Source organism: Mytilus trossulus, chromosome 14 (genome assembly GCF_036588685.1).
Source record: "Mytilus trossulus isolate FHL-02 chromosome 14, PNRI_Mtr1.1.1.hap1, whole genome shotgun sequence".
Taxonomy (NCBI): domain Eukaryota; kingdom Metazoa; phylum Mollusca; class Bivalvia; order Mytilida; family Mytilidae; genus Mytilus; species Mytilus trossulus.
The window spans coordinates 46,099,682-46,388,039 of NC_086386.1; the positions used below are offsets into that span (position 1 = coordinate 46,099,682).

Consider the following 288,358-nt stretch of genomic DNA (forward strand, 5'->3'; position numbering starts at 1 on the left):
TTGCCTTTATGTACATTAATGATCATTAATTGAATACTCGTTTATCAATTCATTTAATTGATTTTCAGTTTTTATTCAGGACCAAAATTGATAAACCTATTTGGCCATTTTACTATGCAGCAACGGATGGAGACCTAAGGAGAACTTTTATGTTCAAGGTTGTATGAACAACAGTATTTATCTGCTTTAAATTTCAATGATTTTGACATGCGATCTAACGAAATATCAAAAAAATGTGTGTCTGGAATATATAAAGTTCAAATACAAATTCCCGCCATTATAGGACTTGATTTAATGATTTAATTTCCAAAAAGAAGTAAAAAAAAACATTAAACATTGTATGCAAAAGTCATTTTCGATCATCAATAATCGGGGAACTTGCCATATTTTTTTATGAATGCAGTAGAGTACATTTTATTAACATGAACAAATCGATCTTTTTCAATATTTAAAATTGCCAAAACGGAAGCTGAAATAGTACCTAGTAACCTGAAAAGCTTTGCACACGGCACATAGGCTGTCGTCCCTCCTCTGACGCGGTACATGTCCGTGGTTATCTGTAGGACAGTTATTTTCAAAATTGACTCTGGAGGACGTTCGTCAGGCATTTTCCTTTTTGTTTGTTCTTTCGATTTTTGGTAGCCATAATGCTTATAATTGGAAATTGATTATAATGTTACAAAAAATAAGATACCACTCACGTGTGAAAAAGGACTACGAATATCTAAGTTTACTTCCAAAGGAGTGACTTCGTCCTTATATTAGGGAACCCATAAATTTTGTTCATTGTCTCGAAAATCATGATATAAAGCGCACGCCTTATATTATCGTTTATATAAACTTCCAATTCTACTACATGTATCTATGATGAGTTTATTATTGGATATATAAGTCAAATGTATGCAGACACTGATAAAATGTAGCTACACGGAAATCAAAAAGGTGGCAACATTAGTGATGTTTAGTTAGCTACTAATTCTCTTTAAAAATGCTTACATACATTTCGACTTCATATAGGAGCTTATCAGGAAAGAATTAAAGAAGCTAGCATTCTTGCGGTTTAACTTAGTGTTCCCCTATATATATGTTGTGTACAAGATATCATTTTGTACAAATTATAATTTGTACAAAAATATTGTACGTCTTTTTCTTAAAAAAAAGATCATTCAATAGTACTGCTTGATTAATTCTTATCGTTATTTTGAGGTTGTCTTTTTTTATTCAGAAACTCTGCAAACGATTATATTTGTAAAATTTCATATTTTGTATCGTGAAAGATCGTGTACAGCGTTTTGATGATCGTGAAAAGGATCTCAAAAGATTTGTTGCCACTTGTTCGTTATTTCTAAAAGTCCATGAAAACAATCAAATCTTTCTTTAGTTAAGCAAGTGATAATTTATATTAGTAATTGGTTCATCAAAAGATTGGATTTACATGACTTATTCCGCTTCACTTTTTTTTGTGAAATGATTGATGGTTCAATGCCATTGGGTCTGATGATTTTATAATACTACACCAAATAGTTTTCTTATAAAATAAAAGTCCGTCTGTCTGGTCTGCATAAATTTCATTTTGTTTTTAAAGTTTAGATTGTCTCAACTGATTTTCGTTAAGTGTTATGCACAGTCATAAAACAAAAATCCTTGTTGAAAAAAAAAACATTGAAAAAAAAAAACGGCAAAAAAACAACTGACATATTCCTGACTTTAGCATAGTCATATTCCTAACCTAATGGGGTGTTTAATCTTCTGGGATATTTCTTTTGTCTAAAAGTCTGACTGAAGCAGTTAAATACACATATTTATTCACAGCAAAGGTTCCTGAGCTTCAACGCTCGCTATATGAAGCAGTTAAAATGCCTGTAAAACAGGTCGTTATCGATTTGAGAGTCAAAAGATGGTTTGCAATACCTGATTACATAAATCAGTAGATCACCTGCACAAACGAATGATTTATCGACTCCTAGGAGTCGATATAAGAATTGAACGATGGACAGTTAGTGAATTAATTTTTCTTGCTACCTGATTGGAAGATATTACGAGACGTGAATAATCAAAATTTATTGATTGGTTAGGACAATCCAAACCTAGTAAATGTCCTTCAATCCCGTAGAGTATCGGAGGTGTCCTCTCTATTTTAGCAATTAGATTTTACACAGGTAACTGTTATCTATAAATCGAATCTTCTGGAGTAAACAACAACGTTAAACGATATATAATACTACTTCATAACGTGCGACCTCACGTGTGTGGTAAATTTTGTTGATTGATGCACGTGGCTGTTCTAGTAAATGAATTAATCTACAAAGCGAGAGCACTTTCCATTTTCATCAGCTAAGAGTCGACGATAGCCTTTTTGAAAGGCTAATGCTTGTAAAGAACTACTTTTGAATTTTGTAACTTAGGTGTACTGTCTGGTCATTTAGTAGCAATTCAGTAATGTGTATCAATGCTTTTTTCGCCAAAATCCATATGAAAAATTATTGTACAAGTTATAAGTGAATTTTTGTCCTATTTTGTACAATAATTTGTACAATATTTTTGTACAAATTATAATTTGTACAAAATGATAACTTGTACACAACATATACATATATTATCGATTAGCCATCCCATTAAATTATTCAAAGTTTGGTGACTATGTTGAACGTAAATATCCCAACAGACTTTAAATAAGGGATACACGACATACCATGAAAACTTTTAATTGACAAATAAACCATGAAAATGAGTTCAAGTTCATATAAAACTGCCAAACAGATATGTAGACCTTACAATCATTATATATACCAAATTTAGTGCCAACATATTGTCCAATGAAACCTGAAAATATGTGCATGTTCAGATGAGACATGCCAGTCGGCCATGTACACATTACAATCATTCCTTACACCAAATACATCTTATTCATATTGGCCAAGAAAACTTGACCTTGATCACTGATCCATGAAATGAGATCGATGTCAGGTGAACCCTGTCTGACGGACATGCAAACTCAGTATTTGCAAGGATCCCATACATCAAATATAGTTATCCTATAATATTATTCATAATAAGCGAGTATTTGACATGACAAAAAAATAAATTTTTTCAAGTTGTCACTGAACCATGAAAATGAGGTCAAGGACAGAGGACATATGACAGACGGAAACTTCGTAAAATATAGCATCATACAAATAGTTGTCACCATGCCTGATTGTAGACTCTATCATATGTCTGCGAATTTGTTGCAGGCGAGGCACAAAACCCTAAATCAAATGTAACTTGTAGCTGTTGCTCACTATATATGACAAGAAGTTGAATGGCAATGGATGTGAAAGACCTATCACACGGTATAACAAATGTCATGCTCATAACATTGCAGGGTGCACCAATTTGTAGATCCTGGGATTAATCCGGCAAATATTTTACACCAATTCATTATGTCTGAGACTACTACAACTACTGTGTTATAGTAGTCTCAGATTATGTGTAAAAAATCAGGATTTAATTTACAGTAAACCGAAAGTTCAGGATTTCTTTACACATTAGTAACTGTGGAATACTGTAATGAATACGAAAGCTGTAACTACCAGCCATGAAGTGGTAATCACCGATAAAATACTCAAGTACGTTGCAAAAAGTTGAACTTGGAAAAGACCATCTCGGATATATACTTTTTGTCTTTTGTGCTTTTGCCTTGTATCGATCTGAAGAGTTATACCCCTTTCGACGTATTTTTATAGTGTTAGGCTATTACACAACTGTCCCAAGTTAGGAGATGGTTGACTTGCCTGCAAACATGTTGGTTCGGATGAGAAACGTTGTCCTGAATTTTTTTTTAAAGTTGTTAGCTGTCCTGAATTTTTAGTTTCCACTCTATTTGGTCCTGCCTTTTTTTATTAGTTTATCCTGAATTTTTTACACAAATTGTCATCCTGCCTTTTGTTTTTGCCAAGTTGTTCATCCTGCTTTTTTTAATCAAAACTCCTGTCCTGCTTTTTTTCAAATAATTTCATCCAAGCCCCTCCCCCCTTAAAAATCTAATGGTAGCTCCCTTACTTGGTTCTAGTACACAATATGGGGAGGTTAAACCACTTATTTAGGCACACAAACCTATCAGCCTGTACCATTCTTGCCATTAAAAAACATTGCGTTACTATAAGATTTAATAGTAAAATATTTCCCCTGGCTGAATTTCAAAAGTTAGAATTTTCTTTCAATTACAGAAACTGCAGCATTTTATACTAAATTTATTTCAAATATTTAACAACATAGTTACAACAATTTTAGACCAAAAAACAATTTGATCATATGGAAACATAATTTTTATTGTCCTGGCTAGAAGGCCTTAAATTTGAAAGCATTTATCATTATAAAATATTTACAATGAATTAAATAAGTGTATTCACAGTCCTGATAGAAATGTTTAAAAATCAGGAAAACAACTGTATTAGCTTTTGTAAAAATACACAGTTGTTAAAAATATATAAATATCAAATGAAGAATGTCTTAGAATATCATCATTCACAATAAACATGTGATATTAAGGGATGTTGGTAGTCTTTGATGTTTCTCTCTCCTTTTGTCTCTTCTAGGATTCCATAAATATGAAACTGGTTCCATCAATGATGTTTCTGGCTATACTTGAATCTTTTTCCCATGAAAGTTAATACACATGAACCATTCCATATAAAAATCTTTATCATAGTTAAGGATTTTTCTTAATAAATCTACAAATTCGTATGCTTTGAATAAAAGAAGAATTTTAATATACGATGTTAACATCAATGAAACAGCAACCAATCAGTACAAATAAGCAAAGACATCAAGTAATTATCATAGTCTTCAGTTTATATGTCTCATATCTGAATTGCCTATATTCTGAAAATAGTTATAAATGAATTAATCAAAGACATCAAAGAACAGTAGTTAACATTGAATTCTAAATTAACAATTAAAAATATTGGTATCAGAAAAGATTAAGATATAGGACAACCACTGACAAAGTTTTGAACTGGTACATTCAGGAATCTCTTACGATTTCAACCACTCTACTTTTTAGTACACACATATGAATCTGAGACATTTCAACCATTCCTAAACCAAATACAATTGGAATTAAATGCTTCGCTGAGTGCAGCCTGATACAACTGCAGAGGTTGAACCCTGAACAGTTGGGGCAAATTTAGACAAATATTCTAGCTTGATACTGACCTAATATTTGGATAAGGATACAAAAATTGACGTTATATAAGTTTCTGACACAAATAAATGTGGTCAAAGATCTTTAAACTTTATTTAACAATACTGGGCAATTGAAGATTTTAAAATTTTGAATAAGAAGAACAAATTTGAGCCTTAAGAAAAATTTGAAAAAAAAATATGAAACCCTTAAAAAATAGATAAAAAGAAGAATGTGTCCCCAATGCATGGATGCCCCACTCGCATAATCATTTTCTGTGTTCAGTGGACCATGAAAATTGGGGAAAACACTCATATTTGGCATTTAAATTAGAAAGATTATATCATAAGGAACATGTGTACCAAGTTTCAAGTTGATTGGACTTCAACTTCATCTAAAACTACCTTGACAAAAACCTTAACCTGAAGCAAGAGGAACAGACGAACAAACAGACAGACGGACGAACATACATACATACCAGAAAACATAATGCCCCTTTCCAATCGTAGGTGGGTCATAAAAATATTTTTGAACCCCCCTAGGAGAAATTACTCCCAAACTCAATCCCAGCCTTCTCTTTGTAGAATGGCACCTTGTATTTCAATTTTAGAGAGATCTATAATAAAACACTTCAACACAAGTTTTTGTCTGGCAACTATATAAATGTTTGTTTTTGGCCCTTATTCCTGCATGTTTGACTCAATTACCAACAAACTCATTCCCAGCCTTCCATTTGTGATATGGAACATTGTGGTACAATTTAAGAAAGGACCATACACTAACATATAAATAATTGTCCAGAAATTACAGAAATGCTTATTTTTTGCCCCCAATTTCTTATCTGTTGGTATATGTACCATAACCCCCTAAAATCAATCCCAACCTTCCTTTTGTGGTATTGAACCGTCTTGTAAAATTTCAGAGATCCATTCACTAAAACTCAAGATTTTGCATGGAAACCAAATGTGTCTTTGGACGACAACAATGCAGACAATGCTGATGACGACATCATACCATTATATGAACAACAAAAAATTAGCGAGCATACAAAAATCGCAAGAACATAAACTGAAGCACACATAGAAGTTTAAATAAATTCAGAAAAAGACTTACTTTGGTCTACAATTTCATTATCATAATTATACCTCTCAACTTTAATAGTGTCCCAGTAACAAATAAAAAATTATAAATTATTTTTAAGGGAACTTCACGTATATAAATTTGTAGTGTCTGCTGGTCTTTCCTTGTGTCTAGTCAGTTCAACTCCAATAAAACAATAGGCCAAATATTCATGAGACTCCACATATTTGTACTGCACTATATATAGCTACTTGAAGATATGGACATAGGAATTACAAATATAATCCTGGTAATAGGACTTACCTGCAGTTTGTTACCTTGTATTAAAATGTAACTTCCTTTATACAGCTGGACAGATGTTGGTAAAACTTTACACAATTGAAGATCACTATATCAGATGGGCATAACTAATTAAAATCAGAGTCCAACATGTTAAGGTCTAGTTAAGCAATTTTGTTTTTAAAGATGGTGGGAGGAGATCCTTTTGTGAATGAACTCAAAATGGTAGCAGACTCAAACAATGGCATCTTTTTTTATTCTCATACATGTATAATACACTAAAATTCTAGGAACCAAGTTTAAAAAAACACCAAGCTTTTGTATTCCGTTCAATAAAGTATGGTAGAGTGACTACATTGCAATTGTCTAATCCTACCTTTAAATTCATACTGAAGACCGCTTATGCTTTAAATAACCATTTCCCTTGGCTGAGAAATTTTCTGTTTTCAATCTATTCAAGATTTCAATGACAGTTTTTGCCATTGGACTTACTAGTATCTTCATATCTTGCCTTCATGACCATAGTTATGGCAACCCATTGTAGTTGTCAAAAAATATCTGCTTATCTGCTTTTTTCAGTTGATTGTATTTGCGAGTCTTTTGATTCAACATAAGAAATTGAAGGTCCACTCCTATGGGTGGGTAGAGAGTACAAGTTGGAAATGATGATCATCCAGTGCCCACTCCCTTTGTGTATATTGATAAAATCTTTTTAATATACATCTTTTTAAGGAAGCTGGCTTGTCATGTTTTCGATTTTTTGTCAGATTTTAGGAATTCTCTGGTTTTATCCATTTGAATGCCTTGAAATTTTTTGCCCAGTGACCCCCATTTTCTTTATGTAAACCTTTTACATGTATAACAATAAGACATCTGTAAAAGTCTTATAAATTTTTAATCACATTTTAACAGTTTTTGAGATCTTCAACTTGTCAATGATAAAGCTATGAAAAGTCAAGAGAGAATATTTTCACGCCAAAATTTCAATATCTAATATCTCGAAAAACAAGCACAGTGACCTATTTATTTTATTTGCTCTTTGGATTCTTTTATTAATCCCCTATCAATATAAGCTAGTGTTTTTAAAAGTTAATTACTTTAAAACTGAGAAGCGAACTCCCTTAATCCGGACAGAAATATTGATTTGAGAGTTCTTTCAATGCAATATAATATTCAATATAATTAAAATTTTAAGGCTAATATCTCCTACTAAAACAGTTTATCTCCACTGATTCTTGAATTGGTTATAGCTACATATATTGCTGGTATAAACCTTTGATACAAATGTTAAAAAAAATTGAAGAGATTAAGTTCATGGACAAAGACAAGACCAGAAGGACCATTGACAGTTATTTTAATATCTCTGCTCCCTGTTCAAGCAGAAGATGATAAAAATGGCAAATTTTTACTTAAAACCAAAAATGTAATCCATGGTCTGTAATAACTATTGTCAATGGAGAATTTATATAATGATAACAGGTGCCCATTGTTGATAGTGTAAATTGGTACTACAGACCTAGTTATGAAAACGCCAGATAATAATTTTGGAACATCAAAAGGATACGTCCAAAATAAAATATATGTCTGAAAAAGAAGTTAAGGAAAACAAATTATATCAATCATACATGTATATATAATAAGTGTAAATAACATAATTTTACAAGAGAATAAGTGTTTACAGCTTTTTTAGTATTATTACATATGCTTGATCAAGTTCAGAACATAAACAGGAATTCAATTCCCAAACAATTATTTCATGTTAAAATGTGCAATTCTCTTTGTACAAATCTAAGAAATATTATATTGTACTTTATTTGGCCTTTTTAACTTTTTTGGATTCGAGCGTCACTGATGAGTCTTTTGAAGACGAAACGTGCTCCTGGCGTATTTACGAAATTTAGTCCTGTTATCTATGATGAGTTTATCTACTTGACAGACAGTGAAGGTAAACAAAACTTGTGACAAAAGCACTGTTAACAACAAATGAGGGTGGTTTCAAATATTTAGTACAAAATATATCTTTCAATATGCAGTCGTTTTTGTTTTTTTTGTTGTTTTTTTTTAACTTATAAGGCATTTTGAATAGATCAGAATTTGTTAAAAAAAGGTTGAATACGAAAAAAAAAGAAAAAAAAGTTTTAATAGATAAAAACTGGTTCCTAGTAAGATTTATCCATAATACATACCTAGTTTCAATTTGTAAATTATGAAAAACAAGTACCCTCTAGAAAGATGCTGTTTTTCCTCTTTTTGAGTTAACCAAATTCATATAAAGTTTATCATTATTGAATATCTATAACCAGATGCTCCGCAGGGCGTAGCTTTATACGACCACAGAGGTTGAACCCTGAACGGTTGGGGCAAGTATGGACACAACATTCAAGCTGGATTCAGCTCTAAATTTGGATTGTGATTAAATAGTTGACACAGCATAGGTTTCTGACACAGAATGAATGTGTTCTAATGAACTTAAAATTTTTGTTTTGTCTTAGAGCAATTCACTATGCTGTTGAATATTAATCCTCTCAAAAAAATGTTTGAAGAAATTTTCTTTTTATTTATGAAATTTCAAATGAGAAAAATTGAACCCAATTTTTTAATCACATCCCCCTTTCCCTTATTCCAAAACTAATCTCAATTAAAATATTCTAATGGAGTTTGCAACAATAACTACTCATTTAAATACATCATAAAATATTAAGATGTAAAAAAACTCCTTGTTATCACTGAATGGTAAAGATTATTTAAATTTATCAGTTGGTAGTAAAAAGTGAATATACATTGTATATTGTATATAACAAAGATTTAAGTTGATTCTGGACAAAGAAAGATAACTCCAATTAAAAAAAATTCTTGCAATAAGATATTTCTTGCTTACTATTCTTGACAAATGTGAAATTAGATATGTCTTGCCATTGCACAATACTGTGCAATTGAAAAGACTTGCTATTGCACAATACTTAATATAATAATTTTAGATCCTGATTTGGACCAACTTGAAAACTGGGCCCATAATCAAAAATCTAAGTACATGTTTAGATTCAGCATATCAAAGAGGCCCAAGAATTTAATTTTTGTTAAAATCAAAGTAAGTTTAATTTTGGACCCTTTGAACTTTAATGTAGGCCAATTTGAAAACGGGACCAAAAATGAAGAATCTACATACACAGTTAGATTTGGCATATCAAAGAACCCAATTTATTCAATTTTTGATGTAATCAAATAAAGTTTAATTTTGGACCCAGATTTGGACCAACTTGAAAACTGGGCCAATAATCAAGAATCTAAGTACATTTTTAGATTCACCATATCAAAGAACCCAACCAATTCATTTTTTGTCAAAATCAAACTAAGTTTAATTTTGGACCCTTTGGACCTTAATGTAGACCAATTTGAAAACATGACCAAAAGTTAAGAATCTACATACACAGTTAGATTCGGCATATCAAAGAACCCCAATTATTCTATTTTGATGAAATCAAACAAAGTTTAATTTTGGACCCTTTGGGCCTCTTTTTCTTAAACTGTTGGGACCAAAACTCCCAAAATCAATACCAACCTTCCTTTTATGGTCATAAACCTTGTGTTTAAATTTCAAAGATTTCTATTCACTTATACTAACGTTATGGTGCGAAAACCAAGAAAAATGCTTATTTGGGTCCCTTTTTGGCCCCTAATTCCTAAACTGTTGGGACCTAAACTCCCAAAATCAATACCAATCTTTCTTTTGTGGTCATAAACATTGTGTTTAAATTTCATTGATTTCTATTTACTCAAACTAAAGTTATTGTGCGAAAACCAAGAATAATGCTTATTTGGGCCCTTTTTTGGCCCCTAATTCCTAAACTGTTGAAACCAAAACTCCCAAAATCAATCCAAACCTTTTTTTTGTGGTCATAAACCTTGTGTCAAAATTTCATAGATTTCTATTAACTTAAACTAAAGTTATAGTGCGAAAACCAAGAAAATACTTATTTGGGCCCTTTTTGGCCCCTAATTCCTAAAATGTTGGGACCAAAACTCCCAAAATCAATACCAACCTTCCTTTTATGGTCATAAACCTTGTGTTAAAATTTCATAGATTTCTATTCACTTTTACTAAAGTTAGAGTGCGAAAACTGAAAGTATTCGGACGACGACAACGACGACGACGACGACGCCAACGTGATAGCAATATACGACAAAATTTTTTTCAAAATTTGCGGTCGTATAAAAAGTTTACAATTCAATATTTTTCCTCCTTATCTTAATCCCAATCCCCTAAAATTTGAAAGACTATATTCAAATTAATCAGATTTGATTTGAATTGAATAAAAAAAATTATATACTGGCTAAAAAACATTAAGGTACAACTTTGGATTCTATAACTGTATCAATTGTGATACTATATTTATCCCTTTGAGAGTGAATTATTATCATATTGCACAAGATTTGGTGGTGGAATCCGTTTTTCTGATGATTTTTAAACAATATGCAGATAAATTTCGATCCTTCATTTCAAATGATCTGCAAAAAGATGTGTTCTTTCTATGCGACATCATCAGAAATGGTTGTCTTTTTTCATCACGTCACATTAGGATATTCAGGGCCAGGGGAACGCAAGAAAATTTGACATCATAACCAAACTTTGATCAATGGAGAAATGAGATAAAACAAACTGCACTTTGATTTAATAAAAATAATCAACAGATCGGGAAAAGAATAAATTGTGCAAAAGAATGAGCGAGACAAAAATTACAGCCTCATCAAATCTGTCGCATGAGATATAATAAAAAAAATGATAAATCATAGATTTTTGCAGGTGTTTCATGTAGTTCTAGAATAAGAACTTTTAAAGGGACAATTTTTTCGCCAGTATTTAATACGGTAGTTATTTCTTCAATAATGCAATGACGTTCATTGAATAAAAGGATACAAATATTCCTCCAAACAGTCCACTTATAAAAAGATCTCTTCTTGTTACAAAAAATTTATTCCATGATCCACCAGCCTTGAACATTAACATCACCTGGAAATAGAAAAAAATACAATGTTGTTAATTGTTTTGTTTTGTTTTTATACTTTATGACTTGGATGGAGAGTTGTCTCATTGGCACTCAAACCATTTCTTATTATCTATAATCTATCTAAAACAGTGTTCTCCCCTTGGTCTATTTACATCAATGATCATAGTAATGTGATACTATAATCTTAAACATGATGCTATCTGAAGTGGTTTTCTAATAGATTATATCATGTATATGTTATGGATGTGATGCTTCAATTTTCCCAGTCATGCCTGTTAATCAGGATGCTTTAATAAAATATCTGGGGGGAACACTGTCTAAATGTTTTGTTTTTTTTAAAATATATTGTATACCCTGTTGTGTGTCTTGTTGTCATTAAATATGCAAATCATTTATTCATGTATATGTTACAGGGAATTTATAAAATCAGGGATTTTGTAAAATCACTGGATTAATTCGTGATTTTATAAAATCACTAACACTTTCAGTGGTTGTGTTAAATCCCTGAAATTGTTAGAGGTTTTATAAAATCACTGAAAATAGAGCAAAGGATTTTGTAAAATCCCTGATTACACGTTTAACTTGTTATTAGAAATAATTTTCTTAATATAAAAATAGGCTTATACTTTTGAAATATATTTAAGAATTGAATGCTTCTTTTTGTAACTTTATTGGGGTGTAGAAGCGTTGACCATGAAAACACAATTTTTAACAAGTTTTTCTTTAATATACCTGTGGCAGTGTGCACTTTATTGTGGGACCTCTTGTCATCATGAATGATACATTTTATTGTGTTCTGAATATTGACTATTAAAGGGATAACGCAAGTTTGCAGTGTAGCCAATCAGAATAACGTATTATAATGAAACATACAGTTAATATTATCATTTGTTTAATAAACACTGTGACCGACCTAAAACTAGTGTATAATGATTTGTTTGCCTTACATTAATACACATAATTTAACAATAAATAATTAGATGTTCAAAAAATTAGAAATGGGATTTCCTCTTTCAATCAACATTTTCCCTTATTATTTTTACAATCAGTATTCCGTAAACAGGAAATTGATGAGCAAAAGACAATGTACATAAAATTTTAACATGTTTTATATTACTTACTGACAATAAGAATGCTGTTACAAAATAAAATGCAAATCCTTGTACTCCTGTCAATCCCAGAATTCCTGCGGCAGCACCTGATAATGATGACATTGACGTCCTACAATAATCCAAGATGGCACCATTTTGACGAAGACTCATTTCATTATATCTAACAGCATTATCTGCAATGAAAAATAAACATAAATGGAAAAATAAGATAATATAGTTTGTATAATTGCTATAACATACAAATAAGATGTGGTACAAAAAATGTACATGTATGATTGCAATTGCTAATGATACAACTCTTCACCAGAGAACAAATGATGAAGAAGTTAACATCTACTGACTACTTTTTTCATTAGATAAATAAATTCAGCTTAACCATTGAAGGCCCAAACTCTATTTTGTTTTGAAAAAAAATTGGATCTAAAAGAATTCAAATCTGATGAATTATAAATCAAAATCATAGATCAGAAATTGACTGTTCATATCTGGTCAGTGAAATACAAGGGGTGTACTCAGTCCCAACTTGTTTAATGTGTTTATAAACAAAATACCCTCTTTTTTAGAAGAAAAAAACTGAATGTCTTATGTACTGTAATATCAGAATACAATTCACTGTTTCAGAATAATCTAATACATTCTGCGTCATATTTTCAAAAGGGTTCACCAAAATGCTGTGATTGGTTTAAACGTTCAAAACAAATGAAATTCGACCAATGACTTTAATTTATTTTCATTTTGGTGTACAAACAATGAGATTACCCATAGTCCTTCAGATTCTGAAACGAGAAATTATAGATGCTCATCAATCAAAACAATTATCTCCCCTTTTATTTCATTTATGAATAAAATAATCATATTTTATAACCAAAATAAACTATGCTTTACAAATTGTCTGACATTAAGGTAACACTAATTCAATTTTAAGATTTCCTCTTGATGTGCACTTTTATACTCATTCAGATGAGTTGTTGAAAACAATTCAAAAAGGTATTACCTTGTGGAAAATTTACACACTATAGAAATAAAATAATAATTTCGAAAATTAACATCAGACTTCGTCCTCTTTCACATATGTTACAAAGTAACAATTATGTTAATAAATATTTGGCATAGACTGGGAACCCCCACCAGTCTCAATAATAAATCAAAATGAGAATAATTTATGACACAAACTTAATAATGAAATATTGATAAACATGTACACATTTTTTTCATGTATCCTGATTTGTTTATCACAAAGAGAGAATTTAAAGTAAGTATATATGGATGTCATCTTAGTGGTACCGTAAGGGTGTGTGTACACTAAGGAAGAAATATACAATTTTATCATCGTCTCTGCAGACTCTGGTCTAAATTGTGGCGACTTTATTTGGTCAGCTGAGTATGGATTTCTCTCTCGTTTCTCTCACAAGATGAATAATCTATCTAATAACAAACAAAGGAAAATTTATCATTTAAACTATGTTTTAAATTACCAGCAAATTTCCCTTTTCTTTTCGTCTTCACCACCACACCTGAAGCCATCATCAGCTCGATTGTCTGATTCCAATTGTGTAGTTTTAACCCATGGGGGTCATAATCAAAATCAGGGAACCAGACTGAGTACTATTTTAAAGTGTTGATTTTATATTTTAGCGTTAACATTTAGTAAAAATGGTAGGTAAAAAAAATGGTCCTTTGAAAAATTAATCAGAATCAGAATCAGAATAATTTATTATAGTGTCACATACCAATATAAAACACAATGAATACATATAATTACATAATATGCAATTAAAAATTATTAAATATTACAATTAAAATATTGGTACCCAGCCAAATTACTGACTTATGAGACACTTTAAAAATATCACACATATTATAAAACAATTAAAAGTAATGTACTAAAATATTACTATACACAATACCTTCTTAATTAATGAGGAGACAAAGCAAAAGATATTTTCGTATAAAAAAAAATTGATATTTACATTTAAAGAGGATCAGTAAAAGTATATTGTGATAAAAATTTATCATCACTTTACGAAAGAATTTTTTTCTGGTTCCTTGTTTCATTCTCAACTTTTTTAGTTTAAAACGAAGATAAGTATCCAGACAAGATAAGCAGACGAAAAGCAAAAGGACAAAGGACTAGTTGGGTTTCGGGTACCTATTCTTTTCACATGTGGTATTTTAACTATATGAGGCAGGTGTTACCTGTGAAAGAGAACGAAGAATATATATATTTGAAATAGCATTATGCATTTTACCACTAACAGTAACATGTCAAACTAAACTTCTTACTGTCAAAGTTCAAACTGTGTAATTCTTACTGTCAAACTTCTTACTTTCCATCCAAACTTCTTACTTGAATATACTTTGTCTAAGGCTCTGGCAAAATAGTCTCTCAGTGCTATTTTACGTGCTCTGGCAAAATAGCCTCCTTTGGCTTTGCGCTAATTTGCAGGCTCCAACAAAATAATGATTTTTTAAGAGTCCTGCTATTTTGCATGGTAGGTATTTGACCACTGAACAGCACCCCACACTGCTAAATACATTAATATACCATGTAACACACCAAAATATATTCATCTTTATCTGAACGAGGCTGAATATGCTAAAACCTTTTAATAAGGCATATATACACAAATTAATAAAAAAAGATAACAAGAAAACCCTAAAGAACAGTCTTTCAGGGCCAGACCTGGCAACTATCCTGATTTTCGCGGTATCATCCCGATTTTCATCCATCGACCCAAATCCCGATATTGGGTTTGTAAAACAAGTAAAAATCCTGATTTTCACAATATACCTGAAAAAATTATTTGTAACAGATTTTGAAGTTTTTCTGATCAATTTTTAAAAATCTATAATTTTACCTGGGGACATATACACCTTATCGCTATTTGTCCGCCATTACTGGATATCACACAGGTTCCCATAAAATTTTGACGTCATAAAACAAAATATCTGACGCCACAATGGAAAAGTGATTGTTGTATGCGTCGAAAGATCAAGCGGCCGGGATTAGCGATAAGGTGTATTATTACAATACAAGTTTACAACCCTACGGCTACGCTAATCAACGGTCACAACATGTGTCATAATTTGTTGTTGCATGTAATCAGATTACCTGATGGGTCATAGCAATCCTCTAAATTGATTAATATTTGTAAACAGACGCTTTTACTTAAATCAATTTATTCTATGAGCACAATTTGCAACATTAACCATACAGTGTTCTCCCCAGGCCGTTTTAGCTTCACCATACCGCGATGCTATATTTTCTTCCCTTGACATGTACTATAATAATTTCCATGATGCTATAATTATTTTCAGGATGTTATTTTTCTTGTATCTATATGGCTTAGCCATGTCCTAAATTTTGAATTTTCCTCTAATTATGATCATAAAAAAATGTCACTTTAATTGTAATCCCTTCAAGTCGGACAACAGAAGCAATATACTATCTAGTGATTAAATAGGTGTTAATTGCTCTTTGGGTGATAACTGTTTGGATAGGAATACCCCAAGCTGTCACTGATTAATACCATGTAGTCTGCAATCGCAAATTTCAACAAGGAGAAAATGAATTCGGAAAATTATAAGAAAAATATCAAAATATATGTATTAAAGAACCAAACAAATTTTCTCTTTTAAAAAGTGTCAGGTTGCGTCGTATCTTTTTATGACTTTCAAATTATCACATAACAACCATTGTTTTTTACTACATATTAAGTGCAATTGTATCTGTACAGGTTGCACTATATTAAACCATTCATTCATTTAGCTGGGTAGGTAGGGTACCTGGAACCACACATATTTATATTTGGCCCAAGAGGAAAAAAATAATTCTGTAACTATAAATGAATATAGAAAACATAAATTGAAACAACTGTTATCATGGGTCTAGTTAAATTGTGTTCTCAGTAATGAATTGAACAGTATCATATGAACATTTAACATAAAGGATATAGAACATTCCCCGCAACAAATGATATTGACAAAAATACATTTTTTTTTACGCCAAATGTGATGCTATCCAAAATTTCTGGGGAGAACACTGCTTTAGTTCCATGACAAAAATAATATTGTAATAAATATAAATAATTATTATTATAATGAAAGATAAGAACTGTAAAGAACTCTTAAGAAAACATCGTTTATCTTGAAATCCTTTAATTTTTAAAAACTGATGTGAGTCTGTTGATTTAAAATCGATGCCATTTTCTATAAACTTCTACTGTGTATAAGCCTCAACTGGTAAGAGCATCTCTGAACACAAAGAAAGATAACTCAAATGTTATCCATTTTCACATTAATACTGATAGACAAAACCTGTATTCATCCTTCTAACTTTAGGACATAAATTTAGGTGTTTTCAGTGAGTCATGGTTAAAAGTTAAGAAGGTTTCATTGGCAATCATACCACATCTTCTTTTTTTATATTAAGAGGGGGAAAAGGGGGGGTATTCAATTTTTGTCCTTTATTAAGTTATTTTGTCAATTTTAAGATAAGAACAAGAACCATGCAAATAAAAGAAACCATAAGCTCTACATCAGTATACCAAAATAAAACAGAAGAGGGACACGAAAACAGTGCACACAGAAACGGCACAAAAATTGTAACCCCTTAAAAATCTGGTCGTGCACTATATCCCCCATGGAGATTTTCAAAAGTTGGTAGGTCTTCAAGGCTGTTGTCAGAAAAGTACACTTTCAAGTCTTAACATTTTTTTAAATATAATTCTTGTGATAATTTCACATTTAATAAAATGTTTACAAAACTTTGAATATTTTGAAAATCTAAGGATTTTCTTATCCCAGGCATAGATTACCTTAGCCATATTTGGCACAACTTTTTGGAATTTGGGATCCTCAATGCTCTTCAACTTTGTACTTGTTTAGCTTTATAAATATTTTAATATGAGCGTCACTGATGAGTCTTTTGTGGACAAAACGCATGTCTGGCGTACTAAATTATAATCCTGGTACCTTTGATAACTATTAAAGTTCTTATTTGAACAATTTATATCGAATAATTGAAAAGTAAAGACCATAATATAACATCAGAAGTTGAAAGTTCAGTAGACAATGAAATAAAGACAATGTAAATCCGGAAAAAAGTTGTTTTTTTAAATTTTGATTCTCAACTTTATTACAAATGCACATTAAAATGTAAAAAACTTGAGAATAGAAACAAATTTTAGGTAATTTAATCATTTTCTTTTGTATTTTTGTGAAAATTCTCAAGTGGTGTTAGTTAGGTGGTGTTCAGTGGTGAATAGACTGACCCCTATGTTACTGGTCTTATTTCAGATTTGTTCAGACTATGTGAAATTGAATTTTTTAATGAAACTAAAGTCAGCGTTTGATGACAGGCTGGTGATAGGAAAGAAACTCAAAGTCTAACAAAAATGCATTTCCTGAGGTTATAATTCTTCTTCGTCTTCATTAAATTTGAAGTATATGATCTTATGCCAAATAAAAGTTTTGACCCCAATTGGAAGGTTTTCTGAAAAGATAGTGTAAGTGGTGCATTAGTTTACTAGTATGGACACATTATCATTTATGTAATATGAATTTCCTAGCTTCTCCACATCATGGAACCATAACATAATTATATATATAAGAATATTATAATAATTGAGAAGTTAAATTGTGTTTCTGTAAAGCATGTCATTGTTTATGTTATTAAGATGAGGTATCTCATACATACACAAAAATTTTGCTTAACAATGAAAATTGAAAATATGGGAGATAACTCTTGTTTACCTATGATTTGTTTTACACTAAGTGAACACTGCATATTTTGTTTTATTCATTCTTGGTTACATTATGAATAAGTTGGTTTTAGTTAGACTGAACCACTTGTTTGAGTTTATTCTGCATCTCATACAGTTATCCATTGATGGATGCACACAGGTGTTTTGTACATGGTTTATATGCATTGTAGTATGATTTGTTTTGACATCAAAGAATTTTTATTACATATCATTACATTTATTTTCAGGTAATGAAGCAGGTAGTCAGACTGATGGCATGAAAAATGAGAAAAGCAGAAAGATATTTATTTGTGTTACAAAATAAGAATAAAGGCAAACAAAAATAGGTGTTTATTTCAAGATTAGGCAGGTAAGTGGTATTTTCACGTTTAGTATTTATTTTCATATTGTTTTGAAAATTATATCAAGGTTTATTATGCGCTTATGATATACATTAGACATATAAGTTCATGTGTAAATATAAAACCTGTAGATGAAAAAAAACCTTGATAAATTATGTGTGTCAGAAGTGCTTTCTTCATCAGGAATTCTCCACCTCTGGCATATAACCCAAGGAAGTGTAAATTTTATATGATTGAAAGGGACCTTAAGAGAAAAAACAAATACCTCTTAATTTAACTTTGTTTTTTTTCCCTTAATCGATGCTTATGTTAAGAGTGATATTTTTGTAATATATAAATTTTGAGATTTATTGTTTTGTTTCTACAATCTATTTTTATGTTTGCCTTTTTATATGCAAATTTTATGAAACTCATACAAAATGCTAAGTTTCTAAATTCACATATATAGACTTTGAATGGGGGTAGTAGTTGCTTATGGTTGTAGAGTTATCAATATTATGACCCTTTATAACTTGGAAAATTGCAATTTTATACGTTTGTGCTCACTAACTTAAGTTTAATTCATCCAAATTTTCAGAAATAGATACACAACGCTTCGAGCAAAACTCAAAGATAGGTGTGGAACTAAGGTAGTGAGTTGGCAATGGTTCTAGAGTTATGCCCCTCTATAAATGGAAAATTTCAAAATCTGAGCAGGGGCAATTGTGTCCTTAAACACATTCATTTTTTATTTGGAGATAACTTGTAAATATGGCAGTTTTCCTTAACCATATCAATTTTATAGGGGAATAATTTTAACATGAGTACAAAGTTTTTAAGAATTATTTTTAACTAACAAATTAGCTGCAATGAATTGGTTGGATAAGCTTATATATAATGTAAACTGAGAAAATAAACTGCAGACTTCCTGAAATTTGATATGAAGCTTCATATGAGCATGTTATCCCATCTGTTGAGTGTTCATATCAATCAATTATCAACTTCCTTATTAATAGATATATGAAAAGCTGGGGTCTTATTAATGACCAATAAATATATACCTTACACTTATGTTCTATATATATATAAAATTAACGCAAATGTAAAATTAGCAAAAAAACAAAAAAACAACATCCAACTGCATTGAATTTGTTGACAAGGAACTTTGCTAGTTTGATCATTTTACAAGTGAACTGTGCATATATACACTGAGGATTGATTTTTTTTTTGACAGAAAAATTTGCTTTATCCAGGGTATGTAGTTTTGTGGCACATGTACTTGGTTTTTTCTATCAAAGTAGCTACTTTTCATTTATTTTTATTTTCTCTCAAGTATTAAGTTTCATGGTTTTCCCAAAAACCACAGTATCTGTCCAAAGGGATCTAAAAATTTAGCTCGCTGTCTGGAAGGACCATGAAGAGAATGATTGAAACTTGTAATTTATTTTGGATTTTAAACTTTACTGAAATAGTATCACTGTAAATTCAGAAATTATTGAGTGCCAAATTTTTAGAATTTTTAGTATGGACTTAATGCTATTTCTGGAAAATCTGCATACAGTTATATGTATCAGATATAAGTACCGGTATGTGAGTTCTTAAAATATTGAAATATTTAGACGCATTTTTTGCATTGATAAAAATTTCGCCATAATTTCTGAATTTACAGTAAATAAAACTCAGAAGTACATGTATACAGGTGTATACAGGTTATTTCAGTGTCAGTGATATAAATGATAAGTGATTGTTGGCATCTTTGATTTTAATAGTCTACAGGTTTAGGAATTTGGTACATGTATGTAATATATTATTCAGTATAGATATGTTTTGTCTAGATTGTCAGGTATTTACATTACCACCAGCTCAGTTAGACTTATTTTCATTGCCAAATACTTAAACTTTACATGGTTTACAAAGTTCAGCAATATCTGTCAAGGCCGTACCATTACATTTCATTACTCTCTCTGATTACAACATAACACGTGTATGTTTACATGTGAATGCATACCCGTAGCCAGGCGGGGTTCTGGGGTTTCAGATGAAACCCCCCCCCCCCTTGAAAACAAATATGCACTGTTAAAGTCAATGTTCTGTTCGAATTGTGAATATTAAAGTCAAGTTTGTGAGTCCAACGAACCCCCCTTTAGAAACTCCTGGTCACGGGCCTGGAATGCATTATGAATTGAACTTGTTAGTGTTGTTGTACATGAAACATCATTTCGATTCATGATTTGACAGTGAAAAATTGTATATCAAAAGCTAAGAAATAGGTGATTTTAAACATCTTAAATGTTAAAATACACTGTGACTGACAGTAATAGGAACATCAAATTTTTGTTATTGTCTAAGGGATTGTAATTTTTTTTAAACAACAGTGGTTAAGATAACAACTATCTATAAACTGATAGCTCAAGCCAGTTGCTTGAAATTGAAGTTGATCAATATTCATTACCAGTATTCTAAATACAGTTTGTTATGTTTCTCAATTTGTCATGCTAAGGTCTCTTATAGTTTACCTTTACAGTATTGTTTTTTTCTCATTGTTGAAGGTAATACAGTGCCCTTAAAATGTATGCATCCTTATACTTTGGTCTCTTGTGAATAGTTGTCCTATTTCTATGTAGACAAACTATCCTTTCTAAGAACTTTATAGTCATAAGTTTTAGTAAAGCTTAATCAAACATTAATTTTAATAATTTTTGAAGCTGATACAGTGCCCTTTAGATGTTTATATCTTTATCCTGAATGGTCTCTTGTGGATAGTTGTCACATTCACAATCATGCAATAGGTTCTTTTTAAATGTAGACAAAATATCTATTCTAAGAACTTTATACACAATGTAGTTATAAGTTTTATTTAAGCTTAATCAAGCATTAATTAGTGCTGAGACTAAGTGGTTTTATCTACATGAACTTGTATTTGTGATTTATAGATCTGCATCTGTATGGTGGCCTTTTTGTTTTAATTTTATCTGTATCTGTACCTGTAAAAAAAGAGCATTTCCTGAAGAATGCATCCAATGCACTGAAATAAAGTGCTATTTTGTCAAACTGATTTTCCAAAGTAATCAAATTTAAATAAAAATAATTACTATTAAAGTGAATTGAAAATTGCAAGACACGTAGCAGGAAAAATAACCCTTCACCACCCTCATCAGGAAATTTTCCAAGTTTTGCAAAATAGCAAAATATGATAAACATAGAACTTCTACTACGCATGAAATTGATCAGGTTATAAATTGTAATTGATAGAGGTTTTTGTTATACCCTTTAACACCCGAGGTTTTTGTTATACCCTTTAACACCCAACCCCCACCCCACCCCCACCCCCAGGATTAGTTAGAATATTGCATCTATAATTTCTCTACTATAATTTGGCTGCTGTATTATATAAGATATGATTTGATATGAAGTCGGAAAAACTTTATAATGTATTAAGATTTATTATGTGTAAGTGATTGTCAGATCTACCAGACAGGTACTTTCTGCTTGAGTGATGAGTGGGGTACCCTTTGAGCAACATTGCTGGCAACTTCATTATTTCTTTTTAGTTTTTCAGTATTATTAGGTCTGTTGGATCCAGCAAATGTAAAATATTGTTCAGTCTTGACTAATCTGTAAAATGAAATTTAGAAAATTTCTTATCCCATTAGTAAAAGCTGGGACTCTATATTCTAATAGTATATTAGTCACAGGTTAAGGTCCAATTTATTAATGGTTCATTTTCAAATGATAGATTTATATTTTGCTGCACCATTCCATTTAATTCTCAGAATTTAAAATAAATGGGCATGCTGCATTATATAAACATTGTCCTGTTGAGGTGTAGTACAGTCATACATAATAATTACATGACTAGCTTTTAACAAATTAACATTTTAACAAAAAATCATTTTTTCTCAGGAGCAAACTCCTTTAAACAGCTGGGTGTATAGTTGCATCTTCTTACACTTTGATTTAAAAGTGATCTAAAAGTAAGATGGCTATTAAAAAAGCTTTGATGTTAATGATACACAGCTCATCATTGTAAAAGTAAAATGATGTAATAGAGGCTCCTGAAGCTGGGTGTCAGATAGTGGCAAATACTGAATGCTCTATCCGCTTGATTTGGAATCTTATTAATAATTTATCAACATTATTTGTACAACAGCCTGAAAATGCATTATATTGCATTTGATGAGGCTTTTAGCTATTTCATTAAGCAGTTGGTAATGCATATAAGTTTAAAGGCATAAATTGGCCGTTTAAAATACTTCTGCTTTCTATTTTAGATTTCATTCATAAATACCTATAGATAATAAAGAACTAGACAGAATATATATAGCAAATGAATAATATGGCCTACATTTCTTGGTTCAGTAATCATTGGAATATATAGCAAATGAATGATATGACCTACATTTCTTGGTTCAGTGATCACTAACACATTTAGTTGAAGGTGATTTCGTACATGTATGAAAATTAAAATTGAGAAAGGAAATAGGGAATGTGTCAAAGCGACAACAACCCGACCACACAGCAGACTGAAAGGTCACTAACGGGTCTTTTATAACATGTGCCTTTTGAAAACAAAAAAGAATTATTACAGTTAATGTTCTGTTTAAATTGTGACTATTAAAGTTGAAATATTCTTTATCGCTAGAAGATGTAAAAAAATGTACCTCCTTTTTAAGAAAATTCTTGGCTAGGGCACTGATTCATAAATATATCAACAATGGAGAACATGTAGTAACTATATAAATTCATACAGCCTATTTTCATAACAGGCCTTTACAATTTTTTCCTTGTCTTATTTATTTAAATTATCTGGTTACAATGAAATTTTGAATATTGAAAGAGGAATTAATCTTATTCTTGACTCTTGCAATGTATATAATAAGTTTATATTATTATAATTTCAAGAGCAAGAAGTGAAAGTTTACACTGTTGAGGGTGTGAAGAAAAGATAGCAATCCTGTAACTCATGTTTCATGATATAAAAGGGCAGATAATCAAACTTACTCTTACTCCCCATATACTGAGCTTAGCCGATGTTTAAACTTTACACAGTTGTAGAACCTTAAGTTTTTTGCAACAGATACCTAAGGGTAGTGGGTATACATGGTACATGCTCCATATAGAACCTCAGAGAATATTGAAAAGATAAACAATTTAATAATAAAACAACAGTTGATTTTATAATTATAGACCAATATCATGGGGAGGGATAATCTTCTTTCCAATGACTAATTCACCCCAGGATATTGATGATAAACAGCTGTATATATTTTTTACCTTGTGACTATAACCAGCTGAGATGTTTTCATGGTTAATTATAAACAATGCTGAGTCAATATATAAGAAAATAAGTTAATTTAATATTCATCATTGAATACACTACAGCGAAAAGAAAATTGAAGGTTCACATTCTTAAAGAAAAATAAATGTCAATGATGCATATTCAGATTTTTTTATTTTTTTTTAAAGTGGAAGCCAGGAGTGTCTTGATAAAATCATTCCAGAAAAACACTGAACTCATGGCATACATTTACTTCAGAGGAACTAAGTTCTTCATGCTAATAATTATGGTTTCATATAGGCATGATAGGGTTAAGGTAAGGTCAGGAGATCTAATCCTTTACTTAGGATAGATTATGGTTAAACTATAACTTTAAACTATTAACTTATTGTACATGTTATATTTGTTCTCAATATCCATGCTTCTTTGTTGATTGTTAACTATATGGTTAAATATATGATAATCAGATCAGTACATGGCAAAATATGTATGGCATGCTGTATGGCATGCTGTATCACCACTTGACCAATATCATCCCATTGATCCCTTCGACCCTCTGGATTGATATTGGTTTGTAGTGGTGATACAGCATCATCCCATGCAATACCGATTTTGCTATGTATTATTCTATATATATAATGTATAAATGGCAAAATTAATAATAAAATTATTACATTCTTTTTGAGCCAAAGTCAGTCCCCATCAGTAACTTCATAAATCTGAATGAATAAATTTGCATGTGAAAAAACAAAATCACTTGGCTATATGTCTGTCAAAGTTAAGATTTCGTAGGATGACACTGTTTATCTCTCGGCACATTAAACCCTCACAATACATGATAGAAGATTTACAGTTAGCTTTATTGCACAATCAATACAATAAAAGATGTTTGATTTTCTCTGAGGTATAAATTCTAAAACTTCATCTTTGAATAATCAGACATTTGTGGAGCAATTATTATCTGATTCCTGTTTTCAAGATTAAATCAGATATTTCAATTAGTTGCATAATAGAACTATTATTGCTTGTAGACTATATGACTACCAGTCTTTCATAATACTCATAGTGTTTGACATTTGCAGAGAAATCATTTTATACTACAATTTCGTAACCTTTAATTTCAATGATATAATTTTTGTTCCTATTTTTGGAATAACTTTATTGTCCTACCTATAATTTTTATTTAGTATTTTTCATGGCTAGGCTTATACCTGATGAAGATCTCTGTACATATATTTTATGAAATACTGTTTATTCAGAAATTTTGCAATGTTTTAATTATTGCGAAAAAAAAGGGGCAAGGTTATAATCACCAAAATTTCAACTCGCTTTTTTTTAAAATTTTGATAAAACAGGATTACTCAATATTGCATTTTGCATTTTGTCAAAAATAACAAAATCGCAATAATAAATGCAGGCAATAATTTCTGAATTTATAGTAATAGAAAAACTGTAGGCTTCAAAATTTAAATTTAATGTACTGTACCACAATTTTAACTGCATATACCACTTCAGACAAAAGTTAGATTTTAGGGCAGTTTTATTGATTTTTCTTTGGGAATTTTGGTTGTTAGAAGATAACAATATATTGATAAGAAATAGTTGTTGATTTCCTAAGAAACACAAAATTCCAGTTGTTTTTATGTGCTTTCAAGATAGTTTTTTTAAGATAAGACTATCTATACAGATTTGTGAGTAATGAGAAAATTACAGAATTAGCTAATGATAGCTTGTCTTAGGAATGTTCTATTGATAAAGGTACTGTATTGTTTTACAAGTTAAACAAAAACTGACCATGGCATTGCTTTGATATGCCAAATTCTGTTTACATAGAGTTTGTAAGAAAACTTTGCAAGGCTCCACTCTATGGTGCCTCATGAGATAAGAAACAAATTGTAAATAGTTAATAAGGTCAATGTATGCCTGTAGAAATATATGAAAATAAACAGGCAAATATATTTCTAGAAATTTCAACAACAATACTTTTTAAAAGACATTCATTCAACTTTGTATTTATAATAATAAAAATTGTAAAACTAGAACTTAATATTATAATACCAAAAATTATAATTTCCACACTTTAACAATTATTCTGCTAATTGGACAATTAGTAAGACCATGAAATAGATTTAGTTCCAGATAATTGATTTCATAATGGACACAAAGGAATGCCAACTGACACAGGATTAATAGCAGAAATGTATGATAAATATTGATGAGACTACCAATTAACTTGGGCACTAAATACAAGTTGCAAGTCATTTTCATATATACTTTTATGAATATTAGAGGGATGCTATTATTAGATGAGCGTTACATGCAACAAGTGCCAGATGTAAATGTCTGTTTTATAAACTATAATGCTAAATGTTTGGATCATTTATTTGATGGAAGAGACTTAGAAGATTGTTTTAATAGCGCTTTTCATTTTTACTGAACACTTTTCTATAATGTTTTAGAGTTTGGAACAGTTTTATAGATTTAAGTGCCATATAACATGTTGACTTTTTAACAAGATAATAGATTTCTCCATTAGAAAAGTGCAAATAACAAAGTAGTTTTTGATTTATTTGAAAAATTAATTAAGTTTAAGGATTAAATTTCAACATTCTGTAATTTGTTACATCATCTTATAAAGCCATTAGTGAGAAGGTGAATTTGAAATTCATAGCTCTGACCAACACCTGCCACTGTCAGAACAACCGTGTGCAGAGGTGTTTAGAGGTATTGTAGTACAAGGAGCATGTGATCTGGAATTAGATAATTGGTGAACAGTACATCAACCTTTCTGTACATGTGTGGTGTGTGCATATCTCCAAATTGACTTGTCATTGATTAATATATATTTGTGGAGAAATGCTACACTTATGTAGAAGGAAAACAAACAATGATTGATGTATCAAGCTCCTGTTAGAACCTGATTACACAAAAATTTCTCAACTTTGTGGAATTTTTCATCAGATCTGATATAGTGATAAGTAAGATGGTATCACATGTAATTTTTTCTTTGTCTGACATCTTCAGATATGGAGTGATCATGTTTTATATATAAATATTTATTGGGATATTATTTTGTGAAAACAGAGATTGAAGGAAGTTTTAAAAGGTTGATTTTGGGGTTTTGGTTTTTTTTTGTTGCCTGTGAAACATTCAACACTTCCTGTATTAAAAAATATGTTTATTTAACTTATCTACTGTGAAAAAGTGATTTGAAAACAAACAATAGAAGTGTTTGCATGAAAAACTTGGAAGTGTTTTAAAGTGAAAAAAGTTTTATAAAAGGATATACTGGAACCTCTAGGAAACATGGGAGATTACAAGAGGATGTGGGAAGACCCTGTGGGAACTGTAAAAGTACCACTGTATAACAGAATGAACTTTGCTACTGTTCCTAGAAAGTCAGTCAATAAAAAAGCATGGTAAGTTTAGATATCTTACAGACGTTTTGCTTTTGGAAGCTTGCAGCTTGAAAAAACAATTTTGACCATATCTGTTAAATTTTATTTATTTATTAAAAAGGTTTATGATCTTATTTCCAATAAAGAAAAAAACTTGACAGGGGGGAATAAAGTTTTGTACTGTCCAGAACTGAATTAAAATTAACTTTAAAAAGTAACCTTGTCACCTCAATTTTCTAAAATATTTCATAGAGACATCAAATTAAAAAATAGAGTGGTACTTTGAAACACATACATATACAGGGGCAGATCCAGTCGTTTTAAGAAGAGGGGTTCCCAACTCTGAGTAAAGGGGGGGATTGGGCTTCCAACTAAATGCTCCCATTCAAATGCATTGATCCCCCCTCCCCCCCCCCTCGATCCACCAATGTATATAAGATATCTATTTCTGACCGAGAAAACAAATCCTTCTATAATATGAAGGGTTTAACATCCTTAACAACAGTCATATGTTAGGGAAATATTTTTTTACCCTTTCTTTATTAACATCCAACTGGATTTGATGAACTGTATTTTGGTGGTATAATGCCTGGTACAATTTTTCCCTCAATTAGAATAGAAGATATATTGAAGTCGCCTGTAATACATGCCATATATATATATAACGTTTGTTAAAACAGGAAAATTTGTTCAGCCTTTGACCTATCTCAGACCTCTTAGTCATGTTTGTACCTGCTGCTTTCTATCAGGTGTTTTAAAGTATTTTACCCTTATGTGTAGTTGACTAAATCATGTGTTTAATATATAGTCTTCCAAAAAATGTTCCTTGATTAAAAGTTGTTAACAGGTAATGGTGATACAGCACTTTCAATCATTTAGATTTAGCTATAATTGTATTATAATTTCAACTGTAATAGTTCAGATAGACTCGTTCAGGTCATGATAAATGCACTGAAAACTGCCTGAATTTGTTGGCACCAAAATAATCCTTAAAACACAAACATGAAACATATGAAACAATGTCTATATTTGATTCTAGTTCACGCACTGCAGATTAGGTAAAAAGTTAGTCAAATGCAATTGGTCCAATGAGTTTTTAATAAAGTTTTAAGCTGACAGTTTCATATTGGAGTCTTAAGAAAATACAGGTTGTTCATCATGTTCATTTAGGACAACAAAATACTGTCATATTTTAAAATATTAATTTAAGGATTGGAAAAAGATGGGAGGGAAGAAAATTGTCATATCCCCATGGACAATTTAACAGTCATTGGTATGGGGACTGTGAAAATCACAAAAAAATATTGGTCCAGCAGGAGTTCCTTATAATTACAAATGTTAGTCCAGGAATTGATTGAACATCATAAACATGTTCAAGGTTTACATGGTTATATGGCAGCATTGTTCAAGGTTGATTTTCTGAAATTGTTTATTATCTCACCCCTTATTTTATTGATTTTGTATTTACATGATTAACATTGTATCACAGATCAAATTTATTTGTTCAGTGAGTATTCACTTGTTTGTGTTCTAATGTCAAAAATATTTTATAGTGGGTCTTTCTACAATGTTCAATGTTCTAATGTCACACTACTATGGATTCATTATTATTCATTGGATACAAATTTTTGTGGATTTTTGTGAATTGTACAACTGGTTGTTGGGTTGCTGCCCCTGAATTGGTAATTTTAAGGAAATTTTGCAGTTTTCGGTTATTATCTTGCATATTATTGTAGAAAGAGATAATCTGTAAACAACCATAAGGTTACAAGAGCACAATTATTTGTTTACGTTTTACCGGCAAGTTTTTTACCCCAAGATGGTACTCAGAATAGAATCCTATACGGCTTCTGATTGGTTGATACAGGATTGGAATTACATTTAATCGAAAGCTTATTCAATAAGGTTTAAAAATTGCCGAAAATCATATTCACATTTTTCGAAGTATAGAAAATATCTTCAATTCTGCACGTCGGAGCCATTAAAAATATGCCTTTTTCATTAAGCGAAAAAAGTAGACGATTTTTTTCAACTGCATTTTAGGTCAATTTGAGCCGCATGACCCTATATTTTTTTTTGGTTGTAATGCAAAACTGGCATTTCTAGTAACAGGAACTGCCACCTGTTTTTCCCTAGTTTGTGTAGTCTTCGAGAAAAAAAATTACGGAACACTAGTGGTATCCTATGGAAAATGCATTACGAATAATTGCGCTCTTGTAACCATAATGTCCAGCAGAGTAAGATCTTCAAATAGTCAAATGACCAAAATGGTCAGTTGACCCTTAAGGAGTTATTGCCCTTTATAGTAATTTTTAACCAATAGCATAGGTTCAGATTCCCCTATGTTACACGTCATCTAATGAGATGCAGATTTTATAGCTATTCTTATCTCTGAAAACCCGGATGTTGCTTGCGGACAAACACTCAGCATGATTAACTTATAACATGTACAGCAGTAATGCATATCAATTTGTAAAATTGGAAAGTAAACATTTATTTTACATTGTGTTTAACTATATTAATATATAATGATTAAAAATAAATTAACAAAAAATCTTACAAAATGTACAGTTGAATAGATTTTCAGTGTTTTATATTAATTAAATGTACTTATATTATCAATCTTAACAAATTTTTCCTTATTCTAATTTTCCTCTTTAGAGACCAGATTTTACTTTATTTTTCATTGTTGTAAACAATTATACAGTCCATACTTCTATAATGAATAAGTTTCACAATAATTCTAATAAAAGTATTCTCTGATTGTTATAATAATCACTGGCAGATTCAATTTTGAAGTAATTTATGTGACTCAATAGTTCATACTTTTTGCATTCTATTTTTGTGTAGATTTTGGCATGGAAAGACAAATTTAACTTAAAATGAATTAATTCTAATCTGAAACACAATATAAGAATTAGTATTTCAAATATATGATTTTGGTCTTGGTTAAGGGTATTTTAAATATATATATATGTATTTGATGGAATAAATTCCTTGCATTTGATTGTCTCACAGGGTCAATTATTAAAATTGTCAAAGCCTACTTGAATTCGAATATTATAAAGTCTATATCAAATATTTTTCAACAATTTTTGCACTTTGGTATGTTGAAAAAAAATTCCAGCACTATTAGGTGCTGTTGAAACCATTTTGATATGATATTGCGAATTTTGCATGTTTTTGTACATTATTTCATCAATCTCAAACCAAAATCAAAAAATAATTTCTATCCAGATTTTTTTTTTAAACTTAAACTTCCAACACATTGTTGTTTCGGTTGAAAAAGGTCCTTCTCGTACATTTTTGGGATGAATACTCAACATATGATAAAACACTTCAAAATTGCGGTTTTCTGTTGTCGTAAGTCTATTATTTATTTTTATTGAAAATGTCATTCTATTGTAAGAATCCTGAAGTACATAAACATGATAAATGGAGCTGTAAAACTTTGAATTTGAGTATAAGGAATAAAAAAAACTATTTGAGAAAGACTCTTGTGTGAAATAGATTCAGAGTAAATTAATTCCAAGTTCAAATAATAGCCTTTTCTATAGTAATTGTTTGTTTAATACAGTAACACTACTGGTATGGGATAAGTTTGTCCGCAAGTGAGACTGATTAATCAGTGAGAAGATAAGGTTAACTATAAATAGAACAATCAGATAATCTGAACCTATGCTATTTTCGTAATTTTTTGTTTATCTTTTACAAAAATTTTCTCCTCTAAAACTACTGGGCCAAATTTAACCAAACTTAGCCACAATCATTATTAGGGTATCTAGTTTAAAAAATATGTGCGGTGACCCAGCCACCCAAGATGGCCACCATGGCTAAAAATATAAAAATAGAACATAGAGGTTAAATGTAGATTTTCAACTCTGAAACCAAAACATTTAGAGCAAATCTTACAAGGGTTAAATTGTTCATCAAGTCAATATCTATCTACCCTGAAATGAATTTGACAACTGGTTGTTGGGTTGCTGTCCATCTGTGTCCTTTGTTTAATATGCACATAGAGCCAAGATGAGCGACACAGGCTCTGAAGAGCCTCTAGCTATATATATATTAGAATGTTGGTTTTCTATATGGTTTTACACCAGTCATTTTTTAGGGCCCTTTATAGCTTCCTGTTCATTGTCAGCCAAGGCTCTGTGTTGAAGACCGAACTTTGACCTATAACATGTATAATGGTTTACTTTTACAAATTGTGACTTGGATGTAGAGTTGTCTCATTGGCACTCATACCACATCTTTTTATATCTATATTATGTTCCAACACTAGCATTTCTCAGCTGTAAGTAGTAACTAATTAGAGTTAAAATTTCTGTCAAGTAAACGAAACAAACACCTCTGATTAACAAACAAGAGACTAGATAATGAGTGTGGTGTACTGGATTGATGCCCAGTATAGGTGTGAACTGAGTGTAACCTGCAGCTAATGAAAAACACCTTAGAACTTTCTACCTAGCTGTACTCTGTAATTGGATTAATTATCTTGTAATAAGTGAGGTCAGTTGCATAGAATAGCAGTATTTAGGTTAGGTCATTGGTTTCTAACAGAAATAATAAAGGGCAAAGGTGTCACTGACACAGAGGTCAAATTAAATGTTAGTAACTTGCAAAGGATCGACTTGTATTTAAGGGATGTTAGTATCAAGGCAAGAGACCGATACTTTGATTGAATAAAAAGATTAAGAATAAGAATATCCATTGAATCCAATTAAAACCAAATTGAATTGTAAACAGCATGGCTAAATGATTGACACTGTTCGAGTCATGGCACAAGACTGACATTTTTACTGGAAGAATTGTTTGTAGCAATGCAAAGGACTGACACTGTGACTCTGAAAGACACATTTCTAACATGGCAGAGGACTGACTAGTTTACTGTAAAAAATGTAAAGTTCTGACACTGAGACTGAAAGAATTGTTAGTAACATAACAAAAGACTGACACTGACTGAAATAAATGCTAGTTACATGACAAAGGACTGACATCATGGACATTGTGATTAACATAAATGCTAGTAACATGGCAAATGTATATAACACATTATACATTGTAAACAGTGGGGTAAATGTTTGACACATTCTACTATATTGTAAACAATGTGGTAAATGTTTGACACACTGTACATTGTAAACAGTGGGGTAAATGTTTGACACACTGTACATTCTAAACAGTGGGGTAAATGTTTGACACACTGTACATTGTAAACAATGTGGTAAATATTTGAAACACTGTACATTGTAAACAATGTGGTAAATGTTTGACACAACTTACATTGTAAACATGTGGTAAAAATTTGACACACTGTACATTGTAAACAATGTGGTTAATGTTTGACACACTGTACATTGTAAACAGTGGGGTAAATGTTTGACGCATTGTACATTGTAAACAGTGGGGTAAATGTTTGACACATTAAACATTGTGAACAATGTGGTAAATGATTGACACACTGTACATTGTAAACAATGTGGTAAATTTTTGACACAACTTACATTGTAAACAATGTGGTAAATTTTTGACACACTGTACATTGTAAACAATGTGGTAAATATTTGACACATTGTACATTGTAAATAATGTGGTTAATGTTTGACACACTGTACATTGTAAACAATGTGGTAAATATTCAACACACTGTACCTTGTTAACAATGTGGTAAATATTCAACACACTGTACCTTGTAAACAATGTGGTAAATATTCAACACACTGTACCTTGTAAACAATGTGGTAAATATTCAACACACTGTACATTGTAAACAAGGTGCTAAATATTTGAGGCATTATATATTTTAAACAATGGGGTAAATATTTGACACATTATGCATTGTACATACACAATGTGGTAAATGTTTGACAAATAAGAAAATGCCTGTTTAAGTCAGGAATATGACATTTGTTATTCATTATTTTGATTTGTTTGATCTTTTTGATTTTGCCATGTTATAATTAGAGACTTTCCTTTTTGAATTTTCCTCACAGTTCAGTACTTTAAATAATAAATTGTAAACAATTTGGTAAATGTTTGACGCATTACATTATACATTGTCAGTAACATGGCAAATGATTGAACCAAACTTTGTATTCCCCCTTTTGATTGTCAATGTAAAAGGTGAATATCTTGTCTAACTTCTTGTGTTCAGAGGTCAGTGGGTAGAGTCTTATGCTCTTACTGGATTTTAAAAAAAAAACTTTGTGAGGGATTCTTAGCTTTTTATATTTTCTTTTAATCTTCCCAGCTGGCATCATGATGATGTGTAGATCATAACAAATTCATGTAAAACCATAATAAATTCTTCATAGGAACCTTACACATTAAGACTGTTTTGACCTGCCGAAATTTTTTAACACTCACTTCAAAAAGATTTTGGTATCTGGTCAGGATGGTCTTAGATAAGATAGATGTGCTATAAACTATCACTAAAACTCATTACTACAGTCAAATAACTTATAAACTATTTATGTAAGAAACTAATGTATGAGTAATAATCATTATCTGTTGGGGGTTCATCAAAACATACTAAATCTTTTACTTGATCAATATAAGATTGTAAGATGTATAGTGACTCACACATTTAATGTATACTGGTGATTTTTAGGCTCTAACCTTCAGGCTCTTATCTTATTTATAACATATTGTAATGATTATAAATTCAGATCTAATGATTATAAATTTAGAGAGTGCTCTAAATAGTATTTTTTGTTTGGCATAAAAAAGGTCAGTTTTTCTGTGAATTTCAAGACTGTGAAGAGGGATCATTTCACTAATTGGACAGAATAATGTCTCCTCTTTTAATGATTTAGGGCATGTGGTTATTTCATAATTTTTTTTCTCATCACTCATGTATATTTCAATATTTACAATCATGTTCTCAAACGTTTGTTTCAAGATGAATTTCCATTATCTTTTTTTCATATAGAAAAAAATCATCTCACGACAATGAGTCATTTTCCATTGGACTTAACAGTGGGTCTTATTGAGGTATTGGACTTAACAGTGGGTCTCATTGGGGTCTAAACTTGATGCAGGATTGCTGATTTTTTTGTAAGTGTGACAAGTGAAAGTCAAATTATTGTGTCGTGAAAACGGGAAATGAGGTCTTGCTGGACCCGGGAAATGATAAAAAAATGAGAATTGCTAACTTATATAGTGTAAGCGGGGATCAGAACCCCCCCCCAATGAGACCCCCTTAACATTTAACATTTACCTTTCATCTTTAAGTTATTTGGTGGCATCCATGACTGATAAAGAAAATGTAGTAATAAATATTCCAAAGAGTTAAGTGACCTATTTTGTAGCCTTTCTTTCGTTTTCTTGGCCTCAATTATTTAACTCAATAATATATTTTTCTGTGAGAACATTGTTACTAAGTTTGTTCTTGGTATGATTTTTGGTTGCCTTTTGAGATCCAGTTATGCTTTATTTTTCAAGATATTAGTGACTTACAATTTCTACATCCACTTCATTTTGACTTAGATAGATAGATGTCTCATTGGCTATCATTATACTACGTCTCCTAATTTTAACATGTCATACAAACATAAATTGCTTAATATATAAAATTCTGCTAATGAATTTTGGGAATATTTCAAAGACAGTTTTCTTACAGCTTGAACTACTTTTGGAAAACAATGCGTGGTAATTTATTTATATGAAACTTAATAATTTGGGCTCACATTAGTTGAAAGTTTCTAATTCTGTCATAATTACTTCCAGCAAGAAAATGATATGCAGCCAAATGTCAACAGTGTAATGAATGTTATGAGGAAAGGCTTGAGTTAGCTCCCCTTGAACATAATATACATAACAAAACCTCAAGGATATCCTTGCTTTTGACAGCCCTTGATAAGTATAGTACTGTATTTAATTGAGTACTTGCACTTATATTGTATCTTCTTTTGAAATGTATTTAGTTATCTCCCTTGTACCGTCTGCTTTAGACTTGCTACATTGCTAAGTTGCTAAGTTCTACACATTTTTTCACTTAATTATTTCTTTCTCTTTAAAAAAAAAACTCTTTATAAATTACACTAATTAGTGTTAATCATATTAATTGTAAGTAAGTAAATCAGAGAGGTAACATTTGAGGATAAGACACTATAAGACTATATACAGTGCATGAAACCTGTATATAATCTGACACAATGAGGGATATGAGAAAAATGTCAGATTAAGCAGGGTGTCGGAATACTAATTTTTTTTTCTGCAGGGAATTCCTGCATATATATATGTGTGTGTTTTATTCCAAGGCAAACCTACTATTTTTTAAAAAGGGGGAGTGCATACTAAAAAATCTTTAAAAAAATAGAAATTGTATTTCAAAAAACATTTCAGCTATAATAGAGTGAGGCTTGGACTCTGGATTTGCCCTTGGTAACTTAATAAAATTCTTTAAAATATTGTTATCGGATCCAAATGAGATATCAACGAAGTTTAAGAATAACAATATTTTGCAACTGGAGAATGGATATAAGGGAAAGCATATGATACACAATACAAGAAAAGCTTAGAAACTTGGCAAAGTATTATTTAGCTACTAATTAAGTGCAGTACACTTAGTTGAAGGAGTAAGACATGGAAGTACTTGATATATAATGTCACTAACATAATGATAATAGTCATAAAACAATTAGGATATATTTTGTTAGGAGACAATAGGTTACGTTTTTGTAAATAATTCATTCTTTTCTATTTAACCATCTTGTTTCTTTTGAATCTATTGGATGACCATTTTGATTTTTGTTTTACTTTTAGAATTTTGAATTTGAGACAATTAGTTATGTGGTTTTGGATATGACTATAATTCCATTATTAAAGTTGCCTTTCTTTGGACCCCTAACATACATAGACAATATCATGTCATTGTCAAGGTTTGCCCTGGTAGAATTGTGACCCAACATTTTATCACAGATGTCAATATACATGTTGTAGTATACATGTTTAACAGGAATTAGGTTGGATTTTATTTTTTTCTAAGTTCATATAACTTGTAACAGGTATGTGTACTAAGACTACTATAGTTTGTTTACATAAATATACAAAATTTAGTTTAAACAATATTTATTCAAAAAAAGTGCATGAAATATAATAATACAATATAAATACAGGGATTCGGAAACAAGAAAAACTTATATAAATCCGTCTCCCATACAAAATTTGAATAAGAATATTTGATATGATTGTTGATGTAATAGCAATCCACCAAAGATCATACACAAGAGAAGAGAATTGATTATTATTATTTTTGACAGTCTCTTTGCAATGAGTACCTAAGGACCCACACTTAATAGTGTTCTATTTTGATATTTAAAATTAAATGTTACAATATGAAACATTACATAGACTTTTTATGTCCCTGCCTTTGCAGATCCTTGCTTTTACGTCTATTTGTGCATTAATACCTATGTGAATGTGGGTGGCATCACTTTTATCATTCTAGAGTTATGCATGCCTCTACAATTTTATTTCCATTCTCTTCATTTAAAGTTTGCCTTTAACAAATGTTATGAAACTTATGTGCAAGGCTTATTACCACAAAACACAGATCAAGTTAGAAATTTTGTGTCCTTACTTTTACTTTTTAGAGTTATGAAGCTTATACACAATGCTTATTTCCATAAAACTCAGATAAAGTACAAATTTGGGTAGTGTCACTTGACCATTCTTACCTCATGTTATATGCAAGCAGGGGTATCATCTGTGTTACATGAACATATTACTAATTAATTTATTACGATTTCAGACAAAAGTTTTTTAAAAAAGTGGTTCATGAGGAAATTTTTAAGTGACAGATTTACCGGTAGCTCAGTATGTTCAGACTTATTACACAAATTCTAAGAATTGAATGAATCTTTGAAGTGTCTTTACATGAAGAAAAGAACTTAGCAATACATTTCACTAGTTAAGGGCATTGAAGTTCAATTTAAAATGTTCAAGGCTAACTAAGATGAGGTTCTTCAATTATTTAGAAGGAACAATGTGATGTTGCATTATATGTATCAAAATATAGCCTTGTACACGACCAGCATGCTGAGCCTGGTTTTCAATATTGGTAAGTCTTCACACAAAGACAGTTTCCTTGGCAAGAGACATAAATCTGACTCTGAGCCAACCAGTTTTTGCTTGTACTATATCTAATCATGGTTTAATGAAAAACAACAAATCTTTTGTTTGTTTTGGCAAAGGTCATATGTACCCTTCAATTTTCAGGACAAAAGCTACTAAAGGACCACCCATGTACTACTCCAGATCAGATATTAATTGTTTTTGTCTATCTGTTTTAATGCTTGTAACTTTTTTAGACATTTAAGCCCAAGTCTAAAAAATTTCATCTTCAACTTCTCCAAAATAAAAATTATATATGGCGTTTATCAAAATTGTGAAATACATGCAACATTTGGACACACAAATTGACAATCAAAACCCTTGAAGTTAACCTTTCATTTAGATAGTTGGATGCACTTCCTTGGCCTGATCATGAAGTGGAAAAAACTCAAAATGAGCATTTATCAAGTTTATTAAGCTATTTCCAGTAAAATATTTTCTGCAATATAATTATTTAGGGGTCTCAAGTGACCCTTTCTGGCTTTTCTCAATGAAAATTATTTCCTTGTGGCAGTCAAGTCTCCACCACCTATCAATGTTGAATATCTTCATTTTCTATAACCTAGTTTATTGATTTACTATTTATTATTTTTAATCCCTGTCTTGATATAATTGGCAATGGACATAAAGTAAATAACAATCAATCATTTCTCTTCTATTCATTCTCTACTTTACATTCTATTTATTCTCCCATCTTTATCTCTAGATGCTTCCGATAATAGTAACATGTCGACATGCATTACATGATATAACAGTTTTTGTCATGATAGCTGATAAGATTCCTTGAATCAGTTCTTGTCTGATGAAAAATAATAGCTTGGTATGTGTTAAAAATAAGCTTGAGTTACCTCCCTTAGATTGGCTGGACAAAAGGATTTTTTTTCTGGCATTCTTGGTAATTTATATGTAGGTCAAGGTACGTGTACTTCTGATGAAAGCTAATTACCCATCCAACACCTGTGATTCTGTTGATAGAGTCCTACGGTAAACTTCTGAATCGCTACATTTATCTTTTGGCAACAGTTTGCATTTTATCATGTTTTTGTGAGTTTTTGTGAGCAGTACATCTTGATGGATGTGTTAACCTTGTATTGGTACTAAAAACTGGTCTTTAAAAAATAATTTTAATCAGGATGCTTGTTGAAGTACTAGTAGGTAAGTGTTTAGCTTCAAAATGTGTTTTTTCTTTGGCTTAAGAATTTGGTGTCATTGAAATTATCCAAATTAACATTGCTTTGATAAAGTATGCAGATATTTTAAGTAGTTTATATTATTCTGATAGCTTTTTCATAAATTCAAAAAGTAATATATTCTGTGACAGCCTGTTTGTAATGCATTTTGATATTGCAAAATACACATACTTAAAGACTAATATCTAATGAACAGTGCTTTAATTTAATAGAGTTCTTGAATCATACAAGAAATTGGTCTGGATCTGGACTTTTGGATATTTTAAATTTTTATCAGTCAAATTGTCTAGACTGACACTTTCAATAATTAAAATCTGGTTAAAGGAGGCTCGCGGGTATAAGATTTTCAGAAAAAAATCAAACATTTTAAAATTTTTCTTTACAAATTTATTAATTACCTGTAGTAGAAAAATGTTACTTCATCTTATGCTATAAGAATTTTTCCAAAAAATCAATACATGTTGGCCCCAGGTGACTTTTCAAATTAAGGAGATTTGAGATATCTTGAAAAAGCTCCAAATTATCTCCCTTTGGTGTAAAAATGCCATTTTTTGGCTTTAAAAATGAAATCTCTTTTTTAACTCATCGGTGACCTATATTTTTTATTGTTGTTTTCGAATAGGCTGTACACAAAATGAATAATTGAAAAATTTAACCAATTTCTGTAATTTAGTTCTTTTTTTATTTCGATATTACCAATATTTCCCCTATTAGTTCAACAGAAAAAAAGGACATTAACAAAAATGTATGCTTTTTTCAAAGGCAGATTGTGAGCGTAAATACACGATGACCCCATTTTTTTATTTCATTTTTCCTTTAGGTATAAGATAAAGTTAATTTATAGAAAAATATAGAGAAATCCTGTATTAAATAAAAAATTTGATTTAGATCCGCAAGCCCCCTTAACCCTAAATTTTGGGTGGAGGTTGTGTGGAATGTAGTTTTTGAAATTTTAATAACTGTCTTAAACTATACTGGATTTCTACCAAACTTTGACAGAAGCTTGTTTATGATCATAAGATAGTATCCAGAAGTAAATTTTGTAAAAATAAAATTCCATTTTTCCGTATTTTACTATAAATGGACTTAGTTTTTTCTGCGGGGAAACAAAACATTCACTCCGTGGTTAAAGTTTTTAGAATTTTAATAACTTTCTCAAACTATCCTGGGTTTGTACCAAACATGGACAGAAGCTTGTTTATGATCATATGATAATGTCCACAAGAAAATTTTGTAAAAATGAAATTCCATTTTTTCCGTATTTTACTTATAAATGGACTTAGTTTTTTTTCTGCGGGGAAACATTACATTCACTCTGTGGTTAAAGTTTTTAGAATTTTAATAACTTTCTTAAACTATCCTGGGTTTGTACCAAACTGGGACAGAAGCTTGTTTATGATCATAAGATAGTATCCAGAAGTAAATTTTGTAAATAAATAAATCCATTTTTTCCATATTTTACTTTTAAATGGACTTAGTTTTTCTGCGGGGAACCATTACATTCACTCTGTGGTTAAAGTTTTTAAAATTTTGATAACTTTCTTAAACTATCCTGGGTTTATACCAAACTTGGATAGAAGCTTATTTATGATCATAAGATTTTATCAAGAAGTAAAGTTTGTAAAAAGATTACTCCGTTTTTTTCTGTAATTTACTTTTAGATGGACTTAGATTTTCTTACAATCATAAAATAGTATATAGTGTATAGGAATATTTTTATTGGTTTTTTTCCTTATTGTTGTTGAGCCTGCGATTTGCAGCAAAAAATAGGCGAGACACTGGGTTCCGCGAAACCCTTACAAATTTTTCTTTTTAACATTTTTTTTTCTTTTGCCATTGTGTTGTGTGTTTCCAACTTATGATTTTATTTTTGATTGTCCCTTTCAATGGTGTCTTTTGTCTCCCTGATGTTAAAAAATGAGCTACATTTTGTATTTCTATCACTAGCGAGTATCTTCATAGCCAGTCATTTAAGAGTCACTGTACATGGCTGTTGTTAATTCTTTATAAAATATTCATTTATCCATACAAATTAAGAAATAAAATTTTGAATTTTGATTGTTTTATAACTCATTTCTGAATTAAAATGACTAATCCAGGGCAACGGTGAGTGAGTCTTATGACTGCTATAATTAAGCAGATATTTGTTGATTGGAATATTATAAATTCTACATAGATTTACAAATGCTTTTTCTTTTCTCAAAGGAAAATGGTATAGCAAAACAGTTAAAGTGGGTCTCATTGGGGTATAAGCGTGATACAGGAGTGCCGATTTTTTGTAAGCGTGACACATGAAAGTCAAATTATTGTGTCATGAAAACAGGAAATGAGGTCTTGCAGGACCTGAGAAAAGACAAAAAAATGAGAATTGCTTACGTACATAGTGTGAGCGGGATACGGGAATCTGACAAAACAGTAAGTGGGATCCGGGATCGGAACTCCCCAATGAGACCCCCGTTATAGACTTATGTTTGGCCATCAAATGCAAACTGTGACCCTGATCAACACCTGGCAAGGGGTAGCAGTTTGGTATTAGTGTAAAATAAAAAGTTATTGAACTTGAACCCAGTCAAAAATTAGATAAGGAGTCAATATTCTGTATAAGGAAGTAAAATATACCAAGTGGCAATGGAAATAGTGATACACATTGACATGTAGTCATTATGGAAATGTTTGATAACACTTCTGTGTCATATAAACTCATATTAAATGAGTTTGACTGTCCCTCTGGTATCTTTCTTCCCTCTTTTACATTGGGCTTCCTTAAAATTGTTTTGCAAATCCAGGTTGCAACTTACAGCATAATTAAGCCATGTTAAACCAATACAAAGAATATAAGATGATTAATATGAAAGCATAAAATATAGTATATATACCAATACACATAATTAACAGCGCCTGGTGATGGTTTTTAGCCTGACAGGTTTCGGTCCAAGAAGGACCTTCATCAGAGGCAGAATGGTGGATTAATGTTTGCACCCTATTTATATAGATATGTTAACCGGTGGTTGAGTAAACCAGCGGTTGAGTTAACTGACGGTTCAGATTTAACCGGCGGTTGAGTTAACTGGTGGTTCAGAGTTAACCGGCAAATCAAAGTTATCCAGTGGTATGCGTATTGGTATATATACAATGTACTATATTTTCATGCTTTTACATTTTTCTCACTGAAACACATAGTTAATATGGCTTCTACTAACGAAACTCCATTTGGAGTTAATGTGTTTAGAGACTACTTATTTCAGTACACCTTTCCTATATTGCCTATAACATGATTAATACATTGTATACATTCAGAGAAAGTTTTTTGGAAAAAGTACCTATTTGTGTTTACATGACTCTCTTCCTTTTTTATAGATTATAATCTGGCAGGTCAAATGAGCCTTGAAGAGCTAAAAATAATTGTATACAAAGATATGTAAAGTTTACTTTGTAAATTGACATCTTTCCAGAACTGGTTCCACCTAAACATTCTTAATATTTTAATATCCCATTAAGCTACCAGTCATTTTGTATTGAAATAACAAATCAAAACTTCCTTCAAAATAAACAGGATAGAATGAATGCTGGACTTTATCCAAATCCTTGATGAGATTGTATATATTGACCTGATTATACCAAATGTCAACTGACCACTGAGCTAAAATAAATAAATAAAACTACAATCTTGTTACAAATGTAAATTTATGATTTTGTGATCCTGATCATAAGATTGTGTTAGAAAATCATTGTCATGCTGAGATAGACATATACATGGCTGCTCATAGATAAGCTGTAATTTCCTTGAAGATACTCATTTTATATTTAATTTTCAAGGATGTGTGCTTTGCTGGATATCAGCAAATAAAAACACACCCATCTTGCTGTGTGCTTTGCAAATATTGTAAAAGTTTAATATGTCTTTGTTTTCGAATAAATTCATACTTTTATTAATTTAAGTGGAATCCGACTCTAGTACATGTATCTAGAAAAATCTTCATTGAGCTATTCCACATAAAAAATAAGTAAGAACTAAGGATGAATATATTGTATTTAACATTTATGGTGAAATAGTGATGTCTGTAATGGTTATATTTAATGCTATATGGTTTCTGTCAATTTCATGTTTACCCATGATCCCCTTTTTATACCAGGGATGTTTGATTCCATGTTTTAGGATTATAATCAATCTACCAATAATACTTTCAAGTATTTTAAAGTGGCAATCCATAAATGCTTATCCTGTTGCAAGGCTAAACTACTGCTCCTTTCAAATATATCTCATTTCTCATGGCAGTCTAAATTTCTCATACCTTAATCCCAGATGCAATCCATTACAGAACCTACCTATCATGCCTATTGTATTTTTATTGTTCATTTTGTTCTAGTCCTGAATATGTATGAAATATTTACCAGTGGAGGTTAAGCAACCAACAGTCAATCATTATACTTATTTCAAATGTAAGTATACTTCCACTGACTTCTATTTTATCTCCATCTCAAATCAATTTTATTATCTTACTTTACTTTGAATTTAATGCTAATTCTTAGTTGAGGTAAATACTCATGATTTCATTCTTTTTACCTTACAAATAGAGGTGAAATGATTTCATTCTTTTTACCTTACAAATAGAGGTGAAAGTTTGGCATTTCTACATATATAGTTGTTCCTTATTTGTTAGCTTAATCTCAGTTAGATTGCCAAATGTAAAAACTATGATTGCTTAAGTCACAAAAGTGTAATTGAGTTATCTCCCTTTTACCATATTTTCCATTTTATAAATTCTCTAAGAAAAGTAAGTCAGATACTTGACCAATCCTAATACAATTGTACAGAGTCAGAATTGTATTATAAATGTTACAATCCTACAATTCCCATACCAAATCAGCACCAATTAGTACATCTTTAACATATTGAACTTTTGCAAAATCAATTCTTGGACAGTTATAAGGATACTACAGAGAAATGGTCAATGTCCATTAAATCTTATAGTGTTGCTTAGCAGATGCTTTTCATTATTCACTATGTCATTTTGTGTTAAAGGCAAATAATGATTATTTCAATCTGTCACTTAATTGATTTGGGTCTTCTAAACAGAAAAGGAAATGTTCTTTAGTAAATAAGAGTTCCATTGGGCAGGACAAGAAAAGGACAAAGAGGTACCCTAAGGGAACTTAAGTTTCATTGGACAGTACATGAAGGTTAATTCTTTGAAAGTCATGTATGCAACAATGTTTTGCTATAGTTATATATTTTAATACCTTTTCTGGATACATGTAAATAAAATTATAAAGTTCCTTTCTAAATGTATTCGGGGCCTGATGGGTTATTTTTGTTCTTCATGATCAAAGCATTTTTGCTACCGTGACTATATTTTTTTATATATATATTTTTGTGATCTGTGATCATGGAAATTTATTTTCTGTGAATCGTGATTGACAAAAAAATCAACTTGTGAATCGTGATGAGACCCCATCAGGCCCCTCATGTATGTTCAAAACAAAATTCATAACTGACATTAAGTTATTATATAGAAATAACTATTGTTTACTTTACTTTGTTATTTTTTGTTATTTTAATATATATTGAATTAAAACTAGATAAGAGTTTTGAAATCAGTTCCACATACTTTCAACAGGGACTAGTAAATTGTATAAACCCAGAAGGGTTTTGTAAAAAGGCCATTACTGCTATATGTCTCTGATGCTATATGAGAAATGCAACAGAAATTAAAATAATCTGATATCTGTAAAAAAAAAAGTTTTCAAAAGTTAATTTTAAATGAAATTTATTCCTGGAATTAAATACATTAATAAATCTATTGAAAAATCATTTCTATATTTTTTGAATTATTGGTGTATTGAACTATAAGTGATCTGTTGATTGAATTTTTATTATCAACAATCAGTTAATATCAATATAAATTATCTCATTGTGTCTTCAGGGCAGTAGACAGTATTGATTATTGATAAGTTGTCTCCCCTTTCAAGGTGAGATAATACAGTTTGTGTATTACATAGTAAGATCAATAAACTTGCAGGTGCAAAAGTATTTACCTATACCTCAAGGCAATTTATTGTTATGTCTGATCATGTGACTAAACAGTCGTGACCCAATATTAAAGGTGAAAATCGTTCAAGTATGCGAACAGTTTCTTAATATGGGAAGTAAACTATGAAAAAACAATGGTGGACCTATTTAACTTTTGTATTTGTTTGAGATATTGAAATCATATAGAAAGTTTTTAACAAAATGGGAGATGATTTAAATATTCCTTCACCTCATAGAAATCGTTTAATGAGATTGTCAAGATCCGTAAGCCATGATATGAACAACAGGTAAATAATTGTTTGTTTACATGTTTATATGTATTGTTTTATCTGTTTGTTTATGACAAACTTTCAAAGGTATTTTGATATGTATATATACCTTTCTATGTGTATTAGATTCACTATGTCTTTGTTCATGATTTAAATAATGATATTTATAAATGTGACACAGTACTAAAGTATCTGGTCCTTTATTGTTAATGTGAAGGACTTATAAATCTAGTGAAAAGTGTAAACAAATCGGTGAGTCAGTCATACTTAATAGGTCAACTTTCTACTTATCAATATTTATAATTTGTACAATCATCAGACTAAATACTATAATTTGGTAAAATGGACTAAGGCAATATATGTGAGATGCATTCTTATACTGTACCAAAGGCAGAGAAAATACCTAAACATGTTAGATTCTAACAAAAATTACCAGGGTCATAAAAATGTAATATAAATAAGACATAAAATAAATTTTATTTATCATTTGTTGTTGGATGTCCATTTTGTACTGGTGCTCTTACTCTCTGTGAAGGTGTGAATGCTTTCAATGTATCAGCTTTTAAGGTGTTGTAGCTATAAATCAACAAATTTACTATAATCTGGCATTGAAATGCAAATTTACAATGGTTTTTTTATTGTTTGTATAGTTTTAAACCACAAATGTGTTTTCCAAGAATTTTTTTATTGGGTTTAAACTATCTTAGTATTTATTATAATGTTTATCTTTAAGCAAAGGTCAGTGGATCAAGTTTAAAGTACTGATTCCAAATAAAATAATACCTGGAAAACTTCCCTAATTTGGGAAAATATTAACCATTTGCTGGGTTTTGCACAACCTTACAATATCAAAGGTCCTTCTTAAAGATTTCCCATGTTTTTATCATGTAAGGTAATAATACTGGTATATTTCATACTGTAATACTATAAATATTGTTGTATTTAAAGTGAGTAAGCAGATGACACTTGATTTTCTTGAAGAAGTTTGTCGGGGGTGTTTGTCAAAATTAAGCTCAGACAAGGATATTGTCAACACGCTTATTATCAATTAACAATAGTACTTAGAGGGTAGAAATAAGTGTGTCAACACCCATTGTAATAAGGCTGTCATTTGTAATTTACATTCTTCGCCTACATTAGGACTTCCTATACTTATAAACCATATTGATTGTTTCACTGGAACAGTAAGAATTTTTTTATATACAGAAATATTTATGCTTTATATTAGTGGCAAATATTCATATAACTTCCAGTGTTATTTGTATTGTGCCTATAGTCATGATAGTAATGCTCATATTCAGAGTAACATGAAATTGTTAAATATTTTTAAAGATATTAAATTTTATTTATGGTGACAATTCTTGAAAAGGGCCTATGGCTGAAACATTAACCTTCATTGATAATGAAATAACTTTATATTGTTTTCTTCTGTTAAACTTAAAACCAAAACAAATGCTATCTTAAACCTCTTTAGATACATGAAACTAGCACTTACATAATATATGTCATAATAAAATCAAAAAGAAGAGTTACAATAAATTTCCTTTCCTGACCAGTATAATTTTTGGTCTTTTTATCTTTTTAAAATAGATCATCTGTTATAAGTCTTAAGTTGACGAAAAATGTCTGGGGTACAAAATTTTATGCCTCAGGTATCTAAGTGATAAACTGAGTCCTTAAGTAAACAGTCTAGAAGGTAATGTTCTGAGGGATGTGCATTTGGTGTTACGTAGTCATAAAACCTCTGAGGTGTCTTCAAATGTTAGCTTATTTCAGTAGGTATTTATGACAATTTTCTTCCTCCAAAAAATATTTCAAATATTTGTAATATGATTTAAACTTGTGGTAAAAATGATTGTATATAGTGTTAGAGTAATGGGGAGATAACTCTTGATCATTATCAATTTTTGTGACAAAAGTCCTTATTTTAGTTGGTTATTTTTGGTTGGAATTTTTCGCAAATTATACCCCTCCTAAACATAATTTTTAAAGAATATACCACGAAAAAGTATTTATTTGATTTTAACAGTAAGATCAGTGTTATGTCTTTTCAAGAACACTCAATTCTGAAAATAACCCTTTTGTGGTCTCTGTCACAAAATGAGACATTTCCCTGATAGAAACCAATATATAAAAGACAAAAATATCTCTAACCTTTTCTTTAATAGCAACAAAGCTGTCTAGTTTGCTTCCCTCATTCGCCACTTGAGAAGACTTACTACTGTATTATGACTTCTCTTGTCTTATTATAATTAAATTTAAGACTTCAGAAGTAGCTTAATTGTATAATAGGTTTATAAGTGTCTCTAAAAGGTTTCCTTAGAAGTATAATGAGAATTTGATGATTTTTAACCTATAAACAGACTTCTGAAGGAGGCCTTTTGAAGTGCACTCCAATTTGGATGAAAATTTTGATGGGTGTCAGAGAAAATGAGAAGATTTATTTGAAAATTATTTCTCAAAGGTTGAAACAGTTTGAAATATTGTAGCCCAGTTTGAAAATTTATACTAATTAAGCTTTTTGTATCAATGCCAGCACTTAAGAACCACAAATTGTATTGAAACTTCTGAATTTATAGATACATTTAGTACAATGCATTTGATATTTCTGAACCAATTGATTTTGCTAATTTTTTATATTGTTTAGTGAGCTTGAAGGTAATTGTACCAAGATAAGTTAAGGATTGAAATTGCTGTTTGATGTAATACTAGTAAATTATTCCTAGTTTTATGCCTAAAAATAAAATTTTGAATAAATAAACAAGCTTATTAATGTAAATAAGTACAGATTATCAGGTTGTCTGCATATCGATATTGTAAAAGTTCAGCTACAAATCAAGATACGATATATTTATATATATTTTTTTTGGTGACAGCCCACTGCGAACAATTTAAAAAAAAAACATCGTATTTTGTCCTGAGAAGGTAAAAGTTTTTAGAAATTACCTTTCTGAGAGCATTTTATTAGTGAATTAAGGCATTTAAACAAATTCAAGGAGTCAATTGAAGATCGACAAGAGTTAAGATAACACTTTATAAAAAAAATTACGTGTGTTTGAAGCCCCTTTCATCTTTTGTCAGCTTTGTCTTAGGGAGTTTTGTTTCTTCAGAAATCATGTCAGAACCACATTACAGACTCAGCTAATGATAATTACTAGGGTATTGAAATTCCACCATCAAAGGTTACAGGTATCAAACACAATGCTTGAAAATTAAGGTAAATTTTGTTTGTCCGGAAACCCTTTCTGAATATACCTACACTAGGAACACTAAGAAACTCAAAACTTTGAATGCCAACATGTATAAATACCTTAATACTTAAGGAACCCATGGGAGCTACATGACAAGAATGAGACCTGTGAAAAAAAGCTTTATTCCCCTTTTAAAAGGTCAACTTTTTCTGATCGAGATAGTACCTTAGTTAAAATTAAAGAAAAAAGAAAATTTGAAATAACTTGATGCATAATACCTTTGACCATGAAAATAAAAATATTTAAGATTAAGGCTTATGGCCAGTGCATTATAGTACATATATAGGTACATTTGTAGTTAAATCAAAAGATCATGACAATGACATCAATGCTATAATTAAGAAAACAGAGGAGGTCTTACGTGTCTTATGATGAAAAAGATCATGATATAACAAGATCATCAAACATGGTTTCGATTATATAAATGTGTTTAAAATATATATACAAGATTCAGTTCTTTTGGCTCCACTGAAGTTTAAGTTCAGACATAGATGGTTGTAAGACTGACAGGCTTGTTTGACGGTTTCTTTGTACTGACAGTCATTCTGGATTTTGTACCTATCAGTTTACCTTCCCAGTATATATACCGGCTGTGATAAAATGTTGTTTACTTGGAGAATGATGTAACTTTTGGTCTTGGTTCATTTCCGATTATTTGCCCACTTTACTTCAAATAAATAAATTCCTGTGTGGGAAAATGATTTACTTCACATGGTTACAATTTGATCATTGATAAGAAAACCAGAATTTCTAACACTCTGTACTGTTAAATGGTTTGTTTTTAAAAAAAAATCTGAATTTTTAAAATGATTTTTATACTGATAGTGTATGATTATCAGGAACCTTGCTGAGAATAGGTGTAACTTTTATGAAAGTTTAGATGTCACAGAGTTGGAAGTGTACAAAAAGACATTTATTGTGTGAAACCTTAGACTGAATGTCCTTGTACAATGGAAATTGTCTGAATCATATTGCTTGAATAACATTGAGATTAGAATTGTCATGGGAAGTTCATTAAATCTGATATATATTGGTTTGCTTGTTTGTAAGGTTTAAGCCCTGAATACTTTATTGTTCCATAGCTTGCCTGTTACAAGGTCATTTTTATGCTCCACCTTGAGGGGCATAATATTGTCTTTGGTCAGTGCGTCCTTCGTTCGTCCGTCAGTCTGTTCATTCTTCTGTTCATCTGTCCGTCTGTTCTGCTTCAAGTTAATTTTAAGTTTTAGTTACACATGTATCCCTATGATAAATCTTTCTATTTTTAATGTCAAATTAAAAATTTTACCCAAATTCAAGGTCCACTGAACATAGAAAAATGATAGTGTGGGTGGGGCATCCATGTACTGGGGATACATTCTTATTTACCCTTATAAACATACCCTCTTTTTCAAGTAGCAACCAAATGAAATGTCTATTCTTCTTTATAAGATGTAAATTTGTTCTGGTCTGAAATAGACTAAGTATTTGTCACTGGACATAGAAGCAAGCATCATTAAGGGCCAGCTGAAGGAACCCTCCGGGTGCGGGATTTTCTCGCTGCATTGAAGACCGTGGTCTTCGGCTGTTGTCTGCTCTATGGTCAGGTTGTTGTCTCTTTGACACATTCGTCATTTCCATTCTCAATTTTATCAATCAAGCAATCAATCAGTAAGTGGTATGTTTAGACATGTTGTAAAAAATATCTATGATAGTCTTAATAATGTTATTTCTAGTCTCCTTTAGTTGGTAATTTTTTACTGATGTTAAAAGGTCTCATATCAATAACTATATGTCTAATTGTTTGAGACATACTCAGCCCACCTCTTGATTTGTCATTGCCTAAAAATTTTGATTTAATATTTGTTTTCATAAAAGAATTTTAATGCTTTTGACATAATTTAAAATAAGTCATTGCACAAATTGCACAAATCCCTTAATGAGGTAAATTTAAGTTACATCTAGACATCTGACTTTCGTCAACATTCAAACATCATATTAATTTATAATTGATTTTTTTTTTTTTTTTTTTTTTTTTTTTTTGAAAATAATCAATGTTCTATTATTATTTTTTAATATCAACATAATAGTTTTGAAAATTGATATTATGTAAAACATCTGCCGATATTGTATGGTACACCTGGTTGATGATTGGATGCAGAAGTTGTCTCTTAAAGTGTCGATTCTATGTAATCAACAGTTGACAAATTAAGCAATAATGGAATAGTAGTGATAACAAGTGTTTTGCCTGTGTCAGGAAATAAAATTAGTAGGATTTGATAGAACACAAATTTGTGATGGAAAAATATATTTTCTCAAGAACTTCTAATAAACATTACAGGTATGACATTTTCACTTCATTTAAAGCAGTTTTAATTTTATTATTTTTCCATTTTATTTTAAATTTTTTGAAAATTTTAGCAAATGATCGGATATAATTCTTTTGAATTGTATTATTTTTCTTAATGTTCATGCAAATGAAAAGGATGTATAATACTTTGCAGTTCCCAAGTTATTAATTAGTGCACTGTAATAGCACTACATAATAGAGGATGAACTTCCCACCTAAGTTACTGTTAAATGCTGTCAGAGTTAATGAAAGGCTATCCAATGCAATTTTTTTTTACATTTTGAAGGTGTTAACTATTTTGAATTCCAAATATTACATTATTGTAAAAATCCCCAATATTACAAAATTGTAAAAAAAATCCCATATATTACAAAATTGTAAAAAAAACAATTAACAATCAATTTTGTTGAAAAATTATTTGAAGAGACAGTTTGGTACATTATAGGTTAAATAGGAAAACTGGTTTCATATGTCTTTCCATGTTGCACATGATGTATTGAAAATCAATGCTATTTACCTACTTGAATTAATATTAGCACCAGCTGGTGTGTAAAGACTTCAATGTCAGTCTCTCTCCACCTGACTGATGGGGCAAGTCATCTAGCTATACAGTCTGACTCTTGTGATGACATGTATTAGACAATCATAATGGCTTACACATAACATGCAGTGCACAATTGACAAAATTATTGGATTTTATTTAAAAAATGGATAAATATACCATTTCTAGATATTATCATAGGTAGGTGGCTCTTATATCATTTGAATTATTATATACATTCAAAATAAAATTGACTTATAGAAAACCTTTAATGAATCATTTACAATGATTTATGAAATTGACTAATTGGAAAATTTGATCATGTTGATATAGATGCATTATATAAAGACATTGAAAATATATAATGATTTATTTATGCATATTGATGTATATCTCATATTTCTTTTTATGCATAGCCAATATATTCAGAATGACGGTTATATTGAATGTGAAGAAAAAAAGTGCTTTTCTAATTATGTAAATTTAAAATGTTTCCAAAATAATAAATTGATAAAAAAAAAAAAATAGGAGGAGACAATATTTTCGCTGGCGTTAAAAACTTCTAAGTTGTGTGAATATTAAAAAGAGATATGCCAATGATTGAATTATATAATAAACCTCATACATCACTTTCGTCATTATAACACAAAAATTATACAATTTTTTAATAATTTTATTTTCCAAATCTCATGGAAAAATACATTTTTTATTTGCTAATAATAACAAAAGATAGTACAGTACAGTTTTATTGTAAAATATTTACAATTGAATAAGTTATCAGCTGATGTCAATTTAAATGTTTATTGTATGTCTAATATTTTCTGTAACAGCATGTGAAAATGGTTAAATTATTCAAGCCATGAAAAAACATTCTACAAATAAGATTCAACAGATGATCAATATAGCCGTGCCTGGTGACAGCGAAGAAAATAACCTGTTTATCTTCACAGCTCATGCAACAGCTTTTCCCGTAGAATGAATCATCTTTTTTCCTATTGTCACATTCTCTATCAGATCAATTCCGGAGATTTTCACCTGAAAAAGCACTTTAAGTTTAATCTGCTGTTATTAAATCGATGAAGAGTATCATTAGTTCTTTGATTGCAGTATCAGGTTTTGTCCTTTGACACAATTAAGATAAGAAGGGAAATAAAATGCATGGGTTATGCTGAAACCATAGTTTACAATGTGTAATCAAGTATGTTGTTCAAATTCTTATCATGTTTTTCTGTGATCAGAGACTGTAGAAGTCAATAGGACAAGAATATTATATAAACTTAAGCTTACAGAGTTAAAGTCAGATTGTGTCAGAGAATATGTCAATTTCCATTGCCTTTGGACAAACATTTGTTTTTATTATTTTAAAAGCGACATGTTTGCCTAAATGTAATGTTGTTGCTGCTTTTCATACACAATTTTTGACTTAATTCATATCAGCCATTCATAGTTAAAGACCTACTGGTGGCCTTCAGCTGTTGTCTGGTTGTTGTCTCTTTGACATATTCCATGATTTCCCATTTCCATTCTCAGTTTTATAGAACAAAAAGATTTAATGACTTTGAATTTATGACTTACTGTACATCAGATTTTATATCAGAAACAATACCCTTATATTGTATATTCTTTCTAAGAAAGGAAACTTTTCTGCTTCAGAAAATAGATTTTAAGGGAGAAATTTGAACACCACCTTGTGTCTTTATCTTTCATTTCTCACAAACAGTTTTCAACTCAGGAGAAAATTTGACAGCAACAGGTTCCTTAGTGATCCATTGTCTTTATCTGATGTCAGGCTTCACAATTCTAAGAAATTAAATCTAATAATATGGATTTATCTGACATGGCCATCTATATGAAACCTGTTTTGTTGATGTATAGAAGGTGGTGAAGATGACAAGCATGGAGACTAATCCTCATCATGTACAACATATAACAAGTAACATTATATTTAAACATCCCAAGGGGGGATGGGTTTATGTTAACTTGAATGACAATATGAAAATTGATTACAAGAATCTGCCTGCTTTCATTTGCATTATTTTTGACGAAAAAAAATATGATTTCCCTTGAGAGTTTGTTCGGAAAAGCAGCTTAAATTTCATTTGAAAAAAGATAATTTGATCAATGTTATACTTGTTTTGCTAATTAAATTTTCATTGTTTCTCTGTCCTCACAAAAAATTATCATGGGTCATTCTGTACAATTCTTATCATGGGTCACTCTGTCCAATGCCTACAATGGACCAGTGTGATTAATAATAATAATTGGGTCATTTATTCATGCAATCATATGATGGGTCCTCACAGATGGGTAATTTGTTTATTAGTTACCAAGGGTCATTATGGTTTATGATATTAATTAGGTCATTCTCTTCCATGGTTACAAAGGTCATTCCCAGGCTATTAGTTACCAAGGGTCATTATAATTTAATGATTTTCAAGGGTTATTCTGCATTTTGGTTACAAAGGATCATTCTGTTTCATGGTTACTAATGATGATCAGTCTGTATAACTTTTACATTTGTAAATAGAGGGTCATTTTGTATAAGTGTTACAATTTGCAATTTTGTTCAAATGTTGCTTTACAAGTTTAAAAATCAAAATTTTAGTGCTTAGCTTATTAAATGTTTAAGGAAACTTCTTACATAAGCTTAATTCTTTGACTGTTTGGGCTACTGTTCAAATTTTTCAAATTCTCTCCTTTATCAACGTATTCAAGCATCAGATAAAATAGGTATAATAAATATATGTTAATTACACGGTGGGTATGGTTGTCCTGCGAGAGAACGTACTGTGCTGGTGATTCGGTCCTGACGGGTGCTGGTGATCAATGAAAAAATGTAAACAAAGACGAAAATGATGATTTTTGACGTTTTCACTAATAAAAAATGGAAGAAAACAGTTGAGATTTTTCAATTTTGTTTCTTATGGGTTCATATATAAACCATTGAAAAGTTGACCCTCTAAACTGTTTCAGTTAGCCTAACACAAAAATGCTCATTTTCAGAAAATCTCAAACTGAAAAAATAAAACAAAAATGCTCGTAGAGTCCGCTTTCTATACCACAATCCACACGACAAAACTATTTTGTAAAAAAACATTGCAATTTATAAAAATTTAGCATTTTCTCAATTTACTCATGTCCTGATACTGTGCTGGTGGGTCCTGTCATTGTGCTGGTGGGTCCTGATACGGTGCTGGTGATTTTGGATTAGAAGTTGATCATATTTGAACAAATGTTACAAAATCAATAAAATTGGGCAGCTAATTGTTGTCAATAGGATCTATTACTCCTATTTAGCTCTTGTGCATCCATTTGGCTGTTTAATATGTGTTTTCAAATGATCGTAACTTGTATAACATAATTACATAAAAGGGCAACATCTTTCGTCCAATATCAGAGAACAATATATAGTATCTAAAATAAGAATAGTTTTATTAATATATTAAATGCCCCTTACATTGATGCCTCAACAATGATCAAAGCCCATGCCGCATAGACATGTTTGTTAGCGCTCTGCATACCCCTCCCCACTTCCACCCAACCAACCCTCCTCATTTCCTCCTTCATTGTTACAGTGGTGTACCAACACAACAATTTATCACATTAAATAATTACACAAAGACACACATTATTGAACAACGAATGCTCGCAGGTACTGAAAGCTAGTCCAAAGCCGCATTTTCAACTAATAGATAAACCATGTTCTCATATACAAAAATCTCAATCGTGTCGATTAAAAGTCTCAAAACTTAAGTTCACATTTTAATGTTTGATGAGCGGCAGAAATTTGAAAGTTTGCAGTGAATCTTGTGCTCACAACAGTTATTGTCATAATTATGTTTACATGAGACTTATAAAGGAATTAAGACGGTACCAAGAAATGTTTTACAGTTCAATTTAATGATCATGAATGGAAGGTGAATGGAAACTGTGAGGGTCAAAATCTTAAATTACTTATAAATTTTGCTGGACCCAGTTTCGTTATCTGATCTGAATTTTCTGAAATGTGCAAGGTGGAAAGACATTTTGATTTTTTTTACTCGGAAAGTTTTGCCCTAATTGCTTGAACTTTTGCAATATTAAAGCCGATTTCAATGAGTGTGAAGACAAAGGGAATATCTTTGGTTATATTGCTTGATGAACAGAAAAGTCATTGTTAGGTTATGTAAACTACCCTACTTTAAAAGTATAATTGTCCGACAAATGACACATCTTTTTGTCTGTAGGACCAGGCTACTTCGAAAGGAGGGTACGGTTTAGCTTACAAGCAAGCTAACCAAAGATATTATGTTTGCCTATATACTCGATGGAATCTGATGTAACTAAAAACTCGAATACATTTTAACAGACAGTGGTCATATTTGTTGATGAATATTGTTTTTCCTAGATTCACTCTTGAAAAATCATTTGGTAACATTTGGTCAAGTAATTTCAGAAAAGATCTTTTTGTAATTGCGGACGCCAAGACAATACATGAACCTCACACGACCCCTCGACACAGGTGAGCTTATATATGATCTTATAGCGATTCAGGTTGATAACCATTTGAAATTTAGCCAGTTTTTGTGTGTGTGTAGATTTGTATTGTTTTAAACTGTTATGACCTTTTAAAGTTAAATGTAGGTGTTTAATCTAAGAATTTCTTTTTTAAACTCAATTGGTATTATGAAGCTATTGATTGATCGATTGTTGGTTGCTTAACGTCCAGTGGCAAATATTTCATGCATATTCAAGACGAGAACAAGTTCACAATAAATACAATATGTATTCCTGTCATAAAAGAGGCCAATAGTCGTGGATATTTGGACTGCCACTGGAAAATTAGGATGTATTGGATAGGAACAGAAATTTTGCATTGTAGCAGGCCACCTACGGACCCATCAAAGAGTTGCTGCAAGGGTTATTAACGTGCAAAGAGCGTGTCACTCTCTTTACACGAGACATAGGATTTAACGTCCCCATTCTGACCGGACGCGACTGCGAACTTGATACATCCCGCACAGCCAAACGGACGCCCCACTTCGGCAAGCGTTTTACTGCCGGTCAGGAGAAGACCATGTGACCATATTTCTATTTCCCAGTAACCCTTGGGGAATTTTGAAATGCACAATTAACAAAGCAAACTTTAGTTTCAAATACTTTTAAATAGATTTTTAAGGATAATGTACCCTTGCGTTGATCCAATGCTAAACATAACAAAAATCTCTTTACAAACGTCTGTGAATTTTCTACAAAAATAGTGATTTTCTTTTCACCAAATTCTCTTTTTCTACTAAAAACAGTAATGAACTATAAATATTAATGCTTTGCAAGAAGTTTCCCCTTGATATATGTACAAAATTATGTCTCTATTATTCATTGTCTGTGCTGTTTTGATACTTTTGCAGTTTGCACATTTCGTAATTGACAAGCCACATAAGGGGTCATAAACCATACACAAAAAGATAAAATATTGATTTGAGTACTTAATTTGCATCTCTGAACCCCCACCCCGGTTTGTTTTTTAAGAGGGTGTCTAAAAATGATCGATTACAGACAGCCGAGTACGCATTTTACTTTCCAGGCGTGTTTACGTTGATTGTTACTGTCCTGAAAACGGATAGATGGATACAAAAATGTTTGATATATCTGCCTTTAGATTCGTTTTTTTTAAATATAAATTAAGGCTACATTTAAATATAATAATACTAAGAATTCACAATATAAAAAAATGCAAAACAAATGGACTACAGAGATGGTGTGTTTGACATACAAAACTTAAAAGCTTAGTGATATTATCAATATTAAAATAAAAGTGTATTTTAGTTAGGTATTTTTTCCATTTACTCATTTTCAATTGTAATTAAGGCACATTTGATTTTTATTCATAAAAATATTTAAATATAGTAATAATAATAATAATAGTCTTTTATTCAGAAGCAATACAGCTTATAGAATTTACATATACAAATATAATAGCATCAGTGAATAATTACATACATGTTTTATAATCAAATACAGTTTGTATCAATGGCGGAGAATGACGACAAATAATATAAATAATGAAATATAAGTATAATCTTATGAATAACGAATCTTATCAGCTAAATAAAGATATTTACCTAGATTGTTAAGCTCTTTGATGTTATGAACAGACAATAATTGTACAAGTTTGTAACTAGATGTTTTTTTCCAATAAAATGGTTTTATATATGTTTTCCTTATATCAGAATATTTCTCACATACTAAAATATAATGGTATTCATCTTCAATGATGTTTTTATCACACATATTACATAATCTGTTTTCTCTTTCAATATTACAAAATCTACCAGTTTCAATGTTAAGGCAGTGTGCAGACAATCTATATCTACTAATATATGGCTTAAACACATAGTTTACAGGTTTTTGTAGGTAAAATTGTAGAGTATCTGGATTGTGTATATATTTATAAAAAATACACTTTGATGACTCATTGAAAAAAGCATTCATTTCACTGACAAAACTACCTTTCATTCTATTAACAATTTCTAGCAAAAACTGATCAACATTAATAACATTTTGGTGTAACCATACATCTTGACAACCATAACGAAATAATATGTTTCTTATTTCACATGCCCAATTTTGTTTGTCACAAGGTTTTAATATTGATCTTTCTAACATTTCTTGGTAGCAAGATTGTAAAATACAGTTATCTGTTTTCAATACTTTACACCAATATCTAAGCATTCTACAATATCTCTCGATGCACAATGGATATCTACCTAATTCACTATATACCATATAATTAACAGTAGTTGTTTTGACTTTCAATATACGTTTTAAAAAACTTAAGTGGACTTTCTCAATATTTTCGGCTTTGTGATGTCCCCAGACTTCACAACTATAATTTAATATACTAGATACATATGTGTCAAAAAGAGATAACATAGTTTCATGGTTAAAACAATCATCATATATTTTACTATATAAACCAAATAATGCTTTTCTGCCCTGATTTGCTAACATTTTCTGTGTATGTACAAAGTTACCATTGTAGGACACATTGTTCACTTCCTCCCCCGTAATTCTTTATCAAAAATATTTATTTATTTTGGAATTTTGAAATGAAAAAGCTAAGAAATTTTAGTTTTGTTTATAGTGGTCTCTAGGTTATCTCGTCTTCATTCTCTGATATATTCTAGTCTGCCTTTTCATAAAATAGTGATTTGTTTTAGTGATCTATCGAACTTTCGAGAAAAAAACCTGATAACCGTTCAGACAAAAAAGTTATGTTGAAAAAATCTTACAGATACAGCAAGTGATTCTTAATGGCTATAAAATACATTTTTCTTTTAAAATACAACTTTTTAATCTTACGGGAAACTATTCCAAGCTTAAAACTTTTACTGCAACCTCGCTCTTACTTATCCCCCCCCCCCCCCCCCCAAAAAAAACCCAATCAAACAAACCCGCAATACTATTGTCATTCTCAATTGTTCACAAAAAAATGTGATTTAAGCTGCTAAAGACATATGATTCAAAGGCTTAGAAAGTTCTTTGTTCTATATTTTATCTCTCCATTTTTGTGCAAAACGGTAACCTTTTACATTTTTATTTAATGGGTTTTTGTTGAAGGTATTACGATGACGTATGGTTATTAACACATACTTCCTTTGGTTTCTTAAGGAAACTTGTCCGTTGACAACAAACATACCACATCATCTACTTTTTATAAGTATTGTATATATTACAACGTATTTTGGTGATCTTGCAAAATGATCGTAATCCCGAAAATCGTAAACATATTTTCTTATCTTAAAAGGGGACAAGAAGGGTTCCATTAACCGGCCAATAAATAAAATTACAGTTAATTTAAAAAAAGATAAAAAAAAAAAAAATGGTATTTTTTCTTGCATAATAACAGTAAACGGATTCAAAACAATGTCAATTTCAAGAGAGCAGGCAACAGTTAATTAGTCAATAACAGTACAGCATCAATGATCTTGAATATATGCCACTTTTAACTAAAATAAAAAGGCACAGAACCAGGACATCGGAGCACAGAACCAGGACCGTTTTTCTTATCACCAGCACCGCGTCAGGACAATTCCATTAAAAGAACTTGCACGACTTTTGCAATATAATATTGTTGTAATATACTTTGCATGGTACTTATGACGCATCAGAGAAAAATTAAGCAACAAAACAGTCGTTTTATTGCCGTTCTGATACAATGTAAACAAACCCACCAGCACAGAATCAGGACCCACCAGCACCCGTCAGGACCGAATCACCAGCACAGTACGTTCTCTCGCAGGACAACCATACCCACCGTGAATTAGTAATCTTCAGAATCTCAAGGCCTAGTAATTATCGAAAAAATAGACTAAAGATAAATCTTTTTGTAAGATCCACCGCACATCAAATTAGAAGCAAGTTTTCCTGTGAGATAAATAATTAATGATAAATCTGTTCAGTAATCAGTATCACCTTCACAAAAAACCTTTGTTGTTTGCCGAGGGTAAGATTCAATAATTATTTAACGCTAATATCATTAATCATTTAGTGACTTTTTTACACTGTTATAATCAGAAGGCATTTCTTCCACATGCCAAACTGACGGTCCACCAACAGTTGCGTTATGTAAGTTCACACAGACTTGAAAAGAAGTAGATGATTTCTTTAAAGACTGTAATGATAAGCTTTGCTTAAAGGTACATAAATATTTTCAGTTCAATAATTCAGCTTTTCCTTTTTTCAGAGGTGGTAGGCTAGGGCTTGTCATCAGGAAAGCTTTTAAAACACTTGATCATCTTTGGATTTACTGTGGATTCATTTATTTTTGTAGTTATTAATTTTCATGGATTGCTAAAAACTTTGTTTGTGGATATTTGATTTTAATGGTTTTGCCAATCTCTGCATGCATTAAGCCTATTGAAAATTTGTAATTCTTTGAACATTTGAATCCATGGATCACCTGTACCTATGGAACTTACGAAAATTGTTGTGCAGCCAATAATAATGAATCCACAGTACTTAAGATCTAGAATCATGGAGTGAATTTAAGTGAAAAATATTGAAGCGGCTTGCCTTACAAACCTTTTTTTGTGATTGTAGGTACCTAGTTCAGCAGACTTATGCCGCAACACACCATCCTAATACCAGGATGGAAGACATCCCGGACCATTTCCTGTCTATGAATCATGCCGAGAGGATGATGAAGAAAATTGAGGGGTATGCTGGGAAGAGGCAACTGTGTGATGTTGTTATCATTGCTGGAAATAAAAGAATCCCTGCTCATCGTTTAGTACTGAGTGCTGCTTCCGATTATTTTGCGGCTATGTTCACAAACGATGTAAGGGAAGCGAAGATGGAGGAGATTGTCATGAAAGATGTAGATCCAGAATCTCTGGCAGCTATTGTTAACTATTCTTATACAGGTAACTAATTGTTGAATTAGGCATGCCTCACGGTCATAAAACTTTTGAGCATGATTTTTTGTACTCAGACTCGAAAATCAACCAATCAAATTGCTGGATTTCATGTTTCCAGCATGATTTTTGTGCTTCGAGCACTGAGCAAAGTTTTATGCCTTCCAAGGCCAGGAACTTTTCACTACTGTAAATTATGAAATTATTGTAATGGTTCTATTATTGCAAAAAATGTGACAGGTTTATATTTGCAATAATTGAAACTTGTTTTTTTTACTTTTTTGTATGAATTAAACAGGTCTTTTTTCCATAGCTCAAAAATCACATTTTAGTCTTAAATGTCAATGACAAAAATATTTTTTCAAATAGAAATGCATGTATGTAATAGCTGGGACTAGTCTAAGGTAATTGTTACTTAAAGACAAGCTTAAATTGATTCTGTTTTTTATGAATATGTTCAATGGTATTTCTAACATCTTACTAGCCATCAATAACAAAGAAAAGAGTTCAGCTAGGTTCAAGGAAGTGAAAGCATTTTGAACCCATTAACAGTGCCAACTTCAAAAACTTTTTGCAAAATATTTTCCCATAATTTTATGAATTAGAGGTGTATTCAATGGTTTTATCAATTATTGCTGAAAATTTTCAAGATGTTTTTGTCATGCAATATAACTCAGGAGGCTGTTCAGTAGGACAGATGTTATATCTTTATGAATGACTTAATTGAAGTAAAAATAAGGTTTATATTAGAAAGATGTTTGTGGATAAAGGAAATCAACGGTAAAAAAAAACATTCAAAAAGTTCTCTGACCTTGTAATTATTTTAAGACTGACAGAGATGAGGCTTCTCATTACAACGAAACAAATATCAAAATATGTTTTTCTATTTACATATGGTCCACTTCTCTTCTTTGGAAACTAATTAATTCCGTTTTTATGCATGTGTTGAAGAAAACATAAAATTTTTGTACAGGAAACATTAATTTTAAGTTCATTTTATTAGGGATTTGTGTATTCTTAATGAGTGCTTTTATCATAAAAAAATGATGAATTGGTTGAGAAGAGAAAAAAACACTTTGCTTCAAGTTAAATATAATACTACATGTACTAATTTGATAGTATATCTGACACAAGATTTACAGAATTTCATATACTGATTTTGGAATTTTTCTGTATAGTTATAAATTTTTCTCAAGAATTTATATTTTTGCGGATACAGTGATTGAGAAAAAAAATCATGAAAAAAGTCCCTTTGAATACTTTTGGTTTTCTGTTTGATAATATATAGAATCAGATACAAGAAAATGTGTAAAATAAAACTTCTGTGACAGGTTTTCAACTCATCTGAAATAAAGCTCTTTACAGTATTTCATACATAACAGGCTATTATTTGAACTTGGAATTATTTTTAATTATGGAATTTGAATAATATCTTCTGTTTAAAATTTTGAATAAATTCAATGTCTATTTTGTATTATAACTTTTTGAGCGGAGCAGAACACTTTCCACACAAAGGTTTTTGTATAGATAGTGTTGTGCGCGGCACAGTACATTCTATTGAAAATGTGCCATCTTCTTTGTAATAGAAAGTGTTGTGCGCCGCACAGAATATTTAAATACAGAATAAACATGGAATTCATCAAAAATTTCCAGAACAAGAAATTATGCAAATTTCATAATTAAAAATAATTCCAAGTTCAAATAATAGCCTGTTACATGTTTATTTTTATGATTCTAGGCCTAGTTGTTATATAGTGTTGCACCAATACTGTTATCTCACTCAAACTCAGAATTAGACCAATCAAAAAACAGGATCTGGCATACATTTTGTACTCTTGAGAACTGTCTAAAGTTCTATGACCAAGAGCCCTGTACTTCAGCATTTATTCATCATTAAATCATCAAATAGTCATTCAATAGACACAATTACTTGGTAGATAAGTCTACAACAGTAAATTAAATATCTTATACAGCTAAATATAAAAGCAATAAGACAAATAAAACAAATTCCCATGTTAACATTTGGGATATTTTTAAGTAAGTTATATATTGCACATATATAGTAACATTTCAGTAATTAAGTATCTTTACAACTAAATATAAAAACAATAAAGACAAATAAAAACAATTCCCATGTTAACATTTGGGATATTTTTCAGTAAGTTATATACTGCACATAGTAAAATTTCAAGCCTGAAAACTCATTAAAAGTATGTAATTTGAAATTATTTCCCTAGTGTTACATTTTATGGTAGACATGAAAAAAGTTAATGTTCTAATATTACAACAATTATTTTGAAACCAATTGAATTTAGGATATTGATCAATGATATCCATTTCTATCAAAGCCCTCACGAGTGTGCTACATTGTTAATTCATCTCAAATTGCACAGAAATTACTCCGATTGCATAATTCAAGAAAATAACGGAAATTGTTCCTTCAATAATTAAATGTCTGTTGCACATCTGTAGTCATCCTCCCGTCATGGGGGTACTATTTAATAGTTTGATTGATGATGTAACGCTCATTTATCATTCAAATACGGAATTGGACTCTCATTTTAGAAAAAAAAAATAACGTCAACAAAAGTGAGTCAATCTGTTGATTGTGAAATAAGATGCTTAGTCATTACCAATATTCTGGAATGATACATGAAAGTTTGAAGGCTTGTTAGGGATAGTCTTGATAGATTGCTTGTTGCTTTTACAATGTCCAGCGGCAATTATTTATAATAGTCAAGAGAAAAAAAGCTGCAAATATATATATATGAAGTAATTTTCTTCTGTCGTTTGCATGTCCCTTTGATAAGTGATCTGATTTGATCATTTTACTACTAATTTGATTAAAATTTCAACAAACAAGCAATAAAGCCTTTGGATATTTAATTAATGTACAGTGATTAATTTAAAAAAGGTGTGATTGCAAATGAGACAACTCTTCATAAGAGACCAAATGACACAGAAATTAACAACTTTAGTATAGATCACCATACAGCCTTCATCAATGAGCAAAGCCCATACAACATAGTCAGCTATAGATGGTCTGGAAATGACAAAGGTAAAACTATTCAAAACAGAAAACTAACTGACTAATTTATGTACAAAAAAAATGAACAAAAATATGTAATACAGAAACAAAAGAAAACCACTGAATTACAGGCTCCTGTAATTTAGGACAGGTCCATACGTCCAGCATTTGGAAGAGAAAACATATTAGCTGGATTCCAACCCTCCCCCTAACCTTGGAGAGTGGTGTAACATTACAACATAAAATGAACATTATCTGTTGAAAAAGGCTCAACTCATCAGATTCATACAAAAGATTCAAAAACACAGAGTTGACGCAGCCGGGGAACTTGTACAGCCCATCAACAAAAATGACACAGAGTACAGATCTGAGTGCATCCGTTTAAATTTCAACATTTACATTATGATATCGAAATATCACACATGCAAGACATTTGTCTGTGTCAGCAGAATATCTTTGTGTATTCTGTACATGTATTTGAAATTTGGATTGAAATTCGCTGTTGTTCAATTATTCATTGAAGCTGAAACTCAACAAAATCATTAAAGAAAAGCTTCAATTAGCAAATTACTATTTAAACAATGGCTTCCAGAACAAACAATGTACAACCTTTTAATATAATGTCAGGTAAAAGATTGTCATCAAGAATTAATGAAAATGATGTAGATTGCATCAATGCTTTATTGAGACAGTAGAAAAATCTAATATTCTGTCTGGTGATTTCAGATACCTGCTTTGATTTAATGTATGATCTGACAGAAACTATTGTTTTATAATGGTTCCGATACTCATTACTAAAACATGATTCATATTTCAAATTTTCCATCTTTAAAAGTTTTAATGTGATGTGGAAGCATTTAAATGCAGTTGTTTGCTTTTGAGGTGTGTAATTTCAATGATGGATGCACAATTCTGATCAATATTATTGAATTGTTGAAGAAATTACATTGGAACAGCAAATTTTATATTTGGAAAATTAGATATCGTCATTAGAACTTCTACATATGACTGCACACCGTAACACCTACAGTATTAAAAAAAAATTAGTGGAAATTCCAGTCTTCGTAAATATTGAAATTAAAAAGAGAAAATCCATAAATAGCATTATTATTTTTTTGTTGGAGCTCTATAAATATTGAAAGCTTTCATCATGATAATTAATGTGACTCCAGAAGTACAAGGGATGCAGTGCCTTTAAAAGTCTAGCTTTAGATAACAGGCTAAAAATGAATCAAAAAATCTTATTGTGAGACACATTGTCACAATTTGAAATTGCAGATGCAAATCTTATCATACGTTTTTTGATTGAGTTAAGTCTGCCAATTGATATTTAATTCGTGTGTTTTTTCTATGTTGTGATGTTATGCTATTGTTTCAGAAAAAGGGAGAAGGTTTGGATCCATTACAACGTTTAATCCCGCTGCAAATGTTTGCACCTGTCCTAAGCCAGGAATCTGATGTACAGTAGTTGTCATTTGTTTATGTAATATATATATACGTGTTTCTCGTTTCTCGTTTTGTTTATATAGATTAGACCGTTGGTTTTCCCGTTTGAATGGTTTTACACTAGTAATTTTGGGGCCCTTTATAGCTTGTTGTTCCGTGTGAGCCAAGGCTCCGTGTTGAAGGCCGTACTTTAACCTATAATGGTTTACTTTTTAAATTGTTATTTGGATGGAGAGTTGTCTCATTGGCACTCACACCACATCTTCCTATATCTATTTCTTGTAATTTTTATCTTTAGCATCAAGACAACCAGCAAACATAAAATGTAATTAGTTTAAGCATGTAATTATGTGATTTATATTACAACTTCAGAACACATTCACAGAACTCATTCATAAACATTTTCTTGGAACAATTTAAAATCAGGTCACTCATCAAGTGTCCACTGCTCCGAACAATTCTAATAACTTGGAGCAATTTCCTCGTCATTTATCCCCACTAAGAACATCAGTTTTCAATATAAAGCCATCTACAGTAGTTTTCAATTGGTAGAAAACAATTTCTGTATCCTTTTATTCTTTATCACAGGGTATTAACTTGTCTGTATTAGTATATTACTGCTGATTTCCATTTAGAAAAACAATAATGTCCAAGACAATTCCGGGAGATCTGCAAATACTTTTCTGTCAATGACCTCATGATGAATAGGGTTTTTTTCAGAATTTTTTAGATTAAGAGATTCAAGGGCAATAACTATTTACTTTTTACAGACCTTACTTGTTTATTATTGGTTGTATATATATATTCTTATAGGGACAGTTCTTGTTTGTAAATGTATGGAAAATAAATATCTTTTATCTTTTTAAGGCCATATAAGTGGCTAAGGAGAGATGAGAATAATGATAGTGTTTTACTTGCCTTTTGTCCAACATCAACTTTATTTTTCTAGTCAGACCTGAGGGCCAAAGAGTAGACCACCCGTAGACACTAAATTATTTACAATATATTTTTCGATCTTTAATGAATTTCTTTCCTTTAAACCTGAATTGCCTAAAAAGTTTTGGCCAGTACATGGATTTTCAAATGTTGATTTATCCAACGTCTTACACGTTTAGTTTGAATGAGTCATCATACATGGAGTCATCAGAAATTTGGTTTTCTGTTGATTCCCTAAACTTGTCATGAATAACAATTTTAAAACAATATCTCTGTACAGTCATAGCAGTAATTTCACGTTTGTTACTATTAGATTTGTGGGGTATTTTGATTTTATTTTCTTCTAAGATTTCTTGTTCTACGTTTTTTCACAAAATATTTTTTTAAACTTGTAATTGTTGATCACTGGTATTCCCTGTTGATTGCTAATTTTTTTCACTCCAGATTTCTATCATGTAACTGAGTTTGTTTAAATGAAGATGGTTTTTAGAGATTCTGAGAATAGTTCACATGGGAATAGGAAGTCATTCACTTCTCTGTCAAAGTCATTTTTGTCAGAGAAGAATTATGATTGTTTGGTGTTAAAAGACAGGAAAATATTACTGTTTTATGGGAATAATATTATGTCATTTGGAAATTTTGATTGAGTAGAAGGAAGTAATTTGAAAGTTTGCCTGTAGGTTTCTTAGAGATTGTTTAAACCATTATTATTCTTAAAATATGAAAAAGAAAATAAGTGGTTTAGATGTAACAAAATATATCAACAAGTAATAAGATCCACCAAGTAGTAGTCTGGTGATTCACATATATATATTTCAATAATAGGGTACATGAAAACTGTCAATTTATTGATTTCAATTTTTCGATTTTAAATTGCATTTGACCTTGAACAATTTTAGATTTTTAAATTTCAAATGCTAATTAAAGGTATTTTTTTAACCTAAAGATCAAACACTCTATTGTCTGGTTATTATCATTTTAGATAGTTAGCTAAGTAAAAGCACATTTAATTGTGAAGCCAAGAAGAATAATGCCTAGAGACAGATCTAGAAATTTTATTCATTTGGACTCGAAAATTAACTTAAACCCCCCCCTTTCTTAAACCCTTATAAAGAATTATCTTACCAGTCAAGAATCATGATTTTTCCCTAATGATTTATGAAAGTTTTATTTAATAATACTTTTGTCTTTCTCATGATTATAACAGAAATAACATGCAAAACAGATTTTAATCAAGTCAGACTTGTGGAAGTAGAATATATTTTTATAATTGTCCATGAATATTTGATTGGTCAATCGTCTTACCAAATCAATAGTTCTGTTTCTTACTAAGATTCAAACTCTGTACTTAAAGAGTTAAAGTTCATTAAGCGAAATTCATCTTTTAATATTGATTCAAAAGTTAACTTATCATTTACAGCCCTTACAGCCATGTATTTGTTTACATGCATGAAATTAAACAGTAGATTAAAGTTTTTTTTATCGCAATCCATATTATTCCCAAAAACTGTCAAATCTGTTCAAACTACTTATTCAAATTTTAAAACATTTAAAAAAATATTTACCTCAGTTTAAAAAAAAAACTGCTATTAATGGCACATTTTTTCAGGTATTGTAAGAACTTGGCAGAGGGGAATCCAAGGTTTGATGGAATTGGGGTGTCTATAGAATAAAAATTTGTTTGGAGTTTGATCAGCCGTGCACAGTTCTTACCGTCATACTCTCCAACAGTTATCTTCCCTTTATAGACTGCAGTTATATAAATTTGGATGTTTAAGAAAGGGACCAAAGATACCAGAGGGAGTCAAACTTATAGATTGAAAAAAAACTCACAATGCCATGGCTAAAAATAAAAAGTCAAATAACAATTCAGAAGACACTACATAGAAAACTAAAGACTAAGCAACACGAACCCCGCCAAATCTGGGGATGATCTCAGGTGCTCCAGAAGGGTAAGCAGATCCTGCTCCACATGTGGCACCCGTCATGTTGCTTATGTTATTACAAATCTGGAAAATAGTCTTATTCAGTAGGTCATATTGGTGAAAAGGGAAGGGGATGGTAGTTCAGACAATTAGGAACCTATCTGATATCATCTGTGAAACAAATGTATAGATGGTTAATTGTGACAAGAGTACCCAGGCAAAAACAAATCATCAATTTTATGCAAAAAAATCGCTCTGTGCCCCAACCTTGATCCACCAGTGCTTTGTAATTAACTTCTCTTTGCCAATGACGAAACAAACATGACTATACATGTCAGACTTACATGTAGTTTGAATTTGAATAACATGAAAGCCATGAGACAAATATCTAAAAAAAAACATTTTGCTTGTCACCAAAAACAAATTAAAATGACAAAAGAAAACAATAGAATATGGAAAAATACACAAAATTATTAATAAGAAAAATTTGTGAACAAGTTTTAATTGAAAATTGTGCATGTTGCACTGTCAAAATTAACATGAGCATTTGAAAGAAAACAACAAAACCTGACATAATTGACAAAATTTATAAGTTAGTAAAGATGTGCAGTGCAAAAGTTTTTTAAGTTAAAACAAGAATGTGTCCACAGTACATGGATGCCCCACTCGCACTATCATTTTCTATGTTTACTGGACTGTAAAATTTGAATAAATTCTCTAATATAGCATTAAAATAAGAATGATCTTATCAAAGGGAACATGTATACAAAGTTTCAAGTTGATTGGACTTCAACTTCATCAAAAACTACCTTGACCAAAAACTTTAATCTGAAGTGTAACAGACGGACGGACGAACGAACGGACGCACAGACCAGAAAACATAATGCCCCTCTACTATCGTAGGTGGGGCATAAAAAATGGAGACTAAATCCACAAAGATGAGATGGTTTTATAAGGGCATTAGAAATCTAAAAGTGCACCATTTTATCCACTTTTATTAGTACATGTAAACCAATTCTTAGCTTCCTTTTAATATAATGAAGCCTTATTACCAGATTTATATCCGTCAGCTCATCAAGACTGTAGATTGATGACTTCAGCACTAGAGTGTGAAAAATTATTTTAGGATTGTATGGGCTGGCTAGGAAACTAATTGACTGATTACAAGGACCAAGATGGGAATTACGCTTCATAATATGACAAGTTTTCATTAGATGAAGGGGAAAAAAATTACTTTAAGAATATATTTGTTATATAGAAAAGGGGGTGGGTTAATAATTTACTATGAATTGGTCAAAGAGGTAATGATTCTGATTACTGTTAGGTACACAACATTTTGAGTACAATTATAAGTAGTACAATCTCTCATTGTCCAGCCATTTTTAAAAGGGGGTTCCCATAACCCAGGAGAGAAAGGGGGTCTAACCATATGTCCCTTAGCCTATTCATATGCATTGATTTTTATTTTTTTTAAATTCGGGGTTCAAACCCTGGGAATCCTTCCCCAGAGGATCTACAACTGTCTCTTATTTGTATATAGATCTTAAACTGAAGGAATTTTTATTCAAGATTTGATTGAATAAAGAATTTGAAAAGGAGATTTGAAGAAATAAGACTTAAAACATATGAATAAGTACTGAGTTATATATATAATGATGATCTTTTTTAAAAGTGTTATGACCACAAGGCCTGAAGTTTAATTTACAATTGTTATTTTGAAGATATAATTTCCAAGAACATTATTCATCTTAGAAGTAGTTGAGTTTTCTAGGAAGTTTACAAGTTATATTTCTTAATATATCACTAGATTGTAAAACCTATCAATAATGTAGGATTTTTTATGGAATTTTGATTGATTTAGTTTTCTCTGGTTGTCAGTATGTTATTAGAGAGAATCTGAGAAAACATGAAATTGTAGATAATTTGTTATATTAATATATCACTCATAAATGACATTGGTCAATAAGCTAATTTCTGTTTTTCATAGATTTTTTCATAATTCCTTTTACCTTTTTGACATATTCGTAATGGATTAGTTTGGCATCAGTTTTGATGTTCTTTTTACCATAAAACACTGAATTCTGTCTGGTTCATCTAATCGATATACAAAAATATTTTGTTAATAAATCTCCCTCTGTTGTTGTGGGTCAGAACCTAAGTGTCGGCTTGTTTGGTTGGGATATTGATGTAGAATATATATTTCATAAAGTATATTTTATGCATCATTTATGAAGCATTCAATACAAGTAATGTGTTTATGTTATATTTGTCCTCAGACATGACACAAAAACTAATTTTATAGTATGGAAAATATAAAAGAAGTGATAATAAACTCTTTGAGCCTTTAAGTTTTAATATTTTTCAAATTATTGTCCATGTGCAAAGAAAGAGGTGTCTACAAGCTAATTGATCAGTCAATAAATGTGTTGTAATTTTAAGTTACAACTTTTTTTTATATGAAAAGTACCTTCTAAAGCAAACATTTCAGGAAAATGAAGAACTAATTTGCACAATAAAGTAGGCTGACTAAGGAATTTAGTAATTTGACTGGACATGGTTAACTTGTATGTCATTTGGTCCCTAGCGGAGAGCTGTCTCCTGGGCAATCATACATCTTTGTTTATACTGACTGTTTTCCATGAATGATCAGTTCTAGAAATGTTCATAATTATAGCCCAATTTTAATACAAAACTATCAACAGTTGTGCCTGAATGCCCTATTTCAGTTATTTTTTACAGTTGGGTGTTGCTATCTCATTGACATCTACCCTAACATTATATTTATATGTAAAACGCAGATACATATGTTTGCTGTATAGGGAGGGTCTCCATAAGTGACAAAGTTTGTCTGTGTCTTCTGTCAGTGCATCCTAATGATTGAGATGACCAAACAATTGTGACACTAGAGTGAGTTCATATGTCATCTGTCATCCAACAAATACAATGAGGATGGTCAAGATGGGGAGTAGAGTAGAGACTGAAAGGGTGCTAGAATTTAAAGAATGGAGAGTAATTGGCAAAGCAAATAAAGAGGGAAATGGCATAAAAATTAAACAATGCAGTAATGAAAACTTTCTGGCTGTCTGTCCCATTATGCAATAGTTTGATGCCTCAGACTAGTATTTGGACTAACAAGTATTTGCAAAACTTGTTTAGACATATAAAAAAAAATGGCAGAATATTGCATGGTCTTTGGACTAGAATTTGGAAAAGTTTTTTTGTAGACTGTTTTTTTGGGGGTATATAGGAGTTTTATATTCATTACTACTCCATGTCATAATATTTTACAGTAAAATACCTAATCTACTTCATGTTAAAAAAAAGTACCCAAAAAATCCCAAGATGGTTTGTCATGCACAAGGACAAGAAAGTCAAATTTTAAGTATATTATGTAACGACAACACTTAGTAACTGACTTAGACAGATTATCTCGGCAATTAAATTATCTGTAAGTGATGTTTTAAAAGGTATAAAAAAGATGACATGTATGCCTTACAAATGATTACAAGACAAACACATGCAGATTACTGTCATGACTTTGTGTAAATTCAGAATTTTTTGCAACAAGAGGTTGAACAAAAAATAAAAACTCATTCTGAATTTTGATTTCGTTCCCTAAAATCGTAAATCACAGATTTAGATTTAAAATCTTCAATCACAATTATAAAAAACATGCTAAATCAACAGTACTTTTTGAGACAATATGTGGAACATGATATTTTGTGTGTGGATAGCATTCTTTGTTTTGGTTGCTCTCATTCCAATACATTATAACTTTTGCATTGTGTATATATTTGTATTGTGTTGTTTATATGCTTTCAACCCCTTTGGATATAAATTCCCATTTTCATTATTTTTTTTTGTTTTTTAGGAAAGATTGGTTTGCAGGAAGACACAGTGGAAAGTTTATTGTCCACAGCCTGTCTGCTTCAGCTGTCAGAGGTAGTGGAAGCCTGCTGTAGCTTTCTGATGAAACAACTTCACCCATCTAACTGTATTGGTATCAGACAGTTTGCAGAAATTCAGGGATGTACAGACTTGTACAAAGTAGCCAACAATTATGTCATGGTAATTATTTGTTTTGCTTATTCTTAGTTGATTAATGTTCCTAGAATGGGTGACAATTTCAACTTGCTGTTCAGATTATCTCGATTCATCGCTGGTAAAAATTCAAGTCAAAATTTTCCACTGATTTCACTTTTGTGACATCACAACTCACTTTAACAGATAAGTGGAAAGTTTACCTACATATAGTCAAATAGATCATGGGGGAAACGGATGCATCCATTTTAAACAATGTATATGTCTATATATGCCACTAACAACAGTGAAGTCTTGTACTGATGCTTTTGAGACAAAACTATCGAATTTTTTTGTTTAGCAATTTCATAAAATTGTCAAAGATTAGATGTCCAAAAAATAATCAAAATTATTATGGTGAATAGAAGTTGCTGCGATATATGTGTTAACTGCTTTGTACTACATGTTTAGTGCCAAACACTTGATTTTGTAACCTGCCAGCTCACAAGTTAATAGCCCCCTAAATTCTGTTTGATATTGAAAAACTTTGTGTCTGTATCTGAAAATACAAAACCTCTTTGTCTTTATATTATTTGCTTTGTGACACATAAAGAAGTTTGTGTCTGAAACTCTAAAGTACAGACAGTCTTTGTCTTTTTGCTGTTTTCTTTGTGACACATACTAACCATAAGGAACTACTACAGAACAAAAGACGTACTAGACTTGAGAATTATGTAATAAGGTATTTAACCTAGCATTGCTGACGTAGAAAAAAAGCAACATTTGAAGGCCTTAATTGTTGACAGCCTAATGAACTTCATTATCAGTAAAAGCCAATGTCAGAAAAATGACATGAAAATATTCTGTGTATGAAACAACAGTACGGAAATTAACCCATTATCTTATATTCCTATCTCGTATGTCATATTCATTTTATATGATGTGCATATTGCAAATTTTGTAATTTCATAACTCTGCACGATAGTGCCATTCCTTAGGATGTTTTGTGAATGGAGATATTTCATTGAATTACACCATAGTGTGGTCTCACTAATTTCAAATCTGTTCATAAATTAAAAGAACATTTACAACACTTATGCATGCATTATATTTTGACACTTCCCATATGCCAAAATCTGCAAGTTTTTGTGCACTTTTGTACGATTCATTTATGGTTTTTGCTTTTCCTATCAACTAATTATAAAAGAACAGATATGGCTAAAAGGTATGGGAGATGAAAATTTATTGAGGAAGTAATCAGAAAGAAACAATTTTAATAATTTCTATCATGATTGTATAACCAATAAGGCCAGAAACAAGCCAATGATAAGGTCCATAAGTTGTAGGAGAAAAAATATTTTGGACATGGACCATCTCATTTTTGTCTCACAATATTTTTTTTAAAGTATTTTGTGTCATTTTGCGTGTTTTCTTGCTGCTAATAAGTGAATATTTTAGTTTTTGAAATTGGTGAGACTCTGGCTGTATTATTGCAAATGATTTATTGAATTCATTCTTTGAATCTCCTTTTATTTATATTTACCGAAAATTACACAAATAAAAAGTTACAAGTTTATATGTACCAACCCTGTATACCATAAATCCCTTTATAGTATCATTAAAGACATCTTCGCTAGCCAATGCATTAAAGAAAAAACAAATCAAAATTTCCCTATTGCTCACGCTGCTAGGTCTATTTTAATAATTATGAAATTCAGACTTGTTACTCATCAATAGTGCATAATATCCCAATACGATTTCAATTACATACGCCCACTTTCTTTTCTCCTTGTCTTCATGTGAAGCAGTAAATACATTGACATTTAATTTCTGTCATTTGTTATGTACAGTTAAATAATAAATTTTGCCTCAATAAAATAGGTGATTTTCTGTATATATCATTAAAACATCCCCATGTTTTACAAGTACAGCAATGATTGTCTCTGGTGTTATATTGGTCTCATGTTGCTTTATTAGTGATTACATAACATCTAATAAATAAATCTTTATTGATTTTCTTCTTAAGTGACAGTTTAGCAATTTAATCTAGATTAATAGAGAATACTTAAAAGGTATTAAATGGTATACTGCAGAGAAACATGCATTTTTGTTGTTGGTCTTTTTAAATTAGAAAATGCACAACGTAAAAACGAGGGAAAACTAATTAATACCATATCAAGAAGTGATTTTTTTTTTGTACGATTGAATAATTTGATCAATGTTTTTCATGGTGTATAAATTCTACTGTTTCCCTCCTTTTCCTCTTTACGCAAAAGAAACGGGTATCCAAAAGAACTGAAACCTCTATAATTTAAAAAAGGATAATATTTTAAACATGTAAAATCAAAACAATAGGATTGTTACAAAATAACCTAATATATAACAATACAAGCATGACAAAATATTGATGTATGACATCATTCCTTCTTATAAGTTTTATTATTAAAAAACATTTGGTTTGATGTATATAGTACGAAGGCATTCTATGATTTGATGTTATACTGAAGCTGAAACACTTTTTATTGTCTTTAATCTGCTAAATATAATAATAAAGGGATATTCTTTTGCATTTGACAAGAAACTGCTGAAAAAAAGGCTTGTTAAATCTTGCCTTTCCACAGTTCCACATTCTTAAAGTGATAATTATCTGACATTGACCAAATTAATTTTTTTATTTTTTTTAAATTGTTTTGTGGATGGAGAGTTGTCTCATTGGCACTCACACCACATCTTCCTATATCTATGTTTTCCATTCTTGTCTTGCTCAAAATGTATTTGTTTATTTCCAGGAAAACTTTGTACAAGTAATACAGAATCAGGAATATTTGTTGTTACCCTCTGACGAAGTTTGTCGTCTTCTTGCCAGTGATGACTTGAATGTCCCTGATGAGGAGACAATATTCCATGCTTTGATGATGTGGACCAAACATGACAATACAAACAGGAAGAAATACCTAGCTAAACTACTGTCACATATAAAACTACCTCTAATGTCTCCACAGGTATGTTTAGATCGTAAAAGTTTTTTATAACTGTCTATTTTAAGGGTTTACTTCTTTTTACGACTTAACAAATAGTTCACTACAGAAGGAAGACCACTCTGTATATCATACAAGTCAAGGAAAAACTTTTATGATAATTTATCATTTGCCAAGACCCTCATGGGAAGCCAAGGTTGTAAAAAACTACCCTTGTCAAATATTTTTTCTTTTGATAATTTTAAGATTTCAATAGTGAAAATGTTCATTGATCTAAATTAGCATTCTTGTATGGTTTGTATGACTTCAACAAATAGTCAACTTTCGAGTTCGATGCATTTCGATCAAAAGGTCTGGTTTTAGTGAACGTCATTTGTGCGTTTAGAGGCGTCGTCACTTCCATTCCAATGTTGAGCAAGTGGTTGGAAAAATATAATTCTATAATGTAAGAATTATTCGGCAAATTGAATTCTCAAAATTGACAATCAGCACTGCTGTCATTAGAGAATTGTCATTAAGTACCTTCAGAACAACAATTATTTCTAGTTTATCTTGCACAATGATGATCACTAAGACGCTTGATGAATGTTAATAGTGCAGGAATACAGGCGACCCCCTCTATCTGGTAAATGACATCATAAAGGGGTGTATAATTGACGAGTTTTTTTCCAATGACGAATGCACTCGAAAGTGGTCTATTGCCTCCAACTGTAATGTAGGCAATTGAAAACAAACAAAAACAATTTGAAAACATTTGTGTAATTTTAAAATGAAAGATAATTAAACTGACAGGCAGTTAGACAATTGCTGTCAGTTTTATTTGACCACCAATCATTTTGCAAGCAGATGTGAAGTAAATGTCAATGAGACAGCAACCCAACGACATAAAACACAAAAAAAAACGCACATGACTGCAAATAACTGCTTGTATTATAAACATGACAACTTTTTATATTACAGTTCATTGCCGATCATGTGGAAAGTAACTCTGTTCTCCATGAGGATAAAGAATGTCAAGCTTTGATCATGGAAGCATTGAAATACCATCTATTACCTGAACGTCGCTCATCATTCCAAAGTCCCAGAACTAAACCTAGAAAATCTACTGTTGGCATTATGTATGCTGTAGGTGGAATAGATTGTACAAAAGGTTGGTGAAATGTTGTTTCGATTATTCAATATTCAATGAACTTTCAGTATGAATATTTGTATTTGAGGTAAACATTGCGTAATCCATTTTGGGCATTTATGCAATCAAAACTCTTGTAGGACTTTATCACTATTTTTGAGAGCATAAAAACACCATGCATTGATCACAAGATACTATTTATCTCATCCGTGAGATTTATCAATGACATATATACTCAGATATTCAAGTTACAAAATAATATGTATGTGTATAACCTGACTTGGCAATATAATTATATTACTCGTACATGGTGCAAGAATCAATCTGCTCTAGAAATATCAATATAAAATTGGAGTTATCTTCCTATGTCCATAATTGTAGTTGATCCAACTTTCATGCTAAGTTTCAATTACCTTTCTAGATGACAACTGTTAAAACTTTTCATAATTATACATGTGTGATTGATTATGATTTAATTTCAGATTTGTTTGCACTCTTAATATTAATCTCTTCCAATGCCTTCTTTTCTCTGCTTAGTTATAAACAACCTTAAGGGGGATCGCGGGTCTAAATCAAATTTTTTATTTAATATAAGATTTCGCTATATTTTTCTATAATTGAACTTTATCTTATTCTTAATAGAAAAATGAAATAAAAACATGGAGTCACCGTTCATTTACGCTCACAATCTGACTTAAAAAGAAGCATATATTTTTGTTAAATAATGTCCTTTTTTTTGTGTTGAACTATTAGGAGAAATAGAGATAGTATCGAAATAAAAAAAGAACTAAATTACAGAAATCACTTAAATTTTACAATGGTTTAGTTTATGTACAGCTTATTTGAAAACAATAATAAAAAATATATGTCCCGGATAGGTTTAAAAAGATATTTCAATTTTAATGCCAAAAAATGGCATTTTTGCACCAAAGGGAGATAATTTGGAGCTTTTTCAAAGATATCTACATTTTAAAATTCACCTGGGGTCAACACGAAATGATGTTTTGGAATAACTTTTGTACCATATGATAAAGTAACAACTGCTTAAGGTAATAAATAAAATTTGTAATGAAAAATAAATGTTTAATTTTTTTCTAAAAAATTTTATACCCGCGAGTCTCCTTAAGCCAACTATTTCATTCTCAATGGTTTGACGATGTTTTGATGTTGTTATTTGTTTATTTTTCAGGTGCAACTACAATTGAAAAATATGATCTCAGAACCAATGCATGGACTCAGGTAGCCAACATGAATGGCAGAAGACTACAGTTTGGTGTGGCTGTGATAGATGATAAATTGTACATAGTTGGAGGGAGAGATGGTCTCAAAACACTAAATACAGTCGAATGTTATAATCCTAAAAATAAATCCTGGTCACTGATGCCACCAATGTCAACTCACAGACACGGACTAGGTATTGACAAAAAAAAAGATTTAATTTAAATTTAAGAAATCAATTTCAAGAGAACAGTGCTTCTTTAATTTTGAATCAAGAAACAATGCGTTATTGCCCGAAGGACATGTTTTCCCATTTCTCGCCTCCCTTGTCCAAGGAAGCCCTTTTCACCCTTTTTAATTCTCACAAATGGTCCCTTTTTTTGTAGTGTTTGGCATCTACCCTCCTGATTCCTTTTTCTCAGGTTTCTCCCTCACCATTCCTTACCAACGTTCAATAATGTTATTTTGCGTATGCAAAATTTCCAAATTGAAAAAATGATAATAACATTCCAACTAAAATAAAAAAAACAGTGGAATATTTAAATACCTTTGATTGATATATAATTTGGGATTTTTCTCACCATCATGAAATATTCAAAAGTGAAAACATGTATTTTTGTTACAAATTTAACATTCCAACACTGATTGATGTATTTCCAGGTGTAGGTGTACTAGAGGGACCAATGTATGCTGTAGGAGGTCATGATGGATGGTCCTACCTGAACACAGTAGAGAGATGGGATCCCCAGGCCAGACAATGGAGCTATGTAGCACCTATGTCTACATCCAGAAGTACTGTAGGAGTAGCTGTACTGTTTGGAAAGTAAGAAACAAATTGAAATCCAAATAAGTAGTGTTCGAAAATATGACATGTCATAAAACGTTGGGTCAGTTATCAACTGGGATAGATCCATGTGTGTAAAAACAACAATGCAGTTTTCCATACGAACTCCTTTAACACCTCAAACTAGCCCACTTTTACTATAAAGTTTCATAAAAAAAACACTAACTGGAATGGATAGTTCACATATACTAATTATCATTTATTTGTGTTCCTCCAAATCCTTAAGTTTAAGCTTAATTTAATGAAAAAAATCTCTTCCTGTGTATTTATTTTGACTGCTTTCCTACAATGTATACTAATAAAATTTCTCAGAAAAAAAGCATAGAGATTTTATCTTGAACCAGACAAAACATCTATGACTATCAACTTTCTCCCAGAAGATGCACTCTTTGTGAAACAGCTGTATTTACAAAGTGAAACATGAAAAAAAAAATTACATAAGGGAGATAATTGGGTTTTTTCAAACAATAGGCATTTAAGTTGTCTCCCTTACATAATTTTGCCCAGGAATTAAATTAATATGTTTGGTTACTATTAATGTAAATGAAAATACAAAATTGAACTAATATTCAATTGGACGAATGAAGGTTGTATGACTCGAAATGTTTTTCACCTAATTAATAAATTAGACCAAAAAATGCATTATGGATTTCAATTTTGTCATTTTAAAGAGTGATAAAAAAAATTAAAAAAGTTTTCTATATAAGATACTGTAAATTCAGAAATTATTGCATGCATTTATAATTGCAATTTTGTCGTTTTAGACTAAAATGCAATTTTAATTTTTTCGATATTGAGAAAAATCCTGTTTAATTCATATAAAAAAAATTTAAAATACGAGATTAAATTATTGATATTACATTGTATAACAAATGTTATAATAAAAACATGGCAATAATTTCTGAATTTACAGTAGTGTTATTTTGATATTATTTGGTTCACCATAATTGGAAACATATTCTTTTCTTTTTCAGATTATATGCAGTAGGTGGTAGAGATGGCAGCTCTTGTCTAAAGACAGTTGAATGTTTTGATCCTCACACTAACAAATGGTTACCCTGTACATCTATGTCTAAGAGACGAGGTGGTGTGGGTGTGGCCACATGTGGTGGCTATCTGTATGCTGTAGGTGGACATGAAGCGCCTGCCACCAACCCAACATGTAGTAGATTTGAATGTGCAGAAAGGTAATAGACAATACTACATCTTGATGTAATTCATTGCCTCTTTATAAGGTGATGATATTACTGAACAACAGATGATGTGCAATGAAATCCTTGAAAAGCATTTTGTAAAAACAGCAGATTTTTAAATTCACAAACTGCTTTTGTGTGATTGGAGAATTTTTCTTGTAATACATTTGATTTTATTGTCATTATCAAATCAAATTAAAAAATACAGCACATCAAAATTTATAAGATCTATTTCATTTCAGTTGCAGATATTCATATTGTATGCAATAAAAAAACAAACATGTCAACCCACCATACGGCTTCTTTTTACTTTATACAAAAAAATAAGAATAAAAATAAGAAACTATTTGAGATTTTCAATCAGTACCATGAAACAATATATACACTGTAAATACAGAAATTATTGCGATGTTTTATTATTGCGAAAAAATGTGACAGGTTTATAATCGCAATAATTTAAACTCATATTTTGAAATTGTTTATAATTGTCTGAATGTTATAAATTATTTTATATTTGAACAGATATGATCCCACATGTGACCAGTGGACAATGATATCCCCGATAAGTTCTCCACGAGATGCAGTAGGACTTTGTGTGCTAGGAGATAAGATATTTGCTGTGGGAGGTTACGATGGACAACAATATTTACAGGATGTTGAATGTTATGACCCTGTCAATAACGAATGGGATAAGGTTAGATCAATGATTATTCTTTAAATAGATTTTTAAAGTATTATGTGACACATTATTTGCATTTAAGCCTTAGAAGTGGGACATCCACCATAAAATTTAGAATTCTTTATACATGTGATTTTTACCTGAATCCTGGACATCTACAGGAAAAAATAAAATAAAATGATTATTGGGTGAATATATACAAAATTCATATTATAAAAATAAATTAGAAGGTGTGGTATGATTGCCAATGAATCAGCTCCCAACCAGAAACCGAATATATATAGATATAATTTGTAATGACTTGGTAAAGATCAGTGAATAACTTAATTTGACATCATACTAGTGCAGGTTAATTAATTACTTCTTTAAATAAAGTGCACTTTAAGATGAGAACCATTTAAAAAAAATGTCAGGAATTTTTTTTTTGCTGTAGAACACATGAAAAGTTATCAAAAGCATAAAAATTCAAGATACTAGAACACACCCTTGATATCGCGGGTCCGTGACTAAATTAAAGTATACAACTATAGTATTGTCATTTGATAAAGTCATGCCGATTATAAGATACACAGTTTTCTCTGCTTTCAAATCTTTCTGTTTGAACCCATGGAACTTATCAATTATTGGTAATATTAATTATTTGGAAAACATAAGGTCCTGGAATGGAGTATTTTTTAATCAACAGCATTTTCCTATACTAGTTATAAATAAAGTTGAATTCTTTGATTCACTGTTTTACGTCATGTCCGTTAACAAATTGAAAACTGTACCTATACGCCTTATTTTTAGTTCAGATTTTTAGTATTCGTATTGTTATCTTAGAAAGTCTAACTGATCAAAATACTACAATAGGTAACAATTTGACAATTAAGTAGTGTCAACCCTGTGATTATGACCCGTGTAATATTATATAGCATATTTATCCTGAATACACCGTTTGGTGGTGCGCCTGTCAGATGCGGAACATTGACAAATTGCGTAATTTTAGTATTATAGATACTTTCTTAATATTTCAACATTCAAATTAAGCCTACAGAATTTGAATTACCGGGGTAAATATACATTATTTTCTGTTTTCAGATGGCCCCACTATGTACGGGACGAGCAGGTGCTTGTGTTGTCCATGTCCCTCACAGATGACTAGAGCGGAAATGGTCATTATCTTCACTCAAGAAGTGGCCATCAGGATTTTTTAGAGGACGAAAACACAAATCTCATAACAGATTAAAAGAGACAGATGCTATATGAAGTAACTTTGTCTTGGTATAAAACTGTCACCATGGTCAGTCTGAAGGTTACACATCCAAACAGACCAAGAAAACATTGTTTGTAAACATGGATGAAGACAGATCTGGCAAATTTACCTCCTGTTGTTTATTTACCAATTATTTTGCCAATTACGACTTACATATAGAAGGGCATTCTATTTATAGTCATTATAAATTACCAACACATATCCTCTTAAACTTACTACCTTTTAGTTTGGTATAACTGTTAAGAAAAAAGTTGTAGCAAGTTGTAACTAGTAATTGATTTACAGGCTAATGTACTTTCTATGTTAATCAAGTAAAAAATACCAATCCTGATAAACATTTCTAGAGTTATCTCCTTTAGGAAAAAGGTAGAAACCTGAGTTTTTTACCTAGTGCTATTTAATATTGAATGCTGTGTCAAACATTTGACAATATTTTGTTTTATACAAAGCTTATTTAATCCTGTTTAAATTTTACAGAAAAAAATCATGATTATTTCAGTATAACTTACAATTCTAGTAGTAAAATGTTTAACATAAAGAGTTACACTCAATTATTACCGTTAAAGGGTTTAAAACAGTTGTCATTTTTACAACAAAAAATCATGAATAAATCAGTATTACTTACAATCCTAGTAGTAAATTTTTCATGTAAAGGGTTACAATTAATTACTACCTTTAAAGGGCATGTTCCTTACAGTATTATATTACTAATGACATAGCTATAATTATGGTATCAATGCAAACATTATTGTGCAATCTTTTTTTTTATTATATAAGTGCTATATTTTGTTAAGTGTGTGTGATAGAAAGTAGTTGTTTTAAAGGTAATAATGAAATATAATCAAATAAGTTTTGGTGTTTTCACAGTGCCTTTTGAAATAATGGTGCCTTTCATAGAAATTTATACATTAGACAAGAGTTTAACTAACTCACAATATTGTCGGGACCAAAGTCTGATTTATTGTTATAAAAGTTTTTTCATGGTAGAAACTTGACTTTTTGTTTGTTTTGTTGTTGATATTCATGTTTTCGTTATGTGTATTATGGATTAATAACAAGTTTCATCGTCTTAGTTCAAATGTGGTTGTACATAGTCCAAGTCGGACATTTAAAGTTCCTCCAGTGAATATTTACTTGTAATATTGAAGTTACAGAAGATTAAGCTTACATTTTGACACTGACTGATCGCAACTTATTTGAATTTTATTCGAAATTTACCACTTTAAAAATCGAGTCCTTGCTACCAAAATTATTTTCATCTCAATACTTAAAATTTAATAAGAATAAAGAGAATTTTGTTTCAAAATTTTTAAAAGTAATAAATGAATATGTTTATATTGGTGCTATTTGATATTTATCTTCCATTCGCTCAAATTCTATTTATCATATCATTCAACATCGAAGGTTTAAAAATATCCAGTTACCAAAACTGTGTGTATGTAGATAAATTAGCGTTAGATTTCTTTATATGAAGCAGTTTAATGATCATATAAAAATTATTTCCACAAATTGAAAGTAGTTATAATTTGTATTTTGGTATTTTTTGTAGGATATTTTTATTTGGTATACTTAGGATCCTGTTTTTGCCTAATTGTTTCTCCACAAAATAATATAAATTTGCAATACCAGCTTATGAATTATATGATAATAACTTTTCTAGTAAAAAAAAATATATATTAGTTTAAAGTAATTTTAGAGAAATTTTCAAAAATCATAAAAAATGCTAATATGGTCAATACCAACAAAATTAAGGTTCATCGCATTCTTGTTTCACAAACATGATTTAGTCAATAATTCTATTGTTTAGTATAAAGATTTGACAATAGTATTATGATTAGGAAAGTTTGGGATCACCTTGACCAATAAAAAATGTAAAATCCTTTATTTGCATCAAATTTTTAACAATTTACAAACAATTGTAAATTTGAATCAATCACAAAGTGAAACAACAATTCAAAGTTAACATATTCATAAATGTATGAACCTTTTACATTTATCAAATTCATTAAAATATTCAACTGAAATATTTAAAAAATGAAAAATCTCAAAATAATTAGGCCACATATATAGGCATTTTATCCTTGGCATTTCAATCAACATTGATTTATTTTCGTATGATTTTAATTTCATTTTGGAATGAATAGAATGTAGGTACATTTGTAGTTAGAGTGTTAAGCTAATTCAAAATATCACTTCCATTGTCAAATCGTCTTCCTCTACAATTATAAGTATGTAAAAAATGTAAATAAGGAATAAATTATTTTTATATCATAATCAATAAATATCATACTTAAGATAAATATTTTCAAATGCATGGTTAGGATAGATTTCATATGATAGTTAGGATAAATGTTTGCTTATATAAAAGTGAAATAAAAGTGCTAAAAGTGCTACATGTCAGATTGTCTCATGTGTTCAACTCAAGTCTCTCTCTTTCTGTTCAGATATTACAGGGGGAAGTAACCACACATTTTCATTCTAGCTGAAAATTTTCATAAAGTATCAGTTTTCCTATTGTTTAATTGGCTGTCCATTCTTTTGTAAAAAAAAATGTTCAAATTTGGAATCGATTGTTATGATGATTTTATTTAAATGTTTAAAACCATTGTTGATTTGTTGATAGGACATTTACTATAATATAATGTTTGAAAATCTTCCAACAACTCTTGAAAATACACAAAAAAAAGTAAATTAAGCTAATATTGACAGTGATGCTCATTTTATGCTATTCAAGTTTGATCATATAGTTATTTCCTTTATGGTGTTTTTATTTAAATAGACAATTCTTTAAAACTTTCTTGTATTTTATACAGTAAATTACCATTTTATCAAATAGATTCTTTAATGATCAACAGCAAACATTTTTACCAATTTGATTAACTGTAAATTCATTATTCTTTGGATGCCAATTTATGTTGATGTCCTTGATGAAAATAAACCAAGAATTTAAATGTTTTATGGTGTACAAGTTTTCTGTATGTTTATATGTAAACTTTGGCAAAAACCTGGAATCAAATATCCATGGAAAATACAAGTTTTCCTCAATCATGGAAATAATTGAGTCTACAAAAGCTGCTTGCATCAAGTTGCCTAACTCCTATTGTGTTACCAAATTATTGTTCAATCAATCCCTCCATAAATGTATGTACATATTATCTCATTCCTGTTTTGTACTTTATAATAAAAAGTCAAATAAATTTTTTAAACTTATCGAGTGTTGTAGTTATTAGTTTTAAACATTATGAGTGCATTTCGAATGCATGTTGGAATAAAAGGCATAATTAGTGATGCATAATATCCCGAGTTCAAACACAGAGTTAAAAACAGTTCACATGATTGAAAGTTATGGGGTTTATTGTAAACCAATTAATTTTCCATGGGGTTTTATATTGTGAGTAGTACAATAATGCAAATATGTAAAACTGGATTTATCACTTTTAATATAAAATATATCAAGAAATTAAGAAAATCACAAAAAATAAAGTCTTCCAGAAAAGGCTAAAATGAAAAGAATCTGCAAAAAGAAGTTGGTTTACAATAATACATTAATTGGGTTAAATCTTTTGTATACGTAACACTCACCTGGCATACAAAATTTTAATCGTAATATCTATGTTGAGTATATATATATATCACACCAACACAAGAACCAACATACATCTATAGGTCAAAATACAGTCTTCGACAATTGACACCACATGTCTAAAAAGTTGTTAATATATTATCACAGACTACTGCCATCCATACGGATCTCATTTCATGGCAAAATCAAAAGCTCAAACACATCAAATGAATGGATAACAACTGTCATATTCCAGATTTGGTACACACGTCTTCATGTGTAGAAAATTGTGGATTGAACCTGGTTTTATAGTGCTAAACCTCTGACTTGTATGACAGTTGAATCAAATTCCATTTTATTGACAACGATGCGTAACAAAACAAACAGACACAATAGGTAAAAATATCAATCATAGTAATACACTAAATAAAGCTTGCTTTGATGGATTTTAAATTTTTTCTGTCTTGATATTGGGTGCTATAAAAGGGTATTGAGTGTGCTAGGTAAATGTCTGGCTTGCTAGGAATATAGGCATGGTTTCTTTGATAATTTTTTTAATGCAATGTTTGAATTGTAAGAATAACAATCCATTTATTTTTATTGATTTCTAGAATAATATGACTTCAATAGAAAAACAGGAAGAAATCTTTCTATGTTGTACAATAACTCAAGTTTGTTTTTTATGTGCTATAGAAATATTTTTACCAATTAGGTCAAATGACTAACTGTTTCAAAAGATATTTTTAGAAAATCAACCACCTACAGTTAGCAGAAATATCTCGCCTGTTTTACTTATCATTGAATTCATGTTGAAAGTCTGTAATATGAATGTTTCATCACAAGTACCACAAACACTCAACACTCAATGTTCCATAAACCATGAAAATGAGGTCAAGGTCATATGAACCCTACTAGTCAGACATGTACAGCTTATAATCATTGCATACACAAACTATGGTTGTCATAGTAACTGATAAACTGACACAATTATCAAAACATAATTGACTAATGAACCATGGTCAAGGTCATATGAACCCTGAAACTAAACATAAAAGATATATTGTTTATAATATCTAATAATAAACCTTATATACTAATTCGTAAACTCAAACGAACATAAAATATTTATCAAATAATTATAAACTCTCACATTCCAGTATACATTATTATTATTCTTTGTAATAAATTCCTTAGTCTGTGAACATGTTTTTGATGTATAATTTTGTACAAATTATAATTTATACAAAAATAGGTACAAATAACGGTTTGTGTTTTTGACTTTGTACACATTTTTTGTACAAATTATAATTTGTAAAAATAACAATTCGTATAAAATTTGACTAAAATTCACTTATAACTTTTACAATAACTTGTCATATGGATTTTGTTATAAAAAAAGCATTGATACACCGTATATAATTTTAATTCAATGACCAAATAATAAACGTTATGTTGTACTGTTACACCACTGTCCAAGGTTTAGGGAAGGGTTTGACCTAACTAGCATGTTTAACCCCGCCACATTCTGTATGTGCCTGTCCCAAGTCAGGAGCCTGTTATTCAGTGGTTGTTTTCATTCATTATTTTGTAGATAATTAGGCTGTTAAATTTCTCGTTTGAATTGTTTTTCGTTTGTCATTTCAAGGCCTTTTATATCTGACTATGCAGTATTGGTTTGCTCATAGTCGAAGGCGGTATGATGAGATATAGTTGTTAATTTCTGTGTATTTTTGTCTCTTTTGGAGAGTTGTATTATTGGCAATCATACCACATCTCCTTTTATACTTATTTACAAAATACAAGATTAGTATATTTGTATCATTTGTTTGATCATGTGAGTGAAATATTGCCTTTGGGATCCGGAATTACACAACATATTTTGCTTTTAGCATTCACATTTAGAAGTGCTACTCCTCCTCTTTGTATTTACACGAAAGAGAACCATGAATACCAAATGTTTTTAAAGCTTTTTAATTGGTTCACATAGTGAAAAGTGAAGCTCAGAAATTGTTACTGCAAATAAAGATGTGTCTTTAACAGCTTCAATTTAATCTCTCGACAAAATATCCTTTAAATTTAACAAAATTGAGTTAAAGGAAAGCACACAGAAAATTGTAACGAACAGAGCACACTTTTACAGTCATTTCTATTGGACGTATCTTATTTTTCTAAACAATTATTGTAAACTTAATTCATGACTCAGGGGCGGATTTAGGCGGGGGCGTGGCGGGCGTGCGCCCCCCCTTAAATTTGCAAAGCATGGGTTGTCTTCAACTTGTTTAAGTATCAGAAGAGACAATAACTTTTTAACATTCAAAGTATATAAAACAGACAGTTTAACCAGGGACTTTCTATACTAAGTAACTTAGTAAAAGAACCAACGTGTTTACTTATCAACTATAAATATTGTATACTTCAAAGGAAGGTGTCTGAAAAATAAAAAAAAAATGTTTTAGCAGTAAAAGTACAAAAAATTGTTACATTGTATTTGACGTTTTTATAATCAATTTCTTTGATTATCGAAGTGCCGAATTATGTATACCGTATTACATGCACGGCCGGGATCCCCACAAAATAAAAAGAACATCTCATTCTGATTTTAGTGGTTTACACACAGTATATATATGTCTGGCACAACCTCCGAAAATCCAAAAAGTAAAAACAGATATTATGAAAGGACATTGAAAAGCACGGCGAAAAGTAGAAATTTTCGTTTGCAAAATCTAATACTAGTATCTAGTATTGGTCATGTGAGCTGATGTGATCTGTCTTGTCTCACTTTGCTTCCGTCGATTCGCCCGTCTATCTGTCAACTCTTTACATTTCCAACGTCCTAACTAAGTTTGTCGTTGATGGTGTTATGGAGTGATAGAGTAATTCTAAAGTGAACCGTCCAGTTTCCTTTAACATAATTATAACCATGTTGAATGGCTAAAACACATTGACGATCTGCAAACAAGGGCTTCTTATTTTTGTGATGTATCTGTTTTTCTGTTTAACCAGAGACATATAATACAAATAAATTGGGAATGTCTACATGTCCATGGTAATACAAATATATGCCCCGCTGATCTTATTTTAACAAGAAAACATTTGGAATAAATACAGGCTCATTAAAATGCATATTTATTCTATAATTTCTAAGTTTTATGAAAAAAGGTAAGTCCCGCATAGCCGGGTTTGGGTATCAATGTGAACAAAATAAATCACCTTTGATGGTATGTTATAAAAACACTATTTAATCAAAGTATACGAAAATAGTATCATTTTAACAAGATAACAATCGGGAAAAGAATAACACTATGGAATTGCAAGTATAATCGTAAATTTCTAAGTTTTATGAAAAAAAGGTAGTTCTCGCATAGCTGGATTTGAGTATTAATGTGAAAAATAAATAAATCACCTTTGATGGTATTTTATGAAAACACTATTTGATCAAAATAAACGAAAATAGTATCATTTTAACGGGATAACAATCGGGAATAGAATAACACTATAAAATTGCATATATTATCGTAAATTTCTAAGTTTTATGAAAATAAAATGGTGGGCCACACCGGTTCTACAGCATTGAAAGAGGGGAAGCTGAATGGACCGAATTTAAATAGGTCTGCATTGGATTATTATCATCATCTCAGGACATTATAGTATAAACAAATCGGTGGAACTAGTTAGATGTATCTTTTGAATATACTTACATGCTTTAGCTGTGAAAGCAATTGACATAAACGAGAAAACAAATCTGTAAGCGTATCGTCTCTCTTTACAACAATGGCGAAATTTTCTCATCTCGATCCTCCTTCATCCCAGGTCACATCATAATCTCAAGCACTTCCGGTGGCCAAGTGATTTCATTGGCCGTTATATAGACTCTACTACGAGTTGCCAATCTCTTGTATTATATGTCTCTGGTTTAACCCAGGATTTGTATAGTTAGAAGGATTGGAATCTCTTGGGCTTTTGCATAGACTGTAGTATAATATCTTATGCGGCGCGAGATTTAACACAATTACCAGCACTAATGTCTTTCAAGGATTAGTTGACCGAGATATTTTTATATAGATTATTTTAGAAGTGCTGGTGTCTTGATTGTAGATTGGTTTGCATAGGAACACAGAATCAAATAAAATGTTCGCATGATCTTCAGCTTATGTTTTGGGCTGCAGCTTTATAACTGTAGCTTTATAAACTCGATCATAGATATGCAATATGAATCTCAGACTCTTACATGTAGTGCGTAAGTTATTGGTGTTAGGAGATTGTTGAAGATTTTTCAAGTTTGTAGAAGACCTTGTCATCATAACTCATAGGTTTTTCGCGGAACAGGAATATATTGGTTTACATCTGTCTGTTGATGATCTTTCAGTCAGTCAATAGTGATTGTAGATTGTTGTCAGGTTGGATTTAGGTTGTTTCTTTAATTTCTTACTGACTGTACCTCACAATAGTTCGAAATACCTACATTGCACCCCTTTAGAAGAATATTTCAAAAAAAATAACCTCAAAAAAATTTTCGCCTCGCTCCGCTCGCCGAATATCAAAATTGCGCCCCCCCCCTAATCTGAAATCCTGGATCCGCCCCTGCATGTCATCGAACATAACAAAAATTTGCTATATTTGACGGCAAATTGAATTTTATTTTATTGATCTTCTGTAGAATATCTCCAGAAGAGGTCCAGATTTATTTTTTTGGATTCTTACAAAAGACATTATGGAGATGTGCAGAAGAGACGAACATGTCCAAGGAGTTTTGACATCATGTTTTTTAGATAAACTTTACATTTGTTGAAAAATAGTTCAACCAAAACCAGTTTTGAAACCAGTTTTAAACCAAAACCTAAAACTAAAACCAGTTTTTTCTGTAACAAATACGCCTTATATGTCTCTGTTAAGGCCTAGCTAGATCCATACAACCAGTTTTATAATAAGATCTACTGTATTGGTCCTGAACCGGACTGATTTTAAGATTTTATTTACTGTTATCTGTTATTGTCCCTTTTCAATTCCTTGTCATCTGTTTTAAGCCAAATCAATTTACTGTTTTGCTGTTATTGGAACCCCCCTTGGCCCCCTCTTCAGTATATATGAATATTACAATTAGTGACATTTTAAAAGCATATGATTTGATTAGAAAATTATCAAAATTTAATTCGTAATTAAAGCATTATATTGTGATATCATGTGTTCAAAGTGAGTACTAAAAACCTAATATATTATATTTTTTTTGGCCCAATCAGTAATGAAATACACATAATGAAATAATAATTCCTTTTTAGTAGCCAATAAGGTTCTATTTTATCAAAATAAGCAAAAAAACATTGATTATGAGTTATTCACTTGCAAGTGAATAAGTCGACCTCATTGAATCCGTATTCATGTGAACTTTAATTTAACCCTTTAGCTTGAGATGGAGAACACGTGAATTGTATGTGTAGAGTTATTATAAGGAAGAGAATGTCAACACTGAAAGTGAAACAAAGGTAAATCATTTGATTGACTGATTCGATCCACAAATAAACATTTTTAAACAGGTAAAAACGATGATAAACACTTCGGTGTTGACATGAATATCAATAATGTGGTCATTTTTACAAATTTCCTGTTTACAAAACTTTGAGTTTTTCGAAAAAACTAAGGATTTTCTTGTATCAGGCATAGATTACCTTAGCCGTAATTGGCACAATTTTTTGGAATTTTGGATCCTCAATGCTCTTCAACTTTTTACTTGTTTGGCTTTATAAATATTTCGATATGAGCGTCACTGATGAGTCTTATGTAGACGAAACGCGCGTCTGGCGTACTGAATTATAATCCTGGTACCTTTGATAACTATTTACACCACTAGGTCGATGCCACTGCTGATGGACGTTTCGTCCCCGAGGGTATCACCAGCCCAGTAGTCAACACTTCGGTGTTGACATAAATATCAATAATGTGGTTATTTTTTATAAATTTCCTGTTTACAAAACTTTGAATTTTTCGAAAAACTAAGGATTTTCTTGTATCAGGCATAGATTACCTTAGCCGTATTTGGCACAATTTTTTGGAATTTTGGATCCTCAATGCTCTTCAACTTTTTACTTGTTTGGCTTTATAAATATTTCGATATGAGCGTCACTGATGAGTCTTATGTAGACGAAACGCGCGTCTGGCGTACTGAACTATAATCCTAGTACCTTTGATAACTATAAACATTTATTTTCTATCTGTAATATGAAATTAAATAGACTTAGAATAATTCAACAGCACGTGTTTGCTTAATCTATTTTTATCTATATTTATGTTTACATCGCTTATATGGTCATCGGATGGCTATAGAGGTCAACTCATACATAATTAGATGGCGTCTAGACTCAAATACACACGAAACGAAGCTACGTATTTTCATGCCTGTGCCTTGTTTATTGTTTTATTTAGACTTTTAATAGTTTGAAGAAATGTTTTACATTCTTATTAATCAAATATGAGAATTTGATTAGAATTGGTGAACATGAATTTGACAGCTATTGCCCCTTTAAATACTAGTGTAATAAGTCCCACTTCAAAGTAACTAGTGCAATCATTCAAGGTACAAAATCACTGGTGTAATCATTCCTTGTTCAAAACATTTGTGTGAATATTCTTTGGATGAAAAACACTAGTTTGCTTTTTTTTTTACATAAATCAGCTATACAAGGTTTAGTTAATTCAAATACCACTCTAAAATACCAAGCCCTATTTTTTATATATTTCCCCTTAAAAAAAACTCTCATTAGAATCTTATCCTTATCAAGAGTGGTGGATATTTTACACTGGACCCGGATTAAAAATCCTAGTGAATTATTGTAGGTGGATAAAAACACTAGGGACTTTCATCCTTCGGATAAAGTACACTGACAGAATCAAACCACTGTTACAAATGCATCATTAAATTCAGGTCAAGGTAATTTAAAACCTGCCAGTCAGACATTAAGGGACGACATCAAAAGAGCAATGAAGGATAAAAAACTTAATTCAAATAGTTTGAGGGTGGGGGGGTGGGGTAAACTTGCTGCAAGTTTTGTTTATCCTACATTGATTTTACATGTATCCATATGGGTCAATCAATTTTTCCCAAGTTAAGTTAAGAGGCGTAGGGGCGTCATTAAAAAAACTATCTGAATTAAGTTTTTTATCCTACATTGAACTTTTGATGTCGTCCCTAACACCCAATAATTATTCAATACACCAAACATAGTTGACCTATTGCTAAAAAAAAGTCAGAAATAACCACGTAACTTTAACCTTGATCACTGATCCATGGAATGAGGTGGAGGTCATCCGAACCCTACCTGTCAGCATGAAGAGGTTGTAATAAAGCCATATACCAAATAAAGTTATCATATAACTCATAATTAGTGATTATTTAAATTAACAAAAAACCTGTTACTTTTTGTCTTTTGCTAAATAAAGAATAAATTCTCATTTTAGAAAAACAAAAACAACAAAGGATCACTATTCTTACCTGTACGAATGTCTATTGCTATTCAAGGGTACAATCAAACACATTAAAATGTGTTTTAGAAATTCAAACATTACATAATTTGTTCTTCGATATAAAAGGTTTTATGTTTTTTTTATTCCTAAACATTTCTTTTGCTTCAATCGTAGAAAAGTCAAATAATTTCTCAACAAGGTCTAGATTTCTAGTTTCCAAAATAGCTGCAAGTTGATTTTCAGAATCATCTTTTGGTTAAAGCGTTACTTAAATATTTTCTTTCACAATTTACTATAGTAGATAATGATGTTCATAGTATTTCATATTGATTATTTATCTGAGTAAAGAGATCGACTTTACAAATGTGTACTGATTAATAGCTGGATTTTTGCTCATTGAAACATTCATAGAGATTAGAAACATGAACATCTTACAGAGAGACGAAGGATACCAAAGGAACATTCTAAGATTCAATTAATATTTTTATGGTTATTCTGTTGTCGATCAAATTCTCAAAAAAAATCCCTTATACCCAGGTCTTTTACTTAACATCTTTAGCAACATATTATAAACGCATTAAGACGCACGTTTCGTCTATAAAAGACTCATCATTGACGCTCGAATTCAAAAAGTTTAACTGAAGGGCAAATAAAGAACGAAGCTGAAGAGCATTGAGAACTAAAAATTGCAATCATGCACAAGTAACGAAAACAGTTTTTCGATCGTAACATATATGTACTTATTGTGAATGGATTATATACTAGTATATATACATTTACTAGCACCTTCATCATTGATGTAAAGATACAATTCAATACGTTGATTCAAGTTTGCTATATAGAACAAATTTAGCAATTCACATTTGCCCATGTCTTGGTATATTCCACAAAATTATTCCTGATGATATTTAGTCATTGTTCAATTTGAAAATATGATAGGGTTCCAAAGATTTACGCCAATCAGAATAATGTATTTTCTTTTAGTTTAGATCCTCTGTAATACCATAACTAGTCATGTATATCTCTGGAATCAGAATAGCTGCACGAGGTATGCGGAATTACGGAATGTTTTAAAGATATCTATATGCTATGTCTCTGGTATATATATCTTGGTTAGTATAGAAATTGTAAACATTTTTCGTCAATTATATTATCCAGTCTGATATAATTTCTATCTGTTAAAAATAAAATCTTATTGTTAATTTATATTGTTTTAGTTTCTTGGAGTAAATTAGCTAAAACCGAAATTATACCTTCTTTTAAGGTAAAAGATACAACAAAAAGTATGCTATCAAATTAGTTTAATGGCATCATTGTGTAATAAACCAAGACATTTTGTTTAATAAATACAAAGGAATATATATATATTTCCAATATTAAGGAGCGGGTCTTTCCTCGAGGGTCTTTCAGTTATCAAACCTTAATATCTTATTAAAAGAATAATAATTGATTGTCAAATATTTCAAATGGTATCATGGTGCAATAGTTCATATGCTAATATCATGAATATATGCATTCTCTGAGCAATTAGATAACATAACATGACAATGTTAAATTAAATATTGTTTATTGAATAAATGCACATTTATACCCCAATGGGGTTGAAGGCATATATAAATGAACACAATACATCATACAAAAAATAACAACAAAAGAACAAACATTATATACATATAAGTATCTATCATGCAGTTGTTGAGTCCACTCTCCTCAGTGACCATGACTTTTTAACAAATGGAGCCGTATACTGCATAATTGACGGACACGAAAGACATAAAACCAATTTATCCACATTATTATTAAACAATAACACGTTATACACAACATTCTTTCGTGGATGCTATTTTTAGGATAGTCTCTTGACATGAAATCATTAGTGGTAAGTAAATAAACCTATTGTTGATTTTACTAAAATATTCACACATCTGCAATTTAAATTATTTCTTTACTAAATTCTCTCGTATAACATTGTATTAATAAAACAACAACTCTATATAGATTTGGTTGTTAGCAGTAACTTTATTCTTTTTAGAATGAAAATGCATATAGAAATGGGAAAATGTCATCAAATATGCGTACACATTCATCAGTTTTGTTAATTCAAATTATTTTGAAGTGGTATATATGGACGTCATATAAAAACCAATTTCGTTTCATGTGTTTGAGCTTTTGATTTTTTCATTTGATAAGTGACCTTCCTTTTTTGAATATTACGTCGAGTTAAGTAGACATATTGATTTGTCACGTGGTTGTTTAAACATTTGCATTGTGTTAACAATGTAATTTGTAGCCTATTATGGCAGTATTTGTGTTTTTCCCCAGTTATATTCTTAATTTCAGCATTTTACTATGAACTTGTTTTCTTAAAATGTTCAAATGTTACATTACCAACACCAAGCATAGCATTTTGCTAAACCCGTAGGTAGGAACCGGTTTTGGTCTTGGTTTATGGTGAACGAGAAAAGCCTATTGATAAGTTCTGTGACAAGAACATATAATGGATATATGTCAAAACAGAGACATATAATATAATGCATTATATGTCTCTGACCAAGACAAGCAAGTTCATATTTTCTCTTTCAACTTATCTTTAATTCCCAGGCTTTTGCCTACATTTCAAATCTTCTAGTAGACTTTATCTTTTTTCTACAGTACTTATGATATAAAATTATGTTATGATTATAAGTGGTACTTAAAATATTATCAACTGAGACCTATAACTAGTGAACTTTCTACACCAAAGTGTTGACAAAAAACACATAACGCCAGATTAAATATCAACAACGAACACAAATTGAAAAAAATAGACAGCACTGATGGTCTGGGTTGGGGTCTTGACATTTTTCTATTCTTTTTTGTTACCCATAGTTCTCCATTCTTTATATTTTAGCACTCCATTACTCTTTGTCTTTTGGTTGTCATTATTTCTTTTGTCTTTATTTTTTAGCCTGTTTTGTCCTATTCTGTATATTTAGGCTGTTTTTCTATTTTCTTTATTTTTGGCCTATTATTCTCTTTTCTGTATTCTTTAGTCCATTATGCTCCATTCTGAAGATCAATCCGTATCCATAGTGTTTGTGGTAGTTTCTTTTATCTCGAACTGATAGCAGGATGTTTCTAAAAATATTTAAAAAATAAATACAAATTAATAGGATTGCCATCGTCAATGGTAATAATTGTGAGGTTAAACGCATTTATGTATTGACTGCTATGTTAGTCTTTGATACGTGATTTTTTATTAGTTGTTATTGGCTTCGAACTAGCTTTAAGGAACTGTTGTGATGGACTAAACACATTCCGTGCCAAGGCCGGTCTGTGTCTTTTTGGTAGTTCTTTTTCTGTTTGTAGCGATCTTATGAGTTAAGCCCTATTCAACGCATTTATATAGTGTATGTTATTATTTTACTGTTACATGTACGACACTGTGCCAAGTTTTTTTGTTGTTTTTTTTAGGGGGGGGGATAGAACGACCATAACTGTTTAAACCCGCTAAATTAGATATATGTCTACCGCAAGTAAGGAGCATCTTGTTCAGTGGTTGGCGCTGGTTCAAGTCTATCTTATTTGATTTTTTCGTAAATTGTTTCGTCCCCGAGGGTATCACCAGCCCAGTAGTCAACACTTCGGTGTTGACCTGAATATCACGAATGTGGTCATTTTCATAAATTTCCTGTTTACAAAACTTTAAATTTTCGAAAAACTAAGGATTTTCTTATCCCAGGCATAGATTACCTTAGCCGTATTTGGCATAACTTTTTGGAATTTTGGATCATCAATGCTCTTCAACTTTGTACCTGTTTGGCTTTATAAATATTTACACCACTGGATCGATGCCACTGCTGGTGGACGTTTCGTCCCCGAGGGTATCACCAGCCCAGTAGTCAACACTTCGGTGTTGACCTGAATATCAAGAATGTGGTCATTTTCATAAATTTCCTGTTTACAAAACTTTAAATTTTCGAAAAACTAAGGATTTTCTTATCCCAGGCATAGATTACCTTAGCCGTATTTGGCATGACTTTTTGGAATTTTGGATCATCAATGCTCTTCAACTTTGTACCTGTTTGGCTTTATAAATATTTTGATATGAGCGTCACTGATGAGTCTTATGTAGACGAAACGCACGTCTGGCGTACTAAATTATAATCCTGGTACCTTTGATAACTATTTACACCACTGGGTCGATGCCACTGCTGGTGGACGTTTCGTCCCCGAGGGTATCACCAGCCCAGTAGTCAACACTTCGGTGTTGACCTGAATATCAAGAATGTGGTCATTTTCATAAATTTCCTGTTTACAAAACTTTAAATTTTCGAAAAACTAAGGATTTTCTTATCCCAGGCATAGATTACCTTAGACGTATTTGACATAACTTTTTGGAATTTTGGATCATCAATGCTCTTCAACTTTGTACTTGTCTGGGTTTTTAAATATTTTGATATGAGCGTCACTGATGAGTCTTATGTAGACGAAACGCGCGTCTGGCGTACTAAATTATAATCCTGGTACCTTTGATAAATATTTGCTAAAAACAAGCCATTCGTTTTATAACCGACCATAACGTTTGTGTTTTCTCATTGTTGAAGACCAGGCAGTTGCCTATAATTGCTAGCACCCCCTCATTCAAATTTGTTTGATAGTGGTTTCATTGGCAATCATACCACATCTCCTTTTCTTTTGCTAGAGGAAGTACAAGTTCTCTGAATTATACGGAACAACAACAACAAAATACAATTGAGGAACACGAAGGGTACCTATAGCAATGAATATTACTGTAAAGGGATACAACCGAACACAGTATAAAACAGTTAAAACGTCCTTTAGAATTTCGAGCATAACATCATTGTTTTTTGTTATAACAAGTTTTAGGTTGTATAAATATATCTTATTGTCATGTTGTGTCCAAAAACTACACGTTTTTATCTTGGATTGACTTTTTTGGTCATTGAAATCATTTTTTTTTTGTCTGTAAGTCAAATAATTTCTCATCAATCTCTGCATTTCAGGTTTCCAGATAGCTACAAGGTGATTTTCAGAATCATCTTACTTGAATAATCAGTTTCACAACACTGGTACTTTTGATAACTATTTTGTAGATATTTGGCAACGATAGATAATTTTGTTGAAACAATTTCATATTGGGTGGGTTCACTTGAGTATAGGGATCGACTATACAAATTTGTTATTCATAGCTGGTCATTAGAACAACTTTTGAAAAGACTGTTATAAATAGATTTTTTGACTTTGACAACGCCGTAAAATGACTATGGATTCCAATCTTTGTTTTTCACAACCCCTGAAAGTGTTGGGACAGACATAAATTGACAGTTACAACCGAAATAAGACAACTGTCACAACCCTTACAGTTATAATCAGTATAAATTAACAGTAACAACCGGAATAAGGCAACTGTCACAACCCTGAAAGTTATAATCAGTTGATTAGACAGTCATTTTCAGTTTTCCACAGACTAAGACAGTCGTACAATGACTGTTACTTGTATGGACAGTTGTATTTTCGTCCAGTAGTGAACATACCCGGCCACGCCCACTTGTATTTTTGTCCATCTGATGAGTTAAGCCTTTTTCAACTGATTTTTATAGTTCGTTCTTATGTTGTACTGTTATACCACTGTCTCGGGTTAGGGAGAGGGTTTGGATCCCGCTAATATGTTTAACCCCGCAACATTATGTATGTATGTGCCTGTCCTAAGTCAGAAGCCTGTAATTCAGTGGTTGTCGTTTGTTTATGTGTAACATATTTGTTTTTCGTTCATTTTTTGTACATTAATAAGGCTGTTAGTTTTCTCGTTTGAATTGTTTTACATTGTCATTTCGGGGCCTTTTATAGCTGACTATGCGGTATGCTCATTGTTGAAGGCCGTACGGTGACCTATAGTTGTTAATTTATGTGTCATTTTGGTCTCTTGTGGACAGTTGTATCATTGGCAATCATACCACATTTTTTTATATTCACATAGATTAGAAATTTCAACGAATTATGATTATCTAAGATTTTAATACTTAATACCTTTTGCGGGTTATTCAGTTATCGATCAGATTCCCTGAGTGTTCACTAGAATTTCACATCTGTAGCAACACACAATTCTGAAATATTTATGTACTTATGATGAAGGAAGTCACACATATTACAACATCTTCATCGTTGATTAAAAGTTACAATTTAATACATCGATTAAAGTTTGTTTTATAGAACAAATTAAGCAATTCTATGGAACGCCAACACTGTCTTATTATGCCTATTTTTCATTATATGTTGTGCATTTACCTTTATTTGATGTGCATTTACCTTTATATGATGTGCACTTGTCATCATATGATGTGCAAACACCTTTATATGATGTGCACATATCCTTATATGATGTACAAACATCATTATATGATGTGCAAACATCATTATATGATGTGCAAACATCATTATATGATGTGCAGACATACTTATGTGATGTGCAAATATACTTATATGTTGTGCAAATGTTCTTATATGACGTGCAAACATTCGTATATGATGTAAAAATATACTTATATTATGTTGAAAGATCCTTATATGATGTGCAAATATACGTATATGCTGTGCAAATATACGTATATGCTGTGCAAATATACTTATATGATGTGTACATATCATTATATGGTGTGCAGTTTCCTTTATATTATGTGCAAACATCTTTATATGATGTGTTTGTGTCATTATATTATGTGCTTGTAATCTTATATTATGTGGTTTTTATTTACTTCATTATATGATGTCGAAACGTCATTATATTATGTGCTTTCGTCGTCGTTATGGTCAATGAACATGATTACGATTAGAATGATAACTTCTACGTCATAACTGATTCCGATCTGCTTTTGTGGAATAACCGTTACTACTACTAGTAATTAGGATCAAATCTGTAGCTACCGTTTGGAAAATGGTTGAGACTTGAGATAAACCTTGGCATGTCAGTACCTCGTTTTAAGATGCAAAAAATAACATCTGATATTGTTGGAAAATTGTAAAAATATATATGAATTGCAAAGTTTTGTTTAAATCGACGGGTCTTTAATAATAAACATACGAAGTCTACAATACGGTTTAGGTTTTTAAATTTAATAAATAATACTTTTATGTCATGCCACGGATCGTTTTATCGAGGGAAGGCATTATATTTGTCAATTTCGGTATACCTAACGTTAGCATTTTTTCTATTAGAAATACTAAGTACACGAAGTTAAGTATTGTCAACATTGCCTTTCTGATCATTTTAGCTGTTCGAGTTTCTCTTTATATATTCTCAAGATAGACACAAACAATTGGGGGAAAATCCGACTCTGATAGAGTAATGGCTCATATAAGGAACCGGTCATTTGTAACCAAAAAAAAAAGAGGGGGATAGGAAGAAATAAAGGGGGCCTTTCATTTTATCATTTTTGGAATGGAAAAGTGGTATTCAATTTTATATAGTTAAAAATTTGCCGCGGTATAATGTTATGGCGAATTCTTCGTCAACCGTAGGCATCAATCTTTACGCCTCGTTTCGCTCATCTGAATTGTTAAAACCTGAAAAATTAGTTTCAACAATTTCTTCTAGCAAAGAATTTTTCATCTGATGCTTTTATTGAATGAAGGTGTGGTAATTATTAATGAAACCACAAACGGCAAATCCAAACTAAGTTCCCTGAAGTCGCAAACAGCTTTCATACTTCAGTATTTTGATTATAAATGTTCTTGTCTATACCTTGCAAGAAAAGGTTTCTCTATTATTAGTTATCAAGATAGTAGCAAATAAAACAATACATATCTGAAAAGCCAAAAGCGCCCAAAAAGAACCTTTACTATAGAGTATAATTCAGACACATTGCACTATTTGTTTTTTTTAAATCTATTATGTTTCCAGGATAAACGCAAAATATTAAAGGCCGCTGCCGTAAATCTTCACTTTGAAAAATTCAAAACATCACTCTTTATCTGTAAGAGAACAACAGGTATCAGTAAAAAATTAATAAATGCAGTGTTTTAAGTTCATTTAGACACCAGATTAAAAACGCTCAATTCTCTGCTTTTGTTGGATTGATACAAACCTTCAAAAATTTGAAGGCTGAAATTTCATTGGCTGATATAATATACACAAGGAAGGAAAATAAAATGACGTGTTGTAAGAACCTTGTATCCAAAGCTTAAACAGATGATCTGTACATTATATATTAATAAATAAATGTGTTAGACACCGACTCTAGTTTGAGGCAAGGAGCACGTGTATTTTCTTGTTCGAAATTAATAATAATAAAAAATAAAAATGTTTGTTTTTTTTTTAAATTTCATCATTGTTTTATTTTTTCTTCATTTTAAATGGAAACAAACTATTTCGCTTCCCATCTGAAAAACATAAAATGTCTTTCAAGAAATTTAGATTCAAACATTTACAAAACAACTTGCCCCCACCCCCGCTCACATGATAAAAATATAAATGGTCGTACCCTGTTTAATTGAGTCTAGAGGTGTATACTAGTATATGAGCGGCTTCCCACGAAACCTTTTATATTGCGGGTTACTGCATGTCTAATGGTAATTTTGTCGTAGCATGTTCGCCTTGAGTAAGGGAGGTCGGGTCAAAACCAAAGACTTTAAAATTCATATTTACATGCTGCTTCCCGGCTAATTATATAAGCACGCGGGATTAAGGATTAAGAGCAAAAGCTGGTCGCCTCGGGTTCAGAAAAATGTGTCTGAGTAAGGTGATATAAATGTCTTCCTTCGGAATGCTACCTTTTTAACTAGCATGTTAAAAAAATCCGGCCCAGGGTGTCGGTCTAGTACAAAACTGTGTTAATATTCATATCACATTAACATGTTCTTGTACGAATATGCATATATCAATTTGCCGCTGGATGTCAAGAATCCACCCATAATCATCTATAGTTGAAACTGAAAAATATGCACAAAACCATGATAAAAAGCTGCACGTAAATATAATGCACTGAATTCAGGTTCATTGCATATCTCCTTTAATCCAATTCGGGTGAAAGTGATGGGCGCTAGGTGTTCGAGTGGTTACATTGTCATTTCGGGGCCTTTTATAGCTGAATATGTGGTATGGGATTTGATCATTGTTGAAGGCCGTACGGTGACCTATAATTGTCAATTTCTGTGTCATTTTGATCTATTGTGGAGAGTTGTCTTTTTAGCAGTCATGCCACATCTTCTTTTTTATAAGTAGTCGAACTGCTGTATCACTATCATGTACACACTTAGCCTGTACCAAGTCAGGAATATGACAGTTCTTGTCCATTCGTTTTTGATGCGTTTTGTTTTTTGATTTTGCCATGTGATTATGGACTTTCCAAATTGATTTTCCTCAGTTCAGTATTTTTGTGATTTTACTTTTTAGGTGTGCGATTTCAAATCCCGCACGTGACAGGTAAGCTCGATTCCAATCTTAATTGACTAGAATTGTCTGTTTTCCAAACGAAGGTCAGGGGGCACTTCTGCTTTCTCCACCAATATAAACTCACCGCCACGAAATAGCACGAAAGTGTTGAAAGTGGCGCTAAATAACAGTCAATCAATTATCCATACCGATATATTTATGGCCTCTAAATCTATATATTTAGTCTCACAAAGTCAATGTATGACATCAGTATACAGATATAAAAGTGATAACTATTTACAGTATATACAAAACAAGAGAGAGAGGTTTCAAAATTACTAAGTCAGCTGGAGGACAAACGCACGTGACTATATTTTTTTTATATAAACGAACAAGCTGAAGTTGACATTTTACAGAAATCTTTGGGATTAAATTTGGGATTAAATTTGGGATTAAACAGTTTTGAGATTAAACAGAAAAAACATCCTTCCTGTTTTCAAGTTTTCGTACATGGCTTAAAGCCTTATCGGATAAATGTTTTTTGTCATATTAAAATTTCCCGTTTTAGTAACAACACTTTCCAAATAGTTATATTATTTTATCATCTCAATGTTAGTATCATTGTAAGAAAATGGAAGATTTTTTGGCTTCCGTCCATAAAAAAAACCCACCAAGACTTTAATTTTGTCAACTTTCCTTTCAAGTTCCAAGCCTTACAATAATTAATGGAAAGCATTGAGGTGAGTCTGCAGGTCTTTGTGCTGTTCCATCCAACAACACCGTGTCATCTGCAAACAATATAACAAAACACTTAAGATATATTTCTAATTCTCTTTCAAGATCTTTTGGTATAGTTCTGTTAAGTCCTGCAATATTTCTAGTCACAAAGTAATTATTTTAGTCAATCAAAGTAAATAAAATAGGAAAGGTGATAAGTTTTCTCCTTGTCGAACACCATTGTCACAAGCAAGCAAAGTATTCCGAATTATATATAATAACTACCGTGTATCATCGGTACAGCGGATATAGCTTTATAGGTACTTCGAAGCGTGAAAAACTATATACCGTACATTCATTTAACTATGCACCGTACAGAAGGATTCATGTGGTCAGCTATACACAACGCTTCTTGTCGAAATAAAATATCGAAAAATAACATATGTTCAAAATATTTCAATGCCAATTTTTGAAACAGCTATACTTATTAAACACAAACAGTGGCCTTCTATCAGAAAAAGAGTTGCAATGAATATAGAATCATATCGGATGAGACGAACGCCAACTTCTTTGACAAGTATTTGCACATGTTTTTAGTAAGGGTTCTTGTTTTTGGGCAAATCACCAACCCACGACCAAATCATTTCTTAAAACAACAAATATGTTTAGATTGAAGTAAACATTGATATAATTTAAACAAAACAAAGATTTTCGTACCGTATCAGAAGAAAAATCTACCACGACCCCTTGGTTAGTACCTACATCCGCTATACCGATGATTCACGGAGATGCCAACGAATGGACAAGAGTTGAAACAAAGAGTGATGACATAGTAATGACAAAGTTAATTGCTTTTTATTCTATTTTTTTTAAAGAGACGAAAAAGAGGAACAAAATGCAAAAGACGGGCGTCACCCCATTCATCTCAGTTGGAAAATAAAAATATTAAATACCCTAAATTGGAAAAGTGTGGCAAAGTGTGATTTCAGTGGTTCTTTTCCCCCTTTTAACCGAATAACTGTATCGTCTACGTAAATTCCGATGCCATTACCGAAAAGGATCAAAATAAGTACCACAAAGGGAAAATCCGATCTAATCAGACGAAAAATGAAATCTAAAACACTTCATCAGGAATCAACCCCTTGTATCTCAGAAATCGTTGACGCTACTCCAAATCTGTTGACATACTAGTACTCATGTTTCAGAATTTTATTAGCAATTAAAAAAATCTCCATTAAAATAAGATGAAAATAAACAATCTGTATATGTCAATATGTGCTCATTATTGAAGACCGTATGGTGACCTATAGGTATTAATTTCTGTGTCATTTGGTCTGTTGTGGAGAGTTGTCTCATTAGCAAGGATACCACTTTTTCTTTTTCTATAATAACCCACATAGCCATTTCATATTTCGCGGGCACTACGTCGACTAAGCTTGCAGTCTTCGAAATTGGGTACTTTCTCACACAATTGGCGTTTTCTGTGGAAAAAAGATTGGTTCAAAGACAAATTAAAAGTTAAAAAAAAATACATGTAAACGTCATATCACAAATATTTCCGACTTGGTATGGTTTTAGAGGAGTTGCGGCTCAATGAAATCGGTCTCTTCCTTTAGTAGCATAGATTATATATGATATACTAGATTTAATATCATTGTACATATTCAATACTTCATTATACATCTTACCATTTACAGATTAATATTATTCAATAACATTTTATAAAACAAATCATCTCGCCATATTATGCATCAGTAGATAATTTTATAGCTATTGTTATGAAATATTTTTGAAACAGACTGGGATTTCAATGGTGTCTTTTACAATGAATAGAAATAAGCAGATGTGGTATGACAGCCACTGAGACAACTCTCCATCCAAGTCATAATTTGTAAGAGGAAACAATTAAAGGTCATTGTACGACCTTCAACACGGAGCCTATGCTTAAACCGAAAAGCAAGCTATAAAAGGCTCTTAAATTTGTTATAATATTCCATACCTGTCAACCTGTGACGATGAAAATGCAGGTCATGACCTGCATTGAAGAATCAAATCTCAGGTCATAACACGTACGAACTTTTTTGAGCTGAATTTCAGTATTTATGGTACATTTTCTTATAATGTATATCAAAGATACCAAAACATCAACAGTGGCGGATCCAGAACTTTTCCTAAGGGGGTGGGGGAGGGGCCTCTAACTGACCTAAGAGGGGGCCCGCTCCAGTCATGCTTCAATGGTTCTTTATATAATCAACCAAATTTTTCCCACGAAAAGGGGGCCCGGGCCCCCAGCCCCCTCCCCCCTGGATCCGCCTATGGTCAATGCATGTTCACTTGGTTAAGTCATTTTAAATCCTATTAATTATTATTTCATTGCACTTTTATGGATTTTTATAAATTTGTGTAACACAGTCTTATGTTCTTTACTTTTTTTTAATAAAAGAATTTATTTTTGAAATGTAATATTTAGATGTTTACTTTTTGTCAATACAAGAAATTATTTTTTTGTTTGAGATACTGGCTATGTAGCCTTTAAACTTACTTTCATACCTATATATGGAAGTGATTAACGACCTTGACTGGCTTTTTAGCCCTCGCACGGTCGGTAGTTTTTCATACATGTATATGGAAGTGTTTAACGACCTTTTTGACTGGCTTTTCAGCCCTCGCACGGTCGGCTCGGTTCCCGAAGACGATTGGTGAGCATTTGAATATTTTGTGCCGTGGGTCAGCAACGGGTAGCAAAGGACGCCAAATGGAGGCCGCCATCTTGGTTTTGGTGAGTTGATTTTTCTTTTGTTGACTATTTTGTTGTTTTGTTACTTCACAACGGTTGCTTTCAGGGCCAGTTTGGTCAGCTTGGCAGCCCGCTAACCTCGATGATGGAGTACTGGTAGATGATCTCGGACGTAGTACTATAGATGACAGGAAGCGTTATCAGGACCAAAGCCGTTAGGCAGTGAAATGAAGGTCGTATCACCCAACACCTAGGATACAGCTCTCGGACGTTAATCGGCATAACACTCCCCATGATACAATGGTTTTGGAGTGCATGTTAACGCGGATACGCCACTACTGCGTCTCTCTGTACGGCATGGATTGGTTTCTGTCATATAAAGTAATAAGTCGTTGAACATCTAACTGTAAACCCTCATTGAAGATAGCGGGTAAAGGAGAGCTGGCCCAGCACGTCCGTTCAGACTGAGACGTGACTGATGATGGATTGTTTCATACATGCTGATAGTAAATTCAAATACATATTGAAAAATAACTTTACATTATTTTTATACCTTTATACAATTTAAAAAAAAATAAAAAAATTGAAAATTATTTTTTACATTTATACTTCCTTTAACTGTATTACTATATTTTATCATAGTCTAATTTACTATCAGCAACTGTATTACTATATTTTATCATAGTCTAGTCATACATGCATGATGACAAATGGAAGTTTTTAACGACCTTGACTGGCTATACAGCCCTTGCACGGTCGGCCCTGGCTTGCGCCTTTTTGGGCATTAAATAATTTATATTTTACCATATGGTAATTTAAATAATTTAGAATGGTAAGAAAGTTTAATAAAAACAAAAATTTAAAAAGCAAAAATTTGTATAAATAAATGAATAAAAAAAGTAAAAAAATTAAGATTAAGTAATTAATAAAATAATTAAAAATAATAAAAGACTATAAAAATAAATATAATAAAATAATATAGAAATAATTTTGTATAGAAATAAAAATAAAATAAAACACAATAAATAAATAATTATTAAACACGGAGCCACCGGAAGTAGGAACAGGAGGAAAGCTTGGCCAAGCAAACAGCAGTGAACGGCAGCAACGTTGTCCTGTGTCATACATGCTGATAGTAAATTTATACTTCCTTTAACTGTATTACTATATTTTATCATAGTCTAATTTTTTCAATTATTTTGTTTAAATTGTAATATGAGGCAGGAATAACCTGTGAATGGGGACGAAGTCTGTATGTATTTCAATCATGTTGATAACAGAAACCGAGATACCGTACGTAACGTTCCCGATTTTGGTTCTGTTGTTAGGGAATTAGCTGTGATGTTCTTTTAGTTATGACGTCATATTCGATGTAAACAAAACAAACGCTTTAATCAGGTAAGGTTTTTTTTCATATCAAACAATTATTAAATTGAATTTGTATTGAGATCCAATCTTGTATTTTACTAGACTGATAAATATATTTTTTTTCAGTCTCATGCAAACAAGACAGATATCTGCGCAAATGCGGGGAAACCCGGAACAGGAAGTAGATCTGAAAAAAAAAGTTAACGATTTTGAGTTCATTAGTACAATGAAAAATTCGGGAAATTTTCCCGATTTTTTTTTTTTTTTTTTTTTTTTATTGATTTTTCTACCGTAATTGGGGACTTCGTCCCCATAATATGTGGCAGGCATAACCTGTAAATGGGGACGAAGTCTGTATGAATTATTTTTTTGTAACTTACTGTATTTGTTAAAAAAAAAAAGAAACGGAAATACCGTAACGTTTCCGATGTTGGTTCTGTTGTAAGGGATTTTAGTTGTGACGTTATTTAAGTTATGACGTCATATGCAATGTAAACAAAGAAACGCTATCATCAGGTAACGTTTTTTCATATCAAGGAATTATTAAAAATAAAATTGGTATTGCGTTCCTTCCTATTTATACTAGACTGATAAATATCTATTTTACTCAAAGATTCATACAAACGAGACCGGAAAAAGGAAGTACATTGTAGATTTCTGCGCAGGTCCGGGATTTCAAAACATGACATAAAAAAAATTGAACGATTTTGAATTCATTAGTACAATGAAAAATTCGGGAAATTTTCCCGAATTTTTTTTTTTTATTGAATTTTCTATTGTTATTGGGGACTACGTCCCCATATAAAGAATAAAAAAAATGAAAAGTTATTTTTCAATATGTATTTGAATTTTATATTTTTATAATTTTACCTTTTTCACCCATAAAACGTAAATACAAGGAATAATTTTGAATGGTGACAAATAAGGGGAAGTAACTGTCTAGTTGAAATATGTTTGTAAACGAATACTGAATAGTGCAATTTATTTACGACCTAAAGCTAAGGTAATTGGTGTTAATTAACAGTGTGTTTGACATCAAAGCTGTCGAGTCATGCACTTAATGGGGCACTTATTAATTTGACAGTTTAAATAGATGATCTTCCTGTTCATGGAAGAATTACGACTTTGCCGGTATTTCAAAGAAATATTACTTATGAAACCAATCCCAAGGCTAAGAAATACGGGTGAAATCGGGTCATTTTCGGAATTCCCGGGTTATTTCAAGGTTATTCCTCAGAATAGTCAAAATCTCGGGTGACACCCGCAGAATACGGGTCAGTTAACAGGTATGATATTCTCCACAGCCGGGAATTTGTTCAATCTAGCTCCTACACTGTCAACATATAAACTGATCTTAATCTTCAACCGAAATTTTTGAAACGTTGATTTTTTTTAAATTGCTTTGTCTCATTTTCCCTATAAACTGCACTTTCGCTAGCGATAGACACATATTTAAGCCGGGTTAATAGTTTGCAGAAGCAAATCGGAATCAGTTATGACGTAGACAGTAATCATTCTAATCGTAATCATGTTCATTGACCATAACGACGATGAAAGCACATCATATAATGACGTTTCGACATCATATAATGAAGTTAACCTAACCACATAATATAAGATTACAAGCACATAATATAATGACACAACCACATCATATAAAGATGTTTGCACGTAATATAAGGATATGTACACACCATGTAAATATATTTGCACAGCAAATAAGTATATTTGCACAGCATATAAGTATATGTGCACAGCATATAAGGATCTTTCAACATAATATAAGTACATTTGCACATCATATAAGAATGTTTGCACATCATATAAGTATATTTGCACATCATATAAGTATATTTGCATATCATATAAGTATATATTCACATCATATAAGTATGTTTGCACATAATATAGTGATGTTTGCACATCATATAAGGATATTTGCACATCATATAAGGAGATTTGCACATCATATAAGGAGATTTGCACATCATATACAGGTGTTTGCACATATAATGACAAGTTCACATCATATAAAGATAAAAGCACAGCATATAAAGGTAAATGCACATCATATAAAGGTAAATGCACATCATATGAAGGTAAATGCACATCATATAATGAAAATGGTCATAACAAGACAGTGTTGGCGTTCCATACAATTCACGTTTGCCCGTGTCCTGGTATATTCTCCAACAGAATTCCTGATGATATATAATCATGGTTAAATTAGTAGTCAGCACTTCTGTGTTGAATTGAGTTATCATTGATATGTTCATAATTATAAATTAACTGTTAACAAAACTTAGAATTGTTTTAAAAACTAAGGCTTTTCTACCTTAGAAATAGATTACCTTAGCTGTATTTGGCAAAACTTTTAGGAATTTTTGGTCCTCAATGCTCTTTAACTTCGTACTCTATTTGGCCTTTTAAACATTTTTGATTCGAGCGTCACTGATGAGTCTTTTATAGACGAAACGCGCGTCTGGTGTAAATATAAAATTTCAATCCTGGTATCTATGATGAGTTTATTTAATAAGATGTGGCTCCAAATAAGATTTACGCTAATCCAAATAAGATTTACGCTAATCCAAATAAGATTTACGCTAATCAGAATCAAGTATTGTTCATTTGCTTTTAGTTTAGATCCTGAGTAATGTCATGACTAGTCGGTGATATTTGTTCGGAACCATGATATATGCACGAGGTACTCGGAATAGTTTATTTTTAATAAATCTATTGTCAAAACTTTTAGGAATTTTGGTCCTCAATGCTCTTCAACTTCCTACTTTATTTGGCCATTTCAACTTTCGAGCGTCACTGATTAGTCTTTTGTAGAGAGTCTTTTGTAGACGAAACGCGCGTCTGGCGTAAATACAAAAATTGATCCTTGTATCTATGATGAGTTTATCTATATGTAGGGACATGTAAACAATGTCTCTGGTATATGTCAGTGGATCATTATACAAATTGTAAATATTTTCGTCAACTATTTTATACCGTCAGTTGACATTTTTGTCGGTTGAAAATACATTTTTTTGTCGTTACAATAAGTGTTTTTAGTTTCCTGAATGAAAATAACTAAAACCGAAGGTTAATGAAAAAGGATATATTCAAATATTTAGGATCCGGTATTTTAGCTATTAAAACTTATGTTAGGGAAAAGCATGATGAATAAATAATTAGTTTTTATCACATTAACTGTTAAACGTTTTAATTTACTAGTTATACATAACATTATTTCGTGGATGATATTTTTTGGTGAGTCTCTATGTCTAATAGCTGATTGTGACCGTGCGAATACAGTATGCATAAGTAGTAAGTTACTATACATATTAATCTTGTACAACTTTACTAAGGAAATTCAAAGTTTATTGTTTTCTTCTTGTATTAATAGTCTTTAAAGGCCTCATGAAGATTAGCATGTTATTCTTAATTGAGTGTTCCGTCGTTAAAGAAAGAATTAAATATATCATGATATTATTGATTCTCCTCTGTCCTTGTTATTTTCTGCATGAACAAATTCACCTTTACATAATTTAAATTGTGTTTTATCATGATAAAAACTAAAACATAAGTGCCTATACAATATATTTGATTGTGGATTAATTAGTATAATTATTCACAAATAAAATTATTAATTGCCTATAACATGTTTGTAAGCGTTCCTACATCCCCCTGACCTAGAACAGTTGTGTAACAGCACAACATATAGGATCCCAACTTTAAAAATCAATGTTCCCTTTCTAATTCAAATACTTTTCAATAATTTCCAAATAACTCCACCCCTTTGTGTGTGTCCTCTTTTTGCCAAGGCTCTTACATTTTCTTCTGAGAAACTTTTTTTGATTTCGAAAATTTTAATGAAGAATTGTCTTTAATAATGAATTATAAAACATCTTTTTTAAGGTATAAAGAAATGTTTCTCCAGTGTGTGTTCAACAAACAGCGGTGACATCTCATACAAATAAAATCAAATAACAAAGAGGAATGGCTTCTGCTACAGTTCACGCTAATAGAAAAACAAATTATGCTAGAATCGGCCAAGCTGCTCAAAATGAACTTCCAAATATTTTACGCGAGCTTCTCCTTATCAAAGAACCTCCAAATTTATTGCAAAGCCACGTGATGCAAAACAATGATCTCCAAAGAAGATTAAGAGATGGAGATAAGTTAAAAATACAGCAGGTTGCCAATAATAATGGATATAACGGGTTTGATATACCTTTAATGTACACATTGATCCGAAATTTGAAATTAGTTCCTCCACCAACACAAGGATGGGACAAGAATGATCCTACTCCGGTTGAATTGACAGTTGGTGATGACGTAGAACGCATAAGACGATTACGAAATGAAGTATTACATCGCGGGGATGCAGACGTACATAAAGACGCATTATCAGTTTATATGTGCACATTTAAGGAAATAGCTGGTAGACTTGAGATATATCTCGGTAAACGGAAAGATGAGTTTGTATCACAGATAGAGAGTCTAGAAACGTGTTGTATGGATATTGAAACAGAACGAACGTACCTTGATAACTTGAAGGAATTAATAAGTAAAGAAGTTCAACTGAAAGGAGAAGTAGATGATGTGCAGAACGATATTCGCAATCTGCGAAGAGATTTTGAAGTTGAAATATGTAAGTGTTGAGAACATTTCATTTTTTTAGCTCACCTGGCCCGAAGGGCCAAGTGAGCTTTTCCCATCACTTTGCGTCCGGCGTCCGTCGTCCGTAGTCGGCCTGCGTCCGTCGTCGTTAACTTTTACAAAAATCTTCTCCTCTGAAACTACTGGGCCAAATTAAACCAAACTTGGCCACAATCATCATTGGGGTATCTAGTTTTAAAAATGTGTCCGGTGACTCGGCCTACCAACCAAGATGGTTGACACGGCTAAAAATAGAACATAGGGGTAAAATGCCGTTTTTGGGTTATAACTCAAAAACCAAAGCATTTAGAACAAAACTGACATGGTGTAAAATTGTTAATCAGGTCAAGATCTATCTGCCCTGAAATTTACAGACCAATCGAACAACCCTTTGTTGGGTTGCTGCCCCTGAATTGAGAATTTTAATGACATTTTGCTGTTTTTGGTTATTATCTTGAATATTATTATAGATAGAGATAAACTGCAAACAGCAATAATGTACAGCAAAGTAAGACCTAAAAAGAAGTCAACATGACCAAAATGGTCAATTGACCCGCTAAGGAGTTATTGCCCTTTAAATAGTCATTTTTTAACAATTTTCACAAAATTTGTAAAATTTTACTAACATTTTCCACTGTAACTACTGGGCCAAGTTCATTATAGATAGAGATAATTGTAAGCAGCAAGAATGTTCAGTAAAGTAAGATCTACAAACACATCACCATCACCAAACCACAATTTTGTCTTGAATCCATCTGTGTCTTTTGTTTAATATTCACATAGACCAAGGTGAGCGACACAGTCTCTTTAGAGCCTCTAGTTTTGTTTAATAATAGAATTGAGAATAGAAATGGGAAATGTGCCAAAGAGACAACAACCCGACCAAAGAGTAGACAACATGTTTTGGCAATGCTTTCTACGCTTTAGACCACCTTGAATTTAATCCTGTTCTATATGGATTTTAGATTTATATTGAAAATTGCATTATGTCATCTCTCCCCAACTATGAAGTAAATAGTGAAATGCAAAACTATCAATCAAAATAATAAGACGAATTTTAATCATTGATAATTTAATAAAAAGAGACAAATATAAACACCAATACAATTTTAGTATTACTGACTGTGTATCATTTATTTATTTATGTATCTTATTTGTTTGTTTGTTTGCTCATTTTCGTATTGATTTATTTAAAGTTGGGTAAACATATGCTCAAATCACTAGCTCTGATTATTGTTTAATTAAATACATAAAAACAAGGATATTTACTGGTTGAAATAGTTATCAAAGGTACCAGAGTTACAATTTAGTACGCCATACGCGTGCTTCGACTTCACAAGACTCATAAGTGACGCTCAGATCAAACTAGTTGTAAAGCCAAACAAGTGCAAAGTTGAAGAGGAAAGAGGACCGAAAATTCCCAAAAGTTGTGCCAAATACGGCTAAGGTAATCTATGCCTGGGATAAGAAAGTCATTAGTTTTTCGAAAAGTTTTGGTAAACAGGAAATTTATAAAAAAATAATGATGACCATAGAATTGATATTCATTTCAACACCGTCGTGCTGACAACTTGGCTGGTGCAATTAAGCAACTAACTTTAATAAAATCTTCTTTATTTTTAACAATGCTGTATATGTAGCTTTTGTTGTTCTTCATTTTGCCGATATTATTACAATACTACAGTACTATATACTAGAAACTACTCGCAAATATCCCTCTATATTATGCTATTATATTGGTTAAGGTTTGGTTAAGGTTGTCACCAATCATTGTTACAAGCAGATGTTATAGTCTTGCTTTTTATCACTGTTTCTACATTAAGAATGCAAATTCTATTCGTCATTTGTTGTTTTAGTGGGCAAAAAGAAACTGAAGAAGAAAAGTTACATACGAAGGGAAACAATTAAATGGAAACAAGGAAGCTTTTTTGGAATCGGAGGCGACAAATCTCAATGTTATCAACTATACAACTATGAAATGCACTCTGGAGAAATGGTTCCAGTATATATTCAGAATGGTTATGATATCCCAGAGACTTTAAACATTGATGATGGCAAGCTTCAATTTGGCATTAACAAGGGGATCTTATTCATTGTTTATCATGACAAAAATTTGACACCTTACCAGCACAGGTTTATACAGAATGAGAATCAGAAAAAAGCTTATGCTACAAACGAATCCTTAAAAGCTCTGACAAGTGGTAAAATAGATTTTTCCTGGATAGTAGGGGACTATTTGCGTGATTTCAAAAATTTCTTTATTTAATTACACTTATTCGTTTGCACTTTTACTAATTTCGATTTCGATAAAAATCGCGAAACCATAACAGAATGAGTTGATGATAACATATGCATCTGCATGGAAATTCAAAATTACCAGTCCTATTAAGTGTGTATATGATCTTCAATATGTTTATGTTTTTGAGTAGTAATACTTAATTGAAAGAGAGGTGGAAGTACCGAAGGAATAATCCATTTCATAAGTCAAAAATAAATGGACAACGCCATGCCAATATATGGATATCATTTTGTTTTGGAATTTAGGAAACACATGATATAATAAGATCGATACTTAATAATACTTCTGACAAAATTCTAAATTTATCGAAGAAAAAATAGTAAAAATCAGGTGAATTTCATATGACTAAAAAATACCTCAAAGAATTTCACATGGCCAACATCTACTTGGACCCCTAGATTCCTAGCATACTAGAATATTTTTTTTATTATAAAATACTAGGTACTTTGTATACCTAAATCAGTCTCACTTTATATTTCGTTACCTTATTCACATCACCAGCTATGTTATAATTTAATAGTGATATATATTTTTTATGTATGTATAGTTGTTTTTTTCTAAATCTATATCTGCATTTATGTTCCTCATATATTGTTACTTGTACAAATATAATCCCACAGAAAACAATCATTGTGACCTGTAATGAATGCTGTTAGTAAGACATATACTAGTAATACAGATACACGATGAGAAAAAAACACGCCCCAATTTAGTTTGACGCTTATCTAAGTAGAAATTTAAAAAAAATGTATTGTTTCAAACACTTCTCTCATAATACTGCAGACAGTGATACGTCTTTAAGAATTAGGGTACCGTACTCTTATTGACTATCATGTATAGGTATAAGAATATCCATGTATAGTTCTTTCTTCTAAAATACGACAAAAAAAAGTTTTAGAATAATAGGAACTATTTATCCACCACATTTTAAATGTTCACTCATTAAATGTAATTCGTCAAGTGACTGATAATTTTTCATTTTCCCTTTAGTTTCTGAAATTTTTCCCGACGTTGCAAATTGGTGACATTGATCCATGTGTAAATCTCATGTTCTGTTGCTTTAAGTTAAGATCCTTTGTAGCATGTAAACAGTGAAATAGTGACACGGAATAAGGATGCTTTGATTTGAAGTGATGTACAAGCATCAAATTCAATATAAAAAGGGTATCACATTTTTTATCAATTTTGTATTATCTAGTATTATGTCATAAATAATGGTGTGATGTGAAAAAATAATAATAATGATGAAATACTATTTATTTTTCCGGCTAAAAACAATTAAATATTAACTTTTTAAGGCAGTTTTCAAAAATTAATTTATTCCATAATTTTCTAAATAAGAAAATGACAGTACCAAGTCAGGAATATGACAGTTGTTTTTCTATTTTTCCTGTTTGACCTTATCACTTTTCAATTTGATAAAGGACTTTCCGTTAAGTTCAGTTTTATTGTCATTTATACTTTTAACATGTTTAAATGGTGTCAGTCAGAGGTAATCATTGGTAATTATCGGGCTCTGTTGCATTTTGTTTACATCCAGTTTAATATTATAAACAGTGAGATATGGGCATGAAATAATAAAATTGAGAATGGAAATGGGGAATGTGTCAAAGAGACAACAACCCGACCAAAAAATAAAAAAACAACAGCAGAAGGTCACCAACAGGTCTTCAATGTAGCGAGAAATTCCCGCACCCGGAGGCGTCCTTCAGCTGGCCCCTAAACAAATATATACTAGTTCAGTGATAATGAACGCCAGGGCATTTACACGAGACACATGACATGTTAAGGGATGTATAAGCATCTGGATGAATTAAAAAAAAATATAGGTATTAATATTTTTTGTCAAGTATGTTATTAAGTACCATATACCATTTTTTTTTCCAGTGGAAAACAATTAAAAAATTGAAATCGAACTTTTAAAGGAGTTTTCATAAATTATTTTAGATGCATAAACTGGTGTGCAATCATGAGAACGGTAATATGTTTGGTACTACATGACACCCATTAGATCATAAGTTTTATACTTATTTGTAAAAATAAATGAGACACGCCGTTAAGACAGTAACCCAACGAAACAAATAAATCAAAAATCTGGATGGCGACATACAGTCTTTAACAAAAGACCGTTGACCATTTATACAGTAATCCAAGTCCTCATGATTTGTTGTAAAAAATAATTAAAAAACTTATCCGAGAACTGCCATCAACCTCAATTTATCCAAACAGGAACATATATATTAATAGTAATATATATATATATTAGATATACTGTTCCCAGGATATACTGTTCCCAGATCCAAATAAATAAACATCCGAACACATCATGTTATCACACAAGACAACCGCTGACTTGGTTCATTACAGGTCGTTGGTATAAGGTACATTAAACTATTTTGTTTCATGTTTCAGCTCTGCTCATTTAATCAGTTCAGAAATAAAAGATACACCACGAACATACCATACATTTAGTACCGAAAAAAGAACTAAAACCTTGAAAAAAACACGATATAAAGGAAAGCAAAATTACATACAAACGTTCAAATAAATCAATCAAAGTCACCTACAATTTGAGTTGAATGATACATACCTCTTGTTAGCGTTTCTAGTTCTTCTATTTTGAGCTTACCTTCACTGAATATATGTGTGAAGTTTGTACAGTCTATAATAAGGACTGTGATTTTATGTCTATCTATAAAGGTATCTTTCCATTTGGTTATATAAGTTTTGATTGGCGTAAAAGTTTCTTTTCTTCTTGATAGTGCATTATTGAGGTACGGTGGTAGCACAATAAATACCCTATTGCATATTGTTGCATTATTTAAGTAATCTTCATGGATATGAGATGTAAGAATGCTAATACAACTGCATACACAATAGTATAAACCTAAGACTAATGGTGACCTAATCACAAGTAAATTTATGTAACTTAGTAGATCTTACTAAAAGTATATGGTTCAAAATCAATAGACTACGATTAAGGGGAAGGGGCAAATAATCTCCAAGAAAAAGAAATGTTTCCATGCTAGTACAACTGCATACCAAATAGCATTGACTTACCATAAGTGATTGCTCAATGAACTAATCACACTCTTACACAATTCAAAATATACAGACTTAATATTCTGGCTAAAAAATGATCTAAATATGTCGATTCACTTGTGAGATGATTTTTGTTCCCATGGAAAATAGATTTTAGATGGAGTTAAAATCATCAATATATCTTTAAGATAAAAATATTAAAAATAAAGGCAACAGTAGTATACCGCTAAAAATTACAAAATTCCTAAATTAGAATCAGAATTACTAGGTTTCAACCATTTTCTTCAAGCATCATTCAACACGTACAATAAAGACTTTTGGGGGTTCACTTTCATGCAAAAACTACGCTATCAATATCAATATCTCAATATCAAGTTGGATTTTTTGGTGTTTTTTTTTTAAGATTTGACAAAAAATTATGTTGTTAACATGAAATGATATTGGTAACTTTTACTAATCCCTCTCTGGAAAAATACCCCCCTTGCTGGTCAAGTTTATATGATTATCAAACTTATCCATGGTCTAAGTGAGTGAAAACCTTCAACAAAACTTGAAGAGGATAACATAATGTAGACATAATACAATTGTAATCACAGGTTCCATGGTAAAATCACACATGTGCCTCCTATGTTTTACTTAGTATGGAATTTGAAGATAACTTTGATCGCAAAGCGAAAGAAGAGCATCATATCAAATTATCATATCAGATTTAATAGTAATCTTTGTTGGGTACTTTCTTCTGTTTGTAAACTTAAAATTCAATCTGACATTGATTTGACACAAACTCCAAATTCAAATGAAATTGTTAAGCAAATTCAGTGACTTTCTGACATTGACACATTTACACATCATTTTATCTACTGAATACAATTACTTATGCTTTCTGAAAGGTGACAATATTGAAACAATAGTGATATATGATAGTGTTTAGGGGTTCATCGTATCTCAATGGAAGACTAAATATATGTTTTACATAACTTTCAACACTGCTCTGCTATTACATGGTGGTCAGTTATCATTAGTGGAGGAAGCCGAACCTGAAGTGCCCAGAGAGAACCACTGACCTTCAGTAGGAAAACTGACAATCTTAGTCAATTAAGATTGGAGTCAAGTGCACCTGCCCCGTGTGGGATAAGAACTCACAACCTCAGTGTTGACTTGTTAGTGTAATCACTTTGACTGATGTCTTCACTTTAGTTTGTATAAATGTCAAATACATTTTTTTGAAGTATTTATTTTATTGTATCATGTTTCAAACAAAATACCACATCATATAATATTTTAACAAGTATAAAAATAAATAATTTAACAGTACAATAAATTAAATATAAAACTTGTCACACTTCATATGTTTCTTATTACAAATATCACAGACAAAATTAATTGGAAGGAAAAGTTTCAGCAGTATATTACAAATAATCAACCAATTTGTTCATAAAAAAAGATTTGATGCAAATATAAGAACTCATAAAAAAATGTGTGTTGAATAATCAATATATTTAAAATTAAATTAATATAGATAACCAGGTTTTCTGAAAAATATATTAAAATTCATTTAAGTTCTAGAGAGATGCAATATCAGTGACATGTATTGACTTAAAAATCACAAGAAAAAGTATCACATTGTTGGTCCCAGTTTCATCCGCCCCAACTTTTAATATACATTGTAATTCTTATCTAAAAAATGTATTCTAAGAAACTAAACAAAGATATAAAGGTGATCTTCTTTTAAATAGTGAAAAGAAACAAAATACAACCTTATATTCAATGCCTTTCCATTTTATTACCCAGGCAAAAAGTTGAAGAAAAAAAATTAATAAAACAGTCACCTAGATCTGTTCTAGATAGAAATATGAATTCAATTGAAAAATCTTTCAATCAAATTATTGTAAAAGATTTGTTTAAGGAATTGGACAATAGGTACATTGACTTGTCATCAAACTTGAAACGACAATGAATAGTCATTTCAAAACAGTTCATACACATTGATATACAGTCTATAACAGCATTATGTTTTAGATTCTTCCATCCTACTTTGAATTTCTATGGCATATCTATAATCCTCTATGGCCTGTTTCTGATTACCAAGTTTGCCTCGTACGTCTGCTCTTCGTTTCAATACTAATGGATCATCTGGTTTTAAAGACAAAGCTGAAAATAGAAACATGATAAATTTTCACTTATAACAAGTAATCAGAAACTTAGAAAATTTGTCTGAAAAAAACAACCCATTGTTCTTGAAAATGCTTGATCTTTAGTGATCATGTCCTGATTTTTCAGTCTAACCTTTTTGTTGAATTGGGATTTGTGTTGCAAAATAGTTAGGAATTCTAATAAAGTAATTCATTTCAATGTATAAAAAAATGTGTTTCTGTTACAAATCATGATGCATTGTTTTATGTATATATGTCATGCTGTCCATCAAGGGCCCTTGATTGGAATAATAAATATTCTTATACTATTTTCAAATATTTTTTTATTCATGCCCTTTATAGCTTGCTGTTCGATGCGAGCCAAGGCTTTGTGTTGAAGACCATACCTTACCTATAATGGTTTACTTTTATAAATTGTGACTTGGATGGAGAGTCTTCTCATTGGCACTCATACCACATCTTCCTATATCTATTTAACACTAATATCATGTTTTCTTACCTTTAGAATAGTCTGTCTCCGCCTTATCAAAATGGCCCATAGAAGCATAAAGGTTTCCTCTGTTGAAGTATATATGTGCTGTGTACGGACTAAGTTTGATAGCTGCCTTGAAATCTTCTAAAGCACCCTGTGCATCTCTCATCATGACCTATAAAATAGTGAAATAAAGACATACGTAAAGAAATCTATGAAATATAAATTGATATTATGTTGTGAATGGTGTTGTTTTTCAAAATTGGACTGGGATGGGGGGCATTTTTAATGTCTGGCAAAAATAGAAACTTCGTAAGAAATAAACAGGAGAGGCATTGATATTGTGAACTTTGTAAATTAACATATTGGAGACACAGGTTTTGACTTGCTTCTTATCTACAAATATCTTTGAATATCTATATTTTTAGTCTTCCTTAACGTTAAAAAAAGAAAATCCTTGCAACTAAAACTCTTTTTTTTTCTAAATAATTCACCAAAACAAGCAATGAAATAAAGATATCCACTTATTATCAAATCCATTGGAAATCATACTTCCATATCTTATACTGTGGTTTCATTAATATTCGTTGGATACCAATTTTCGTGGATTTCGTGGGTACAGGAGAACCACGAATTCAAATGTTCAACAAAATACAAATTTTGTAAAGGAATGAGTGTAGACTTTGCCAAAACCACGAAATTAAATATCCACGAATATGTAAGTTTTCCTCAAACCACGAAAATTGGTACCCACAAAAATAAATGAATCCACAGTATTTTAAAATAGATTTATAAAATTCAAAATCATAAAAAGATCATTCATAAAGACTTACTCTAGTAATAGCTCTGTTTAATAATGCTGACTCATCTTTTCTATTGTGATCTAATGCCTTACTATAATATTCATATGCCTGAAAAAATAATAATACATTTGTTATAAGCAATTCATTTGTTTAGGATATACCTAAGCTATAATAAAAAGATAACAAAGTTGTGAACATTAGTTTTACTAAATATATCAACTTAAAATTTGAAAATAGACCAAAAATGTGTTTGAGGAGGTAGTGTTGTTATTTTCATTGCTCTTTGTACAAATGTATAAGCATAGGCAATAAACAGGAAGTTTAATGTCTATCCATCAGAAAATAAAATATCTCTAATTTGGAAGTGTATCTCCTCCATATACAATACATCAACATCACATGAACATGGTAACCAGGAACTAAAAACTCTTTCTCATTTAAGAACTTTGACCAAACTATCACTATATATATGGTAATAAAACAAAAATAATTACTATGTACCTCTTTTATGTTATTGTGCATGAGTTTCTAATTATAGTAATAGGAATCTTTTCAATAATTGATACTTGATCATAATATTCTATTCTTCAAATTATGTTACATGTACCTGTTTAAAATGCCTAGTGTGGAAGTAAACATTAGCAGCATTGAAGTACGCCAGGGAGTATGATTTGTCTAACTTCAAAGCTTGTTGATAATCCCTCATGGCATTTACTGGATCCTGCATAAACTGAAATATAAAACATCTCACAATTGGTTCAAATCTTATAAAACATAACTTCTTTAATGCAAAGATGAGATAAGCATTTTGAAAACAATTTGAAATTACTTTTGTGGCAAATCTACACATAAAACAAATTTGCTAGAGGAAGATATCCATCATTGTACATTTAAAAAGTGACTTCCATGTTAAAAAATAGTTAAGGGATATAAAGGTAGAACTCATTTTTATTTCAATTTTTCCAGGAAAAAATTTCAACATTCATATAACTGTCTTATAAAAATCATGTACCAGGGTAATAAGGTTTTGAAATTTTATAGAGGAAGATTAGTTTCTCAAGATTTCAAAGTCCAAGTCAATTTTAAGACCATTTTAGTATAAAAGTTAATTCCAATTTGGGCAAATTTAGTGTTTTCCTAAACTTTACCTGGTTAATAACTCCTCTATTTGTCAGTAGTTCTGCAGTTGGGGATACATTAATAGCAGCATTGATGTCCTGGAAGGCTGCAAATGTATTACTCATCTGGAGGTTGACTATAGCTCTTCCTTCTAATGCTGGCTTAAATGCTACAAAAATGACAATGAAAATGAACATATTATGATTGATTGTTCCTTTTGCTATTGATTCAATAGGTACATGGAAAAAAAGTCTACAATTAAACAGTTTCTAAAAATTGAAATTATAATAGAATATATCTTAATCCACAGGCCTACAGAAGGTATCATAAACCTAAAGCATGCATGAAATTTTCCCAATCTACAGAACTTTATCTCATTATATCAACTCTAGGGGTTAGGGGAGAGGTTGGATCCTGCTAACATGTTTAACCCACCACATTCTTTATGTATTTGCCTGTCCCAAGTCAGGAGCTTGTAATTCAGTGGTTGTCGTCTGTTTATGTGTTACATATTTGTTTTTTCATAAATTTTTGTACATAAATTAGGTTGTTAGTTTTCTCGTTTGAGTTGTTTTACCTTGTCATTTCAGGGCCTTTTATAGCTGACTTTGCAGTATGGGCTCATTTTTGAAGGCCATACAGTGACCCTATAGTTGTTAATTTCTGTGTCATTTGGTCTCTTGTGGAGAGTTGTCTTATTGACAATCATACCACATCTTCTTTTTTATATCTAGATAGCTGTTTGACATCGACCTATACAGATCACTACAGCCTTTAAATTGATAATTTAAGTATTGAGAATATTCCTTTATTAAAGGATAATTGAGGGGGGATAGGAGGGGTCCTGATCCTGAAATCCCGGACTTAAAAAAACGAAATCCCGAGGTCCCGAATTTAAATAAAGTATATCCCGACGTCCCGAAATCCGAAAAAAAGATTCCCAGATCCCGAAAGGGTCAATCCCGAAATCCCGAGCTTAGAAATACCCGATCCCGGAGTCCCGATAAAGGTCCTATCCCCCCTCATAATTATACCAGAAATTAAGTCATGTATACTTACTAGGTCTGACTGAAATAGCTATAGTAAACTGGTTCCAGGCCTGCATAAATTTACCCAGGACCTGTAGAGTATTGGCAAGGTTAACTCTAGCTGACAAGTTTGTTGGTTCCTGTCTAAGCACACGTTCATAATCTCTCCTGAAATTTTTCAAATATCATGGTTTAATCTTGCAATTTATTTGTTAATAATTCACCATAATTTTTTTTGAATATTGGGGTTTTATATACCATGAATTAGTTTTAACTATAACAAACCATTAAGTCTCGTTTATAAATGGTGATCACACAAAATTGGCATGATCACTAAGTACTTGTTTTACAAGTGACTTACATGAAATTCATTTTGAATAACCAAGGTTTATTTTCCATTTTGATACTTAGTTCTTATGTTGTATTTTTATACCACTGTCCCAGGTTAAGGGGAGGGTTTGTATCCCGCTAAGAAGTTTAACCCAGCAACACTATGTATGCATGTATGTATGTGCCTATCCCAAGTCAGGAGCCTATAGTTCAGTGAGTTGTTTGTTTATGTGTTAAATATTTTTTTCTGTTCGATTTTTTTAATATATAAATAAGGCCATTAGTTTTCTTGTTTGAATTGTTTTACATTGTCATTTCGGGGCCTTTTATAGCTGACTATGCGGTATGGACTTTGCTCATTGTTGAAGGCTGTAAGGTGACCTATAGTTGTTAATTTTTGTGTCATTTTGGTCTGTTGTGGAGAGTTGTTTCATTTGCAATCATGCCACATCTTCTTTTTTATATAATTTTTTTTTGCAACTGTTAAGTTCTTTTTGTTATGATGCCATTCTATTTTTAATACTTATTATCCTTTAGAATAGTGCTTTCAACTATCAGAAATCATGAATTATTGTTCAACAAAAAATACTTGTAAATGAGGAATAATGAAGTATATACTTACATTAAATTTTAGTCAGAAGACTTTTTGTGAAGTGTATGCCAGTATTCTAAATTTAGTTCCACAAGCCATGCACTACTTTTCTCCTGAATATAAAAATCTCCACACATACTACTTACTTGGCAAATTGTATTCCAGCTTTAGTACCATAATCCATGTACACATTGCCTCTGGCTATGATACCATCTAAGAAGAACTGGTTGTTATCCATACATGTGGTAAATACCTTAACTCCCTCATCTAAATCATTCATCCTACAAAATATACATAAAACCAACATTATAACTTGCACTTTTAAAAAAAGAATGAAACATTTGTTTTCTATGGAAAAGTGTATAAAACACATGGGTGCCTGAGACCTGTGTCTGTCTTTCCAGCATGTCAATCTCATAATTAATGGTGGCAAATGAATTTCACAGAACCTTTCAAAGATTTGCAATTGACACACACTTATCTGAAGCCATACTTGATAATACTTACTTGTGATAACACAGTCCTAGGGTATGAAGAATTCTATGGTCATTTGGTTCTATCTTAGCAACAAGCTTGAAGCCATACTTGATCATACTTACTTGTGATAACACAGTCCTAGTGTGTGTAGAATTCTATGGTCATTTGGTTCTATCTTAGCAACAAGCTTGAAGCCATACTTGATCATACTTACTTGTGATAACACAGTCCTAGTGTGTGTAGAATTCTATGGTCATTTGGTTCTATCTTAGCAGCAAGCTTGAAGCCATACTTGATCATACTTACTTGTGATAACACAGTCCTAGTGTGTGTAGAATTCTATGGTTATTTGGTTCTATCTTAGCAGCAAGCTTGAAGCCATACTTGATCATACTTACTTGTGATAACACAGTCCTAGTGTGTGTAGAATTCTATGGTCATTTGGTTCTATCTTAGCAGCAAGTTTGAAGTCATATAAAGCATTAATGTAATCCTTCCTCTCAAAATATAACAAGCCTCTATTGATCAGCACCTAAAAAAACAATTAAATTATTGAAAAAATGTCACATTAAAAGCAGGTATCATATTTGGTTGGCAGTCATCAGAAGGATTTTCATCAAAAATGACAATACTTTTTTTCATAGATGCATGAAAGATAAGCTGACTTCATTTCTTTTGTTGCTCATTACTATCAATGTCCTTTCACTGAATGAATTTGGTATAATTCATTACAAAAAACATCAAATATTTCCAATTTACGAAACAAAGGAAAAATAGATGATTGGTTGAATATTATAAAATCTTTATTCCAGAAGTGAAGTGTTTTGTATTCTATAGGCTCCTGTGAGATGTCAATGACTTGCATTGTACCATTTGATTAGAGATTTTCAATTTGAATTTTCCTCATGTTCTGTGTTTGTTTGGTTTTTTTTACTTTTTTTTAATTGGAAGTACACTTCTTTTGTCCATAATTGTTGTTTAACTTGAACCTTTTTTAGAATATAGATTCATACACTAAGCACAACTTTATAATGGTGCAATTTGCAGCAATTTTTAACAAAAAGATTACTTGATGTATGGTTAAACACATACATATCATTTTGTAAACTAAATATCTGAGCATATATTATTAATCCATTGGTTGAAATGAGACAGATATAAAGAATGTTAACCTTACATAACTTTCTTGTTTGAACCCTAAAAGGAAGAGATAAATAAGTCTAGTGAACCGATACACCTTCAGGCAGTACAAGCTGGTAGCTATAGAGTAGTAATAAGGATGGATACCAAAGTATGCTGTGGATGTCTTAAAACTTCATAAATCCAAACAATAAAATGGTGTCTTTTTATAGTTTGGATCTAAAAGGTAGGAATAGATATTGGAAGATAGAGAAATTAAGTCAGTAAGATAAGGTTTTTGATTGCATTCCTTACAATATTTTCTCAAATATTGACAAGATGGCAAAATAGTCCTTTTGTAATCTTAAATCTTTTATAATTTGCAGTACATGGTTTTTTTTTTAATTGTTTGTGGATTGATCTCCATTGTTTTCTTAAATAAATCAATTCTACAGGAAGACAATCTATGTTTCAATTCTCCAAACTACCTTTCCAGTTAGTGATTAGAAAATTTCTGAAAATTATAATCACAATCAAGGCAATCCATGAAATTAATGTTACCTTCTACCTACAATAAAACCTGGCTCCCACTACCTCCTTTAATAAGCTTACATTACAGTCTTGTCATTTCTTGATTTGTAACCCTTCACCACAATTAGAACATATTCACATAATCATCCCACTTAATGAACAATCTGAACACATTAAACATGTATCGTCTTAGTAATATACACTGTTTTATTGACACACCTGAAACCTTTTTCTAGTTTCCTCTTCAATTTCACTAGGGAGCTGTTTGAATATAATACTGTTACATAAAATTCTTGTGACCTAAATACTTAAGCCAAGGAATTCAACAATTTCCTTAAAGTCTTGATGAAATAGTTAAATAATATATTTTCGATCAATTTAGCCTGTAATGAAATGTATTCCTAAACACTCATTTTAACATCTCAAAACATCCCTAGAATATCATAAGCCTTTAAATTCTTAAATGGCAAATTAAATTTATTCACCCTTTTCATTTGGGATTTATTACCAAAAACAATGATAATTGAAAAACTATCTGTGATGACTCATTTTTTTCTACTAAAGGTAGGAAGTTATAACCCCTCCTTCGCCACCCTACATTCACCTTTATAATTTTTGATTTTTTACCAAAAACAATGATAATTGAAAAACTATTTGTGATAACTCATTTTTTTCTACTAAAGACAGGAAGTTATAACTCCTCCTTTGCCACTCTACCGCCCCCCCCCCCCCCCCCAAAAAAAAACAAGAAGAAAATAATCAAAATTAAATAATAAAATAAAACTTCTAGAGGAATAGCATAATAAATAAACATTGCTGACACCTGACATTACCTTTAGTTGTAGATCAGCACCAAGTAGGAGAACAATACCATAGTCTGTTAAAGCCTAAAAAGAGAAGTCAAGGAATTTAAAAAATGTCAATAAAGAGCCTTAAAGATAATTTCATAATATATTGAAAGTTTATAAAAAAACCACACTTACAACCATGCAACAGACATTAGATTTCTACATAAACAAGTTTGTTTTAGTTTCTGTAAATGGTTCATTTTGCCTGTTCCTTTTCACTTGATCAATTATATCTTTCATACATTAAACACTTGCAAACTGTCTCATTTAACAGTAGCATTTGCTGATAACCTTACTGTTTTTGCCAATACGTTTTCTTCTGGTAATGTATAGCAACATAGTTTTTTAATGCTATTTATTTTTCCCACCACTTTTTTCTTTTGTTAAAACACTGACCTGTTGTGTAATATAATTGAGAGTACACATTTTCTATACACTAATACAGGTACAAACCTTTTGCCAATCTTTTTTCTCCTGGTAACATACTGCCCTGTTAAAGTAAGCTAGAGCACACTGACTATCTATACTGGTAGCAGTTGTCAAGTCTCTGATAGCTAGATCATAAGCTTTTATATGAAACTTCAAAGCCCCTCTGAAAAAAAAGACATTGAAAATAAAGGGAATGATAGCCTCTGATTATTACAATACAACTTATACAAGAGTGAAATGTCTCGCCTTCTTTACTAAACTTTGATATTATGTTGATAGTCCTAGTAAGAAGAACTACAACTATGACATAAACTGAACATTATCCAAGAAAATGAGATCAAGGTCATATAAACAAAACTAGAATACATGAATATCTTACAATAATTCAATACACTAAATATAGTTCACTTGTTGCTTATGGTGCACTAGGTTGTAACTTACCTATACAAATATGCTCTAACACTTACCTATACAAATATGCTTTAACACTTCTAGGTTGTAACTTACCTATACAAATATGCTCTAACACTTACCTATACAAATATGCTTCAACACTTCTAGGTTGTAACTTACCTATACAAATATGCTCTAACACTTACCTATACAAATATGCTCTAACACTTCTAGGTTGTAACTTACCTATACAAATATGCTCTAACACTTCTAGGTTGTAACTTGATAGCTTCATTACAGCTTAATATAGCTTTAGTGTAGTTCTTCTTCATCCCATAGTAACAAGCTCTACTTAGGTATGCCTGGAATATCTTAGGATTCTTAGCCAAAGCTTTGTTGAAGTCATGGATACCCTTAGATAATTGATTCAGCTTCATCCTGGTCACTCCCCTCTGATATAATGCCTGAGAAAAAAAAAAAGTATTGAGGAAATGAAAAGTTTGTGTTGCATAAATTGTTTTTTTATTTCATTAATGTGTCCTAGACGGCCAAGTGGTCTAAGTAGTGGAACTACTGTATCTCTTGCCTGCCAAAAGTGAGGCTGCAGGCCCGTAGCCAGGAATTTCTAAGGGGGGGTTCGTTGGACTCGACTTTAACAGTCATAATTCGAACAGAACATTGACTTTAACAGTGCTTATTTGTTTTCAAGGGGGGGGGGGGGGTTGTCCCAACCCCCCAAACCCCCCTGGCTACCTGTATGAGCTGTGAGTTTGAATCCCCCAAACATGACAAGTATGCTCGCTCAACTCCACAATCTTAATTGAATAGGATTATCAGTTTCCCTTTGAAGGTCGTGGTTCTCTCCATGCATTTCAGCTTCATCCAACAATAAAAACTGAATGAAATATAGTGCTAAAAGTGGCATCAATCATTTCATTAATATTTTAAAATTCTGAAGATAAAGTTCTCCCTTTCTATATCATTGGTCAAATTACCTGCTACTAAAACTGCCTTCCATTTTATATACTAGTCCTTGAAATTAAATTTCTATAAGCAATTCTTACAAATTCATAAAAACAAAGGCTTTTGTACAGGCTATTAAAAATAGAAACGGTATTACAGCTATATCAGAACAAGGGTCTGATACAGCATTTGATCCACTGAGGGCTTATACTTACATCAGGATAGTTAGCATTGAGTCTAATAGCTTCAGAGAAAGCCTCTAGTGCTCTGATATATGTCTTTAGTTCTATGTTACACATCCCTATCAAGAAATGAGCCTCAGCAGCTTCCTTTGGCCAGGGATCACCAGTTTTCCAAGGTTTCTGAAATTACAGGCAATATAAAATAATGAATATATGTGCTGACATTACATGTATTCAATACTGTTCCTCTCATTTAATACATAACAATTTACAAGTCTTAAAATAAAAAAATAAAACATAAAAAATCTGCAAGGAATCATATTTGAAAGATAATAATTTGATTTTTTTTTATTGAGAAGAAATATAATTTTCTTATTAAAGTAGAAATTCATGCAATGGTTAATCTAAAAATAAGCATTAATTAGCACTGACTCAGTGAATCTGAATTCTACGAAAGGATTTTCTTCATCGGCTGGAATATTTTATAGGGAACTCACTAAATTGAGATGAATTTACACAAGTTTGAAATTAGTAAAGAAATTCTTTAAAAAACAACAATGTTCATTAATTGTTATCAATATCAATAAAACTATACTTTTTTGAGTCAACTTAATATTCTTTTTTTTTACTGTAAGCATGATATTCTAAAATTGACCTTTAATAAATTCATTACAGTTGACAAACAGGACTTCTAAACATCAACTAAAACTATGCAAATAAGGATAACTCTAATTTATGGGGTGGGGGTGGGGGGACTCAGCACAAAACTTTTCTGGTATACAGCATATTTTCTCAATGCTTTTAAAAGACATCTACAATGGGAAGTACCTTATAAACAAAGACTATTTCAAGCTTTTTCTTCCTCAGGGAAATTCCTAAATGATGTACTAAGACTTGCAACCACAATTAAAATTATGCGAAAAGGATTGGACAAGCTGGACTATTATTAACATTATCTTTAATCCTATTTAAAATTCTAATTAATGGACTACATTTAAGCTTATGGTTTTGCATTAGAGCCTTGATATATATGTAAGGCAAGAAGGTCATGATATAAAAATGCTTCAATGTGTTGTTTTTTACATACGTGTAAATACACCTAATAAAACAAATTATAAAAAACAATCTAATAAAAACCAGTACTTAAATTAGCATCTTATTTACCTCAGAAGATGTTTAAAATATATACATAAATGCTAAGGCAAAATAAAAACGCATTATGTTTATATAACCTGATTCTCCGTTCATCGATGACACAGAGTTAGTTTTATACTAGATTTGCAAATTGAAAAGAATGAAAAGCTTCATGCTTTCCAAACAAAGAATGCATGGCTGATTTAAATTTTGGACAAAAACTTACAATTTTTAAATTGAAATTTAATTATAAATAATTAAATCTTTTTCTGACCATACCAATCTGATTCACAGTTAAAAGTATATATATATATACACGCCCAGGTGGTCGTGTGGTCTAGCGGGACGGCTGCAGTGCAGGCGATTTGGTGTCACGATATCACAGTAGCATGGGTTCGAATCCCGGCGAGGGAAGAACCAAAAATTTGCAAAGCAAATTTACAGATCTAACATTGTTGGGTTGATGTTTAGACGAGTTGTATATACATATATATATATATAAATACACCAAACAAAGTAGAAAAGTAAACCTGAAAACAAATTGTCACAAAGTCTGCTAGTAAAGACTTATCCCTAAATAAAGTACTTGTAAAAATACATTGGTTTACAGTTCTGTAAATTCAAAAATTAATTAGAAGTTTTAATAACAGCAAATAATGTGACTGGGTGTGTATCAAAATAAAAAGAATTTGCATTCTGATTATGATACATATATCTGTATGCAGGTTTTCCTAGAATCTCAATAGTTTATCTCCAATTTTTGTCCATTCTTCAAAAATCCAAATAATAAATCCACACAATAATTTCTGAATTTACAGTATAAAATTGTCAGACTTTGTTGGCAAGTTATACTTTAAGTCTGCTATGAAGATTCACAATTCCTGTAGACAATCTGACTGCTTGAACAAGGAAAATGAAGCTGTTTTTTCAATCAGACAAAATTTAATGTAATCATCAGTAAAAATTAAATGAAAGTATGTATCTGACAAAGATACACAGTCAACTTTGGCTTTCCCATAATTTTTCATGCAAAAGCAAAATACATATGTCTTCTAGCAATTCAAATAATAAAGTAAAGAACAGAGTATCATAGAAGAATAAAGATTTAGAAACTGTAAAATCGGGTATCATGCTTAAATGCATCACATATATTCTTAGCATAATTATATAGTTCAAACAATTCTTGATATACAGAATAAGAAAAGGTATAGAAAAGCATTGTAAGCTCAATCAGACATTCTTTTATGTCTACAACCACATGCATTCCTTCAGTAGGAACTTTTTGTCTGTCATGTGGTCCTCATGGCCTTTCTTTTTATTGTTTCTTATTTTGAACTTTATAGATTTCTAGTGTTTATAGGTGGTTTGTTTTACATTTATCTACAGCTTACAATATAATTTGGTTAATTACTCTATAGTGACTATTAGATTGTTGCCTAGTTGTTACTGATGAGTAACTGTTCGATGGTCAAAATTTGTTCACCTTTTTTACATTAAATCTTTTCAAAAACAACTTTAATTTATTTAAGGATAATACCAAAATATCTACTAAAAAAACATATCAGATCGCAGATTGCAAAAAAAAGTTCATTTCCTGTTTTTCTATTTTAGCTTTTTTGGCCATGATTGCTTAACAAATATTCTAAGTGCAAAAACTCCCACCAATTGCACCAATAAGTACGTTCTATTTCACTTCTCGAGTATATATGTTATAAAAATATCATGCTCTGCTCCCATAACCTCATTCTAATCTTAACCGTCTAAACCATAATTCTATGTGCAAAATTGATGTAAAAGTTCTATTTCTTATCAAAGGAAATAAAGCGTGTCATGCACCACTGAATTCCCTGCATCTCAATGCTAGAAATGTTTATATATGTATATAGTTGATACATTCCCAATTCTTACCATTTTCTCTAGCTTGACCTATGACAATTGTTGATATGATATAAATAACACACAGTAAAATACATATACTACAATATCAAACATATATGTTGGTATTCATCACAAATTTTTAAGCTTTAAACCTAGCTCGGTCTTAAATAAACAATCTGTTAGTCTAAATAAAGATTTTTACAGTCTCAACTGTATGTTGTAAGATAAATGCTCTTTTTGTAATGAAAAACTAGACACAAAATGGCTGTTTAAGAACAGTTATAATAGCTTAAATGAGGATGTTGGTTTTTTTCTTGAAATGTTCACATTTTTTTATCATAGGCCTTGTGAAAGTATATGATTATATTTTTTAATTGCTGTATGTTAACCTGTTAATATGTTTAAATAATTGTACTTTGTCTGGTGGATATGATTGTTCAAATTGTTGAACATTGTTCTTTTTGTGTTTTTAGTGCTTTTTGCTGATTGCTGAAGGCCATACAGTGACCCATATTTGCTTAAAACTCTGGATGGTCTTTTAAGTGGCAATTATTCTAGTTATTCTATACATAAGGTATATTTCTTGAGGTCAAAGTCATTAAAAGGTCATTAGCTAATTTCAAAACCTATTAAAAACCATCCTTGTGGATATAAAAATGGTTTAATCATTATTATTTGATTCCTGATTAGCTAAACCCACTTCTAATATGAAATTGGTTGGTTGAAACAGATTTCTCTTAGAAGAAATTTAAAGGTCTGAGTGAATAAACTAAACAGAGAACAATACATGTTGTATTTGTTAGATGGGACAATAGAACTTACAAAAGTTTAAATCGACAGGTAACTTGCAGGTGAATCTATGGAAAGGTTCAATTGAGTTCACAATAAATATAAAATAAGAAAAACTTTTTGTCTAATTCAAACTGTATAGGATACAATTTCGTTAAATAAAAAACAATCATAGAAAGAGATTACACTTGCATGATATGTGTGCATGAAACATGTGCATGAGCCATATTTGCATGAGATATATGTGCATGAGATATAAGACTTAAGAACAGTGCCAATGCAAAGAGCATTAGATATTTATACTGAATTACAAAGTCAGCTAACTAAGTTAGAGCTTCTCTTTATATGAATTACAGCAGATTCCATTGAGTATGTAGCCAAAGGTAATATGTTTGGTTAGCTTGCTTGTTAGCTGAACCATGAAGTCATTGTTAGGTTATGTAAACTACCCTACTTAAAGAATAGACTAGTCCGACAGAAAACCGAACGATCTGTCTGTTGGACTTTGCTGCTTCAAAAGGAGGGTAGAACACCTGACCTAATAATGACTTCAGGGTTCAGCTAACAAGCAAGCGAACCAAATATATTTCCTACGCTACACACTCAATGGAATCCACTGTAATAAGTCCTTTTTAGAAGGTACTTATCAGAGTTTCCTATTCTATAGAAATGTCGGTAAGACTTCTTATTCTTATTCAATTATAGAATTACTGACTGAAAATTAAATATTTGACCTTTAAGTCAAAGTGTTTAACCCTTATTTTGAATATTTTGAACTCCATCTCCCACCCCTCCCCCTCCATAAAAAGAAATAAAATTGTCCCTTCAATCCTTTTCTGGAAAATGAGCATGAATGTTTGTTAATAAATATCAGCAATTTTACAAAAATTTGTAAGGGTTCCGCGGAACCCAGTGTCTCGCCTATTTTTGCTGTAAATCGCAGGCTCAACAACAATGAGGAAAAAAATCAATAAAAATATTCCTCTTGTTACTATTTTATGATTGTAAGAAAATCTAAGTCCATTTAAAAGTAAATTACATAAAAAACAGAGTAATCTTTTTACAAACTTTACTTCTGGATACAATCTTATGATCATACATAAGCTTTTGTCCAAGTTTGGTACAAACCCAGGATAGTTTAAGAAAGTTATTAAAATTTTAAAAACTTTAACCACAGAGTGAATGTAATGGTTCCCCGCAGAAAAACTAAGTCCATTTAAAAGTAAAATGTGGAAAAAATGGATTTATTTATTTACAAAATTTACTTCTGGATACTATCTTATGATCATAAACAAGCTTCTGTCCAAGTTTGGTACAAACCCAGGATAGTTTAAGAAAGTTATCAAAATTCTAAAAACTTTAACCACAGAGTGAATGTTATGTTTCCCTGTAGAAAAATCTAAGTCCATTTATAAGTAAAATTCGAAAAAAATGAAATTTTATTTTTACAAAATTTACTTCTGGATATTATCTTATGATCATAAACAAGCTTCTGTCAAAGTTTGGTAGAAATCCAGTATAGTTTAAGAAAGTTATTAAAATTTCAAAAACTTTAACCACAGAGTGAATATTTGTTGACGCCGCCGACGACGCCGACGCCGACGGAATGTAGGATCGCTTAGTCTCGCTTTTTCGACTAAAGTCAAATGCTCGACAAAAATCAAAATTTCACTAATCAACAGAGTATATGTATGTATATATATTGTCATTAAAACAGCTGCTGAAAGGGTTTATTAGTACCAGTTGTACTTACTCTATCAATAAAAGACTGAACAGAAAATTTTTAACAATAATCATAAAATCAAATTAACTTAAAAGACGCGTAAAAACATGGCAGAGTATATTTTCAAAATCAAAGATGGGTATTTTCTCAAAAAAATATTTCTCAAAATTACAACCTGATCTCAATTTTTACATTATTTTGAACATATCTCAAGCATAGTTAGAAATTTTGATTAAACATCCAATCACCCATTCTTATAAAATTAATGTGAATTTTCATACTTCAAAATCATACTCCGTAAATATAGTTACATATTTCAGCACTACTTGACAATTTTTAAAACAACATAATTCGCCATCGCTGTCACAGGTCAATATAGGAACATCAATATCTAATTAATCTATCACTACACAAACTTACATATAGTTCCAATGCTTTATTGAAACTTTCTATAGCCTTTAAGAATTCCTTAGCCTTCATCTGTGTTTTACCAAGTAACATAAACATAGAGGGTACTGGCTGGACTCGTGTGGCTGCTTCCAATGCATCTATTGCCTGTCAAAATAAAATGGTAAAAATTTAACGTAAAACTCCAGAGCACCTGAGATCACCACTTGATTTAGGTAGGGTTCGTGTTGATCATGTTTTCTATGTGGTATTTGTGTAACAATATTTGTCTTTTGGTCTTTTTTTTTTTTTTGTCAGTTTATTTTTTACTATATATCAGAGGGGATAGGACCTTTATCGGGACTCCAGGGTCGGGTGTTTTTAAGCTCGGGATTTCGGGATTGAACCTTTCGGAATCAAGGAATTTTTTATTTGACTTTGGGACCTCAGGATTTCGTGATTTTAAGCCAGAGATTTCGGGATTTTGAGTTTTTACGCCCGGGATTTCGGGATCAGGTTCCCTCCTATCCCCCCTCATATATGAGTTTGAATGTCCCTTGGGTATCTTTCGCCTTTCTTTAACACAAACATTACAACATACATTGTATTGAAATTGCTTGCTTGCTGCTTCAGACACAGTGTTTTAAACAATTTGAATTGTTAATCAATTCATATTTTGACTTAAAAATTTGTTTACAAATAACATTCATCATTCTCAATTTGTTGACAAAAAACAACTTGACCTTATACAAAATTTTCTAATTAAAATCTCACCTTGTTGTAATTTTTCAAGAATGACTGAACAACAGCTTGTTGTGTTGGCATCTGTCCTAATGAAGAATCTGTACTTAATTCTGAAGCATGTCTGCAAAGTTAATGAAACCAAATTATGTATTTTCAACAGTTTTCTGGTATTAGAAAATGCTGATATAGTATAGCTTTTAAATAATTTTATAAGTTTCTGAAATTATAATACTAATTAAAAATATATGTTTGTCAACAAATTAGTGTCTGTGTGTAAAAGTGCACAGATAAAAGATAATATAGAAATATGTATTTAGACAATAACTAACTTTTAAAAGAATTCAAACATTGAAAAATATAGCACAATGCTTCATTCCTGTTAATGCAACTTCATTCACAATGTCATAAAACAATGATTGCATGTATGTCAGAATTTCGATCACATGGGATAAATTATAACTTTTTATTTGACTGAAACCAATGTTATTATTATTTCTATCACTGAAGGGCCAACTGCATCAGACAAGCACTGTTTCTGAAAATATCTTCATAGATGTAGAAAAATGCATAAAACACTAATGAGTAACAGTAACAAGAGAATAAATATGTATAGACTGACATATTCTTTGGGTACAGATTTTGAAACAGAAAAAGTAAAAGTTACATTTAAACAGCCTGCTCCAACATTTTATAAAACAAATAAATTGTATGCAAGAAATGTGACATTTTAAAATTTAACAGAAAAACAATTTTAAAAGTAAATTTAAGTTATACAAAACATCAAGGTTGACTTCAGCCTGAATAAAGCCAGTCCCTTTTGTCCACAAATACAAGTGGATAGTAGGGGGTGATTTTTTGTCAGACTGGTAAAAATTGAGTTGCATAATATATTGGTAATAGATATATTCTCAAGTATTCTGAAATAAGAAATCAGTAAAAGACATAAGCATTAGCTAACTGTTGAGGAGTAAGAAATGATTAATAATTTCCAATTAACAAGGAAGTAAAAAGGTTGTGATTATACAAGTCTGTAATACATTGTTAATATAACAGTGTTACTGATAATAATTTTAGATTGTGCAGAGGACTTGCCTATAGATGCTATGAAATAGTAGTAAATTATATTAGTATTTCTGTAATTCAGACAAGAGTTCTTTTGCATCTGATTATCAATGATTGGCATATAAGCAGATTTGAAGAAGTTTTCAGTATATATTCTTTTCAGTTTGAGAATTAAAGATGCAATGTTCAAAATAAATATTGTCACTGTTCAAGATATTTTATTTCAAATTTCATCTTGAGATGAAAAAATCTTATCTTTCAATACATGTAGAGTAAATTGAAATTTCAAATTTATCTCATTGCTTAGAAATTTAACCAATTGAACAAGCCAAAAAGTTCATTATATAATTTAGAAGGAACTTTTATTTTGAACACAGCCTATTTTTAGAATATATCCCATAGATCCTTGCAGAGTTCACAATCTTACATCATTACATCTTGACTCCTAAGAAAAATTATACAAATTTATTCATTTCGAATCCTTTTTTTTTTTTTGCAAAACTGTATGCATTATACTCATTTAACCTATTTCAGTTGAAAGACATACATTTTTTTCAGTTTAATGACTTGCTGTAAAACTTTCTAATTGTATTGCTAAGGAGTAAACAGCTATAAAACAATAACACAATTTCAACAAGAGTTATTTCCCCTTTCAATGATATTGGAGGTTAAGGAACAAGGTACGATAAGGTCCATTTTTGGCCCCCTATTTTCTCATTTTCTAAATTTTAATTTGGAAAGCTTCTTATCATGTTAAAATATTCCCTTAGGATTGAAGTTTGTTTAGATGATCTTTAAAACCATTAATTTCAGAAAATGGGGGAGGTTTAGGGGGGGGGGGGGGGGGTAAAAGGGCATCAAAAACGTGAAAAGAAGGAAAAATAACGACTTTTGACCATTGTTTCTTAATATCAAATAGAGTGCTGTGGCAATTTGTTATGGTAGGGTAAGGATAATAAAAGCTGAAATATTAAAATTATCATTAGTTAACCAAACATGTGCAATTTGAATATTGTAAATTAATGTCAAAACTGTGATAATTTATGGACAACTGGTGCTTTAGGAAATTACCCTCTAAGCATATTTATCACTCTTAATTCTTTTTGTCGATCTTGGCCATATACAAACATCCTAAGAACACAGCCAATTATATGATGAAATAGTTGAATAGTTATAAAACAAATACAAAGAACGCTGCTAATACACATATAAAAATCTAGATTTTATTCACCCATAATCCCAAGTTTATTCAAATGACATACTTTGTTGGAGTTATATATTCCCTCACAATTCTACATACAATGTTCTTACTAAAATTCTATTACATCTATCTTTAATAAAAATTAAAACTATCTAAAAAGCCAACATATAACTGTATCTGGTTTTCTATATAATCTATATGGGTAAAGCCATAAAGGTGGTCTGGAAAGTGTGACATTAGGATATAAAATTGAAGTTTTTGATATCTCTACCAATTCACATTATTTTGTTAGCAACCATCTGTATCTTACTACCTCTTTTTATTTAAAACCCATGGTCTTGCTGGTTTTTGGCAAAATTGAACTTCCTTGTATATTTTGTGTAAGTTATATTGACAATAGTGCAATCTTTTGTTTTAAATAGTTTCTTATGGGATTAATGAAATGTATCAATACTTAGCTACACATAATATCTTTCAACATCATTATATAATAGACCGATTCACAGAGATATCCCTGATTTTCTGAAATGTCAGTGCTCTGAGCAAGATCAGTATGTTATAGATGTCCAAAATAAAGTTTTCTTCTAGTAACTTGTGTAAAACGTTTTTTGAACAGCAATTATATTTGTAAACATAATTATTATATTTCAAATGAAATATTTTATGTAGTTGTTGTAAACCCATATCTTCGTTGACATAATTAAATCCAAATTCAATGTATGTTATTTTGACAATAACCTTTTTTGATGGTTTTTCTGCCACAATTTTAAAACAGGCCACTCAAAAAAACAGGGGGGCCACACTAGCTGATTTTTAAAGTAAGGCAAAATTTATCCAATACAGCTTAATCTTCTAAATGAAGAGGATGACTATTAAATCTTGTATACCATATCTTACGTGTAGGTTATATTGACAAAGAGTGTCTAAATTTACTCCTTTTTAAAATCATTTTTTTAAAGATTATTTTTCTACTATTATCTAGGTAACTGATGGTTATCTTACATTTTACCATATTAAGATTGAATGCTTATATTGCTCACAACACTACCGTCTTTTGGTAGTTATATTGACACAATGTCAAGTAACTTACTAAAAAAAAACAGGAAATCTGGTGTAACATCTGAGCACAAAGAGTTTGATCCATTATGTTTATTTTGATATAAACTTAATTCTTGAATGCATGCAGGGGTTCATGTTCATTATTGTTCCACTAATAATGAAGTCACAAGCTAATAACCAAAACTATCTGAGATCTATCAGATCAAAGTGACAACTATAGATACAAGAAAAAATAAAGGTGGACTAATTCACAAATCCAGAAGGGAGAGGAGAAATCAAGATAAATAACAAGAAAAAAACAACTCACTCAAACCCAATAAAACTATCTGGTGCACTGCAAGGGTTATCTTAGCCTGATGGTAAACAGACACCTAATGAGTTACTCACAGTATTTAGGGGAACATATTAACTGTTGGTATTAAGGAGTATAGTTAATTAGACTCACTTGAACTGACTTTGTACCCAAAGGTTGCTCATTTAATATAAAATTGAGAATGGAAATGGGGAATGTGTCAAAGAGACAACAACACGACTGTAGAAAAAAACAACAGCAGAAGGTCACCAACAGGTCTTCAATGTAGCGTGAAATTTCCCCACCGGGAGGCGTCCTTTAGCTGGCCCCTTAACAAATATATACAAGTTCAGTGATAATGAACACCATACTAATTTCCAAATTGTACACAAGAAACTTAAATTAAAAAAATACAAGACTAACAAAGGCCAGAGGCTCCTGACTTGGGACAGGCGCAAACATGTGGCGGGGTTAAACATGTTTGTGAGATCTCAACCCTACAACTATACCTCTAGCCAATGTAGAAAAGTAAACACATAACAATACGCCTATTAACATTCAGTTCAAGAGAAAGATGTAACCAAAGAAAATAAACAAAATGACAATAATACATAAATAACAAGAGACTACTAGCAGTTAACTGACATACCAGCTCCAGACTTCAATGAAACTGACTGAAAGATTATGATTTCATCGTATGAACATCAGGCACAATCCTTCCCGTTAGGGGTTTAGTATCATACCATCATAACATATATATGTACAGTTATGATACTCTTGGCTATGTCAGATGGTGACTTTATTGATCAACTGTTTTCAACAATTTCTTTTTTAAGAGCTTATTAAATCAATACATTTGAAAGTAAAGTATAAAACACATTAATGTATGACAATACTAATAATTAAACCACTATTCAAGAATCATCATTTATTTAAACAAATTAAAAACATTTTAAAGTTCGTCTATTCCACCATGTCCACTGTTCATTTATCTCAAAGATCTGAAAAGCAATAAATAAAGTTAAAATAGTTTTATACATGATTTTTAATTGAAATGAATGAAAATTTAAATCAAGGATCCATGTTGAAGGCCATAACGTGACCTTATAGGCTATAATTGTTTTTTTATACTTCTTTAGGTCTTAGGTGGAGAGTTGTTTCTTTGGGAATAATACCACATCTTCTTATGTTCCGTAAAACAAATTTGGAAATAAGAACCACTTCACATTGTGTTGCATTGTGTCTACATTCATGTTTTTATTGTTTGTCAAATTCAAGGGTATGGGGAGGTTGAGTGCTTAAAAATAAACTTGTTGCACCATTTCAAGACAGAATCTTGCATGTTATAGTCTTGTGACAATTTTCTGTTTTCTTGTTTATTGTTAATTAAAATAATGTTCTTTTGATAAAAGGCTGTATTTACATCTATATAGGTTGTGGTTTTTACATTGTGTCCTTATTCTATTAAGCCATTAAGAATTTGTTGGGTCTATGTGAGTTGAAGGCTGAATGGTGCTGCTTTTTGTCACATTTTAGTCAGTTATTTTTTTGTCCCATGTCATAGGAACTTATATCTTACATCCTTTTATTCCCAAAATATTGAAAAGAACACCACCAAGAAATTAAAAAAAAACTTTGGTTGCTTCTCTCACACTATTTAGACCTATATTATCAATTTTCGACAGTTACATGTCTTCTGATTAGTTTACTGGGGTGTCAGCATATAAAAACATTATCTTTTTATTCGAACAAACCATGCAAGTAAGATTTGAGGATTAACTATACTTTGTTTTTGGAATACATGTAAAAGTATATTTAAAATATTCTCAATGCAGTGGTGCACACTAAAAATATCCTGAACCATGTTAATAGTGAGTTAATTCCACAAATATATCATGTAAAATATATAGAACAGGGTATTGTTACTAGACAATTCTTACCTTTAAATACATAAAAAAATCTTCGGCGTCCACACATGGCCAAATCTGGAGCCAAGATTTTTCTTATGACGTCTTCAGGAAGGCAGGTGTGCTGGGTTTCCTGAAGACGCCAATACTTGTTGTCATGTCCATTAACATTATTGAAATAAGAAATGTATGGCCACTGATGTACCTAGACAAAAAAAAATGTATTTCTGAACATTTGTATTCGATTAAATAAATAAAATTGACAATGGAAATGGGGAATGTGTCAAAGAGACAACAACCCGAACATATAAAAAAAACAACAGCAGAAGGTCACCAACAGGTCTTCAATGAAGTGAGAAATTCCCGCACCCAGAGGCGTCCTTCAGCTGGCCCCTTAACAAATATATATTAGTTTAGAGATAATGAACGCCATACTAAATTCCAAATTGTACACAAGAAACTAATTGGTATTTCTTTTAGATATTTATACAGATATAAAGAAAAAGGTAAAAAAAAAAAAATAGAAATTATATATTATTAGCATGAAGTTTCATCTGTCAATTAATTTAGTTATTTTTGTGTAAATAGGAATATTGAAATATGGCTTTTTTTGTGTTCCAACTTACAGTGTAAATGAATCATTTTAATTCATCAAGTAATAGTTTTCATGAACAAAAAATAAATCAATGCTGTAAATTAAAAAATAAATAAAATAAAAATAACATGATATAATACTTGAGTAATAAACCATGCAAATATTAAAAAAATCAACCAATACACTTACAACAGCAGGAAATTGTTTTGATCCATGCTGGATCAGAACATGGACCCCATTATTATACCTTGAAACATATATACATGTATTAAGTTTTAAAAAGAATAAATGAAAACTTGTTAAAAAGAAAATGTCCATGAAGTTAAACCTATTTCTTACAATAACAAAAACTACTTACATCATACATATTTTGTCTACCAAGCAAGATATAATTTAGCTTATATTGAATGTCTAATTAGCTTGCACTCAGATTAAAATTAAAGAAAATCAGTAAAAAGTCTACTCCAAAATAACTGTACATCAACTGCTAAGATGTCATGTAAACTTACTTCACTTCTTTATGATCTGGTGTGGTCTCATCTGTATGTCTAGTCGTCATCTCATCCTCATTGGAAACATCTTTAAAAGAAATAAGAGCAATACACTTGACAGTTGAAAAACAATGAATATCCAGGGTTTTAGTCAAGATATGCAGCAGATTCAGAGAGTTCAGAGAGTCGTGGTGTATATGTTAATGCATTAGATCTAACCCTTAGGCTCCTAGTTCAATCCTTTTTCTGAGGAGGAAATTTTTAGAACTGATTTTTTTACTATCCCTTGACACCACTTGCGAGATGGTCTTGAGAAAACCAATCTAGTCCTCTGAAGGGGACGATAAATTGCTGGCCTGTGTTTGGGGAAACAATAACCCCACCACTTACATCTTTCGATTAGTTTTTTTTAATTATATTCATACAAATTTCAATGGAAAACCAGAATTAAAGCTTACCAATAACTGGTACAAAATGGTTAGGTCTCCATCTAGCCTCAGGACAATTTTTCCCCCTTGTGCTGGTCCACATTATGAAATATCCTGAAAATACATTCCCGCAATTATGAATAAATCAACAGGAGTGCATCATCTGCACTTTAAATGTTCAGTTAAAAGAATCAAGGTATGGAATATGGATTGTTTTTGAATGACTTTTTTACTTTTTAGGTGAGGTATTTTTACACCTGAGTTTTAAAAGTCATTGATCACTTAGAAATTTTACAGTCGCCATTATGAGCTGACTGGCAATTATGACAAAAGTATGTCAGAAATCATATCAGATATATATATTCATCCTCAGTCATAATAACCTTCCATCATTACTGGACTGAACAAAGAAATAACACAACAGGTGCCATATACAGTGCAGGAAATGCTCACCCTTCAGGAACTGATGTCTTTTGATTTTGCCCAATATGAAAGATTATTTAACACAACTTGGTGTCTTGACATCATATGTTTTGGGGTATTTAATAATTAAATATATATATATACATATTTTAAAAAATCAACAGATATATATATATATTAAAGTACATACTGCTTGATGTCTTGCACTGTCTTGGCTGGATTATACGATTCAGAAATGGTCTTACTGTATATCCTCCATATTGTGGATATACAGACATTAACTCAGACCCTAGCAAAGAGGAGACTGCATGGATGTGCCACATTGTACTATAGACACCATTTTTGGATGTGCTCATGACTTCTGCTCTGAAATTAAATGATAAAAATATTGAGGATGCAGCATTTATAATGAATTTGACTATTTTATGCAGCCTTCATTACATTATTTTTAAAATAGTTACTTTTTTGTCTGTTTTACTTTACTTGGCTTTTCAATTCTTTTGATTTGAGCGTCACTGATGAACCTTTTTTAGTCGAAAAGTAAGAATGCAAAATAAGAGGTGCACATTATTAATATTTGTGACTTAGAATGAATCCTGAAAGTTATCGTTTTAGGGAAATGCATGATTTTTAATGGAATTGGAAATTTTTAAACAAAATGTTTGCATTTCGAAGTCTACCCCCTTTTTTTTTTACAGATTAGAATGAACTTAACAAACCTGTAAAGATTCTGTATGACACCATCTGTTAGATGTTGCATCACATAACCTTCCAAAAATTGACAATATTGCTTGGTGAGAAACATGGCTTTACTGACATCTGGCAATCCTCTCTGTAGGAAGGTGTTGTCTAAATATAAGTCTTCATTTAGTGCCATTTCAATTGATGTTCTAATGCGAAGTTCTAAGTGATGGTTTTCATTCCCCCAAATAAAAATGGACACAGCCCTAAAAAGGCAGTTGCCATCGCCATACACAGCTCGAGGTGACATGTTTTGGTTAACATCATCTGGAAAAAGGTCTTTTGAAGGTTCATCAACTGGCAAAGATGTTTGTAAAAGCACAGTATCCTGGATGGGAAGCTCTAATTCCTGCATCCCCCTGTTAATTTTAATGACTATTTCCAAGAAATTTACATATGTTGTGGCTTTTTGAAGTTTGACCTGTGCATCTTTAAAAAACTCTTCTCTCACAAATGAAGCACATGTACTTTTCAGCTTTTTAGGACTAATTTCAATAATATCATCAATATGGATAGAAGATTGTCTTTTAGAAGTCAAATTTATAACTTTTACAACTTCTTTTTCTTTTTCTGTCTTCAATTTTTTCTTTACTGCACAATTTTCTTTAGATTGTCTTTTAGAAGTCAAATCTATAACATTTACATCTTTTTCTGTCTTCAATTTTTTGTTTACTGTACAATTTTTTCTAGATTGTCTGTTTGGAGTCAAATCAATAACTTTTACAACTTCTTTTTCTGTCATCAATTTTTTGTTAACTGTACAATTTTCTTTAGATTGTCTCTTAAAAGTCAAATCTATAACTTTTGAAACTTCTTTTTCTTTTTCCCTCTTCAATTCTCTGTCTGGTGTACATTTTTCTTCTATCAACTTTCCAACTGTTTCCTCTGTTTTTAATTTGATAACCTTAAATTGTTCAACATAGCTTTTATTTTCACATGTACTTTCACTTGCATTTAGGCATGCAGTACAAAAGCAGGACAATGACCTTGCTTCAATTGTCTTATTTTTTTGCCCTTTAACACAAAAAAACTGTCTACTGCCTTTAACAGTATTTGCTTTGATGTTTGTTTTTCTGTTTATCTCATTTATAACCAGAAATTTTCTACTCTGATGGTTTCCATCGTGTTGCATTTTTTCTCCAAACCTTTTTTTGCAGTATTCAGCCATATCAGTTGCATTTTGGATAACTGTTTCCAGCGACTGTACAGCTTTGGTGGCATTAGACTTGATAACAGCGCCCTCTCCATCACATCTGTTTTTTCCATGATGTGGTCCAAAATATGTTCTTGTAACAGGAATATTTTCAGACCGAAGCGATAAGTTCAGAAATGAACTACAGCACTTATATTGGCTGGTACATCCATCAGTACATTCTATTATTTTTTCTATCTTCAATTTTTGGTCATTTTCAAGATATTTGATTGCTGCATCCGAAAATGTATCAACACTAAAATGATCATGTGTTAGATCATCTGATAGTATGTCAATATGTGCAAACTGTATTGCAGCTTTCAGTAGGACATATATAATTAACCATAATTGGATGTAAAGTCAACTGAGAGTATCCAAAGTGTGCAGACTGAATTTCTCTTTGGTTTTCACATCTGTAGTTTTCTGAAAAATCCATTGTCATAACAACTGTTCCTTCCTTCAAGTTGTTTTTTAGTTCGTTGTATTGATGATACTGCCATTTGGCAAGAAATATGTGCTGTGAAAAGGATTCTAATTCTTTAAGTGTTTGGGATATCAATTCTTGAATTTTTCCAGTCTTTTGTACAATCATTTTTCGTTTTGAATTTGTTTTAACAGTAACATTCTCCCATACTTTCCAGTGCACATCTGTGTCATGTTTTGGAGCTTGTGCAATCAGCACCTTTTGAATTTTGCTTGTACCACAATTCTCGCATTCCCTATCTATACACCGTTTATGGTGCCATTTCTGGTCATCAGGTTTATTGCATAAAGTCAAGTTAACCATTTTATAGATATCGTCAAACTTAACAGTACATATTTTCTCTAAGGCTTCTCTCTTCAAATTGAGGTTTTCGCATTTTTCACAAAGACATTGGACCCAACTTGCCTTGCTCCTCGTTTTGATGTGTTTGGGTCTCAGTTTTTTGAATTGAGAAAGGGACATTTTTGATTTCTTCTCAGTCTTATAACTCTGATGCAATCTTTTCATGGTCTTGTTGAGAACAGTCTTTTGTTTTTCGGTTCTTTTACTTATATATTTTTTCCCTGGCATCATTGTTGAATTCACCGTTTCTTCTAAAAAATTTGAAACTTCTTCTTTGTCTTTTTCTTTGGTTGCTATCTTCCTCTCATAGAAGCATCTCTTCCCCCTTTTCTTATGTAGATACTTTTTCGAGAAGGAAAACTTATTCAATATAGAGTATATGGCTGGTTGAATTGCATTTATTTTTTTGGAAGATTCTTTTACTTTAAATCTTGCAATGCTAGATTTAGTTTGTCTTAGTTTGTTCACTACACTGTCTGTTTCAATTTTCGGTTCTTCATTTTCATCTTTTTCCTCTTCAAGGACATTGCTGTCTTTTCTTATTGTAGGTTCTAACTTATCATCTTTTTCTATTTCAAGTACTTTGCTATCTGTTTCAATTGTAGGTTCTTCATTCTTATCTTCTTCTTCTTTAAGGACTTTACTGTCTTCTTCAATTGTAGGTTCTAACTTATCATCTTTTTCTATTTCAAGTACTTTGCTATCTGTTTCAATTGTAGGTTCTTCATTCTTATCTTCTTCTTCTTTAAGGACATTGCTGTCTTTTCTTATTGTAGGTTCTAACTTATCATCTTTTTCTATTTCAAGTACTTTACTGTCTGTTTCAATTGTAGGTTCTTCATTCTTATCTTCTTCTTCTTTAAGTACTTTACTGTCTTTTTCAATTGTAGGTTCTAACTTATCATCTTTTTCTATTTCAAGTACTTTACTGTCTGTTTCAATTGTAGGTTCTTCATTCTTATCTTCTTCTTTAAGGACTTTACTGTCTTTTTCAATTGTAGGTTCTAACTTATCATCTTTTTCTATTTCAAGTACTTTACTGTCTGTTTCAATTGTAGGTTCTTCATTCTTATCTTCTTCTTCTTTAAGGACTTTACTGTCTTTTTCAATTGTAGGTTCTAACTTATCATCTTTTTCTATTTCAAGTACTTTGCTATCTGTTTCAATTGTAGGTTCTTCATTCTTATCTTCTTCTTCTTTAAATACTTTACTGTCTTTTTCAATTGTAGGTTCTAACTTATCATCTTTTTCTATTTCAAGTACTTTACTGTCTGTTTCAATTGTAGGTTCTTCATTCTTATCTTCTTCTTCTTTAAGTACTTTACTGTCTTTTTCAATTGTAGGTTCTAACTTATCATCTTTTTCTATTTCAAGTACTTTGCTATCTGTTTCAATTGTAGGTTCTTCATTCTTATCTTCTTCTTCTTTAAGGACATTGCTGTCTTTTCTTATTGTAGGTTCTAACTTATCATCTTTTTCTATTTCAAGTACTTTACTGTCTGTTTCAATTGTAGGTTCTTCATTCTTATCTTCTTCTTCTTTAAGTACTTTACTGTCTTTTTCAATTGTAGGTTCTAACTTATCATCTTTTTCTATTCCCAGTACTTTGCTATCTGTTTCAATTGTAGGTTCTTCATTCTTATCTTCTTCTTCGTTAAGGACATTGCTGTCTTTTGTTATTGTAGGTTCTAACTTATCATCTTTTTCTATTTCAAGTACTTTACTGTCTGTTTCAATTGTAGGTTCTAACTTATCATCTTTTTCTTTAAGGACATCAAGAGCCTGTGTCGCTTACCTGTTACTGTGTTTACTGATGTCGGCCATCTTGGTTGGTAGGCAGGGTCATTAGACACTTTTTTTAAATAGATACCCTAGTAATGACTGTGGCCAAGTTTGGTTAAATTTAGAAAAGAAGATTTTTGTACAAGTTACAAAAATGACGAAAAGTTGTTCAATATGGACTATAAAGGGCAATAACTCCTTAAGGGGTTCTCTAACAATTTGATCATGTTGACTTATTTGTAGATCTTACTTTGCTGAACATTATTGCTGTTTACAGTTTATCTCTATCTATAATAGAATTCAAGATAATAACCAAAAACTGAAAATTTCCTTAAAATTACCAATTTTAGGGCAGCAACCCAACAACTGGTTGTCGGATTCATTTGAAAATTTGTGAGGGGATACATCTTATTCTGATGGACATTTAAATCTTGAAAGATTTGCCATAAATGTCTTAGTTTCAAAGATAAATAGCAAAAACTGCATTTTACCACTATGTTCTAATTTTAGCCATGTCGGCCATTTTGTTTGGTAGGCGCGGTCATCGGACACATTTTTAAAACTACATGTATATACAACAATGATAATGGTGGCCAAGTTTGGTTAAATTTGGCCAAGTAGTTGCAGAGAAGAAAGTTGTTAAAAATTGACTATAAAGGGCAATAACTCCTTAAGGGGTTGACTGACATTTTTGGTCATGTTGACTTACTTGTAGGTCTTACTTTGCTGAACATTATTGCTGTTTACAGTTTATCTCTATCTATAATAGTATTCAAGATACATGTAATAACCAAAAACTGCAAAATTTCCTTAAAATAACCAATTCAGGGGCAGCAACCCTTTAAGGACTTGTCTGATTCATATGAAAATTTCAGGGCAGATAGATCTTGATCTGATGAACAATTTTACCCATGTCAGATTTGCTCTAAATGCTTTGGTTTTTGAGATATAAGCCAAAATATACATTTTACCCCTGTGTGCTATTTTTAGCCATAGCGGCCATCTTGGTTAAATGGCCAGGTCATCGGACACATTTTTTAAACTAGATACCCAAAGGATGATTGTGGCCAAGTTTGGTTAAATTTGGCCCAGTAGTTTCAGAGGAGAAGATTTTTGTAAAAGTTTACAGACGATGGACGAAGGACGACGGACGCCAAGTGATGAGAAAAGCTCACTTGACCAGTCACCTTTCAGGTCAGGTGAGGTAATGAAAAGGAGCTTACATCAATAGATCATGTAGATATAAACAATTTACTAAAGTTTCATGGACATTGGTGAAGCATTTTTGAGTTAGTGTCCGAAGTGTGGACGACTGACAGACGGACAGATGTATACCATTATACTTCCTGACTTAGATGGGCGTATAAAAATCTGGCAAGAATTGTACCTGTGAGAGCGCTAACAAGACCTGATGGTATTTCTTTGTCCCCTGCAAATGTGTGTGCAGGGGAAAATAAGGGATTTGTTTGCTTACCCTTAAAGCCAACAAAAAATAATTGGTTTTGGCATGGCTTATTTCATGTAGGAGTTATATTGACCCTTAAATTAAGTTGTCAACTAACTCTCTATATTAAAGGAGACTGGATATATGCATATTTTATCTAAAAGGTTAAAATATGAATTGGATATTAGGCATTTTTATGCTTAGGGCCAGGACCAAACAAAAACATAATAATAGTATTGGCTTTTAACATATTTCATATAGGTTATATTGACCCTACAATTAATGCGTCAACTAACTCTCTTTTGGACCATGGTTATATTGACTTGAATCATTTAGTCGTCAACTTATGGCTATTGCAAAGAAGCAGGAAATATGCTTACAATTTCACTAAAAGGCTATTTTTTTTTTATTGTACATGAGATTTGTTAGCTTAAAGCCAAAGTCAAAATATTTCAGTATTAATAGTAGCTTTAAGACTACTGCAAGAGTAGGAGTTATATTGACCCTAACATTAAGGTGTCAACTAACTCTCTTAATGACCATGGTTATATTGACTTGAATCCTTAACTTGTCAACTAACTCTCTATATTAAAGGAGACTGGAGTATGCATATTTTATCTAAAAAAGCTTTAAATATGAAATGGATATTAGGCATTTTTATGCCTAGGGCCAGGACCAAACAAAAAAAATAATAGTATTGGCTTTTAACATATTTCATATAGGTTATACATTGACCCTAAAAATAATGTGTCAACTAACTCTCTTTGGACCAAGGTTATATTGACTTGAATCATTTAGTCGTCAACTTACTCTCTATTTCAAAGAAGCAGGAATTTCACTAAAAGGCTTAATTTTTGTATTGTACAAGAGATTTGTAAGCTTAAAGCCAAAGTAAACATATTTCAGTATTAATAGTAGCTTTAAGACTACTGCAAGAGTAGGAGTTATATTGACCCTAACATTAAGGTGTCAACTAACTCTCTTAATGACCATATAGTTATATTGACTTGAATCTTAAGTTGTCAACTAACTCTCTATATTAAAGGAGACTGGAGTATGCATATTTTATCTAAAAAGCTTTAGATATGAAATGGATATTAGGCATTTGTATGCTTAGGGCCAGGACCAAACAAAAAAAATAATAGTATTGGCTTTCAACATATTTCATATAGGTTATATTGACCCTAAAATTAATGCGTCAACTAACTCTCTTTGGACCAAGGTTATATTGACTTGAATCCTTTAGTCGTCAACTTATGCTCTATTTCAAAGAAGCAGGAATTTCCGAAATATGCTTACAATTTCACTATAAGGCTTATTTTTTTTATTGTACAAGAGAATTGTAGGCTTAAAGCCAAAGTCAACATATTTCAGTATTAATAGTAGCTTTAAGACTACTGTAAGAGTAGGAGTTATATTGACCCTAACATTAAGGTGTCCAATAACTCTCTTAATGACCATGGTTATATTGACTCTGCATATATTTGTCAACTAACACTCTGTGAAAAAGCACTGAAAATTACCTCACCCTTTTTAAAAGTACATTAACTTTCCACCATTTATTATCTGTAAGTTAAAATAGGAGTTAAATGAAAAGAATGGTGCAGTATATCTCTACAAAGTTCTTCTACATACTTGGTGTTATATTGACTGGGTTGACAAAATTGGTCAAGTAACGGTCATATCGATGTAACCGTAAAAAGTGAACGAACTGTTTGACTTGGGTGTTTGAATGCGTTATTTTCGTTAGTTCTCATCATTTTAAGCATATTATTTTGTTTGACGACCTGGTCGTTATTAGTTTGACATTTTGCTCTAAACTTACCATCGTGTTCTTCTTCCATTTTCATCCATGAATGATAGTGATGCTGATATTTAGTTTCGTATAAATAGCAATTTTGAAATGCAACAAAGTATTTTTTCTCCCTGGATAAACTCTTTCCGTTAAAAATAAGGAATACACATTTTAAGTACGTTTAACGTTATTTTGACATTACAAACTTGCCATTCTATGCTTCTCATAAAACGGAATACGAAACTAAAACCAGAACTATTTGAAACAGCCGAGTTACGACGGCGTATGAATATGACAGGAACCAATCAAATGTTCCGCAGATGACGATATCGCGGAAAACCCCGTGCGTTATTTTTATCAGTGTAGTCTATTGTCAATATAACACTACTAACCCTGTCGGAATAATCGTTTCTTTGATTAATTTTACTGCATTTTACGGAAAACTTTGACGGATTTATAGTGCAACAACACTTTTCTGACGATTTAACTTACTTTCCGTTTTTCTTTTGCCCTTACAAAGCAACCAGGTATATTTTTTATTAGAAGGGGGTTTCCATGTCACGCTTGGGACACAGGAACGTACAAATCTACGTTTGACAAACTTCAATAACAAGACACATTGAATTAGCGGATATTTGATATTTATCAAATTTTCTGCTTCATCATGTCACTGATGCACAATAACAAGTACTAATCAAATAACATATATTAAATATTTAAAAATTGGGATTTAAGCTTCATATGGTTATTTGACCAATTTGGAGCACCTTTTTGGCTTTACCCATATATAACTAGGAATAAAGCTGCCTTTATCAATATAGAGGAGGTATATCCTTATATTTCCACTTGACCTCTATTCTATAAATAACTTCATACAATCTCTTCATTACCTGACACAGAAAGCTGCTAGTTCCAAATTACCCATCTCCAACACTAGTTGTCCCTGCGATAGAAATAAAGAAATTAAATAAGTTTGTCGGAAAATGCATGTGAATGTCTTCAAGTAAATACATTTTGAATGTTCTATGTTCTATAATTCAGTTGTTGCGAGTTTTTGATGATAGTTTTTCACAAATCTCTTTTCATTACAAATTTTCATGACAGTAACCATAAGCGATAAAGTTGAGAAAGGAAATGGGGAATGTGTCAAAGCGAAAACAACCCGACCATAGAGCAGACAACAGCCGAAGGCCACCAATGGGTCTTCAATGTAGCGAGAATTCCCGCACCCGTAGGTGTCCTTCAGCTGGCCCCTAAAAAATATGTATACTAGTACAATGATAATGGACGTCATACTAAACTCCGATTCATACACAAGAAACTAAAATTCAAATTCATACAAGACTAACAAAGGCCAGAGGCTCCTGACTTGGGACAGGCGCAAAATTGTGGTGGAGTTAAACATGTTTATGAGATTTCAACCCTCCCCCTATACCTCAAGCCAATGTAAAAAAGTAAACGCATAACAATACGCACATTAAAATTCAGTTCAAGAGAAGTCCGAGTCCGATGTCAAAAGATGTAACAAAAGAAAATAAATAAAGTGACAATAATACATAAATAACAACAGACTACTAGCAGTTAACTGACATGCCAGCTCCAGACCTCAATTAAACTGATTGAAAGATTATGTCTTCATCATATGAATATCAGGCACAATCCCTCCCGTTAGGGGTTTAGTATCATACTATCATAAAATATATGAGAAGAACATAACCCGTGTCATGCCAACAACTTTTTTTTTTTTTTAAATAAATGTGTTTAGTTCCCATGCAAAGACCCTATAAGTGAATCAATATTAAAGCCAAAATATGCAATCTTTAATGACCTGGAGTATGTTTGAAATTAGAGCATGGGTCAACCAGAAAGATCTTTTAGCATTATATGTGTTATAGCAATTAACCTGAACATCTAGTTTGTTCATATCAATAAACCCTTAGAATCTCTGCAGAGGACATTTTAGCACATTCATAGGACATTTGATCGAAAAAACATCGGACGTTTTAGCGTCTATGGTTCCTCATTTTATTGGATGTAATAAGAATATCTTGTAAATTTTCACCAATGTTTTTAGCAGCAGATAGGCAACTTTTCCAGAAATAACAAATTGATGTCATTTAAAGTATCCTCCTATTTGAAAATGTATTATATAGATGGACTGTTGATAAACTTGACTGTCAATGTTTGCTTTTGTAAATAGTCAAGTGTGTGGAAAATATTTCAGATAGTGTACCAGTCTAATCATATTCTACGTACTTAACTTGTACCAGTTTGCTATTATCCAACTTACCCTATACATGTAGTAATGGTGTACATCTGGTCTCAAGTGGATAGCTTTAGTAAAATCACTCAAGGCTTGCTTCAACTGAAATTTAAAAAGATAGGCATGCAATTTACTGGTAAAAAAAAACACATTCAATTATGCTATAATTCAAATAAAAATATCACTACACATTAACTGTAGCACAAATTAAAAATATGTGACACATGAAAAAACAAAATTTAGAGAATTCAGTCTTTTAATTATATGTTTCATGTATTAAAAATCAATTATGTTTCAATACATGGTTAATTAGGAAAAAAAAAACTATTGGTTAAAGGTGTTATTAAAACTCTGTCTTATTGATGCAAACCCGACATTTCAATTTATTCTTCTTGTAAAGTAATAGAAGTTTCCCTCATTAAATGACTTACATCATGTATATTGTGGATAGATTCCTCTCAACAGGCATAAGCACCCACATATGTTATAAACACCCACATATGTTATGTGGGTGCCACATTTGGAGCAGGATCTGCTGACACTTCCGGAAGACCTGAGATCACCCCAGTTTTTGGTGGGTTTCGCGTTGCTTAGTCTTTACTTGTCTATGTAATGTCTTGTGTACTATTATTTGTCTGTTAGTCTTTTTTATTTTTAGCCATCTTGTTATTTTTGATCTATGAGTTTGACTGTCCCTCTGGTATCTTTTATCAATAAGCTGTTTCTGTTATTGTGCCACTCATTTACCTTTATTCTTTGTTTTTAAATTTAAGTTATGTTTCATAATAAAATGATTGATTGATTGCAGGTGTTTACGACAACTTGGTGGAGCAAGCCAGAGTGTTCAGAGAGAACAGCCACCCTTCAGCGGGAGCACCAACATTCCTAGTCAAACACACCTTCAAAGTGTAGGGTTCCAACCTCAAAACTTTGTGTTGACAGGCTAGTAATACAATTTAGAACACATTGGACCACTGGGCCAATAATGACCTAAAATAAACTGACTTACTTCATGTATTTTGTGATAAGCTTCACCTCGACATACATAAGCTCTGACATATGTAGGATCTACTTTGATGGCAGCAGTAAATTTCTTTATAGCTCTGAAATTTCATAGATAAACATTTTAACATACAGGAAAAAAACATTTTAATTTATCAAAACCAGAACTGTGTATCAAACATTTTAACATACAGGTGTAATACCACCATTGATTTCCCCCCATTAGTCTTTGTTAAATTTGCACTTTTCAAAAAAAATGTGTAGAATTTATCTTTGTTTCAAATAAAGAAATACTTGGCATGAGTAAAGTTTTATCCTGTCCAGTACTATAGAAAAAAAATCACATAACATTTCATTGCATATAAGAAAATATCCATCACTGGAAGTTAACCAATCAAATTTCCCCCATTATTTTATCTGTGTACAAGGTTTAGTCACCATGTAACCTCAAGATTACAAAATATTCTATAGAAATCCCAAATAAAAAAATAATGGTGCTTTGAAATACCCAAGACATATGTTTATGACACAGAAATCTTTTACTGCAATAAAATGAAGGATTAATTACCTACAACTGTCAAATTCAAGGGAATATTTTTTTCGACCTATTTTCGTATACAACCGGATGTGACGTACCATGATTTGGTGGTATTACACCTACAGGAAAAAACATCTTAATTCATCAAAACCAGAACTATGTATCAAACATTTTAACTTAAAACATCTTAAATTAGCAAAACCAGAACTATGTATCTGTAGACCATGCTTGACTTGATTAAAATTGTTAAAAAATAAAATCATTTAATACTGAAATCAAAATTGTTCAACTAAATTTCAATTCAATAGCTATAGGATTTTGAAAAAAACACTCTTATAATAATCTCAACAGAACAATGCTTTATAAATTCACACATGAATACATTGTTACTTTTGATATAAGATCAAACATCCAACTTTTAATACAATTTAAAAGTTTATCAACATAAAACAGTTAAATCATAAATGTAAAAATAAATGCTTCTAAGAGCATGTCATGGCTAATAAAAAGAAAACACATGCATAAACCAGTTTCAATTTATCACAGTTTAATTCCTAAAAATGCAAAATAGTTCTAAGAGAAAATAAAAGAAGCCTTGTAATCACAAACCTGTGATAATTTTCATAATGGTTCATAAATATTAGACCTAGATTTACATGAGCACATGCTACATCCTTTCTTAACTTCAGTACGCTCTCAAAGTCAGGGATAGCATCTTCATATCTAAAAACACAAAGAAAATATCATGGAAACTTCTTAATTATACTTATATAACCTTGTTCCATCTATACTAGTCACTTTCAAAATCATAAAAAAAAGGTTTCTCATTTATTTTCAAACAAATAAAAAAAAAGTTTGAGCTAAATTTCAAATAAGTAATGCTATATTTGGTTTCTCAAGTTCAAAGAATAATAATGAATTCTCAGTACATTAATGTGTTTACATACCTGTGCATCGAGTTATATAGTATTCCTCTGTGTAGATATGACATAACATTATCATCACTATCATTTATCAGTAAAGATACACTGTAGTCATGTAAGGCTCGCTTAGGATGTGCTCTACAAGGTATGGAACAGCATACATTTAACTTGTGTATGGATAAATTAAAAAGGTCTTCAGAGAAAATAAAAATTAAACTGCATATCTCATAAAGATTGGGCACTTAAAAATCAAATTTAAGCCATAATAAAGATGCAAGGAAATAATTAAAGGACTCATTAATTCAAACATACTATAGCTATTGGAGTTTGTCTGTTTGATTAGGAAAGAATAATTTCTGCCATACAGCAGATTTTTAAACTGGATAAGCTAAAAATATTCTTTTTTCTCGTTTCCTTTCTAGTTTTTTCTTACTATTTTCATTATAAATGAACTAGAAAATTCAACTATTTAAATTTATTGTAGTGGACTGAATTTGTTTGTAGAAGTGCTAGTACATGTATAATGAACAGCTGTAATACAAATCCAGTTTGTTATAAACTTTTTTCCAATTATGTTATTACATAAGATAAAGTCTTACTTTCTAATAATGCAAGCCCTGTGGTAGAAGGCTTCCCAACTCAGTGGGTCTAAATGTATAGCTGCTGAGAGGTCTTCTACTGCTGGGCTCCAGTTAGCCATCTTAGCATTAGCCTGGCCCCTGTAGATCCTAGCTGTGACGTTCAGTGGGTCTACTCTAAGAAGGTCTGTGAAATCTGTTATAGCATTGTGCCAGCTCCTAAAAGTAAATAACTTGTACTTTACAACAATGACATGGCAAGAACATAAAAAAGGTTTAATGATTATATAAATATCATCTTCAATTGGCATTTTACTAAATCTGCTGACATGCTTCGTCTTCAGGAGCTTTTTAACAATGAAAACCTGAAAATAAGGCTGACCTCAATCTCAAAACATTCTAGTGTGTGTTATTCCGCCAGAATTCAAACTCTATGGGAAGATTGTCAGATAATTTTCACAATGTGTTTTCTTTGAGAAAGGAAAGGTGATACTGTTGGGAAAAAAATCATCACTATTACACAATGTCCATGAAAAATAAAGTAAACAGTTTAGGGAGAATTTCTCTAATTCGTATATATACCCTCTCAACTTTGTTTGCATATATATTGTCTTAATTTTTCACATTCCTTCTAGGGAACATTGCAAATGAAATTGATAACCCATTAATATTAAGAAAAATGCAAGAAACAAACCATTATATAAACTTACTCATTTTTGAAGTAGTAAAGTCCATGTTTCAATATAGCATCTGTTCTCATTGGGTTAATCTTGATACACTTGGAATAATCTTCTAAAGCTAACAGCTGACTGTCTCCTTTCTAAAAATAAAACAGATATGGTTTATTATGATATACAATAAAAGACAAAATTTATTGTGTACATCTATTTATGTGAATGTGTTGGTGTTCATTAGAGAAAAATGCAGGATTCATTATAATAAGGTGATTTTCTTTGAGGAAAAGTGAAAAGGAGATTGTAATTAAATTTGACTTGTAAGTATACTGAAAATTGATATCCCTAACCTTGCAATACAATTTGTAAATCGAAGTAAGTAAATCAATTCTCTACCCTTTCACTTGTTTGACTCAGGCAATAGACTTTACAGCAGTATTAGATATATCAAATAAAAAAAAATTACGTCACACTTATTAGCCCTCAAATCTTCAAACTACTTTAATAAGGCTTTTCAACTATCAAAGAGCTAGAGGTGTTCTGAAAAGCATATCTGTAATGAGTAAAATAAATATGAATGAAATTCCTATTTAAGCAAGAAATCATATCTAGAAAATATAAAATAAACCATATAACCACAACTCAATAATGTACATACCTTTTCATACATCTCAGCCCTTCTAAAGTAGGCTTCATGGTCCCTAGGGTTTAGTGAAATTGCTTGTCTATAATTCATTATGGCCTCATCTATATTATTTTGTTGTCTGTATATTTCAGCCCTGTAAAACAAAATATCATTTTATTTCCTAAAAGTCATTAAAAACAAGAATGTGTCCAAAGTACACAGATGCCCCACTCGCACTATCATTTCCATGTTCAATGGACCGTGAAATTGGATAAATAATCTAATTTGGCATTAAAATTAGAAAGATCATGTCATAAGCAACATGTGAACTAAGTTTCAAAGGACTTCAGCTTCATCAAAAACTACCTTGACCAAAAACTTTAACCTGAAACTTGCACTTTCATTTACTATGTTCAGTGGACCTTGAAATTGGGGTAAAAAGTCTAATTTGGTCTTAAAATTAGAAAGATCATATCATAAGCAACAAGTGATGATTGATGGTAATTTCAAACAAAAATTTAAAAAAAAATCCTTTCCTAATGTTATTTACATTTTGGTATGTTTTTTTTCTAAAAAAAACAAGTGAAACTGCGAGGTACTGCTCACTGATGATACCCCCGCCGCAAGTGGATAATATTAATAGTGTAAAAATATGCAAGTGTTCGGTAAACAGGAAGTTGTCGAGTGATGAATCTGAAAACGCATCACACGGTATAGCTGACTTATATAAATCCTGAAACCAAATTTCAGAAATCCTTGTATTGTAGTTCCTGAGAAAAATGTGACGAAAATTTTCAACTTGGCTATCATGTGTAAAATCATACAAGTGTTTGGTAAACAGGAAGTTGTCAAGTGATCAATCTGAAAACGCATCACACGGTATAGCTGACTTAGATAAACCCTGAAACCAAATTTCAGAAATCCTTGTATTGTAGTTCCTGAGAAAAATGCGACGAAAAATATTCATGGGACGGACTGACTGACGGACGGACAAACAGACAGAGGTAAAACAGTATACCCCCCCTTTTTTAAAGCGGGGGTATAAAAAACTCAAGTTTTCTTAGTACTTTTCGAAATCAACATTTTAGATTTAACATCAGACACAGTCACCATCATCAACAACAATACATTACTTTCTTCTTATCTAGGGGTAAACAGAGCTCTCTAAAAGTTGTATAACAAAACCTTCATATAAATAGATATAAGAAGATCTAGTATAAGTGCCAATGAGAAAACTCTCCATCCAAGTCACAATTTGTAAAAGTAAACCATAATATGTCAAAGTATGGTCTCAACACGGAGCTTTGCCTCACATTGACCAGGCATGTAAAGGTCACTTTCAAGACAAGATAAAGCTAACCTTATAAGAGAGGTTTAAAGTGCACTGTTATTACTACAGCAAGACAAGAAGAGTGTGACCTGACTAGACAGGTTTGACTGTATTATAATTACCTGGATCTCCAAGCTCCAGCATGCTTTTTGTTTTTCTTGATGATAAAGTTCAGATCAGTGAGAGCTTCTTTCTTCTTATCTTGTAACAGATACAGTAAATGTCTGTGCCAGTACGCATCAATTAATTCTGGCTCCATCTTTATTACTCTGAAATGTAAATTATAAAATAAGGATATGTGGTATGATTGTCAGTGAGACAACTACAGTATCTAACAGAGTCTAAATGACTTGGATTTGAGCAACTATGTTACCATTCAGCTTTTTACAATGAATAAAATCCTTAGAATATGGTCAATTATAAATACCCTGACATGACAAACTATGTAGTAATTCATATAAAAAAATAACAACCAGAAAGCTATTCTTAGAATTTGCATACTGAACATTTGAACTGACTTGATATGACACACAGAATTCTACAAAGGCATTTTGCTTTACACATATAATTTTCTCACTAATCTCTGTATAATATATAATCTGATTGCTGCAATCAGAGTCTTCAGGTGTAACACCACTAATTCAGGCCCGGCCAGAAAGCACATACCAGAAAGTAGTACATATGTAACACAAAATAGTTCCTATGCATGAGTGTAACTTTCAAAATATGAAGAATATTTAGGTATTTCTGGTATCAAATGAAAGCTGAAGGACTGGTGATCATTGCAGAACACTTTTGGACTTTTGATTTTGAATATTAAAAAAACTGCACCAAATTTTAAAAAGAGGGTACATTTAGTCTGTTTGTCAGATCTGAAGTACCTGTTTTGGTACATCCGAAGTTCTGGGAACCAGTTCTTTCTTATATGCCATGTAAGGTATGTTGATTTTTTCAGTAGAAGACACCATAAAGTGTTGCTTTGACATGCAATGATTGCCACTTTATTTGAACTTAAAATGAAAGAGGTGTGCCTGGTTGAAATGGAGGAATTTAACATAGAAAGTAATGGGACCATGAATTAGTGGTGCACTTCCTTCAGCTTTTGACCATGCTCCAACTGATTAAATTCCCATCAGATATGTTTAAACTCTGTTTGAGGTATCTATCTATTGCCAAATTACCATTGTCCTACTCTATTTACCTATTAAGGTCCTCTTCTGCCTTTTTTACCATACCAATCTTTCTCAACAAAGCACCTCTTCTACACAGATCAAATGCTTTTGGTCTTGGGGTAGCTTCTATTGATTCTGTTAACTTCTCTACTTCTTCATGTAAAATCTATAAATAGAATAAAATGGTATAAATAAACATACGCATCAATTATGTTAAAACTGAAACTCTGAAGTTACCTAACTAGAGGCTCTAAAGAGCCTGTGTCGCTCACCTTGGTATATGTGAATTAAACAAAGGAAGCAGACAGTTCATGACAAAATTGTGTTTAGGTGATTGTGATGTGTTTGTACATCTTACTTTACTGAACATTCTTGCTGCTTACAATTATCTCTATCTATAATGAACTTGTCCATGTAGTTTCAGTGGAAAATGTTAGTAAAAATTAAATTGATTATATAGGACAATAACTTCATAGGGGGTCAATTGACCATTTTTACCCCTTTGTTCTATTTTTAGCCATGGCAGCCATCTTGGTTGGTTGGCCGGGTCAAAAAACACAAATTTTAAACTAGATACATCAATGATGATTGTGGCCAAGTTTGGTTTAATTTGGCCCAGTAGTTTCAGAGGAGAAGATTTTGGTAAAAGTTAACGACGGATGAGGGATGACGAACGCCAAGTGATGAGAAAAGCTCACTTGGCCCTTCGGGCCTGGTGAGCTAATAAGATGTGCAGGCTATTCAGTTACAAAATTTCATGAGGTTGTTCAATGTCTTAATCAGATATGTAACAAATTGGCCATAATTAATACTGTAAATTTGGAAATGTTTGCATTTATTTCTTGTAGCTATTGTTGGATAATGGATAAAATGCAAGTTTATTTTTTGTTATTTCAGAAAATTGATGAAGTAAAGCTGTCAAAATGCTGAATGCAATTTTTGGTAGACCCTTCACATTAAATTTTAGGAAATAATAAAAGCAAGACATTTTTTTTATCACAGTATGCAAAGGCTTTTTGTATTTTCTGTTATCTGTTATCCATTGCTACATTTTCTATCATTTATTCCCTACAAAATTTTCCTTACACATTTATTTAAATTCCCAAATCCAAAATAGTTTTCAAACAGTTCCATAAATATGTTTTCCAATACAAATAAAGAGACCCATGGGGAAATCATGATGCACATTTATATTGTATTAACAGTTTAAAAAACAGAATCAAAATTTGTTTCAGGAATAATTGGGGGAAAGTTTAAAAGTGGTGGAGTTCAGAAAAAGTGTGCCTAAACACTTTTAAAGTGTGGAGGGAGGAGACATCTAAGATAAATAATATATGTATGGTATTCCCCAATTGATGTCTTAAAATGCACAAAATAAAATGTCATACTTAATTTGCCCAGATGATGGATTTGAATGAAAAAAGCTATCATGTTACCCCCATTTCTTTAAACTGAAATGACTCAAATCAGATCTGATTTCCATTTGAGAGGTGAAGGGAATGTTACATTCATAAGACTATCACCTTTATACAAGAACAAAATCCACAGAGATAAGTGCATATATTCTTTTGACAGAATTGAAATCAAAATATTATTTTGACTAGGATTTCTTAAACTATATGGTTATAACCTCAGGTAAACAGCTGAAAGATAAGTTATAAAGGTAATTCTATAGTTATATTCTATAATTAGACACCAATAACCACCATTTTTTTCTTTGAATGTACATTTTTACCTTCTTCTTTGGTTTATTTCCTTCCTTTAACATAAAATTCATTTTACATGTCAAATAAAATTTTCTACTTTCTAACAATAACAATCATACTTTAGTGGATTTCATGAGTATAGGAGAATCGCAAACACTAAGGTTAAACAAACAAACATTTTTCTACAGATTAAATGTTGAATTTGTCTAAACCACGAAATCAAGAATTCATCAAAGTACATTTTTTCTACAATTTGCCAAAACTGGTTTTCTCAAATTGATTGAATCCACAATTTTTTAATCTTTCATCGGCTTTACATTTCTCATAATATTCCTGTTTTTTTATTAAGTGATGATATAATTATAATTTAAACCTACAGCCAGTAATTCCTGATTTTCTTCATTTTCCTGTAATGGTTCTATAACACTAATACTCTCTGATAAAGCACTGGTAATGGATTCTTTCCTGAAACAATGATATAACAAAACATTATAAAGCATGTTAATTTTCTACAGCAAAAAAACCATGGGAGATTACAATTTTAGTTTTAGAGAGAAGTATTCAATAAAATATATAGTGATGAAACCCCAAATGTTCAGATGGAACACAGGCAACAACTTCATTTTGTAAAGAATAACAAGAATACATTTTGTTCAGTCAAAGCCATGACTCAAGGATTGGAAAAACAAAGTATAAAAAAATAGTTATTTCAATTATTTAGAATATTTGATATAATATAAAACCACATAACGGCAAAATAATTTAAAACAAATACAGCGCTTTGAATAAGTAAACCTCCCATTGTCAAAAACATAAAAGTTGGGGAAAATTTTAATAATTAAAAGAGCTAGATCAAACTTTTTATAATACAGTATATAATTACCTTTTCTTTTCCTGTTTTTCTTCCTTTCTAGGTGACATTGCAGCTTGTTCCTCCTCCTCTTCCTCATCAGAAGATACCTCTGGTGTAGGAGGATACAGCTCATCAAACCAACCATTCCACATATCTCTCACCCAATCTCTTTCAGTAATATCTCTTCTGTAATAATACATTCAAATTTCTATAAACATTCTTAAGAACAAATACTTCTGAATTCATTAAACTTAAGTCTCAATATTTGTAAAAAGTAAAATAACAAAAATATCAAACTCTGCGAAAAATTCAAAACAGAAAGTCCATAATCAAATGGCAAAATCAAAAGCTCAAACACATCAAATGAATGGATAACTACTGTCATATTCCTGAATTGGTACAGGGAGAACACTGCATGGAGAAAAATATATGACCTGAAACTGTAATAAGCAAGTTATCATTGCATTTCAAAGTTTATAACTATGACAACTGTGAGTAAACCTATTAAATTTTTACCCTTTACCCATCAATTCATAAATCAACTGTGTGCAAAAGTTTGAATTATTTGAAAAACCTAAGGATTTTCAACCCCAGAAATTTTTTACCACAGTTGTAAATCACAAAACAATTTGAAATATAAGTTATTCAATGCTCAGTAACTGGATATTTTATTTGGCATTTTTACTTTTTCATTTGAGCTTCACTGATGAGTCTTTTGTAGAAGAAAGACAAGTCTAGTATTCAAAATTATAAGCCCAGTATCTTTTGGAAGTTTTTTTTTTTATAAATATGATTTAAAGTCAGCTTAGGCCGTTTTTATTTAATTAGTTGGTTTACGGACATCAGCCCAAAAAACTTAGGGTAGGAGGAGGGAAAAAAAATAAATTTAAACTAGATCTTTCCGTTTTTTTTTTTAATTGGTTTACGGATATCTGTAGGGCTCACACTTCTTCAGAATTATAGGGAGAAGTGACTTCTCTTTTTAAAACTGATAGGGAGAAGTGGTGAGATTTGAAAGAGAAGTGCTCATTCGTGTGGTGCCCTACAATGTTTGGATTTTACTATAGTATAAAGGGTCATATGTAAATAATGTTCTTTTTATATTGTTCAATTCATATCTGAGTATACAATTAAAGTAACATTTCAAATTAAAAGTTTACTTAGGTTCTTGTGAGAAACTTCCAACTAAATATTTAATATCTAGCACTAAATTGTTTTTTTTTATTTTGAAAAATGTAAAGAAATCTAATTATAATATATCAATTACAATTTAATTCAAAACTATCTTAAGTATGAAATTCAGTGTTTCTCATAAAAAAATATATAAGTTATTAACCTGGTCCATAATGTATTGATATTAGCTAGTGTGATAGTCTCAGAGTTAAGCAACTTTAATCAAGTTTGAAACAAATTCAATCCATAAAAAAAATATAGGGAATTATAGACACCAATCAATTAGATGTAACTAAAAGTCTCTTAATGCATGTGACATACATAATTTTTCCCTTTGTGGTCAATATTCGTCTGTCAGCTGTTTCGTCCGTGCGTCCATAATAATTATTGTAAAAGTACGGATTTCGGTCTTAGCTGGTCCGGTTCAGATCCGTAGTTTAGAAATCGCTAAATGGCGGACGAATGCAAGAAAATTTACAAAAATAAACGATGTTTAACAAATTATTTGGAAAGGAACATGACGTTTTTAATGCAATAAATGGATTAAACATTTACTAGAGGCAACTTTTATCACGTTTAAATGAAGTAACAAACTTATTTTGCCGTCGAAATTTAGGTTGATGTACGTTTTCGAGTGACAAGCACCGGAACTTGCAAAAATGTTCGAGGTGATGAGTTGTATTTTTTATCAAATAAACTGCTACACACTGCAAATACAATGCTTCAGCCTCTTTTCTTAAGATAATGAACCGTTTATGTCTTAATTTCTTAAATTATCAATAAAAAAATGATGTTTCATCAACTTGTTAAAAATTGAAAATGTCCGATGACGGATGCGACTGGTATCGTCAAGAACAAGGCGACTTGTTTTCGATTTTGGGTGTCAGGGAAAGCTGACCAGTCACGTTTCCGGTGCACTGGTTTACGATTTTTTAGTGCAGTAATAGGAAACAGAATACGAAACGTAAACACAAAAATTCCGTTTAAAATTTTCTTAGTAAATCGATAAATATGAGGTCGGCGGAAATAATTTTTAAGGACAAATATGCGTTTATTTTTATTTGAATTAGCGAAAATTCGGGTCGGCGGATCCGTAAACCAACTTATTTAATAAAAACGGCCTTAGGTTCTTGTGAGAAACTTCCAACTAAATATTTAATATCTAGCACTAAATTGTTTTTTTTTATTTTGAAAAATGTAAAGAAATCTAATTATAATATATCAATTACAATTTAATTCAAAACTATCTTAAGTATGAAATTCAGTGTTTCTCATAAAAAAATATATAAGTTATTAACCTGGTCCATAATGTATTGATATTAGCTAGTGTGATAGTCTCAGAGTTAAGCAACTTTAATCAAGTTTGAAACAAATTCAATCCATAAAAAAAATATAGGGAATTATAGACACCAATCAATTAGATGTAACTAAAAGTCTCTTAATGCATGTGACATACATAATTTTTCCCTTTGTGGTCAATATTCGTCTGTCAGCTGTTTCGTCCGTGCGTCCATAATAATTATTGTAAAAGTACGGATTTCGGTCTTAGCTGGTCCGGTTCAGATCCGTAGTTTAGAAATCGCTAAATGGCGGACGAATGCAAGAAAATTTACAAAAATAAACGATGTTTAACAAATTATTTGGAAAGGAACATGACGTTTTTAATGCAATAAATGGATTAAACATTTACTAGAGGCAACTTTTATCACGTTTAAATGAAGTAACAAACTTATTTTGCCGTCGAAATTTAGGTTGATGTACGTTTTCGAGTGACAAGCACCGGAACTTGCAAAAATGTTCGAGGTGATGAGTTGTATTTTTTATCAAATAAACTGCTACACACTGCAAATACAATGCTTCAGCCTCTTTTCTTAAGATAATGAACCGTTTATGTCTTAATTTCTTAAATTATCAATAAAAAAATGATGTTTCATCAACTTGTTAAAAATTGAAAATGTCCGATGACGGATGCGACTGGTATCGTCAAGAACAAGGCGACTTGTTTTCGATTTTGGGTGTCAGGGAAAGCTGACCAGTCACGTTTCCGGTGCACTGGTTTACGATTTTTTAGTGCAGTAATAGGAAACAGAATACGAAACGTAAACACAAAAATTCCGTTTAAAATTTTCTTAGTAAATCGATAAATATGAGGTCGGCGGAAATAATTTTTAAGGACAAATATGCGTTTATTTTTATTTGAATTAGCGAAAATTCGGGTCGGCGGATCCGTAAACCAACTTATTTAATAAAAACGGCCTTAATATAGTTAAATCAAAGAACTTCTGTTGCCCATATGAAAAACATGCCTTCTGTTTGGTGAGGGCAATTTAAAGGCTTCACTTTCTTTGGTAACATTTAAGGATGTCTGCTGGTCATGTTTTTGAATTCTTGTCATATTTTCGATTTTCTCAGGTTTTATCCATCCAAATGTATTAATTTTTTTTTTACACGACACCCCACTTTTGTCTTCATAAATCTGTTCAATAGATCATTTAAGATTTAGTGATCCGGCGGCATGAAATCCTTGTTATTTTTTCTTTGTTTAAAGGGTAAAAAACAATTCCAATGTTAACAAATAGTAAAGTCTGAAGAAAACCCTTTTCCCGCCATTTTCTAAATGTCTTGTATTTTGAAAACTACACACGAGACTAATGATTTTATTACTTTATTTTGTTTAAATATCAAAGTTGTTTTCATTTTAAGCAACCACATGAAATCCTTGTTATTTTAAATTAGAGCAGCAGACATCCTTAAGAGTCCAAACCATGTCCTTGCTTATATAGATAGTAGTTCACTTATTTGACTGAAACATTCAAAAATTATTTCCCAAAGTTTTTGATTTTTTTTTTTATATAAATGTGACTTGACAAGAAAAATCTATATAAAAAACCCTGTCTTGTACCATTTGAATACTTACGGCTTTTTCTTTTTCTTTTCAAATGCCTGGAAGTCTAGTATATTTGCTAAGCTCTTTCTTGGTCCATGTCTTATTTTACTGAGAAAAAAAAACAATGAAAGAGAAAACTAATATATTTAATCACAACAAAGTGTTTCACGATAATGCATTTTAAACGCTTTTATTTATATACAACTTTTTCATTCTATTGAAAAAAGTAAAATGAATATATAATAACAGATATTAAACTTATGTATGTATGTAGCATACCTAAAGAAATCTCTTAAAGATTTTAACTGATTGAATATGGTCTTACCTCACGGGGGGGTCTCTTCCTATATAAGGTATATACATATGTGCCGCTGGAATGGTTCCCTTTTTTGATCCGTCAAATATATCAATGGGGTGCAATTTTACCGAGGAAATATATCAATAGGTAGTAATTGACCGATTGTGAGCTGATAAATATATGAATGGGTTATGATTTCGCTGTGAAATATATGTATAGGTAGGGATTTCACAATTATTCAATATATGAATGGAGGGTGTTTTTAAAATCCCAGCTGCACACCTGTACCCAAAATCCCATGTTGAGACCCCCCCGTGTCTTACCTCTTATAATTAATATTAAATGATTGTCAGACTTAAATTCAACAACAAATTGAATCTCTTTAAATAAATAATATGAATTGTTTATGAACACGTAAAACTGGTTTAACCTAGACACTTTTTGTACTTGTACTAAGTCAGGCTATTTGGATCTTGCGTTTTTGGGTTATTTTATTGTTTGTTTTTTCTTCTGGATTCAAACTAAAATTTAGCCCATGAAACTGTATTAACACTATACCAATAATGTGTTCAAAAGATTCTTGAACTTTCTGATTTAAATCAGGTGGTACAAAGTAAGATGGTTTGATTTTTGGTGTTTAATGCAATTTTTAACAAGCTTGGTTATATCATGGTGATCAGTTTATGTTGTTGGAGCAAGAATACCCAGAGTGAACCACCAATTAGTAACAGGAAATCTGACAATTCTAGTCAACTTTAAAAGTACTAAGTAAGAACTTACGTTGATACTCTGAGGTCTTTCTCAACAGTCATGTGCATTTTTTCCATAGATCTACTTCTGGTAATGTTGGTTGGAGGTGAACGAAGAAATTTCTCAATTTCATCCAATCTAGCCATACTTATAGGGGCTTTCTTCTTCTTTTTTTTCCTACACAAAAAAAAATCAAAATAAATATGAACAAGTTAAATCTTAAGAGATAAAATTCCAAAATAACTTTATTCATTTATAAATGATAAAACTTGCAAACAAGAAAACAAGATAAACAAATTTAAAATAAAATTAGTCACATTTACCTACTGAATATACATTTTTTTTTAATTTGAGGTAGAATTTGTAAAAACCTCTGATAAAGAAATTCAATAATTTGAGAATCCATGTCAAATGACCATAACACAATGTTTGAGTTATCTTCCCTAATTTTACTTACTTTTTAGGCAGTATGACATATGCTCTTCCAGCTACCAGAGCTAATTCTGCAGGTGTAGGCTCATTAGCTTAAAAGGAGAGGTGTAAATTTAATAAAAATTCATAAAACAATTCCTAGATGAACAAATGTTTTAAATATTGGAAGAATATAAAATAAGTAATTGCGCTATAAAAATAAAGGATGAAGACAACAAAATGCCATCAATATGGTGGCAAAAAAGAATCAAATATGTTTCCCAAATAAAAGATAACCCTTCTTAAATAGGTTTCTTTTGAAATTACCACACAATCATTTTGTAGAGTTGTATCTTTATTTGTTAATAAAAAATACAATACACAATCATTAATGTATCTATGAATTCAATTAAAAAATAACACTGTCTGACAGTCACAAAAAGAATGTTTTATTTAAATTATCATGGTTATTATTTCAGATGTTAATATAACATGATCATTTTTATCAGGTTCACTTTATATTCTATATCTTATATATTGCATTCCAATTTACTTCCCTCCAATTAGAAGCAATCTAGTAGTTACAATAACCCCTGAATTACCTTTCCTCCTCATAAATGATGGAACAGCCATTACTTCGTTTGGATCATATCTTTCCCCTTCAGGTACCTCCTATTGGTAAATGAAAATAAATTGAAGATATAAATAAATGAAGACATTGATGTCTGTCAAAAGATTCATGTGTCTTTCCAGTCAAGAACAATGTCAGCTGTTGTTTTACTGTGGATTCATATAAATTCATGCATCATAGGTTACCAGGGTACAAATTTTCGTGGAGAGAAGAAAAGTTTTATTTTTCTGAGTATTTAATTACATATTTCCACAAAAGTCTGTATACAAGCCTATACAAAAGTGTGCATTACCTGGAACATTTAAATTTGAGGTTCACCAATACTAAACAAATCTGGGAAAATAGGTATCCTAAGAAAAATAATGAATGCACAATATGTCTTTATATAAATAACACATAGCTGAGAGGGTGATAGAGCAGATTGTTACCCTGAGAAAACATTGTCAACTGAGGCAAAGCCAAGGTTGACAATGTCTTTTCGAGGTGTAACAATCTGCTCTATCACCCTCTCAGATATGTGTTATCTAATTTATTATTCTGAATGTTCTGTTATTATTGTCGATAAAATTTCAAATTCAAAGTAATAAACTATGACGTCTTGTACATAACAACCATCCGTATTTAATAAAGCACACACTTGATCAAGCGTCTCTGTGAAGGGTAATATAGTATTTGTCATAGGATAGAGTCGTATTTAATGAAGCACAAACTTGATCAAGCGTCTCCGTGAAGGGTAATATAGTATTTGCCATAATATAAAGTCGTATTTAATAAAGCACACACTTGATCAAGCGTCTCCGTGAAGGGTAATAGAGTATTTGCCATAGGATAGAGTCGTATTTAATGAAGCACAAACTTGATCAAGCGTCTCCGTGAAGGGTAATAGAGTATTTGCCATAGGATAGAGTCGTATTTAATGAAGCACAAACTTGATCAAGCGTCTCCGTGAAGGGTAATAGAGTATTTGCCATAGGATAGAGTCGTATTTAATAAAGCACAAACTTGATCAAGTGTCTCCATGAAGGGTAATAGAGTAAATTAACACCCTCGTATTAGCAAATCAAAATCTGGCATTTTGACATGAAGTATAATAAATCTTAATGCTTTTTGTTAAATAGATAATTTGATGCTAATGGTAGATCTTTGATGTTTCCTTTGAATTGATTCACAAATTTCTTAGATGTTTTAGAACTTGACATATTGTATCTAAACTTGTTTATTGTTCAAGGCTTTAAGTGCCCTTAATGCCTTTTGGTTATTTTTCCTCATTGGTTTAATGTCTCATTAACATATACCTTACAAATCCACATCTTGTATACAGACCTACATGTATACTGAGCCAAAAAAGTTTAGCAACAAAAATGGGAAATTTTATTTTATTACAAAATCATAACAACATATAATTTTAATAATAAAAAAATGGAATATGATATGTCAGAAGCAACATGAATGTTAATCACGCACATTCATTAGGATTTTCTTTGTATGAAGCGCGGGAGGGTCAAAATGCGTAAATGAGTATAGTGTTTCTCAAAATCAATTTCTCAGCCATGCCCTAAGTGCCCCAATGAAGGATTGGCAGGCACATCAGCAGCTTCCCTTAGTCAATGCCCTACTTTTTTAGCCGGAAAAAAACTTGTCACGTGTTGATTTAAAGCGAAGGAAGCACTCCTCCCTTGACGATAGTTTTTTTTTGTCTACGAGATATCGACCTATCCTGTGCAGTTGTAATTTGTCGATATCTGTTTGTTAGTCTCTAAACTGTTGCCTTTTGCACATTAAATAGAGCCATGATGTCAGCAACCCTCATTCCGGCATCAACCATTTCAAGACCTTTCTGACTGTCATTTTCGGGGAGGCCTGGTTGACGCCCCATGCAATTTTTTCAAAGGTGTTTGTGTTTTTCTTACCAATGGTGTGTTTCTGAACGTTAGTGAAAAAAAATAATTTAATATCGTTTTAAAAGTACAGGTACAGAAGGTAAAACATCATTTACAGGTGCAAAGCTGAAATGGCGCGAAATCAATAAGCAGGAAAAAAGTATGACTGTTTTAAATTACAGGTAAAACTAAGGATAATATCAATGATGTTTAAATATTTTTTTCCAAAAACAACAACAAAAAATTTATAAAAAAAAAGTGTTGCTAAACTTTTTTGGCTCAATATATATGATTAGGAACCCAAAAAACGCCTAAATATTCAGTAAGTGAATTGTGTCACATTCAATGTCTGTTTCCTAGTACTCACACTGTTTAATTTTGATAGATATTTCTATATAAAAAAAATCTATAATACACTGAAAAACTTTCTTCAGTTTAGATGTCTAAAACAGAAAAATAATCTTTAGTCGTTCAAATTTTATAGTCTAAAGGTTTAGTAGACTTTGGATAAAGTCACCATGATTAAATGCAACGAAAAATAACTGCAAATTGTCAAATAAAAATTCCAGATTATCCATACCAATCTTCTCAATCTTTCTTCCATTTCTGCTTCACGCTTAGCTTTTTTTTCTTCTTCCCTCCAATTTAACTTCATCTGTCTTATATTTTGTTTCTGTCTGGAAATCTAAAGGCACAGAAAATACCACTTATTCTCACATGTGGATAAAGAATGAATAGTAGTTTTTAGTATTGAGTGTTCCAGATTAGACAAAAAGATATCCCCTCCCCTAATTTGATTATTGCCACTTTAAATTGTTGGACCAGAATTATATTCCTTAATGCAGTTTTTCAATTTGTGTTAAACAAATACGTAAATTTTCATCAATACCCATCTAGGCATTTAGTAGAATTTTAATAAACCTTATAGCTATTTGAAAATCTGTCCCAGTTGACATGAGAATCTGCCCACTTGAACTATTGAGGTCATACAACACTCACTTTTCCATTGTGGCGTCAGATATTTTGTATTATGACGTCAAAATTCTTTGGAACCTTTGTGATGTCCAGTAATGGCGGAAAAATAGCAATAAGGTGTATATGCTTATGAGAGACTTATACTACTAATTGCAATATTGTAGATGCTATGTTTGATTATCTCCCCTTTAACATGCAAAACAAAAATAAATTTCCTTTCTGTACATCTCCATGCATTGTTTTAAACTGTTTAAAGTTTCTTTGATATCTCTAGTTTAGAGAGAGTTGTGCTTACAAGACACATGGACACACCCACAGACAGATTGAAAGTTTGATTTCTATATTCCCAAAACTTTAGTTTTCAGATAGGGAGGGTCTTGTCAAAGGCTAACATTATTCTCTCCTATTTTTGGATAGTGTCTTTTGGTATATTGAAGAATCATTTCATCAATTAAGGAGGAGATAGCTTTTATCAATTAAAATTACCTCATCCACAGCTATGTTATAAGACTGAGGTACCAAGAGGGTATCATCATCTGCATTAAAGACACACGGATCAGACCTGGACCGCCTGAAAAAGTAAAACCAAGGTTGGGTTATATAATATAATTCATAAAGTATTCTAAAATAATTGCCAATTTTCATAAGACATTTTAATAATCTTAGATATAAAATCCAGTGTAATTATATTTAACAGAAATGAATCTGAAGAAATATTGATACAAAAAACTGCTCATTTATCTTGTATAGCTTAAACGTGTGAGCATCTGAAAGTCATTGTTAAAAACATCTTATGTCCTCAAGGCAGATAACCTTACCTAAGGGGAACAAACACTGGGAATATTTCACTGTCTGGCATATCTCTTTTGTACCTAAACTCTGGTGCTGGGGTGGAAGGTTGGCTACCAGCTTCTTGTGCTAAAAGTTAAATTTAGAAAAATCTTTAACATAAGTACATTACATAGCTGAAATTATAAAGCAAATTCAAGACAGAATAACTTAAAGAAGAAACAAATTTTAATGGGGGACTTAAGTGGCACTGTTAATACATCTAAATCAGATATTCTAAAATACAATCAATAAATTCCATTTTAAAAACTCAAAATAAAACTTAACACAAATCGTAAATATTAGCTGTATCAAATTAAGACAACATAATATTACTTCAAACATATTAAATTCTATATCATACCATGTCCAAGTGGTTCAGGTTTAGTTGGTGGTATTTCCCCTTTGAGAAGTTTTCTGGGTTCATAGGGATTAATTCTTCTAGATTTAATGTCGTCATCTCTTTGTTTAGAAGCTTGTTCTAACTCTGACAAGTCTTCATAAGAATCACTCTTTTTGAAAACCAATCTGAAAAAAGTAAAACATAAGACAACAAAACTTCCAATGTTATATATGGACAGAGCTAAAAGAGATGTTGTATTAACAGTATACTGTTAGGTAATTAGTGCAAAAAAAGGGAAATGGGATCTTTGTTTAAAATAAAAAGTTAAGTATTTGTGCATGAAACTTTGGCAACTCCATTTTTTTCCTTTTTAACATTCATGGAAATTATGTTAAATTAAAAGAAAAAAATAATGCACATTTGAATATTGTTTGTTTTTACTTTGGAAGAGTATTGAAATATAAGGCATTTTTTATTTTTTTTTACCAAAACAATTCGAAGTTCTTCAAAGTAAGTCATGAAATCAGTATCTTACAATTGTCATACTTTAAAATCAATTTCAAAAAGAATTTCAACACCTAGTAAATTATATACCTATATATTTCTTCATATCTTTCCTGTTCAATATCGACCTCCATATCTTCTTCCTCTGACTCAGAGCTGTCTTCCATTTCTTCCTGTTGTGTGGCAGACATTTCTCTGGCTTCCATGGACAAACTTTTGGATTCATAGTCTGGGAACAGAATATCCTTGACCTTGGAAGGTGCCACATCTAACTTAGGGGGTGCAGGTGTCCAATACAATCTGGATTCATCTGATTTTAATGATAATTTTGTTCCTTCTACTGATATTGAAGGCTGACTAAACTATTTAAAAAAAAAATTAACATTTTAGTCACAAAAGACAGGTTATAAATATAAAACATTCATTGTACAATCACATTAGTCATTATACTAATTTCCCACTTTTTTCAGAATTTTATGTCTGCTCTTACTACAATTTATGTAGGATATGAATCATGGGTAAAACACATTGACATGGTGAATATAATATGAATATACATAAAAGTAAAAGTGATGTATAATTCTATGCACATCAACTCAACAATTGTAAAAAGTTAACATACATCTTAAGACTTAAGGTCAACATCACAATCTCAATTCATTACTTTAAGTCTATGTTCTATAACATACATTTGATATATCCTTTATATTATCCTTTTTGAACCTTCTCCTTTAAAAAAAAAACACCCAACCATCTAGAATATAATGATCTAAATCATCATTTACTTCAATAAAAAAAAATATCTAAAAAGAAATAAAAGAAATAGTTTTACCCTAACCATCTTCAGCCCAATCTGAAAACAAAAAGCATCTGAAAAACATTGTGATTTTGTACAGTTTTAAAATACTGAAGTTCTTAACAGGAAGCTCCATTATTCCAAGAACAGCGATCTCCAGTGAAAACTTCTTCTGATGTACATGGAGAATTGTTTTTCAGGCTACCCTGACACATGGTTGCTTGTGATATTACTTTCCATGTACACAGATAAAAAGTATGATGTAAAATGAATGATGATCAAAATTCTAAAAAAAAAAAAACTTAGTTTTTTAAGGCTTTGATACCAAGAATTGACTCTAAAGGGTAAAAGATTAATTGGTAAACTTGAGAACATTTTTCTACCCCAATTTTTTTTTCACAAGACAACATACCACCTCATCTGCTCTTTGTCTCCAGATTTCTAAGGTTTCCTCTTTACTTTTATCTTTGTCAGATTCTGCCTCCTTTAGGATCCTCTGAGCAGCTGATGCTATTCTAGTGTCTTCTGTGCCTCTTGTTTCAGCAACATGTGACAGCTGTGAAGCTGTTTCTTCATCTAATGCATCATTGAAGCTTGGCCCTCTACTGGCAAACTGAAAACAGATATGCAATCTTTTGATTTCTAGTTCTAGTTTTTTATATAGATAAGCCCATTGGTTTTCCCGTTTGAATTGTTTTACAGTTTTACACTAGTAATTTTTGGGGCCTTTTATAGCTTGCTGTTTGGTGTCAGCCAAGGATTAATGTTATAGACCGTACCTTAACCTGTTTACTTTTATAAGTTGTGACTTGGATGAAGAGTTGTCTCATTGGCACTCATACCACATCTTCTTACATCCATTGTTATGTGTTCATTTTTATAATTTGCAATTGCCAATTGTATTAACATTGTTAGAGAGGAAACTTTTACAAAAAGAGCTATCTCTTAAAGGTGAAACAGTTGTATCTAGGTATGTTAATCTAAAATTTACAGAAGTTTTGTCTGAGGCAGGATTCTAAGCTTTGTCAAAGGAAAACTAAATTTTCATGTTATTATAATTGACCATTATTGAATTTTACTTTGTCTAATATAAAAACTTACTCTAAATGGTTGTTTAGGTACTAGAAATTGTTCTGGAGCATGATACTTTCTTCCAAGATGTCTAAACTGTTCAGGTAACTGGTACTCATTGGTAACAGTACAAAAATGGTGGATATGTTTTGGCGGCGTCGAAACCTCTAAAATTGGTTCCATAGTAGGTTCTCTTTCAACAGCTGGTTGCCATGTCGACAGGAAGGATACAGCCTGACTTTGGACATTTATATGATTGATTTCAGCTTTTCCTGTCGACCTTTCCTGAATGCCAATAGGTTTACCGGATACACTGACCAGATCTTCATACGTAGCATTTGGAGGAACTGCAAGATCTTCCCAAGCCTTAATAATTCACAGAAAAGATAATAATGACGAAAGGATTTCATGTTATTTTCATGAAGAAATCAATGTAGAAAAAAAATCATTTGAAAATAATTAAATTTATAAAAATGTTCATGAAATGCAATAAAAAAATGTGCATGTAAATATTGATTTTTACATGCCTCATGATAAAAACAATCCCCCCCTAATATGTCGCTTCACAATTTACAGTGTAATTTTATTCAAAATTATGTTTCATTCTTTTCTTGAATTATATAGCAGTGACCTACTTTAGCAATATCTATGATCTCAGCTTCATCATCATCACTACTGTCTTCATATTCTGTTGTCATCTTTGTCAACTCTGTCACTGCTGGTGGTGGTATTTCTGAAACTTGTTCCTAAAATAGATATAAATATTATCATGTCAATGTCAATTAAATCACATAGGTTCTTTTCAGAATTTACCATTATAAAACACAGTAGTAAAAATAAATAGCTGTCATTTATTAAAGGTGGATGTTAATATAGTGATATCTGCATCTTCTTATAATCATTAGACCTAAAATACAGTCAAACCAGCTTTCGAGCAAACCTGTATTAAGCAAAAACCTGTATTATAAGACCATAAATTTTAGATCCCTCTGTTGTTCATTTCATATAGTTTGAACCTGTATTAAAAGACCACCAGTCATAAGAGACCCCTTTTTTGTTCCCCCTTAAGGAGGTAGACCTAAGTTAAGGGAAATCACTATTTAAAATTATCTGTACGTTTTTGTCAACCATTTTCCGAAATATATTCTAAGCTTCTAGGTGACATAGATTATTTCCCATCTGTTTCAGGTAAATGCTTAAAACATATTGATGAAACTTGACTTATAGGTTAAAATAAACAATTAATTTCCCCATAGGCGACAATGGTAGCCTTTTTCGAGATACAGACTTTAGAAAGTTGATTTTCTTAACGAAACCTTGCTAGAATCAAAGAAAAGTTATTAGGACAGTATTTTTTGGTCCAAAAAATATAGGTTCGCGTTGCTTTTCTTAGCGTATTTTGTACTTATCTCCCATGCCTATCAATTTTACCCTTAAAAATACGTGTCTTGTCGTAGCGTTGAAAAGTCATCTCAGTGCCTTTAGGGCTACGGAATAATTTTTATTTTGCCTTTTGTATAAAGCAGAGTGCACGAAGTCTCTAATAATAAAAAATAACGGGCGCACATATCGACCAATCAGGATTCGCCATACTCTTAATTCTGAATACCATGTTATGCTCATTAAATGGCTGCGCCCATAAAATCTAATGGTGTATTGTAACCTATACGGTATTTAATACTTTCTTGTATCGTGCAATTCATAGTGCGTTAGATGCACAAATATATATGCCACAAATAAATCATCTTCAAACCGTTCTGGCTTTACTCTCTGAATTTTCACAATTTTTTATCGGAGGTGACCCCAGTCGAAAAATGTGAAGAAAAAAAATCTGTTTTTTTGAGTAAATGCGGTTCTGTTAAAAAAGGACTGAAGATTATGCCCACTTTCTCCGATGATTCTTTATATATCATTAAGTACTGATTGTATTGATAACAAAACCAATCCAATATATTACTACTACGGTGAATTTTGAATAACAGTTTTAAATGAAACCATTTTCGTATAAAAGTACATTTTTGAAACAGACTATAGCATTTCAAAATATAGAATATGTGTTAATATTTGTGTTTTGACATCGATAACTGTTTGTTAACTACAAAATGGCGTGCTTTTTTTATTCTTTTAGTTTGTTATTCGTGTGAACATTTCAATGTTCGAAGGAGATCATTTCCGTACATTTTCGCTGAATTTGGTAATCTCGATAACAGCACTTGGGTCGAGATTGTTATGTTTAAAAATCGATTTATATTCACAAACTCTAGACGTGTACTTGCTCTTTTCGAACAAATCAGCAGAACTTCAGAAAATGACATATTCGTTCCACAGTAAGTCAAAAGTCGAGCCCACCCTTGTTTCTAAGGTAAAACGCAATACCAATATGAAACAGACTATAGCTTAAAAACTAGATAACCAATATTTCATTTGTCACCAAAAAATACGGTTTCACATCAAATGTCAAGTAAAATGACTGTTTTTGACACTTTTTGAGCACTATGATAAAGAAATGTCGATGCTGTATAGGTTAAAATAAACAATTAATTTCCCCATAGGCGACAATGGTAGCCTTTTTCGAGATACAGACTTTAGAAAGTTGATTTTCTTAACGAAACCTTGCTAGAATCAAAGAAAAGTTATTAGGACAGTATTTTTTGGTCCAAAAAATATAGGTTCGCGTTGCTTTTCTTAGCGTATTTTGTACTTATCTCCCATGCCTATCAATTTTACCCTTAAAAATACGTGTCTTGTCGTAGCGTTGAAAAGTCATCTCAGTGCCTTTAGGGCTACGGAATAATTTTTATTTTGCCTTTTGTATAAAGCAGAGTGCACGAAGTCTCTAATAATAAAAAATAACGGGCGCACATATCGACCAATCAGGATTCGCCATACTCTTAATTCTGAATACCATGTTATGCTCATAAAATGGCTGCGCCCATAAAATCTAATGGTGTATTGTAACCTATACAATTGATCAATGAACTTAAGAGTTATCTCCCTGAAATAAGGTGTACACCCTTAAGTGGTCTCTGAAATCAGGTTTCACTGTAATCACTGAAAAATTTACAGGTAATCATGTCAAATGTAATTCTAACAAATTTCTTGATCAAAACATAACCAATATAATTTTGTTTAAGTCACGACTAGGTTTATTAATCCAGTTGTAATCTGAATTTCATGTCTTTCAATTAAAAATAATTGTATGCATTAAAATTACCCTTATCAGAATATCTTTGACTTTTTAGGTTTCGGTGCACATTAATACACAAAAAAAATATCTTCCATTTCTCTGTCAACCAATAAAATCAAACATTTTCAATGCGTTTTCCTTCATCTCAAATGAATAAACTTTAATATATAATAAAAGGAAGATAACTCACTTGCACTGTTTCATCTTTTACTTTCTCATCAGATTTTTCATCAGTGCTGGTAATTCCATCATCTATAATATACATAATTTCTATATCAAACTAGCTGATTTAACAATGATTTTTAAGATAACTTTAAAGTAGGCAACACAAAATAAACAACAATTTAAATGGTTAATGGCCTTACTTGTTCACAAATATCAAGTCCATCATCTCAAGGCTTACATTTTTTTATATTGATTTATAAACATGTGAGTTCATGAAATAGAATGATTTTTTTAAACTTTGTTTATAAAACATTAATATTTACACCCATTTATTTTGTCGATAAGTACTGTAAATTCAGAAATTATTGCGATGTTTTTATTAATGCAAATAATGCAACTGGGTGATTATCACAATAACAACAACTCACATTTTGATATCTGATACATATATCTGTATGCAGATTTTCCTTAAATCGCCATTATAAATCTCACTTTTTTGTCCATTTTAAAAAATCGCAATAATAAATGCATGCAAAAGTTCCTGAATTTACAGTATGGTCCTGGTTTTCATATCTACGTACCTTTGGATTTTGATTCATCATCTTCTGTTAAGACGTCCTGTTTATCTGTTTCTGTAAAATATAAAAATTAATTTTATAGGGGATCTGGATGGGGTTTTCATTACTTTATTTCTTATTTTCTAAACTGTTTTTCTCTTTTCTTCATTTTTTCCCCCCATTATTCTGCATTCTTTATTTTTTAGTTTTCCATTATTCTCTACACTTTTTATTGGCCTAATTTTCTATTTTTTATCTTTTTTGCCTGTTATGCTCCATACTGTACTTTTTTGCCTGTTATGCTCCATTCTGTAAACCTATCAAGGCTTTTATATAAATACAGTCAGAGTCTACAAATTATGGAAAATCAAAATGCTTTTTTCTTATATTAAAGTCATAAAACATGTTCTTTCTAAAAATATAGACATATGGATTTAAAGCAAATTTATGAAATATAACAGATATAATGATTTTTTATTAACTCCTTAAATTCATTTGTTTTGTAAGATAATAGATTATATGTATTAGTGTTGTTGGTAAATTCTATGATCTATAATATACTCTGTTAGTTTATATAAGAGAGAAATAGAAGTCAGTTGCAAAGTCTTATTTAAAGATTATTACTAAAAGCAGTGTGTATCGATGCAATGCATATGTATAATATTTATAACTTAGGTTAAGATTTTAAGAGTGATTGGAATAACAATTTGAATAGCTTTACAAACTTCATATCAAATCATGGATTTTTTAAAAACTTCCTATGAGTCCTATAAGGTGTTGAAACCTCTTCATGCAAATTTCATTTTTGAATTTTCTGAACTAATACTGCAGTTTAATTCTCAAATAAAGCAAGAAACTCATTATTTTCATAACTATAATATATTGATTAATACAAATCTTGGTTTTATTAGTAAACCAATACATAATTTCTAGTAATGATCAGTAAAATTTGAATTACACAAACAAACAAATTCTCCAAGAATTAGAACTACTGCATAATACTCCTAGAAAACCATTGTAAGATCCTGTAAATATCTTTTAAAATGTATTAAGACTTTCTTCAATATTAACAAAAGCAAAGAGTAAATGTTTAAGAAAAACAGAAACAGTACCATGAATGTTGTAGATAATAATATATATAATAACTGAAGGTTTCAGTTTTTCCAAGGTTTTAATTTTTTATAAATTATCGTAAAAGACGTTCCAATTTTTCTCTACAGAGAATTTCATTTTTCAATTCTTAACATTCATGGTATTTCACTGAAAGAAACAGAAACTTGTTAATATTGTAACACAAAGCAGAAGACTGTAACTATTAGCAACTGTTAATGGAATTGTGGGATATGTTGTTACCACCTGCATCTGCTACTGGAGATTTAGGGCCTGCTGTATCATCTGGAGTGGGTGATACAACATTAACCTCTGGAGGCTGTGGTGTTGGACCACTACTTTGGACATCTTTAACAGATGTCGCTGATTCATCTGTCAGAACGATAATAGTAAGGAATAAAATAGTTCACAATTACAACACTTTAAGAAACATCACAAATCATATCACAAGATATCTTTATGAAACTATTGAAAGACAGCTCCATTAAATAAAAATTAGTACCCAGGGAAGGCTCTTTGAAAATGGGATTTATCTTATAAAATTCTTGCATTTTTATAAGGTTTTACTGTAATACAAAAAAGAGTTTTGACACTCATCTTTAGTTGAAATTTTGAAGTGCCTTCTCTAGAACTCATGTTTAATTTAATGGAACAGCTCTAAAGCAAATCATAAAAAAAATCTCAATTTTTTTTCTCCCAATACATGCACATGTTTACCATCAAATTTTTAAAAATAATTAATGCCTGTCTTTTGCCTTAAAAAAAACGTAATTACCTCGAGCAGAATCTGTTCCCATTGTCATACTGTCATCTTCAGCTGTAATGGAGAAATTTTTTTTGCTAACTTTTATACAATATATATTACAGATTAAGTGCTTTTCTTGTACTTTTTCCTTAATTTATTTGTGAAGTGCTTTGGTATGTATGTGCTTTTTCTGATCTATATGCAGCTTTTCCTATAATTGCAAAAACTAATCTTGCATTTAAGACCATTCTTCAACAATTGCAATAATAAATGCATATAATAATGTATGAATTTACTAGTAATTATGACAGTTGGTCTTTTTGAACACAAAACTAATATATAGATTGATAAAAAGTGAAACTGCGAGCTACTGCTCACTGATGATACCCTCACTGCAAGTGGATAATATTAATAGTGTAAAAATATGCAAGTGTTCCGTAAACAGGAAGTTGTGGAGTGATGAATCTGAAAACGCATCACACGGTAAAGCTGACTTATATAAATCCTGAAACCAAATTTCAGAAATCCTTGTATTGTAGTTCCTGAGAAAAATGTGACGAAAATTTTCAACTTGGCTATCATGTGTTAAATCATACAAGTGTTCGGTAAACAGGAAGTTGTCACGTGATCAATCTGAAAACGCATCACACGGTATAGCTGACTTAGATAAACCCTGTAACCAAATTTCAGAAATCCTTGTATTGTAGTTCCTGAGAAAATGCGACAAAAAATATTCATGGGACGGACGGACTGACTGACGGACTGACGAAAGGATGGACTGACGGAAGGACAGACAGAGGTAAAACAGTATACCCCCCCTTTTTTTTAAAGCGGGGGTATAATAAGCAGAAGACCTTTGAATAGCAAAAATGTTTTCATGAAAAATACATTCACAAATACTTCATTTTGTAGCAGTAACAAGTGAAACTGTGAGCTACTGCTCACTGATGATACCCCCGCCGCAAGTGGATAATATTAATAGTGTAAAAATATGCAAGTGTTCCGTAAACAGGAAGTTGTCGAGTGATGAATCTGAAAACGCATCACACGGTATAGCTGACTTATATAAATCCTGAAACCAAATTTCAGAAATCCTTGTATTGTAGTTCCTGAGAAAAATGTGACGAAAATTTTCAACTTGGCTATCATGTGTAAAATCATACAAGTGTTCGGTAAACAGGAAGTTGTCAAGTGATCAATCTGAAAACGCATCACACAGTATAGCTGACTTAGATAAACCCTGTAACCAAATTTCAGAAATCCTTGTATTGTAGTTCCTGAGAAAAATGCGACGAAAGTTTCATGGGACGAACTGACTGACAGACGGACGGACGGACGGATAGACAGACAGAGGTAAAACAGTATACCCCCCTTTTTTCAAAGCGGGGGTATAATTACATGCAAGTACAATGTAATAAAGTTTTAAGCTCTAAGATTCTTCCATTTTAAAACACAAATCTAATCTACCACCAAATACCTTAATACCAACTCTTGTCAAGTGTAAGTGTTACATTCCAAATGTATATTTAATTTGCAACAAACAAAGTGTCATCTTTCTTTTCAATCCCCAATTTATTTATTTTTTAACATACCATAAAAACCTAAGCTACCTTATCACATTTTTTATTGCACATCATTTTTTACAGTGAAATGTGAAGTCCAACCCCTATACATTTTTTCCAGGAATAGTCCAAAGAAATAACATAATTTAAAAAAAATTGCCCACTGCGATTAGATATCATATTCTGTTGAGAAGAAAAATTCCTCTGAAAATGACTTTCAAGGTGACAATTGTAAACCAAGGATAAAAGATGAACACAAATACATCTTTTATATAACCATGTGCTTTCATGTAAAATCTTAGAAACCCTGCTAAAAACTTTGGTGACTTCCTGTAGTAAATAAAGTTCAAATCAGGTGCAAACCTTCAGTTCCATGCAAATCAATGTAATATAATGTGTCATTAAAGTCTGTCAGACTTTCTTTAACCTAAAGCTCCTTTGTGAATGCTTACTTACAAAAGAAAGACTCTAAAATCAATTTAATATGTAACATTTTATATATTGACATGCATATTTTAAATGTATTGAAACCAATGCAGACATGCAGATGTTTAAAAATGTATAATGTTACACATATAGACATTAAACAACCACCAATCAATCAGTCATGACAGATATTCATAATAAAGATATTGATAATTTCACTTAAAGGTGTAGTTGTAGTTTCTTTATATAATAATGTGCAAAATTTTCCTTTCTATTTTTATTTCAATCTTTTCACTGATTTAAAATTAAAGATTTAGTTTATTTTTTAACAGATATAATCATTATAACTTCATAACTTGACTTTATATATAGCCTATTATAATTTAAAAGATAATGACTATACCAATCAATTAAATACATATATAGGTTTATAGTTACATAGCTTGAATTCAACCTTTTTTAATCTTTACCCTAATATCATATATACTAACTTTAAGGAAAATGTTCGCAAATATTCATAGATCATCGTTGGTCAACTCAACGAGATTGATTTCTCGCTTTAGCCATAACAACGAAAGTGAGAAAAGCAATCCAGTTGAGATGACAAATGATTATCTGTTTATTAATTTTTTACCTATGACGACGTTTGTTAATTTCATTGACAACAGCACATGCACCCTTAGTTTGTAGCGATAATTTTTCATATCAGTCTACAGTGCAGAGAAAGGAAATTATCGGTCAGTAAGATCAGATTTTTTTTTCGTAAAATAGTGATAAATCAAAATATTGGTTGCCATTTGACTTGTATTCCATTTCAAATTTTCCTGATAATATTTAAGATGTATCTTACTTATAACAGCACTAGTTCTGGACATAACACGCTCCATAATCTCCTGAATTTTCTTATCAGCCTCAGACAGTTCACTACATGTATACAGAAAAAGAAATATTTATATTCTTGTTATATATTGTCTCATTGACAATCACACAACATCTTAGTTATATATAAAAACTCTCATTCTAAAAAAAATATTTATTTGGTAAAAGGAAATGGTTAAACTATCATTCAATCATATAGATAGTATATTTTTTATTTAGAGAGTGACGTATATCATCACAGTTTATGTCCTTGAATTTGAATGAGAATTGAATGTGAGGAATATGTGCATTGTTTTCAGTGGCAGATCCAGAAATTTTCAAAAGGGGGGCCCCCCCCCTAAATCCGTCTCTGGTTTTATTATCCTGATGACCAGCAGTAATAAAGCGAAAGAGTTAATTTGGCTGCAGTTCAATTTATTTTTAAACCTAAAGGTACAATTTGAATAAAAATACCATCATTAATCTTAAGTTTCAACAGTATGTTCAAATAATGTAAAACAACTCACGGTTTTTCTCTATTAGCCTTTAGAGATGATATAATCTCATCAACAGATCTTTCTTGTCTCCTTGGTGTAGGTTCTTCTGTTTCTTAAAAAAATTAAAAAAACACTTACCACATGACTTACAAGAAAAATTTAAAACATTCAAGAATTTTCAGGAATAATAGATGTCATGTATTCCATGCCTTGAAAGTTAAGGGAATTCAATATTTTGAAATCTAAATTTTTTTCGGCCATTTACTTATTCTTATTTCTGTACTAGTTTCCTTATTATTTTTTTTTATTACTTCGATACAATGAATATATGTACATGTGTTACAATATATGTATTGCTGGACTGAAAATTCTGTGACTTTACACTATGTATAAATGTAATGCATTGTCTTAAAATATGCAACACCCAATTTTTAAATGGGTTCGTTTTTGGTCAGTCGTAAACTTTCTATGTAATGTTTGGAAGACTGTTGTTTGTCTTTTAATTTTATCTCTAGTTTATTGTCATGTTCAATCGATGATTTTGTATTGTGTTTTTCCTATCTTTTGTGGAGCAGCATCTGCTTTCCTTTCCAGAGCACCTGAGATCACCCCCAGTTTTAAGTGGGGTTTGTGTGGCTCAGTCTTTAGTTTTCTATGATATGTTATGTGTTCTATTGTTTAGCTGTTGGTCTATTTTAGCAAAGGTGTTGTTAGTTTATTTTTGACTTATGAGTTTGAATGTCCCTCTGGTATCTTTTGCCTCTATTTTGCCTCCCTTTTGCCTCTCTTTTGCCTCTATTTTTATAAAACTTTAATGTATAAAAACCTAATCTTACCTCTTTTATCCTTTTTATGCTCTTTCTTTTCTCGTTGAGACATTGATCCTCTTTTATCTCTTTGTTTATACAGAGGATCACCTGACCTAGAAATTCTTCTGGCCTCTTCCAAAAGGTCTTTAGCAGACCTGATCTGTATTTATAAAAATATCAAGTTTTATTTCATTCAATTCCTACTCAATGTCATTATTTCATTGCCTAATTAATTTTAATTATAGCTAAGGAACTAAAACCTTTCTGTAGAACTATTTGGTATTTACATAGCCAATTAAATTTTTGCAAATTAAACTGTCCTATTGAATACATCTTAAAGCTGTTGTTTTATATGGAGTTATTTCAATTTTCTCCCTGAAAAAACAAAAACTACTATGCAAACTATTATAAATTAATGTGTAGTTGGGTCACTCATTGAATAATTTTCTTTATTCAAATTCCTTAATCCTTAACAAAAATACTGAACTGTAAGGAAAATTCAAAAAGGATGGCCCCTAATCAAATGGCAAAATCAGAAGCTCAAACACATCAAATGAATGGATAAAAACTGTCATATTCTTGACTTGGTACAGGCATTTTTTTTTATGTAGAAAATGGTGAATAAACCTGGTTTTATAGCTAGCTAAACCTCTCACTTGTATGACAGTTGAATAAAATTCTAAATTTAGTTATTCTAAATATATCATATGACTTACAGATGACACACTGGACGTAGAACTACGAGTATCATCATCAACTGATCTGGACGTAGTTCTGTCTTGGTCAATAACATCTATAGCATCATCATACTGGTGATAAACAGAGTCCTCAGGAAAGCGTGTGTCTTTTAAACTTGGTTCTCCTTCAACTAATGCTGTTGTCACTGAAAATAAAACAATCATGCAAAAGATGTAGAATTTTTGGCTTTATTTTTCCTCATATAATATATCCTTGTCAGTTAGTTCACTTATTTTCACTTATTTTTTTTGGTCGTAATTTTCTATCACAACATAGTACCATTTAATATATATTATTGAAATTAAATCCAAATTATGAATTTCTAACAACATTATTAAAAGAATTGATATTGTATAGTTTTTACATTACTATAAAACATGTCAGTAATAGTCACATTTTTAATCAAATGATTATTTCCTAAATGCGCATATCAGAGTCCAATAAATCAATTGCAGATCTTAATAAGCTTTTGAAAATTTGAATAAATCATTTTCTGAAAATTATACATTATTCATTTTTATTTGTGAATATTATATTTTCATCCACCTAATGAACTTTCTATGTCCTATTGTAAAATTCAGAATTTTTCCTATGTTTCTATCCTTACAAAAATTGCAATAGAATAGGTATTGAAAAACCAAAACCTTGCATTTAAAATTTTGATGGTGTTATTTATATGCATCCATTCAAAAATGTATCTTGCATTGTTGTCCATTCTTTCAAATTGCAACAATAAATCTTGCAAAATGTACTGTACTTACAAGTGCCCTTCAGTTTCCTTTTAAATGATTTTTTCAGTGAAGATGGTGGTGGGACTGGTTTTTGTCTTTCCATAAAATACATTTTCTGTGTTGTCCCTTCTGAGTTTAATATAGCAGGCTTCTTTTTAGATTCCTCTGACTCTAGGTCCAGTTTAAGTTCATCCTTTAGTTTGTCTTTCTTTTCCCTCCTCCCTGATACAGGTTCATATCTTAGTCCTTCTTTGTCTTCACCCCTTGGTACAGGCGAGGCTGGGGTTGTAGGGTGCATTTTGTTTGCCTGAAATAAAGTATTAAATTTAGTGTTTTTCACTTTAGTTTCATGAAGAATTATTGCTTAAATATAAGAATTTGTTCCATGAATATTTGCCTTTATGTAGCATGATCTGGAAATGATTATCTTTTGAAATCTTTGTTTAAAATTCCAGACAGCAAATTGTCATACTAAACCAACCCGAACAGAGAGAGAATGTATTCTTTCAAAATAATTATTGTCACTTTTCTTGTTACATGTTTTATAAAGCTTATCCACAGCTTATATCAAATTTTAATAGGGAGTGGGAAAACTTTTATCAAATATGATTGAAAACCAATATAAAATGAGGGATAACAAAGTAATCTTAGAACAACAGGCTAATTGTAGGACTAACATTTTGAAAGGATCAAATTTGATACAGCTTTGATGTAAAGACATTTTCATCCCCAGTCAGAAAAGTGTAAACTGACCACTATAATCATAGAAATAGTTTTAAAATACACACTTTGTTTTGTTTGTAGTTGTTTTATGTAAATTTTTAATCATGTACATGTAGTCTGAAAGTTCCAGAGTTTTATAGATATAATTATTGCAATTTCAGAAAGAACTCCTCCATGATATAATTCTATGTCAATGTTATCAGTATGTCTGGCTATGCAGCATGAACTCACCATCGCCATTTCATCAAGAGCTACATCTGTTCTCCCTGGAGCTACAGGTCTTCCTTCCATTACTACTTTTAGATTTGTGATTTCACCACTGAAAATAAACCAATATGTTGAAATTTATAACAATCAAACTTAGCTTCAAAACAAAATCCTGGTTGATCACTATTGGGGTTGTTTTATTGTGTTGCAGCATACTCGCTTGAGCATCACTGAGTATTTTGTTGAGAAAACCAAGGCTGGCATACACAATTATAAGCCTGGTATCTTTGATGAGTTTTATTTGTTAAATATATCAATTAGAAATTATTTCTTTTAGTAGTAAACATATTTCTTCTATTTGCAGTTTTTAATATGTTATGATCTGGTAATTTAAAGTATTTGAAAGAAATTTACCTTAACACTTCTCTTGTTGTCTCTGAATATATATGAAATACTTGCCACTGGATATATAGCTAAGAACAGCAATCCATCTTATATATCTTATAAGGCTAAGCATGAATCATGCTTCATATTTTAACATGTTATTTGTTTGCACAAGAGTGTCAACAACTCTTACTAATTAAGTCTTATTAGAAAAAATAATGGGATTCATAACTTTCACTTATTCTACAGAAAATGTGTGCAAAGATGATTAACATCAATTGGATATTTTATTGCTATGCATCAAAAAAAGTTTACAATTGTTACATTAGAAATAGGACTACATTTTGTACATGTGGGTAGACTTCATTGCAGAGGCCCATTTAGAGGGAGCCCATTCTGCCCCCCCTCATTTATAAGGGGAAAAAATGGTTGATATATAGAGCATCAATGGAACATGACCGGAGTGGCCCCCCTCTTATGCAGAAAGTGGGCCCCCACTTTTTTTCCCAAATTTTCTGGATCCGCCACTGCACTGTATTACAGAAAAATAAAAGTAAAAAGAAGAAATTGTTTCTCAAATAAATTCAATATACCTTTCTCTGTTTGGCAAAACTCCAAGAGATGTAACTTTTGGCATCTTCATTTCTGAAACACAAATAAGAAAACAAAAGAATGCATTACCTGTAACAGATTAAGATGTACAAGACAGACATTTACTCAGGAGCTTGAAATTGGGTGGTTGTTGTTTGTTACTGTTGATCATATATACTTTGTTTGTTTGTTGTTTTGTACAGTTCTTGTATATTCTATTGCACCACTGTCCCAGGATAAGGGGAGGGTTGGGCACCAACTATCATATTTAACCCAATCACATTCTGTATGTGCCTGTCCTAAATCAGGAGATATCAGGAGATGTTAATACAGTGGTTGTCATTTGTTACTGTGTTACATAATTGTTGTTCGTTCATCATTTTGTACATAAATGAGACCTTTAGTTTTCTCTTTTGAACTGTTTAATATTTTTCAATTTAGGGTCTTTTATAGCTGACTATGCAGTATGGGATTTGCTCATTGTTGAAAGCAGTACAGTGACCTTTACTTGTTAATTTCTGTGTCATTTGGTCTCTCATGGAGAGTTGTCTCTTCGAAAGTCTCACCACATCTTCTTATTCATATTTAAAGCACCCTGAAAGATATGACAAATTTTGAACTTTGTGTAAAATAAACCTCTACAATAAAAATTAGACTAACCTTGTGTGGTAACTGTTTCATCTTTACTATATGGTAATTTTCTTGTTTTTTCTTTTGGTTCTTCTACATGTTTTCCCTTATCCTTATCCAGGGGATTATAAGGTACCAGCATAAACTTTGGTTGTTCCTTTTAAAAATATACTAAATTATATAAATAGATTCTTCTACTGCTATAGTCTAAAGTTATATATAGTTTATAGTTATATTTAAACCTATCCCACATGATTTAGTGATAGAATACTTCTTTTCTTTTTGTATATAAATCTTCTCAATTTGTAAAAATATTATTGGTTCATGCAGTTCTAACTTTGTGGTTTTAAGATTAACACATTTACCCTCAATAGAAAACAAGTATTTCCAGTTCTATATCTAAAGGCTGGAGACAAGAGTTATAGTTGAGTAATCTAAGAAAATGGTACCTTATGAAGAAGAAAAAAGAATTAAAACGAATCACTTATAAAAAAAATATTGTATAAATTGAAAAAAATAATTTTGTCATTGAAAAGCTGTTGAATCAGTGAACACCTTTTATTTATACTTACCTTTAGATCTTTATTGAGTAAGTCATCATGGTAAATTGGATCTCTTTTCCTTTTTTCTCTTTTCTTTTCTGGTACAAAAGCTGGTTGAAGTTTTCTGTAATTCAGACATCAAGAGATGACTTTGATGAATATTTTCTTTGGGAATGTTTTCAGTAATTTATGTTATCTAAATCTTCCACGGACCAAATGACAGAACCTTGAATGGTCAGTTGCTGTAAGACTTGATTTACTTCAGTATTATTCATGGGGTACAAGTTTATGGGGATTTCATAGATATAGGTTAGTCAGGAATTTAAATCTTCAACCATCCACAAGATTTTTTATAACCTTGTATCTAAACTTTGGCAAAAGCATAAAATCTATTTTTTCCTCAATCCAAGAAACTTTTTTCATCACAATTATCAAAAAAAAGAAGAAAAAGATGAGTAAATTTTCAAACTCTTAGAAATATAAATAGTAAGCAGATAGAATTGCTATAGGAGCTGTTTAAAAGATATACAGTAACCACCACCTTAAAAAATGTTCTCTTCCGGAATTTTGGCTGCATGTTTTTAGAGAAAATTTTCTCATTGAAATCTTCAGTTCCTGTTTTCCAGTGTTTTTTTTGTTTTTCATTGGAAATCTATGCTATCATAATGCAGTGTTCAGAAAAACACTATGTTGTCTGCATGGAAACACTTACTTCTAAATGACGACACCTTATGATAGGTTTTTATCAGGGAGAAATGGTCAAAATTTAAAAGTGCGGTTGAATTTTGGAATTTGAAATCATTTTCAATTCTTCCATTTGCTTGACTCGCCAGTGTGAAATACTATAAGAGAATGCATAGAAAATATCAAGCGATTTAACTATTTCAACCTCAAAGGATAATCTTATTAGATGAAAAATTATATATTACAGAATACAGATTAAGAGAACAGATTATGAGATATTATAAAATTCAATTAAAAATAACTAGAAAATAAGATTAATTCTTATCCATTATAAAAATAGTACTACAACTCCGCAATATATGAAAATAACAGCTATACTGTGTTTACGGATACTAACACATACAAATTGCTAAACATATATATATCCAGTACCATACAAATTCATTCAATGCTTGATACTACAAAATGTACTGCATCAAAACAGAACTGTAACCTTCAAATAATAAAATCTAAACAGAAACCATAAAAAAAAATCTACAGTGAAAAAGAAAGCATGTGTGCATCCTAACTCAGACTTAACAAGAGGCTGTCACAACGACAGCAAACCGGATTTATTTACATTTATTTGTGTCCTAACAATATCACAAGAACCATTACTGAAGAATGGTGAAAGTGAAAATTGTCAATATCAAATTTGACCTCCATTTTGTCATCAGTATCAACATATTAAAATTTGAAAAGCTTAGATTGAATGGTTCATGAGTAAATGCAACAACGTGAATGGAAACGCCATTTTACAATCTTTCAAGAACCATAACTCCTGAACATTAAAAGTCAAAATCGTCATTATTGAACTTGACCTCCATTTTGTCATCAGTATCAACATATTAAAATTTGAAAAGCTTAGATTGAATGGTTCATGAGTAAATGCAACAACGTGAATGGAAACGCCATTTTTCAATCTTTCAAGAACCATAACTCCTTAACGGTAAAAGTCAAAATCGCCATTATTGAACTTGACCTTCATTTAGTTGTGAGTAACAACATATTAAAATTTTAAAAGCTTTGGTTGAATGGGTCATGAGTTAATGCACGGACAACATTTGATTGCCGCCCGCCCAACCTACCGCCCAACCGCCCGCCGTACATCCCCAAATCAATAACCAACATTTTTGTCACAAAAATCCGGTTAAAAATGTGCCAGAAATGAAATGTCTAGAAAGATGGCAAGGGTCCAAGTTCTGATTTAGGTTCCTATTTCAAAACTATTCTTTGATAAGAGAGTTACTCACTAAAATATGAAACTGATATTAATCAATATGTTATCATTCAATTTTTTTAATCTAAAGTACTGGAATGATTTAGAACTTGATAATCAATAATTTAAGTTAAAATAAACCTATAGTAAAAGGAATAACCAAAATCAGAACTTTCCTGTAAAGCATTTATAGATCTAAATTATCACACAGATATATATTACCTTTCTGGCCATTTACTGATAACAAAACAGTATAATTCATGTATGTAAATAGTAAATTTATAAAGTTTTGTGTCATGTGCAAATTTAATAAATAAAGCTGTGTGCTACTGCTCACTGATGATACACCAGCCGCAACAGGATAATCTCGATAATATAGTGTAAAAAATTTGTAAGGGTTCCACAGGAACCCAGTGTCTCGCCTATTTTTGCTGTAAATTGCAGGCTCAACAACAATGAGGAAAAAAATCAATAAAAATATTCCTCTTGTTACTATTTTATGATTGTAAGAAAATCTAAGTCCATTTAAAAGTAAATTACAGAAAAAACAGAGTAGTCTTTTTACAAACTTTACTTCTGGATACAATCTTATGATCATAAATAAGCTTCTGTCCAAGTTTGGTACAAACCCAGGATAGTTTAAGAAAGTTATTAAATTTTAAAAACTTTAACCACAGAGTGAATGTAATGGTTCCCCGCAGAAAAACTAAGTCCATTTAAAATTAAAATATGGAAAAAATGGATTTATTTATTTACAAAATTTACTTCTGGATACTATCTTATGATCACAAACAAGCTTCTGTCCAAGTTTGGTACAAACCAAGGATAGTTTAAGAAAGTTATTAAAATTCTAAAATCTTTAACCACAGAGTGAATGTAATGTTTCCCCGCAGAAAAAACTAAGTCCATTTATAAGTAAAATACGGAAAAAATGGAATTTTATTTTTACAAAATTTACTTCTGGATATTATCTTATGATCATAAACAAGCTTCTGTCCAAGTTTTGTACAAACCCAGGATAGTTTGAGAAAGTCATTAAAATTCTAAAAACTTTAACCACAGAGTGAATGTTTTGTTTCACCGCAGAAAAAACTAAGTCCATTTATAGTAAAATACGGAAAAAATGGAATTTTATTTTTACAAAATTTACTTCTGGATACTATCTTATGATCATAAACAAGCTTCTGTCAAAGTTTGGTAGAAATCCAGTATAGTTTAAGAAAGTTATTAAAATTTCAAAAACTTTAACCACAGACTGAATATTTGTTGACGCCGCCGACGACGACGGAATGTAGGATTGCATAGTCTCGCTTTTTCGACTAAAGTCAAAGGCTCGACAAAAATGTGAGTGTTCAGTAAACAGGAATCTAATTTATTGAGTGATGAATTTGAAAATGCTTCACATGGTATAGCTGACTTGTGTAAACCATGAAACTAAATTTCAGAAATCCTTATGATTTAATTCCTGAGAATGATGTGGTTGACTCAACCATTACAACTTATTTCACCTGAATACATTGTATACATAATTCAACAATTGCCATTTTAATAATGTCTAAATAACCTGTTTTTCTTTAGGGTCCAATTATTTACCTCGCTGTTTTCTGTTGATCATCCAAAGGAGCCATTCTATTCAACTCCCTTTTTACAGCTATCTCTGTAATTGATTTTCTAGCAACGTCCTCTAGCTCACTTCTCAGAGTTATCTCCACTTGTCGGTTTGTACCAAAGCGAAATGCTCCTTTTTCCCGACCAGGTAAGTCTCTTCCAGCCATGTTTTACGTTCAATAATTTTCAAATCTGAAAGGATATTATAAATACAATATTGTTAAAATGTTGATTCAAAATAACTTTCAATTGAAAATGTCTACCAAGTCATGAAGGTATTTGTTAGATTTCGTATTTTATCATTTTGAATTGTTGATATAGCTCTTCAGCTTTGTTTTTCAAAGCTTGCTGTAGACCAAAGATGTCTTCATTTAGTGGATTAATTCTAAAAGTGACAATAACTTGTTCTCAAACTTATTAAATTCCACCACATGTACATGTAAACCTACATATATATAGTTACTAGGGGATAAAAGGTTTAAGTCTCTAGCATGTCTTTTACCTAAATTCAGGTACAGAGCAGTGCAGTGTATTCTCACATCAAATCCCAAAGTTTTTCATTTTCTATGTGTTTGGTTGTACAATAAACAGATATGTTATGTTTTTAATTAATTTTTTGCAAACTGTTAAGAATTTGTTGCATTTTAGCCATAGTGGATATATACTTCTGATGGAAATTCAGATGACAGAAGTCTTTGCATTAAATTATTTAAATTCACATTCCTCAAAATTTGATCGTTTGATATTTTTTATAAATGAAAACAAAAAGAGTTTTAAAGGGTTGGGGTTTAAACTAGAGTTGGTCAGGTAATTTGAACCACACATAAAACTTTTATTCAGCCTTAGATTTGGTAACCTTATTAAACCAATATTCTGATAAAATTTTGTGAACAAATTCATGATCTACTTTTATTTCATGAAATCTTTTTTAAATATGATCTCACTCTTAGAATTTTGTGTAATATGTTTTCAATATTAGGGAAAGCTCTGTGTTGACAGTTCTTCCAATCACTGATGATTTTGTGTATGCCTTCTAAAAAGAATTGTTTTGAATCATTTGAGGAAAATTTTATACTAGTAGGAACATGGTTCAGTTTGAAAGAGTTCCAAGGATGCTAAGCAACAGCTTTTCATATTAACGAAATATGCTTCACAGTGAAAGATGTCAACATTTCAATATCTAAGAATTTTTATGGTGATCGTGTTGTTTATTCTTTAGTTTTCTATGTTGTGTCATGTGTACTCTTGTTTGTCTTTTTCATTTTTAGCCATGGCATTGTCAGTTTGTTTTTGATTTATGAGTTTGACAGTCCCTTTGGTATCTTTCGTCCCTCTTTTATCACTATTTCAGTATTTGGGAATCTGCAACACTTGACCTGAAAATTGGCATAAATTGAACTATAGTCATACAACAATCCCTTTTCCATTGTGGCATCAATATTTTCTTTTGCGATATCAACATTTTATGGCAAGCTGTATGTGGTGTCAAGTAATGGTAATCAAATAGAGATATTAAAGGTGTATTGAAGATGGTTAAAGAGGGGGGTAAAGGGTTATTTTCTTGCAACGTGTTTTGCCATTTTTATTTTCAAATTTTAAAAAAGGTTCTTTATTCACAGTGTTTAATGAAATCGTTAAAAAGATCAATGTGCAAGACATTTAAAATTATTCGTTTGTAGTGAAATGGCACTTTTTTTAGTGTTCTTCTGAGCAGATATCCCCCTTTAGGCTTAAATTATATAATTACCATGCATTAATTCATAGGATTGCAGTTATATATGCATGCATTAATGTTTCAATCTTATCTATTCTGTCATATCTTTGAAATTCATAATAACACAGTTACAAAATTCTTGTATTTATTAATATTGCAGGGATGACAAAATTATCATTATCACAATAACAATATCACTGCAGAGTGACTGCATGTGCAGCGTGGACACTTATGATCATACTTTATCAAAAAGACTTTCTTTTAAAAAAGAACTATTGAGAAAAACTGACAATGTCTGACTGCAACTGAAACTGGGCCATACAAATCCTTGCAGACCAGTTAAACATGTTCAGATCTTACAAGTTACAACTTACAGTGAACTTAACGTAAAATTGTTAAACTACTGAGCTTTATTTTCTAATCGTTAACCCATTAAACAGGTAAAATACCTAATTTTGCGATGTTTTTTTTTTGTTGCAGTATATTCGCCTAGTTGTTAACTAAAGAAACGATCGTGTTACTAAAGTGTACCATCCTCCATATTGTTTACATGTTGTTGGGTTACGAGAATATAGGTCAAGTCGGCCCGCTTATAAGTCGGACCGGAACGTGAGTGACTACAAACGTATCCCATCCAATACTTTGAATAAAAGCTACTTACTTACGTTTAATTACATCTTTTATTGTAATGATGATTATCATGCTCATCTTTATTAAATGAAAAATTGAAGTAAAAACAAGATTTAACAGAATCATACTAAATTAAAAATGTTATCCCTTGTTAGGTCTCTTCGGTCCGAGATGTGAATGTTGGCAGTGCGTTCGCCCCTGTTCAAGTTCGCCCCAAGTCATCTCGGCTGATAATAACCTGAAATTGTTCTTTTTTTTTATCATTAAATTAAATGAAAATGGTATTTAATCACATTCAGGGTCTACCATCTTGTCAAAACCGGTAAATTTGCATTATCAATGATATATTCTGATTTAGAGGAAATTCGCCTAATTGCGGACAGCGGCGATATGCGGACGGAAAACTAATTTCACACTTTTCAATAAAATTTTGAAGAAAATAAAGAAAATTTCCCCTAACTTGTAGGATATTTTTTTATTCAAATATTAAAGAATAGTCAGAAAAAAATTGTTGTAACTTTTTGTCCTGTGACTTTTTGTCCGTGACTTTTTGTCTGTAACTTTTTGTCCTGTGACTTTTGTCCTACATTATATTCTTTTCATCGGCATAACTGAAACACATGTATTCTAAAACCAGTTGTTTGTTAAGATCTCACAAAACATGTTTAACCCCGCGACAATTTTGCGCCTGTCCCAAGTCATGAGCTTCTGGCCGCCTTTGTTAGTCTTGTATGATTTTTTTGATTTTTATTATAGTTCATTTATATATTTAAGAGGTTATTATGAGGTCCATTATCACTGAACTAGTTCACATTTTTTTTGTGGGGGGGGGGGGGGGGGGCAGTTGAAGCACGCCTTCCGAATGCGGGATTTTCTCGATGAGTTGAAGGCCTATTGTTGGGCTTAATCTGTTTTCTGCTCTTTGGTCGGGTTATTGTCTCTTTGACACATTCCTCATTTCCATTCTCATTTTCATATAACAAAATTCATGTAGCCTATACGTATACAAAATGCTGATCATGCTTTCTTGTGAGTTATTCATCAAACTTCTTGACATTGGCATAAATTAGCTGAATTTTGGTATTCATATTGGTAAAATATGCAAAAAGGCATTTTAGCAATACTTGTAAATATTTTAAAACGTTTGGGGACCTTTTTGAACAAGCTCATTAAGCTAACTTTTTTCTATACATTTATACTGTCAAATTTCTATTTCAGTCCTTTGGCATGGCATTTCTGTACAGAGATGAAAGAACAAATATTCAGGCTTTGGCATGGCATATTTGTACTGAGAAAAATTCCGAAAAATTAGAAAAATTGCAAGAAATATGTAGAGCAATAAGATGTGTGTATGATGATCATTCAGTTGCTTGAAGATACTACGGAGCCTTCAATTCACTGCATATTAAAAGACAAAGATCAATGGCAATTTGAAACTTTTAACATAATAAATTAGCACCTGTCTGTAAGTGTGATCTATCATTAAATGTAAAAGATTGTAAATATTCTTTCAAATATAATTACAAGTAATATAGTGTATATTGCACATGTAAAAAAGACAAAGTTTGGAAGATTTTGTTTTTAATTTGCAGCTGATACCTGAGCATGTTAACGACTGAAACATTTGTTTCTCTCAATTAAGAGCCTTTAACAGTCCTAAAATAGTTTAAAATGCTGTTGTCTGCATGAAAATAAACTGTTTCATATTTTAATTTTTCGCTCTAAATGTTTTGCATTATGCCTTAAATTTCGCACGTGTGATACATTTCTTTATTTGTGCTTAATTGTTAGTTGGACTTAAATTACAATTGTGCTTCAAAATTTTGTTATGCTTCTATTTCTATACCATAAACTAGACTATGTTGTAACATTCATAGTATCATACTACCACACTACGGCAATACAATTTCAACTTTATATTACTAAAAACTAGGACTAGTATGTTCCAGCTAGATACAACTACATGTACATGCAATTGATAAGTCGTATCAAATAATTTATCATTTATTATATGACCAATTTAGCGACATACTAAATATTTTAACAATATTAATGTTTAGTAAAACATTATTTATGTCATTTAAAAGAACACGTTGAAAGGAGACACAAGAGGAATGTAAAATATATTAAAATTGAGACATAAAGTAAAATTCGGATTAGACTAATTCCGGGAACAGTATATCAAAATATATGTTATGGTCCAGAATAAATATACAGGTATATTCGGTGCTGTCTCGGTACGCTAACATGTCTTTAGCCTACTCTTCAGACTGGTACCGAAAAAGCGGTGCACTATTTTTGCTTAGAAATAAACTTAACGCTAGTTAGTGGGAACCAGAACATACACAGACGAAAATGTCCAGAGTCAAGTTTAATGGAACAGTTGTACCAGCTCTTAGAAATGCACTTAAGCTAAACAGATACCGTAAGATAAATCTTTTACAGCGAATAAAGCAAAACTAAAGCCTGTTAGTGTCTTTTTTCTGCGAGCCGCGAATGCTGTGCAGTTCGCTGTTCAGTTGTAAATTTTGTGTCCTCTAACTCTATAGACTATAGGGTTATTACAGTAAATAACTTACGTGTGTTATTACAGATACTTTTCTTTAAATTTTCTAAATATGTAATAACATATGTTTGTTATTTGTAAATTTATAAAATATTTGTAAAATATTTATATAACAAAAAAAAGCCATGAAATGATATTCAAATTTCAAGGTTTAACCTTTTCTCTGCCATAGGGCCTATCTGGCCTATTCAAAAACACTACCGTTGAGTGCCACGCTGAGGCCCAAAGGCCAACGGAATATTTTGACGTTACGTAATAATAAGCATTACGTCATAGCACTAGAGTGCTTGATTTGGAAAATGACCGGTATCAACGCCGTGGATTCGGGTTTTGCCTGTCAGAAGAAGATGAAGAACCAGAGTTTAACGGTACCCAACGGGAAACAATAAGAAAGCCAGATTAAACTGGATTTTTACAAATATTAATTATGTTCATCTTCAAAACTACTTTATCCGTACTAAAAGAAATAATCTAACGAAAAAAGAAGATTTTCCTTCTTTGAAGTCATAAAAAAAATTCTAAAAAGAATTTCTCAGTTTATTCAACGTGAGCAAGCGAGAGCACCTGATAGCTTGGTATATAAATGTTTGAAATCTTTATATTCGGAAAATAAAATGATGTCGCAATAATATTGTTGTTTTGTTTAGGAAAGTTGTATTTTTTGTTTATACTAAACTATAAAAAAAACACCAGTCATAAACTTTAAATTGCCCTGCATCAACTATTCAACTTATCTTCTGTTGTGTTTGGCAGTGTTTCTGTTTCCATGAACATTAATATGTTTACTGAACGAATTTGAACTTATATAAAAAGTGTTATTAGCTAAACAAATAACTTTTAAAAGGACAAACTATCACACAAAATTTCGAAGCACAAATATATTATTAACGTCTACAAGGTACATGTTTCTAGAGAAAAGTAAAAACATTGGATGACTCAATTATCTGCAAATATTCTTCAAACAATTCTTTTTCTTTCTAATCAAAAGTAAAATCCAACATAATGTGCCTTCAGAATGTATATTTTAAATGTGTTAAATATTTGAAACCAATAGCAAAAGATTAATACACTAACTGTACATCCACAAGACAGAAAAATACGGTGGCAGAATGCGGCCATGAAAGATTTTTTTTTATGTCGTTCCCTCAAGGTACTATGTCGTTCCCTCATGATGCTATGTCGTTCCCACAAGATAGCTATCTCGTTCCCTCAAGATACTATGTCGTTCCCACAAGGTAGTTATCTCGTTCCCTCAACATAGCAATATCAATACAAAGATGATATGTCGTTCCCTCAAGATACTATGTCGTTCCCTCAAGATATTATGTTGTTCCCTCAAGATCCTATGTCATTCCCTCAATATGATATGTCGTTCCCTCAAGATATCATGTCGTTCCCTCAAGATATTATGTCGTTCCCTCAAGATACTATGTTTTCCCCTCAAGATGATATGTCGTTCCCTCAAGATGCTATGTTGTTCCCTCAAGATAGTTATCTACTTCACTCAACATACCAATATCAATACAATTTTAAAACTTTGTTTAGGGAACCACATAGTATCTTGAGGGAACGACATAACATCTTGAGGGAACAACGTAGTATCTTGAGGGAACGACATATCATCTTGAGGGAACGACAAAGTATCTTGAGGGAACGACATATCATCTTGAGGGAACGACATAGTATCTTGAGAGAACGACATATCATCTTGAGGGAACGAGATAACTATCTTGAGGGAACGAGATAACTATCTTGTGGGAACGACATAGTATCTTGAGGGAATGAGATAACTATATTGTGGGAACGACATAGTATCTTGAGGGAACGACATAGCATCTTGAGGGAACGAGATAGCTATCTTGAGGGAACGACATATCATCTTGAGGGAACGACATAGTATCTTGAGGGAATGACATATCATCTTGAGGGAACGAGATAACTATCTTGAGGGAACGAGATAACTATCTTGTGGGAACGACATAGTATCTTGAGGGAATGAGATAACTATATTGTGGGAACGACATAGTATCTTGAGGGAACGACATAGCATCTTGAGGGAACGAGATAGCTATCTTGTGGGAACGACATAGCATCTTGAGGGAACGACATAGTACCTTGAGGGAACGACATAATTTTTTTTTCTTTCATGGCCGCATTCTGCCACCGTAGAAAAAAACGATACAAAAATGGAAAAAAATAAAAAGAAAGGGTCAACAATTACTGCCGCCCATAAATTGTATGGCAGAATGCAGCCATGAAAGAAAATAAATATGTTGTTCCCTCAAGATACTATGTCGTTCCATCAAGATATTATGTTGTTCCCTCAAGATACTGTGTTTCCCCCTCAAGATGATATGTTGTTCCCTCAAGACAGTTATCTCGTTCCCTCAACATAGCAATAAATTTATATTATTATGAGGGAACAACATAGTATCTTGAGGGAACGACAGATCATCTTGAGGGAACAACTTAATATCTTGAGCGAACGACATAGTTTCTTGAGGGAACGACATGATGTCATGAGGGAACGACATATCATCTTGAGGAAACAACATAGTATATTGAGGGAACGACATAGCATCTTGAGGGAATGAGATAACTTTCTTGTATCAACGAGATATCTATCTTGTGGGAACGACATAGTATCTTGTAGGAACGACATAGCATCTTGAGGGAACGAGATATTGTCTTGTCAGAACGACATTATAGTCTCTTGATGGAACAAGATAACTATCTTGTGAGAACGACAAAGTATCTTGAGGGAACGACATAGTATCTTGAGGGAGCCTGGAGAAAATGAATAGCTACGGTGGCAGAATGCGGCCATGAAAGAAAAAAAAAATATGTCGTTCCCTCAAGTTACTATGTCGTTCCCTCAAGATGCTATGTCGTTCCCACAAGATAGCTATCTCGTTCCCTCAAGATGCTATGTCGTTCCCTCCAGATACTATGTCGTTCCCACAAGATAATTATCTCGTTCCCTCAAGATACTATGTCGTTCCCACAAGATAGTTATCTCGTTCCCTCCAGATACTATGTCGTTCCCACAAGATGATTATCTCGTTCCCTCAAGATAGTTATCTCGTTCCCTGAAGATAATATGTCGTTCCCTCAAGATGTTATGTTGTTCCCTCAAGATGATATGTCGTTCCACCAAGATACTATGTTGTTCCCTCAAGATGTTATGTCGTTCCCTCAAGATACTTTGTGGTTCCCTCAACATAGTTTTAAAATTGCATTGATATTGCTATGTTGAGGGAACGATATAACTATCTTGAGGGAACAACATAGCATCTTGAGGGAACAACATATCATCTTGAGAGGAAAACATAGTATCTTGAGGGAACGACATAATATCTTGAGGGAACGACATGATATCTTGAGGAAACGACATATCATCTTGAGGGAACGAGATAGCTATCTTGTGGGAACGACATAGTATCTTGAGGGAACAACATACCATCTTGAGGGAACGACATAGTATTTTGAGGGAACGACATATCATCTTTGTATTGAAATTGCTATGTTGAGGGAACGAGATAACTTTCTTGTGGGAACGACATAGTATCTTGAGGGAACAAGATAGCTATCTTGTGGGAACGACATAGCATCTTGAGGGAAAGACATATTTTTTTTTCTTTCATGGCCGCATTCTGCCACCGTAAATAGCGCCCAGGGAAGAAAATAAGATATTGTATAAAAATAAATTGTTTCCTGAATAAAAAATAAATAAAAACCATTGCTTGTTTTGTCTAAAGTGTGAAGATAGTACGGTGGCAGCATGCGGCCATGAAAGATTTTTTTTTATGTCGTTCCCTCAAGGTACTATGTCGTTCCCTCAAGATGCTATGTCGTTCCCACAAGATAGCTATCTCGTTCCCTCAAGATAATATGTCTTTCCAACAAGGTAGTTATCTCGTTCCCTCAACATAGCAATATCAAAGATGATATGTCGTTCCCTCAAGATACTATGTCGTTCCCTCAAGATATTATGTTGTTCCCTCAAGATCCTATGTCGTTCCCACAAGATAGTTATCTCGTTCCCTCAAGATGATCTGTCGTTCCCTCAAGATATTATGTCGTTCCCTCAAGATACTATGTTTTCCCCTCAAGATGATATGTCGTTCCCTCAAGATGCTATGTTGTTCCCTCAAGATAGTTATCTCCTTCTCTCAACATAGCAATAACAATACAATTTTAAAACTATGTTGAGGGAACCACATAGTATCTTGAGGGAACGACATAACATCTTGAGGGAACAACGTAGTATCTTGAAGGAACAACATATCATCTTGAGGGAACGACAAAGTATCTTGAGGGAACGACATATCATCTTGAGGGAACGACATAGTATCATGAGGGAACGACATATCATCTTGAGGGAACGAGATAACTATCTTGAGGGAACGAGATAACTATCTTGTGGGAACGACATAGTATCTTGAGGGAATGAGATAACTATCTTGTGGGAACGACATAGTATCTTGAGGGAACGACATAGCATCTTGAGGGAATGAGATAGCTATCTTGTGGGAACGACATAGCATCTTGAGGGAACGACATAGTACCTTGAGGGAACGACATATTTTTTTTTCTTTCATGGTCGCATTCTGCCACCGTAAGATAGTGTTGTTGCACTTTTACATTTTAGATTTCAAAATTATATATTATAAATTAGTAAGACGTAAATATTAACAAGAGGAAAACGAAAAATCATGAATGATTTTGTCCTCGATCAAAACGTATATTTCGTTATTAAAAAAAATCAGTGCCCGAGTTCTAATATTCGCAACTGCAAGGTGACAACTCTTCAAAGTTTTGTATTTTATTATACACACTTGAATAGCCATTGGACGGTCGTGGAAGGGTTTCAACATGCCTGTCACTAAGAAAAGTTAACACCACAGCTAAAGCAAATATGATATTCTGACCTTGTGGAATGTGCAGTTAAAATTATAAAATTTATTAATTTTTGTTTTAATAAAACCAAACCTGTTCAAACCCCGGCTTCTTATTGGTGATTCAATGTTTTTTTTCTTTTATACCAAACACCTGCTTTTAACATTCATAGTATAATTGTTTTATTTGCTGATGCTGATATGCATGTGCGTGTCACTTTTATCGTTCTTAAATAATGTGTAACTCTTTTAATTTTATAAAATTACGGGTAACGATACAGTAACATGTACTGCACAATAAATAAATAACATAAATACGTCTGAACCAGTGACAACACTACGACAAATTTTATCGGATCATTGGCTGAGAACACATTCTGTATATATGATCATATATGATTCGTCTGAATATCAACCAAACAATGTAAGATCTGTAAATTTGCAGAATTCTATATTCTGTTCAATAGGGGAATGGCATAGTAACGTCGTGATTGCATTGTGCATCAAATTCTTAATTTAAAAGTTTCTCTATATATAACATGTACATTTGAAAGGATTCAAAGTTTTAACATTAAACACAAATTCGTGTACTCCTGTAAATATTATGTAAAACGGAAAATGTATTGACATAAAAGATAGTTTCAAATAGCTGTATCGGATAAACATCGACCGAATGCAAGTGCGTGTATATATGTGCATGTATATAAGACTCAATTTAAGACTTTGTTTGATCTTGGAACATTCAAATACGAAAAAAAAGATGAATTTTGGACTGTTGGTAGGGTTCTTATAACAACTCATTTTCAAACACTTACAGACCCTCTGTAGATTAACAGATGTATTGATATACATTTGCATAAGATCGATTTCTATCCGACGCAGCTCAATTTTGATACATTTATGTACTTCTTTCTGAAGAATAATAAATTCGCTCTTTCCCACGAACTATAATATTTCTTGCATCCTTTTTTTACATATATTTTCTGCTCTAATAGGTATATCAACTTTGCATATTTCTTAATCGTCCGTTAGATTGACCATTTTCGTTTATTATCAAACAAAATTCTAACTGACAAACGTCGACCGTCAAAACAGAATTGTGTCCATACGATAACAATTGCATGACGTTATGCATTGTTACGTTTCCTTTGTGACGTTTTCTGTTAAAATTTGAAACTAAGGGCCTATCTCTTGGCACTCAACGGTAGTTTACCCAAAAAAAACGTGGCACTCTAAGGGTTAAAACATCAATGTGAATTTAATTGTTTATATAAATTGCAGGAAAAGCAGCATACGAATATAGATGGGACCAGTCGGTTGATCATCTTTTCCCAGAGCACTATAAACAAAGATGTGAGGAATTTATGAGACGATTGCCAAAACCAGTTCACTACAAACCAGCTGAGAGCAAGTGGAAAATCAGTCCAGAGACTGACCGATGGTGAGAACTGATATGAAAACAAAACTGTTGGTTAGAATAATGCCGTCCAATACAAGCAATATCTTTGGTATTTCTTTACATGGTAGTTCACAGAAGCTAAAAAATCACTGTAGTAACTATAAGCATGATTAACATGAAAAAAAAATAATGTAAACACACAATTGCAGGGATTGCCATGACCTGTTTTATTATGGCCCATCACAATCGTTAAAATATCTTCCGCCACAGTCAAATGATCCACACTTTTGTTTAAATTATCTTCCCACATCATCAAATGATCCCAGATATTGTCAAAATTTGTTTTCCTCTCTTTACCAACTGCTATTATTGTTAGCAATTTTGATTAAAAGCATGTATTTGAATAAGTTAACCCTAAGACTTTTTTTAAAATCTAAAGATAACTGTCAAGTGTTTTAAATCCCTGAGGAATATCCAGCTAAAGATCACTAATCACTTGTACAGGTATCTCAACACATCCTTGGCTATCATAGTCATTAGTGTTGGGTGTGCATGAGACTTTTTGATGAAGGTAAATCCAGAAATTCGCATCTGATGCACATAAACTTATAAAATGTTAATAAACAGTAATGCACAACTTCCGTGTTTTTTTCAACGATTAAAATGTTGTTACAGTTGTATTTTCATTGAATAATTTAAAAAGTAAACAGACAGACTGGTACAAGATATTATTTATAGATTGTTAATTTGTCATATATGTAGAACACAATTGCTAGGATTTTTTGTTGCTTTTTTTTTCAGGGAGGTTAACAATGATGAACCTGTTTATGTTGTATATCCAGAACAATGCAACGATGGTCTGTGGGGTGGGGAAGGAATTGTTCAAGGAGAATATATTGCAAGATGGAAGAGGAAACGTTCCTTGGAGTAAGTTGCCTTTATGTTTAATCCACCGTTTTCTACATAAGAAAATGTCTGTACCAAGTTAGGAATATGGCAGTTGTTATCCATTCATTTGATGTGTTTGAGCTTTTCATTTTGCCATTTGCTAAATTAGGAACTTTCCATTTAGAATTACTATTTGCATTAGACTTATTTATTGGTGGATATGAGTTCTTAGTTCTAAAACATTGTAAATAAAAAATAGTATATTTAGAGCACTATATGACACAATTCTTGTAGCAAATAATTACTACCCCTCTATGATACTATGTTAATGAACATCTGCAAGAAAATATTAGAATCCAACATACAGAGAAACAAAGGGAGATAAGAAAAACTGAGATTAGATGAATATCACAGTTAGTGTTAATGATACTGCCGAATATAAAACCGATGTTTGAACAACAAATTGTTAAATTTGTCAACCAGTAATGTGTTTAGTGTAATAATTCACCTAAACCCTATTCCCTGCTGAAATGAGAATCTGTCCAGCATGAATTATTGATGACATACAACAATCACTTTTCCATTATGGCTTCAGATATTCTGTATTATGACGTCAAAATTTTATGGGAACCTATGTGATGTCTAGTAATGGCTGACAAATAGCTATAAGGTGTTTTATAGAATAAATCTTTGAGGCAAATTTCTGTACCACACCAAATGTTTCTGTGATAACTTTCACAAGAAATGCTGAAAAAAACAAAATAGGGGAGACAATTTTGAGAGACACTTTTTACAATGAAAATTTCCAAATATAAACAAGCATGCTTTTTGGAAGGTTTTGGCTGTTATCTGATGATACAGAATAAATCAAAAGCTAATGAACACTTCCTTGGTGTGACTTCTAACATAGAGTAAACTTCAACTGTGTTTAACACCTGTCATGTTTTTGGACAATATAAGTTCTGTCCATAAAACAGATTATTTTTGTTTTTCAGATTTCCAAAAATATGGCGACCCAGTTTGATAAGAAGAATATTTTACAGTGAAATTTTAGATAAATGGTACCATGTAGTAGTTACACCTAGAACATTAGATTTAATAGATGAGGCAAATGGGTTTGATAACTATATTTTAAAGGTAAGTGTATTATTTTTTTTTTTTTTTTTCATAAAAAACATCAAAGATGAATACAATTTGCTGTGTATTAAATAAATTTAGGGCTGTTGAAGAAGTGTGTGGGGAGGGACTCAACATTTAAAAAAAAACCAAACAATTATTTCATCTTTAGCTTGACAGTGATGAATCTGATATCATCACTGCCAAAAGTTTATAGATTGACCAATAGGAAATAAATTTGTAGAATAGGGCTTCCAAAATTATTTTTTGCCAGCCAGACATTTTAGTATCTCGATTGTAATCCATTAAGACTGAAGCAAAAGGCAATCATGGTAATCAGTTGGCCATCCCAATAAATGACATTAAAAAAAAATGATCTTAAACTTTCTTTGATACAAATTCGAAGTTCTGACGTAAACTGTTAAATTGGCAGTGCATCATTTGAAGTGTTCAACATCAGTGTACTTATATCTGCCTTAGACTCTTTATTTGTGCAATGTAACATTGTCAAAAACTTTACTTTCGTTTTTGAAGAACACATTTTCGTTCAACCTGATGTTAACTTGACAATGGTAAAACATGGACCCAATACTGATATGCAAAATCTGTGTACGTTTACAAAGCACGACTGAGTGAAGAAGCTCTTTCCACATTATTTCTTCAACAAAATACTTCAAATGAAAGTTAGATACAGGTATCAATGATAATTTTAACATTTTTGAAGAAATGTAGGATGAATAATTAAATTTCCCACCTATGCACATACATACACGTGTTCTAGTCCATACATTGTAGTTCTGATGATTTTTCATTTAAAACCTTTTTAAATTTTTCCTCAAATCATGTTTATAAACGTATTTCTTATAATTTTAATCTTTAAAACTAAATCAATGTAATCTGCTGAATTGTAAGAAAATTACTTTGAATAGACTGATCAATTTATACGATGTCCGGTTCTAAACATAGTTTACCTGTCACCTGAACAGGTAGATATCAGCTGTCCAGCAACTTATTAGCCTTGATTAATATTAGAAAGCATTGAAGTACGGTTGTTTTGATAGTATTTAATCATGATGTCACTTTTATGACCAGAAATGTGTGGCTGTTAAAGGCAAAAGGTTGGGTCAAAAAGATCACAAATTTTGTTTAAATGACCGTCTCTTAAGAAAGCCTTGAAAACTTAGAAGTAGATTGACCGTTGCATGCTTTGCCCAGCCGAACTTTTACCGGACATTATACAATTGTCCGGAAAATATGACTGTTTTGGAAGCCTTGCTGTAGAAAATGTTCATTTGGTTCTATTTGCTTGTTCATGAACATTATATAAAAATCTATGGCATCATAAATAATGAATACAATGATTAAACTTGCATACTTTGTACACACTTTTTAAAAATAGAATTTTTCAAATAAATCAGCCAATTGAAAAGCAAGTTAATTTCTGCTTTCTCTTTTCCTAGCAAATAAAATATAGAAATGTATTTCCAAAAATTATTATATGCCTGGAGATTTAAAGTTTATCTTTTTTACAGACACATGAGCGAGATCTGAATTCTAAGTTGGGTATGAACTTTAAAAGAGCCATGTTGCTATCTTTGGTAAGGCAGGATATGTTTCCTGAGGACCCAGAAAAAAAGCAGAAGATTTGTGACAAATACAAAGAATTTATTATTCCGGTAAGTTTAGTGAGGAAACAGCATCTAATCCATGTAGTAATGATAAAAAAACAATATTTTTTAAGACATGATAGCAAAAAATTTATTAATACTTCAAAATCTCACAATTCAAGAATCAAAGATATAACATGCATATATTATTAGATGCCTTATATCCTTAGATCCCACTGTTCTAAAATTTAAAAAAATTAAAAGAATTTGATATGATTTTTGTTTTTCTGAATGGAATTGTTAGTACAAAACTTGGTTTCTGCATAATGCCTCAATTTAAAAAATGGTTGGAGTCTGAAAAAATCAGCAAGCTGCTATATTAAGTGGCTAGCTTCAAAACATTGGAACTGCCTGACATCTTAATTTCCTTTACTTAAAACTTACAATTAAAAAAAACATAAAAAAAAACACAACATTTTATTATACGCATGTTTACAGGACATATTATTATATATTACCATTGTCCATCTGTCTGTCAGTCCGTTGGGTTAGACATAAACTCAAAAACACTTTCACCAATTTGAATAAAACTTTGGTGGATTGTTTATATATATTGACATGAGCTTCCATTTTGTTTGTTTTTTTTAATTTTAGATTTTATGTTTCCGAGTTCTGGGGTTTTATTGTTGAGCCTTCGACTTTAGTCAAAAAAGCGAAACTAAGCGATTCTACACTCCGTCGTCATCATTGTCTTCTGCGTCCACAAATATTCACTCTGTGGTTAAAGTTTTTGAAATTTTAATAACTTTCTTAAACTATACTGGATTTCTATCAAACTTGAAAAAAAGCTTGTTTATGATCTTAAGATAGTATCCAGCAGTAAATTTTGTAAAAATAAAATTAAATTTTTTCCGTATTTTACTTATAAATGGACTTAGTTTTTTCTGCGGGGAAACATACCATTCACCCTGTGGTTAAAGTTTTTTAGAATTTTAATAACTTTCTTAAACTATCCTGGGTTTGTACCAAACTTGGACAGAAGCTTGTTTATGATCATAAGATAGTATCTAGAAGTAAATTTTGTAAAAAAATAAATCCATTTTTTCTGTATTTTACTTTTAAATGGACTTAGTTTTTCTGTGGGGAAACATTACATTCACTCTGTGATTAAAGGTGTTTTTTTTTTAAATTTAATAACTTGCTTAAAGTATCCAGGGTTTGTACCAAACTTGGACAGAAGTTTATTTATGATTATAAGATAGTATCCAGAAGTAAATTTTGTAGAAAGATAACTCCATTTTTTCTGTATTTTACTTTTAAATCGACTTAGATTTTCTTCTAGTTTACATTATATAGTCTGGAGTTAAAGTTTTCAAAACATTTATTAGATTCATTAACTATCCTAGATTTTTACCAAATTTGGACAGAAGCTTCTTACAATCATAAGATAGTATCAAGAGGAATATTTTTATTGATTTTTATCCTCATTTTGTTGAGCCTGCGATTTTCAGCGCGAGACACTGGCAAGACACTGGGTTCCGTGGAACCCTTACAAATTTTTCATTTAAAAAGGGGACATTTTCCAGTGTTCTGACAATGACTCAAAAATGCTTTATTGTGTTTTGCAGGAAGAAGAGGCAGAATGGTTGGGTTTATCAATCAAAGAAGCAATTAAAAAAGGAAAGCAACTCCAGGAAGAAAACAATCCTCAAATACCATTGAAATATTCACTCACCAAAGTCTTAGCCCTTCGGTTACAAGGTAAGTTGGTTTAAAAACGAGGAACAAGTAGAAATTAACTATTAACAGTATGCCTGTTTTGTGAATTTGTCACATGATGAGTGTACTAAGTTATGTTTAACCAACTTCTGCTATGATGTGTTATTTAAAATAAAAAAACATATTTATATAATTGTAGATAGTTGCGAGTTTTGTATAAATGATTTTATAGTCTTTTTGGAGTAGCTCTTGTTGTTCTGAATGATAATGTGTATGAATATATATAAACAAATGGAGAAAATATAGAATTATTGCCAAATAGACCACTATCTGCCAAAGTTAAAATAAATTGGAAGTAAACAATCTTAGGCAACTGTATGTCTTCAATAATGAGAAAACCCCATATCATATAGTCAGATATAAAAGACCCCAACATAAAAATATGAAATAAATTAATTGAGAAAACTTATTGCTAATTTTTAACAAAGCAATTTATGAAAAACAAATATGACAGATCTGAACCAACAACAGCAACTCAACTATAGGCTTCTGACTTTGGGACCGGATATAAAAATGTGACTGGTTAAAGTTTAACATGTTTGTGAATGTGAGTGCTCAAGCATTTCATACTGTATTGACCAGTAACAAATAGTTTTTCATAGTGATGGCATGTTACATTTTGAAAAAAGTATAATTGTGTTTTTTGAGCAGAACAAACATAAATTGATATCATAAACAGATTACTGTTGAACTTAAGAAATCCATATAATTTTTCTATTCATGTGAATAAAATTGGGACAAAAACTGATGTTCTTTATTTTTCGTTTCAGAAATCTCTCAAAACAAAGACCAAGATTCTGCAGTGGATGAAGGATTGACAAATAAATTCAAAAAACTTAATCCATTTTCAAAATCAGACGACAAAAGAAGTTGATATTAAGTCAGTTTTACATGAATGTTCTGATGTAACCTTGAATAGATGTGTGGATGTGGCGAGAAAGGATTAGACATTTTGATTGTACAGAATTAAGTCAAGAAGTTTTAAGCATTGAACAATGCCCTAGAAACAATGTTTAAGTGCTACATCATACTTAACTGTGACAATCTAAGATTTAAGAATAAATATAAATGGGTTTAATTTGATTTCTTATTCTTTTCAACTAGCATGTCAACACTTGAGGTTTGTAATTTAGAAACCTGCATGTGGCAGGTGTGTTTGTTTACTGAAATTATTTATAAAATTGCTTAGGATTGTTAGTTTTCCTGCTGATGGTTAATGATTCCTCCACCACTAAAAACTTACCAGCTAGGTAATGCCAATAGTGCTTAAAATGGTGTTAAATAACATCAATCAATCATTCTTTTGTTCAAATATAAATAATGCAAGCATATACAACATGAACTTAAAGTGGATGTCAGAATTGTGTTTTTATGCCCCACCTATGATAGTAGAGGGGCATTATGTTTTCTGATCTGTGCCTCCGTTCGTTCGTCTGTGCTTCCGTGCGTCTGTTCGTTCCGTGCGTCTGTTCGCTTCAGGTTAAAGTTTTTGGTCAAGGTAGTTTTTGAAGAAGTTGAAGTCCAATGAACTTGAAACTTAGTACACATCTTCCCCATGATATGATCTTTCTAATTTTAATGCCAAATTAAAGTTTTGACCCCAATTTCATGGTCCATTGAACATAGAAAATGATAGTGCGACGTTCAGGTTAAAGTTTTTGGTCAAGGTAGTTTTTGATGAAGTTGAAGTTATATCAACTTGAAACTTAGTACACATGTTCCCTATGATATGATTTTTCTAATTTTGATTCCAAATTAAAGTTTTGACCCCAATTTCACGGTCCACTGAACATAGAAAATGATAGTGCGAGTGGGGCATCTGTGTATGGACACATTCTTGTTTTAAAAATGGTACTGGTAAATGCTGCACAAAAACTTTCAAAAATTAAAAGAAGGTTATTAGTCAAGATGGCCTATAGAAACAGATTGAGTGGAATATAATCAAATATGACAGAATTTGAAAATATATGAGCATACACCTTGAGAAAGATGGAATTCATTTCCAGCTTTCATTATTTACATATGAACAAAAAGAACAAAGGACGAACACTTTTATTGTTGTTCTTCATCTCAAAGTCATAATAAACCTTTAAGGCTGGCATAGATATGCTGTTTCCAGGTGGCGACAATCGTTTTTGTATCAGTTTGTGATTAGGTCTAGTTTATGGTAAACAACTTGTGGTAGGTTAATGAAATTTGGTATGTAATGTAAGGGTACCCAAATTGCACCGAGTACCCAAATTGCACCTATTTAGAAAAAATAGCAATGAAAATCTTACAAGATTTCTTAGAGACTAAACAATTTGTATTTTTATGATTTTCTTACTATGCATGTCTTTCAAAGTAGGTAAACATATTTAGATATACACAAAACGTCCACAGTATTTATCATCATATGGACTGTTTACTGAAAAAGCAAAATGTACGAAAATGTCATCATGCGACGTCACCAAAACGTCATCTTTTTAAAATAAGCAAATACAATATATTATAAGTATCCATTTCGTAAAATATGAAGAGTAAGCATGGACTAATATCCAATTGTTCAAAATATTTGAAGAAATTAAACAAAAGCTCGGTTATTAGACTTTTGACAATGTGAATTTAAGCATGGATGCAATTTGGGTACTCCTCATTACAGAATCATGAATAGTTTGGAGGTTGATTCAAACCCATTTTTTTATGACTCAATATGGATTAAAAATCAAATTGGTGTACCTATACAATAAAGAAGGATAGGGCTACAAAATAAACTCATTAAGGGCATTTATTTCTTGATCATAAAGAAACATAGGTGAAAAAACTGTCAAAATAGGTGCAATTTGGGTACTGTCACTTTAGTTGTATTAGCATTGGCACATTTTATGTCAATGAAGATTCTTTGACCCTGTCCCCTCAGTCATGCTCATTTTCATAGTGAAATTTTGTATGTATATAGACAATATTTCACAGATGAATACTGTGGAACTTTGTCTTGTTAAAGGGAGGTTATATTTTGTGTGAATTGAGACAATATTTCACAGATGAATACTATGAAATTTTGTTCTGTTAAAGGGAGGTTATATTTTAGAAATATTTTGTGAGTATTGAGACAATATTTCATAGACAGATTGTCATGGAATTTTTACCACATTATTTGAATAAGGTTGATTTCTACTGAGACATGTATTATAGTTATCTCAATTTCAATGAGGTCGTGGTCACTTCGTCAACTTCAGTCTTGGTACATGTTATTGAAGTCTAAAAAAAACGAAACAATAGATGTGGGTTTATATGTCTCTGTTTGTATTGAGTAAACATTTTGTAATACAATTGACATTAATCTAATTGGCCCAAACGACCAGGTGTTGATAAACTGTTAATGCAGCATAAAAAAGCATAAAAAAAACATAAATAATATATATATCAACAATTACCTGCAGGCAGGATAATAACAGTCTGTTCCTCTGCAGGACTGAACAAGACTTCTAAAATATGTAAAGCTATAAACAGTCTTGTAATATTCCATATAGAAGCAGCAACAAAGCTAAAAAGATATATCTTTCCATTTTCGGGGTATTTCCAAAATGATACTGTTTCTAAAAGATTATTTTGTGTTTAATGTGAAGAAGATTTGGAAAACATAAACGAGTCACATTATTAAAATTCTATACTACAGGTAACCTGTTGACCTGTCCCCAAAACTTAATTGATTATCTAAAATGTAAATAAACACACAAAAGTAATCACTCAAGTACAGGTGAGCAAGTTGTCAATTTCTTGATTGAGTAAAGCATTGTTAGACATCTCCAATCAAATTAATCAAGTACTGGGTTGAGCTGTTAGAGTATTATGAGCTTAAAGTTTAATTATAAGAACAGATCTTGTCATTAAGTTGACATTGTTTTCTCTACAGTCTAAACCTACTGAATAGCCAAAGCCAAAATTTCTCAAAATTTCAAAGTTTTATATATTTAAGATATAGAAAAATATTTTGAAATAGTGCTTGATTGTTATTATACTTTGTGAAAATGAAGTTTGAAGAAAATCAAGGAAGAAAACGTATTTTAATAAACAATGAATTGGTAAGTTATGTTTTTTAATATAAATGTATATTTTGAAATCCGATGAACTTTTTTATTTCATTATTTTCTCCAGTGTTATCATTATCATTTTGAAATTCTCATTAATTCAAAACCATTATACATTAAATATATAATGATAATGATAATAATTTATTTTATAATAGTGTCACATATTTGATCAGACCATATACATGTAAATGTACACAATTACATAAACAACACAAAATGAAAATGACCAAATATCCAGCCTTATGTAGACTTATGAGACACTTATGTACACACATTTCTAAAATCTAAATGTTAATAGACTTAATTATACAAGTCATTATAGTCTTTATGTGTATAATTCAAATTCTAAAAATTTGTAAGGGTGTCTCGCCTACTTTTGCTGTAAATCGCAGGAAAAAAATCAATAAAAATATTCCTCTTGATACTATCTTATGATTGTAAGAAGCTTCTGTCCAAGTTTGGTAAAAATTTAGGATAGTTAATGAATCTAATAAATGTTTTGAAAACTTTAACTGCAGACTGTATGTAATGTTAACTGGAAGAAAATCTAAGTCCATTTAAAAGTAAAATACAGAAAAAATGGAGTTATCTTTTTACAAAATTTACTTCTTGTTACTATCTTATGATCATAAATAAGCTTCTGTCCAAGTTTGGTACAAACCAAGGATAGTTTAAGAAAGTTATTAAAATTTTAAAAACTTTAACCACAGAGTGAATGTAATGTTTCCCCGCAGAAAAAACTAAGTCCATTTAAAAGTAAAATACGGAAAAAATGGATTTATTTTTTTACAAAATTTACTTCTGGATACTATCCAATGATCATAAACAAGCTTCTGTCCAAGTTTGGTACAAACCAAGGATAGTTTAAGAAAGTTATTAAAACTTTAAAAACTTTAACCACAGAGTGAATGTAATGTTTCCCCGCAGAAAAAAACTAAGTCCATTTATAAGTAAAATACGGAAAAAATAGAATTTTATTTTTACAAAATTTACTTCTGGATACTATCTTATGATCATAAACAAGCTTCTGTCCAAGTTTGGTAGAAATCCAGTATAGTTTAAGAAAGTTATTAAAATTTCAAAAACTTTAACCACAGAGTGAATATTTGTGGACGCCGCCGACGACGACGGAATGTAGGATCGCTTAGTCTCGCTTTTTCGACTAAAGTCGAAGGCTCGACAAAAATTTAGAAAATTCATTAAATTGCTCAACATTACACCGCAATTGTCAAGTGTTAAAAGCGTAGCGTTTCAGGAAGAGAAAATGAAATACTACAAACTTGTATATCAACCAAACAATACAGAAATTCTTAATTTGGTTATCATGGATTCCGTGCAAATTCCTTTATCTTATAAAACAGTGTTTGGTCTACTTTCTTGTTCTGTGTTCTAGAGATAGTCACTGTAGTTGTGAATTACAACTAATATTTCAAATATAGAAATGGTGTAAACCCGTAGAATTAATATCATATTGCCAGTGTAAAAGGTGTTTCATCTGACGATCAACGTTACGATTCCCAAATAGTTTTTATTTTTATTTTGGTGGATATAATTAACTTTGTTCTCTGATGGAAAACATTAAATATCATGTATATGCAAACAAAATATTTCCCTATTCTATTTCACCTCCTCGACCAGTTACCCTTAAAGAAACAAATAGCTAGAAATCCAAATATATATAATTATGTTATCTGATAATATTTTCAATTTATGTGTGCAGTATGGAGACTTGTTTCATTGACACTCGTACCACATCTTCTTATTTCTAGTATATTATATTCTATTTTTATTCTTTTTAAATAGGTAAATCTAGACAGTCCTGAGCTTATTATAAACAAGGCACAGAAAACATTTCAGACACGAACACCTCTCAACCGCAACCTCTCAAGAACTTCAGAAACAACCGTCACTCCAGTGCGCAATTTAAATATTTCATGGGATGACAATTTCACGAACATCAACAACGACAGAGCTTCGTCGACACCAGAAGCAGACGATAACAGGAACATAGCTCGTGCATATAATTTTAATATTACCGAGATTGATAATAATGATCAAAATATTATTTCTGATGTCGAACAGTTCGAAGACATCGGCTCGTCTTCTGATAGCGACATGTCAACTGATTCTGATAATGAGAACATGCCGGAAATTGACTACCAAGAAGAACTTGAATCGAGACTCTTTTACTACGCAAGTTTTGTTTACCAGGAAGATTGCATAACACGAGAAGTAGAGGGCTGTGATGATTTAGACGGAACAATGCAGAGTTTCTCGAACAACAACAACTTAACCTACACAGTACACACTGCATCAAGTGAGGATCGGGCATCAGATGTGTCTGAACTAACTGGTGATATTTGTTTCTTTCTCTCTTCATCATCCACAAACCTCAGAGAATTCATTCCACATGCGTCTTCGTCTATATGGCAGCAATCAGAGGCAAATCGATCGATAGGCAACATTTTATCATTAAATCAAACACTTGCCGATTCTGAATTTCAACAATCGATGGAAGCGGATCGATCAATAGGCAACATGTTATTCTTAAATCAAACTCTAGGCGATTCGGAATTTCAACAATCGATGGAAGCCAATAAATCAGGAGACAATATTTTGATAGACATCGATTCGGAATGTAAACAATCGATGGAATCAAATCAATCAGCAGGCAACATCTTTGTATTAAATCCAACAAACAACGATTTGGAATTTGAACAATCGATCAGCGTCCATCTTCATGACGAAACACCATGTTGCAGCAGTGACTCGTTAACAGCTATTGCGTCATCAACCATCGAACGTGACGTGTTCAGTTTAGACGATTCTGACAAAGATTCCATAAAGTTTATACCAACAAATAAGAGTAATATCCTACGCCGTACAAGTACAGTCTACAATCTGAATGATGTCACAATTCCTTCAAACGCAAGAATACCAACTTCTGCACCACCGAACTCCCCTATGACCCCGAGATCTATACTGAAAGCCATAAAGACTGCTACAAGATCGTTTACAAAGAGGTCGAAAGATCAAAGCAATGCTGACGATGTAGAAATACATTTACTAGATAAAAGGACAGTAGCAAAAAAGATGCAAAGATTTCGGGACAGTTTTCGTCGAAAGGACAAACGGCAAATAAAAACTCTGGCCAATTTGTAAAATTTATGTGATTTATAAAACAGTGTTCAAATTTTAAATATATTTTGTCAAATTTGTATAGGTTAATAGATAATAGTGCTGATTAAATAAAAATCTTACATATTAGTCTTCTTATCTTTATTGTAGAGGTAACTTATTTGGTAATTACCATTGCTCTAGTACGGTCGTTTTATTTCTGTTTTTGTTTGTTTGACTCCACGAATTGTATTAAATAGAACAGACATGAACAGGACAAAAACTTTGTAATCGATTTATAGGGGGTAATCGGATAATATTTTATCAAAGTCAAGCACAACAGTTAAACTCTTGATATGAAATCATCTGATCATTTAATTATTATTCAGTTGTGATATACTCTACGAATCCTGAAATTTAATTCAAGCAGTTTTGTTCTAAAATTGTCGTAAACTTGTTGAAATAACTAGACTTAAAATTGTTGTAATATTCAGATTTCGGATGTAAAGTTAAAACTATTATTTTAATTTCTACTTTCAAACACGTCACGTGCATGTATAGGTATTTTCAAGACCATATGAGTATTTGGACCATACGCGTACGGTCGGACCGTATGAGTATACGCGTACGGTTCAGTACGAGCTGACCTTACATGTTATTTGATCATATGGGTTAAATTAAAACAATCTTTATTTTTAGTTATACAAATTGTTATCGATAATTTATTACAATTACATAGATAAAATAAACAAACGAACAATTAAAATTTTAAGTATTTGTTTAATTGTATATCTGAATTCTTTTTTGGTACTCTCGCCCAAGGTGACACAATTCATGTATAAACGTAATATTTTTTTACATTTTCATGTATGCAGTTCATGCATGTTCCTTTACATTTGCATTTTTGTCGAGCCTTCGAATTTAGTCGAAAAAGCGAGACTAAGCGATCCTACATTCCGTCGTCGTCGTCGGCGTCAACAAATATTCACTCTGTGGTAAAAGTTTTTGAAATTTTGATAACTTTCTTAAACTATACTGGAGTTCTACCAAACTTTAACAGAAGCTTGTTTATGATCATAAGATAGTATCCAGAAGTAAATTTTGTAAAAATAAAATTCCATTTTTTTCCATATTTTACTATGAATGGACTTAGTTTTTTTCCGCGGGGAAACAAAACATTCACTCTGTGGTTAAAGTTTTTAGAATTTTAATAACTTTCTCCAACTATCCTGGGTTTGTACCAAACTTGGACAGAAGCTTGTTTATGATTATAAGATAGTATCCAGAAGTAAATTTGGAAAAATAAAATTCCATTTTTTCCATATCATACTATAAATGGACTTAGTTTTTTCTGCGGGGAAACAAAACATTCACTCTGTGGTTAAAGTTTTTAGAATTTTAATAACTTTCTCCAACTATCCTGAGTTTGTACCAAACTTGGACAGAAGCTTGTTTATGATTATAAGATTGTATCCAGAAGTAAATTTTGTAAAAATAAAATTCCATTTTTTCCATATCATACTACAAATGGACTTAGTTTTTTCTGCGGGGAAACAAAACATTCACTCTGTGGTTAAAGTTTTTAGAATTTTAATAACTTTCTCCAACTATCCTGAGTCTGTACCAAACTTGGACAGAAGCTTGCTTATGATCATAAGATAGTATCCAGAATTAAATTTTGTAAAAATAAAATTCCATTTTTTCCGTATTTTACTTACAAATGGACTTAGTTTTTTCTGTGGGGAAACATTACATTCAATCTGTGGTTTAAGTTTTTAGAATTTTAATAACTTTCCTAAACTATGCTGGGTTTGTACCAAACTTGGACAGAAGCTTGTTTATGATCATAAGATAGTATCCAGAAGTATATTTTGTAAATAAATAAATCCATTTTTTCCATATTTTACTTTTAAATGGACTTAGTTTTTCTGCGGGGAACCATTACATTCACTCTGTGGTTACCGTTTTTAGAATTTTAATAACTTTCTTAAACTATCCTGGGTTTGTACCAAACTTAGACAGAAGCTTATTTATTGTATCCAGCAGTAAAGTTTGTAAAAAGATTACTCCGTTTTTTCTGTAATTTACTTTTAAATGGACTAAGAAATGGACTTAGATTTTCTTACAATCATAAAATAGTAACAAGAGGAATATTTTTATTGATTTTTTTCCTCATTATTGTTGAGCCTGCGATTTACAGCAAAAATAGGCGAGACACTGGGTTCCGCGGAACCCTTACACATTTTTTGGTAAAGTTGCTAAATATTCTAAAACAATTGACTTCCCACATTATGTTTACTTCCGATATCTTCAATTTCAGTGTTCATAATACAGTTAATGTTACTGATCGAAGAGATTAACATATTTCATTAGCGTGAATTTAAAAAAAAGTTAAAATATAAAGTTTTTGTTTCAATTACAATTGTACATTTTTTTATATCAATTTGATAGTAAAGTAATGTTGATCTGATACATGCATTTGTATCTGATAAACTTGACCAACCTTTAAATATTTATTAAGTCAGACCGTACGCGTACGGTCCGACCGTATGAGTATTTTGAAAAAGTACGCTTACGGTCCAGACCGTACGCGTACGGTCCAAACACTCATACGGTCTGGAACAGGTATACATCACGGTACGTCCATAATTATTTATGATTCAAATCTTGTAGTATTTAAGAATTGAATGCTTCTTTTTGTAACTTCATTGGGGTGTAAATGCGTTGACCGAAGTACATTTTGTATGAAGCGCTTTCGCGCTTCATACTTAAAATGTGCGCACGCCGTCAACGCTTTTACAACCCTATGAAGTATTAAAAAGAAGCAGTCAATACTTATAATTACATTTTTTAGCAATGATCATGAAAACACGAATTTTATTATTGTTTTATTTAATTCACCTACCGGGTGCACTTTATTGTGGGACCACGTGTTATCGTGAATGAAAAGTTTTATGGAGTTATGCATTCTTTACGGAATAACACGTGATGTACAGTTAGCCAATCAAAACGAAGTATCATAATGAAACATACATCTAATGTAAATATTGTTTAATAAAACAATACCCAATCCCTGACTCCGAATGTACAAATATATAAAACTAGTTACTGAAATTGTTTGACAACTCATTGTTATTTAAAAACACTTATATTTAAAATGCAATTTTTAAAACTAAATATTTTCTTTGTTAGCATAGGACTGAATATGTATGTACTATTTGCCACTGGACATTAGACAACAACAATTAATTAGTCAGCTAGCCGCTAGCTGTAGTTATAGTCGATTCAGTCTCAAACATTTTTTAATTTTTTATTAGCGAGACATTTCTCAAACGGTAACATGATGTAACAAAGTATCCGGCCCACATGCAAGTCTCCCGATAGAATGTGATCCTGATAAACAGATAATTAAAACGCACAATTCTTAATCTTTACTTTTATTTATTTACATAACTTACATCTGTTGCTACGCAGGTTCATATTTGCCGCTGTTAAAACTGAATATCTAACTTTTGAACACATTTGTATTCTCGACTATCCTGCATTTTCATCCAGTCTTTCGCATTTGTATTATCCAATGTATTGCATTATATGACTCTGGTTCTTAGTACCAGGCCAAATATTTCATTTTCATTCCAACCCCCTTTTTTAAAAATATCAAATTGTTGTCTCCTTAGTTTAAAACAATAAAAATGAGAATGGGAATGGGGCCGGAATGTTCCAAAGCAATACAAAACAACAACAACCCGACCATAGAGCAGACAACAGCCGAAGGCCACCAATGGGTCTTCAATGTAACGATAAACTCGTCCTTCAGCTGTTGTCACAAGACGACATGTAAGAGGGTCTGAATGGAGGGGGGTGTCTGTTATTCTGTAAACATTTAATTTTCACCCCTTTATTCTCTAATCTTCAAAAAATAAGTCTATTCTTTAAAAGTGATTTTTACGCATTATTATCTAATTTTTTCCCCCAGTTTTCTTTAATCATTTAAAAAAAAAAGAATAAAAAACATTCTTTTATATGAATGAGACCGGTGACTTCCAAACAACAGCAAGGCTTCCATTTGTTTCTCAACAATGACGTGTTGATGTGTATTGTTCTGCATGATTAAAATGCTAGTTCCTTGAAGTAACAAGTGCAAGTTCTCATCAGTTCTTTCCAGTGATTTTGACTACATATAAGAAGATGTGGTGTAATTGCCAATGAGACAACTCTTCAAAGAGACCAAATGACACAGAAATTAAAGGGAAAATTCACGATTTTTCACTTATGGTTTAAATATGTTCATTATGACATAATATATATATTCACAAAGTTTTATTGCTATATGTGCAGTAATAAAGGAGAAATTCAATATTTAATGAAAAAATATTAACTACTTCCTGTAGGTCGTGACGTTTTCTCCTGGTTTTTGCATGCCGGGATTTAAAACACAATCATTAAAAGTCTTAAGTTTTTAATCATATTTTAACGTAATCGTAAGCGCGCCGATGACTTACGCTTTATCTAAATAACCATCCGATAATAAGAAGATAAAACGCACAGACGTTCAATTGTACATATTCATGAGATAAATTTTCTATGTTAAACGTATATATTCGAATTATTTTTGTAGACAACACAAAAAGTTATAAATTTATTTTTAATTAATTTATTTTCGGACTGATAAGGTGAACAAAGTAAAGTACAATAATCTGTAAAGACAATATGTTGGTGTACTCTTATTGACCTTTTACTATCTCTGCTATGACTTGGTTGATACGATGTGTGTATTCACGGTTCTGTGGCAATACTCGTAGATGGCTTGTTGAAAGGTAAATTGTTATTTGCACTTCGGTATTTAACCACGCCTCTCGGGCACATCTTGCCAGGTGTGACTGTCTATTCGGATCAGTGAATTATAAGACAAGGGAGCATTCAATATACATATTTAAAATATATATTCAAGTTGGTGACAAATAAAAATTGATCGCCGTGGAATAATTTAATTATGTTTGGTGCTATTATTTATTTTAATTCAAATAAGTTAATTTACTAAGAAATACACAATTTTCGGTTAAAGACGGGAAACTAAAATCAAATGTCCGATTGAAATGATTTACACCTTTTGTCCTTGATTGATGTCTAATAAAAAGGAGAACTTAAGAAATTATAAATAGCTTTACCAAAGTATTTTTATTTTTTTTATTAGGCAAATAAATGAATGAGAACACTTAGATTTAGACTTTTTAAAAGCCACGTATGAATTAATAACTGGAACTCACTGAAGATAACTCTACCGAAGCGGAATATAATATGAACGAATAAAGAAAAAATATTTTTCTACTTGAGAAGTTTTTAAAAATTGACAGCAAATTTAAGGTCTTCTTGGAATGGAATCGAAAAATTACGAATAGATATTCTTTATCAAGTGTGAAAAACGTCAACCAAATTTAATCACAATCGGGGACGTCCTTATTAAAATAGTCTTTGTCTCACAACGTATAATACTTAATAACTATTTGACCAAAGATGTTTAAAAACAAAAGACAACGAATTTAATGTCATCTTTCCCTATTTTTGAATGTAATTATAAGTCTGTTCAACTGGCAAGAATAGCCCTAAAGCGGACAAATATCTGAAAAGCAGTTTATTCTTTAAATTTGCTGTCATTGAATATCAAGAAAGAAAATAAATCCCGAAAATGATTTGAAACTTTAATACTCAATAGCTTTCCTAGAAAATATTCACATCCCTCGGGGATTATTAGTGTACGTCCAGTTGCATATGTCGGAACAATTGTGGTGATGACGAATTTCTTTCTTTATTCGAGAACAATCTAATTGATATATAAATCTGTGATTTTACTATGTTCATAACTTCGATGAACCAAAGCAAGTTATAGATCGACCTGTATTTAAATCAAATTGGTCCTCTTCTTCTTCTTCTTCTTTTGGTATACAATAGTCTATCGAATTGGATGATTACATACTATTAGTATACGCAAGGATTTGTATAGTTAGTATACGTGGACTAGTCTATTTACAAAACTTTTACCCCAATTTGCACAAAATGTATGTTTCTTTCTTATGTTCAATGTATACATGTATATATTTTAAATTGCGCTGTAGTTCCGTAACTTTCTATCCGGGCGTATAAATGATACGTCGACAAGTGCGCACATTTTTTTAATCAACATTTCTGGAATGATCCAACGAATGTAGGACAGAAAGTCACAGGACAAAAAGTCACAGACAAAAAGTCACGGACAAAAAGTCACAGGACAAAAAGTCACAATTCAGTTTTTAGAGTATTTTTCTTTAAACAAGAAAAAATAGTTTTAAAAACAAAGTTTTTGTTTTCTTCTTGAACTCTTATATATAAAGCAACTTTGTAATTAAAATTTATTCAATAAATATCAATGATGAACAAATAATTGTTCTGAAAACAAAATGTCAAAGTGACTTTGTACTTAAATGGCTTCATGGTGCCAAAAAATTTCCCCTTTGCATGATTAAAATTTGATAACTTTTCATTTAACAAAGCTTATGAACAATGTCCTACACTGAAAAATAAATAGATGTAATAAAAAAAAAATATTTCAAGATCTTTCTCTTATATATTCAAACAATTGTCAAAAAAATAATTGTGACTTTTTGTCCTGTGACTTTTCGTCCTATCAAATTTGTAACTTTATGTCCTGTGACTTTTTGTCCTGTGACTTTCTGTCCGTTTACCGATCCAACTATGTCCTTTACTATTGACAACGAGTAAATATTACATTTTCCCAGAGACATATAATACAATTATAAACAAGCGTATGAGTTAAGTAATGACTAGTATATTATATCACTTTCGGACACGGAAGACAGAGATGTATATTATACATGCACCTGATAGTTCAGTTATAAGTTATCGGCCGTGTACACTGATCAATACCTACAGAAGTGAAACGATGCATGAACTTGCAAGCCCGACAGGAAATCGCTTGAATACCTGGACGTGTCACCTTTCACCCCTCACAATACCTTTGGGAGTAATACCTTAAGCCATGCGGGTGATCAGTGGAGCGAAGATCCTAATTTATTTGAATAAAGTATATTACTTTAAAGAATTATGAACGAATTAGATTTTCGAAAACAATTTTCACGGAACACTTATTTATGATTTGAACTTTGACTTTTTAACCGATTCCAATATTAACAGTTTAAAAATAACAGACTATATGGTTATTAAAAAAATAAGAACATTGTCCGTATCAAGTAAGTTAGTCAGATAAAACAACCGTACGATTGACAAGATATCGACACGTAATTAAGACTACATCGGTTACTGTAGTTTTGTTTCTTTGTGGTTTATAGACATATCGGATTTTTATTTGGACAAGATAACAAAATGGCGGAAGGCCGAGAACTGATACTCAAAATTTAAAATCGATGGTGATCTCTTATCTAGCGGAATAAAACTTTAATATTTATAAATTTGAGCATTTTTATACAGAATGGACATAATATCAATTTTTGATTTTTTTGCGAAGTTTCCCTTTAACAACTAAAGGTCACTGTACGGCATTCAACAATGAGCAAAAGCCAACCACATAGTCAGCTATTATTTTTAAAAGTCCGAGTAGAAGTATCGGAAACCAGTTCACATTGACTGAATCCTATAGTCTGTTATCACGAAACCAAAAATGTTTACCAAGTTTGTTTTCACTTTTATCATATTTTTACAATGATAATTTTGATGATAATTTTCTTAAAATTTTAAGAAGGGAAAATTCTGTTAACAGTTAATTTTTAGCGTTTTCTTTTCTTAATCATTCAATATCCATTATATTTTTACACCACGCATTTCTCTAATCTTTATTTGTTTTGCCCATTATTCTCTAATCTTCATTTTTTATGGACATTATTCTCTAATCATTTAACCAGAGACATATATACACATGTGTATATATGTCTCTGATTTAACCCATCCAAACCCTCATGTAATGTGTTATGCGGTCTCTATTTGAACTGTAGTGATTGTTCTAACATTCTCATAATGACTGTCGTAATTGATGATAAATTTATTTTTTGTATCTTCTCCCTTTTATTCTTTTTTTAACATCAACTCAAAACTGTGAAATAATCTATTTACTATACTATTAGTATACTATAAGCATTTATTAATATTGGTCCCAACTACGGAATGGTTTTATTATTTTAGGTAGATCCTAATGTAACTGGTTCCTTTGTATTATAACAGTTTACCTTAGCACTTAATTACTGAAAGGACCAGGTTAAATCATGTCCCCGCCCATTTGTATTTGGTTTGCACTTATGAGACGTAAACACAGACATTGGATTATCACTGGAGCAACATTGTCATCATCCACTGATGCTATTTTCTAGTAACATTTGTTGTCATACTGCAAAATTTATAAAGGTAGTCCAATACCAGGGGAAATCATAGAGAGGGCTGCCAATACTATATCTTACCTGTTTACATCAGTCATCTTGAATCAACTGCGGTCTACCTAAATTCATAATTATTTTGACATTTGACCTGTGTCTGTATTTTCCACTTCTGTATGTCACAGATTCCTTTCGGCAATTGTGTGACAGGTTAGTCTGCACCCATTAGCCATCTTGCTGTTGGAGGGACACATGTATCCTCACTGACTTCAGGAGGGACACATATGTCCATGTTTTAATTTTTTACTAGCTTCTCGTTGTAATTTGCTGTACCTCTTTAAAAAAACAAAAACGGATAATTAAAAAGGGTAGTCATTTTCTACAGTAGCATTTAATGTAATGGTCATTACGGCATCATTATATATTGAATGACGTCATTGTTTGGCATGTCACGCCACAAACATTGAGTGATCATATTTTCTGGCATATGAAATGCAACCCTCAAAAATGACTGATAGCAAGAGGGTTAAGTTAGTGGCACTTGTTGAGGAGTGCAGTTTTAAACTCCTCTGTTGTATTGAAGCACACTTCTGAGTCCTCAAGATAGTTCCACTCTCCTGCAGTGCATACAAAAATTGAGTTTTTGGTGGAAAAAGACACTCAAGTCATCTGAAGTCCTATACTTCATAACACTGGGATACAGTCATACTGTAAGCAATATTTATAATGTCTAACTTTAGCATACTGTTTTGTTGTTCTGCTTTATTGTATTTGAAATTGTAACTTTATATTGTCATATGTACATAATATATGTATATGCACTATGCCCCTTGAGGGTACCTCTTATGGAAATAAAAGATATTCTATTCTATTCTTCTATACTGCCAGCGGTAAAATCATTTAACCGTTACCAAGAGTCTTGCTGTATACTTTTCTGTGCTTTACAATTTCATAACAACTTCTGTGCCATATCTCAACATTGAGATCTCACAAACATGTTTAACCCCGTCGTTTTTTTGCGCCTGTCACAAGTCAGGAGTCTGTGGCCTTTGTTAGTCTTGTATTATATTTTAATTTTAGTTTCTTGTGTACAATTTGGAAATTAGTATGGCGTTTATTATCACTGAACTAGTATATATTTGTTTAGGGGCCAGCTGAAGGACGCCTCCGGGTGCGGGAATTTTTCGCTACATTGAAGACCTGTTGGTGACCTTCTGCTGTTGTTTTTTTATTTGGTCGTGTTGTTGTCTCTTTGACACATTTCCTGTTTCCATTCTCAATTTTATCGATGATGATTTTTACAAATGATTAAGCTTCTGAAGCTTTTGATTAGTTGGGCTTGAAAAAATAATTTACTAAGTTACGTTAGTGTTGAAATAAGTTTACTGTCTTCTATATTAAAAAAAAAGGTGGTATTTTTGGCAAATGAACAAATGTTATCCAAAAGAGAGGAGGAAGATATATTAACAACTATAGGTTAGCATATGGTCTTCAACAATGAGAAAAACTCCTAGTGATACCATATAGTAAGCTATAAAAGGCCCTGATATATGAAACATGTGGAACAATTCAAACAAGAAAACTAACCGGTTAATTAGTAACATAACAATTTACTAAAAACAAATATGAAGGACAGAAACTAATAAAAAAAATAATTAAATCACAGGTCCTTTTAAAACATGGGCACATAAAAAATTAATAGAGCTTTCTGTATATATTTTGATTATATTAGATTTAAAGTCATGGCATTTGAAGGTTACAATAGAAAATATCATATATTACATGACAAACATGAAAAATGTGATTTTTTTATAATTAAAATGGTTTAGGTGAAAACCTCAAAGCTGTGATAAACTACATTTTTGAACATATTTGAAATAATACAAGTTTAAACTAAACCTATTTTATATAATACACATCTACACTTGCAAAGTTTCCAGAGGTGCTATCCAGCACTTTGATTTATTAAAAAAAAACCTGATTATAATCTTGCTGTTTTCTGAACAATTTTCATTTCACTAAACCTTACTTGATTTCTTCCTACTATCTAGTTAGGATTTTCATCAGACTAATTTAGTTTGCAAGTTTTCTTTTTGTTAGTCAAATAAGAAAATAAACCATTTTAATACAATCTCCAAGCTGCCATGGAAAATTACTCAAACTCAAATTACATGTCATAACAAAACCTATCTTTCAACCATGGAATTGGAGCATCAGTGGCCTAGTGGTTTAATTAGTTACTACTGTAATCACTAGACAGTCAATACTGAGGTTGTCAGTTTGAAAATGACTTGTGTGGACGGGTGCACTCGACTCCAATCTTAATTGACTAGGATCGTCAGTTTTCCTATCGAAGGTTGATGGTTTTCTCTGTGCGCTCTGGCTTTCTCCACCAATAAAAACTGAGCCCCACTTAATAGCCTAAATGCAGTGCTTAAAAGTGGCATTAAAACACCAAAAATCAATCAACCATGTAATAGCAGAAAAGTGAATTGTATTGATTGATATGAACAATAGATATAATCTATACAACAATTTTAACAATAATGTAAATGAGTGAATGGTATCATGGAAACAATGTTAAAAGGAATAAGAACAAAGTCAGTTCAAAGATTTCATCTGCATTACCACCAATCTTTTGATTACTCATTAATCAGTTTAGGATATGGAATGCTTTCGGCATTTGATCTTTCAAACCATTTTAGTGTTCAAGGAAAATTACGAACTGACAAGTTGTTGTCATACATACATGTATGTGCGAAGTAACCCCAAGAGTCCACTTGTGTAACATTCCAGTGATGTAAGCTGGCGAATAGAGTAATTCGTTTAATCTTGATTTTAGTCTACTTTTTATATTTCTGTTTATTTCGATCTTAATAGTTTAAGATGACAGCTAGCACATTTAAAATTGGGGGAAAAGGGTGGATCGCTTCCAATTTTTTGTACAATTTTACAGACAGTTGGCTCCAGACCACAATTAATTCCTCTATCATTTCTTTATCATGTTTATGTTGCATTAAAAAAAATTTGCCTATTCTTTTTGTACAATTTTTTTTGTGTATAATGTACATTACAAGTCCAAAAATATATGCAATTTTCAGATAAATTGCATGTTTAATACATCATACAAATTTGACCAATACACATCCATACCCCTATAGGCAAGTCAAGAAATATTACCTTTTTCCACCTGGCCTAATCACTCTTTCCTTATTAAAATCAGTTAAAATAAAACATCCAACAAATTATATCAGCTCTCTTCTTTCATTTCCAACCCAGAAAAGCTAAGAAATGAATGAGAAAGGGAAAGAAAAAAATAAAGAAAAAATACACTATCACATGACTATAATTAAAGGGGACTATATTCGTATTTGGACCCCCTTTTATTAAATACGAATAATCCAAGTTATGCAGGTATACCTGCAGTCAATTAAAATATTCACAAACCATAAACTATTTCGTATAAAAGTGCAGTAAGATAGATAGCGTCAAGCTCATTTTGTCTGTTTGTTTATATATTTGCTATAAGGTTACATGTTATAAATTCATTCTTGTATTCAACACTTTTTATACGACCGCAAATTTTGAAAAAAATTTCGTCGTATATTGCTATCACGTTGGCGTCGTCGTCGTCGTCGTCGTCCGAATACTTTTAGTTTTCGCACTCTAACTTTAGTAAAAGTGAATAGAATTCTATGAAATTTTAACACAAGGTTTATGACCATAAAAGGAAGACTGGTATTGATTTTGGGAGTTTTGGTCCCAACATTTTAGGAATTAGGGGCCAAAAAGGGCCCAAATAAGCATTTTCTTGGTTTTCGCACTATAACTTAAGTTTAAGTTAATAGAAATCTATGAAATTTTGACACAAGGTTTATGACCACAAAAGAAAGGTTGGGATTGATTTTGGGAGTTTTGGTTTCAACAGTTTAGGAATTAGGGGCCAAAAAGGGCCCAAATAAGCATTATTCTTGGTTTTCGCACAATAACTTTAGTTAAAGTAAATAGAAATCAATGAAATTTAAACATAATGTTTATGACCACAAAAGGAAGGTTGGTATTGATTTTGGGAGTTTCGGTCCCAACAGTTTAGGAATTAGGGGCCAAAAAGGGACCCAAATAAGCATTTTTCTTGGTTTTCGCACCATAGCGTTAGTATAAGTAAATAGAAATCTATGAAATTTAAACACAAGGTTTATGACTATAAAAGGAAGGTTGGTATTGATTTTGGGAGTTTTGGTCCCAACAGTTAAGGAAAAAGGGGCCCAAAGGGTCCAAAAATAAACTTTGTTTGATTTCATCAAAATTGAATAATTGGAGTTCTTTAATATGCCGAATTTAACTGTGTATGTAGATTCTTAATTTTTGGTCCCGTTTTCAAATTGGTCTACATTAAGGTCCAAAGGGTCCAAAATTAAACTTAGTTTGATTTTAACAAAAATTGAAACCTTGGGGTTCTTTGATATGCTGAATCTAAAAATGTACTTAGATTTTTGATTATTGGCCCAGTTTTCAAGTTGGCCCAAATTGAGGTCCAAAATTAAACATTGTTTGATTTCATCAAAAATTGAATAATTGGGGTCCTTTGATATGCCAAATCTAACTGTGTATGTAGATTCTTAATTTTTGGTCCAGTTTTAAAATTGGTCTAAATTAAAGTGCAAAGGGTCCAAAATTAAACTAAGTTTGATTTTAACAAAAATTAAATTCTTGGGCCTCTTTGATATGCTGAATCTAAACATGTACTTAGATTTTTGATTATGGGCCCAGTTTTCAAGTTGGTCCAAATCAGGATCTAAAATTATTATATTAAGTATTGTGCAATAGCAAGTCTTTTCAATTGCAAAGTATTGTGCAATGGCAAGAAATATCTAATTTCACAATATTGTGAAATAGCAAATTTTTTTTTAATTAAGAGTTATCTTTCTTTGTCCAGTATAGTAAGCAAGAAATATCCATGAATTTTTTTTAATTGGAGTTATCTTTCTTTGTCCAGAATCAACTTAAATCTTTGTTATATTCAATATACAATGTATATTCACTTTTTACTACCAACTGATAAATTTAAATAATCTTTACCATTCAGTGATAATAAGCAGTTTTTTTTACATCTTAATATTTTATGGTGTATTTAAATGAGTAGTAATTGTTGCAAACTCCATTAGAATATTTTAATTGAAATTAGTTTTGGAATAAGGGAAAGGGGGATGTGAATAAAAAATTGGGTTCAATTTTTCTCATTTGAAATTTCATAAATAAAAAGAAAATTTCTTCAAACATTTTTTGAGAGGATTAATATTCAACAGCATAGTGAATTGCTCTAAGAGAAAACAAAAATTTTATGTTCATTTGAATACATTCATTCTGTGTCAGAAACCTATGCTGTGTCAACTATTTAATCACAATCCAAATTTAGAGCAGAATCCAGCTTGAATGTTGTGTCCATACTTGCCCCAACCGTTCAGGGTTCAACCTCTGCGGTCGTATAAAGCTACGCCCTGCGGAGCATCTGGTTTAAAATAGATATTTACAAACTTATTATCCCGATTTCAGTTGTCCAGTTTCAATAATGTAGTCAATAACATTTTTGTCGAGCCTGCAACTTTTGTTGTAGAAAGCTTGACATAGGGATAGTGATCCAGCAGCGGCAAAAGCTTTATATTTTAGAAGGTAGAAAACCTGGATGCTTCATACTTTGTATATAGATGCCTCATGTTACGAACTTTCCGTCAGTCACATGTTCAATGTCCTTGACCTCATTTTCATGGTTCAATGAATGAATGACTACTTGGAAAAAAAGTTAGATTTTTTGTAATGTTAAATTCTCTCTTATTATAAGTAGTTGGATAACTATATTTGGTATGTGCGTACCTTGCAAGGTCCTCATGCCTGTCAGACAGTTTTCATCGACCTCATTTCATGGATCAGTGAACAAGGTTAAGTTTTAGTGGTCAAGTCCATATCTCAGATACTTAAAGCAGTAGGTCTAGTATATTCGGTGTATGGTAGGACTGTAAGGTGTACATGTCCAACTGGCAGGTGTCATCTGACCTTGACCTCATTTTCATGGTTCAGTGGTTACAGTTAAGTTTTGGTCTGTTTTTCCTATACTATATGCAATAGGTCTACTATATTTAGTGCATGGATTGATTGTAAGGTGTACATGTCTAGCTGACAGGTGTCATCTGACCTTGACCTCATTTTCATGGTTCAGTGGTCAAAGTTAATTTTTGTCGAGCCTTCGACTTTAGTCGAAAAAGCGAGACTAAGCGATCCTACATTCCGTCGGCGTCGGCGTCGTCGGCGGCGTCAACAAATATTCACTCTGTGGTTAAAGTTTTTGAAATTTTAATAACTTTCTTAAATCATACTGTATTTCTACCAAACTTTGACAGAAGCTTGTTTATGATCATAAGATAGTATCCAGAAGTAAATTTTTTAAAAATAAAATTCCATTTTTTCCGTATATTACTATAAATGTACTTAGTTTTTTTCTGCGGGGAAACAAAACATTCACTCTGTGGTTAAAGTTTTTAGAATTTTAATAACTTTCTCCAACTATCCTGGGTTTGTACCAAACTTGGACAGAAGCTTGTTTATGATCATAAGATAATATCCAGAAGTAAATTTTGTAAAAATAAAATTTCATTTTTTCCGTATTTTACTTATAAATGGACTTAGATTTTTCTGCAGGGAAACATTACATTCACTCTGTGGTTAAAGTTTTTAGAATTTTAATAACTTTCTTAAACTATCCTGGGTTTGTACCAAATTTGGACAGAAGCTTGTTTATGATCATAATATAGTATCCAGAAGTAAATTTTGTAAATAAATAAATCCATTTTTTCCATATTTTACTTCTAAATGGACTTAATTTTTCTGCGGGGAACCATTACATTCCCTCTGTGGTTAAAGTTTTTAAAATTTTAATAACTTTCTTAAACTATCCGGGGTTTGTACCAAACTTGGACAGAAGCTTATTTATGATCATAAGATTTATCCAGAAGTAAAGTTTGTAAAAAGATTACTCCGTTTTTTTCTGTAATTTACTTTTAAATGGACTTAGATTTTCTTACAATCATGAAATAGTAACAAGAGGAATATTTTTATTGATTTTTAAAGCAATTGCTTTCATGCTGTCGCGTATGGCCATCTTTGTGACCCAGATCAGAGACTCCGCCCAGATCAAGCCATAGTATTTTGTTAAACAGGCTCCTGGTCTGTCATTCTTAAACACCTATGTATGTTTTCTAATGCAATACATAGCTTGAAACTTTTGAAAAAAGTTAGTGGATTTAAGAAGTTTCAGCATACGTTCTTGTAGATGTATTTTTGTATTTAGGGGGACAACCGTTTGACTATCAAAAAACATAGACGTCCGAGTGAAAAAAATGCATTTTTATACCTGCGATTCCGTTTTCCATTCGTACGATGTTTCAACAAAATATGGAATCATTTCAGTTGTTGATTTAGTATTGAAAATTTGACTGAATTATCTTTTATAATATACGGTTTTATATGTTTAATTGGTGTTTTTTTAAGAAAGAGGTCAGGTGCTCTTGTTCATTCATAAAATTGTCGTTCATTCATAAATTTATCGTAAAATCAAAATCACTACACAGGTTATCAGGTTATACGTAGTGTCAAATGATTACCTGTAATCTAAAAATAGACAAAGTTAACTGACCTATTTTGTTGATTTGTTTGCGCAAATAATTTGGAGGAACGAAACCCTTGTTAAAAACACATAACAATAAGTTTGTTTTCCTTTTTTGTCATAACTCCGTAAGATTTATCGATCACCTTACTAATGAAATGGACCCGTCCAAACGTGATAGATGCCAAGTCCAGATGAAGAGATATTTACAATTTGGAATTTTCTAGTTTCATAGATTAAAAAAAAGTACATCCTTTTGGATATCATATTCAAAACTGGGTATGCATGACAAATGATGAAACCATTATCCTCGTCTTTCCAATGGACGAGTCTACTACGTTTGTTGACCCTCGACGGTCCACCGTGTTTGCAATTTTATTTCACATGTTTTCGAAATATTGAAGATCATTTTCACAATGTTTCCTGAAAATTGGATAAATATCAAAGCAACTTAGAGCTGTTTGTTCTTGTTCGTATAATGACGATTTAATGTCATGTTTGTCTGTGATGGCCACTCTTTTCGGGATTGCATGAGAATTATAGTTATCTCGTACCGCATGACGATGACACATATCAACTGAGCAATAATGTTTGGGACTTAGTTTTTAAGAAATGATGACAAAGTAACATTATGAAAATATTTTTAGTCAGCTGAAATATATATTTATTTTTTACATGTTTAATATGTCTTGTAAAATATTTTGTTTCTTTCCCGTTTTTCAACATTTGCGTCTGGAAAGTTGAAATGTTTTAACTGAAGTGTTAAATTTAAATTAATTATGAAAATTAAATCAATAAAGGAAATCATTGCCCAGTTACAAACACTACTAGGGGATAATCCATAATAATTTCTCTTGGAGTTATATGTTTCAGCACATGTATATTTGACCCCAACTTTAGCCTGGCAAACGTGTTGTCTCCTTGTAAAATATAAAACATATTAAAAATGACTTTCTGCTAAAGTCTTTAATTGATATAAAGTTAAAACCTTCTTAATTCTCACTAGACAACACTCCTGTCATGTTTAATTCTTAAATATATGTGGATGAAAAAAAAGTCCCCAAAACATAAACATGGCAGCAATTGCTTTTACAGCCTTTCAGGCTTTGATTTTCCTCATTGTTGTTGAGCCTGCGATTTACAGCAAAAATAGGCGAGACACTGGGTTCCGCGGAACCCTTACAAATTTTTTATGTTATGGTCTTTTTTATGCCCCAACTATGATAGTAGAGGGGCATTATGTTTTCTGGTCTGTGCCTCCGTTTGTCCGTCTGTGCGTCCCTGCGTCTGTTCGCTTCAGGTTAAAGTTTTTGGTCAAGGTAGTTTTTAAAGAAGTTGAAGTCCAATCAACTTGAAACTTAGTACACATGTTCCCCATGATATGATCTTTCGAATTTTAATGCCAAATTATAGTTTTGACCCCAATTTTATGGTCCACTGAACATAGAAAATGATAGTGTGAAGTTCAGGTTCAAGTTTTTGGTCAAGGTAGTTTTTGATGAAAGTCCAATCAACTTGAAACTTAGTACACATGTTTCATATGATATGATCTTTCTAATTTTAATACAAAATTAAAGTTTTGACCCTAATTTCACAGTTTACTGAACATAGAAAATGATAGTGCGAGTGGGGCATCCATGTACTATGGACACATTCTTGTTTCTAATACTTTATGCATTAGGTCAACTTCATTTGCCAATTGGTGTATGGAAATATTTTATGATTTATATAGCTGTTAAACAGGTTTTATTTAACCTTGACCTCATTTTAACGGTCCATTGCTAAGTGTTAAGTGTTTGTGTTTTGGTCTATTTTTCTTAATTGATAAGCAATAAGTCATCTATATTTGTTGTAATGAAGAATTGTTAGTTGTACATGTCTGCATGGCATGGTTCATCAGACCTTGACCTCGTTTTCATGGTTCCTTGATTAATGTTTCGTTTTCTTGGTTAATGTTGAGTTTATGTGACAGTTGTAATAAAGCTTTATATTTAGGTCTATCAACATAATATCAATGATTAGTAAAGAAGGCGAAACATTTAAGCGTGTGCACTCTTGTTTACATATATACATAAATTTAAAATACTTGAAAGTAAATATCCTTTTTTAAATCTTTGCATGTTTCAACAGTAAAATAAACCCTATGTTATGATTTGTCTTCATTATAATGTTTTTAATTAACATCATTTGTAACCTGATCGCTTCATTGATATTACCTGAATTACTCACTATCAGCTTTCAATAGAAAAATACTTTTTGTTTAGTTTAAAACTAACGGTAATAACACAGGCACTTGTTTCTGTCAATATGGGGTTTACTATCCATACCCGTACAAAAAATCCGTCTGTCTGTCTGTTTGGCATCCACATGTTGCAACCTAACTTGAGAACCACTTATCCATATTTCATGAAACTTAATATAGTTGTATCTTTTGATGGTCAAAAGATCTGTATACTTTTTGGTGAAAATAATTTTTAAACATTTTGAATTACAGGACTTTATAACTAAAACAGTCATGACAGTGGTGTGAGGTTTTTTTTTACATGTCACACAGTGTCTCAAAAACGATTTATGATTATTGCATAAAACTTTTCACACACTTTTTAGTTTTATTAATCTCAAGACCTGTATACTTTTTGGTGATGATTCAAAGTTTTATTTTCGAGTAATTGAGGTTTTTTAAAAAAAAAGTAGGGGGGGGGGGTGTTCACATGTGTTGCACTGTTTCTCAAAAACCTTTATTGATTCTTGCTTTAAACTTTACACAGAAGACGACTGGCGTATCATGCGCTCATGGCTCAGCTGTTTATTGTTTATTTAACAATCTTCTGCATGCTTGGAAAAACAGAATGAGAATCCTACAATTTTGATATAACTTTCTGTAATTGGAACCCTAAAGTCACATCTAATTGTCTACTGTAATATGATTAACCTTTTCATGTAAAGATGCTGTCTCATTGACTTAATTAATGTTTATCCTTTCTTGATTTTAATCCATATTTAAAGGCCTGTAATTTCCATAAATATTATTTTATTTCAGCTTTAAGAATGTCTGCAGCCATACCTAAGGAAGAATCAAACTATCTGAGGTTCTATTATCTGATGATGAAGGTAGCACCCAAGGCAGTTAGAATTAAATTTAACACAGAATTTTCTCCTATTCTATTACACAAGACTTTAAACCAGAAAAAAGTTGAGCTTTGCAATCTGAAGAGGGATAGAGTTATCAGTGCAGCCCAATGGGAACGTTTATTTCCAAGAACTGGTATGGCAGATTCATATATTTTAGTGTTCCCTTACTTCTCTATATGCTTTTCAGTCACTTAATAATCTTTTAAACAGAGTTTTAACATTTATTGCTTCACATCACGGTGCAGAGCTATTAGCTTCAGTTGACATACATGACATCTTGAAAATATTACTTATCACAAATAGATTCTGATTGGTTGTTTCATGGTGTGGCTAAGTTACAGCTATTGGCTTAAATGAGATAAAAAAATTACAGACTTTTCTGGTCTCAGGATAAAACATCAAATGCCGGAAAATTTACTATGTGTATTACAGTTCCGATCAACTCTCATTAATTCATAGATATAGGAAGATGAGGTATGAGTGCCAATGAGACAACTCTCCATTCAAATTACAATGTATAAAAGTAAACCATTATAGGTCAAGGTACGGCCTTCAACACAGAGCCTTTTTTTTTTTTAGTTTTTTTTTAAATATTTATTTATAGTGGATTGGAAACAAGTTATTGAAACTAATATTAATCCCTCTCCATCTTGTGGGTGCAAGGGCTGTCTGATAGCGCCATTAGTCTGCTCTTTTTCGAAAGCTACAAGGGTGTCTTTTACATGCAAGATATGGCTCCCTCTTAACACGGGTCAGGCATTAACTGTCCCCTTACGACATATATTTCACACTGAAATTCAATATTGAAATATCAATTATTAATGCGAGTTTATTTGCTTTGTTAATCTGCAATATGCACCATTTGTTTTGCTAAACAATGTTCCTATACAATTAATAAAATCATGGGAGTATAATGCACACTCTTTAAAGAAAATCCAATTTATATCAATCATTATCTTAAAATACCACATTTCCAATACTTATTCAACAAGCACATCATGCACACATATAACCTTAAAATTAGGATAGAGCAAGCAGTCCTCAGCTTTTTAGAAAGCTCAAACTCAAACAAAAAGTCACAGAAGGCAAGGCAGATGTGTTTCAGCAGTGATGACAATTGCTTAGTTTTCTGCTTATGGGAAGTCAATTGTATAGGAACTAGACATGCTAGATATATCAATTATAATATTAAGTTGCATAACTATCAGTGCATATCAGTTTTATTACTATTCAAGACCCTGACAAATGGTTGTATTTTTGTTGGGGTCAATATATTTGTCTCATGAGATAAACACAAATATTATTTTCTGTTCAAAAGATTGTCATATATTTCAACCAAATTAAATTGTAAAATTTTGTTTTCTTTGTTCACACCAAGAGCAAACAAAGACTACTGAAACCAAAACATTTTCCAAATAAAACAAATAGTCTTTAGACAATTCTTTGTCTTTTACCGTGTTTATAAAAATCCAACCATAAATGCCTTCAAAACATTTTTGAAAAAATATGTTTATATAAAATACATGTATACAGCAAATATATGCAGGTGATGACTGACTGTGCAAGGACTATATAGCCAATTAAGGTGATTAAAAACCTCTATTTGCAGATGACCTATACTTTTGGCCAGGTACTCTTTCTCTGGGTCAACAGTTTATTTCTATAAAAAGCCTTAATACTGTTTCTTTAATTCTATGCCATACCAGCTGACCAGTTTCATATACATTGTACTAGCTATATATAGTACCCAGGATATTTCCAGATTTTTCTTTTATGTTTATACATTTGTTTCTTTCAGGTACAGCATCATCTGAGAACTTTGACTGCTCACTAATGATCTGTTTATTAAGGAATCTTGCTGATATACCTATAGTAGATATACATCCTGATCCCAACAGTACAACAGATGGAGCAAACCTATCTAGATTAAAGTATTTCAGGAACCAGTTTGCACATCCCACTGATTGTACAATGTCTGATGAAATCTTTGAAATAAAGTGGAAAGAAATAAGTGAGGTATATTACATGTAGTTCATTTCAAAATAATGAAGTTGCAATATTTTTGTCCTGTTTACTTATCTGTTAGTTTGATTGTCTAGAGGTGGATTCAGCCAATTAAAAAAAGGGTTCCAACCATATCTCCCTATTCAAATGCATTGATTTTCCAAAAAGTGGTGAGGTTCCAACCCCAGGAACCCTCCCTCTGGATCTGCCACTGTTGTCATCACTTTATTGTTGGTATTCTAGCAACCTTTTTCAGTTCCATCTTCTTTGAATTTAAATGATGCTTTCTATTCATTTAAATAATGGACAAATACTAAAATACTAAAAATCTGAAATGACATCTATAGTCTGACAAATTTTGGTGTAGGTGGGGGTATAATCTGTAAACTTTTAAAAGATATTTGTTTACAGGAGTCACACTACTGGGCAACTACATGGAAGGGGTTTGCTTTTCCTGATTGTTATTTGCTATGCATAGACCCCATGGTATTTGGACAGTCGCTTTCTCCATCAGTAATTTACTATTTTTATCAAGTTAAATTTTCATGTACAAGTTAAAAAAAATGTAACCCTACATCACCATATTGGAACACTTTTTCTAAGCATTTTTTTAAAAGCATTTTGCTCAATTTTGAAGGCCTCACTGTGACATGCAGTGTTTGTTCTCCACTCAGGGCTCAGCAAGGAGCATTGTAATACCCATTAGTCTTTATAAATTCTGAACGCAATTCATAGGCATCATTTGATAGAAAGCTTTCATAGTTGTTTTGATAATTTGCAATGATATTATCTTGATCATACCATAAGATCTGATTGACCCTTTTTGTGAGAGTTATCAAATTAAACATTTTGAAACAATCATATCAATGATATCTGTGAACATATTTAGCTCCTCTGAGACCATTTTGTAAAAGTTTTAAGTAGGATATCACTACACTCATTTTGATTTGACAATTTAAAGAAACTAACGTCCTGAGACTCTTACTGACTTTGACCCCCTTTTTTAACTTAATAACACCTTTAAAATTTTAGTAATTGAGAATTTGAGATGGATATTAAGGTAAATTAAGTGAAGCTTTCCTGACACACCAAATTTATAAGTGTTATTTAATTCTCTGAGACCATTTGACAGAAAGCTCTCTTAATTTGTGGTAAATTGTTTTTGGAAAGATTAGAACTTGTTCTAAATCTTTACTTAGGCACTGGCCTCCCTTAACAACATGACAGGTTAGCTACTATTACTAAATGTATTCACACTGAAATATAGTTCCCTATAGTTCTCATGTATTATTATATGTGCAAATAGTACACATATAAACTAACAAAATGGGTATAATTTGAGAGCAGTTAATTCAAGAATGTATGTCATTAAGGTGTGTTGATGTGCAGGCTTTTTTTCTAAACATTTTGATTAGGTAATTCGGTATTGATACAGTACTAGTATGATTGACAACTGTGATTATCAACAAACAATCAGAGACAAGGTACACCTTTAATTACAATGCCCAACATCCTAAGCTGTCTATCAAATTGACCACATTACCTTTCAACCTCTGTCTTACATAATTATACATACCAATCAATATACAATTCAACCTTATAATTGAATACACAAAGGATCCTTTACTATAGATAATTTAGCTGATCTGTAACAATAACATCTTCATGCCTTATATATCATGTACTGTAGTACACCGCTAGATTAAAACTGACGTGGAAAGGTAACACATGCCCACCGGAAGCTCTTTTTTTGAGAGCCCAGGTGGTCGTGTGGTCTAGCGGGATGGCTGCAGTGCAGGCGATTTGGTGTCACGATATCACAGTAGCATGGGTTCGAATCCCGGCGAGGGAAGAACCAAAAATTTGCGAAAGCAAATTTACAGATCTAACATTGTTGGGTTGATGTTTAGACGAGTTGTATATTAGATGTTTGATATATAAGGATGATAGATTTATGTATTGCCTGTTTCTTTATATCTATATTACATAAAGTGATTCTGTAAATTATGTCTGGAAGATAAATGATTAATTGATTAACAAGATCTTTTAAAAAAAAAATGAAATATGAATATATAAAAGGTATTCAAGTAAGGCCTATAACTTACTTAATAAATTTCCAATAATAATCTGATTTTAACTTACAAAATGCCCCAAAACGACATTTTTAGATTATTTTTGTTGACACTGTAAAGTTCTTAGCTGTAGATTTTATGTCTTACAAGAATACTTGGTACTTAGTAGAAGAATTTTTGATTTGCATTTTTTTTGTTTTTTTGCAACATGTTCAGAACAGGCAACATTATTTGGATAAGATATAAACTGCAGTTTAAATAAAATTGTGCATTTAGGAGACCCATAATATTTAATTTGAGCTCATTTTATCCTCATACTGAAAAGCTCTTTTCCTTCTAAAGACCTCAATGTTATGCAATTTTCAGCAATAGTGCTTTGTTAATGTTCATTCCCCCCACCATACCTTAATATGAAATTGTTCAAACTAATCTTCTAATCTTTCCATGAGTGATTTCTATCACTTTGATTTATCATGTTAACCATGCCAATAAGACCAAGCTATAACTTCATTTCAATTTGACATGTTTTTTGTCATTTGACGATTTTTTGATGATTCTTCATGTTTAAACACTCATAGTAACACTATCACACCTTGTTAATGCAATTTTTCAGAGTCGTATTGACAGGGAAATCTCATACTTTGTAGATTGTATGTAATTGTGTGAAGTCATAGAACATTCCGCATGAAATTCATGGAAATTGCCTATCCAGACTTGTGTCGGCAAGTTTATAGATATAGGAAGATGTGGTTATGTCTGTTATTGTAATAGATTCATTTTCAAGTAGATTAATCATCTGAATTTTTAATCAAGAAGCCACATGCAAGACTTATGCGGGCTACTGTGGGTCCCTCGACGACCGAGGCGGGAAGATGTACCTTTGGTAAAAAAAAAATAATCATCTGTCCGAATTTGTTGAATTTTGTGAAGGGAGTTTAAAAAAAATATCAAATCTTTTGTTTTTATTCCTTTAAGACGATTGAGAGAATAGGTGGAAACCAATTTAAACAGACTTGTAAGGAAGCAAAGGTGACAAAGTTAGATGAGAATGACAAAGACTTTCTACTAGAATTGAAAAACAGTAAAAGGAAAGAGCCAATGTCAGAAGGACTTTGTAGTAAGTAATATGATATTAATACAACTTTAAACTGATATTTTAAAAGACAAAAAGAAAAGAACAAAGGACTATTTGGTCTCACTTATCAAAACAACATCTACACTGATTTTGCATTTTTATTTTTTTAGTTGAGTGTCACTGATGAGTCATTTGAAATTTAAACATATGTCTGGTGCCTGGTATCTATGATGAGTTTATTTAATTAATCGAACAATCAATGCTATTATGGCAAATTCACAATATCTTATTTACCAAAGTGCAAACAATTCACACATTAAAATTTAAACACCACTCTTGGTGAAAACCATAAAAATTTCCTGATTAATGTTAGACCATTTTCACACTGGCATAAATCTGTTTTATCTAATATTGAAAATAGTGATCAAAGTTGAATTGAATACATTGCATTTTGGAATTATTTGTTCATTTACAGACATTAACAAAGAAATTATAGAAGAGTGGAAGGCAGAAAAAGGCAAAGTTATTGAAACAAAAGCAATCAAAGAGTTATCAAGATTAGTTAAAGAAGAAAAAATTGTAGCTGTAATTGGACCTTCAGGTTGTGGTAAATCCACAGCCATCCACCAAATTGCTTTAAATCTTAATGAGGCAGATAATTATGCTATAGTTCCTGTTGCTTTTGCTTCAGAGTTGGTTGAATTGTATGATCCAAGTATGAAACAGATTTTTGTATATGATGATGTTTTTGGTAAGTTTTCAGTTGATTTGCAGTTAGTATCTGGTTGGACAACTCTATCTAAGAAAATAAGGAAGATTTTAGCAAAGACCCATGTCAAAGTTGTAATGTCATCAAGGTCACAAGTCTTTAAGCAAAGACAAGTTAGGAATATTAAGATACTTCAAACCAATGTTTGTGATTTTACTTCATCAGAATATGCTATGACAAGTGAAGAAAGGAGGTCAATAGCTGATATTTACCTGCCAAGTAAAGAAGTTGAGAATTTGAAATTATTACCTGACTCTGACTGTTTCCATTTTTTCCCCTTGCTGTGTCAACTGTATTCAAGGAACCCTTCTGTTGAAATACAACGATTCTTTTCGAATCCAGTTGAGGTTATCAAAGATGATTTGTCAATGATAATGGAAGCGAATGACCAGACAACATATGGAACATTAGCTTTGTTTGTTTTGTTCAATAATTGTATAAGTGATAATATGTTGAATAGAAATGGAAAGTTTAGACATATTTTGCATGAAGTTTCACAACAATGTATTATGCAGTCAAATTTTTCAGAAAAAGTTGTTGAATCTCAGTTAGATAGTTTAATCTCATCATATGTGAAAAAGGTTGGTTGTCAATATAGCATAATTCATGACAAAATATTTGATATTACTGTATCATTTTACGGTCAAAATATGTTTGATGTTGTTCTCGAATTAGCTCATGCTGAGATCATTCGGGACAGGTTTTATTTTGAAATACTGGAAGAAAGTTTGAGTGAATGTATTATCAAAGTACCATCTCATAAGGAATCTGATTACTTAAGTCGCTTATGCAAAGACATCAACAATGGTGATTCAAAATATGTTTTCTCAAATAGACAATTAGAATTTAAAACCTTTAGAGATATTTTGATAATATACCTGGAGAAAAATATAGACATTTTAGATGAAACTTTAAAGGAATTATCAGAAAGTTTTGAATCACCTATGTTAGATGTAGCTGGTCAAGGCTATTGTGATCTAGCAAACATGTTAATAAGAATGGGACTTAGTGTAAATCCACGTGATCAGGAAGGTAGAACACCATTATATAGAGCATCAGCATCTGGTCAAGAAGATATGGTGAGCTTATTGTTGAAAAACCAAGGTGATTATAAGTTAGCTAGACATGATTCCCTGAATGAGGGAGAGTCACCATTATTTGTAGCATCTAAAAAAGGTCACAAAAATGTTGTTAACTTATTTTTAGATTATGAATGTGATCCAAATATTTGTACTGATAGTAACGAATCTAGTATTCATATAGCTGCACAAAATGGGCATCTAGACATTGTGAAAGTTTTGTTGAAGAAGAAGGCAAATCCTAATTTGGAAGCTGTGCATGGTGTGACGCCTCTCTATAAAGCAGCAGAAGAGGGGCATTTTGGTGTTGTAAAATATTTGTTAGAACACCGAGCTGATCCAAACAAAATTACTGCAGATGTGGAATCTCCACTTTTCATTGCTGCTAAAAGGGGACATTTTGAAATTGTTCAGATTTTGCTTGAATATGGATCAAATGAAACAACAAATAGATGTACTTTAGATGGAATGTCTCCTCTTTATATAGCTTCAAGGGAGGGTCACACAAATATTGTAAAACTTCTGTTAAAAAAGGGGGCAAACACAAAAAAATCTAGTTGTACTATTTTGTCACCGTTGCATGCCGCAACAGACATGAGGCATAATGATATAGTTAAATTGTTACTTAATCACAAGGCTGATCCTTCTCATTGTAATCAGCATGGGGTATCTCCAATGATGGCTGCATCTCAGAGGGGATATGAAGAGACTGCTGAAATTTTGAGACAAACATTGTAAATTAATATTTTGGGAGTAATAGAGTACTTATAGAATTTTTATTGATTATCACATTTGTAAAAATCAAATTTCTGTTGATTATCAAATTTTAATTGAGTAGTATCCTGTTAGAGATTATATTTATATTTTTTTGTTTTTATTGTAAAGTATTTTTTAGCTCACCTGACCTGAAAGGTCAAGTGAGCTTTTCTCATCACTTGGCGTCCGTCGTCCGTCGTCCTGCGTCCGTCGTCCGTCGTCCGTAAACTTTTACAAAAATCTTCTCCTCTGAAACTACTGGGCCAAATTCTACCAAACTTGGCCACAATCATCCTTGGGGTATCTAGTTTAAAAAATGTGTGGCGTGACCCGTCAAACCAACCAAGATGGCCGCCATGGCTAAAAATAGAACATAGGGGTAAAATGCAGTTTTTGGCTTATAACTCAAAAACCAAAGCATTTAGAGCAAATCTGACATGGGGTTAAATTGTTGATCAGGTCAAGATCTATCTGTCCTGGAATTTTCAGACGAATCGGACAACCTGTTGTTGGGTTGCTGCCCCTGAAATGGTTATTTTAAGAAAATTTTGCAGTTTTTGGTTGTTATCTTGAATATTATTATAGATAATGATAAACTGTAAACAGCAATAATGTTCAGCAAAGTAAGACCTACAAATAAGTCAGCATGACCAAAATTGTCAGTCGACCCCATAAGGAGTTATTGCCCTTTATAGTCAATTTTTAACAATTTTTCGTCATTTTTTGTAACTTTTCTAAAAATCTTCTTCTCTAAAACTACTTTGCCAAATTTAACCAAACTTGGCCACAATTATCATTGTGGTTTTTAGTTTAAAAAATGTGTCTGATGACCCAGCCTACCAAACAAAATGGCCGACATGGCTAAAATTAGAACATAGTGGTAAAATGCAGTTTTTGCTTTATATCTTTGAAACTAAGACATGAAGGGAAAATCTTTCAATATTGAAATGTCCATCAGAATAAGATATATTCCCTCACAAATTTTCAGTTGAATTGGACAACCTGTTGTTGGGTTGCTGCCCTAACATTGGTGATTTTAAGGAAATTTTGATGTTTTTGGTTATTATCTTGAATACTATTATAGATAGAGATAAACTGTAAACAGCAATAATGTTCAGCAAAGTAAGATCTACAAATAAGTTAACATGATCAAAATTGTAAGAGGACCCTTTAAGGAGTTATTGTCCTTTATAGTCTATATTGAACAACTTTTCGTCATTTTTGTAACTTGTATAAAAATCTTTTCTAAAACTACTTGTCCAAATTTAACCAAACTTGGCCACAATCATAATACTAGGGTATCTATTTAAAAAAAAAGTGTCTAATGACCTGCCTACCAACAAAGATGGCCCATATCAGTAAACACATTAACAGGTGAGCGACACAGGCTCTTGAGAGCCTCTAGTTTAAATCTACTTGCAAATTATGTATTATTTATGTTGTATACCTGTTATTGAATCTCCTATTTTAGCGAAGTATTCAAATTCAGACAATACCAATAATTGAAATTATTCACTCCCTGGATAATTAATTCAGTAATAGATTTGTATGCCCCACCTACAATGGTTGAGGGGCATTATGTTTTCTGGTCTGTGTACGTCCGTTTGTTAAAGTTTTTGGTGAAGTTGAAGTCCCATTAACTTTAAACTTAGTACACATGTTCCCCATGATATAATCTTTCTAATTTTATGCCAAATTAAAGTTTTGACCCCAATTTCACGGTCCATTAAACATAGAAAAAGATAGTGCAAAGTTCAGGTTAAAGTTTTGGTTTAAGTTTTTAGTCAAAGTAGTTTTTGATGAAGTTGAAGTCTAATCAACTTGAAAATTGAGTACACATGTTCCCTATGATGTGTTCTTTCTAATTTAAATGCCAAATTAAAGTATTGACCCCAATTTCATGGTCAACTGATCATATAAAATGATAGTGTGAGTGGGACATCCTTGTACTATGGACACATTATTGTTTATATATATAAATGACCAGTCAAAATGAATCTCTAAAAAAAAAAATATGATTTAATTTTTTGCCCATTTGGAAATTATTATTTTTTAATTTCCAAGTAAAATTAAAATAAGAGGACCATGACACTTGCTTTCGAGATTTTCAGACTAAGATATTGTTTTGGTAGTCATTTTTTGTACCATATTTTATTGAATACAAAGATGGTATTGCTATTTAACATTAAAGGTCTGTTTTTTTTATGTTTTCAGTTTACAAATGATCTGGGTCTAATCATGGAAGTAATATAGTTCTCCTTAGGCTATAAAGGAACCTATAATTGCTCACATCCTTGCCCTGGCAAAAATTCCATATCTTCAAAAAAAATCTCCATATTTTTATATTGGCAGTGTTCTCTGTTGTATATGAAAAAAGAGGGAGCAGGAACATGCTTATGCTTCATATGACAATTGTACCATTCATGCTGTATTTTGTATTACTGTTTTGCTATATACCGTAAGCATAGAATGTAAAAAAATAATTATTTTTTATTTATTTTCAATGTACTAAGCAAAGAGGCAAATATGAAAATAATAAAATGTATCTTACAATTACAGCATAAAAGAATATTGGAAATTCTTTCAGCACACTTTGATCATATTAGTCTTAATTCTTGTCAGAATACTGTTTTGGGTCTTTACACAGTAATCAATTTTGTGGAAGTTATGTCACAGCTGAAAATCACAATATGATGAGTATTGAAAATGCCCTATGAGTGATCTTTATATTTTTTCATATTTTTTCCTTGATTTTTAAAAGCTGAGTGTAATGCTGCTATGATGCCATAAGATGGATGCTAGAAGTAGTAATGGTCTTTTTATGAATTTCTTCAAACTCTGATATATTAACCACTTCTTTCTTAACTTTTTGCAGACAAACAACTGTCCTGTCAGAAACAAATCTAGTCATTGTGTAAGGAAGACGGATATATATCCACTTTCTTGTCCATCAAATTGCCTTTCTTGTCTTGATGCCATACTGGCAAGAATATTCTGATTAAAAACAAATCAGATCTATTATAACTCTTAGGTGCGTAATGATATTAGAGATTTATATTTTTACCAGATAAAGACAATGCATAGTTAATATTTAAACTATTTTTTCTGCCCCGCCTACGATAGTAGAGGGGCATTATGTTTTCTGGTCTGTGCCTCCGTTCGATCGTCCGTTCGTTCGTTCGTCCGTTCGTTCGTCCTGCTCCAGGTTAAAGTTTTTGGTCGAGGTAGTTTTTGATGAAGCTGAAGTCCAATCAATTTAAGACTTAGTACACTTTACACTTGTTGCTTATGATATGATCTTTCTAATTTTAAAGCCAAATTAGACATTTAACCCCAATTTCACGGTCCACTGAACATAGAAAATGAAAGTGCAAATTTCAGGTTAAAGTTTTTGGTCAAGGTAGTTTTTGATGAAGCTGAAGTCCAATCAACTTGAAACTTAGTACACTTGTTGCTGATGATATGATCTTTCTAATTTTAAAGCCAAATTAGACTTTTTACCCCAATTTCACGGTCCACTGAACATAGAAAATGAAAGTGGGAGTTTCAGGTTAAAGTTTTTGGTCAAGGTAGTTTTTGATGAAGTTGAAGACCTAACAACTTGAAACTTAGTACACAGTTTCCATATGGTATGATCTTTCTAATTTTAATGCCAAATTAGATTTTCTACCTAATTTCACGATCCATTGAATATGGAAAATGATAGTGCGAGTGGGGCATCCATGTACTTAGGACACATTCTTGTTTTACTACAGTCAGTTATGAATTATTTATACATGTTTAATTTTAAATGATATATTTACATATGATCTGTTTGTTGTTGTTATATAAACATTATTTTGATAGCACAAAATATTCTGTATTTTGACATTCATTATATATATGTCTGATTTATTATAATATAATATTTGGATTCTTGTTGTATTTTAGCTTGCTTATCTATTGGTGAAGTGTTTTCCATTGGTAGTAAAATAAAGTGCTTGCTTGTTTATTGTTGTCACTTTTTATCTGCAAACAGGCGATTTTTTTATGTAATGTCGTTCCCGATGTCGTTTATGTATAGGAGAAACAGCAATGGTGCTAAAACTGTTCCCTGACTGTGGTACGCCAGATGTTACTTAAGCAGTAATTGATCTTTCTCCTTCCAGTGTGACTTGTTGTTCTCTTTGTGTCAGCCACGCCTTTTACTATACAAGTATGTTTCCATCGATACCATATGATGCAAGTTTCTTCAACAATCGCTGGTGTAGTACTGTGTTGAATGATTTACTAAAGTCTAATCTAACCAATTCAAGCAATATAGAAAAGCAGTAAGATTACCTGTTGGTTATTGTCCAGATTTCTAGTTATATCCTCTGTTGTTATGACTAGTTGTGATTCACACGATCTTTTGCTTCTGAAGCCATGCTTGAAATCCACAAGTATATTATGCTTGTCAAGATGGTTCATTATGTGTTTGAATATAATATGCTCCATTATTTTACATAGAACTGATGTCAAGGATACTGGGCGATAGTTGAATGGTTGACTCTTATCCCCTCTCTTGAAAAGTGCAATGACATTTGCAATAAGCCAGTCTTGTAGTACACTTTGATCTGTTAGTGTTTTGGTGAAGACTTTTTTCCTATTCTGTATTGGTCTTGTGTGTTTAGTGCTTCTGATGTTGATGGGCTTACTTCTAACATATCAAATATGTACTTCTCATGCGATATATCAAGTTCCGTCTTTACTGCTTTTCTATATTGCTTGGATTTATCCCAGTGCTCTTTAGTTTGGTATTTCTTTGCAACTTAAAATAGTCTACTTTTTTACGCATCATCTTCTTGATGTTTTGATTCACTCAAGGTAAGTTAAATCGCGATGTCAGATTTTTAGATGGTATATGTAGGTCCATTGCTTGAAAATGGTGAGTTTTAAATAGAGTCCAGTACTCTTCGATGTTCATTTCTGTTATTTTCTCCTAGAATTTTTCAAAGGAGTAGGTCCGGAAATTTCAGGTTCATCTGACGAAAGATTTTTACCCCTTTTTATACACCTAAGTGTCTATTTTATTCGAATCAATTAGTGTATGTTAAAGATTTGAAATGATTTGGTCATTAAAAACAATCCGATCCAAGCTCAAATATGATAAATCTACCAAATATGCTTAAAAATGACACTTTCAAATGTTTTTTTGTCAAAAATGAAAGTGGCCGCATCCGTATTCATCCTCAATCTTTATATATGTTATGTATTATCATTAAATATAACTAACATTTAAATATTAAGGATGAACACGAATGCGGCCACTTTCGTTTTACACGAAAACCTTGTAAAATTTAACTAAACTGCTAGAATTGTGAAGATTTCAGTAATTTAGCATGACTTAATGGTGTTAGTACCCGATATATGTGCATTGTATGGCCAAAAAACAGCCCATATTTATGTAGCAGAAGCTTTCTACTGTCCTATAATTAACTAAAAGTTAACATTTTAACAATTATGTAAAACTACTATATTTTGGGGCCAAAAAGGGGTCTTACTGAACCTACTCATTTGCTGTTCAAATATTCTTTAACTTTTCCATATTTCCCTTCTTATATTGGTAGATTTTTCTGGGTTTGTTCTTAATTACCTCTGGTCTTGCATTGACTGTTGTTATTATCATCTGATTCCATCAGTAATGCTAATTTTCTGCACTAGATTTTCATTAGTTGTGAGAACAAGATCTAGAATGTTCTTTTCCCTGATTGGTTCTGTGACACATTGTTGCAAGCAGTGTTCCTCAATGATGTATAATGCTAGTTTATTTATTTCGTCGGAATAGTTATGGCTTGATTTGATGGTGTATCCTCCATTTGAGTCTTCTTCATCCCAATCAATATCCGGTAAATTGAAGTCTCCAGTAAGTATTATGTTAGGCAGAGTATTTTTATGCGTCAGTCTACTAATTGAAGTATTCAAGTTCTGTAATTGTGTAGGGTAATTATCTGGTTTACGATAATAACAGCCAGTGTAGAGGGCTTTACAGCCTTTCAGTTGTATCTTTGTCCATCCTATTTCACAGTTAGTGTCTAGTGTGTCTTTTTATCATAGGCATGCCCTTATCATACAATCAAAATGTAAACAACCCCAAAATACAATATTATATATCTTATATGGAATCGTCCAACATACATTTATCATACGACTCAAAGTGTAAACAACCCCTAAAATACAATGTCAATGTTACAGAGAATCGTCCATAGCAGGTGAAAGACATAGAATTCACGAATACACGGAAAAAAACCGCTGATTTTGTCAGTTGGTATGACTGACATTAGATGAAATAAAAATAGATATGTCGGCTGATAAAATAATCAATAGTTTATTGTTGGTTGAAATGTCCTGAAAGTGATGGGATTATGCAGCACATGTAACATTTCACCAGTTCACTGGCTTCAGTTTTGAATATCGACTAGAGTAGAGACTACATGTAACAAAAAAATTGTTCCGGCGTGACATTTGTTCCACCGGAACAAATTTCATATGAAATATGTTCCACCAGAACTTAAGTCACAGAAAATATGTTCCAGCACTATAAAATTTGTTCCGGAACTTATTTTATAACCTAATGTGAAATAAGTTCCGGAACAAAAATCATAGCACCATGAGTTTTGTTCCAATATTAAAATTTAAAAAAAAAGTGAAATAAGTTCCTGTGATATTAGTACAAACCTGACATCTAACTCTGTTGAATAAAATGCGATCATCATATTCATTTTATACACAGAGAACAATATATTTCACAATACATGTGCATAATGCCATTAATCAAAATTTACATCCATTCATACGGACTCAATAGAAGAATTTCCCGCGGCGGAAACGTCATGTGATATAAACATGGAATTGTCCACACCGATACAGGTGAAATACGTAGAATAACAATTGTTGACACAGCAATAAGATCAAATATAAATAAGACCCTCATGAGCTTGGTGTAAAGTAAAAAAAAAAGAAGGTAAAAACCAATTATAAAATAAATTTGCTCGATTAATCTTGAAGTTAAGACTAATAAAAATTTGCGTCTATCGAGTGAACCCCCTAAATAAAATAATACTGCTTTCTTGACGACTTCCCCGCGGGATGATCGATAGAAATGATTTATTCTTATATTGGTCTATTTTTCTAATACTTTATGTATTAGTCAACCATATTTGGTGTATTGAAATATTTTATGATCTATATGTCTGTTACACAGGTTTTATTTGACCTTGACCTCATTTTCACGGTCCATTACTAAGTGTTAAGTGTTTGTGCTTTGCTCTGTTTTTCTTAATTTATAAGCATTGATAAGTCAACTTTACTTGTTGTATTGAAGAATTGTAAGCTGTACATGTCTGCCTGGCATGGTTCATCTGACCTTGATCTCATTTTCATGGTTCATTGATAAATGTTTCGTTTTCTTTTGGTTAATGTTGAGTTTATGTGACAGTTGTAATATAGCTTTATATTTAGGTCTATCAATGATTAGTAAAGAAGGCGACATTTCAGTGTGTGCACTCTTGTCTCAAAGTTTAAAAGAACTCATTTCCTTACAGTTTCTATACCAGATAAAGCAGATACTAGGTATGTGGCAATAAGAAAAGAACCCATCGACATAAAAATCGAAGACATGGTGGTCATTGGACAAAACTTTTAAATCAGACCTTGCTGATGATGTTGTTGATAAGTTTTGTTCAATTTTACCCAGTGGTGTCAGAGGAAAAATCGATGGCATTGGATAGTCACAATTGTATTCAGGCCTGAAAAAAAACTAAAATAAAAAAGAAATAAAAAAAAAATACTTAATTTGTTTAATAAATATAGCACTAGACTTAAAGTCAAAACAATAAATAAATCATATAACAATTCAAAGGCTAAACACATAAATTAATTTGGCACTTCCAAAACAGAGTCTATTCTAACGTTATAGCATTGCAAGTGTCTGAAGTTGTCGAGTATCTTTTCGACGGAAACTTTCTCTGAATCGGCGAAGATTTCTGACTACTGCCTGTTTATTCTGTATCTGGACACTTTGTACAACAGGCAACTTGGGGTCTTGTTCTTGCCCAACAAACTTCTTCTCATCATTATCGTTTTTCGTTTTCTTGGTTAAACCTTTCCTTACGTTTTTCATGACTTGCATCAGTTTGAAAAGTTTCGGGTGTTGTTTGTGTTTTTTGTATGCTTCTTTAGTTTGAAGTGGGTTTGAAGTAGTAGGACCATGGTTAAGCTTGTTATCATTTAAATGTGCTTCTGTACTTGTTCGTGGTAAGTTATTGTGTTCATTCATGATGAACTGTTCTCTTTGGTGGCACCCATCTAGGCTAAATTCATCTCTACAGATAGTGGAGGCGGCAATGGTTGACAAAAAGTCACGTGAGAAGCATGTGTTTTCCTTTTCATATCTGTGACGTCCGAGGTAGTTGTCATGAAGTACACAGGTTTCTTCGCCCTCGTTGATTGACCAGGTTTCAACATCTGTGACAGAGTTACACGTGCTCTCATCAAATTGGTGTGTTTTCTTTTTCAATACAGTTGATGAAGCACATGGAAGCCATTCATGTAACATGGTTGACTGGACCGAAGGAGCAAATTCATTTGGATTACAAGACAGGCTGCACGCAACCACTGTATTGTCGAAGTTATCAATCATTGTAGAATTTGCTATTGGTTCTGTCTTGAATCTGGAATAACAGTTCGTTTGAGTCTTCTTTTGATGATGTGAGGCTCCAAAAGGGATCATACGTCGTACTGGTTCCTTCTTGTACCCATCCTTGCTACGATCTTCTGTCGTGATTTGCTTTATTGAGGAATTGCTGCGTGTGGCCTCACGGTCTGCTGGTGTTATACTGAGATCTGATAATTTGGTGAAGTCATTTATGAATGTACTGATGTCTGTTACTCGAGTTAGGGATTCTCTGGCCGATGATCTGCTCGTGTCAACCTAAAACATATAAACAGAAATATATAATAAATGTGTATAAACTAGACGATTTTTAAGCATATATATATATGTTAATAAATGTCGGACAATGTTACACATTTTTCAGTATTTATTTGTAATCATTGCTGTTGCATAGAACCACCATGGTAGATCGAATAAATTGTAATGCAGGCAACATTGAAAAATTGAAATCAAACAAATCTTTATCACGGAAAAAGTAGTCTGTCGTGAGCTTTGCTGGTCAACAGAATAACATAATTTTCGCCAATGGAAATGTCGCGATTTCCTATTGCATTACATACATACCAACCAAATGTATTCATTGATCATGCATTCCGTTCGACAAGAGGCGATAAATATATATTAAGCAAACTAATCAAACCAATCTTTGTATCAGGCACAACCATAAGAGAAATTAATTATATATGCAACAGAATAATATCTATCGTATCTATAGTATGAAAAAGTTCGAAATGAAAAATGTAAAATAGAGTTTTTATAAATAAAAGAACTATATATAACAAATAAAAGGATATTACCTGGTCAATACATAGCTTAGATCTTTTTCTTTCTCTTAATTTCAGAGCTTCTGAGGATTTTACTGCAAAAGAAAAATAAATATGAATAAGTTTGAATACCATTGTAGATATCTGACAAAATTTGATTCAAGAGTAATATGAACTCAAGGTGTTACTTTCTCTTGTTTTGATAACTAAATTTTACATATAAAACCCAGATTGTTTTCTTTTTGGTATAGTTAAAGTTTCTTTCATCATAGTCTTATAAAAAACATACTAGAAATTGATATTTTGTGATAAAAATTGAAAATGAAAATCACATTTAGTCCAAAAGGTAATTATACGTTATACATGCTATAATTTGTTGATTTTTTTGCTGCCTTTAAAGATTTCCAAGTTTTGAAGCATAGTGCTATAACTGAAATAAATCAAAGGAATCTTCAAATAAGTGTTTTCGTACTCAAGTTACCTTTAACACATGAAATTTTCTGGTATTTTACAAAGAGGTATCGTTAGAATTTAGTTATCAAAACAAGAGAAAGTAACACCTTGAGTTCATATTACTCATCACACCTTAACGAGTAGTTAATTAATCTCATTTGATGTTGAAAATGGTGTCAACTTCCTATACAGATGTTTGTCAAATTTCTCACCTTTCCAAATGTAGTTACATATGTTGTTTTGTAATTACCTATTAATTAATGCTTAAATTACCTTCAAATATCTTTAATTTCAAAAATATAAAAATAAGTACTTAAAACCTAATTAAGTGTTACTAGTACTGATACGGTGCTTTTTGTCCGCAATTCGCTTTTTGTCCGCTTTTGCTTTTTGTCCGATAATTTTGCTTTTTGTCCGAAACTTTTGCTTTTTGTCCGAAATATTTAACGACTTTGATGTTTTTCGTCAACTATTTGCACATAAATATATTTTGTAATAATTTTAATCATTTATTTGAGGCATTTAAAATAATGCTTTAGCAAAATAACATAATATGCAATGCCAGTAAATAGAGAACAACACAATAAAGTCATAACAAGCCCGGAACTACAATTAAGTGCTACAAGTTCTTTGAAATTATAAACGACTTTAAATATTGGTACCTGCAGGAATATTTCTTGAAACATTATTTTTTACTGTATGTCCATTGAGAGAATAACATCTATATGGCGGGACGTAAAGTTAAACGATAATGCAAGCTTTTTCGTTCTTTTGCAACGTTTTGGATGGATCAAATCGCTCTTTATTTTCGGAGATGTAACAAAGAACCAGCGAAACAGACATAAATCTAAATCAATATGTACTTTTAAAGTTTCTAGAAAAAATAATTTGGATTTCCATATGCGTCGACAACTGAGAAAGCAGGTCTAATAAACGCTCGCCCCCGCCAGCTAGGCCTTGGATAGAACATTTGCGTCAGAGTTGTCTTGGCTTCTATGAAACGGAATTATTGTGTATTAAGTCTGCTGCTTGTTAATTCTCAGTTGTATTGTGTTAGTATCCATATTGAGTTATGCCGTTCACTAGTTCCTGTTTGTCGATAGTTTAAAATTTTACAAAACCAATAGTATTTGGAAAATTTTCGTCCAACTTCCCTGGTTTCTACTGGAGCAAAGTTTTTTCTTGTGGTCGGGAGTTTTCATCTGAACGTGTTTCATTGTAGCGTATACGTAATTGTTACATTTGGCGTCCAACTTACCTGAACAAACTGGTTTGCTGCTGATGCAATCCTGTTTGTGTTTTATATAAATTTATATATTGAGATTCTTCAAGATTTTCAGAAACATGATAATTGTTAAGCTTAATAAATCAACATATTCAAATATTTCCATCCCTTTACCTTATATCAATGAGAGTATACTTTATTCAATTTCATCTAAACACAGTTTTGGAAAAATATTTTCATCAGGGTTTTGATTCAGTCAACAAGTTACTTCAGCTACCCAAGTCCAGACCCGGTATTGGGCACAGTTTGCTGCAAGCTATACAATATACAACAATGAGATATAGGTATCGTTGCGAATGAGACTACTTTCCACAGTCGGCCATTTAAATTTAAGCAACGACAAATCATAGTACAGTCTTCAATATTGAACAAAGTGCTTACCACATATATCATGTATATATATAGCAAGCTTAGCAAGACCCTGACATTTCACAATTTATTTGTACTCGGCTCGAAACAGGTGTAATAGCTCGCTAAAAGCTCGCTTACACCTTGTTTCCTAGCCTCGTACAAATACAGCTTATATTTAAAGACACTAAACAGTTATTGTCTATGTTATCGGCTATCGATAACAGTGATTTTACACGCACTCAGTCTATCAGATGCCTTCCAATGAAGATTTAAATAAAATAAAAGAGTAAAGTACATGCAAGTGCACGAGAAGAAAAAAACGAAAGTTTAAGTATTCATCATTTGAATCTACACACAGCGTTTACTTCTCTGCTAGTTATTCGTATTATTTGATTTGTGCATTTAGAATCTTTGGGAACCCAACAGTTTAAATGTCTATAACACCTACGATATATGGATGTAACAGACGAGCGTTCACATAATCTGACCCAGTCAATTAATATGTGAATATATTGATTTATTAAGCTTAACAATTATCATGTTTCTGGTCACGTCAAAAATTGTCTTGTCCATGCTGCTATGAAAATGATTCTATATACAGAATGTGGCCTGGTTGAAGATGGTTGCGATCGGCTTACACTACCCCTCACCTAGGACAATGATATAACATCACGACATAAGAACCCTTTCCTAACCTGCTCAGTGGTGGCACGGAACAACACTCGAACAAAATTGAAAACAATAAACGACAATGAAATAAAAGACAACCACTGAATTACAGGCAAAAACATAGAAACATTTTTATAACAGCTTGGACAACCGCAATACTTGTGGTATGACATGCATGGTTCATCTGACATTGCCATAAATAGCTGAGTTTGAGTTAAGCATAGAAATGATTTCGGTGTGTGTGTGTGTGTTGTTTTAAATAGTATAATCAAAGAACTGAGGTACTGAACATCGGATGACCGCAAGTTCTTGTGATTGGTCCGCCAAGCATTTGTCTCAGAAAAAAATCGCATCTTTATACCTGAAATAAGGTTAATGTACAGATACTACTCATTTTTCTGGGACAAGTTCGTGCGTGGATGATAAATTAATGACGAGGAATTCAACCTCACCGTAATGACTATTATATTGTAGTCATACAAAGCCTTTGGTTTATTGTTATATATTATATTAATACTTTTATAATACAGTTACATGTATATATATTTTTCATGCATTTGTATATCATTATATTATACTATATTAATAATAGTGCATAGTGGACACTCTTCTGTAATAATTCGTTTTTTGCATGAACCCCCTGAGGGGTTCATGCTTATATATTGGTGAGTTTTGGATGTGTCTATGGGCCACTCGATATCTCTCGGCCGGAAGTCAGAATAAAATTCTCGGAACGTCTCGAAAGTTTTCGGTCATTTATACAGGTCTCTACGTCTTTGGTATGGTCCCTTGATGACCCTTGACGACGTAACCCGAATGATTCAGTCGTTATATTCCGCTGATCTACGAAGGCTACATTAACGCCTGAACGTCTTCCTCGTTCAAAACCGTCAACCGGAAAATTCACACCGCTTTGCAATATGGGAATTTAGATTTAAATTGGCAGCTAAGGAAGGAGGAGTTCCAGATGTTAATTGATGTTAAATGATGTTAACTGATGTTAATTGGTGTTAATTAATTATTATCGGATTTGTGTTAATTGAACACACGTGCTTGGTAAGACAATTACAAGACAGTTGCGCAGACTCATTATCCTGATCGCCGCCTATTGGCTCTCTCTCACAGAGAGCAGGCGACGCGGCCAATGATCATAAAGAGTTCAAGCCCTCGTGTGGGAGAAAATCGGACACGGAAAGGGCTTGAATTATTCGAGTTATTGACGACGCAATTATATTTGTTTCAAAACGACCATTGTACACTGTTTGTATCTGGGTCAATTATAACGTGGTATTGTATGTTGTCTCGCAGTTGGAAGGCAAACGCCTGAATCTGACAGCTAGAGGTCAATTTGTCGACAAAAAAAGAACCCGTATGTAAAATGTTTACGCCCACAAACAGCGCCACCTATAATTTTTTCTACGGCATCTTTGAGAACGATGTCGCATTCTGTAGTAAATTAAAACATTAAATTAACTAAAACATAGAAAAGTAAGTGTAAAACATAAATTGAAAGATATATTTGCAGATGACTGTTTATGCATGATACGCTGGCAATGTGCGCAATGTCCTTTAATCCAAGACTGAAAATTAGTTTGTTTCCTACGTCAAGATGGCGGATTTCAATGTTTACATTTTTTCACCTATTTATAATCTGACAGAATCTCGTATCCAATCATTTATTAGCAATTTTATTATTGATCTTTGAAGATCATCCAATTGCATTTGCCGTTAGAAAGTGGCTACACGTTACCAGCCGTCGTTACAAAGTAGCCATGTGTTTTGTGGGGATACCTTGGGAATGTTGTGTATTCAAAAGTTACGGTAAAAATCAATGTTATCTTCCTTATATTTCCATGCATACACAATTTATAACAGCAAATACATTCTTAACAGACCCCATAAGGTAAACGGACATATTTAACTGTCTGCTTGAGCAAAAATTCGTGTAAATAAGCCTGATGGATCGTTTTGAATTCAAGCACAGCAGACAAACACGTGGTAGATTGTTTATGTTTGACAGTTTGTTTACTTGAATTGCACGTTGATGTTACTATATTCTTACCAATAACCTTTATGGTGTTATACTTTCAATAGTTATATAATAAATCTTACCCAAGAAAAACGTCTAGGTAGGTGCAGGGACTTCTTTTATTTGGTCCTTAACTAATGAGGGTGTAATGATACATTACCGCATTTTTTTGCATTTGACTGTGATATATTTCATGGACATGTACATTTTGTGTACACAAAGAACAATAAAAGTAATTGAACGTACATGGGTTTAATTCCCACCCTAGGTATACATTTTGACTCTCGTGACAGGTTGGAACAAATAGAGCAGATAGCATTTGACAATAATGTAATGCTAAAATGCTGATTGATGGGGTCAAATCATCAACATATTTTTTTCTAGTATACAGCAGCTCCTCTAAGGGTTAGTAAGGGTACTTTACTAAAAGTCCAGTGGCTAAGTCCTGTCTTTTTTGCCTCTGATATGTACTAATTTATATTATTATTTCTAATATTCTCTTGTGCATGTAGTAAGGCAAAAGCTATTGTTACTCTTATTTTCCTCATTTGCCTTAAAACAATGGAATGTATTGATTGTTGATGTATGTCAAGTGACTTGTAATTTAACTGTCACTGCTAACAGAGACTTGGACTCTGGGTGATAAGTTTCCAGGCTGTTATGTCATTGGCAACTATACCATAAATGTCAGTTTCCCCTTTATAAGTTTTTAAGAAAAGAATTTAATGATAATATAATAATAAGTTGTAAAAAAATTGAAAAGTTAAGCACAAGTGACAAATCTAATTGGCTTTTTATTCAAGAAAACCTAGAGGCATTGAAAAGTGACTGTGCTGCAATTTAAAATAAATGTTTTGAACTCAGAAAGTTATCAATATATATATAGAGAGTACAGATAATGTTTTAATTGGGCATTTGGGAATGTTTGCCTGTTAATTGAAGATATAATTATTATATGCCTTTTCAAATATATGTGTGGCTCTGAACTAGCTGTGGTTTAAAATCTAAGAATTGAGTTGGTTATCTCCATATTTATCTGATTTATTTCAACATCATTGATCCATTATATATGCACATATATAAATCATTGTAATACATGTACATTACTTTGCTCTTCATATGCCCTTTAATTGGAATAAAATATCTTGTCTTATACCACATTTCTTTATTTTAGTACTGACAGGTTAACTTTTAAAAGCATTTGTAAAGTAAGTGAGTTGATGACAAGCTTAGTCAATGATTGTAAATCCAGATAATGTCATGAGTTTTTGTTTTTATAAAAGTAAATAATGTGATTAAACTGGTTATCTCAATTAAAAGAACTGACATTCTGCTTTGATACTATGAGATTATTTCTGATATCAGAATAATAAATTTCTTAAAGAACTTTGTCCTTTTTCAAAAAAGTTCTGAACATACTGTATTTAAGTGGTCAGTTTTGTTTTTGTTTAAGACTACTATAATATGGGAGGTGACCACAATCTCTATGTTATACATTGAAGTAGTCTCAGGTTTTTGTAGTCCAATTGACTATGCATTTTAGAGCAGGTAAATGTCAATTTGGATTAAATTTGAAGTTGATTCAGTATATCTAATGACATAATACCACTATTTTATTTCAACAAAGCATTTTCAAATTTTATTTACTGGTCAGCTGATGTTATTATCCAATCAATAATTGATTATCAAGGACTTAACAGTTGGTTGCAGGACTTTTGAATTCAAATATAAGAAAGAAGAAAAAATATAAAGCAAAACTTCAAATATTACATATAACAGGATTTATGACAACTGCAGGATATATCAAATTACAATACAGCTTTTGTTCAGTGATCTTTGTGTTGATTATAATGTTTTAAATCCCTTTCTGGTTCTTTGAATGTTCAGATTTTTTTCTCTTGATTAAGGCAAGCAACAGAACTTGTACAACTTATGTAGTTTCTTATCTCAGGGTGAATCCAGAAAATTTTAAACATAAGTGGGGGTATTCTCAACCAAGGATAAAAAGGAGGGTTCCAACTATATGCATGATCCCATTCAAATGCATTAATAAATCTTCCATAAAAAGAGCAGCTGGTTCCAATCATCAGACTCCCTAAGATCTGCAACTGTATCTTAAAGCAGCTATAATAAAACAAAAATTGTACATGTACTTCTGGCTACTTCAGATTGATTTTATTTTCAATCTATGGTAATGGTCACAATTTTGAAGACTTTATATTTCCTTTTTTTTCCATATTTTTGTTTGTTTAAATGTAATCTTCTGCTTCTGCCTCTATTGTTACACAGGTTCTTCTGACAAATGACTGATAAACCCATCTTGTATCCTTCTATATACTAAAAGGGTGTTTGAGAATATATATACATTAAATTCAAGTTTCAGAGAGTCAGTCTGATATAAAATGTTGGTAATTGTCTTCTTTGGAAGTGTTCAAAAACCTGTAAGAACTTGAAAAAAATGTCATATTCAACATTTCCATGACTATTTTAATGTTACAACAGTAGGGGAACATGGAATATTGAAAGGTATTCAAGAACTCGTCGAAATAGATCTGCAATCATTAATTTTACTCATATTTACTGTTGTGAACTTGCAATTTCCTACGATGCGCGTACCGAGTTATCTCCCTTTGATCTCCGCTTCGCCACGAATAATCTGACAGAATTGCGTATCCGGGGTTTTTGTGATCTGATATTGTAATATTAGGAGCAAAAAATGGTTTTACTTCACATTTTATACCTCTCAACACGTTACCAAACCTATTTAAGGATTTATTAAGGATTTTCCGTGGACCTACGCAAATTTTCAGAAAAAAAGTTTCACTTCGCTCGTGAATTTATAACATTTTAACAATACTTTTTTATTATAATTATATAAAATAAGAAAGCTTATTCAATCTAGAATTGAACACTCTGGTTTTTATTAATGTACGAGTACAAATAAGACGATACGAGTCCGAAAACCACGAGGCATGCACGTTTACAAAAAAATCGTAAACTCTGACCTTTTATCACGTGACCAATGTCTTGAACTTAGAAGCCATTAAATCGTTTGCCGTTCAACTGTCTCGATAACATGTGAATTAATTATGTTTGAAGATTTAACCACGGGATACCGAGTGTGTATTTCATCATAGACTTACGGGAGAGAAGAATCTGGTTAACATATTGATATTTGATCGAAAAACAGAAAGATGATCTTCTTATCAAAAGTATTCAATTCAATCGGAATCAAAGAAATATATGCAAAATATATACTGTATTTATGTTTCTGAGGAAACTAACAATCATGATTAAAATCAGAATATTTTCAGAGTTGCAATTAAGAAATAAGTATTTTATATTACAAGATACTCTGCTTTGGTATTTTTAAGTATTCATTTGTAAAGGAAACATAAAAAATAAATCTAAATAAATTCTTCAACCTACAAAAAAATGTTTATAAACAATTAATCATTATATTTCGACGTTAATTATTACATACCAATTTAGTATTTAGGTTTTATGAGTAATTATTATTTTTTTTTTTGTATTGTAATATATCCATAAAACGGAAAATAAGATAAAAGTAAATATTTAAATTTTAAACAGTCGTGAATAAAAATACTTGTGTGTTTTCAATTCATAAAGCATGGTTTTAAATCCTTGCAACTCACAACTTAGCCTTTTAACTTTTTTCATTCGAGCGTCACTGATGCTTTTTTTTTGTATCTACTGAACTCGTGTCTGGCGTACATCATTTTAATTCTGGTATTTTTTTATATATACATACCTTTTTATATAATATTTTTTAAGCAAGCAAAAAGGAAAAGTTATGGCTTAAATGTAGTGACCACACAAACATTAAACGTAAATTAAAACAAGAGTATTGTGCTGCCCGAAACGATTTTGACAAACATTTACGGAAAGCAAAACGAACTTATCAAAATAAACTTCAAATGGATTTGATGACTGAACTTGAAAAACCGAACTCTCGAGATTTTTGGAAACAAATTGGCAAAATTGGAATTTCAAATGATAGGCGGGATCAGATACCGTGGGAGGTTATTGATGATAATGGCGAAGTTACTACGGACAAAGAACGTGTATTACAAAAGTGGAAAACGGACTATCAAACATTGTTCAACGATCAAACTGACAGCATGTTATATGATGAATGTCACCTAGACAGAATAAAGAAGGGGGAAATTTCATCAGACCCGGAACACGTTGATACATCTTGTTTAAACGAACCTATCACTCGTTGCGAAGTTGAGAAAGCTGTGAGCAGATTAAAATTAAGAAAGGCAGCTGGCATAGACAATATCCCAGCAGAAGTTCTAAAAAACAAAACCTGTATCGATATGTTACAAAATATTATAAATTTTTGTTTTGAAAACGGTGTTTCGCCACTTGAGTGGAAACAAGGAATTATAAATCCAATAGTGAAACCAAATAGTACAGACGTTCGGCTTCCTTTGTCATATCGTGGGATAACACTTTTGTCGGTGCCATGTAAAGTTTACTGTGACATTCTTAATTCTAGATTTGGAGATTGGATTGAAGATTCGGGTGTATTGGTTGATGAACAATGTGGATTTCGTAGAAAGCGAAGCTGCCTAGATCAAATATATAGTCTGTACTCTATCATCAATGACCGTAAATTGTCACGTCTGTCAACTTTTGCCTGCTTTATTGACCTGAAGAAGGCGTTCGACAATGTGAATCGGGACTGTTTATGGTTTAAATTACAAACGTTTGGTGTTAACGGAAAAATCTTAAATGCTGTTAAATCTTTGTATGACAACACAACATGTTCTGTACGTGTTAACAACGTCTTTACGTCAATGTTTCCGGTTTCATGTGGTGTGAAACAAGGGTGTCTGATTTCTCCGACACTTTTTGCTTTGTATATCAATGATTTAGCTACAGAAATTAAGTCTTTGAATAAGGGTATTGATATTGATAGTATAAATGTAAGCATCTTACTATATGCAGACGATATCGTCTTACTAGGTCCAAGTGAGGCAAGTTTACAATGTATGCTTGATTGTGTTAATGCATGGTGCCATAAATGGAGATTAAGTATTAATTGTAGTAAATCAAATGTCATACATTTTAGGCCTAGCTCTGTTGAACGTTCTACTTTCAATTTTTTCTGTGGAAGTCATAGTTTAGTATATGTAGATTCATACAAATATTTAGGCATTTGGTTCAGTGAACATGTAACATGGAATAAAACCGTCAAAGAACTCTCTAAATCTGCCAGTCGAGCTTTGAGCTGTTTGACTGTGAAATTTTACGCTTATGGTGGTATGACATATCAAGTGTTCACAAAACTGTATGAAAGTTTGGTACAACCAATATTGTTATATGGTGCATCGATATGGGGACTTACTGAACATAGACTCATTAATAACGTACAAAATAGGGCTAGTAAAATTTTCCTTGGAGTGACTAAATTGACTAGCAATACGGCAGTACAGGGTGATTTAGGATGGCTGTCATGTCATGCTAAACAAAGACTGGAAGTTTTGAGATTCTTTTATAAACTTGAAAATTCAGATAATTCTCGTACTTTCTATAAGATACATTTATGGTCGAAACGAAAACGTAGATCCTGGAACTGTAATGTGATTAAGTTATTTCGCAACATGTCTGTAGAACACTTAATGCAGCCCGGAATTAGCAAAGAACTATTTTTGAAAGTGATTAAAAGTAAATTACGAATACTAGACGAACAGTTGTGGTTTACCAAACTTTGGAATGACAATTCGAATGTGAATGGAAACAAATTGAGGCTATATAGACGTTATAAGAAGGACCTTCAACCTGAACACTATGTTACTAACGCAATGCCACGCCACTTACGAAGTAATTTATGTAAACTTAGATGTGGAACTTTACCTCTGTCTGTCGAGACGGGTCGTTATACGAAACCACCAATACCGTTAGGAGAAAGAATTTGTCCATTTTGTAATAATGCTGTAGAAGATGAAATACACTTTTTGATTAATTGTGACATTTACAGTGACTTAAGGTTTAATTTGTTTCACAGAGCTATGGTCATGGATAATTCTTTTTGTACAAAGTCAGATTTTAATCAATTTGTATTTTTAATTCAAAATGCTGAATTACAATACGAGTTATCTATCTTGGTGCATAATATGATAAGAAGACGTCGCGCTCTGAAAAGTAATCTACAGTCTTAATTGTATATTTTCGTAAAATTCAAAGTTATATTTAATTTATTTATTTTTTAATTCATGATTGTATATTTCTGTAAAAGTCAAAGTAACAGTTATTTTTTAATTTAATATTTTTTTTTTTAATTCATTTCAATCATATTCTTTTATTGACTATTTTACTGAGAGGGTTTTAATAAAACAAGATTACTTCGTTTTATTCTTCGCAATCTGTTTGTATAACCTCTTTAAAATATATTCTTTTATCACATATCATTTATTTATTTTTTACGTCATACTTAATTTTGTCATATCTATTTTTAAAAGATATGTTTTTTTTTTTTTTTTTTTTAACTACTTATGTTAAAATATTTTTATTTATTTTTTATGATGTGTAATATCCGGATAATTTTAAACATTTTTAACATAGTTTTTATTTTGTATTTGTTAAATAGATATATATTTGTATATATAGTGTCTCATAAGCCTTTCTAGGCTGGGTATTTGTCTTATTTTATTATTGTGCAATGTATATTATATAAACTGTATAAACAATCTGTAGACAAGTATGTGACACTTTAATAAAATAAATTATTATTATTATTATTATAATTTGGTTTAAACTTATTTTGAAAGTGTGTACAGGTATTTATAAACTTCTGAATTAAGAAGGCAAAACTAAGTTTCCCAGTAGAATGTGTGAATTGATTTAAGTAAAATCAGGAAATCCTTAAAATTTCAGATGTTTTATGAGACCAAAATAAGTCTCTTCATAAGAGGTCCCAATCAATTGCATGCCACAGGTTTCATCGCATACAGCATCTTCCATGAGTAAAGACAGCTTCAAATACGAGTTGAGAATATAAAGGCATTCATGTAGGAAACAAAATATAAAGATATGATAGATAAAATAAATGCATCCAGAATTCCACATTACAAATGTACAAAGCAAACTGAGAAGGTTTGTGCAATTTGCGTGAGTCATCCGGTTAGTAGTAATTATGATTTGCCAAAGGGTTATCATCGGAAAAATTATGTACATTCCCAAGTAATAAATGAAATAGTCGAGCTTTAAAATAACTATTCAAATAGAAGCTGTAAATATATACTTTCAACTGGCTTCTTATATTCACAGTCAATTATTTTAATTCAAACGCAAACACAAATTCAGCAACAATCTTTTGATGACCCGACAGTCAGCGGTCTAAGGTTCATGTATTGCTTTTCTTTTTTTTTTAAAGAAAGCAACTTGTTTTTGTAATAGAATGGATTTGAGTAGGCATTCATATTTTCACACAAAAAATGTTTATCATCCATGCAGAGTTATCGTTTCTTGAGATTACAAACGTTCTTGAGATATTCTTCTGCATGCATGTGCAAAGGCATTAATGAATTGTTTTACTTAAATGTATAAACATATAACAAAACATTTTAATATTATCAACGTATCTTCTTTAAAATGTATTTGATGAGTATTCATTGAAGATGTCAATCTATAACTAGGGATGAGGATTGTTAGTTTGCTTTTGAAGATGTCTACGTATTCATTATATTTATAGATCGGTTAAAAACCCAAAACGAAAGTTACGTAATGAGAATATAGACGATAGCATTACATCGGAATGCCCTCACGGTCATCCGCTGAAAAAAAATAATGTATTCATAATTGTTTGATGTTTATCAAAAAGTGGATATGTTGCTTTGGTGATAGATTGATTTATTGTAAGTTGCTTAACGTCCAATGGCAAATATTGCATGCATGTTCAGGATGAAAACAAGTTAACAATAAATACAATAGGTATGTCATCATAATAGAGGCCATCCTGGATGATGATGGGGAAACTGAAGACTGCAACTGAAAAATGAGGGTATATTAGATAAGGACATAAATTTTGCCTGGCAACAGGCCACCTACGGAGCCTTCGAAGAGCTATTGCAAGGGTTCTTAGGCATCGGATTTGACGTCCTCATTCTGATCGGACGTGACTGCAAACTTGTACATCCCGCACATCCAAACGGACGCAACAATTTAGCAAGCAATTAACTGCCGGTCAAAAGAAGACCAAGTTACTAAAATGTTTATCCCCTAGTCATCAATGAAGGGCTAACCTTATTTATTTTTCACTGGAAGCCAAGTGATGATAAAATTTCACATCGTCTTTTAAGCAAAACTAACTCACAAAACAATAACACAACCAAACAAACGATGAAATAGGAACGATGAAAACAGACAAACGCTGATATTTGAAAGAGTTTTTTTTATTAACATTAAATATATAGCACTAGTGTAACAGTCAAAACAATAAATAAATCATATAACAATTCAATGGCATTAACGCATAAATTAATTTGGCACTTCCAAACAGAGTCTATTCCAATGGTTATAGCATTGCAAGTGTCTGAAGTTGTCGAGTATCTTTTCGTCGGAAACTTTCTCTGAATCGGCGAAGATTTCTGACTACTGCCTGTTTGTTCTGTATCTGGACACTTTGTACAACAGGCAACTCGAAGTCTTGTACTTGCTCAACAGACTTCTTCTGGTCATTGTCGTTTTTCGTTTTCTTGGTTAAACCTTTCCTGACGTTTTTCATGACTTGCATCAATTTGAAAAGTTTCGGGTGTTGTTTGTGTTTTTTATATGCTTCTTTAGTTTGATTTGGTTTTGCAGTAGTAGGACCATGGTTAAGCTTTTTATCATTCAAATGTGCTTCTGTACTTGTTCGTGGTAAGTTTTTCTGTTTGTTCATGATAAACTGTTCTTGTTGGTGGCACCCATCTAGGCTGAATTCATCTCTACAAATTGTGGAGGCGGCAATGGTTGACAGAAAGTCCCGTGAGTGGCACGTGTTTTCCTTTTCATATTGGTGACGTCCGAGGTAGTTGTCATGAAGTACACACGTTTCTTCTCCTTCATTGATTGACCACGTTTCAACATCTGTGACAGAGTTACACGTACTCTCATCAAATTGTTGTTTTCTTCTTCATTATAGTTGATGAAGCACATGGAATCCATTCATGTAACATGGTTGACTGGACTGACGGAGCAAATTCATTCGGTTTACAAGACAGACTGCATGCAACCACTGTATTGTCCAAGTTATCAATCATTGTAGAATTTGCTATTGGCTCTGTCTTGAATCGGGAATAACAATTCGTTTGAGTGTTCTTTTGAGGATGTGAGGCTCCAAAAGGGAGCATACGACGTACTGGTTCCTTCTTGTACCCAATCTTGTTACCACCTTCTGTCGTAATTTTTGTTATGGAGGTGCATGTGGTATCACGATCTGCCGGTGTTTTGCTGAGATCTGATAAGTTGCTTGTGGTGAAGTCATTTATGAATGTACTGATATTTGTTACTCGAGTTAATGATCCTCTGGCCGATGACCTGCTCGTGTTAACCTAAAACATAAACGTGAATATATGACAAATTTGATACTGAGCAACTAATTTTGGATCATATGTCAAGGTGACGGCACTTTAAAAATTTAAAACACATAAAAATAAACAATTTTTAAGCATCAAATGTTAATAAATGTCAACTACCCCCCCCCCCCCTTGCTCTTGCATACTTCACTCCTCCTTTATAGACCAAATATAGCAAAAAATAGAATCAAAGAAACCTTTGCAACGAAAAAAGAAGTATTGTGATATTTTCTAGTAAACACAATAACCTTACAGACAGCCAATTGAATGTCACAATTTCCTATCACATTACAGAAAAGATAAACTTTTATCAATTGTTCATACCGCATTGCGTTCGGAGAAATGCGATAAGTATCTCATTTGCAGGTCGTCCTAAATAAGGCTTGAATATTTGTCACTGGACGATAAGGAAACCTCATCAATATGTATATGTCGGGTCATATCCATAAGAGAAATCTTAATCTATGCGACCAAAAAAATATTCAAAAGTTAGAAATAGAATATATATATATTTGTTTTATATAAATCAAAGAACTATTCATAACAAATAAAGGGATCTTACCTGCTCAATACATAGCTGAGATCTTTGTCTTTTTCTTAACTTCAGAGCCTCTACAGATTTAACTGCAAAAGAAACATATATATGTAAAAGTTTGAAGATCATATCTACCGCACGGTTTTATCACTTTATTGTAGACTACTGGCTATAGAAAGGTTTGGTTTTTTTTCTTTCAGGCGTGTTTTCTTTACCTTAATTATTAAGACATCATTTACTTTCATTTGCCAAAGTAAACGAAAAGCTTTTGCAAAAAATCGTCCTATAAGATTCAGTGTAAGCACTGGAATGAAAAACTTGTAAAACTTTACAGGCAGCAAACATGCAAAACATTATATCATGTAAATCATGTAATTACCTTTTGGACTAAATGTTATTTTCATCTTCAAATTTTGTCGCAAAATATCAATTAAAAATATTTTTAGTATGTTTTTTTTTATTCAACTACGATGAAAGAAACTTTAACTATACCAAAAAAGGAAACAATCTGGGTTTTATATGTAAAATTTAGTTATCAAAACAAGAGAAAGTAACACCTTGAGTTCATATTACTCCTAACACCTTAACGAGTAGTTAATTAATCTCATTTGATGTTGAAAATGGTGTCAACTTCCTATACAGATGTTTATCAAATTTCTCACCTTTCCAAATGTAGTTACATATGTTGTTTTGTAATTACCTATTAATTAATGCTTTAATTACCTTCAAATATCTTTAATTACAAAAATATAAAAATAAGTATTTAAAACCTAATTAAGTGTTACTAGTACTTTGAAATTTTTAACGACTTTGATGTTTTTCGTTAACTATTTGCACATGAATATTTTTTGTAATAATTTCAATCATTTATTTGAGGCTTTTAAAATAATGCTTTAGCATAAAATAACATAATATGTTATGCCAGTAAATAGAGAACAACACAATAAAGTTATAACAAGCCCGGAACTACAATGTAATGCTACAAGTTCTTTGAAATTATAAACGACTTTAAATATTGGTAACTGCAGGAATATTTCTTGAAACATTGTTTTTTACTGTATGTCCATTGAGAGAATAACATCTATATAGCGTGACGTAAAGTTAAACGATAATGCAAGCTTTTTTATTCTTTTGCAACGTTTTGGATGGATCAAATCGCTTTTTATTTTCGAAGATGTTGCAAAGAACCAGTGAAACAGACATAAACTAAATCAATATGTACTTTTAAAGTTTCTAGAAAAAAAAATTTGGATTTCCATATGCGTCGACAACTGAGAAAGCAGGTCTAATAAACGCTCGCCCCCGCCAGCTAGGGCTTGGATAGAAAATTTGCGTCAGAGTTGTCTTGGCTTCTATGAAACGGAATTATTGTGTATTAAGTCTGCTGCTTGTTAATGCTCAGTTGTATTGTGTTAGTATCCATATTGAGTTATACCGTTCACTATTTCCTGTTTGTCGATAGTTCAAAATTTTACAAAACCAATAGTATTTTGAAAATTTTCGTCCAACTTCCCTGGTTTCTACTGGAGCGAAATATTTCTTGTGGTCGGGAGTTTTCATCTGAACGTGTTTCGTTGTAGCGTATACGTAATTGTTACATTTGCCGTCCAATTTACCTGAACAAACTGGTTTGCTGCTGATGCAATCCTGTTTGTGTATTATTATATAAATTTATATATTAAGATTCTTCAAGATTTTCAGAAACATGATAATTGTTTAGCTTAATAAGTATAAATTATAACTAGTCTTTTCCATATTGGCCCTGGTATCATCCCTCGACCCATATCGTCCCTCGGCTAAAGCCTCGAGGCCGATATGGGTCGAGGGATAATACCAGGGCCAATATGGAAAAGACTAGTTATAATCTATTTATCACATATCTAAGTTCTGCAGAATTGAGACACAAAGTTCAATTATTACAATTTAATGAAACATAAGAGGTAAAAAAAAAAAAAATTGTATCACAAAAGTGTCGTCATTTGGAATCAGGGCACAATATCAATATCGTCTTTTTGGCCCCGGGCAATTTTGAGTTATTGCATATGCAAAACCCGACGTATTCGTAACAAATATGTGATAAATCAATATTTATAGATTATTGCATGGCATTTTCCATATGGCCCTGGTATCAGCCCTAGACTTCCATATCAAGCCAGAGGGCTTGATATGGGTCGTGGGCTTATACCAGGGTCATATGGAAAATGACATGTAATAATCTATTTATCACATATTTTAAAGCAAGAGAAAAAACATAGCATATACCAAATTATGTTTAAAATTTCATTACAAATTCAAAAAACATTTAACGAAAAAAAATAAAAATATGTATCACTGCGAGTTTTAAAAAAAAGTTCGTTTCACAGTAAGCGAGAGGTAAGCAAAGTTTCAGAAATAATTACCAATAAATAAGTTTTTTTAAGAATTGCAAACATTAAACAACTCAAATATCGCTACTCGTTCCGGTGCGGCGTCATACTGTGACATTTTTTAAATTTTTTATGACGTCAAAATTTTACGGGAACTTTTGTGATTTTTACTTTTTTCTACTACAGCAGATTCGTAACTTTCTAAATTTCTTTTCACTGTGTCCTTATTTTTCATTTCTTGTATGAATTTAGATGCACCGTCATTTGATCTGTGAGAAATCTCTCATTGGCGTTTTGCTGCTTCGAATGCCAACTTGTTTACAAATAGTTTTTGATTGACAGGTTACCGGAAGTTAAACTCGGGGGCTTGATATGGATTTCGAGGGCTGATATCGATATCGGCCCCGAGGGCTGATAACCAACCTTGACTTCCGGCTATTATTGGCCATGCAAAAACGTACATATCAGTACAAAACATGTGATAAATTCAAATATTTCCATCCCTAACATTATATCAATGAGAGTATACTTTATTCAATTTCATCTGAACACAGTTTTGGAAAAATATTTTCATCAGGGTTTTGATTCAGTAAACAAGTTACTTTAGCTACCCAAGTCCAGACCCGGTATTGGTCCTAGTTTGCTGCAAGCTATACAATACACAATAATGAGATATATATATCGTTGCGAATGACTTTCCACAGTCGATCATTTAAACTTAAGCAACGACAGATCATAATACAGTCTCCAATATTGAACAAAGTGCTTACCACATATATATATATAGCAAGCTTAGCAAGACCCTGTAATTTCACAATTTATTTGTACTCGGCTCGAAACAGGTGTAATAGCTCGCTTAAAGCTCGCTTAAAGCTCGCTTACACCTTGTTTCCTAGCCTCGTACAAATACAGCTGATATTTAAAGACATAGCTGAATACTAAAATTTATGATAAAAGGGATGATTTTTCATTTCTTATCGTTAATTATCCGTTTTTAGATGGTGACGTTCCCTTGTCACCATCTTACGGTGTTTATATATCTCAACTTGTACGATTCGCTCGTGTATGTAACAATGTTTTAGATTTTAACGAGAGAAATTTATGTATTACTGAAAAATTATTACACCAGGGTTTTCGATATTACAAACTAGTCAAAACATTTACTAAATTTTATCATCGGTATAAAGATATCATTCGTAAATATAGCTCAACATGCAGACTTCTTACACGTTCAGGTATTTCACATCCAATTTTTTATGGAAATATTCCTTATAAAGCGCAAAGGTGTCAGTATTCACCTCAGAAACTTACAAAACCTTTGAATAGACTTATTAAAAAGGGATATAATTACGATACTGTTGTCAAGTCATTAAAGATTGCATATTTTGGCGTTAATATTGAGTCACTGATAAGGTCTTTGCGTCGGAACTAAACACATTTATTCTAAAAACAGTTGTTGGCATGACACGGGTTATGTTCTTCTCATATATGTTATGATGGTATGATACTAAACCCCTAACGGGAAGGATTGTGCCTGATGTTCATATGATGAAATCATAATCTTTCAGTCAGTTTAATTGAAGTCTGGAGCTGGCATGTCAGTTAACTGCTAGTAGTCTGTTGTTATTTATGTATTATTGTCATTTTGTTTATTTTCTTTGGTTACATCTTCTGACATCAGACTCGGACTTCTCTTGAACTGAATTTTAATGTACGTATTGTTTTGCGTTTACTTTTCTACATTGGTTAGAGGTATAGGGGGAGGGTTGAGATCTCACAAACATGTTTAACCCCGCCGCATTTTTGCGCCTGTCCCAAGTCAGGAGCCTCTGGCCTTTGTCAGTCTTGTATTATTTTAATTTTAGTTTCTTGTGTACAATTTGGAAAAAAGTATGGCGTTCATTATCACTGAACTAGTATATATTTGTTTAGGGGCCAGCTGAAGGACGCCTCCGGGTGCGGGAATTTCTCGCTACATTGAAGACCTGTTGGTGACCTTCTGCTGTTGTTTTTTTATTTGGTCGGGTTGTTGTCTCTTTGACACATTCCCCATTTCTATTCTCAATTTTATTGTCCATGCTGCTATGAAAATGAGTCTATATACAGAATGTGGCCTGGTTAAAGATCGTTGCGATCGGCTTACAGTGTCCCTCACATACGACAATGATATATCAACACGACATAAGAACCCGGAACCTTTCCTAACCTGCTCAGTGGTGGCACGGAACAACACTCGAACAAACTTGAAAACAATAAACGACAATGAAATAAAAGACAACCACTGAATTACAGGCAAAAACATAGAATCATTTTTTTAACAGCTTGGACAACTGCAATACTTGTGGTATGACATGCATGGTTCATCTGACATTGCCATAAATAGCTGAGTTTGAGTTAAGCATGGAAATGATTTCGGTGTGTGTGTGTGTGTGTGTGTTGTTTTAAATAGTATAATCAAAGAACTGAGGTGCTGAACATCGGATGACCGCAAGTTCTTGTGGATGGTCTCTTGTCTCAGAAAAAAAGTGCATAGTGGACACTCTTCTGTAATAATTCGTTTTTTCTAATAGAAGAATGGATTTGAGTAGGCATTCATATTTCCACACAAAAAAATGTTTAATCATCCATGCAGCGTTATCGTTCCTTGAGATTGCAAACGTTCTTGAGATATTCTTCTGCATGCATGTGCATAGACATTAATGATTTGTTTTAGTTAAATGTATAAACATATAACAAAACGTTTTGATATTATTAATGTATCTTTTTTAAAAATGTATTTGATGAGTATTCATTGAAGATGTAAATCTATAACTAGCGATGATGATTGTTAGTTTGCACTTGATGGTGTCTGAGTATTCATTATGTTTATAAAACGGTTAAAAACTCAAAAAGAAAGTTACGTAATGAGAATATAGGCGATAGCATTACAAGGAAACGATGATAGTCCGTCGGAAGGGGGCGATAAATGGCTGACCCTTTTTAAGAGAGAGACATATCTCTTACACGTTAAATACGCCCTTGTAGATATCGAAAAAGAGTAGGCCGCTACAAGGCAGCACTCGCACCCGCAAAGTGGAAAGGGATTAATATAAGTTGCAAAACTTGTTTCCCAATCCACTATAAATAAATGAGGCCCCTCATGGGGGGGGGGGGGTCCTAGTAATCACATAATCACCATTTTTTTGCCAATATAATCACATAATCATTAAATATTTGCTTATCTTTAGTAATCAAATAATCATAAACTAAAAATACAGTCCTTGTTAATCAAACAATCATGAAATATTTGGCTTAATAATCAAATAATCATTGAAAAAACGGCCAAGTAATCACATAATCAAAAACCCCATGAGGGCCCTCATAAGTATGTTTAAACTAACAAAAACTAACTCTCAAAACAATAAGACAACCAAACAAACGATGAAAACAGACAAACGCTGATATTTGGATGATTTGAGTTTTTTTTATTAACATTAAATATATAGCACTAGTGTAACAGTCAAAACAATTAATAAATCATAAAACAATTCAAAGGCATCAATTACACATAAATTAATTTTTGGCACTTCAAAAACAGAGTCCGTTCCATTATTTACAACATTGCAAGTGTCTGAAGTTGTCGAGTATCTTTTCGTCGGAAACTTTCTCTGAATCGGCGAAGATTTCTGACTACTGTCTGTTTGTTCTGTATCTGGACACTTTGTACAACAGGCAACTTGAAATCTTGTTCTTGCTCAACTGACTTCTTCTCGTCATTGTCGTTTTTCGTTTTCTTGGTTAAACCTTTTCTTACGTTTTTCATGACTTGCATCAATTTGAAAAGTTTCGGGTGTTGTTTGTGTTTTTTGTATGCTTCTTTTGTTTGAAGTGGTATTGCAGTAGTAGGAACATTGTTAAGCTTCTTATCATTTAAATGTGCTTCTGTACTTGTTCGTGGTAAGTTTTTATGTTTGTTCATGATAAATTGTTCTTGTTGGTGGCACCCATCTAGGCTAAATTCATCTCTACAGATAGTTGAGGCTGCAATGGTTGACAGAAGGTCGCGTGAGAAGCATGTGTTTTCCTTTTCATATTGGTGACGTCCGAGGTAGTTGTCATGAAGTACACAAGTTTCTTCGCCTTCGTTGATTGACCACGTTTCAACATCTGTGACAGAGTTACAGGTGCTTTCATCAAATTGTTGTGTTTTCTTTTTCATTACAGTTGATGAAGCACATGGAATCCATTCATGTAACATGGTTGACTGGACTGACGGAGCAAATTCATTCGGTTTACAAGACATGCTGCATGCAACCACTGTATTGTCCAGGACATCAATCATTGTAGAATTTGCTATTGGTTCTGTCTTGAATCGGGAATAACAGTTCGTTTGGGTCTTCTTTGTCGGATGTGAAGCTCCAAATTGAAGCATGCGCCGTACTGATTTGTTGTACATATCCTTGCTACACTCTTCTGTCAAGTTTTTCTTTATGGAGGAATTGCTGCATGTGACTTCACAATCTGCTGGTGTTATATTAAGATCTGATAAGATGCTTGTGTTGAAATCATTTATGAATGCACTGATATTTGTTACTTGAGTTAGGGATCCTCTAGACAATGAACTGCTTATGTTCACCTAAAACAAAACATAAATATATTATAAATCTGTATTTTGGGGTTATACGTCAATGGGACAGCAATTCAACAATAACATACACTTTAAAATAAACGACTATTCAAAAGTTTTTATTCGTGGTCCATTATTTTTTGTCTTTAATTATTTTCCAGCATCTTAAACTTTTAAGTTTTAAACAGAGATTTTCTTTTATTGTGTTTTGTTTTAATATAAATTTCATAATAAGTGAAAATTTAATGAAATGAAACATTGTGAACAGACTTTTCAATAATCAAAGAACTATACACCACAATATAAAAGGAGCTTACCTGATCAATATATAACTTAGATCTTTGACTGTGTCTTTCTCTTAATTTCAGAGCTTCTAAAGATTTGACTACAAAAGAAAAATACAAATATTAAACATTGTGCTTCGACAGTTGCTACAATTAAGTCACTAAGAGTATTTTCTTTACGTATTTTAATAGGTTGCAACTACATGTTTCAGAGTAAAAGATTTAATTTTTAAAGGTTCCATCGACATGATAGAATTTTAGCACTTGTCTCCAAAATCTTGCGAATCTTTAAAAACAGAACAAAAATCAACAATTATAGCATTATCTTTCTAATTACCTTTTGGACTGAATGTGATTTTCATCTTCAATTTTTATCGTGATTTTTAGAATACAACTATATTGAAAGGATATGTAACTATACCAAAAAAGGAAACAATCCTGTTTTTATATGTAAAATTTGGTTATCAAAACTAAAGAAAGTAACACCTTGAGTTCATATTACTCCTAACACCTTAACGAGTAGTTAATTAATCTCATTTGATGTTGAAAATGGTGTCAACTTTCTATACAGGTGTTTGTCAAATTTCTCACCTTTCCAAATGTAGTTACATATGTTGTTTTGTAATTACCTATTAATTAGTGCTTTAATTACAAGATATTAATGAAGTATTTAAATTATGATTAAGTGGTACTTCGAAATTTTTAATGACTTTCAATATTTGACACCCACAGAAATTTTTATTATAATCTTGATTTTGCTGTGTGCAATTTCACTGAACAAATATATATGTTGACAAGAAATATTTGATAAGCTTAAACCTTCTCCAATTTAAAAGTATAAAGAACTTGACAAAACTGTTAGAACTTATGACAATCTGTAAATTTACAAGTGTTACAAAAAAATCTTGTACTGTAATTTAACCATATCATATTGCTGTGATTTTAGCTCCACACATATCAAGTTCTGTCCAAATAAAGCATACATGATATAAAGGGTAACTGTGATTTTACTATATAGCTCTGTGATTTTCAATATAGTGCTGTAATTTTACAGTATAGTTTTGTAATTTTACCATATATTAGTATTATTTAGCACTAATTTTATCATATATTGCTGTGATTTAAACACATAGTGCTGTAATTTTACCATATAGTGCACTGAATTTACCACATGTTGCTGTGATTGTACCATATATTGCAGTAATTTTTCAATATATTGCTGTGATTTTATCATATATTGCTGTGATTTTTGCAATATATTGTTGTGATTTTTGCCATGTATTGTTGTGATTTTTGCCATGTATTGCTGTGATTTTACCATATATGGCTGTAATTTTACCAGATATTGCCGTGATTTTACCGTATATTGCTGTAATTTTATTATATATTGCTGTAATTTTACCATATATTCAGATTTACTCTCAACCATATAATTGCATCGTGTTTATTGTTGTATTTAACTGAATACATTTGCTTTTTTTCAAAATAAAGCATAAACAATATAAGTGTTAACTTAGAATCAATATAATGTCTAAAATGTGTATCATAATTGCACTATTATAAACATCTACAATCGAGAATAGCAAGTTCATCGGCTTTCAATCACGAGTAAAATGTAAGCTATAAATGGCCTGAGAATTTTTCGGGGATGTAAAAAACACATAATTATATGGTAGTATTTACATTACAAAAGATAGAAATCAATCACAGTTTCATTACCAATCACAATAAAGACCAACCTTAATTCAATTTAATTGATAAACTCAACAAGATTGACTGTTACTAGTATATGATCTTATATATATGATGATATTTTTCGTTACATGCCTTAAACACGCGATTTTTGTAATAGTTTCTATCTTATTCTTAGATCTATACATTTGGCTGTTTGTCGTTAGTTTTTATGTGCTTTGTATCGGTTTCGTGAGTTAAGCCACTTTTAACGGTTTTTATTTTTAGTTTGTTCTTACTTGATCTGTTACACCACTGTCCCAGTTTAAGGGTTTCGGGCTTGGTGCCAAAAATATGCTCAACCCCGCCACGATTTCTATGTCCTGTCCCAAGTAATTCTGTGGTTGTCGTTTGTTACTGTATATCGTATTTGATTTTCGTTTATTGTTTTGTAAATAAATCAAGGTGTCTATTACTTTTTGGACTGTTTAACATTTGTGATTTCGGGGCCTTTTATAGCTTACTATGCAGTATGATAGTGTTTATTGTTGAAGGCCGTACGATGACATAGATTTGAAGATGTTTGGTAATTTGGTCTCTGATTGAGAGTTGTCTCAATTCATACCACATATTTTCTTTTTATATATTCCCTATATGTGGAGAGACGAAAGAACGAATTGACTGATAAAAGTAACTAAAATTGAAATTACCCCAAAAAAACCTCGCATGTATGAATTAAACATAATGCAATATTTCATATTGGAACATTACTAATCTCAGAAATCAATTATACAGAGATTCACATATACAACGTTGGAACATTGGCCTCGTGTCTCGATGACTAGTGCGTGAGAACAGAATCAAAATATCAACAGTACTGACTATATATATATGGAAGTGTTTAACGACCTTGACTGGCTTTTCAGCCCTCGCACGGTCGGCTCGGTGCCCGAAGACGATTGGTGAGCATTTAAATATTTTGTGCCGTGGGTCAGGAACGGGTAGCAAAGGACGCCGAATGGAGGCCGCCATCTTGGTTTTGGTGAGTTGTTTTTGGTTTGTTGACTATTTTGGATTTTACTTCTTCACAACGGCTGCTTTCAGGGCCAGTTTGGTCAGCTTGGCAGCCCGCTAGCCTCGATGATGGAGTACTGGTAGATGAATCGTGGACGTAGTTCTAAAGATGACAGGAAGCGTTATCAGGACCCAAGCCGTGAGGCAGGAAAATGAAGGTCGTATCACCCAACAGCCTAGGATACAGCCCTCGGACGTTAATCGGCATGACACTCCCCATAATAGACAATGGTTTTGGAGGCATGTTAACGCGGGTACGCCAACTACTACGTCTCTCTGTACGGCATGGATTGGTTTCTGTCATCTTAGTAGTATGTCGTTGACCATCTAGCAATAAACCCTCATCGAAGATAGCGGGTAAAGGAGAGCTGACCCAGCACGTCCGTTCAGCTGTAAGGACTGAGACGTGACTGATTGCAGTACTGACTAAGTTTCAAATAAAATATTTATTATACTTCATGTCAAAATGCCAGATTTTGATTGGCTAATACGAGGGTGTTAATTTACTCTATTACCCTTCATGGAAACGCTTGAGCAAGTGTGCGCTTTATTAAATACAACTCTATCCTATGGCAAATACTATATTACCCTTCACACAGACGCTTGAACAAGTGTGCGCTTTATTAAATACGGATGGTTGTATGTACAAGACGTCATAGTATTATTACTTTGAATTTGAAATTTTATCGACAGTAATAATGGAACGTTCAGTATAATAAAGTTTGTGTTATTTATATAATATTATATGTCTCTGGTCCACACATCACCCGAGGCAGTATTTCCATCCATATCTCAGTAGCGCAGGATTTAAGATAGCAGTCGAAATTGAAGAAAGAGTTTTTTTTCAAATTTGTTGATTGCGCTTAAAAACAGTTCATATCCGAAGAAGTCCCGTGTAATTTAAAAAGTTAAATTTCTTGAAATAAGTAAATAGTGACATATATTACAATAGAATGTTAAGTCAAAATAAACTTATTCCTAATCAAGGGTTACGAGAACTGTATATGGATACCGATTTTCCTACCTACTTTTTACAGGTCAATAATTTTTCTAAGGTCATAATTGAAGTTTTGAATTTGATTGATAATACATACATTTTTTATTACTTAATATTGTAAACATCACAATGATTCATGACACTGATATAATAAGGCATCTGCAATCCATAAACACATCCATGGTCAAACATTATTTTCAGCTGTGTGCTAATTGACTTGTAAGGTGTTTCGCCCAGAATGCATCTCAAAAATCATGGCCTGATATTTTTGTTATTATAAATATAGAAATCTAGCTCAAATCCCGTTCCAAACACAGTTGGAAGTACGGGGACACTGACCAATAGAGGGCGCTGAATCATTCGTACTATATAGGAAGTACACCACTAATTCAGTTCCATTGCTTTCTACGTTTAAATTAGATTCCCCCGTTTCAAGCAGACACACCTCTTTTATTTTAAGTTCAAATAAAGTGGCAATCATTGCATTTCAAAGCAACACTTTATGGTGTCTTGTACTGAAAAAATCAACATACCTTGTATGGTATATAAGAAAGAACTTGTTCCCGGAACTTTAGTTCTACCAAAACAGGTTCTTCAGATCTACCAAACAGACAAAATGTACCCTCTTTTTAAAATTTGGTGCAGTTTTTGTAATATTCAAAATCAAAAGTCCAAAAGTGTGCTACAATGATCACCAGTCCTTCAGCTTTCATTTGATGCCAAAAATACCTAAGTAATCTACATATTTTGAAAGTTACACTCATGCGTAGGAACTATTTTGTGTTAAATATGAACTACTTTCTGGTATGTGATTTCCGGCCGGGCCTGAGTAGTGGTGTTACACCTATACTTAATACGTTTTGGAATGCTATTCAGCATCAGCAGTTACTTGGGGGCACTTGCATGTCTAGGTTTTTAACCAATCAGCAATGGGGTTTCCCAGTCACTGCCTCATCTGCTTCTCGTTTACTAATTGTTTTTCGAGATCATACTAATTAACCAATGAGATTCATAGCTAATTTTGAATTAACCAATCAGCGCTTAATTAGTAGGGCTTTTGTTTAATACACACAGACTCAACTATTCCTGAAGCAACGCTTGCTTGCAGCAGCTATTATTATTTTTCTGGGAAAATAGCGGGTTACACACTTCGTCTAGTCAGGAACATATATATGTTTTACTTAGACACTGTTCCCAGGTCTATAGTTATGTACTTCTGACATTATACATTGGATCTTAAGCAAATAAAACAGCACAAAAATAACCCAAAAAGGTTAATCCTGATTAAAAAGAAAAGCTGCTTAAGTATCTAAATTCGTTTTTTTTTTGTTTTTTTTTATTGAATCCTACTTTTATTCATAGTTAATTTCAGATAATAGAAAAAAAGTATATGTGGTATGATTGCCTATGAGACAACTCTCCACAAGCGACCGAATGACACAGAAATTAACAACTATAGGTCACCGTACGGCCTAAGTTGTTGTTAATTTTAACCATTTATTCATAAAGAAAGACTTAAGGTTGGATAAAGTGAAGATTAAATTCAGCTTAACTTGTAACATAGCAATTTAATATTTGCCTAAATTCGTTTGTTTTGAAAATATGAATTAAAAATAAAAGGTAATGAATCTACTCGGTTGTCATGCTTTGTGCAGGCAATTTCCCTTTTATATGTCAACAGTTACTATTTTTTGATAAAAATATTTACCAGAATTTAATAGTACTTTATTTCCGTAAGCAAAAACAGCTTATTGGATTTACACAATATAAATACCCAATAGATAATATACAACATAATATAACATTTATACACAAATTATAAAAATCAATGACAGAATTAAGCGGAGTATGACATATATACATATTAAACTAAAAATAAGCATTTGAATAATTAACCATACGTGCTTTTTCTGCAGAAAATAAAAAAAATCCCAAGTTGTTAGCTCTTTGACATTTCTTACAGATAACAGTTGCACTAATTTAAAAGTGGGTATGACAACTCTTTATATTTGCATCTTATGTCTTAAAATTTATCACATTCTAAAATAAAATGATACTCATCTTCAATAGCATTTATTACACAAACTACACAAACGTTCATTTCTGGCTATGATACAAACTACATATTGCACAAAAATTTATAATAAGATTTAAATTCAAAAGATGCAAGGTAAAATAATTATGATAAAGGTGAAGGAAAAAAATGAAAACTGATCAACTGTTTCAATAACTACAATAGATAGTCACCATTAGACATATATTTATACGAACGAGTTTTTCGTATAACACTGTTTCAATAACAAAATATGTCTTAAATTTTATGGAAATAAGTTATTCAATGAAATAATATAAAGCAGATGCGGATTTAGGGGGGCCCAGGGGGTCCGCTCCCCCCCCCCCCCCCCCATTTTGGAAAAAAATTGGTTGCTTATATAGGGAAACACTGAAGCGTGACTGGAGCGGGTCCCCTCTTAGGTCAGTCAGTGGGCCCCCACTTTTGAAAAATTCTGGATCCGCCACTGTATATATATCTTTATTTCTCAACAAACCAAATTACAATGGTATAGAGATACACACAATAATTACATAGTGTATATGTACAGACATACAAAAATTATACGAAAGCAAGAGGAGGTACATATCATATATTACGATATACATATTAAACTAAATGATATCAAGTACATGAATTACCCAGGAGAGCCTAAATGAATATTTACAATTCTTATATATTTGCACAAGTTATTAAGATCAGAAAGATTTTTACTATTCATCAGTTCATTAAATTTCAATGCATTTGGTTGATTTCTATATTTTTTTCTCAAAAACTGTTTACGATCATCATTGAATACAGAACACATAAAAATATAATGAAATTCATCTCCGATGTCACCAGAATTACAAAGTAAGCATTTTCTATTTTCTCTTGCAACGTTTTGCCATCTACCAGTCTCAATAGGAAATCTATGACTTCCTGTTCTCAATCTACATAATGTAATAATATTTCTATCATCTAAATGTTTAAAATAATATTCAAATTGACAGTTTTCTTTATACATACGGTAGTTTATAGCTTTTGGCGATTCTTGCACGTTAGTGTGCCATTTCTGTTTAAATTGATCAACAAGATTTTGTTTAACAATAGTATAAAGCCATGTATCGTTTACAAAATATTGGGTATCCCACACAAATGATAAACCAGATTCATCAAGAATGGATTTAACATGTTTCAACCATGTAATATCATTTTTATATTTATACAATGAGTACTTGTATAGTATTGCAGGAAGTTTTTCTTGTTTTCCAGACAACAATTTAGTCCAGTAGTTAATTATACGGAGTTTTATATCAATCTCCAAAGGATATCTGCCCAATTCTCCGTATATCATGAAATTAGGTGTAGAATTTTTAACCTTAAGCAAAAGTTTGCAGAATTTCATATGAACCCTTTCTATAACAGAATTATTACCAAAACCCTAGACTTCACTCCCATAAATCAAAATAGGTTTAACAATCTTATCAAATAATTCAATTTGACATTCAATAGAAAGATTGTGCAATCTGCCTTTTTTGATAACGTCGTACATAGCACACATTGCTTTATTTGCTTGTGCTTTTTTAGCCTTTAAAAAACTTCCTGTTCTACTGAATAAGACACCTAGATAAGTAAACTCATTAACAATTTCTAGTACAATATCTTCATAATTAAACTTAACATTATTAGGTAGTCTACCTTTAGAAAAAATTACAATTTTACTTTTTTGTACATTCACTTTCAGTTTCCACAATTTACAGTATTCAGATAAAGTATCCAGTTGCTTTTGTAAGTCAACCTGAGACTCTGATAACAAGACTGTATCGTCTGCATATAATATAATAAAAAGTTTAAGATAACAATCTAGTTCAGTTTCTAATTCATCTGATAGAGATTTCAAACCATCTATGTTCTTTTCTATTAGAAAATCTTCTAGATCATTTACATATAAAGAAAAAAGTATAGGAGATAAATTTTCCCCTTGCCTAACACCAACATTACATGGGAAAAATTCAGAATATTCATTACTATAAAAAATTCTAGATTTTATGTTACTGTACATATTTGTAATAGTATTAAACATTTTACCATTCACAGAGTATTTAAGTAATTTTGACCAAAGTCCTGCATGCCAAACAGTATCAAAGGCCTTTGCAAAATCAATAAAGGCACAATAAAGTTTTTTCTTTTTCTGTTTTAACAGTTCAAATAATAGATGAAGTACAAAAATGCTATCGGTAGTAGAATATTTTTTCCTAAATCCAAACTGGTTTTCCTTAAGCAATAAGAAATTTTCTAAAAAAGAGCTTACTCTAAGATTGAGTACTGAAGTAAAAAGTTTACCCAAGCAGCTTAAAATAGTGATGGGTCTATAATTTTGTGGATCACACTGATCTCCTTTATTCTTGTAAAAAGGTATAATATTTCCAATAAGCCAGGATTCTGGTACATTTCCCGAACTAAATATAACATTAAAAAGCTTAACATAAACAGGCATAAAAATATTACATGTAGACTTTATATATTCATTTATAATTAAATCATCACCACATGCTTTTCCATTTTTTAGTTTTTTTATACATGTAAAAATTTCTACCTCAGTAATACTACTGTTAATAATTTCATTCAATTCTTGCAATTCTTCTGAAATAGGTATGTTTTCATCTTCAGAAGTTGAAGAATTAAGACTTTTAAAAAATTCGTAAAGAACATCAACAGAAATATTAGCTGTTTTTACCCCCCTGTTTGTATTCAAGATCTTCCAAAATTCCTTTGCGTTGCTGTTTTTTAATGTGTTCATCTTCTGTCTGATTTCTTTTTTATGTTTTTTTATGGATCTATCTAGTTGTCTCTTATAATCTCTCTCTGAGTTTTTCATTTGTTTTCGATTATTTTCCGTCTTAATGGATTTATACCTTCTTTTTGCGATACGGAAACATTTTCTGTAAAGGGTGCTACAGACACATATCTTATTCATGTCTCTCGATTTTCAAAGGTTTTCAAACTGTTACGACTCGAGGAGTTTATATTAAACTTATGTCTGATTTCGAATGGACTTGAATTTGTGGGTTATCTGTAACTCAAATTTCTATATAAAAAACAAGGAAGTTCAGAACTTTATCATGATCAATTAGGAGAAGAATTTAGATTTTTCCTAAACATATTTCCATCCCTACATAATAAAAGAAAAACCTGCGTGTACAAAGCTGATTGAAATTAGTTAAATAATAAAAGAACTGAAACAGGACGTTTGCAATAATCCAACTATAGGATACTTTTCTATACCATGTTACCTATTTTAGCAATTGCAATCGACTTATTTAATCATAAAAAACCCATATGCTGTGTTTCCTTAAATCTTATATTAATAGTTAGAAATACATTTATAGTTGAAAATTCTTTTGTCATTGTTATCTGAAAAACGGAAGGACGTGACCAATCTGGACAAATTATATTAAAATCCCGAACGGAAAAGTTCCTTAATGTACTTAAATCAAACTTACATGCATTTACCATAGTACTTGTTTCCATCTGTCATTTTTTCGAAGACGCGCATTTGTAACAATACACTTTTCTGAATCTCCCTCTTTCTATTGTCTCCAGCTCATAGTATGTTTAACTATTTTTTGCTGATGTTTTAAAAATAGTATCTATCTAGATTTTAGTAAGCTTGTAGTTCTAAGTTGAAGAAGAATAGATAGTTCCATGACATTTAGATATAATTTACGGGCAGTGTCATCGAAAATGTCCTAGGATTTGTCTTTAAGATGAATCTTAGGACAATTTATAGGACAGTCTTAGGACTGTCTTATGATATGTCTCAGACTGTACATCGAAGGTGTCCTAAGATAATCTTAAGTAACAAGGATCGTAGTCTTTTAGAGCACTTTTCTCATTGCTATATACTAATGATTTTGTTTAAACCAGAATAAACAAAATAGTATGATGTTTGTATGCTACATTCGGTTTGTTACGGAAGCCGATAAGGGCCATTCAAAAAAAATATTTTATGTCGTTATTACGACAAAGCATGTTGTAATTTCGACATAACATGTCGTTATTACGACATCGCTGTTTTGTAATTTCGACAAATATTTTTTTTGAATGGCCCTTATCGGCTTCCGTAATACTTGGTGACACGGCCCCAGACTTATAGGCATAATCTTTCCGAATGCTCTTTTTAAAATAGATAACATATTACTGATAATATCTTTGGATCGGAAAACAATATATTATATATTACATTTTTTAGATGAGAAAAAAAGTTATTGAACAGTTCCATTTTGTTTTATTTCGGACAAAAATGCATGACAAGGAAGAAATCAAAACAGGCATTATATACTAGAATCGGAAAACGGCACTGTGATGACTATTCAAACTTTTTTTTTTATTAAAAATAGATATGATTTATATTAAATATTTATTTCTAAACTGTGAATTTCCGACCAGGACAATGAAATCTTGTACCTTTTTTAATTACGGACAAAGAAAATGTAATAAATATTCCGTCCTGACTGAATCATATTACAGATCAACAGACCATAGAGAATGGACGGTGAGAAAATTAAGACATACATTTATATTTAAAAAATAACCTTAAGTACTTTTTTTACGATTAAATACAATAATAACTTCAATCTTAAAATGCTCAAAGTAAACGAGATATTTGTATTATTAAAATAAAGTTGCAGGATATTGCTAACTTCTTATCTTTCCTCGTAACAAGTTCCTGTATCAAGTCAGCCTGATAAAATAAAGAAACTAGTCGACAAGAAGAGGGGCACAATTGGTTCTCATTGGCATGCCCGACAGCCTGTAGTCAATCAAGAAAATGATGCAAAACAAGTGACAAAACACATAATACAAGAACTCAATGTAACATTTATATATGCATAAATGAAACTTTTGCTGAAATATATATATAATTCTTTTGCAGACGATATGCCAGTTGTCGTACACAATTTTCAACCTAATATCTATGCTGAGTTTAAGAGAGTTTTTACTAATACAAAAGCAATTTTGAAATTCTCTTGTATTCATCAATAAGTTTTGGAAACCCTTTTTATGACAATACAATACAATAATATTTTATTAACGTCTCACCATCAATAATACAGTATACACATTTCACATTATAAAAGTAAACCTTTTTAAAATTATTAATGCCATTATAAAAGAATTATGAGAGACGGATTAAAAGGAACTAGTATTTACAAATTTTTTAACAGGCAATTATAAAACAAAAGTTAAATGATGTCAAGATCTTGGCTTAATTGAAACGATTTATACCGTATTGTATATCGGTATACAAAGTTTAGTACTTTGGAAGTTGAACTAAAGACAAGGTGAAAGTTTAAAAGGGATTCACATGGTACTGACTAAATCTGATTGAACGAAAGAAAAACAGTATCGTTTGAACAAAACGCTAAAAGATTTTTCTCAACCCGGATTATGAATAGAAAGAAAATTCTTCTGTGTGAATGCTCCTACAAATTTAGTTGTAAAGCAGACTAGTCACTCTATAAATGTATAAATTATAATATAATCTTAATATAACTCACTAAACTATAGAATCATTAAAACTTGTAATATCTTTGAAATTATGGTAACAATGTACTACTATACAGGGTTCTCCACTGAAATAGCTGTACCAGTGAAGAAATCTGTTAAAAGCATTTGTTTAATAAAATAAAAGTAATTATGGAAATGTCGATAACTCTCATATAGTTTTGCGTCCGCTTTATAGTTTAAGGTGGCTCTGGCCTATTCGAAGTTTCTATCAGAAGTGCCGTATTTTTTGTTATTTTATTCTTTAAAGAAAATAAATCAAATTGGTTGAAAAAAAATAGGGGATCACGGACCATTTAAGCTCAAAATTTTACTTTTAAACTGGTATGTAAAAGCAGAGACATATAAAACAATTGTATTATATGTCTCTGGTAAAAGGGACCATTTTTCAATGAAATGATAGGTGTTGACATATTTTAATCGGAATTCTATGACAATTGATCCAAAACTGTAATATGAGAAGCTGGAAAATAGCTTCAAAGAATGAGCCAATAAAATACATGGGTCACCGAAAAGGAAAACAATATATTTTGCCTTAAAACCCAAATTTTGGCGGGAAAAATGATTAATGGGTGAAATACGGTAATAACGAAAATATTCTATTAGTCACATAACTACAATGATTTAACATTTATAATCAATCAAAATATTTCAAAAAATTATATCGAATTTACGACAAATAATTTTGTAATTCATGCGTATACCTATGCACAGTCGAATAGTGATCAATAGTCCCGAGCCACCTTAATTAAGGGTATTCGAAACAGTTACAGGGGAGATAATGACGTCGCTAACGTAAAATGTGACACATCGGGAAAAGATTCAGTTTTCGACTGATTTTTATCATTCAAACTTATTTAACTTGAAAACGAGTTCATGAACCACTCTGTTTTTTTTTAAAATGACATGTAGTTTGATTTCCACCTCCATTTACTCCAAAAGTAGCACATGGTGATATATTCTTTATTACAGCTTTTAAGATTTGTTGGTTATTTTGAATAAGAAAGTTTGTAACCTTCTTATGTATACACCTTTACATTTTTTTCTATTTTGTAATTTTTATCATTCTTATTATTCAATGTTTCTTTTCATGGTTACTCTTTTAACATTATGTCTTTTTAACTTACTGTTTTAACCAATATAATGAGATGGAAAAAAGCAAAAAAAAATATAGATAATTGAAAAAGGACCAATTGCAACTTTTGATATAGTGTAATTAGAATCGTTGTTTTATGTCTTGAACTCAAATTAGAATCATCAAGGTAAAATATCAACTAAAAGATATTCAAGGACGTGAAATAATCTGTCAACATTACAATGTGAGTTCGAATATGATTTAGTAAGAGTTGTTGCAATTAAGAAGATTCTGAAATATAGATGAATAATTCCGCTAAAAAAATAAACAAACCTCTATATTAATAAAACCACGTTTTTCGAGTTTTCCGAAAAGCAATGAGTATTTTCGACTTGACTTGTGAGTTTGACTATCCCTTCGGTGTCTTCTTTACAATGAACAGATTCTTAGCAACATCTCATCCTTGAAGCTAAATTGTAATAGAATTTATCAATTTGTTCAATGTAAACATCAATAAGGTGGACATTATAATCCATTATCTTGCATATATAATATATGATTTTATGTTTATTTTAGACACAGAAACAAAAACCATATCATTAGCACTGTATCGCTATAAGTGTCAGAACATAGTTGGATCAGAGAATCATGTCAAAACACTCAGACAGATTAATACAGTCAGAGATAATATGTGTGGCAAGTCTTTCACATATATCACAAGTGGAAGTTTTGGAGAAGGGCTTGAGATGAGGGGAAGTGATATAGATCTAATGGTTGTAGTTAAAGATTTGGAGGTTTGTGAAGACATTAAAACCGCATACCATTCAAAAGTGATATATTTATTAATGGAAACAGATGACGTAAAACCTGGTTTCACTCAGTTGCTAGTAGAACAAATGTTTCAACAAGGTCTATGTAATTGCATCGATGAATTCAATAAAAAGCAATATTTATCAAGCGCATTATATAAACAAAAGGATTTGCTACCACATTGGTTACTTCATGGACCATGCATATCTGACAAAGCAGGAACGTATGACTTGGCCAAATGCTTACATTGTAAAACATGGACTCCACAAGCATCACAGTGGATAACAAGATCAAGTAACTCATGGCCAAGTTATAATGTCAAACAAAGTATTATAAAACACGGAGTACTTTTTGTACAAATTGGAGTTAAGGGATCACCAAAAGAGGATATAGAATGGCGAATTTCTTTTTCCGTAGGCGAAAAATTTCTAATAAATACGTTTACACACACTCAACTAATATGCTATGCCCTCCTAAAAATTCTTTTGAAAGATGTAATAGCAAATTTCACCGAATGTGAAGATTTACTCTGTTCATATTTCTTGAAAACAATTATTTTCTGGATATCAGAAGAATTGCCACAATCAATATGGAAACCAGAAAACCTTATACATTGTTTTATGCGATGTTTTAGCAGACTGATTTATTCTGTTGACTATTCAGTTTGTTTAAATTACTTCATTCCAGAAAATAACATGTTTGAGAACAAAATAGAGGGACGCGCTCGGGAAATACTTTTAAAGAAACTTTATAACCTGCATAGTTACGGGTGGCGTTGCATTTTATTTTCGGATCAATTATCCGACTTTAATATATCAATGTATAACATTAACATAGATCAACATATTTGGCATACTAACACTGT

At 31.5% G+C, this 288,358-nt stretch overlaps 7 protein-coding genes and 1 long non-coding RNA gene across 28 annotated transcripts; 5 read left to right on the plus strand and 3 right to left on the minus strand.

Annotated features, from left to right (window-relative positions):
• Positions 1–4,218: 4,218 nt before the first annotated feature.
• On the minus strand, positions 4,219–14,239 carry LOC134696444 (ER membrane protein complex subunit 6-like). Its single transcript, XM_063558258.1, has 5 exons — positions 14,117–14,239; positions 12,651–12,814; positions 11,439–11,531; positions 8,088–8,107; positions 4,219–4,679 (listed from the first exon to the last, which is right to left on the minus strand). Exons 1-5 carry the CDS (start codon positions 14,166–14,168, stop codon positions 4,649–4,651), a joined length of 360 nt encoding a protein of 119 aa, XP_063414328.1. The 5' UTR covers positions 14,169–14,239; the 3' UTR covers positions 4,219–4,648.
• Positions 14,240–14,682: 443 nt separating this feature from the next.
• Positions 14,683–84,388, plus strand: LOC134696548 (kelch-like protein 5). Of its 11 annotated transcripts, none has more exons than XM_063558400.1 (11): positions 14,683–14,786; positions 18,634–18,755; positions 60,214–60,536; positions 71,734–71,930; positions 74,672–74,884; positions 75,821–76,010; positions 77,179–77,403; positions 77,868–78,030; positions 79,026–79,238; positions 79,767–79,938; positions 81,004–84,388. In XM_063558400.1, exons 3-11 carry the CDS (start codon positions 60,263–60,265, stop codon positions 81,061–81,063), a joined length of 1,707 nt encoding a protein of 568 aa, XP_063414470.1. In that variant the 5' UTR covers positions 14,683–14,786; positions 18,634–18,755; positions 60,214–60,262; the 3' UTR covers positions 81,064–84,388. The 11 variants fall into 11 exon arrangements, with proteins under 11 accessions (XP_063414470.1, XP_063414472.1, XP_063414477.1 ...); XM_063558402.1 differs by lacking the exon at positions 14,683–14,786 and adding an exon at positions 14,787–14,808; XM_063558407.1 differs by lacking the exons at positions 14,683–14,786; positions 18,634–18,755 and adding an exon at positions 19,328–19,376.
• A 9,605-nt stretch (positions 84,389–93,993) lies between these two features.
• On the plus strand, positions 93,994–114,296 carry LOC134697173 (uncharacterized). Of its 7 annotated transcripts, none has more exons than XM_063559255.1 (3): positions 93,994–94,074; positions 110,294–111,029; positions 112,894–114,296. In XM_063559255.1, exons 2-3 carry the CDS (start codon positions 110,375–110,377, stop codon positions 113,301–113,303), a joined length of 1,065 nt encoding a protein of 354 aa, XP_063415325.1. In that variant the 5' UTR covers positions 93,994–94,074; positions 110,294–110,374; the 3' UTR covers positions 113,304–114,296. The 7 variants fall into 7 exon arrangements, with proteins under 7 accessions (XP_063415325.1, XP_063415327.1, XP_063415326.1 ...); XM_063559257.1 differs by lacking the exon at positions 93,994–94,074 and adding an exon at positions 104,945–105,061; XM_063559256.1 differs by lacking the exon at positions 93,994–94,074 and adding an exon at positions 106,079–106,177.
• A 3,400-nt stretch (positions 114,297–117,696) lies between these two features.
• Positions 117,697–194,212, minus strand: LOC134697172 (uncharacterized). Of its 5 annotated transcripts, none has more exons than XM_063559245.1 (54): positions 194,097–194,212; positions 191,919–192,125; positions 188,414–188,507; positions 187,872–187,998; positions 187,214–187,265; positions 186,261–186,348; positions 185,337–185,613; positions 184,554–184,720; positions 183,865–183,997; positions 183,059–183,140; positions 182,524–182,597; positions 179,716–179,757; positions 179,184–179,312; positions 177,855–177,905; positions 177,299–177,360; positions 174,557–174,667; positions 173,952–174,287; positions 173,263–173,463; positions 172,145–172,416; positions 171,572–171,735; positions 171,198–171,297; positions 170,866–170,950; positions 169,985–170,089; positions 167,496–167,565; positions 166,940–167,006; positions 166,513–166,659; positions 165,465–165,542; positions 161,405–161,560; positions 160,899–160,986; positions 158,845–158,981; positions 157,766–157,912; positions 156,347–156,467; positions 155,725–155,834; positions 155,036–155,233; positions 154,461–154,574; positions 154,123–154,236; positions 152,983–153,076; positions 152,001–152,075; positions 150,601–150,653; positions 136,606–136,665; positions 134,503–134,593; positions 133,762–133,896; positions 127,851–127,997; positions 126,919–127,136; positions 126,304–126,442; positions 125,836–125,889; positions 123,751–123,884; positions 123,022–123,156; positions 121,985–122,121; positions 120,955–121,094; positions 120,414–120,536; positions 119,837–119,914; positions 119,031–119,178; positions 117,697–118,529 (listed from the first exon to the last, which is right to left on the minus strand). In XM_063559245.1, exons 2-54 carry the CDS (start codon positions 192,098–192,100, stop codon positions 118,387–118,389), a joined length of 6,585 nt encoding a protein of 2,194 aa, XP_063415315.1. In that variant the 5' UTR covers positions 192,101–192,125; positions 194,097–194,212; the 3' UTR covers positions 117,697–118,386. The 5 variants fall into 5 exon arrangements, with proteins under 5 accessions (XP_063415315.1, XP_063415316.1, XP_063415319.1 ...); XM_063559246.1 differs by having other exon boundaries at positions 117,698–118,529; positions 179,187–179,312; XM_063559249.1 differs by lacking the exon at positions 179,184–179,312 and having other exon boundaries at positions 117,698–118,529.
• Positions 194,213–196,558: 2,346 nt separating this feature from the next.
• LOC134696156 (large ribosomal subunit protein bL28m-like) lies at positions 196,559–209,608 on the plus strand. Its single transcript, XM_063557808.1, has 7 exons — positions 196,559–196,702; positions 203,023–203,182; positions 203,942–204,067; positions 205,024–205,165; positions 206,677–206,820; positions 208,380–208,512; positions 209,301–209,608. The coding sequence occupies exons 1-7, from the start codon at positions 196,633–196,635 to the stop codon at positions 209,402–209,404; spliced, it is 879 nt and encodes a 292-aa protein (XP_063413878.1). The 5' UTR covers positions 196,559–196,632; the 3' UTR covers positions 209,405–209,608.
• A 2,719-nt stretch (positions 209,609–212,327) lies between these two features.
• LOC134696245 (uncharacterized) lies at positions 212,328–215,782 on the plus strand. The gene is made up of 2 exons (XM_063557929.1): positions 212,328–212,594; positions 214,407–215,782. Exons 1-2 carry the CDS (start codon positions 212,541–212,543, stop codon positions 215,763–215,765), a joined length of 1,413 nt encoding a protein of 470 aa, XP_063413999.1. The 5' UTR covers positions 212,328–212,540; the 3' UTR covers positions 215,766–215,782.
• Positions 215,783–224,005: 8,223 nt separating this feature from the next.
• Positions 224,006–242,773, plus strand: LOC134695788 (uncharacterized). Its single transcript, XM_063557197.1, has 5 exons — positions 224,006–224,129; positions 234,796–235,020; positions 236,686–236,903; positions 239,939–240,080; positions 240,514–242,773. The coding sequence occupies exons 2-5, from the start codon at positions 234,804–234,806 to the stop codon at positions 242,622–242,624; spliced, it is 2,688 nt and encodes an 895-aa protein (XP_063413267.1). The 5' UTR covers positions 224,006–224,129; positions 234,796–234,803; the 3' UTR covers positions 242,625–242,773.
• Positions 242,774–273,881: 31,108 nt separating this feature from the next.
• LOC134696865 (uncharacterized) lies at positions 273,882–274,708 on the minus strand. Its single transcript, XR_010103028.1, has 3 exons — positions 274,601–274,708; positions 274,297–274,364; positions 273,882–273,988 (listed from the first exon to the last, which is right to left on the minus strand). It is a non-coding gene; the product is annotated as an uncharacterized LOC134696865 (long non-coding RNA).
• Positions 274,709–288,358: the final 13,650 nt, after the last annotated feature.

Coding starts and splice junctions, on each gene's coding strand:
- LOC134696444 (XM_063558258.1), bottom strand. CDS start 14,168: ATGATGGCTTCAGGTGTGGTGGTGAAGACGAAAAGAAAAGGGAAATTT. Junction 12,815..14,116: donor AAGAAAAGGGAAATTTGCTG/GTAATTTAAAAC, acceptor TTTTCATTGCAG/ATAATGCTGTTAGATATAAT. Junction 8,108..11,438: donor GACTGTTTGGAGGAATATTT/GTATCCTTTTAT, acceptor CTTCTTTTTCAG/ACATATATTTTATTTTGGAC.
- LOC134697172 (XM_063559245.1), bottom strand. CDS start 192,100: ATGGCTGGAAGAGACTTACCTGGTCGGGAAAAAGGAGCATTTCGCTTT. Junction 177,361..177,854: donor TGATGAATCAAAATCCAAAG/GTACGTAGATAT, acceptor TGTATATTATAG/ATGATGGAATTACCAGCACT. Junction 172,417..173,262: donor GACAAAGAGCAGATGAGGTG/GTATGTTGTCTT, acceptor TTTTTTAAATAG/TTTAGTCAGCCTTCAATATC.
- LOC134695788 (XM_063557197.1), top strand. CDS start 234,804: ATGTCTGCAGCCATACCTAAGGAAGAATCAAACTATCTGAGGTTCTAT. Junction 235,021..236,685: donor ACGTTTATTTCCAAGAACTG/GTATGGCAGATT, acceptor TGTTTCTTTCAG/GTACAGCATCATCTGAGAAC. Junction 236,904..239,938: donor AGTGGAAAGAAATAAGTGAG/GTATATTACATG, acceptor TATTCCTTTAAG/ACGATTGAGAGAATAGGTGG.
- LOC134696245 (XM_063557929.1), top strand. CDS start 212,541: ATGAAGTTTGAAGAAAATCAAGGAAGAAAACGTATTTTAATAAACAAT. Junction 212,595..214,406: donor TTTTAATAAACAATGAATTG/GTAAGTTATGTT, acceptor CTTTTTAAATAG/GTAAATCTAGACAGTCCTGA.
- LOC134697173 (XM_063559255.1), top strand. CDS start 110,375: ATGGCTTCTGCTACAGTTCACGCTAATAGAAAAACAAATTATGCTAGA. Junction 111,030..112,893: donor AGATTTTGAAGTTGAAATAT/GTAAGTGTTGAG, acceptor TTGTTGTTTTAG/TGGGCAAAAAGAAACTGAAG.
- LOC134696156 (XM_063557808.1), top strand. CDS start 196,633: ATGTCCAGAGTCAAGTTTAATGGAACAGTTGTACCAGCTCTTAGAAAT. Junction 203,183..203,941: donor AGTCCAGAGACTGACCGATG/GTGAGAACTGAT, acceptor TTTTTTTTTCAG/GGAGGTTAACAATGATGAAC. Junction 204,068..205,023: donor AAGAGGAAACGTTCCTTGGA/GTAAGTTGCCTT, acceptor TTTGTTTTTCAG/ATTTCCAAAAATATGGCGAC.
- LOC134696548 (XM_063558396.1), top strand. CDS start 27,311: ATGGGAGATTACAAGAGGATGTGGGAAGACCCTGTGGGAACTGTAAAA. Junction 78,031..79,025: donor GTAGCTGTACTGTTTGGAAA/GTAAGAAACAAA, acceptor TTTCTTTTTCAG/ATTATATGCAGTAGGTGGTA. Junction 79,239..79,766: donor AGATTTGAATGTGCAGAAAG/GTAATAGACAAT, acceptor ATATTTGAACAG/ATATGATCCCACATGTGACC.